This window comes from Alligator mississippiensis, chromosome 9, assembly GCF_030867095.1.
Source record: "Alligator mississippiensis isolate rAllMis1 chromosome 9, rAllMis1, whole genome shotgun sequence".
Lineage (NCBI taxonomy): Eukaryota > Metazoa > Chordata > Crocodylia > Alligatoridae > Alligator > Alligator mississippiensis.
The window spans coordinates 60,147,301-60,403,098 of record NC_081832.1 but is presented as its reverse complement, the minus strand read 5'-3'; the positions used below and the strand labels follow the sequence as shown (position 1 = coordinate 60,403,098).

The 255,798-nt window shown below is 47.4% G+C and overlaps 6 protein-coding genes across 10 annotated transcripts; all 6 read left to right on the top strand.

Moving 5' to 3' along the window:
* The first annotated feature begins 4,084 nt into the window (after positions 1-4,084).
* Positions 4,085-24,991, top strand: ARHGEF37 (Rho guanine nucleotide exchange factor 37). 4 transcript variants are annotated; one of them, XM_014597620.3, is made up of 13 exons: positions 4,085-4,386; positions 8,148-8,377; positions 10,570-10,690; positions 11,563-11,710; positions 13,845-14,044; positions 15,119-15,249; positions 17,346-17,450; positions 19,469-19,579; positions 19,932-20,261; positions 20,926-21,054; positions 21,499-21,694; positions 22,589-22,761; positions 23,407-24,991. In XM_014597620.3, the coding sequence occupies exons 2-13, from the start codon at positions 8,162-8,164 to the stop codon at positions 23,638-23,640; spliced, it is 2,094 nt and encodes a 697-aa protein (XP_014453106.2). In that variant the 5' UTR covers positions 4,085-4,386; positions 8,148-8,161; the 3' UTR covers positions 23,641-24,991. The 4 variants fall into 4 exon arrangements, with proteins under 4 accessions (XP_014453106.2, XP_014453105.2, XP_059589486.1 ...); XM_014597619.3 differs by having other exon boundaries at positions 7,855-8,377; XM_059733503.1 differs by having other exon boundaries at positions 6,837-8,377.
* A 45,024-nt stretch (positions 24,992-70,015) lies between these two features.
* Positions 70,016-157,498, top strand: PPARGC1B (PPARG coactivator 1 beta). 2 transcript variants are annotated; one of them, XM_059733501.1, is made up of 12 exons: positions 70,016-70,168; positions 129,677-129,850; positions 136,214-136,426; positions 138,902-139,018; positions 141,764-142,895; positions 143,665-143,701; positions 144,231-144,295; positions 144,648-145,437; positions 146,451-146,526; positions 147,361-147,482; positions 148,871-149,025; positions 151,419-157,498. In XM_059733501.1, the coding sequence occupies exons 1-12, from the start codon at positions 70,085-70,087 to the stop codon at positions 151,520-151,522; spliced, it is 3,069 nt and encodes a 1,022-aa protein (XP_059589484.1). In that variant the 5' UTR covers positions 70,016-70,084; the 3' UTR covers positions 151,523-157,498. The 2 variants fall into 2 exon arrangements, with proteins under 2 accessions (XP_059589484.1, XP_014452995.1); XM_014597509.3 differs by having other exon boundaries at positions 141,764-142,940.
* A 7,679-nt stretch (positions 157,499-165,177) lies between these two features.
* On the top strand, positions 165,178-174,574 carry LOC109280941 (E3 ubiquitin/ISG15 ligase TRIM25-like). Its single transcript, XM_059733500.1, has 8 exons — positions 165,178-165,395; positions 165,688-166,343; positions 167,065-167,160; positions 169,486-169,719; positions 169,823-169,845; positions 171,617-171,765; positions 171,908-172,099; positions 174,004-174,574. The coding sequence occupies exons 2-8, from the start codon at positions 165,729-165,731 to the stop codon at positions 174,060-174,062; spliced, it is 1,368 nt and encodes a 455-aa protein (XP_059589483.1). The 5' UTR covers positions 165,178-165,395; positions 165,688-165,728; the 3' UTR covers positions 174,063-174,574.
* Positions 174,575-181,159: 6,585 nt separating this feature from the next.
* On the top strand, positions 181,160-192,180 carry LOC102564244 (probable E3 ubiquitin-protein ligase MID2). Its single transcript, XM_006278233.4, has 6 exons — positions 181,160-182,244; positions 184,187-184,282; positions 184,771-185,004; positions 185,109-185,131; positions 186,415-186,557; positions 190,569-192,180. The coding sequence occupies exons 1-6, from the start codon at positions 181,600-181,602 to the stop codon at positions 191,099-191,101; spliced, it is 1,674 nt and encodes a 557-aa protein (XP_006278295.1). The 5' UTR covers positions 181,160-181,599; the 3' UTR covers positions 191,102-192,180.
* A 2,180-nt stretch (positions 192,181-194,360) lies between these two features.
* LOC102563553 (E3 ubiquitin/ISG15 ligase TRIM25) lies at positions 194,361-208,059 on the top strand. Its single transcript, XM_006278230.3, has 9 exons — positions 194,361-195,076; positions 197,658-197,753; positions 200,091-200,324; positions 200,426-200,448; positions 203,019-203,155; positions 205,392-205,422; positions 206,470-206,501; positions 207,139-207,200; positions 207,602-208,059. Exons 1-8 carry the CDS (start codon positions 194,459-194,461, stop codon positions 207,171-207,173), a joined length of 1,206 nt encoding a protein of 401 aa, XP_006278292.1. The 5' UTR covers positions 194,361-194,458; the 3' UTR covers positions 207,174-207,200; positions 207,602-208,059.
* Positions 208,060-225,296: 17,237 nt separating this feature from the next.
* On the top strand, positions 225,297-255,596 carry SLC26A2 (solute carrier family 26 member 2). The gene is made up of 3 exons (XM_014597637.3): positions 225,297-225,711; positions 244,850-245,506; positions 247,377-255,596. Exons 2-3 carry the CDS (start codon positions 244,862-244,864, stop codon positions 248,880-248,882), a joined length of 2,151 nt encoding a protein of 716 aa, XP_014453123.1. The 5' UTR covers positions 225,297-225,711; positions 244,850-244,861; the 3' UTR covers positions 248,883-255,596.
* The last annotated feature ends 202 nt before the right edge of the window (positions 255,597-255,798 follow it).

Here is a 255,798-nt window from a genome sequence, read left to right as displayed (position 1 = left end):
CCACAACATTTGAGTGAGTTTGAAAGTACAACAAACAGGTGACCAATTCCTAGTCTGTATATATTTTTGACTTGCAAGGAAACAGTGTATTACTGATACCAGTGAATGCAGTGTGTCCTTTAAATGCAAAGCAACCAGAAGAACAATATTAATAGGCAACATTAAAAAGGAAGAGCCATAATCCTGCCTATGTGTATATGCTGCCCTCATCATGAGAAATATCCCCACTGCAAGCATTAGGTAAACCTCTCATTTTGTACATGTGGAAGGTCAGCCTTCAGTGTTATGAACAAGCACTTGCAAACTTAAAGCAGCTCCCACTCTCTCTTCTCTTTGGGATCTTCTTAAAATTGATTTCAAGAACTGGATTTAGGCTTGAGGGTTTTGGAGGGATTCATGTGTGTGGTGCTGTACAACCAATAAAATAACTTACCAGTGTAGTAGCAAAATGCCAGGTTACAAGTAGAACAATTACCAGCGGCATAGTGGTGGAGGTGGTGGTTTCACTTCACTTCTAGCGTTAAACAGCACCATACCTAAAACCCTGTCTTTTGAGCACTCCTGAATACAATAGACAGTCTATGCAGGTCCCCTATGTGTCCTGTGGCAGCGAGTGAGACGTTTTTCCTGCTAACCTGCAAATCTCTTGCTGCTTCTGTCATTATTATTGGAATGCCCAGTTTGCCCCAAAGCCCAGTGGTGTCACTGAAAGCCTTTCCAGTGCCTTCTCTGGGCTTTGGATCTGGCCAAGTAGGGGATGGACGCCCTAGACAGGAGCTTTGATTCCTTGATCCTCTCTCCCTGGAAAAAATACTGAGAAAGGAAAACTTGAGAAAACAGCCTAGCCCTTGAAGGGTGCTAGCAACTCGCAATAAAGCAGTGCAGCAGCACTTGTGCAATGTGAGCCAGGGGTAACAGTTTGTCTAGTCCCTGTGATCCTAGTAGTTACGCTTGTCCTAGCAGGCATGCTCTTCTGTTTTGTTAGAAAAAATAGCTGTGAGAGAACAATAGGAGTAGCTAGTTCAGGCTTCATGGCTTGCTAAACCTCGCTGTTAAGCCCTGCAAGGGTGAAGGGGGTTGGGGTGGTGGGAAACTTAATTCCCCCAGGAGCTGACTGGAGTCTTACCAGATCTTTCCCTGGATGGCTGAACTGGTGGCAGGCACAGGTCTCGTTCCTAAACAGAGCTAACTGCAGCCTAGCTGCAAAGCGACTAGGGTGCGGTGCAGCTCAGGAGCAGTCTGGAAAAGGTTTGAATTGTGTAAACAGCAGGAAGAGAGGGAGGAGAGCTGCTTAATTAAAGGTGGGGGGAGCTTTAGTGACAGGAAAAATTACAGTGAGACACACTAGGCAATAAATACTCCTAAGAAAATGGCAGGAGCCACATTACATGGTGTTTTTAAAAGCACTAAAAGATTTGCAAGAGGGAACACCCGGGCACTGACCCTCAGTAGGCAGAGGGCTGACCTAGCATTCCTGTCTGCCTCTCACAACTGTGACTATTATTCAAGCTATGGGTGGGCGAAGCCTGCCCAGCAAAGGCCCCCGGCTCCATATTCCAATGCACAGGGAACTGTTGGTGCTGCTGCATGATATATGATGAAATACAAGATTTTGATGTAAACAATGGCAAAACCTAAGCTCCAGCACTGTCAGCAACACAGGGTTAATAGGAAATCTCTACACCAACTGAACCAAAACAGTGCAAGCCAGCATCCACGGAGGAGAGGGAGGGGACTGGTGAAAACACCTGCCAAATGAAACAAATGAAGGAGCCAGGTTGTCCCCACACAGCAGTAAATCCTGCCCGAAAGCAAAAGTGATATAAGTCTCAGGCCAGTGGCATGGAGGGAACTGCCCCCAGTGCATCAAGAGTTCAAGGGCTGTCATGATGCATATCTTCTTAGGTCATTTGCCTGATGACTCTATTTATTGTTCCTTGTTTCCATTTGCTCTGAATAGCTTGGGCTACATCACCTGTCCTGTGGTATCTAGGATCATCCTGATTGCCTGGGGTGACTCCATGCTCATGCCCCTTGAAATAAGTAGTGCTAAAAAGGGAGCCAGAATAAAGATATATCATTATGATAAGGTAACACTGTGAGGGCTATGGCATCAGGACATACAGTTTTGTCTTAATAGAGAAACTCTTAGTAGAGGGCAGCCGCACCTCTTTGTAGCAGCTAGTATACAACTAGAAGCCCAGAGCACAGGATGTAAAGGAAAGCATTTGTAGGAGCACCAGAAAGTCAGTCTGTGTATACATGGCTGAAATGCTAGCCGGCGTCGCAATGTCTCTATAAATAGTTCTCTTAATAAAGGACCAGTTTAATTTTAGAAACATGGAGTCTTCTCATATAGTACTCAACACTGTGTATGAAACATTATTCATGTATTTGGGCTGGATAAATGAACACCTGTTTGTGGGTCACTTGCACAACATATATACAAAAAGGCAGTAAAGACCTGTTAGATTACCTAGTCCTACAGTTGCAGTGAGGATAGAGAGTTCCCAGTGCAGTACCTAACCGAATGGCCACTCAACATCATTGTTGCTAGTTATGGTTGACTACAGGGTCTTGTCAGATAAAATGAGAAGGAAAGAGACCCCACTGGGAACCAGTCCAGGCCCACATTTCCTATCTTTACTTTACCCTCATTCTTCTGTCACTGGTCTTCAGTGATCACTGGTACCCCTTGTCATCTAGTCTTGGGCTTACCCACATGACTGCTAATAAACCTCAGATCTGGTCAAGAGAGGCCCGTGCCACATTTATATCTGTGAAATTTTGCTAGCGTGGTGGTAAGAACCAGAAATGGACCAACCAAAAGCTCCCTGGCTGTGTAATATTCCTGACCTTAGGAAAGATTTGGCCCTTGAGTCAGGTTTGAAGTTTCTGATGTAGGTCCACTGTTAACAAGATGACTGGGTGGTTGTTCAATTTACTTAGTGTCCCTCTCCTTGTGTCACCTTGTTGATACTGAGGGATGGTCTGGCATGCTAGCACAATCAAAGTTGCCACAGTCATTTGAGTGAGGTGAGGACTATGCCTGGAATTAGCTGAGGAAGTCTTACACATTGTTTGTAAATCAGGTTACTTTTTTTTTTTTGAATAGCCCTCTATAACTCGCTTATAAAAAGATGGAAACAAAATAAGCAACAAGTAAATATTGGAAAGCCTGTTGAATCCCTAACCCTAACCCCAGCCTTCACAATAACCCACTTCCTCCGATGGTTTTCTTCACTTCACTTTGGAATTATTTTAGCACAAAACCTTTTTCATCATCAAGAGCTCAGAGCAGTCTCAGAAGAGGGTGGATGTGCCTGGCGCTCAGGTCTGTAGTAGGCCTGAGATCCAGCTATATTATACCTTATACCTTTGGGGTTATTTTTTGAGAAAACTATTTGTTCTGTGGCTGTCGCACAGAACTGCTTGTTCTTGAAAAGTAAGTGAAGCACCAGCTGCCAGTAGTGAGGAGTATGGGGGTGGGGAAATCACTCTGTTGGTGACAGAAATATTGTGGAAAGAGATATCACTAGTGGAGGCTGATGAAGGGCTCCTAGTTAGTGTCAAGCTACTAATACACAAACCTTTTCTGATAAGGCTATAAAGAGATGCATTGGACCACCTGAAACCTCAGGGCTGGATTCGATATTTCATCTAGGCAAGAGCCACATACCCTGGATACCGCGTGCTGCACTTGGCGCAGTGCTGGTTCTCAGCAAATAAACAGTCAAGGGCCAGGAAGACATTAAAATTGTGTTGTGAGACACTGTGGTAAAGGTACCCTGATGAGAGATGGTTAGACAGATAGATAGATGGGCAGACAGATAGGAGTGCCCAGAGCTGTGAACTGACAGGGGTTGTATTAAGCCACAGCTGGGCCATCGCCTTAGGAGCCAGCTGTTTCTGCATCCCATAGTATCTGACATTCCCTGCTCCCTGGGCTTTAGGTTTCACCTGTGTTATTCCTACAGCCACAGCCTTTCTCCTTGCCTCCCTATCAGGTTTGGTTGGCTTTCCAGGCAGGAAGTAACCTGCTTTCATCAGCAATCTCCCCAGCTGGCCGGCTGTCAGAGCATTCATTGCTTTGACTGCGTTTGCCTGCACAGGGAGAGCACAGCTTGACTTCTGTGCTGACTCCATTGGACTGTCTCTTGCTGCTGCAGTCATTCGAGGGAGAATGACAGTGACCGAGAAGAGCTGTGCCTGGCTCACGAGCACACACGCAGCTGAGTGGGCTGGTCCCTCCTGCCCGGGCTGGCTGTGCCAATGCAGCTGAGACACAGTAGTTTATCATTAACTCCCACAGAGGCAGCAGGAAACGCAACAGCAACAGCAGCACCCAGAGAAGCTCCAAGAGCAAAATCCCTGATTAATCAGCAGGTAAGAATAAAGAGACAAGCAAAGCCAGACCTGGCAATTGCTTCACTACACCTGGAGCTATGTCAGAGATGTGGTTGGGCCTGGGAGTGTGTCAGGAGCATACTGGAGGGGCCAGTCTTTAATTAGGAGCTGCTGTCTCCTGTACAGGAGGGTTATGTGTCCAGTCCAGAGTCTGTGCATGCCCAGGGCAGCCTCTTGAGGGAAAAGATAAGGTACTTCTGAGAGTGGGAAAAATGCAGGCACATGATGACTGTGGGGTGGAGAGGAGAGAGGGCGTCTTAAGTATAGAGCCAACCCATCTGTGCTCCTACAACTGCGTCACACCAGGCATGCTAATAGTGTTTTCCGCATCTAGGGGAGCTTTCACGTGATCAGCTCATTCACTGCACAGAGGTAGGTCAGGATTGTGTTATCCCCATTTTATGTGGAGGGAAATGGAGGCACAGAAGGGGAAGGTGACCTCCTCGAAGGACAGGGGCAGAGCTGAGAATCGAAATTCCATCTCCCTGTTCTAGCTGCTAGGCATGCTGCCTGCCTATAGTGTAGGAGCTTATCATGTGGTTGCTATAAATATGATTTATTGAACACTGGCAATGAACTGAGGAGGAACATCCTGACAGTGGCAAGGACTAGCCTGCAGGATCTCCACACTGAAGGACTAGGTGTAGTCTCCATCACTTGGACTTTCTAAGGGGAACTAGACAAAGCAGTGAAGGGGTGTCATTTGGACAATCTTTTTTGTGGGGGGAAGGACTGGATGAAGATCCCATCAATCCACCATGTTGGATGCTTTCTAGCCACAGAACCAGTCACAGGCAGAACCTTTCAGCCTTATCTAATGTGCTGGGTGATGGTGTTACCAGCCTCAGGTGGGGCAGGAATTTCAGAGCAGATGTTGGGAGATGCCTGAAAGAAGCATGATTACAGATGGGTTTGAAGCAGCCTACTCTGGCAGCTACACGCTTGCAGAGCAGTTGAGTCCCATGGGCTAAGTACAGATAGTCAAAAAGCCCGAGGCTGAATCGGTTCAGTCTTCACAGATTAGTCTAAACTGTGTAGATTGAACCAAAAATCAAATGAACAGACATTTACTTCTGATTCTGAAAATACAGCCACATGCCTGCAGTGGCCCAGGCCAAAAGGTATGGGGTGCCAGAGCATGCCTCCCTGCTCTCCTGGAGCAGACAGCTTGGGCTAAGTCTAGCCCACCTAACCGGGGGTGGGGTGGGGGAGTGCAAAGTACCCTGGGATGCTGGAGGACTGAGAGTTAACCTGAATCTGTAGGAGATCTGTGACAGAAGTTCAATAAACCAATTTAAATTAAATCAGTTAAGTCTGACACTACAATCCATCCAGATTTATCTTAAACTGGTTTGGGCCATTTTGAAAGCGGTTTATGTGCATTGAATGTATGTTGTGTTACAGATTTGAACCAGTCTCTGATCACTTATACTGATGTATGTGCAATATCTGTCCCTAGCCGTGGAGCTGGAATGGCAGCTGCTTCTCTGGGTAACAATTCTGCCTGCTGGAACAGTGCAGGTGGGGTGCACCAGCAGCAGTAATAAGTCACTCCATGGCCCTGTGGTGTGACGTGATACAAGGAAAGTTGCGGGGAACCAGGTGATCTGGAGATGAGGAAATTAAGGGGGCATTTTATAAGTCTTTAAGTGAAAAAAAGGTTGTTACAAAGAAGAGGATGATGATCAGCTGTTCCCCTGTTGCAGCAACAGCCCTGATGTAGTGGGGAACTGGCAAAGGAAGGGATATCAAACACTGATTAGACAGATGAGTTAAAAAAATCTTCTGCAGTCACATCCAAATGGAGCACAAATAAGAACCCCCAACAAAACAGAAAGTGTACCTTTAAAAATGGGAGGGGTGACTGAGAGTACCCAGGACCTACTGTTCTTTTAGTTTAATTTTTCTTCTTCTCCCAAACACAGGCTGTTATCAGGGCTGCATTTCTTTTCAAGCAGTTGGGTAGGACTTGAAGTGGCAGCAAGCTGAATTATTCAGCTCTGGAGCCTCTTTGAGTTGAGTGCATTGAAAACACCCCTGAGGAGCGCATTGCATCACGGCAGTAGCAATTTCAGTTTCCACAGCACCTCTGTTATCCTGCTCAGACATCTCCGCCCTGACCTCATTCTTCCCCTCCTGTTCTGGAGGAGGATCACCTGGCAGGTGCCCCTCCCCTTTGGCTCCCACGCCTTGTTGGTTGTTTGAAAGCCCTTTAGGAGCCTGGGCTAGGACAAGCTGTTCTCTGCAGCGGATTGGGCCTGACGCAGGCAGCCCCCTGCTTATCCTATTCAAGGTTCCCACCCAGGGGAGAATTGGAGTGTTTTGTCTTTGCCAGGCTGATTGCTGTTTCTTCCTCCTCAGCTTCCAAATGAGCTAAGCACAGGAAGAAAACTGCATGAGCTAACTTTATTTATTCTTGCTCTCTGCAGGCAGGAAGGAAACCAAGCAGGCACATCCATGTAAAAGGCATGTACCTTGCTAATGATAATACTTCTCTTTCTAGTTTCTGTAACAAACCAACCTGATACCCCATGCCACAGCATGGCCTGTGCTAGCGTCTGATTCAAAGGTCCTTGCAGTCAATGGAAAGAATGCTAATAAGCTTGGATAAGGCTGTGGAGCAGCAGGCAGGATTCCAGCTGATTAAAGTGGAATTAGAAGCTGTGTTAATAACGACCCTGATCCAAAAGGAATGTACACAAAGGCAGCAAGGTGGAAGAGCAGCCCAATCACCTGTGTCACTGATGGGCGTCATCCTAGATTCCTGGTCCCAGTTTTGAAAGCAGCTTTGGCACTTGCTTGCAAACAAATACCCTAATTCAGTGGAGGCCAACATTTTTGGCTGGTGAGCCACAAATGTTAGTCCCGCCTATTTCCCCAAATCTCTGATCCCTTTCCTGTGCCCAAGCTGCTGCTCTGCTTTCTGCTCCCAGCCCTGTGCTCTCTGCCTGATCTGCTACTCTGCATTATGCTTCCTTTCCTATGCTCCCTGCCCTATGTATGGCTTTGCTTCCTGATTCCTGCCCTCATCTGCTCCTGTGCTGCCTGTTCCCTTCTTGATCTACTGTGTGCCACACTCAGAGGCTACCTGTGCCACTGGTGGCACTTGTGCGACATGTTGGCCACCCAGAGCTAATTTTTTCATACCTATCTACTGCTGGTGCTCCTGCAGGTTAGATCATTGTGCCTGTGCATACAGCAAATAAGTATACAGCACATGTGTGTGCATTTATCATCTTTATGCAAGCAGACATCATAACTGTGTGCCTAGCTGTGTGCCTGGCCTGTACAGCTTGTGTGCCTAGTATAACTGAAAACCTGGCCCTAGAGATCAATAAAATTCATATTTTAGGACTGCAACTGTTCCCAAGTCCTTTTACATGCCTCTTTTCTATGCTCATTTGCTGCAACTAACAATATATTTTTTTCTCCTTATTCTTCTCCCAGCTTTGCCAAGAATCCTGAAAAGATAAATCCTTGTTTATACATCATATTGGAATGTGTAGTATCATGATGTCACCCGAAGAATGATCCAAGCTTTATCTCTACACTAGACTGAGACTGCACTCGACTGACACCCAAACTGGGCTGTTGGACTTCTGGTTACTGCCAGTCTCGGCTAGATGCAGAGCGGGTCCCACTGAATCAAAGAGCCTTCCCTCAGTGAAGTCTTGCCTAAACCTGCTGAGATGACTCAGTTGGAGAACTGCTCTAACCCTGCCCCCCTCCATCTCCCTTAGAGCCTCCTGCTGACATGGCGAGCTCTGGCAGTGATGAGCCTCCAGCTACAGAGACAGAGACAGAGATACCAGGGGCTGAATGCTCCATCTATGAAGAGGTGATATGGCTTGATAAAACAGAGCAGAACCAAAGACTGGCAGTGGAAGAGCTGATCAAGACAGAGGCCAGCTATGTCCACACCATCCAGCTGTGTGTGTCAGATATACGGGCCCACCTCCAGCAAAAGCAGGTGAGATGTCAGCTAAACTCTCCCAGCAGAGAGACCAGATAATGATCAGCAAATGTTCACTGGTGTCAAAGTGAAGTGATGTCTGCCAGTCACCACAGTCTGTTTCACTAGTTCCATGAAATCATGGAGATGCTAAATGACCAGGGCACAGACCTATCACATAACACAAGGGTTGTCAACCGGGGTACGCGTACCCCCAGGGGTACTTAGAAAGGTTGTAGGGGGTATGCGTGGGCAGGCAGGGACAAACTGGCACAAGGTAGCAGCATCTCCCCTGGGGAGGGAGGAGGGACATGCAGGGTGCCACTGGTACCATGCTCTTTCCCGCCCCCCACCCCAGCTTGCTTTCCTGATTGGCCACTACAGGCAGAGGAAGAAAAAAATTTGAGGCGGGAGCGCTGAGCGCGTGTGTTTCCCCCCGAGCAGGTAAGTCTGCAGGGAGAGAGGAAAGGAGGGCCAGGGCGGGGGATCGGGATGGGCCTGGCACAGGGGCAGGCGCTGCCCAGTCGGGGTGGGGTGAGGTAGGCTGGGGTGCGGGAAGGAATTGTGGCTTGTCCAGGGAGCTGGGGAGTGGGGGTGGCTCCGACCACTGCACATGCCCCGGGAGGGCACAGGAGGCATGTGCTGCTGGATCTGCAGTCTGCTGTTGCAGGCTGGGGCAGCGACAGACTTTTCCCAGCGGGTGCTGGGCTGGGCTGTGCTGTGCTCTGGGCGAGTGGCAGCAGCACTAGGGGACAGGGTTGGGGGCCTGTGGTGAATTCTGAGGTGGCTGCAGCCCCCCGCTCCCAGCACTGCCACCACCTGCCCCAAGCACAGCCTGGCCCAGTCCCACCTCGCTGGGAAGAGCCCAGTGCCACCCCGGCCCCAGCTCGCAGCAACAGCCTGCCCTGCCCTGTGCAGATCTGGTAGCACACGCCCCCCCGCCATGCCCTACTGGGGTGCGCGTAGCAGCAGGAGCTGAACCCCCCAGATGAGCTGCTCATGGATCAGTCGCGCGTCCCCCCCACCCCAGCTGGGCAGTGCCTGCCCCTCCCCCAGCCCCAGCCCCACTCCCTCCCTCATTGCTGCACCCACTCTCCTCCCCGTCTCTGGTGCAGCTGCCAGAAGCCCACGGCCAGGCTGCCTTGCAGCCCTACCTCTGTCCCACATTTTGGGGGGGCTAAGCCCCATTAGCCCCCCTCCACCTTCCACTGCCTATGAAGGGGTATGCTTGTTAAAAAAGGTTGAAAACCCCTGACATAACACACATAAAGGCCCTTTAAGCAGCCTCTTCCACAGCAGACAAGGCAGACATGTGCCTAACCAGTTCTGAAAGATTGATGTCCAAGTCCAAAAGAACCCACCCCCTTCCTAAACGTGTGCCCTTGGTTGGCCTAAAACCCTTCCAAGCCAGATGCACAAAGAATGAAAGTAATCCCAGTAGAGTTTTGCCCCATTAAATTATGCTACAACACCAAGGGACAAATCTCCCCAAACTATCCCCTAAAGTTACCCTGGCTGCAGTCATGAGCACAGACATTTGGTGATGTGCACACAACACACATCTGTGTGCAAACTGTGAATGAGCATGTGTGGCTTTGATTCCTGGCTCTGCAGCTGTGGTGCCTGGATATAGGTAAGGGAAAGCCATGGAGACAGTGTGCTCAGGCTAGAATATTTTTAACAAAACCTGCTATCTTCTCTGAACCGAGTAGTTGTGTAAAAATGTATTGGCTTTGCCCACAAAAATCTTTGCCTCTCAGATCAATGTCTTTCATTGGACCAACTGCATGGTTGGGATGGACTTACACAGGCATTTGAATTCAAGGCATCCTTCTCCAGGTCACTTGCCTTGGCTTTGATGGCAACTTTGTTCCTACAGCAGAACAATGAGAGAGAGAAGGATTCTCAACAACCTGGCACAGGGGCATATCATGGGATGTGGGAGGCTCCATTTCAAGTCTGTGCCTCACAGCTGGTGGAGCTTGTGGACTGACATTCTCTGGTTGTTGCAAGGCCCCATTTTTATTCCTTAGGAGAAGAGGGCTCGGTTTTGATACTCTGGGATGCCAAATCACTGTTTTCCATCCATCCAGTCCTATGTGCAGCCTGAGAGGCTATCCTGAAGGGCACTCACCCCACCTGCCTGTCAGCTCCAGGCTACACTCCCTTTTTAGGAATGAGTTCATTCTGATGACTCATTTTCCTTTCAGCTGCCTGATCTGGACCTGGAAGGGCTTTTCTCGAACATTGATGATGTCCTGCATATCTCCAGACGTTTCCTGAAAAGGCTGGAGGCTACAGTCAGCCACACTGAGCAGCTGAACCAGATCAGTAAGTGTGAAGGTGGCAGTGACATCTCATGTGCCATGCTGAGACTAAACAGACAACCCAGGTCCCAACAGGAGCAGCAGGGGGAAAAGGCTGGTTTCATCCAAGCAGCCACAGTCCATCTCCCAACACACACATACTTTCCTCAGCACTCTTGCTCCTCAATATTAAGTGTGGCAGAGCTAATGTGATTCTGGCAGCCTCCACCAACAGCGTGTCCCTCTGGAGCAAGCTCCATGCCACTCACTAGAGTCCACCTGCTTCTCCCTGAAATCCAGAGCCAGATGGGAAGGGATTGCTGGGTCCTGTGTATTAAACACCACCATCTGTTCAACTGGCTCCATGAAATCATGGAGACACTAGTCCTGCAGGGCACAAACCACATCACATAGGAGATCAGCCCTACCCTAGCCATGGAAATGAGGAAAAAACAGAGTAAGAAGTGACATTGCCCAGTCAGAAAGGGCCTGAGGGGCAGTGATGTCTGTTGTTGGGTGATACTTGGCAAGTGGCAGGCCTAGTGCCATTTTGTCTTGTTTGCTCAGGTCCCCACAACCTAATTTCCAGCTGGTTGGGGGAGGAGGGGAGGGCTTTCTGAACTCCCTCCATTACTCTTTTAGAGAATGAGGAGACCTCCAACCCTCTCCAAGTTCAAAGGCACTGTGTGCTTTTTGTATACTGTCCCTGGCCGGTGGGCCTAAATTTCAGCTGAGAGCTGAGAGATTACCTTGGTCACCAGACCCACTCAGTCTTTCCCTTCTCTTTGACTCTGCCCACAAGGAGGCTGATTATTACATGGCACCATGTGTGCTGAGGGAATCCATCCCCCATGAGAGGGACCAGCTTTCCACCACTACTCTCTCTCTCTGCACCAGGTGCCTTGTTTCAGGAGTTCAAGGAAAAGATGGAGAGTGTCTATAAGGTCTACTGTGCCAGCTATGAGCAGGCCCTGTTGCTTGTGGAAAGTTACAGGAAAGACCCACGGTTGCAGCAGGAGATCCTAGACACCCTGAATACAATGGTGTAAGTACTTGTTCCTGAGAAGGCTCAGTGCTGTGCACTGGTGGTCCATGATGGACAGAACATGGAAGCACGCTGCTTTCATGCAGCTAGCTGGATGTCCCTGTCCTCTTAACAGAAGGTCCCTGAAGAAGCTGGGGGTGGGTGATGCCTTCAACCAGCTGGATCGTATAGCATGAAATGAGGGTTAGCAACCACCTTCATGCCATGACCTCATTTAGCCCCTTGATGTCCTGCTCCAAGTCCCAGAATCCTGGATGCTAGTTGCTGTGGGGCTCAGTAGGAGGCATAGTAGGGACTGGTTAGTGATTTATGGGGCATTCCCAGCACCTGCAGAAGACCTTGCTGAATGAGATCAAATCAGACATTCTGCTTCAGTAGGTGAGCTGAGATAAGAGGCGGAGATGGCTTGTGGCCACCTCAGGCAGCTGTTGAGGCAGCCGTGGGAGGCAGTGACCTAGACCTTGAGGAGCACGGCCCCTGAAACTAGCAGAGATGAACCAGAGCAGAGACTGATTTTGGGTTCCTCTCAGGGGAGCTGGCTGCTCATACCTGGGGTTGAGAGCAGAGGTTGGAACTTCTTTCCTGTCCGTGGTTGTGGGGAGCAGTGAAGGTCAAGAGGCAGAGCAGGCACCCCAGTAATTCACCCCTGCCAGGTCGGGTAGGACCAGCAGACAACCTGCCCAGGGGCTGAAGAGGCAACACCAAGGTGTGAGGGGTGGCCCTATGGCTCTGCACTGCCCTGGGGCACACAGCTCTCCTCTGCACATCAAGCCCGGCCTGATGGACAGCTGAGCTCCTGAGTGGGGGGCAACAGAATCTCTCCTCACCTGGCACACCCCCCACCCCCGGCTGAGTAGGGAGCAGCAGTGACAGGCTCCAGAGGGAGACGTACCTTACCCCTGCTGGGCAGGAAGGGACCCTAGAATAAAAGAGGGAGAAGGAGTCCTTGGAGGGGGGTGCATGGGCTTTTAGGGGCTATCCCTCTTCCCTCCAGCATGTGTGCAGGATGCAGGGTGTTAATTTGCCAGGAAGGAAGGGTCAGAAACACATGCCTTTGCATCATGCTGCACTTGCCCTGGACTGGAGCTTGGTCCTCGTGTTAGATCCTCAACTCAACTGTCTAGACTTGGAGCATTGTAAAGGCTGATGACTGACAGCATCCACAGCCCACACCTGCTCCCTGCTTCTGGCTGGCCAACAAGAAAGCATCACTCACAGGCATAATGGATGGGAAGGTACCTCCCAGTCCCCTGTATGTCCTGAGGACAGGAGTGGATTGCTGTGGACCTGCCAGCTTCTATTAGCTAGGTCATCAATGGGTCCTGATGCTTAGGAGTGCAGTGGGGGATGAGGAGGAGCTGTGTGAGTTCTTATGCCTCTTGGAGTGCAACAGGCAAGGCATGTCCTGATTGAAGAGTGCCCACCATGCTGCAGGGGGAACCTGGACACTGTCAACCTGCTACCGCCTTCATACTGCTAACAGCAACTAGTCACAGACTGCCGGTCTCTCTGTCCCAAGACAAAAATCAATCCTGGGGCCTATGAGTTAAACAAGTGTGGCACTGTTCAATGAGGCAAGGATGTCAGGCCGTGACTGGCAGTGTCCTTTGGGTTGCTTGCTCTCTGCAGCTGGCAGAGAGTCATCTCAGTGTCTTAGCATAGGGTGACAGCTGATGTCCTCTGCCTGCAGCCCCGTGGAAAGCTGAAGTCAGGGCTTCATAGCTGAGAAATCCCCAGCATGGGAAAACAACCTCCCCCAAACAGGAGGAAAGCTACAAAGCCCCACTGTTGTCAGTGAGCTAGAGAGAGGAAGAGGTGCCGATTTACAGCAGCTGGGGATCTGGCTGTGGATTTGCAAAGGAATGGGGAACAAGGGCAGCCTGCTTATGATGTCTATGGAGGAACGTGACCTCCCTGCAAGGGGATCATTCAGGATGGAGTGGGGTGGGGGACATAATCCACATTCCGTATCAATTTGGAGGGGGATGTCTCATTTAATCCTGTGTCTGAGGCCACTTTGCCTGCCGGACCCTCTTCATGACTCTGCATGTTAGAACTCTCTCACTCAGCAGTGGAAAGGCAGGAAGGCTCAGAGCCCTCCCATGGCTAAACACACTGTTCACCTCACCTGCAGACCTCACACTGGTGCTTCGGACCTGAGCTTCTTCCTGGTAATGCCAGTCCAGCGGGTCACCAAGTATGCGCTGTTGCTGCAGAAGATCCTGGAGAACACATCACCTAGTGATGGCGCCTACCCTGCCCTGCAGAGCGCAACCAATGCCATGCTGGAGGTCAGCGCCAACATCAATGAGTACAAAAGGCGCAAGGAAGTAGGTGAGTGAGAATCAGTGAAATGGAGGCATAGCCAGGGTGACTGTGGGTCTTAAAGCCTGAGATAAGTAGAATCACCTTCATTTGCTCTCTTATAAGCCCTGCAGAAACCATTTTTGAGTTTGGCTTTAATTCAAAGTGAACTAATCCTTCCTTTCAACCTTCATCTTGTGTGTCTAGTTAAGAGTGCAGGAGTCCTCTCTCTTACAATACAGCCACATAGTGCCCAGCCCAATGGGGCCTTGATCTCAACTAGAGCTTGTAGGCACTGCTGTTGCACTATTACTATTACTACTACTAATTGAAAGAAGTTCTGCAGTGTAGTGCTGGTGGGTGAGAATCAGAAAGCAAAACCAATGGGCATGTTTCATTCTCAGAGCTTAGAGGTGACACAGGCAAAAGGAACCGGTGATTTTCAACAAGACAAAATAAATCAGACTTTCAAAAATCCCATTTTAAAATAATTTTTATTCAGCTAAGAAATTAACCTTCATGTGTTTCTGCAGTGCCCAGCCCTCTCCTATCAGTATCAGTTCTAGTTTTGGTCAAGACGCAGCTTTTAAACAGTTGGCCTTTTATGCCTGCCTTTGCTACTCTATTAATGGCTTAAGTTTTCTCACCCTTTCTGCTAATGAAGCAGATGTGGGTAAGGCGCTAAAGTGCTTCCATGCTTCCAGCAGTGGTTTTGTTTTTATGTTGCTTATTACTATTCCAAGCCTTCTTTAGCATTATTTATATCACAGTAGTACTGAGGAACCCCTTGAAGAATCAGGGTCCCATGGATCTAGGCAATGCATAAGCACTTGGGAACAGAGCTCATGGTCTAATTAAAATGAGACCAAAGTAGTGCAGGTGATTAAGCACAGGAGGAAAGGAGACTCAGGCAGGTGCACAATGGAGTGAGCTATTAGGTGACCAGTATCTCCAGCTGTGCTCCTCCATGCATATGAGGTAGCAGCGCCACATTTCCCTCCCCCCCCTTCCCCCAAGGACTAGAGAAGCTGTGGAGCCTTGGGGAAAGCAGAGACTTCTTGACTTGTTTATATCCCTCCCTTCTGTCCTGTTCACCGGAGGCAGCTTTCAAATACAACAAGGCTGAGCAGCTGACACTACGGGAGCGCCTCGCTCGGCTCAACACACACTCCATCGCCAAGAAGACCACACGTCTGAGCCGGCTCTTCATGCATGAAGCCGGCATTGTGCCCAAGGTGAGGGCCTCACTCAGGACCAGCTGCCAGGAACAGGACTGTATGTCCGTGTAGGTGATTTCAGATCCTCACAGCAGGAGACGTGGGGACCACTTTCTGAAAGCATCTTTTCCACATCTGAAATTTCTTGTAGCCTACAAGGCTTAACATTGACCACAGATATATTTGTAAATAGCACATGCAAAACCTGGGTGACTGTAGCAGGGCCAGGACCCAGGGGTGACCCCTGATGGTAAAATGGCCACTGCCTCAGCCTGATTCTAGGTGCCCTCCCTTTTGCTCTTTCCTGCCACACCTTGATGGAATTGTTAGACTATGAAAGGGAAGCTGCCTGTTACTCCTAGAACCAGTCCTTGTCCTTCCTTCACCAGCAGATCCTCTCCTGGACCCCACTAGCCTAAACCCAGTCTGTCCATAGTCGGGCCCTCCCAGCCTGTATGTGCCTCAAGGCACCCATTGCTCTAGGTGCTTATTAAGTGGCTCCAACCACCTCTTACACCACACCCATGCCTCACAGATGGTACTCATTCCTGCTGACACACTCACCTCCTGGGCTATGGGCTTCCAGTCCTCAACTCTCATGAGCTATAAGTTTGCTGGTCCCTCTTGGTGTCCAGCTGTGACCCCCAGTTTTTAGCCCCTCTCTCTGGCCCTGAGCCTGCTCCTAGGATAGTTGAGACTCCTGGGGTCCCCTGGCCTCATCAGTCTACAACTATAGCCTTCCTGAGCTTTTGGCCCATCTCTGGGCCCTGGCTTCACTCCTGGGCCAGTGATACCTTCAGGCTCCCTGGCTCTGCTAACACTTACCCCCTCCTGGGCTATAAATCCCCAGACTCTCTAGCTCCTCTCTCCTTTCTGGGAGAGCTGAGACCTTTTTGCCTCCCCTTAGTCCCTTCTGCAAACCACCTGTGTTGCTTTCCCCAGCTCAGAGGTTACTCTGGCAACTTGCTGCCAGGAGCTCCTCTTCCTGTGGCTTTCAGGGCTAGACTGCTGGACCAGCTCAGGCCCTGGGTTTATATGCTTCAAGCCCCACCCCTTTCTGGCCAGGTGACTCTAACTGGCTCCTGCCATACCTGCAGGCAGCTTCTCCCACTGCCTGCCTTCTCTTAAAGTGACAGGCATGCTAAGCGCCTTGTCACAGTGACCCATGCTGAGATCATATGATCAACACTGACATATCCTGAGTATTAGTCTGGGAAGGTATTGTCACTGAAGCAGGGGGTTGGACTGGATGACTTTTGAGGCCTTTTCCAACCTTACAATTCTAGGCAAAACACAAAAAGAGTTGTTTAAAGAGGGTGGTGATCAACTGTCCTCCATGTCCCCAGGAGACAGGGCCTGAAGTAATGGGCTTAGCTTGCAACAAAAGAAATTTAGTTTGGATATTTGGAAGGATTTTCTAACTTTGAGGGTGGTGAAGCAGTGAAACAGACTGCCTAGAGGGGTTGTGAAAGCTCTATCATGGGAAGTGTTTGAGAGGTTAGGCAAACATTCATCTGGGACAGTTTAGAAATAGAGGCTCCTGCCTTGAGCAAGGGGTTGGACTAGGTGATTTCCTGAGGGCTTTTCTAGCTCTGTGTTTCTATGATTCCATGACATGTGCTCTATATTATCATATGAGCCACAACACAGCCTCTGTGTGGCTCCCTGTGGTCATTAGTCCCCAATGAGAGGAATACCTGGTGATCTGAGCTGAGCATTAAGTTCACTTCTGTGATCCATTGGTCAGTGAGGACATGGAGCATGGTGGAGCCAACACCTTCAATCTTTGAGGACACGATTCTTCTAGTAGGCAGCTACTGATACATTCTTCCAAGGCTGTGGAAGACCCTCCCATGCTCCAGCTCTACCCTACTGTCATCATCCCTGTATACTCAGGGTGAAACTGTGGACCTTTTGAAGTCCCATGGCTTACAATAGGACCAGGATGTCCATCTCCAAGAACTGCCCACTAGCATCAGGCAGGCATTCACTCCATTTTGTGTTAGAATCCAGTCCTTCCCATGCAGTCCATCCCCCAAACCTGCTCAGATTATTCAATAGACTAATCTCCCCTCCAAGGGCCCCTAATGTAACTTTCTGCTGTTGACTTGCAGACACAAGACAAAGAGTATGATGATCTGGAAGAAAAATTCCAGTGCCTGGCCTCCGGTGTGACCATGCTGAAGGAGAACATGGGCTCTTACCTGAACAATTTAGCGGTAAAATCTACATGTACCATAATGCCTAGGGTTAGAAACCCACAGGAGCAGCTTAGGCACAGCCATTTCGGTTCCCTGTAGATCTTGGAAGGGTTTAAAACCCACAGAAAAGAAGGAATTCTTTACTGGACTGAGAGAAATTAGATGAAATTAATAAGAGGAAAACAACCTAAATATCTAGAAACATTCCCCGTCAGTGAGACATGACATAGTTTCCTGGGCAGATGTGAAGGCCCATCCCTTGAGATTGGCAAAAACCCTGCATTGGCCCCAGAGGGGTGAGATGGGAGACTTCACCAGCAGCCAGGTAATGGACTGAGCACCCAAGACACTAAGGGTATTTACAGATGTGCTCTGAGAGGTGGTGGGGGTGCTTTGATTAGCGAGCTGCACTAATTAAATGCGCCCGAGCATCATGTGTATCAGCTTCCCCACACTGAAAAAATGTTGGCGGGGCACCTTGAACTAAAGCTCCTTCAACATTTTTCAGTGTGGGGACACTGATACACATGTTGCTGGAGCCTGCTGGAAAACATTAATTCCTGTGCTCCAGCAGACTCAATTCATGTAGTCTGCTCTGGCGCACTGGATTTATAGCATGTCGATGCAGCTTCCATGCATGTGTGTAAGTGCCCTAGGCTCTGGCAGGGACATAGGCAGATGAGTGCAGGGATCAGATGCAGTTTCCCAGGAACCTGTAGAATCATCTGAGGAAAGAGCAGAGGGTCATGTCTCCCCACCTCCGCCCAAGTAAAATCCTCTTGTACATGTAAATGAAATCAAGGGACAATGCGATTCCTATGGCAGCAGTGACCCAGACTTCCAATGCACCATTTGGCAGGCTGGCCACTCCTTGATCCCTTTGGTCTGAACACCTGCCTGTATTATACCTGGGCGACCAGCAGAGAGCTAAACCTCTGTTTGTACCATCCTAGCAGGGCAGCAGCATTTGCACAGGAGTTTCCCCAGGCCTCAAAAAGCAGTACGCATGTCTCCAATAGAACTGCCCTATGATTTAGAGGCCAAAGATGTTTCCCCCTTCCACCTTCTTTGTTGCTGGCTCTGACCTTTTCAGTAGCAACAAGAGTGTGACTCATCCCCTGGGATGTGAAGCCAGGAGCAGAGAGAAGGAGCTTACATGCAATACTGTAGTCCTCAGCTCAGTCTGAGCCAGACTGGCGTTGAAATGTGATAGAGGGCTGCAGCACTGGGGGAGACACTGCCCTTCATGGGAAAGGTGGAATGAAATCCACTTTGAGCTCGGTTGTTCCCAGTAACTGTCCAGCTTCTCTCCCCTCCCACTGGTCACAGGTGCCCTGCCCTGGCAGGGATCCTAAGACAACTCTGTAGTGAGGGAAGACTCCGACAGCCACACTGCCACAGCTCCAGACACAGCACTCCAGACAGTGTCAAAGCATCTCCCATTGCACTGGGAAAGGGGACGATGCTATAGCACTAGAAACTTGGCAGCAGGGTCTCAAAGTAGGAGGGAGGCTCTGGTTCTGGCTAGGCTGCTGGCAAGCACTGGACTGCGTACACTCATGTGTCTTGGTGGGGGGTGGTTCTGCACACTGCTTTGTGCACTTGGGAGAAAGGAGGTTTGGGCAGTGACTCCTGAGCATATGCCAGCTTTCTGTCATGCCCCAAGGCAATATTGTGGGATTACTTGGTGCTGCCAGGCTCAGCACATTGGTATATGTTTTCCTAGGGAACACTAGCCTGAGTGCCCTGGGCATTTGTTATGAGGGTTGGACAGCTGCTGTAGCTTTTAGCTTACAACCAGAGAGGACTGAAGGTTTGGGTGACCCATACCAAATGGATCGGATTTGCAAGTGGCTGTAAGGGTCTCATTCTGCCCTCTGTCCTGGAAGTGACCCCTTTGCAAGCATCTCTGTGGCCCTTGTCCTTCAAACTAGGTGGCTTTCAGGTTGCTCAGGAGAGGCTAATATGGCTCTGGGGATGTCCCAGGCTTGGGCGCACACGTACAATTTCTCAGGTCCATTTCTTGTCCACTTTAGGTGTTCCTCATTTCCAAACCACATGAGTGTGAGCTAGAAATTGAAGAGGGAGCTGTCCAGCAATATCGCTGCCTTGCAGGAAACCTGCACCTCACCATCTTCCCAGAGTTTGTGAGTATGTTTCACTTGCCCAGGTATTGTGACATAGAGCTGTTTTTACCAGCTCACAGTGAGCAGTGAAGTCCAGAACTCTGTCAGAATGTAAAATTGTGGGAAAACCTGGCTATCTAATTTGCATCCCCAAAAGCATTGCCCATTTTCTGCCTCAGCTTTTGGCAGACATGGGGATTTCCCTTGTCTCACAGCTGCCTCCTGTGCAGGAGATAGAAGCTCAGCTGCTGTAAGACTTGACAGACCTGAAGAGCAGAGGGTGCCCCCCCAGGTTATTCTAGGTGCTCAGGCTGGTACACTGGGTTGCCTCTTGAGGATTTCACAGCAGTGCCTTTGGGTTCTTGTCCCACAGAGGAGACGGCTGAACCGGGTGGTCTATCAGCCACTCTGCAGCCTGACAGATGCTCTGAAGGGGCCACAACAGCTGATCAAGAAGCGCCTAGACAAGCTGCTTGACTATGAGGAGATCCAGGAGCGGAAGAGTGAGACAGGCAGCGTGACCTATGATGAAGAAGCTGCTATGAACACCTACCTTGCCATCAATGCCCTGCTCATGTCTGAGCTCCCCAGGTTTAATCAGGTGGCCCTGCAGTTGCTGGGGCAGATACTGAACTCACTTGTAGCCCTTCAAAGGGAGTTGGCCAAGAAGGTGCTGGAAGAGACTACAAGGGAGTTGGCCCAGGTAATGGCATGCAAGCATGTTGTTCCCATGGCTGGCCTAAATGTACAGCTGCCTCACCCAGGCTTGCATGATGCAAGGCACCAGCTAGTTTCTTTCTAGGTAGTGGGGTGCCTCCCTGTCTCCCAGTCTCTATAGCCCAAGGCACAGAGGATCACTTTTTTTGCGCAGTTTTGTCTTCCCTCTTTCCTGGGAGGTCTAGAGTGGTGGCCTCATTACTGCTCAGGGTAACCCTGCCACCTCATGTGCAGTTCCACAGAGCCACTCAGGAGAAGCATTATTTCTACTGTGGTGAGGCTTGGGGGTCTCAGTGATGGACCAGTCCTCACTGCTGGTGGGTGCTGTGCAAAAAGAACAAGAAGACAGCTCCCACCCTGATGAGTTCACCTGAGCAAACCAGAATGTCATTCATTCCAAAAAAGCTCTGGCAGGACAGGTGTTCCTGTAAGGTCCTAGAGTATCTCACACTCTCAGACACTGAAAGTCTGAGAAGAGATACAGTTGATGGATAGAGGTTCTTTCAGGGCCTGTTCTTCTAAGACCCATTCTCTCCTGCTTCCTTCTCCCTTTCCTTCTTCCCTCTTCATTTACACTCTTTCGGTGTGTTTCTTTCTGTGTGTTCTTTCCCCATTGCTGCTCTCTCTCACCCCAGGGTCTCTTTCCACAGCTGCCACACAGCCACCTTCCCCTCCCTACTTTCTGGAAGATGGTGGAAGACACATTACGCCAGTCTGGCACCCAGCTTCATGCCTTCTGCCAGAAGTTCGAGACAGTCATGCCAAGCCCTCTGGTACAGGTAGGAGCTTGGAAAAAGGCCTCCCCCTGCCTCCCTTTCCCCTTCACCTCATCACATAACTGATGAGATCGGATGTCTGAGTAGATACTCAGTGGTTCACAAGTTCACATGAACCACCCCTATTGGAAAGGAAGTGAAGCTAGAGACAGCTGGTTGCAGTTCCTTTGCATTAGCTGTGATAGTGGCTTTGACTCCTTGGCAATGTAGTCAAAGTTGAATCAGAAAACTTCCACCAAAAAAAGCCTGGTGTCTCCAGCTCTGCAGACCTGGCTTGGTACCCTGAGGCAGATCAGAAGTTTAACAGCAGCCCACAGGAGTTCCTACCCTGACCACTCACAGTGATGTAATAATACCACAAATGGGGAAAAATAACCAGGGAGGTGTGATCTCAAGCTGAGGAAGGCGTTTCTGACTAAGTTCTGCTTGTATCTCATTCTCTATTAGTCTCTGAGCCCTGCGGAGGAGCGGAGGGTCCTTTCACTTGTGAGCAAACACAGTCCAGACAAGCTCTACCAAGTGATAAGCAACATCAGTGGCAGCAAAGACCTGGATCTGACCCTGCAGAGGGGACAGATTGTGGCTCTCTTGCATGGCATGGACACTAAGGGCAACACTAACAGATGGCTGGTGGATGCTGGAGGTATGTGAGGACTGCAGAGACCTCCTTCTTCCCTGGGATATTGAGAGCCCCTCCCCTCCCTAGGTCAGTTTTGAACAACAAGCAGGAGACTTGTGTTCTACCAATGTTCAGTGTTACGGGTGGATTAAATGTCCCAACAGAGCTTCTGTCCATGGGGACATGGGAAAGCAGGTGCTGCTCTGGGTCTGTGATGCATTTCTTTTCTCAGTGGGGCAACCCTTCTTCTCTGGGTGCTTGCCCTGCATCCCACTCTGGTGTATCACTCTGTGTCTGCATCAACTGAGAGCTCCCTCATAATAATAAGCAACCCTAAGGTTAAGAGAAGTTGGCCTGAGGGTGTGTGTGTGTATGCTGGGTGGTTTGCTTGAAAGCATTGCTGCTGAAGCTCACTGGGCAGATCCCAAGGTGTTGAGGGAGAGAGCAGATGGGTGCAGCTTCAAGCTGTGTGCATCTCTCTCTTCCTGGACTTTGTGGATGAAACAGGAATGAGCAGTGACTCTCCCCTGCTTTTGCCAGACCCAAACCCACTCCTGTTTTTTTCCAGCAGTACTAGGTCTGCAACTAAATGAACCTGTATGTGATGTTCAGCTTTTCCCCACTAGTATTTGTGATGCACCATGACCTGGGAAGAAGGGTCTCTGGGCCTCCTGGTGCTTCATGGGTTTCTTCCAGGGAGCAAGTTAAGCTTGTGTGCAATGACTCAAAGATGCAGGTCAGGGCAGAGGTGCATTGGCAGAGCTGTGTTATGCCAGGCCATGGCCAGCTACCCTTTTCTTGCTTCCCTAACCATACCCACAAAAAAGAAGTGTTTCATCAGTAGCAAGTAGCCTATGCTTCCCCTATGATATGGACCTATGGTGGTTTTCTTTCTGACGTAGTTCGTGTGCCCTGCAGGTCCCCGAGGATACGTCCCTGCTGGAAAACTCCAACCCTATCACCTGGACCAAAGCCAAAAGCCCAGGATGCAGACGCTAGCCCCAGATGACAGAGCTGAGAGAAGACGACACTCTTACACCTTTCCTGAAGCTCCCAGGCCTCCAGTTCCCATTGTCACACCGGCTTCCCAGGTGGGTGTGGGAAACATAGCAGCAGCCTGTTTATTCATTAATAGATTCATAGTCTCTGTTTCTGTGCATATATCTGCCCAAGTGCACATGCAAGCACACACAGCAGGTACAACTATACACCAATACCTATGCATATGTGCCTGTGCATTACAGCTTCCAGAGGAGCTGGGATCTGATAACAGATTGGCTCAAGGCCCAGCTACTTGGTATTCTCTTTCTGTCAGTAGTCACCGCCTGATGCTGCAGAAGAAAGGACTCTTTTTATCTCCTCCACTGATGTACACATACTTCTACATGCAGCTCTCTCACCTGGTGTAAAGAAAAGAAAGGCCCTATGGGGAGCACAGAATGCTCAAAAGGATGAGATGTGGTTAATCCTTTGCATGTATGACCACAAATACTCTGTCTGTAATGTTACACTACACCTGGGTACAGCACTGAGCACCGAGCTCTTGGCTCACAGCAGACATGCTCATGTCCCAGGTACAGTATTTATTTCCCTGAAATTATCTAGCCTAGAGGGGTGAGGTTCTTGCAGGCTTACATAGCAGTTGTTCTCCCCTTCCCCTCAGGCATGGCACATTCCACCCTTTGAGCCTTCTTTTCACTGAGGGCTTTCTATCTGTATCTTCTTGTCCTGTCCAGGTGGTCGCCGGTTTCTCGTTTGCAGCCAGGAGCCCCCAGGAGGTCAGCCTCCAGGCAGGGCAGCCGGTGGCAGTGCTGGAACCTCATGATAAGAAGGGCAGTAAGGACTGGAGCCTGGTGGAAGTGAATGGACAGAGGGGCTATGTTCCTTCCAGTTACCTGGTGATGGTTCCTCCCTGGGAGCCACTGGGGTGGAGCTTGCCTGCTTGGTCTCCACCAACTCAACAAACATAAAGACAGTAGGGATGCTCAGATTCAGAACTGAGCTGTTCATCCCCCTGCTGACCCAGTTCCCCCCAGTGAGGCTTGCTATGCAGGGAGGGGACCCGGGGAGTGATATGGCAGGGATACCGAATGGCCCACAGGGCTGAGAGCTCACCTAGGGAAAGGGAAGGACAAGAGCGGCTGCCATAGCATTTTGCACAGTGACTTTGTGAGCGTGAGTGTGTATGAGTGGGTGTGAGGATGTCTTGTATGTTGTTGCCTATGAGGGCCTGAGTGAGGGGGTGTGAAGTTGCATTGTTGTGTGTGTCCTCATGTTTTCTTAGAAGCCATGAAGGGATGTTAAGAAATTGGATATTAGGAAAAACTTTCTCACTAGGAGGGTGGTGAAGCACTGAAACAGGTTACCTAGAGAGGTGGTGGAATCTCCATATTTGGAGGTTTTTAAGGCCCAGCTTGATCTAGTTGGGGTGGTCCTGCTTTGAGCAGGGGGTTGGACTAGATGTGACCTCCTGAGGTCCCTTCCAACACTAATTTCCTATGATTCTTTGGGAGGGGGAAAGGGGGAGGGTAGCAGTAGGAGAGGGGTCGTGTGGACTTCTGTCATACTGGGACTTACTGAAATGAATTACAAGGAGAAAAGCGTAACACAGGAAAAGGAGACAGAATCAAGCCAGAAGGCAGATGAGCTTCAAGCAAGGGTGATTTACCTGACAGAGTGAGGCCTCTGAATTGGAAGAAAATCTGTCCTTACTGAAAGGTGTCTGTGAGGTTAGAGCATGACCGAGAGACCAAAGAACACCTCCTCAAAGCATCACCACAACTGGCTGTAGCTCATGCTCTTATGGCCACCTCAACAGAGAGACCAAGGATCAAGCAAGCCATGGAGGTGCACACAGAGCTGAGACTGGAGCTGGGCCAGGGGAAATCTGCCCAGCAGCTGCCTTTGCAGTCCTTGCTCAATCTCCAGCACACCAGAGCCAACTCCTTTGACTAGCACTTTAAATAGACAACACAGCAGCACCTGAATCTTTCTAAAGAGTATTAGCAGTGTGATCTAATGGACTGAGTACTGGCCTGGGACTCAAAAGACATTTTGGATTTATTCCCAGCCCATCTTGTGACCTTGGGCATAACAGATCCCGCATCTGTGTCTCAGTTTCCCCATCTTTAAAACAGTGATAATGCTACTGACCTCCTTAGTAAAGCACTTTTGGATTTATGGATGAAGAGTGCTGTATAAGAGCAGGGTATTACTGTTATTAATATTTAACATGGAATGATATCTTATGTGTCATCTATATAAATATACTCACAGAACAAACTCACTTGATCCATGGGGAATAAACTATCATAAAAGCCATTCAGGCAGTGTTGTTTTTAAAGTGCTCTTGGTAATGCTGAACAGAACACGCTCTAGAACAACAAAGCCTTAATAGTACTCTGGAGAAAGGGGGCATGCCATGCTTTTGACTCCAGCACTGGGTCGGGGTGTGTGCATATGGGGGTGGAGGTAAGTTGTCATAGTGCTAGCACAGCACAGACACTGTCAGTGAAGTATATCATCATCACCTTCCTAGTGGATTGACTACCTAGGGTTCCTGAGGCTATGCTATCCTATTGCTTCTGTCCAGCAGGGACTATTCATCCTATTGGCTTTGCTCCTTCATAAGTTCTCTTTGCAGCTCATTATACTTCCTCTAATCACAGAAGGTAAGAAACACTGATGCTCTGATGTAAAAGGGCTGTGAGATTCTTGCTTTCAGTAGCTGGAAGCAGGAATTCCTGAGTGTCCCATGTCAGCAGTGAATCCAGTGCAAAGCTTTGTTACACATGCGCAGGTTGGCCACTAGATGGCAAAACTGCACTGTCTGTCTGCTGACCTGCAGTGCCTGTGATGCAAAAAGTTTGGCATGACAGTCACCTGGGAAGGTTGGCTGTTGGACAGGAGGCTCTGGCATCCCTTGTTCCCTGCTGCCTGCAGCAGCACAAAGAACAAGCCAGCCAGAGAGTTTCAGCGCTCCTTCTGCCTGCATCTTAGTCTGGCTGATCTCAGTATGCAGGTACGGGAAATGTCAGGATTTGAATGGGAGACACATGAGGGAATCCTAAGGCGCTGCAGTGACCTCCTGTGCTAGAAGTACTGGGTGATGCCAAAGGACACTGTGCTCTGGATGGATGTAGGTGAATTCAGAGGCTGAGATGCTGGGAGATCCCACAGCTCAACAATTAATCCTATGCCTAATTCAGGCCCTTTCAGCTGTTGAGGAAGCTCGGCTTCCCAAATTACATGGTGAGTCCCAGCCAGATTCCCTCTAGGATTACTACACATAGCCTCTCTAAAACCCTCCCTAGCAAATTTTTCTGTCTTCTAGATTGGTTTTCGCTTCTTGAGCCAAACTGGTATCTAGGGTGACTGGGCTCTGCTAAACACCTCCATCTCAGGGCTGGTCACATTTCCCTACTGGGTGAATGGATCTTTGCAAAGAGCTCTTATTGATGTGGGAGATGAGTATTTCCATCTTCAGGGTCTTGTCCTGCCTTGTCCTCTCTCCCTGCTCTGGCAGGACTAGAGGCAGGCTGGGGACAGTGGAGGCAACCTGCTCAACCATTATTGCAGGGATGGAGAGGGAAAAGAGTGTTACTCAGCCATTACATACTCTGCATAACCAAAGAGCCAGGGCACGTGACTCAGAAGGGGAGAAGTGGCAGATCTCCCACCCTGTTGTGAGCCCTAAAGGTGAGATCTGTGCAGTCCTTCGCTGGAGACATCGCTGCTGCTTGCTTCCCCTGGGACCAGTACTAAGAACCCACAGACCTCATAGCAGCATCAGCACTTCCACCCTGAGAAAATCGTCATGCAGCAGAGAGCTAGGGACTGTGACATGTAGCACATGGGGGTGATGGGCTTGAGGAAACACTCTGAATGTGAACAGGAAGGCTGGTAAGAAAGATTTGCCCTGCAGACAAGCCTGGGAGCTGGTGACTTCTATTTTCTAATCCCAGCTCTGACCCTCCCTCCCTCAGCAGCTTCCAGGCTTCTCTTCTCACCTCCATTTACCTCTGGGAGAGGGGCAAATGGGGCTTGAAGAATAACTCAGACCAATGTATATGAAGCCCAGAAGGTGCAGTTTTATTATTACTTGATAACAGAGCCCCCTGAGGCCCCAACCCTGCACAGCAGAGGAGAGCAAAGCTGAATAATGCATCAGGATGAACAGACCCCATGGGAGGAGGAGGGGCAGACCCTGGGCCAGTACTCAAGCAGAGAGCAAGGGCAGCAGGAGGGGCACAACACACTCCAGCAGCTCTGAACATGCCATTTCTACTGAAAGGAGCTGCGTTGGAAAAATCAATGGCAAGTTATTTATTATAAATGCTGAGAGCCTTTGCTCTTGTCCCGTGCATGAAATAGGTTGAGGTCACTGTACAAAGCAAATGCGCAGAATGCACACCCTACCCAACTCTCTCTGCCACTGCCAACTGCCCTGGCACTTCAGCTTCCTGCTAAAGGAGGAGCAAAGGCACTGAGGACAGAAGGTAGCACTAGCTCTGGGGAAGCTAGCACATGGCGAGCTGGGCTGCCTGCCAGGCACACACATGTTCCTGTGTACAGAGAAGTGGCAATGTGGGCCACCAGGGTACATGCACCAGGGCTGGGCATAGATGGATGTTCTCCAGGGGCACCCATTGCATGAGGGTTCTGAGGGCACGGGGGCACGGAGCAGAGAACGCCCTGTGCCCACCAGCTGCTGCCTCTGCCCCCAGGGGAAGGTGGTAAGTCCTTCAGTGCTGGATCCATTTAGAGCCTTGCCTGAAAACTTCATACACATCCTTTTCCAACAGGACAAGGGCATAGCTCAGTGGGCTGCCCCGGTGCAGTGGCTGCTTCAAAAGGAAATTCTGAGTGTCCCCAGCATAGCCTTGGGGCTGCTGTCAGCGCTGTTACATCTGTGTGCATGCTCGGGGAGTGCACTGCACTGGGACCACAGTCCATCCCCTGATCTCCAGCAGGCCATGGAGAAGAGAAGGTAGTGCTTTGCAGAGCACCTAGTCTCTGTTTCTCCTCCCTGTACATGGTCACAGGCAGGCTGTCCAGAGATAGTGTGAGGAGGGGGACTTCTGCAGGGTATTTGTGCATGTGCAGCACATTACCTACCCTTCTTTCCATGAGCTACAAAGCTGACTCCTGAGCACCTCCCAAAACCAGAGCCTCTGTAGCAATTTTAGGAAGATCATGCACATTGATTCCTGTGTCCCAGCCACATCATAACCTAGGGCATGGGTTATTTTGCCTTCTGCAAGTTCACCCCACCAGTGCATTTCAAGGAGGTGCTTTCTGTTCTTCCCACCCTGACTGACCATGTAGCATGGCAGCCTGCTAGTAAATACCTATTGCATTCCACACCAGGCATGGCTGCATTTGGTGGGGGCGTGCTGTCACCTGACTAGATGCTGTATTTACAGAGTCAGTCAAGACATCCCTTTAGGCCAGCCAGACTGAATGCAGTCTGGTGGTAGAGCCCTATTAACATCTGTATTCACAGCTGGAATCATCATCCCCTCATTAGGGGCAGACTGGTGCCTGGGTTTCACCCTCCTCTGTCAATAAAGTTTCTTTCATCTTCAGGAGCAGTAGGCCGGCTGTGTATCTGTTGGGAGGGCCTCTTGCTGCTATCTTTGTCTCTCATCATCAAGGCATCTCATTAGCACTTTAAAGGCCTTTGCAAGTCCTCCCCTTCAAGTCCAGCGTGTCTGCCCCTCCTTTCAGTACACAAGCCTGTTGCTTAAGCAGCAATTGTCTCCCTTGAAGTTAGCCATTGTTGGGCCAACATTGTGAAGCACTCTGGCATTTGTCTGTGGTCTCTCTCCACTGTCAGGCTGTGGGTCAGGGAGGTGCCTATGTGGCCAGGAGTTGGTAATGGGGTTGAGTGTGTGACTCTGGGTATATGTGGGATATAGAAGGCCACAGGTGCCTTCCAGGAGCAGAGCTGAGGCTTTGAGGGGATGAGTGAGCACTGATTTGTGAGGAAGCCTGCCGGGACCTGAGCGCGTGAGGCATGCTCATGAGGGTAGAAGCATTTGTGTACGAGAACTCTCTTTGTCTCCTCCACTGACAAGGAAAAGCTGGGCATTTGGGGGAGGGAAGAGGAAGAGGATGAGTCCTCTGCTTCCCCTCTACTTGCTGGGAGAGCAAGAGTGTATAAATTTAGAGCGTTACCTGCTGAGAGCAGGCATGGTACTGCCCAAGGACAGGGCGCCATCCAAGCAACAGACAGGTCCTGATCCTGCCATCCTCTAGCCCAGGCCTTGTTTCCAAGCTCTGCTACCCCAATACATCTCTACATGATGGTGGCCACAGCCAGCCTCATGGTGCACCTAGCCATGCCCCTACATTGCCTTGCCTTGGAGCAGTGCCACCCACCACTGCTCATGCACCAAGGCAGTGCAGCCCAGACCTTCAGAATGCCACTGATGGCTCTTCTGGATCCTTCTGCTTCTAATCAAATCAAATCAAGTCAGATTTCCCTACTGAGCAAACCTTCCTGCCAACTCAGCAGGGGCTCAAACACAATCAGCCAAGCCACTAACCCGTGCAATTATGAAAAGCGCCAGTGCCAACAAGCCCTGCTCCTCTGCAACTCGGACACCTGGGAATCCTGGGGAAAATGGTTCCAGGTCTTTTGGGCCTGCTGAGGGAATGCTCCTGACTCACTGAGGTGAATGCAGGGGAGACCATGGGGCCTTGTCAGAGGACTATGGCATGCTTTGCTCTCTCAGTCTTTACAAGACCTGCCCTTTCAGGTGTTCAACCATCTGCCTTGCTCCAGCCCAGAAGTGCCTGTATTTTAGCACTGGGTAAAATGATTCTTGCATCCAGCTTATAGAATAAGTGCAGGTCTTTTGGGCTGGTAGTCACACTTTTTCACACCCAGGAGTCTGATAGATTCTCCCAGGAACAATGTTTGCAACTGGTCTTTCAGGTCAGTATAGAGGGGACGGCACTAACTCACTGCAAATCCCAGTGAGATGCTCATACTGGCCACGTGATGAGCTGTGATTTGGGAGAAGCTGGGTCCCCAGAACTATGCAGGGTAAGAAGAGCCTTGGAAATGTGCTTTCCTTGCAGAGCATGGCTATTGCTGACTGTGGTGTACACATACACTTAGGGCACATCTACACGTTGCCCTACGGCAACATAGCAACATGTTACATCACCATACGGTGCACTACAATGACACAGCAATCATGTGTGTCTACACATGATCACCAGCTCTGTCACTGTAGTGGCAATGTAGCAGTGAAATTTAACTGTGTGCAGCATGCACAATGCAGTAACCACCTGTACTGCTCCGTGCTTTAGTCCTTCCAAAAGGAAGGACTAAAGCATGGCATTGTAGCAATGTCACCATATGGTGACATGTAGATGTGCCCATAGAGTGGGATTTCCCCTGCTTCTCCAGCAGAGATTCACACAACAACATGGCTCTTCAAGGGCAGGATACAAATTCAAGGGTCTGCCTACATATTTACCTATACCAGGTAAAAAAAACAGTGTCCCAGTGAGTCTGTGAGTGTCTGGGAACCTGGAAGTGACACCCCAAAGAGCTGATTGCTTCACTTAGGCCTGCAGATGCTCCAGGGGCTGAGGCTCTGTGTGGTATGTCCTAGGCTGGTGGGGCAATTACTGCAGGGCTGGCAAAGCTGCATGACTGGGACACGACATCTCAGGAATCAGAGGTGGAAAGACCCACTGGATCACAGAATCCATCTCCCTGCAAGGAAAGGATCAAGCCCCACACTATACAGGACTTGTCTTGAATGCACTGTATGGCTTTGTTGCCCATTCCTGCGGTGCCCCTAGTGTGGGGGGAGCGGGGATTCTCACTATTATACTACACCGTTTGGGGAAACAGGACCTTGAAGGCAAATGAGCTCAAAGGACCAGCAAGCAAATGACTATGGCAGGCCCCTTCCTCCCAGTTTGGCACTATCGCACCCAACACTACCCTGACCCTGAATGGCTTCCTCTGAGCCAGGCATATGGTGCAGGCCTCTTGCAGCCTAAACATGCAGAAGAATAAAGGGCAGCGCGTGTGCCTTGAAATAGCCTGGCAAGGACATACCCTTCCAGCAGGAATGCTCTGGCTGGGCCAAGGGAACATGTTGTTTGTGGATGGGAGTGAAGAAGGGGGAGGGCTCCTCCCAGCCAGTTGGTTCAACATCATGCAGTGAGGTCAAGGTTAGGCTTCTCCTCCTTCACAGTTTGCTGCCTCTGTTGAGGCTTCAGCTCTGGGAACTTCTCCATCTCTCTCTCACATGCAAAGTCCCTCCATGGGTTGGGGGATGAGGTGAGGCACAGGAGTGCCTGGCAAGAAGGGGTGCACTGGGGATGCAGGGTGTCCTGCTGCACTCGTTGGGGGGGAGGGGGGTAACTATTCCTCAGGGCTATGTGTCTCCTGCTGACCTGCAGCCACCATTACTGTTCCAGGCTAGACCGGCCAACTCCTCTATTGCACCTGTGTCTTGATAGGCAGCCTGCATTCCTGGCTGTTTCAGTCCTGTTTCTCTTTAAAGCTTGGGCGCTAATGAGGGGAGCAAGGAACATAGAGCCATACCCACACACTGCTGGCTCTTCCTTCCCTCCCGCATCGCTCCTTGGGCTTCCCTACAGGAGGTCTCCTCCTGCTCTGGGGAGAATTCCTGTGGGTGCCATCAGAGGCCTGGGGCATACACAAGCAGGAGGATGTGCCAGTGACCATGTGAGTGATGGCAGAGGCTCTCCCAGGGTGCATGCCTGCCTATTCACCTCCCAAAGCAATAACATCACAGAAACAGAGTATCTGGCCTTCTCCCTTTTCAGTGCCCCTGGGGCCTGGGCAGTCCCTTAGCCCCCCCTGCACAGCTGCAGCAGCTGATGGACCCCTGCAGGACTTGACAGCTGGCAGCACGGACCACAACTCAGGGAGAGAAGTGCTCATCTGCCCCGGGCTAGGATGCCCAGTCCTGCAGCTCCTGCCACTAGGCGCTAGGGGGAGTGAAGACAAGGAGAAGCGAACCAGGCGATGCTGGGTTAGCAGGTGTTCAGATTCTTCTCGGTGACCCCTCTATAGCCCCCTGCTTCCCATCCACAGATCCTGTACCTGTGATGCTATGGGGCTGGCTAGTAGGTCTTCATCTTTTCAACCTACCTTGGCAGCACCACAGCACTGCCCAGCCAGTCAGTCCCCATCAGAAATGCTTATAAGCCCACAGCCTGATGTCTATCTGAGACAGGAAGGATTGGTCTTTGGGCACTGCCCTGGTGCCATGGGCTCAGAGGGCAGGCTTCCCTCCATGCCTCGCAGACAGAATAGGTCATTCCATACTCCCCTTGGCCATGCTGCTGTCACTCTTGCTGCACCAGGCTGCAGAGCAGCAAGCCTGGGAGCACGTCTGTGGGCCAGTGGCACAGCTAGGTAATGATGGCATTGGGATGCAGGGGGAGCATCTGGCTCCCAGCACAAGTGGGAGATGCTGATATGCTGGCCCACAGCCAGGCAGCATATTAACTCACCATTCCCAGCTGATTTGTAAACCAGTGGCTCCCATTCCACCCCCCTCCCTCCACCCTCCATCGCCATGGTACACACATGTTCCTCCAGCTCCTCTTCCTCTTGTAATGAACCCAGGGTACCAAGAGGGAGAAAGCCAGGCAGTGTGTGATGTGAGAAGGCATCCCTAAGTTGTGGAGCAGTCATGCTGCAGATCACGGCTCCTGCCACACAGAGAAACCACCTGCCCCAGCTCCCCCTCAGCTTGGCTTTTAGTAAAGGGGTGGCATGTGCCATTGGAGACCTCAGTGAGCATGAAACTAGAGCCACAGATCTGTGGGAAATGCTTAGACCTACCTCATCTTCAAAGCACTTAACAAAGCACTCATTAACCCAGCAAACCCCATGAGTAATAAATATCCTTGTGCCTATTCCACAGGACAGAGAAGCAGAGAGAGGTGACAGTTCTCATCTCAGGAGAAAGAGCCCGGCAGGAATTCCTGGCTCCCAGTCCTGTGCTTGGGGCACTAAGGCCTCTCCATCTCTCCAGTCAAGCTGTTGTCACTATGGTATACCACTACAGTAGTGCCCAGGTCTCAACTCAGCACGAGGCCCCACTGGGTACTTTCTAGACATGCAACAAAAGGGAGCTCCTGCCCCAAGCAGCTTACCCTCTAACCAGTGCTGGGAATGGAAGGCAAGGGGATGTGACTTGGCTGGGTCACACACAAGGATTCAGTGGCAGATAGCACTTGATTCCCAGCCCATTGCTCCATCTGCCAGGCCACCATGCCTCCCCTTCACCCCCATCTGCTAGGAAGGGCAAAATCCTACCCATCACCTCCTCTTGAATATGGAAAGAGAGACAGACAGAGGAAGAACTTCTCACCCCTGCCAGGATTCAACCTCACTTCCTCAGAGCAGCTGTTGGAACCTGGGATCTCTAATTTGCATGGGTAAATAGCTGTGTCTCTGGAAAATCAATCTGAGCTCTCACTGTGCAGACTGCCTTGTCTTCCTCCCACTGTGTGCTGGTCCTAGGGGCAGAGCCACAAAGCAGGAGCAGAGTGGATCCAGGGCCCTGAAAAATTGCATCTTCACATAGAAAAGGCCCCTTGAATTCACTGTATGTCAGCTATGGGCTGGCTTGATCCCCTGGTTCTGATCTGTCCAGCTGCCTCAGGTCAGGGTATCCAGGTAGCCAGGAGGTGTTGACAAGAGACCACTGCAGCATCATTCCTCCTCTGCCCATGCTCAGACAGCCTTCAGACACTGACTCAGTGAAAAGAGAAGGAAAATCCATTTTTCAAGAAAATCTCAAGCCTGGCTTCTTTCACTCAGCCATGCTTTCTCCATGGGAAGCTGGCAGCCCCTACTTGATGTCATCCAGGGGTCAGAGAGGGATGAAAGAGTGACAGGACTTTACCCCAATCCCACTCACAATCCCTTAAGAGCTAGCTATTCTCTTAAACTACTGAGCAAGGATGTAAAGAATGCTGACCTGTAGCCTGCCATCATTAGCCTTCAGAGTCAATACCCCCAGTGAGATGAGTCACGGCAGCAGATGCCTGCTCCCAGCATCTCATTCCCCTTCACATTAAGGAGGCTCTCCTCTAACAAGGGCTGGCACCTTCATATCTTTATGAAATACAAGTTCACATTATGGAGAAACTGATGGAGCTGTCAAAAAAAGGTGCTGATGCCACATTATCCCCGAAAGCTGCTTGGATCTGAGCCCTGGGTTCTTTGGAATAATAACACAGTCCAGATCATAAGAGGCCTCACTGAGGATGGTGTGGCTGGGGGTGAGGCCCATATTCTTGGCAAAGGGGGTGGCATGGGCTGTTCTGTTGCTAAGAGTGATCATGGGTGGTGCTTTCAGTCCAGTTGCTGCTGATGGCAATGGTGGCATTTAGGTGAAGACAGTGTCCTTGTGGCCATGCTGGTGGTGGGTTTGCAGTGGCTTTGGTGTGGCTGAGGATGGTGCTAGCCGGTGAGTTTCTTCTCTGCTGCTGGGGTTGTGGAAATCTGGTAATGGTTCATTAGCAGTTCATGGCAGTGAGGGTTAAACACGGGCAGGAGGTTGTCTGAGAGTTTATATGAGCCAGGCTGGTATCCAGAAAGTGGTGGGTATGGGCCAAGGGGTGTTGTTATTTTCAATGGCTACACCCCTGATGATGATGCTTCAGAGAGAGGGACATCATGCATCTCCCCAGACTCTGCAGGGCTCCACCATGCTTCCCAGAGCTAGGGGCAGCCTCTGGGAACAGCCATGATAACCTAGACAGCGGTCCCTTCCTGCTGGACCACTCAGTGTAGCAACTGCAACATAAAAGATTATTTGTGCCTCTTGGTTGTTGGAGACTGGAGGGCCTGAGCCAGGCCCTGCTCAGAACCGCAGAGCCTGCTCCCTCAGGGAGGAGGGGAAGGAGCCAGGATCACTCACTCAGGATTTGAGCAATTGACACCTGAATTGGCTAATAAAGTGTGAAATTGCCTTCATGCTCCACTACCTTTTTGGAGAGGCACCGTCATTATGGCCTCCCCCCGCTGCCTCCCCAGTCTGTGATCCGCTGCTGCTGACGTCCCTTCTGCTGTCACGGCGCCTGCCAGAGGAGGAGGTCAGGCTGGCACGTGTGTGCTCAGGCTCTGCTGACGGCATGACAGGCTGCTCAGCAAACACTGCTGGGAGCTGGGCAGTGCTGAGCCCTCACTCGTCAGCATCTTTTTAACTGAGTTGGTGCAGTGGAGCCAAGCACTGTTCCTCCCCCACACTGCATCTGCAGGGGTTGCACCTGATACAGGGACTGTGGTCACATGGGGATGCTTGATGCCACTCGGCACATCTGTCCGTCTTTACCCAGAATGCCTGTCAGCTTCCAGCGGCTTCACATGTTTGGGACCACAGGTAGCACATGGTAGCTTTGGGCTTCATTCAGTGTGGCTGTGGGGCTGCGTGTGGATGTCAAACGCAGGGAACATACCACCTTCCTCAGGGCAGACCTGCCTGGTCCTGGCTAGAGGCATGGGGCAGGGGCAGGAAGGGGACACATGCTGCCTTTTCTACACCTCAGTCCTACTCCTGCTTTCCAGCAGTTAAATCAACAGGATCATCACTGGAGGCTAGGCTGGAAAGCTACTGTTCTGGCCCCCTCTCATATAAAGCTGCTCTGCCCAGGGGGTGCAGAGGCTGGTAGCTGGCTGGTACTGGACCTTCCACCATTGCATCCACCAAGCATCCTGGCCAGAAAGTCTAACATGGCCTTGCCTGCGCAGGAAGCATTGTTCTGGAGCCATGCCCAGATACACTGGAAGGAGAGGAGAACAAGACAAGCTCACTGAGGGTGACTCTTCCATGGACAGTATCTCTTGAAGAGGGTGGAAGGGTGGATCACTAGCAGGTATAGGCTAGGTTCTGCTTTTCTGAAGGTGATTGGCTTCAGATGGGGGGTGGGGGTGGGGGCTTGCTGAGTGCCCAGTCCAAGGTCCTCACCCTACCCTGACATAGTGGTTACATCTGCTTAGGCTACATCTGCCTCTTGTAGTTTTCCATGTCTAGGGCTTCTGCCTCCTGTTCAGGCCCTGTGGCTGGAAACTATCTACCATCAACCCCACCCGATTCTAGTTAGTTTGAGGGCTAACAGAGATACTCACAAGGAAGTAGAATCAGACTAGCCAAAGAGCTCCAGACTCTGAAGGGCAGCTCAGTATGGAGCACTGTGCCCTACAATCTACCCTTTGAGCAGCACTGCTGCCAAGCCTGGCCACTGCCAGTGCATTAGTGCCAAGTGCAGTGCCAATCAGATAGCTTTGTTTGATTTGGAACAGGATATGAAGGTTACATTCAAGTGCGTGCTGAGAATGCCTAGAGCCATGTCGCTCCTTGGAGAAAATGGGAGAGGAAAGTAGGTGCCTTGGGGCATCTTCTCATTTGAGGTCCTGCACAAGCTTCCTGCTTCACAGGCCACCATGGGCAGGATCTCCATGACCTGGCCTGTGGAGTTGGAAACACATCTACCAGCTCAGAAGCGGGAGGAGTCACATATTTACCTATGCCAGGACTGGAGGAATGCATAATAATTCCTGAGAAGACTGGGTGTGCTCTGGAGCCATTCACTGAGTTTAATAACAGCAATCAGTCATTCTAGGCATCTCTCCAGCACTTTCCATTCATGGTTCTTTGAGTGCGTTAACAACCAGGGGGTGGTGTTGTCACCCCGCCATGACCCTTGGGTACAGAGAGGTGAAGGGAGTCCTCCAAGGGAGCAGGTGATAGAAGTAGGCTTAGAACCTACGACTCCTGACTCCAAGGCTGAAGTCCTGCCGACTGGATTGTGTTGCTCTGTCTGTGGGGAGCTGCGAGCAGAGTCATCCTGGCATAACACCTCCTGAGCTAGCCCTGTGCTGCTTCATGCCCACTGCTGCGTGCTCCAGACTCATGCACCATAAGGAGCCTGGGCATGAGAAAATCAGGGATTTGCCTGTGTATGTGGCCAGATGCTTAAATGATCGTATGCTGGCACTAATTCCTGATTAGCACAAGCACAGGGGGTATTTTTGCCCCTCAGCTAGATGCACACATGCCACATCGACACTCTGACATTCAGTCTCCCCACCTTCAAGGCCATGGTCCAGGGATATTATCACATCAACCACTGCAGAACAGAGGAGGCAGGGAAATGTAGTCATGGAAGAATCAATACTGATGATTTCTAAGAAGGGATTTCTGTTGGGATTCCAGGGCAATGCCAAGCAGGAGATACTTTGCCCCTGGGGAGTGGTTTTGTGTTTTTCCAACCACTGATAAAGTTAAACCCTTGATCTGGTTAAAGATTCAGTCCACAAGGCATGTTTTGCCAGGGTGACAATGCCATTAGTGCTGCATAGTTGAGCACATTTGTACAGGCAGAAGTTGCTGGCTACTGGCACCTGATCACAGTGCCGGAGAGATTTTGCAGGGGGAAGAGGGGTTGTTTGCATCTGATCAGAGGATGGAGAAACACCTCACAATGGAGGCCTCTTTGGGACTTTTCCAACCATCCTGGGCTGTATCCCTTGCACTGAACAGAAGCAGCAGAATGTGTTTGGAATAAGAAACTTCCTATGAGAACACTGAGGTCCAAATGGACAGCAGCACCTTCCCTATCCACAGGGGCCTCTGGGCTGGGGACAGCCCCACGCAAACCCTAACACCATCAGGAGGTGGGGAGCAGGGAGCGTATCTCAGAGGGGGCAGGTGCTGCAGACACTTTGCATTCTTCTTGACAGAAGCAAAGACATCCCCTGCCCTGCTGCCTGCTGGCAGTTCTCTTGGAAGCCAGCAGAGCAGCTACAGTGCCCTGCTACAGGCTGCAGAAGCCTTTGCTCTGGATTCCCTCCAAAGCCTGCCCCCATTGGTCCCACTGTGAATGGGCACCTGGACTGGAGATTCAAAGGGAGCCAGATGTGATGCCAGCCACATCACTCCTTTGTATTGTTGACTACAGGAACAGGCATGCCTTAGCCATGAGAGTCCAACAAGCCGCTAGCTTTGAATGGGCCTTTGGCTTGTTGGAGTTAATGTCATTTCCCAAAGCATCTGCAGGCCCCTCCTGTATAGCCACTTCACAGCCTTTGAGGCAGCGCTGGCCGGATGCGGGCATCAACTGTGGCCTTAGCGGTGCTCTCTGTTCATGTCAGAGAAAGGAGGCGTTTCCCTGGCTGTCTCTGTATCTCCAAGAACAACAAAATCAGCACAAACCCAGCCAGACGAGAGTGGAGAGCCCAGCGGGGCAAGGTGACTTTGTGGAATAAGGAAACAGAAACTAGAGCAGTGGACAGGGTGGGAAGCAACGACTAAATCAGCCCAGCCTAGCCCTTTTAAACAAATACCTGGCACAGCATGTAGCAAGTCTGAAGCCAGGATTGGCCACATCCAAGCACCGGGCAGTGATAACACGGACCTGGTGGACCTGCATCTCACCAAGGGAGCACAGGGCACAGCCCTGCCTCATCTGCTCAGCACCCTGGCCCACTAGGCAAGTCCTCGGCAGGGAGGACATCCACCAGCATGGTGGGGAGAGGTACAGTGGTGTTAAGGCCTCCAGCTGACACATCAGGAGTACTTGTGAGAGGCCAAAGAGAGTGAGGGGGGTTGTCTCTGCTGCTCCAGCTCATGAGGAACACAGTCAGCCTTGCAAGGTGTGCCTCCTTTGCCTTTTCCCGGGTGTGGCAGCTCCCACAGTTCCCCTGTGGGACATGAGTGGAGCAGGCAGGCCTGGCTACCCAGTCACTGGTAGATCAGGAGCCTGCCCAGCTTTTACAGCCCTTTGCAGTGAGCACTGAACTACTCTACTTGGTCTCCTGGCTGTAGTCTAGCAGGGTACCTGGGGAGCCCCCAGCAGAGGATGGAGCAGTGGTGGGAAGCACCACGGTTGGCTGGACTGCACAGGAGGACAGGGCATCCCTTCAGCCAGGGTTTGAATTATGGAGGAGCTTTGGGGGAGCAAAGCCCCCCCCCATAAGAGATGAAAGCCCCCCTGTAAGATTTGAGAACCATAACCGGGGGGGGGGGTGTCTCTGATTTTATTAGGGCATTGTAATGGGCAGCCCAATTTTTTTTGCAGACTCCCTCAAGAGTCAAAGTGTAATTCAAACCCTGCCCTCAGCAGCTCCTGCCAGCCCCCAGAAGCCCCAAGGGGGAAAAAGCAAACCATTATGGGCCATCAGGGACTGGTCAGAGCAGAGAGGGTGACCAGTATGTCAGCCCTAAACCCGACTGAGTAGCTCTGGCCCAGCACAGTAGGAACAGGGCCAGAACTACTTGGCCTCCCCAGCCCTGTTCAGGGGGATCTGGCCCGGCCCATGAGTTGTGCCACTGGTTTGGAGGCAGAGGTGCAGTTCAGGCTGTCCCTGACTAGGCCTGTGTCGGCTCCAAGCCCAGGAGAGCATCAGCAAACCACAAATGAGTAGTCTCCCCAGCCTCTGCACAAAGAGACAGGGAAGGGAAAGCAGGGGAGAGTGGAAAAGGCACAAAACAGGTGCTGTCAGTCATGAATCTTTTATTGGGCTCCAGAGCAGGAGCTCCTTTGTCTATGCCAGGCTTCCCCATGTCCCAGGTTTCTCCAGGTCCTCATGCTGCCCTCTTGCTTCTGCCCATGCTCCGTGCCACCTCCCATCTGCACATTCACATTTCCAGTCACAAGTCCACCCCGGCCCCCTGCAGCTCAGCTTTCAGGGTGATGGACGTTTTCCCTTTGGGCCTTTTCTGCTTTGTGCAATGAGGTGCTTCATCTACCTGGCAGCTAAAGGCAAATCCCTCAGTGTCATTCCCTCCCCAAGGTCACTCGCTGGGGCTTTCAGCTCCCAGGGGCTTTTGAGAGATCACATGAGAGTTAAAGAAAAAAGGGAGGAGGCAGAGAGAGAAAGCAGAGCTAAACAGAGTCCTACTTTTCAGAGGTCTGTTTCTGCTGCAGTCACTGTTCCCCTGCTGTCTAGGCTGTTACACAGGCTAGCAAGCCCAAACCACTTAAACACACACAATGGTTCAGCAACTTGCGCACGCTTCTGCGTACCTAAATTACATCACAGTTCCCAGGACTGTCTGCACAAAACAAGGCAAGATATACAGACAGATGGGCAATTGGATGTATTCGTAGCCATAGTTGCCAAGAGTGTGCATCCAGTCACACTAACTGTGCATGCAAATGGCTAGGCAAGACATGCACAAGTTGCTGAACCATTGTGTGTCTAAGCGGCTTGAGAATCTGGCCCCTGCTGCAGAGGTAATGGCTCCATGATTACTAGCCTGCACAAAGTAACCATGTTTTAAAATGCTTTCAAGGCCTGGGTGTTTGCTACCCCTCCTACAGTGCGGTTTGTGGTCATGGTTACAAATTGTGTCTGCTGCTAGGGAAGCCGAGGCCTTGCTGTAGGAGTATGTAAGAAATATGACTCCTCTGCAGCTGGCCTCCCTGACCGGGGCCCTCATGGTGGACAAAAGGAGAGGGGCAAAGCAGGAAGTTGTAAGCTGTGCTCACTGTTCCTGTCTGGCCCACACGCCCTTGGCTCTGCCATGACTTCATGGCGTGGCTGGAAGCAGCATGACCAGAAGGGTGAAAACTCCCATTTCTTCTAGTGAGACTGACCATGATGTATTCCACGTAGGAGCAGTTCCAGTTCCCTGCTTTGCAGGAAGAACTTGAGTCTTGCAGCTCCTGCTGAGACCTAGGAGCTGCCTATGATCCTTGGCCCAGAGGCCTGAAATGTATAATGTGACACTAACAATCAAGTCTTGGCTCATCTTCCTCAGCCAGCCAACCTTATGGGCAGAGCAGGATTAAGCCCCAGACACTGAGGCTGCTTGCAGACATTTAAAAAAAAAAAATGCACTTTACCGGAAGAAGAGCGTGCTACTTCGACCGGGCTCTGCAGTGTCAGTATAGATTGGGTGCTTCAGCTGGTCTTTTTGGCACTTCTTTCTAAAGCTGAGTCAATCAGCTATTAGATAGAAGTGCCAAAAAAGCCCCACTAAAGCGCCTGATCTCGTCAGGCGAGCCAGGTCCAACTAATGCACTGCCTCCTCTGGGCGTGCACTGGGTTTGGCCAGGAGCTCGCAGAATTTAAAGTAAAGTGCAGGGTTTGTATTTTTTTAACGTCTGCAACCAGCTTGTGTGGCTCTGCCCAGACTTCCGCCTCTCAGAAACATGGAAGGCAAGGGCACCTGAAGGAAGAGCTGCAATTTGCTCTATGTCGGGATCTCTGCTTCAAGGGAGCAGGCCAGGGCTGGAATGGGAAATCTTTGGGGCAGCTGTCTTGTGAGTTTAGCATTGGTTTAAAGCCTGGCTCTTCTTGCCTCCACAGAATGGGTATGGGCCAATGCCCGCTGACTAGGTGTTGCTTCCCTGGCATGAAAGAAGTGACAAAAGAGTGGTCTCCATGGGCTAGCCAGACCTTGGAGTTTTCGTGAACCTGCCAGGGGGGTTGCATATTAGCACTCAACTGTGAGAGCGGCCTTGGTGCTGCAGACACCTCCTTGTTCACCACCTCCAGCACCTTAACAAGCCTCTGACTGCGGCTGGTCCAGTAACCCTGAGGCACAAAGGTTCTGTAGCCCCGGCACTCATTCCCTGGCCCCTCCATGTGTAGTCAGAGATCAGGGTCACATGGGACAGGGCTGGGAGTGGTGCAGGAGGGGAATGGAATAGACTCCTATTTTAATGCTGTATGTGGGGCCACAACTCCCAGGGACTCCCTCATTTGCATTCCTCACAACTGGGCTTGCAGAACCAGTTTCAAATGCATGGAATGTTAATTGAATTACTTTCCCCAGAAATACTGCCGCTTCAGGGAGTGAAACATCTGCATTTTCCACCAGCCGGTCCCTGCTAATGTCTGCTGTTAGCTCACACGCACTCGCTGCTTCTCTCCATGAGAGACGAGCCAGATGCATTGTGTAAAAATGGATCAGGCAAAGGCGAGTCGCATTTGGCGTCAAATGGCAAAAGGCCTCAATGAGTCACTTGCAGTAGCTGCACAGAGTCAAGAAAAGGAATAAATAGAACCCAATTGTAAATCAGACACGCGGTGGGGGGGGAGCGCATGTTCTGCAGAGCTCTGCAGTGCGCTGCCAAGGTTTGTAAGTGTGTGGCAGGCTGTGTAGGACTGGGAAATGTCCTGCCACTGTTGAATCCAACGCTGCAGCCGTTTCCTGACATCAATCAATCAAGCTGTCAATCAAAGGTTTCAGAGTAGTCTCTAATTGAAGGGAATGATGGGTGGGAAGGAAACTTTGTGTCCTTTATGCTGTTACTGATGGGATTTATAAACTCTAGAAATAAATCCAATTTTTTCTATGCCTTCTTATTCCTAAATGGAAGCCACAGTCATATCAGTGAGCCTGCTTGGCTTTGTTTTAGCTAATGGAGCTCCCAAATCAATCATTCCAGTTTCCACTGTACAGCTAGCAAGCTGGTTTCTGCTTCCAGAAGGGCTGCGACGTGAACAGGGCAGCTCCATTCTGCCCCAGTCCTTTGGGCAACGTAGAATAGACCTGCCCTCATCAGATGCCCCCACTGGTTGTCCCTCAGCTGCTTGGAAAGGTCAGTCCTGATCCTGCAGGAGGCTGAGCCCTCACAATCCCCACAAAACTTATTCTTAAAACGCGAGGGGGGTGGGGGAAGGAGCCAGAGCAGCAGTGGCTCCAAAATCCCAATTTCTAGGTAAAAACTAGATGCAATAATTCCCAACCATAGTTGAAGTATGCATGATTTTGCAGCCTTGACATGCGTGTTTCAACAGCTCTTGGTACAAAGGTTGGGTCATGTCTGAACTGGCTGCAACCCCTGAGACTACCCCACTATTTAGGAACTTGGTTTAAACAGAGTTGTGAAACAGAGAGCAGAGGGGGTGCCAGACTGGGTCAGACCTCAAGTCTGTCTTGCTCAGGATTCTGTCTCTGACAGTGACTGGATCCAGATATTCAGAGGAAGGTCCAAGAAACCCGGTAGAGAACAGAGCTGAGATAAGCTACCCAGAGGGCACACTGTTTCCTGACAACACCCATGGGTGGGTTTTACCCTGCAGCATGACAGTTTTTTATCCATTCTCCAACTCTGATATATTCTGTCTCATCTACATTATGAAACCTAACTGTGCTGGGACAAGCAGATCATAACGGAGGAGACAGATACACTGGTAGAAAGATGTGGGCTCAAATGAGGTGGCTTATCTGAGTTAGCTATCTCGGGTTAAAGCACCAGTGAAGACAAGGTAACTCAGGTTTAACCTGGGTTAGCAGCTTACATGAAAGCTCCTAGGGGAGCCTAGGTTTAAATTTGAAGTGAAAACTCCAGTAGAACCCATACTGCCTTCTTTACTGCAATTTTAGTCCTGAGATTAACCTGAGCTAAGCGCACACCTTACTTTCTGCAGAGCAGACATACCCTGAGTCTCCCTACTCTTGATGTCACAGTTATCCACATCCCTTCTTGTATCAGTTTCTGTTTGCTTTTATCTCTTGGCTCCATCAGAGTATCTGAAATGTATTTGTAGATTCCAGTTACCGTATCATTGTCGGGTGCTGGGACTTTGGGAAAAGTAGGTCATTTTATATTTATTTTTAATGCCTGAAATGTTAGCCCTCCAGCTGCAGAATGCTCTGCTCCGGTCTCTGGGGAACTTGACAAACTTGGAAACAAGATGAGGGAGAGCATAGAGCTCCCCAGCACCAAAGAAAATACGTGTTTAGCCCAGTATCATCTTTACGCTGCCTGGGGAATTCCATTTTGGTTACCAAATTTGACATGTTGCTAATTGCCTGATTTCTCAGACTGTATTTAAATGGTAAGCCAAGTCACTGACTATGTGAAGCATTTGGGGAGCCTTGCCTACGATGGTTTAACAGGCTATTGAATGACTAACTGTTATGATTATTGCAATGCTTCTTTGTTTCAACAAAACACTCTGACCCAGGGTTCCAGGACTGATTCTTATTGTAGCAGGCTTACCTTTTCCGGGCTTGGGTTGAGTCCCAGGCTCAAGGGTCTGCTGTTTGATTGGTGGAGCCTGCCCACCAATCTGGAGACAGAAAAGGGAAGCAATGCCCCACCCTTTTCCAAAGGGAGGGGGCAAGGAGCCGCTGGACCTGAGTCGGAACTGTGCCAGTCAGGTCCAGAGAACTTCGGGTGTGGAGCCCCTGAAGAGTATAAAAGGGGAGTGTGCTCAGCAGGCTGGGGGGAGACAACAAGGGATGGTGAGAGAGGAGCTCCAAAGACAGCCGTCCTCCGGGCTCCACTTGAGCTTCAGCAGTGCGTGAATCAGGCTCTAGGAGCTGTTTGATCAGGCTTTAGGGGATCAGGGGACCAGGCCCTAGGAGCCGCTTGAGGCGACCCAAAGGCGCTGCTGGAGAGAGGCTCTCGCGGGATCGGCCTCCAGGGGATGAACTTTGGCTGCTTCAGAGAGGAAGTGTGAGTTGCTGGGGAAGCGGGCCCGGCAGGGGAGGTGGGTATAGGACAGGAGGATCTGCCGCCTCCATCCTCCATTGCAGGAGGGGCATGTCCACATCCCAGGGCCCTAAAGGGGAGGGGCTCCAAGGAAACCCCTCAGGGAGGTACTGAGTGCACGCCCTATTTTGGGTGATTGTTGTTGTGTCAAGGTCTATATAGCGATGGGTATTCTTCAAGGGAGTTTATATGGTTCATGCGTTCTCAGTGTATTAATTAGTATATTTGTATTGTTACTTGATAGATCTAGGGAATATTATTATTAACTTATTTGGGTTATATCAGTTGATTCCCCATATGTGTTTATCGTGTTGTAACCTTAACTATCTTGTTTAATGTGTTAATTATTATATACGCTGTAAGTTATATGGTTTTTGTGGTTGTGGGATATTATATGTAGCTTCATATGCTAAGCTTTATTGTAAATATTTCATGTTTTATCTTAAGCATATGTATTTATTATAGTAATAAATTGTATATAGTTAAGCACTTGGTTTTGGCCTGGCTCTGTAGAGAGGAGAGGGAGCTGCTCTAGTAGCTGGCCCCTCCATCAGCACCCTGTCACTGGAGGACTGGGCAGACCCCCCCTGGGTGTACCTGGGCTACATTATGCATCAAGGGCTGCCTGGCTTTCATTGGGCTTGCACATTGCAGGTTTGAGTTTTCTCTTCCACTTCACACGCGTCTACAAGAAGAGAATGGATCTAATGGTTAGGACTTGACCCTGAGACTCAAGAGATCAAGGCTGAGTTTCCTTCTCTACTCCTGATTTTCTGTGCTCAGGCAAGTTGCAGACCCTCAGTTCATTCCTCTAAAACAGGAGCGGGCAATTATTTCGGGCAGAGGGCTGCTTACTGAGTTTTGGCAAGCAATCGAGGGCCACGTGACAGGCAGCCAAGGGCAGATATTAATTTTCTAAAATTTAGGGGCCCTGCGAGCCGGATAGAGTGGCCTGGCGGGCCACATTTTGCCCACCCCTGCTGTTTTAGACCCCTGCTGTTTTAGACCCCTGCTCTAAAAGGTCTGCCATACTACCCTGGGGTGCTGGGATAATTAATACAACAACAAAATAAAATAAATAGTGTGGAGTGCACAGATCTTTCAGCAGTGGGGCCATGTAAAATAACTTAACTAGAAAGAGTCTCTGCCCTTTAGGCTGCCATCTTTCTACCAGGTGTCAGGAACAGGTTCAAGTATAGCTGATCTTGCCTTGGGGAAGACACAGCGGTGACGCGTAGGAGGTGCACAGGGGTGCACGTGCACCCCCTGAGAGCACAGGTGTCCCCCACATCAAGCCACACTCCCTGTTTAGCCAGCAGGCAGGGGGGCAGGCAGGAGCACCAGTGCCCCCCCGTGAGTGCTGGCCAGGGAACAGGGCCACCAGCAAAAGTGGCCATGCCGCTGCTGGAAGTGGAGCGCTTCCAGAATAAAAGTGGCACAGCCGCTTTTATGGCGAGTGACATCGGCCGCAGGGACCACCCCTCCATCAGTGGGATTGGCCGCTGGGGGATCCAGGGGGCTCCCCCTGGTCACTAACTGGTGTCAAGGGGAGCACGTGCTCACCCTGACTCAGGAGGCACCAGACACCAATGGGAAGACAAGTGGACAAGACACCTCTCAAGGGCCCTCACATGCCTGTTTCTTGGAGCCCAGGGAACAGAATTAGGACAGGTACCTCTTCCTCATCCTAACAGCAGCGTAGAGCAGCCCATAAGACAAACCCAGGGCATTACAGAACTGAAATCAGGTCAGCATTGTTTCTGTATATGGTTCCTTTAAGGACTCTCAGGCTGGCAGAAAGACTGGCAGCGTGTGGCCCTGAAAACGGCAGTGATGTCAATCCTGGTGTAGACAGGGCCAAAGCAGTTGTTAAGATACTAGACTAGACAGCCAGTGTTTCAGTTTCAGAGTTGCTGGGTGCTAGGGAGCAGCCACGGCAGCAGGGTTTGAATGAGACTGGTATGGACAGAGGCAGGAGGGCAGGCTGTTCTTTCATCCTTTTTGACATTTTTGATCTCCCCGAAAGAAGAGTCAGCCGGGGAGTATGGCGTTTGTTCCGTGAGATGGAGAAATGGAACAATCAAGGATTGAATTGCTCCCTGATTGATTAACTCACACTGTCATTATTCCTCTGATTCATCACTGCCTGGTTAACTGATCCCTGCTGTTCAGCGCGCAGCTACCAGCCCCAGCCCATGGAGGCACTGGGGGAGGAATTCCTCAGCTTCCGAGTTGGGGGCGCATGATCATTACAATACAATGGACTGACAACCGGCTCCCAGACCGGAGCAAGGAGATCCATTTGTTTCTTCTTTATCAAACATGCCAGGGAGATACCTGTAAGCAGGCTGGGGGAGAGTGCAGCCCAGGGAACAGCCTGGCACAGAGGAAACAGAGGTTTCTACTCCAGGAGCTTGGCAGGCGGAAAACCTAACTGAAAATGTGTGTGCCCCTGCCCTCCCCTGCAGCTAGTGTAATCCACCTGGATTGGGAAAACATAAAACACCCCTCGATCCCTCCCCTCGCCCCACACACAGCTCATAGGGTGGGGGCCAGTGTGGTGGGAAAAGTGGGGCTAACATTTAGGAAACCCTGAGGATTTATAAAGCATTTGATTTAGAAGCAGGAGAGCTGTCCCTGAATAAGCCTTAGGCTGGGCAGGGCAGCCACAGGGGATGGTGAACTTTGCTTCAGATCCATGAAGCCAGAGTGGCAATATGCAGCATCAGCAGCATTTCCTTTGCTTACAGCCAGCTTGTGGGTCATCCTTGGGGTGTACGGGGAGTGACAGACAACTGATACTAGGGCCCTACACAACACAGCCCCTTAGTGACCTTTCCTTAGCCCCCTTGTCTTTGCACAGACAAGAGCACAAACATAGGCTTTTAAAGGCTCAATCCTGGTTCCACTGCAGACAAGGGGAAAGCTGTCCTGAACTTCAGTGGGAGCAGCTTCAAATGGAGTCCTTCAGCATGTGATGTTAAAACCACCGTCTCCAGGGGTCCGGAGGGGTTCCCTTGGCATCAGCATCCCCCTGGTACCTTGCAGCACAGAGGAGCCTGAGGCTTCAGGGCATTACAGTGCAAGGCAGAGCACTTGCAGTATAAGATAACTGGCCTATGTGCTGGGGCAGTGGCTATGGCATTAATAGGACACCAGTGATCTTTCAGCAGAGAATGCTTGTTTTGTCTGCTGAAGCTCAGCTCCCATGTGCCTGGCCAATCCTGCCCTTGTTCCCAACCACATTGCTGGAATCCTTTGGAAGGGATCCAGCCCCTGGAGAATTCTAGTGGCTAACAGTCCCCAGGATCCTTCCAGCCAGGCCTTTGCGCTCTTATCTCCTCTCCATTTTCGTGCCTGAGTCATCAAAGACAAGAGCATCAAATCAGAAATAAAGTCATTAACTTGCTAAGCCAAAACGGGCGAAAAATCTGTCCTTTATGTATTGGATTCAGAGCACTGGCAGCCCCAGGCTCAATGATGCCAGTCCTGTCCCTGGGCATTTCTGTGAACACTTTCTGCCCAGCCCTCTGATCTGCATTACTAAGCTGGGGTTGTCTATCTTACCCAAGGACAGGGGACTGAACTGTCTCAGGCCACAAGAGTGATGTCAGGGAGAGGAATGAACCAGGCCTCTCATCCCAAACTGTAATGTCCCCATATACACAGGAAGAAAAGAATTGCTTGAGTGACTGTCTCTGACTCTGGTCAGTACAAGACATTTCAAAGGAAGCTGTATTATGAAATAAGGATTGTGGAAACCTGCCCACAGAGGACTTTTATTCCCAAGATTTCTCTCATAGAGACAGACCAATGCCCTTAAGTAAACCATGCTCATTCAGCCTCAAATGGCGCTCAGCACTAAAAAAGAACACATGTAAAGCTCCGATATGAGGGCACTGTGTGTGTTTCCTCTGTAACAGACTGCACTAAGGTGAACACTACAATGGCTGCTAACATCTCTCCCCAGGGAGTGTCCTTAGGTTTAAAACTGCAGTACAGATGCTATGCAGGCCATCACAGTTTCAAGGTACCACCTAAATCACACCACCTTCTGGTGACCCCAGCAGGTCCATTGCATCTTACAAGGGCAATGCTTGGTGGGTGAGGCACAAGACTGGAGAGCTCTTTCCCTTATGACCATTCTGATTTTGCGAATCAGGGATGCCAGCGATGTTCTTTGAACAGCATTGTGTCTCCATCTGCACATACAGCCCCTGCTATTCCAGCCCTGCAACAGCGTACAGATCTCTCTGCACTGTCATCCTGGTACATGCAGCCCTGACTGCCCCAGCTCTGCCCATTTGCACTGACTGCAAAGATCTCCTGCTCCATCACAGTCCTCACCCACTGCACCTTGCTCCCTACCTGGGCTCACTCTATGCTTTGTGATATGCAGGATCCCTGCAAGCACCAAGTCCTCGCCTCACTCCTGGCTCTTCAATGCTCACTTCTGCTCTCCCAGGGCTGAGCTTTCTGCTCTGATTTGTGGCAGTCTGTGCAGTGCTGGCTTTTTTTTCCCCTAATGTGTACAAATGGGAATTAAATCGAGGCCACTAAACTCATTCTCACTTGCCGGCATAATAAGATTTCAGACAGCGTCTCACCCACTAGCTCTTCACAGCAGCTGCCTGTCTCCACTTGGAAAATGCAGTGCACTATCGCCTGCTGCTGAATTTGCTGCATGCTGCTGCCTGCCTCCTCGAAAGGAGTCTTTGTAAAGTCCTTATGGAAAAGCAGAGTAGCCAGACAAGTACTCAAGTAGTTGCTTTTTCAATTGCTTGCACGAGGATATCATATCCCCAGGCTTGGACTCAGCTCTGGATCCCCCTCCAAGGGACTGTAGTGAAGTCAGTTTATGCCAGCGTGCCCAGGATCAGAACTGTCCCACCTGTTCATTCCAGTCCAGCTCCTCAGAGAGATAGCCCTATGGCCTCCTGTGCTCTGCACTTACCCACTGACTGTTCACTTCTGGGTCAGCTGCAGTCAAAGGAAGTGTTGTGCTCTGCAGGTGTGGGTTCTTGCTGTCTGCTGTACAGTGCTGCTGAGGCAGAAGTGATAGTGGATCCGGGGGGTGTCAGTAATCAGACAGGGGGGAGCTGGGGCAGAGGCATGCCAGGCCCCCAAGCAGAGCGGGCAATGGTAGAAGTGTCTACCTGAGGACAGCTGAAGGAAAGATCCTTGCCTGACAGTAGCTCTGTGTTAATGAAGTGTCGCTGAGTAATAAGGGGGCCCTGAGAGCGCAGCGTTCTCTGTACGGTGCAGCTCATGCCTGGCTTGAATCATGAAGGAGCATGTAGGCTTAGTCAGGAGGTCAGAAATAGCTGAGCTGCTGACTGCAGCCCTTTGCTTTCCACTGAAGTGAGCCTGGACGCTGGGACATTCACAGGCTGATATTGGGCATTACTGGGGAAATGATATTTCTGGGTCCATCACAGACAAGATGTGAAATCATTTCTGCGGCAGTTGGATGGAGCAGCTGGGAGCTCGGCTGGATGCTGGCGCATTAGCTCTCTCGCTCTCCCCCCTCCTCAGCTGTTCCACACACACACAAGCTCTCAGCCATGCGGCATGGTACAACTGCTGAGAGTCTGCCTGATGGATGATATTCCCCGTAAGACAAGCTCAAACACCCCATTCCCTCAGGACACACATCTTCTAACATGACCATCAAAATGATGCGTGCAATACACACACACACACACACACACATGCAGCTAAATGGAGAAGTCAGTGGGGGAACAAGTGCCAGGTCCACCTGACAGACACATTTAGAGCCAGTTCCATTTTTTTCTGAGAATAAATCAGCTGAGAAATTTAGCTTTTTTGCAATTTGTCCTTATTTATCTTTATTCATAATTATTAAAACTATTTATTAGGATTTGCTGGCTGGTTTGGACAAAAACCTTCTAGCCTCTTTATTGCCCTGGGGTTGTTCCCTTTGATTCTTCATTATAAAGGGTGTTACCCTGCTCCCTAGCCGAATGAGTGAAGTTTCAGATAGGAGTCTGCTGAGGAGAATCCCCTTGTTTTGCCCAGCCACCAACCCCAGAAGTGCTCACACAAGTGTCTGCAAATGCCCAATACTGAAGGGCAGGAAAGTGTTGGAAAGGAACAGCTGCTGGGAATTTCAATGAAAGGCTGTGAATGCTGGTTTTGTTGTATCCTAGCTGTGTTAGCACGCCGCTCCAGTGAAGTACCATTGAAATTCAGTCTGTTGCAGGGATCTCATTTGGAAATAAAATCAGGCCTGAAAAATTAGAGGAGAGATTGCACTTGAAGGGACTCCCAAAGTCTTGCCTTGCCTCCAGTTCGTGGTGCCAAATACAAGGGCTTTCCAGTAACATTCATTTGAGGCATGAGATAGCTGAAGGCAGAAAATGTGACACATGAAAGCATGTTCAGGGCCATGCCAAGGCATGGCAACAGTAATCATCAGACTCAAGTGCCATTCAAAACAGAGGAGTCAAAGCCTTTGCAATGAGACCTCACAAACTCAAGCCCTCTCTCCTCGTGCAGAGATGATCCTTGTGCACGCCTTCATAATAACAGGGGTTTGCCCTTGTGTCCTGGGCCAACATTCCCCTTCCTTCCCTGTAGGATTCCAGGTGCCAATTGGCTGCCAGTTTCCCAGCCTGTGATTTTTGTATTTCACTGATGAAGGACTGCTTCCAGCAGGATAGACTCCCATTGACTTAAAGGAGCTTCTGGATGAGCAATGCTCCTATGCTGGGCTGAGATAATGCCAAGAGGTGCCATCCAGGACCAAGGCCCTGTAGCACTAGCCACTGCACACACATAAGGAGATACAGCCTCCCCCTTCACAATTTAGGAAAACAGGTGATTTTTCTCCAAGTAGCCTCTGCTGGTAAAAATACTCTACTGTTATCCTCAAGAAGAACCGATAATGAGAACAGTCTAAGAAGAATAAGCCATTGAGCTCTTTTGAAAATGAGATTCTTATGTATAAGATTCAAAGCATTATTGTTATTATCTGCAAGGATCTTAAATCCTCATTACAACTGGGTGCTAACTGAGAAAGGAGCTGGGAGGAGCAATAGAGACACTTGGGAAAGGAGCAATGTACATTTCCTCTTCAAACTCTTCCCTTCTCTTGTCCAATTCTTGTGTTTGAACTTTGGGAATTAAAACTGAAGAAACTTATAACAGAGACATCCAGAAACAAGGAGAGAGAGCAAGGATTTTCAAGACGCAACCTCAAGAAGATTACTGCCTTCAGCCAACACCTATGTTCATATTTTGAGCAAACATGAACACAACACACATGCATAATTGCACAACTAAGTCATGTGCGGTTACCATGTCTGGAGGCACAGATGCAAATGTAACCAGTTGCCATGATTTGTGCACTTAGTTGCACACTTATTCTATGCCTGCTTTAAATATGCTGATTAGAAATTTGTCCCCGTGGGTTAAACAACATTAGCAAACTTAGATTCCTAAAACAATCTTTGTTGAAACTAAGGAGTTTCACCTACCTAACTTCTCCTCTCCAACACTGAAATGTGGCATATTTAGTCATTTACTCACACAAGAAATAACATTAAAGCCTACTGCCTGTTTTAAAAATAACAAGCATACATAAAACATACACCTGTGTTTGACAGGCACAATGTGATTTTGTTTTGCAGTCATAATTTATACAGGAATACGCATCCCTACCACTACATGTGCTGCCTTTAACAAATTATTGAACGTTATGTTCCCTGCCCATATTTTAACTGCAAGGGTACAGCTCTCGGGTTGAACTCATTCTCCTCCTTGTTAGTTCAGGGCTCCAGTTCTCAGGCTCTGGTCCATGTGGATAACCAATTCCATGTCATGTCTAGATTTTGACAACTGCTGCCTTGACATTGTTTATTTGGAGCCTCCTGAAAATATTGCTGTATGGATCAGATGGTGTAAAGTCCATTTAAAACTACCAGCATCTGGGCTACTGACACCCCCCCCCTTGACAACAACCACTGGAGCTGCCAGGTCCAGCCAAGGGCAAATCCTGAAAGCCTGACAGACATAGTTTTTGTGCCTGTATCATTTCAGTTAGGTATATGATTCTTTTGGGCTCAAATGGATGTGAACACATTGCCCCAGGCTAACTGTGCACACAGCTGGGGGTTAAACTGATTTAACTAATCTGATGTAGTTAAGGTAGTACAACATTTATGTACATACTAAGGTATGTGTGGAGAGAATGCCCGTAGAGCTGTGCACACACAAAGAATGCTTTCCCAGCATTCTTACATTCTTACCTTATACTGGAAAAGCATGGAAGGATTTTACCTTTTGGAGATCCCATGCAAAAGTTCAGTTTCAGGACCCTACACTTTACTAAATGACCACCCTAAAACATAACGGTTGTGTGACGGGACCTTGGTCAGCTTGGGGCCCCCTGCAACTGTATCATATGCACTGCTGTAAGGCTGCCCTGTGTAATAGCATTGCTAGATCAGTAAAGCATGCTCAGTGTAGACATAAATGAGGTATGCCTGGCTCCATCCAAGACCTTGCCTCAGATCAGGGTGAATCCTAGCATTGAACCTGGCCTGTGTAGAAAGCTATAGGTGACAGATAAACTGACAGTTTAGAGGGAAAAGGAAAGGAAAAAATACTGAAGAGTATCCCCTCCTCAAGCGCTGCTCTGCAGAGATGACAGATTAAGTCAGAAAGCTTCTGGGCTCTGAACTGCATTGCTTCTCCCAAGGGAAGTGGTAGAAGCCCCATCATGGAGATAATCTAAAACTAGACCGGACAAAGGGCTGGAAAATATTCTTTAGTAAACAATCTTGGTCTGGGCCCCAGGAGATGGCTGAGATTGGAGCCTTTTCCAGCTATAATTTCAGATTCTAAGAATAACAAAGAACTACATTAATAAGAATCAAACAGCCCCTGGTGGGAACTGAGGAGTAAGGAAGGAGAAGCGGCGAATGACGAGATGAAGAAGTTCTGTTAAGAAACTGGAGTTTTCTGGGCCCTGGCTCAGGATTTGATCATGAGTTTGGTAAAGAGTTAGTTCACAATGGTCATCTGAAATTCTTAACCACAGCATCATGGGAAAAGAAGGGGAAGTGAGACAGCAAAAGGGAGCAAACTAATGGTCTGTGCCTTGTTCATAGAGGGCAAAGAAACAGCAATGATGATACATTTCACTCCTAATATGCACTCTGTAGACCAGAGTGAGCTCTAATTAAAATCTCCAAAAGGCAGGGGGATTGCTTCTCAGAGATGGGAAATAATTATTCAATTTCTTGTGGATCACAAGAGAAAGAAGTCCTGACTCCCCAGCTGGACCAAGTGGGATGCTGCTCTACAGACCTTCTGTCCTATTCAGCTTCTTGCACTATGCTCATCACGGTGGAATGTGAAAGCTGTTCCGCGTAACACTGACTCACCTCCCACCGCCCATCACATTCAGCCTTTAATTTCCCATTGCTGGTCTGCTGGTTCTTCATCACCTTCTTCCCCTTCTGCTTACTTTGGGTTCACCAGGATCGGATCTGCTTGGGCCCCAAGGATCAGATCTGCTCCTGCCTGACACGAAACTTTGAATGAAGAGGCTCTGAAGTGCAATCAGGGCTTCAGCCATGGTAGGAACATGAAGCATATGACTGGATCCAAGCTGAGTTCCTCAGGCCTTACTCAGACTATTTCCAGCCCTGTATTCCAGCTTGCTCTGGCCATTGTGTCTGCTTTATCAGGTTTTTCTGCATGAACCTGGATTGATGATGAGTGGCAGGTTAATCAGGACATAAGCAGACCACTAACAACAAGCATATGTGGTCCCTGGGCTTTGGTAGTGAAATACATGTACCTTCCCTGACTACAAGGATACAAATGTTGCTAAAGTGCACATAGATGGAAAGCTGTTGCCGCTAGATCAAAAGTTTCTTTGTAAGTACCTGGCATTTGAACTAAAAGTAAAGACTTTCAGGTAAAGCTGAACAACCCCCCCAAATCCTCTGAAGTATCAAGGTGGAAACATATCAGCAGTGCAGGGGAAAACCAGGGGATATGAGAAGTTCCTTTAGGAAAACGAGCCCCATAGTTTGGAATATTGCGATAGGCTTTCTCCACAGTGGGGACTGTGTACTGGCATTGTAGGTCTAAACATGGAAAAGCAAATGCAGACACATTATGTTGGATAAACCATCATTTGAACTGGTACACTTTACCCCAATTACCAGCTGACACTGGTGTCTTAATTAAGTAATGGCTAATACTAATGCATTGCTGCTACTACATCAGCATAACTCCACTCATGGCTAAAACTCTAGTGAAGACAAGGTCTGTATCTTGGGGTAGAGATTGTAGAAAAATCTATCTGTAGGTTCTGCTGTCCTAAGAATGCCAGTGTTTTCTGCTCCCAGAGGCCAGCAATACAAGAAGCCCTACAGTCTGACATCCAGATGAAATCCAAGGCACCAAAAAGAAAAGTCTTTTTCAATATGTTTAAACAAACGTATTGGTTTGGCTTTGGCTTAAGGCCTTAAAGAGCTGGATGCCTTGACTTAAGGCCTTAAAGATCTTGTTTTGTGTTCTCCAGTACTGACATCATCCAGTGAGATAGAGTGTCCCTGCCCCAAACAACTTACGATGTATTTGCTCCACCTGGACAGGAAAAGTCATTTGTCCGATCTTCATTCTGGTACCTATTGCACCATTCCTCCTTGGTAGCTGAGTTTATGAATACCAGTATAGCACATCCTAACTTTTTCTTTTTCTTATCATCCATGAGTCATTAATAACAAATATTACAGATACTTAACTCCCATATTTCAGCTTGTAAGTGTGGATGCCACACAGCTTTTCTGCCTTTTGCTTCTGACATGTGTCCATGAGTCTGTACCAAAAGCAAGTGATAGGAAGACAGGCAGACACACATAGCAAGATAATATTTTAGAGAGATGATTTTGAACATATTTGTGCACATAAAATGTGCGTGCAATTGCAGGCTTTAGGCATGCACAAAGTTACCTCAGCTAAAAGTCTTAAACTGGTATTAGCTAAAACATACTTCTTGTTCTTGTTCATAGAAACATTGCACACATAAATGTGGTGAGGGTACATGCAAATCAGACACGCAATTGCACGCTTTACATTTTGGTAGTTAAGTCTGGAGGGCATGGAGGAGATACAAGTAGACAGAGATGACACAGATAGGTACGCAAAGCAGTAGTGGAACAAGCTTACTTCTGTAATAACATATTGCATCTGATGAGTCACCAATAGCTATGCCACTATCTGCAGTGCCATCCAGCTACACTCTAGTGTGTTAAATGGTATGATGAGGTTACACAGAAGTGAACTTGCTGTTATTTGGATTGAATAGTAAATATTTACATACTCACCCACACACATGTATGTATATGGGGGTTCAGTAGAAGAAATCAGACAAACAGTAGGGGAAGATGTGGGAGGCAATGAGCACAAAGAGAAAAATGTCGGCATCTTGCAGTTGTTTAGTCACCTGGACATTTCCAAGCCCTGCGAGGATTGTGTGAGCTGTGATTTTGCTGCATGATTTCTGTTGCAGGCCATCTCTGCTCAGGGAGCTGTCGTGTGTGAAATAGGTACTTGCAGGGAGCAGCTGCTTCCACAGCACCTGATGCTGTGAGGTGCTGAGTGCTCCCCGGCTCCTACCTGGCTGGCCAAGAGATGAGAGCACTGTGCATTTTGCATCAGGCACTCAGCACTTTGCAGGATCAGCACCCACAGTCTTCAGCTTTTCTACTAAGGTTCTATTAGCCACAACATGGCACAGCATGGTAATTACTGTGCTCCAGCAGACTCCAGCATCACGTATATCAGTGTCCCCATGCCAAAAAATGGCAGTGGGGAACTTTAAACTAAAACTCGTTGGATGAGCTTTAGTTCAAAGCACCCCACCACCATTTCTCAGCATGGGGATGCTGATACACATGATGCTTCAAGGTGCTTTTAATTAGCATGGCTTTCAGAGCTGCACTAATTAAAGCCCCCTCACCCCTCCACACACACACACACCTCCTGGAGCGCATCTATAAATGCCCATAGTGTCATGAGGCAATGGGTGTGACATAAAAGGACACATCAGTAGGCAGGTCAAACTCTTTCCAAGCTCATTTGATGTTCTCAAGGAATTCCTTTCAGCAAGAGCTATTACGTTGATATTATATATGGTACTGGGGCTGCTCAGGGCCACTAATTTAGCTTCCTCCATACTCATGGCAAGAGATTTCATTACTACAAGGGGATTAATAAATAATTGCTCAGTGATCTGCTAGGTGTCTAAAGCAGGAGCAGGGATGAGGGGAGGACACAGGAATCTTTTTCAGTGGAGCTGCCTGTGCAGAGAGTGAATGACAAGGGGAGGGGAAGAGCAGGTATACTGAGGAAGGGGGGTGAGTGAAGGGGGTAGATAGAAAATCTCTTCTGTGAGGCCAAGTATGAAGAAAGGAAGGAAGGAAGGATTCTAATGATTCCAGGGTGAGTTAGCTCTTCAGTTCATATATCATAGGAGGAATCACAAAAATCAATGGCAGACTATTTGGCAGGATGTGGAAATGTGATTTTATTTATGGGCTGATTTGGGTTAAGTGCCTGATACCTAGGGATACCGTGCTGAGTTGTATGGAGAACACTAGGGACTCATCTATACAAACTACAAGTTGCAGGTTTTCAAGGTCCATACCCTGCATTTCATACTTAGCACTGTAGGGCTGTGCGAAATTTTGCTGGCTGTTTCATTCCAACACTGTTTCAACCAATTTTGAGGCCAAAACAGCAAAACTGGAACAAAACAAAGCTGGTCGAAATAGCCTCGAAACAAAATGAGGCTAGTCGAAACGTTTCGAAAGTTGAAACATTTCAACCATAGGCTGGGGATGGGAAGTCAGTCCAGCTGGGCTGACTAGCCATCCCCAGTGCAAGATCCGGCATCCCTATCTGCTTGATCGCACTGGAGGTGGGAGGCAGCCCAGCTGTGTTGCTTCCCGGGGCCCTGCACTTGATCAAGTGATGAAGTGTGGGACCCCGGGAAGCAACCCAGCTGGGGTGCCTTCCTCCCCCAGTGCAACCAAGCATGGGGCCCTGGAAAGCAGCCCAGCGGGGTTGCCTTCCACCCCTGGCATGATCTAGCAGCTAAGCTGCCTCCTGCCCACGGCGCAATCTAGCGGGGGCACTGGAAAGCAGCCCAGCTGGGCTGCCTTCCACCCCAGTGCGATGTAGCGCTGGGGATGGGAGTCAGCCCAGCTGGTCTGATTCCCCATCCCCAGTGAAACTCAAAACGGCATCAAAACAGTCTTTCTGTTTCAATGGAATGGAAGAGAACAGCTGCTTCAACTTGAAATGCAATTCGATACGAAACACTATTCCCTCGAACCGTCGAAACTCAAGGCAAAACGGAATGGTACCGTTTTGCACAACCCTACTTAGCAGCTGTCCACAAGCACCAATTGCATTGGTCAGTTACAATGCATGAGACAAGGTTTTCCACTAATAACTGGCTGGACCAAATGGAACGGAAAGCACAGAATTGTGGTTACACTGGTTCAGAGGACGCTCCTAATTCACTGGGACACTGGCTTGAATTCTACTTGCTCCTGGTTCTATCACAGACTTGCTGACTAATCTCAAGCAAGTCACTTCTGTCCCTTTCTAGAACCTGATACCATGTATCAGTCCCCAAGACCAATGCAGAGGATTGTGGGATATGGGCCTGAGGATTTTCCAAAATATACCCATACAACAGGAGCTACAAGTTGTGTTGTGTGGGGATTTATCAAAGCAGTTAAGTTAAAATAGTGCTGCTTCATGGGTATGGGGGAGTTACAAGCATCTCAAGCCTTCCATGTGCCTTTAGCCATTTCCTTATTTAATGAAGACTCTGTCAACAGTCTGTTCTTATAGAGAACCCATTATTACAGTATCTGAATGTGGCTCTAGTCATATTCTCTGATACCTTTAAGTTCAGCATCATAAGGTAGGTGAATAGAGATACAATAATAGTAAGTCACTCAGCATTTCCCATTTCCCCTACATCCTTCCTGCACTGCTATTTGAGTCTGCAGATGGTCTATATCAGTGTCTCCCAAACATTTTGGACAGCTGAGACAATCTACCAGAGTCAGACAATGGTTTCTACTGAGCCCTGATTTCCTATTCATTGATTCACAGACATTAGGGCTGGAAGGGACCTTGAAGATCATCAAGTCCAGCCCCCTGCCCCAGAGACAGGAAGTCAGCCAGGGTCAAAGGATCCCAGCAAGATAAGCATCCAAACATTTCTTGAAAGAGTCCAGAGTAGGTGCCTGCACCACTTCTGGAGGGAGTCTGTTCCAGGTCTTGGGGGTTCAGACAGTAAAGAAATGTTTTCTTGTGTCCAGCCTGAAATGGTCTTGGAGGAGTTTATGACCATTGGTCCCTGTTTTACCTTGGGGTGCTCTGATGAACAGACGTTCCCAGACAGGTTACCTGACTGTATTCCAGTAAGTAAACTCTAATCCATAACAGTGGGATTATGGTTTGGAGCACCCTGAGCTCAGCTGCAGGTTAGAGAGGGTACAAGTGAACTAGCTGGTAGGTAAGCGTGATACTGGGACACACAGATGTCACAAAGGGACAGGAAAGGACATTCAGAAACCCAGGCTAACCTGACATTATTGGCAGCGCATGCACATATAGTTTAGAATAACTGATCTTGGCCATCAGGGGATAGAGTCAGGATTTCCAAGAACAGCTATGATGAATAGGAGAGGGAGGATCTTAGGACTTGTCTCCATTGTGAAAGAGATGATCCTACAGAGTGCTGCATGGAAGCCCAGCCTGTAATGTAATCCCCCTTGGCATGGAGCTGGACACTCTGTAGGCTTTCTGGTCATGCTAGTTGGCACATGCCTGGTACTGCACATCACTTCCATGTTGGGGTGTATGTCTGAGGTGCAGCTGCGCTGTGCTTCAATGCAGTGTTCTGCAGTGTGGCCCCTTGATGGTGTAGATGTGCCACTAGGCCCTTTAACATGATATAATGGGATAGAAGCTGTCTACTGATACTCTGTGTCCAGGGCCACGAGGAGAAGGGATGGGGCCTAGCAAGAGTGATCCCAACAATTGCAGTTTAAAGAAAACAAAGTCCTAATTCCACAGGTCACTGGATTCACCGCTGCTTTGTTCATTTTTCTTACCCGTTTGACAGCAGTGGCTGACACCAAGCAGGAATCAGGGGTCTGCGGTGTGAGATAATGATGCCTCCTTGGGAGGAGACAGATAAACAGAGAGAGGCAAAAGAAAATAGTGATCTTAGCAGTGAGATAAAACCCCAAACAACTCCCCCAGGGTGCGGTGCTTGGAATTTCTGTGCTCTGAGGCCTGGGCTATTAGAAAAGAATGGGGACAAGGGACTTTGGATTTCAAGCTTTGGCTAAAAGAACAGCCTAGACATAGAAAACCTTGTTGAAATGTGAAAGTAGAAAAGTATTGGGTAATTAATAAGAGTAAGTGTGGGTAAAGGGAACCAGTGCTCCCAGGACTACTGGTGAACACACATAGGGAAAGCAGCAGGCACATTCAGGCATTGCAATGCTGATTGCATATCTGCAAGAAGGCGCCTGGGCATATATCCATGTACCGGAGGATATCAAAGCACAGGGAAATGCATACACTCCAGGAGGACCGGAGCACAAACAGGGATATCTGAGTTCATAAGCCTTAATTACACATTCATGAACACAATGGAAAAACTTTCCCTGGGCCAGCCCTCTAGGCAACTGCATCCCATTTGGCTGCATGCTGGTCCCCACCCAGGGCAGGTCCCACCCTCCCAGTCTGGAGAAAAACCTCAATATTTCATTGCCTCACCCAGCCATGGTGTTTTGTGTGTGGTTTGAATTGCTTCTGAAATGTTTAGTTCAGCCTCCAAATGAACATATGTGTGACCCTGCCCCTGCTGCGGACACCTGCAAGTAGAAATGCTGAGCCAAGCATGCAAGCATCTTATGCCGTTGGTGACTGATTAGGAATTATATTATTTTTATTAGCCATTATTTGTTGAACACACGACAGGGAGCTTGTGCTCAACAAGATGCAAAGCCCTGCCCTGAGCAATTTCATTCTGGAGTCTAATCCAAGGTCTCCATTGTCTCATGCATGCTCTCCACTCCCATTGAGTTCAGTGGGATTTATTGGGACTCAGCACCTTAGAGGATCCCAGGGTGCAGTATTGCTTCTGTTGAAATCAGAGAAGCACAGAGAAGTAGGTCTAGAAGGGAACTGCATAGGGCATCTAGTCCAGTGGTTCTCAACCTTTTTTGTACCAGGAACCATTTGTAAACATCAGTAGCCAGTCCTGACCCGGTGCCTCTCATTACCAACCCACTGCCCTCTGCCCCCGGCCCTGCAACGTGTGGGGCAGGGGGTGCATGTGTGGGGCGGGGGGGGGTTGTTGGGTGGAGCATGGGAGGCCCCAAGCAGCCCCTCACAGGCTGGAACTCTGCCAGCCTGCAAGGGAAAAGCCACCATTTCCCATACTTTTCTCTTTTAAAGGAGAATCCATTTTTAAAGTTTGTTGATCCATTTTTAATGTTTCATATATTCTTGTGACCCACTTCTGTGTTGCAACCAACAGGTTGAGAACCATTGATCTAATCCAACCCCCTGCTGGAGGTAGGATCAGCCCTATCCAAACCACTCTATACAAATCCATTGTCTAACCTTAGCAAAACTACAGTTATCCCTGACACAACACAAGGCAAAACACCCTTGCCTGCCACAGGTAAAGCAGTAGACCCACAATGGCTAATGTCCTGCTGCGGTAAATGTTAATATTACTCTCCAGAAATCCCAGGAAAAGGGCCACACACCCCAGATCATTGACAAAACTCCCCTGATGACAATGGAAGTAGGATATAGGCAGGTACTGGGTGGGAGGCTGCTTTTCTATTGCCATTGTAGCTTCAGTGGGATTTGCACTGTGTTCCACCACAGGCTGAAGTGGCTGGACTTTTATTTGCCTTCCACATTCCCTGGCTCTCAGTTGGCACCAGCAGGTACTTGCTGTGTGCAGGAGCAGGGAGATGAGAACTGTATGGGGTGATTAAAGAGGAGAGGTGAGACGAGGACTGGCTCACACCATGCTGCTCTGCTTGCCACAGAGCATGGTTCTTTGTGAGGCCAAGGCTTCCCTGGGGAAAGTGGGTCAGTAGGGAAGGGTCCAGTTCGACTTGGGTCAGGTTGGCCCATGTACTAACTTAGGGAAAGCTGAGTTGAAGTTTCTGCTCTTCTGCAGGAGGCAAATCCAAAATACATGAGTGACAAATAGAAAGAGAAGGCGGCCCCTGTCCCATGAAACAACATTGTTAACTAGTGAGGCCAGCCAGGGAAGCAATCTGATCAGTGCAGAAAGCAAGGAATGCTGCTAGGAAAGGACCAGCTGCGGGATTAAAGGAGCAAGGAGGCATTATGAGGGTAGAGCAAGATGACATAATCGGATATGACAGACAACGTAAGTTGAGTGTAATAGCCTGCAGTGGTCTGGTACAGCAGGGCAAGCCGATTCATTCAAAGCGAGAGGCTGTGCGAGAGAAAGTGCTGGAGTCATGTACAGGACTCTGTTCGGTCACCAAAAGCAAACAACCCTCTGGTGTTATCTGCCTACTTCTACTTCAAGAGAAAAAAATCAATGTGGAGGGGCATTAGGCCAATGACATAGAAGAGAAATGAAAGGGAAAGGGCTCTGCTTTGGGGACAGGCAAAGACACAGAGAAATGGGGCTTTTCAGTCCCACTGAGGAGCCCCTAATTAAGATCCCACAAACCTCCCAGTTCTTTCACCACTTCAAGGAAATACACTAGAACGAGCTGACATTGCACCTTAGAGACAAGGACAGTTTGTCCAGATGTGTAAAAAAAAAGGAGCAGGATCAAAAGAGGTCTAATTACCTGGACAGAGCATATGAGATGGATGGTAGACATGCCTGGAAAATTGAGGGAAGATGGCAGGAGTCATAGTCCCAGATATGGTGCAGTTGGATGACCCCCCTCTCCAGCAGCTTCTAAAGTCTAGTGAGGGATATGATCTAGTCGTCTAGGTGTATAACTATGAATTTATGCCTGCCTGTGAAATAACCTTGGTTGCTATTAGCTTTCCCAACCTAACTAGTTTCCTAACTAGACCCACTTATTTGATGGAAAATGTGTAGATTTCCAGAAAGCTTAATTCAAAAGCTTGTACAGATTATGACCATAGGAAGAAAAGAATTGTATCACACACGGGCAGATATTCACAAACAGTGCCTGTTCCTGCAATACACTCAGCAGCATAAACTCCCCTTCACTTCATGAGGAACTTAGTACCAGCAACAACTCCTAGGAGGAGCTCGGCACCTTGTAGAATCATGACCATTGCAACCATTGTGTTGTTCCTTACCAATACAGAGCAACCTCACATGCAGACCCAGACAGCAGATGTATACACTAGTGTACAAAGCCAAGGCCTTTAGAAAGATCCATCGAGAAAGAGCCTTCTTTCTTCAGCTGTTGTTTTCTTCCTCATGTACTCCACTGTGAATCACTTAAATGCCATAAGGAGTCAGTGGCCTCCTCTGAAGATCCTGGTATAATCATGCAACCCACACAGATAGCTGTTAGTGTGAGCCATCACACTAGTGCCTCTGTTATTAGCCTTCTCTTAAGATGTGATAAATTTCTCCTGCAAAAACTCCATCTTTCTGAGACTGCCTGCCTCATGGCCTTCCCATCAATTTGAATAGCTTGTCTACAAAGCTCCTGTACTCTTGTGGCTGCATTCCCTCTCCATTGTCATCTCTCTGTTGCTGCATCACTTGAGCTCTGGATTAGAACATATGTTATGATATGACTTTTGAGAAAGGCACTATAGAAATTTAAGCTACTGCACAGTTCTCTTGTACTGTATTGTGGTGTACTCCATACTGGTGTGCTTTAATGGCTGTTCCCCTACTGTGTTCTCATTTTATAATCTATGACTTTGGCTCAAGCCATTAGCTTCAATAACTAAATGACTAACGTCACACATCCACCTGTAATCAAACTCACCACTTAAGCCACGTCTACGCCCTCCAGACTGTACTGTCATGGCTGTTCTGGCATGTTATACCAGCAAAGCATTCCTAGAGTGAATAGAGCTTATACCAGCAAAGCTGCACTTTACTAATTAATTCCAGAAACCCGTTCCTCCCAAACTGAACCAAGTTGTATGCGTGAAAAGACAGTTTAACTGTATCTATGCTAGCGGGTTTTGTTAGCTAATCAGTGTTGGTTAGAGATCACACTGCATCACACCCTTGACCAACATACCAGTGCTGGCAGGAGTATGTAGTACAGACCTGGTTTCTCTCTTAAAGATAAAATGATAGCATTGAAAAAATGCAGCAACTCCAGAATCCCCTAGGCAAACAGGTGCTTACACTCAGGGCTCTTAAACAGCCGGCATGTATCCATTTACTACGCTGGCAGACAAGGTTCTTTGGGTAAATCTGATATTTTTTATTAGACCAACTCAAATAGTTGGAATTTTTCCAACTTTGCAAGCTTTTGGGTACAAATACCCTTTATCAGGTTGAGGACGTTTCTGTGATTTTCCTGGCTGGAATAGTAAAGAAGTCAGAAGCCAGTATGCATGCAAGAAAGCCAGTCAGTGAAACTGTAAATTGAGGTAGTCAGTGGGTGAGACAGGTGCGGAGGGGGGGAGGGGGAAATGAATATAGCTGACAAATAGAGGATAGGTTACCGGGGTAGTCAGATGTTAGGCAGGTTATAATGTGTCATAAATCCAATCTCTATATGTAGTCCATGATTTTTTGTGTCCAGTAGGTTGAAGTGAAGTTCGTAGGCTCATCTGTGAAAGGTGTTTTGTAAATTCCCTTTGAGGATTAGAAGTGAGAGGCTGAAGAGAGATTGATTTTCTTGTGAGAAATGTGCCTCCACAGGTAACTGGGTATTCTTGTCTTTGATAGATTTTTGGTGTGCATTCATTCTGGTAGGGGTGTAGGTTTTAGCCTGGTACGCAGTTGTTGTTTGGTTTCTCCTACATATTTTCCATCAGGGCATTTGGTGCACTGGATGAGATATATAATCCTATTTCTGGAGGCGCAGGTGCAACATACCACACTGCCACTTCTCTGAAGCTTCTGTCTTATTCTCAGCTTTTATTAAAAGAAAATAACTTGGCCTCCTAAGGAGCTGGAGGAAGCCTCAGGAACACAAATTCAGAAGAACCCTTGCAAGGATTTTTACATGAGTCTGCAGACAGGCTGGAACAATACTTCTGGGAGATGTGGACTGGTCCACTCTTTCAGCTAAGCTGTTCAGTCACCTTCTCCATGATGATCATTCAAATGCCAACACTATGGACTATTTAATTCCTTTTACAAGAAAAGACTGGAAGATCACAGACACTGTGAATGACTGTATGGTTTTAGCATGGTTCAGTTTGGGGAAATAATGGTCTTTTTGTACTCTTTATCACTTTTTGCTCAGTCAACAAGGAACCCAGAATAATTCATCTGACACAGTCTATAGGCAAACTATGAACTTTGCCAAAAGGGAGAAAAAGTTCAAGGAACCTTATAGAACACAGGGAGTTACAGTACTTTAAGCTAAACACATGTATATTGACTGTGAGTGTTATCTCATTTTGGCAGTGGATCTCATGCTACGGGTAGAAGAACAAGACCACCATTATCTCCGAGTCTGACCCTTACTTAGAGCATAATGTGACAGGCAACTATGTACAATGAGAAAACCATAGATGAGACTCTTATCTCCTGGGAGGGAGGCTTAAACTTTCTACTTGGCTCTGAGAGAAACACGACACAGTTGGATCTTCTATGAATTTACAGTGGGGATGAATTTGCCACAATTAATTTTAGCAAGAACAGGAGAGTGTCGTCATCTGGAGAAGCTTTGAGTGCCAATTGGTGAAAGAGGATGGTGTAATTTTGAATAGAGATCCATGTGTCCCTGCCTTTCACCACATGCAGACTCAACGGTTACAACATTTTTTACTTTACAAACATCAGAGGCATTTGAAATATGAAACCAACGCTAGAGCATTTACACAGCATTTTGGGTGTCTCTCGCTCAACTGATTTTCATTGGCTGACTTGTCTGTGTCCCAGTTTTGGCCTTTGGTCAGCAAGGGTATGTATAAAGTCTGCATCCCCTCCTGACCAGTGGCCTAATGACATTGATTGCTCTCTGCACTCTGCTGTTTTGAAAGGGCATTTGCAGACTTCCCTGTTGTATTTTAGATTGGTAATATTATATCCAGTGTCTCTAGGCCAAGCATCACACCAAAGCAGCTGGCTGCAAAGCCTGTTAGACTCTTGGAGATTGCTCTGGTTATAGACCATGACTCACAACCATATACAATTAATTATGGACCAGCAAGAATATTTTTTAACACAGAGGCTAGTAGGTCAGTGTGACCTGTAAGACCACTTGGAAATGCAAGGTAAACTCCAAACTACAAAGAAGATCCCTTGACTTTATATCAGATCTAAAATTCATTTCAAATTATGTTATGACTCCAACATCACAGGTTTTTGCCCCTTTATTTTTCATAAACCAGAAAATGTAATTGTCTTTGACTAGGACAGGGGAAGAAAAACCTTTCTCCACAATACTCTACCATATCCAGTGTCATTGTTAGATCACATGCCATAATAACTCCTCATTTCTCTGGAGTTCACAGCTCACTCACAAAAAGCTGGTTTGGGGCAAAGCCTGGATTATAAAATTTATTCAAATTAACAAAATGTATTATTTTAAAATGACTTTAGCTCTGTTTCCCTGACTTACATAAAGGCAAAAACTATAATAGAGACCTGAGCTACTTATTCAGCTTTCATAGTTCAAGTATGATTTGGATTTAAAGAGAATGCAATAAGCAATTAATGTATCATGCAGTGATGTCCATACACAAATAAAAGGTATACCAAGTATATACCTCTTTTGGCTCCAAATGCCAGCTACATGGCACACTGTCTGCCTCACAGTGGGTATTTTTAAGGAAGCCAGGTAGTTTATTTTGAGCAGAAGGAAATAATAACAAACATATTCTCTTCCTCTTCAATTTTATTACTAGTATTATTATTGCTATTATTATACTTATATCCTGCCCTAAGTAGAAAGGCTAAGGGTGGATTTTCTATGGGGCTCTTCAATGGATGATACCAAAGTGCTTTGAAAACTTTATTCATTCAATCTCAAAAGAACACTGTGAGGTAGGTATCATTATCCCCATTTTACTGGTGGAAAAAATGAGGCATACTATGATGAATAATGTGCCTAAAATCACAGAGCCAGTCAGGAGTAGAGTTGGGAATACAGAATCAGTGACTCCCTCTCATATAACCTATCCCTGTTTCCTCAGCAAGGAACTAATCTAGGTTCCATTCAAATCAACGGAAAGATTTACATGGAAAGATTTTACTTAAAAAGAAATCTACTTAGCATATGCTAATAATTCTTTTATGGCTGGTCTTAGCTGCATACTATGTACTAAAAAATGAGTTACTAATAGATGTCTTGTGGGCTAATAGTTTAAATGTTTTAGGTCTTTACCTTTTTGTGGAAAAAAGTATATACACACAAAAATGTGTGTTAAATATAAAAACTATAATCTGAATTTAAAGGAATTATTTGCAGGAAATTCAGATGAAAGCTCAAAACTTTATTGAGTTTGAGTATGGGAGCACGTGCTGTATATAAAATCAGAAAATACTTGGACTTGGTTCCCACTGCCCATGCAATAAATTCCTCCTTAAATCATGCACATTTGTGAAGGTTTCCAGGACCCATTTCCTCAATGTTTGCTCTTGCCTACGTTTAACCTCTTACCTTTATCATTCTGCCATATATATGACGAGAGGTGGGGAGGCAACAAAGTCCAGTGAGCACTACAATAATTAGGGACAGTTAGCTGGGTTTTTCTTCCTGAACTTGATATGCCCAAATGCTCACAAAATATACTGTACAACCATCCCTTCCCACCCCAACTCATCCCATTGGTCTTAGACTAGTGGTTCTCAATTTTTTTTGTACCAAGACTCATTTGTAAACATCGATGGGCAGCTCTGACCCAGTGCCCCTCACTCCAGACCCACTGCCCTCCACCCCTAGGACTCAGCCCCCTAGTGTGCAAGGCAAGCATGTGGGGCAGGAGCGGGGTGTATGGGGCAGAGGGAGCCCCAAGCAGTCCTTGGCAGGCTGGAACTCTGCCAGCCTGCAAGGGAAAAGGCAGTTTCCCACGTTTTTCTCCTTTAAAAGAAAATCCATTTTTAAAGTTTGTCGATCCATTTTTTAAGTTCGTTTGTGACACTCTCTTATATTTTTGTGACCCACTTTTGGGTCACGATCCATGGGTTGAGAAACACTTCTCTAGACCAGTGGTTCTCAATCTTTACAGACCTGAAGTACCCTTGTTGGACTAGAGGCAGCCCTCCATAACCTTAGCGACTTGAGTGGCACCATGTTTAAAAAACTAACATATATTAGAGTGCTAACTTCCTTGCAGATGAGCCAGGCAGTGGGTGTAGGAGATCAGTCAGATGGGAACAAACCTGAGTCTGCACTTCATCTCTTTATCTCCTCACACCTTGCTTATCTCCTCAGCCCCTGACTCACCCTCCCAAGGATCTAGTGGCACCTCAGGGTGACACATCTCCCTGTTTGAGGATCACTTCTCTAAACCTGCAGACCTCTGCAACATGCTAACTTGAAGCACAGACAGATGCAACACCACTGTGAAAAGGGTGCCCAGCGAATGTATTTCAGTGCAGCTGAATCCGATATAACTTTTGCCTGCTACTAACCCACAATAAGTGAAGCTGAGCAAGGGGTAAATTACTGGCTAATCTGCTGACATATGCTCCTCAGTAATAAGGCCCCCTCCTTTTACACCAGCATAATTGTCTGTCTGTGCTCACAATCTTTAGCTTGTAAACCACTCAGATGAACTTGTGCGCTTTAGCCAAGTCCTCCATTTTCCTACCTTACTAGTGTGCCTCATGCTTTGCCCAAGCACAAAATGCAGCCTACAGGCTCCAAAAAAAAGGTCTGGAAATGGCTCCTTTGCAACAGAAGTGGGAAGACAAAGTTGATCAGCTACAAGATTTGACTGCTGATGGATTGAAATTGCAAGCAATTTCTATTCATCCATCAGATACACGAGCATGACAGAATCCTCCTAAATCACTACATATCGCTTTGTTGTGCAATCCATTTATACATGTATCATATGAGCCCATCTGAGCAATTTGATAGGATTTGGGGATCTGGGCCCATTAAGTTACATGTGTTGCTAACTCTGGTCAGTCGCATATCAGCTAATTCAGCTGCCTGCATTGCCAAGCAATGTTCTTTCCTTCCTAATTGCTCTGGATAAGTAAATAGTTAGAACATTCATGAGATTTTGGTCCAGTCACTAATTATTTCTGAAAGAGCTTTTAATGTGCAGGAAAATGAGAGAGCGAAAACTGTGCATGTGATATGAAAACAAAGGACAGAAAGGGAAAAGAAAAGAAATAATATTGAATAGTGGAGACTTTTTAGTCCTTTGCATGCTTCACCCTGGTTTGTTCATATACTTAGCTCCTGTCTATACTTAAGGGTGATCCTGTGGCTGTATACATCAACTGAATGTATTGTGTATGCAAATCCCATGAATTTATGTTCATATGCCAGTTTATCAGGCCATAAAGTACAGCAATGAGGCTTCTGGCAAGCTGCCAGCGTAGCCTAAGTACTGTGAAGTTTGGCCTCTCCAGTTTTAAGGAGCAATACTGCCAACCTTTACTGCGGGGTAGGGCTCCTTACAGGGGCAGGCCCTTTGAAGTCAGTGGGACCCTTTGTACTGCAGCCTGTTGGGAGCCTGCACAGAAAATATCCTTAAGCCTCGTCTCCACATAAAGGTTGTATTGCTTCACCTAAAGCAGCACAACCCTCCTGCATGGGTGTATCAATATCAGTGCACATGTAAACACAAGCAATGTACCTTATTGCGGCACCAGAAGAGAAATAAAGTGGCATACACTCGCAGTGGGCAGAGACAAGGGCAGGAGGGAGGCCACTGCGGACTGGCAGGAGGTGCCCCCGGCCAGCCCAGCTCCCCACCCCGGCACAGAAGGGGAATAAAATATAGTGGCGCCTTTATTGCAGGCCACGCCGGGATGCGAGCCTGAGCCATTTCTTTGGAACTATTTTATTTTCATTAATATATTTTGTGTCCCAGGTCAAATCAGAAAATCCAGTTCCAAACCACATCCTTTTTTGTGTGTAACTGGTATCTGAGGCCAATGTGTCCAGAACCACAAGTGTCCCTGCGACCCGCACACATCCTCCACCCGCACCTGGGGCTTCCGAGGTTTCCAACCCCTTTGGCGGCATCCCGCTCGCAGGCCCCGGCCCGGACCCTTGGGGCTGGGATGCCCCCGAGTTCCGCTCGCCCTCAGCCGGAGGGCCCCGGGAGCAAGCAAGGAGGAGACTCCCATTTCCATAACCTGGGTTGAAAGCCGCTGCACCAGGCCAGAAGGGCAGCTCTCCCCAGGCCCACTTGAGGAAAACTCTTGGTGGACGCAGATACAGGCTCTCTCGCCTGCCAGGTTAAGACGCCGCTCGCATATGGACTGGGCAGCTTCCCTGGGAAGAGACCGGCCCGGCGCGGCGCGGCGCTGCCGGCCTCAGCTGGAAGCGGCGAGGAGCTGGTGACCGCGGCCGCCCCCGGCCCGGGGCTCCACGCTGCCCTCCTCCCCGCCCGCTGCCGGCCGGTCCGCGGCGCCCTTCCCGGCGCGCGCGGGCAGGGGGAGCGGCCCGGCTCCGCCCCCGGCTCCGCCCCCCCCGCCCCGCCGGCTGCCGGCTCCTGGGCGCCGCGCTCGCTGCACGCCCGGGGCCGCCGGAGCTGGAGCCGAAGATGGCGGAGCCGGGGCCGGACTGCAGCGCGCTGCTGGACGAGGAGCTCTCGTCCTTCGTCTTCAACTATCTCACCGACAGCCAGGTACCGCCCGCGCCCTACAGCGCCGCGGCCCGGCCGGGGCAGCCCCGCGAGCAGCGCCCGCGCCGGGTGCCTGCGGCGCCGGGAGTGATGGGCTGGCGGGAGCGGGAGCGGGAGCGGGAGCGGGGCGGGCGAGGGTTGGGGGTTGGGGGGGGGGATGCTGCAGCTGCACCGGCGATTGCTGCGGGCGGTGCGGTGGCAGCGGCGGGAGGTCGCGCTGTGCTGCCCCCGGGCCGAGCTGGCGGCGCCGGGCACTTTCAGCACCACCCGCACGTGGACTCCTGGCCCCGGAGCCGGGCCGGGCCGGGCCGGGCCGGGCCTGGCCGTGCGGGGCGCGAGTCGCGCCGGCTCCAGTGCCCCCGAGCCCCTTTTCTGTACAGTTCTCCCGACTCCCTCCCATGCCCTCCGATGAGATGTTGTATATGCTGTGGGCTCAAGACACAGCGCTCTCTCCTGCCCAGGGCAGGGGGTCGGACTCCATGATCTGTGGAGGTCCCTTCCCACCCCAGCAGCTATGAATCTACGAGCCGCAGGGAGGGAGGGAAGGGAAGGGAAGGGAAGGGGCGGGACAGGGGGTGTTTGGGGGGCTTCGCGCTGCAAACGAGCTGCTTCCAAGACGTGGCTGGGCTCCTGCCGGGCTGCCTCCTTGGCAGCTCGCGTGCAGTCACGAGAAAGCGTGTGCTAGGCAGAGCTCTGCATGCTTTTCCATTTTGGGGGGTGCTGGAGAGGGACGAGACAATCGAGCAGGCAGCCGCGGGTCTGGAGCTCTGCCACTGCTTTCCCAGGCACATGGAGGGGCCCAGAGTTTGCCACAGTTGTGTATCACCCACCATGCCGACCCCGCCGCTTCCCAAGCCGCCTGTTACACAACAGCTGCCCTGCTCTCCCTCACCTGCTCAGCAGGGAAGGGCTGCTGTTTGGGTGCACAACAAACAGGAGCCAAGGACTCTTGGAAATCTGATTTGCCCCTAGTGTAAATGCCGGCCAGAACCAGGGAGGTCTGGCCACCAGCTAGCTTGGTGTGCCCTGTCCCTCTTGTTGCACCCAGCAGCGCTAGAGCTTTCCAGTTTGACAGAGGACTGGGCCGGTTGGGTGGTGGAGATGGGGAGGGTGAGAAGGTAGCAACTTTTATTATTTATTGACTGAGAGCCCCTGGTAGTTTGATTACAGATAAAGGGGCAGAAAGGGGAAGAAGTGGGGAGGGGAGATTTTGTAAGCAGAGTTGGTATTTTCTGGTTTGGAAGGGTTTCTTGTTACTAAAGCAGTTACTGACTAGGAAGCACTGGACAAGTGGAGGCTGTTTTTGTAGCATGGCATCTGCATGGCATTCTCATGCTGCCCTACAAAATATTTCAGAAAGTCTGTGCTAGTCTGGGTGCTCTTTGTGCAGTGAGAGTTCGTGGGTCTGATAGCAGACATGGCTAACATCAACTGAAATTATTACATTATGCGCTACGTAAAGACTTTACCAGGCCAAGCTTTGAATTGTACAGGTTAATTTAAATTGTTATTCCAATGGGTTGGGGTTTTTTTAAAGCCCATTCTCAAAGCTGCAATCCTCTGGATGGATATCTGGTGCAAAACCACCATCTTGTGAACAAGTCCTGCAAAGGGGGTGTCAAATGGCCTGTGCTAAACTAAGAGTAATTTTTTCATGATCTTTCCCAAAATAATCTGCTGGTTTTGCATGTTTTTCTTTCTCATATGTGCCACATGTGCACTGACACACACAGAGGCCGGATAGGTAGCAGCACTATATGTATGTACAGAAGATTGTTGCTAATGTCCTGTGTGATGCTGATCTTTGCTGACCACTGCAGGTTCTCTCAGAAGTGTTATGCAGCCAGCGTCTGTTACGCGGTGTTGAAGGTGCTTTTGTAACTGCATCTTCTTCCACTGTCGCGGAAGGGTTAAAGTCTGGTGTACAAAACCCAGCATATGATTTGTGCGCATTTGTTTGAAAAATAATTGAAGTTGTAAGGCTGTTTTGTGCTTGTACCTTAACCTCTGGTGAAACTGCAGTGAAGCCTGTAGTCTGGCTGCTGTCACATGCTTTCCTTATAACTATAAACGGGAGGCGGTTCCCAGACTCGCCTCTGACGTCTCTCCCCATTACTACTGTACTAGCCTCTGCTTACAACTGGGTTACTGAGTTCTCAATGAAGCTTGAAAGCTGCTTTCGCAAAGTCCCCAGTGTTCCAGTGCAGGATCAGATTATCCTAAGAGGCTGAAATGTCAGGAGGCCATGAGATCATGAATATTATCCATTTCCTTCATTGAAGTCTTGAAGAATTCCATCTCTCCCCCATCATCCTCTCCTGTATTTTTTTTTGCAGTATTATTGCAGAAATGCACAGCCAGGAGCTCCAAAGGAATAGGTGATCCGTGCCCCAGCTCATTTTGGCAGGCTAAACCTCAGGGAGAGGCACAGTGAAAGTTTAGCATGGTTAATGATACTAGATTGAGCTGAGGGTGCAGACTAACTTCTATTTACATATCGAGGGCACTGATGATTCACCTGATAACTGCATTGCTACAGAAGGAAAATAAGAGTTTTTCTTTTGATGTTTCCTTCTCCTTTTTATTTTAAACCAAAACCAGATTGTTTTATGGTCACTTGAAATGGATGATTTATGCACTAATTTAATCCATTCTGCCCAGTTCATTTCAACTTCAGGGGATAAAACAGAGCTAATCTGTCTAGTGGTAGCGGGTGTTGGAAGGTGTCAGCCGCAGTGGATACTATGGACTATGCCAGGGAAGGTTTATGGTATCTTTCAGCTTCCCAAGAAGAGCAAGGAGCAGTGTGATTTTTCCATTTTTGACTTGTTTAAAAAATAGCACAGGAAAAAAAACACAGGCTGCTTCTTGGAGATGTTTAAAGATCACATGGGCTGGAACACAGTATTCCCCATTTAACCTCTTGGCATCCCACTCACAGCATAATTCACTGGGTGCAAAAGCTGGGTGAAGTCCTGGGTTGTAAACCAGTATACTAGGTGACTATGAAGCCCATACATGTATAACTCCAGGTACTCATTATAGATTGAGCCTCATTCTACCATTTATGTGCTGCTCTCACTCCTAATCTATAGTTGCTTATCAAAGATTTTTCTCTTGGGGCCTTAACTAATTAGGTCAATGCAAAGGTGGGCCCTCCTTGCACCTGCATCCAGAGTGACTTTTGCTGAAGCAGCATTTGAGTATCTTTCATAATATGTGAATCAGTGAGAAGTGCCGGGAGGCCTGAAGGTTCCTGCTGCCCAGGGGGAGAGTGAGAAAAGGGGACTGCCACTTGGTTGCAGTTGGAGTTGAGAGCACAGCACCCCTGAGGATTGAGTTCTCCTCCCAGGGCAGGCCACAGGCTGTCTGCTGTGTGCTAGGGGGTCGGGGTGTTATTGCTAAATCCAGCATTTGTCAGAGGAGAGGCAGAAGGCAGATGTTTTGGTGGCTGCTGCTTGGAATTGCGGCAGCGGCATGTTTTATCACATCAGTGAACTTGACACATCCAGACTGTAGCTTGCTGTTGGAGCAGTCAGTTGCAGTCGTGAGATCCCAGCTGCTAGGAGCAGAGAATTCCCATTGCAGCTGGGGGCATGGGGTGGGAGGAGGAGGATCCGAGGCAGGACCCCCCTTTTCTTCCCTTTGGAACTTCTCCACAGGTCAGTCCATTTCCAAGCCCTGCGTTTCTCACACTTCACCCCTGTGTTTGCCATCCTCAGTGGGATGCCAGTGCCTGCACCATGGGAGTGTTGGGTTGTTGAGATTTGCGCCTGCCCACCCCTTTCTTTGCTTTATGCTGTAAACCAAAGGCATCTTTCCAACAGGTGAATAATTGAAGTTCTAACCTACTGCCCCTGGTAAAGGGAGCTTTGTGTACACGGCTGATTTCTATCCCACATTAACCTTTCCAATGTCAAAAGCTTTTCTGTAGTAAGAAACTCCAATTGCTCTGATGTTTCATTTGACAACTCAGCAGAGCTTAAAAATAGCACTGGTCCCCCAGGAATCCCCTCCTCTCCTTTCTGATTCCCAAAAGAACCTCTTCTTGGGGAGACCAGCTTTAAGGTACTTAGCTGAAAGCATTGCTTGGCTATGGAGTTGTGTTAGGGCTGCCTAGTGCATACTTTTCTTCTTGGCTTACGGGGCACTGATTCCAGTGATTTTGAGCAAACTGAAGGCTGCCATTGGAAATTGGTAGCTGTATTGTTTTTAATTGGGCTGCTCTTCTACCTAGTTGAACATCCAGGAGTTGTGCTTCTCTTAAAGAAAGTGCTGAGGCTTTGTTCTTTTCCTTTTAAAGACAGGGTCTGCGGTGTTCTGGTAGGAGGGAGTGCTGAGTTTGAGTTTCTGCCTGGAAGATGCAAAGAGCCCCATGAATGCTCCATGCGCCCACAGTGCGGAGAATGAAGCACTGCGGGACCATTCACAGGGACCCTCATTGGGTCGATGCATAGAATAGAACAAATGGGTCTGAGAAGAGATGGAGTCTGCCAGCCCCACTCTGGAGGCAGAACTGGTGTGACATGAGAGGCATCATACTTGTGTTGGTGATGGGGGCAGGGAGAATCTCAGAAGACCTGGATCTTTTCAGGGATCTCTGGTAGATTGTTTCCACTCTACTCTTCAGGGAGCCATAATAGCTTCTCTCTCTTCTTTCTTCTATGTTCTGGTGAAACCAACTCAGGAGACACATTGTTGGTTGGAAGGGCAGGGATCAGTGGGAGGCCTGAAGGGAATGTCTTGGCACAAAGTTCCATTTTTTCTTTATGAATTCAGTATTCTGTTATCAGTTTTGGAGGCCCAGAGCACTGCAGCAGCTAGGCAGGCTATCCCAGGAAGGACTTCCTCTGGAATTGAAACCATGGTGAATCCATCACCCATTGAGTTGTTTCTATTGAGAATGTCAACAAAGGAGCCAGGTGAGATGTGGACATCTGCCTACTGGGGACTGAGATCCACCAGGTCCTTTCACAGGAGCCACAGCATAGGCCTCCTTTGGTAAATGTTTCTGGTCAGAGAAATCCACTTTCCAGCCTCCACTTCCATGGCTCCATGGCAACACTGTAAAGGCTTATATTTCTCATGATTGTTTGGCAGAAATAGTGATTTAGTAGAAAGAGGACTTTCTAAACCCTGTGAGCTGTAGATTGCCAGTGAGCTAGCTTTCTGAAAAGCGGAGCTGTCTATGGCAGTCATTCCTGGCAACGGAGCGCTCCTTCCTTTTTCGTGGCCTGAGTTCTCAATGGAAGACAAGGCATCTACTCTATGGGACTGTATTTGTAGGGGTGGTGCCACACTGCTTGTATTGGGGAGGGGGCTCGTAAAATGGGGTGTAGTGAACCAGATTCTATTGCCACAGCAGCCGTGTAGCATGTGGCTAGGCTGTCAACACACTTTTCCTTGAAAATTAATGACTAGGATGGACAGTCATCTCACGCAGGCTGCAGTCTAGACAAATCCCAGGTCAAACAGACTTAGAAGCAAACATGTTAAAAATACTGCCGCTGTGGTACTAAATTAAAGGCTAAAGGTTAAAGTCAATGGTCTAGATATGCATGGGGTATAAATTTGCCTACTTCCACCATAGCCAATGACACCACCTGTTTGAGCCATCTGAGGATTTGTCCTAATCCACTTCCCTGAGTTTATCACTATGCTTTTTTTCTTTTCAGCGTTCCCTCCAAGCTTGGGCCATGCAGATCCACAAATGACTATTTGTTTATCGCTTTTATTGCAGTAGCTACCAAGAACTGCTAAGCGCTTTATACATGCACCTCTTTGTCCCACAGGCGCTTCTGGTCCTGTTCGCTTTGGTTTTGCTCCTAGTCCATTTCCCTTTCAGGCTGTTCTGCTCCAGGTTACAAAGACTGGGTTCTTGAAAAGTTTAAACCTGTTTATGTTCATGTTTTAAAAAAAGACAAACACATGCTGTAAACGTCCCAGTTGGCTGAAAAGGGCAGAGTCCAGAGTGCACTCCTGGTACCCCTGCAAGGGGCTGGGGGGAGCTCAGGCTTGGTCATAGCCCCTGGGGCCAGGTCTGTTAGCTGGCCTCCCATTTTCTGCTGAGACTAGCACTTATCCGATTGCCTTCTGCGTGGTTGTTCTAGGACCAGGTCTGAGCAAGATGCTTCCTTTATCTTCTTCTCACTCTTTTCTGAAATCAGGACAAGGCAGAGCTTCACCTTTAGCCCTTTTCATCTTTGGGAATTTTCAGAATTATAACCAAAGTGTGAGATGGCTGCTTTGTGGGATCTGGAGCACAGACTACATGAGGGATTGATAAAGGAGAAGCTACTGGAATGTCTCAGGAGCTTTTTATATCTCTCCGTGTCTACCCATGTTCTCCACCCAGTCAGTCCAAGCTCCCGGAAGCTTTCCCAGCCTTAGGAAGGGAAGTCCCAATAGTTGAACACAGTATGAATTTCCCTTTAGACATTATGGAACCAGAGGGCCCATATGCCATTGCCATGTGGAGCAGCGCAGGGCTGGAGCAATGATGTGCAACTCTGGTTTCTCATAGTGGAAGGGGGAGAGACCAGGGTATGCGGGGAACATGGATATTTCCTTTGGGACTGGATAATCCCCTTGGGTCTGGATGGCACATTCTTTACACAATTTTTCCATTGCTGCAGAGGGCAGCAATAAAAGGTAGCTTAGGATACAAGCCAGTGCCTCAGGCTTTTCAGTAGCTGATTACAGGAGCAGTATATTGTTAGTATTTTTTTGAATTCTTTCCCTGTGTGGCTTCTAAGCTATGAACTCCTTGTCTGCAGCAGCACTGAGCACACTGGAACAAAAAGCCCCTTCCGGTGAGGAAGCCCTGAATGGTGAGACAGCTCAGTTCCTGTTTCAGTTTGTGGAGTGCACTGCTGCTGCTGCTGCTGCTGCTTCTGCTTTCCACATTCACCACTTGGAGACCGCTTGAAGTCCAGTCAAGAGGCCGTGCATACACCACACTAAAGAGTCAATCGTAGCGTCCTAATTTCCCCACAGTTTAAGAGCAAGGAAATCCTGTAGTCAGCAGGAATGTTCTGGGCCCCAGCGCACACCATTGCGAGCTCCAGGATCTGAGCTCTCTGCGTGTGTGAGGCTGGCGTAGTCAGAGCAGCATGCAGAGGGAAGCCCTGTTGTGCATTGCTGAAGTGCATGCAGACATGAGGCAGCCGATCAGCATCTCAATCAGGTTCCTATTCTCTCTCCTGCGTGCGGAGGAGGATTTGTCAGTTCCCACTGTCTGAGCACAGCCGTCCCGACTCACGGACCGGGTCTGATTCTGCTCTTGCTTCTTCCCCCAGGACAGAGGAGGAGCTCGGCTGAAGTCAGCGGAACGATGGTGGTTAAGTGAGAGCCTGGTGCAGCCGAGTTGCTCCTGGGGAAGAAGTGCTGCCTGCTGTCTCTGACCTCCCTTTCTGCATGGGGTGGTGGTTCTCACCAGGTCAGGGCACCTCATGGTGGAAATTACCGGTCATGCTTTTAGAATGAAAGTGTAAATAGAGCAGACCCCTGGTGCCAGGGCACTGGAGGGACCAGGCTGCTTTCCTGTGTGGGAGATACTAGCCAGGGCTGTACATCTCAGCTGTTATCAGACCAGCTGGGTTAGTTCAGAGCACGCAGTGATTATGATTTCAGTCAGAATGATTGTTACATATACAGTGGGATAACAGTCGTGAGCACTAAGTGTTCCTAACACCCACTCAAGGCAAGTGCTGAAGGAGCCCCAGGGTAATATCCCCTCTGACAGAAAGCACCTCTGTGCAGATCTGGAAGGAGTGCTGCTGCTAGAACCTGTTGCCTTGCTGGGCTGTGCCTTCGTCACAGACAGCTCAGTGCTTGTCCCTATTTTGTGCAAAACAGCTGTGGCCCCTGGGTTTCTCACAGTTGCCAGTGCAGCCCTACCTGGAGCAGAGTTTGTGTCCCACATGCCTCCACTGAAAACCACATGGAAAATGTACTATTTCCTTTAGGGTTGTTGGTTGTAGTCATGTTGGTCTAAGGACATAGGCAGACAAGGTTCTTTGGGTAGGTATGGTATCTTTTATTAGACCAATAGTTGGAAAAATTGTTCTTTGCAAGCTTTCAGGCACAAACACCCTTCTTTAGGCACAAGGAGGAATGCATGAAGAAGGGTGTTTGTGCTCAAAAGCTTGCAAAGAATAATTTTTCCAATTATTTAGTTGGTCTAATAAAAAATATCACATCTACCCAAAGAATTTTGTTTGCCTTATTTCCTTTAGGGAGTGCTGTTACCATTACAACTGGGGAGCCAGGACTGGGGGCAAACTTCTTAGCCACGTTTAATCATTGCTGTGCCTCTGCCCTGTCTCATCAGCTTGGGCCACTTTGCCACGTCCTGTGTGGCAGCTTGGGCCACATACTACCCAGCAAGTGGGAGAGAGACTGCAGCATGCTCTGTGCTGTACCAGCCGACTTTGCCGACAGAACTCTTTCTGGCTGCATGAAGACTGTACGCTTCACATCCAGCAAAACTGTTATGAACTTTGTGCAATTCCCAGGAACTCCAGGGCCAGGAGAAGAGGCTGGGATAGACTGGGCACAAATGGAAATCTGCATGCTGTGCTAGGAATTCTCCTTGTTTAAAGTGGTTCTTGCAATTTTCATGGTCCTTCGGTTCAAGCTGATTAAGCTTTGCATTGAATTTCCTGTTAAATTCACTTTAAAAATGTATTAGCTTGTGCTGGCCACCTATGGACCAGAGCTAGTTAATCTTCCCTTCCCTTTGTCCAAGTTGTGGCCTGGGGTCTTTTCTGAAGTTACCCTTTGAAGGAGCTGTGTATAGTGCAGACAAAGCTGTGATCAAATGATTTTGAACCCAAATTAGGTGCAGCATGTAGTTTACAAAGTATAAATAAAGCAGGGATGTTTCTGTAATTTTGCTTTTCTAACATATAGCGATTGCTTTTTCAGGAGATTTTTAGACCCTCCCCTGAAATGGTGAAAAGCCAAATACAACAGCAGAAGGCTTCTCCATGGGAACGAGGAAATCAAACAGACTTCCCAAATGGAGTGAAATGCAGCAAGGTGTAAGCAAACTGCCTCAGTGGTGGGAAGGCAAAAGAGGCCTCTGTGTATTGCAGTGTTGCACACCCGTGAAAATGTTTCCCATGTGCAAATGCCAGCATGTAGAGCAGGAGAGTTTCTATACACAAAGCCTACCTGGCCCTTACAAGCCTTTCAGTTTTCTCAGTCTGGGCATGTTTTGAAATCTTCCCTGTGCTGTAATAATATCTTTTAGGAGAAAAAAAAACCTTGTTTCTTTTGTTATGTATGTTGAAAAGAATTGTATTCAGTCTGTGGCTATCACTTAAAAAACCCCTCCAGTTATGAGTAATAGGGAAACAGTGATGGTCGATGGGTTACCTTGGTAGTCATTCATTACTTGTTGAGCAGTACTTGCAGGACCCAAGCCCTATCGTGCCAGGCACTGAACAACTACAGCATGAACTGGCAGCTCCAGCTGATCTAGGCCTTGTATTCTAGGCTCGAGACAAGAAGCAACATCCGACTGAACTGTGGGTACTTTCTGTTTGCTGCTTGCCTCAGTACTGAGGGTGCAAATGAGTGAAACTAGAGGCCAGGGGAAAAAACTGAGTCATGCTTCGAGTACGGATGGGGTGAGTATCAGCTAGGAGGATCTAAACCAGAGACCTCATTTGCTGTCTAGAGCTCAGCGGTGTGCCAGTTACCTCTGTTTTCCTGTTCACTCCTCCCCTTCTCATTCTGTCTGCCTCTTATCATTCATTATTCATTATTTTCAAACTTTCCTCATTTTAGTCTGTTTGGGGCCAAATCTGGAGCCTTCTTGGTGATCTTTGCCCCTTGGCTCCTCTCCCGCAGTTCTTTTTGCCCCTTCAGGATTTTGGTTGGTTTGCCAAGTATATGCCTTTGATTTTGTGCAAGTGTGAGTTTACTACTAGTGTTAGGGGGTCACAGGAACACACCAGTAGACTGAGGAAGTGTCTTTACCCACGGAGCAGGCATAGTAAATTTTATATATACTGCAGCTCCCCTTCGCTGCTGCAGCAAGTGGGCTGTGAAATTCCTTTCCCAAGTACCACGTCTCCCTATTTCTCAGTGAGGCAGTTACATGACATTATTTCAGAAATGACCAACTTCACCCCTGACCCAGAGGGGCTGCAACGCAGGCTGAACGAGAGTTTAGTCACTGTAGACTTCTCCCCTAAACCTGCCAAAAAATGCCAACTGCCACAGTTTTTGTGACCTGGATTTTGTCATTAAGCACTTGGACTGAACCCTGCCAGACTTGGGAGGTAGCAGACCTAATGGTCAGAGCAAAAGTTTAGGTGCATAATGGCTCTGCCTCCCTGCCCCATAGCTGTTCACAAGCTGCGATTAAAGGACAAGTCACCTGAAACAGCTGATCTATAGGGTAAATATGTGAGGATCTTTTAACCCAGATTAACTTTTGGAGGATAGAGTTAGGCAGACTTTCAAGGAGTCAGCTGTCTGTCTCATTTACACTCCTGAGCGAAGCAGTCAGAAGTTTCAGGAGGGATCCACATCTGAGCACATTGAACACTGGGCACTTCCTTTCAGTGTGCAGAGAAGAGCTCTGGGAAAATTGGCTCCTGTGCTATTACTTGTAAGACCCAATCAGGGGCAGCAGGGAGCTCCCTAGCAAGCACAGGGGGAAAAAACTCTCATCAGGGTGACCTGCAGGTTTAGTTTGTAAACGTCTAAATGCTTTTTGAGGCCAGCATGCACGTTTGGCCAAATGGCTTCATCAATATTCGATTTCCCAACGGGGATGAAATACATCGCACTTAGGACAACACGAGGCTAACCCATGCTATCGGATTAAATAGCAGAGCCTCCCCATGCTTCTGCGAGCACGTTCTGTGCTTCAGTGGGCCGCAGTGGGAACGCCGGCTGTGCTCTCTCCGAGTGAATTTCAGAGTGGGTCCAGTCAGTGTGGTATTTCTGGCCAAGGGAGAGAAGGGGCAAGGCAAGGCATAAGCTCTTTGTCTGACATTTGGGGCATCGAACGAATTAAAAGTGCATTGAGCTCATTTAATGAAATAATGTGCGATTTGCTTTTTCAGACTCTAGAGTGGAAAGGGGCCTGATGTGTGCAATTTGTATTAGTCAAGGATGCCTTCCTAAGCTCCTGTTTATGGACCTGGCTTCCTTGCACCACTTGGCCCAATTAGCTTATTAGCCAGACCAAAGAGCTGGAATCCATAGCTCGAGACGCTTTAGACCTATCAGGTGAACCTATAAGAAGAGCCAGAGTTCCTGGCCTGGCCAAGGCACTGACCCTCCCTGGAATGCAGTCAGTTTAGTCTTTGACTCTTATAACTTGCAACGACTGGCTGAGAGGCATGGGTAAAAAACAAGCACAGCCTCAAAGTTCAGCTCTTCTGGGAAAGCAGATTGAATATGGGTCTTTCTTGCCAGGGGGCCATTGGGCTGGTCTACTAGTTCTCTTCTTGTTTCAGGTTACTGAGGCTAGAAGCATCACTCATGAAGCCCCTGATGAGACTTAATGGTTGGTACTAAGCAAATGCACTCAGCCTGCAGACCGAATTCTGCATTTGGATGTACATAGGAAGTATATTGTCTGTGGTAGGAGCTATAAACAATGGCATAAAAGCAGGACTTAGCCCTCTATAGATACACATATTCATGGATCATCTTGCTAGAGTGCACTGCACTTTGCAATATGTGACTCTATTCTTTGTGTGTTCTGCCAGTAGGGATGTGCAGCTGTAAATCCTCTTGTAGGATTGGAAGTTTGCTGTTTATGCCAATAAAAGGCTATTTCCTGTAGAGAAATATTGCAGTCCCTAATTTGACCGGTGACATCTTTGATTCGGGTTATGTGGCCTGCCCCTATCTCTGCTGGGAATGCCCAGTTTGTTTCTGTATGCATAGATGTCCTGAGAACACTGGGCCTGGGGTACACTGTGTGCTTCAGGGGCCTCTGTGTGCATCTATTTATAAGTGCGTACAGCGAGATACCCACATATGCCCCGCTTTGTGGAGCTGACACTCAAACCCTGGCTTCCCTGACTTGGCTTTACCACTCAGCTGAGCTGTTTGAACTGCTAACTGATCTGTCGTGTGATCCTCTGAATGGAACGTGCACAGGAGACTTCTGCTGCAGATTTCCTACACAGATGTGGCCCTTAGTTACCTGGATGTTTAGCTTAGTGGTTTTCTTACTGTTTCCCTTTCAAGACATTAAAGGAGAAAAAATGTCTAGAATCCCATTCCCACGTGCCTTGCTAAGTCCCTGAGGAGCTGCCACGCATACATGGTGTTGCCTGCTTTGCCAGGAGCTCTGCAGTTGATATGCAGACTCGTTTTCCATCCCCACATTGTGCTGCAGAGTCAGCAGAGCCAGTGAGCCCCCAGGTGAGCCATGCGAGGAATGGTGCTGAGAGCTACTGTCATGAATGCGTGTGCAGTGACTGAATGCTCGGCACAAGTAGCTGTCTGGTACGCTAGCCCGAGGAGATGCTGTTTCTTGCTCTCGCCTAGTCCCTGGGCACCACTGATTTCCCAGTGCACCACAGATGAGGAGCTCTTGTGCCCGGGAGTTTTCTGCTCGTCAGGGGGACCTTTTGCATTGTGCCCTGTTGGCTTCCAGCTTGGTGCCCCCTGTTGGCCACTCACCAGATTGCAGTCAAGGGTCTCAGCCGCTGAATGCCCAGGGGCTTTAGTGTCTGGGGTCTGAAGAAGGCCTAGGCACCCTGCCTGTCTTGGCTTGCTTTTGGGGACAGGTTCTTTATCTCCCATCCTCTCCTGAAACCTGGAACACACAGTTCTGCCCAACTGTCTCCAGGATCATGTCTTGACTCTTCACACTCCCACTGTAGTTTAAATGACATCCTTTCCCAGGAGCTCACCAAGGGTATGGGCCCTTCAGGATGCATGTGGTAGGTGGAAGCAAACACACACAGAGCTATATGTGGGCTTTGCACAGAGTTTCTAAACATACCATTGCTTCCACTTATAGGATGAAGCGCAGGAGGTTACAGACTATTGTAAACCAGCAGACTCCCTAAATGCGCTTCCTTTTGCTCACTTGCCTCTTCAGAGCCCCCAGCATGCATCTGTTTTCCTTGCCTCATCCAGGATCCTGGTATAAGCAACTTTCTCTCAGCTCAAGCTGCTAAAATTTGCTTGAAGAGACTAATAGACCATCCCCAGGCCTTTGCCAACCTTCCAGTCCCTCTCTTTGACAACTCCTTGATCAGTCTCATCAGGTAACCACCACTGCTGGGTGACTTCATTGACAAGAGGCAGTCAGGACTCAGAGTAGAGGTGATAGCTTTTATTAAACCAATACGATTTTGGCAAAAAAAAATCTTTAATTGCAAGCTTTTGGGCACACACACCCTCATCAGGCATTGGAGAAAAGATTGTAACAGTTCTCCTGGGTAGAAATGAAAGTTCATATTTCATAGGATTTCACAGAGGAGTCAATAGATGGAAAACTCCTCTGGGCAGTCAGTTCATAGCAAGACGAAGACAACCTCCTTCTGCATAACTTTATTCTCTGAATTGCCTGGTGTGTATGTAAGCAGAGGGCTGTCTCTGCTTATTGTTTAGGCCTCAGTTACCACCTTTGGAGTTGCCTTCCAACATGGTGGTGAAGAAACAATAGAGAAGGTAAAGGACTGCACATTCAAAATGGAGTTGGCAGCTTGCTAAAGATTACAGACAGAGGGTTCATAACCTCACACTGAATCCATAAATTGTACAGACAGATTGCTCATATCGTCACACCCTGCTCTGAGGAATACAAATGCGTGGTAGGTACAGTTACCCGTGTAAGAGTACACCATGTTAGCTTTCATTTAGATCAATATCCCTGCTAGCTTGTGCATGTGCATGCTCCGCTAGCAACCCAAGATACAGACAGTAATAAACACCTGCCAAGACGGTGCCATCTTCTCCAGTTCCTACCTGTCCATCTGTCTGTCTGTTTCAGCGCAGAGGCAGAGAAAGCAACAACTGCAATGCATTAAATGGGGTATTATGCTGTACAATCAGAATCCCTCATGCGTGAAATGTAATAAATAGGGCCATAAGCCTTTCACAAAGTCTATTTCCACTCTTGGATCTGGGATTTAATGCATGGCTGCTTAGAGAGGCTAAGGATTTCAGAGGTCAGCAGGGCTAATTGCAATGCTGTAATAAACGGGAGGGCTGCAGAATACTGCACAGGGGAGGAAGCAGCTCAGGCAAAAGGATGTAACGCAGACTGCTGCAGGGATCCTGCTGCAGCGCTGACCAGTGGCAAGATCACTAAAACTGGTACAAGTACAGTGTAGCACCCGCACTGGGGAGAAGAGCAGAGGTTGGGGTTGGGGAGAAGGAGCCTCTTGAAATGGCCTCTTAGCTCGGTTCAGGTGACGTGGTAGGCTCTGTGGGGACCTGTGCCAATTCCTAGTCATGTGCAGAGAGGACAATGCAGTGTATTTGATTTCCCTTGTCCTCTACCACACGTGTCCCTGAATATCAATTTAATACAGCATTGCTTGGGACTTCTGACCTGAGGTTCACAGAAGGCTTTGTGTTTCCAGAATAACCTGAATCCCTCTTTAGCAGCACTTCAGAGGCTGATGGATGGGAAAACCCAAGACCTCAGAAGGGCTCGTTGTATCCAGTCTCATGTTGCCTGGCTTCTGTGCCACTCGGGAACATACCCTACTCCCTTGGTGCTAGAAAAGGTACTGATCTGGCACCAACAGCCCAGGAGATCAAAGGCACCCAAAGGTTTATCTAAGGATGCCCAGTTGAGAGTCTCTCAGGACTGGCTAGCAGGGGCTTCCTTTTGGGTTCTGCCACCACAGCCCATTCAATCCCGGGGCTTCCCACTAAGCCTGCCAGGGTGAAGGTTAGTTAATGCCAGTCATGCTGTGAACCCCCATGTAAGTGCATAAACCTCATGGCACAGCAGACTGACTCAGATGGAAGGACAGATGGGTGCTCAGAACTGAACTGAAACCCACTGGCTTGTTGTTCAAGTCCTTGCCATTATCATCAGTGCAGGGCCAGCAGTGTTCTTGTGCATTACAGGCCTGAATGAAGACACGATCCCTGCCTAGAGGAGCTTACAGTTCCAGGGGAGAGCTGGAGGCAGGAGGCTGAGAAGCACAGGGTGCCAGGGTATTGGGGTGGATCAGTGGGGGCTTGGCCTTTCTTGAGACCTGGGTTGAGGATATGAGGCTTTAAGAAGCAGAGCTGGCTGGAGTTACTGCACAGGTATTGTGTGAAGCCCTGGGAGTGGTTTAAAACCTTGAAGGTGGGGCCTATCCTGGTGAAGGGATATACAGTCAGGTAACCTGTCTGGGAACATCTGTTCACCAGAGCACCCCAAGGTAAAACAAGGACCAACGGTCATAAACTCTTCCAAGACCATTTCAGGCTGAACACAAGAAAACATTTCTTTCCTGTCTGAGCCCCCAAGACCTGGAACAGACTCCCTCCAAAAGTGGTGCAGGTGCCTACTCTGGACTCTTTCAAGAAATGTTTGGATGCTTATCTTTCTGGGATCCTTTGACCCTGGCTGACTTCCTGCCCCTGGGGCCAGGGGCTGGACTTGATGATCTTCAAGGTCCCTTCCAGCCCTAACATCTATGAATCTATGAACTGTGCTATGCCCTTGCTTAGGAACATTTCCCAGGCTCTTTGGGGTACAGCAAAGATGTACCATTCCCTGCTGGGAGGGACACACCTGCCGGGCAGTGCATTACTTCTTAGAAGGGAGCCCAGAGTTGGTTGGCTGAACCTCATTGGCCTAACTTCGAGCACAGTATAGCCCGCCTCGGACTCGATAAAACGGTTTGGGTGAGTCCCAGCATCCTGTGCTATCAGCAGCCCTGCCAAGCTGCATGCTGGGACATGAAGCCCCTGTGGGGAGCACCTCTACAGCCCCTACTTTGTGGGGGAGGCATCCCTGGGATCCCTTGCATTTCCTAGGGTGGTACCTGCCCACACAGCTGTCAGAGCATCTGCCCCCTTTCTGAGAGCATGGTCTATTCTGAGCCGGTTCACAGGCTGGGCATGAAAGGAGCTGACAACGGGACGTGGCTCCATGGGGCCAGGTCAGTGTGCAGGGAACTGATTGCCGTCTCAGGTGAATCCCAATCACTTTCCTTCAGGCTGACGGATAATGCCAGCTCCTTTCACGTTCCTTGTTGGTCCCGTCATCTCCATCTTGAGCAGGAGTGATGATGTTGTCATGGTAACCAGTACAGCTGCAGTCTTGCTGTGCAGCTCCTGTGCAAGATGCACCAGTAATCTAAAAATAATGGGGACCTGCTCCTTTGCGAGGAGCTCATTGGAGCTCTGGCACCAGTGACAGCAGTGCTTCTCAGCCAGGGTCCCATGGCACTGGGGTGCCTTGAGAGCTTTTAAAGGGTGCCATGCAGTGTTAGCACCATTAGGTGTGCAAACGTGATTCACAAGATAAACCCAGAGATTTCAAATAGCAATCCATAGTGTCAAAACTGTTCTGCCCTATTGTGGTCTTTCCAAGTTCTTTGCAACAGAAGAACTGCTCTATTTTTTTTCCATAGCCAAAAAATGATTGAAAACTGAGAGCTGGCACTTCCCCAGGAGACTGTGTATCTATTGAGGGGGTTCTTGAGTCTAAAAAGCTGAGAACCAGTGAATTACAATCATCTGTCATTTATAACTGGGGGAAGGAGCCTCATCTACTGGTTCTCCCAGAAACTAGGACTCCTGGGGTATAGTCCTGTCTCTGCCAGTGATGTGATTTGCAGCCTGAGAAAAGTCACTTTACCCCTTTGTGCCTCAGTATCCCCGACTTTGTCACCAAAATGCTGACAGCCTTAACAACACTCACTCACAGACAGTTGTAGTGAGGCCTAATCTATTAGCGTTTGCCAGTGAGCAAGACAGTCACAGAAAGCTGTGAAAGAAATACATAGTATTACTATTAATAGTGTATTTTCACAAAGTTATCTTTAGTAAATTTGTTCTCATCTTCATTCATAAGAGCAGCCAGACAGGCCTGATCCTGCTCATTGCACTCCAGTAAATCCAGAGTAACGCCACTGAAGTCACTGGCATTTGCCCTGGTGTGACATGTTTCTTCCCCCATTTGCCAGACAGAGCTCACACTTCAGCATCTTGCCCGTATTTTTGATGCTTAAATAGAAGTTCAGACAAATCTTCGCTCTCCCGAGTGGGAACAAACCAGGATTTTTTCAAGGCTGATTTTCCTGTTGGCTCTTCTTGACCACACTTCCCCTCTTGTGTCATCTCGGCTGTCACTCAGATCCAGCAGAGGTGAGCTGTGCCAAGCACTTCCTCCTCTGAGCACCTCTGAGGAAAGCCAGCTTGGCACCAGAACATCACTTATATTTGATCTGTGGAGGAAACAGCATCTGAACTGCTGAGAGGGTCTGCTGGGACTTGACTGTCTGGCATGGGAGAAGCCTTTTCCATCTCTATTGTGATGATCTTGTGATACCCATAGCTTGTAATGTCCAGTCCTTTAAAAGGTCAGCTAGTCCTTTCCCTGTTTTAGATGAGATGGAGTCAGACCAACCCTAAAAGGTGTTTGTCAAACCTGTTCTTAAAAACCTCCTATGATGGGTTTCCACGAATTCCCTAGGTAACTTGGTCCAGTGCTTATAGAGCTAGCAGATTTATCTAATCCTTAACACTTCAGGACAGCCTGAGGGATGTTAACTTCTCCATTATGGTTTATGGATAGCTCAAGGTGTAGCCCAAAGAGATGACCATTTCCAGCCCTGCTTATTGGGTTCAAGATGGAGCACTGTGCACTGGGACCTATTGATTGCTTCTGCCCAGCAAAAATGATGGCAATTGCCCAATTTACACACATAGGCAAGTTCCTGATTGCTGATGTGGCTGTCAGGTGGGCACAGGCTCTTTTTGCTTGCTTCAGGGGAGATCCTAAGGAAACTGGTGATGCCATATTCATCTCTGTGGCAGCAAGCAGAGACATCCCAGTCAGGATGCTTATCTCTGTCCCTAGCAATGGAGTTGGCCCTGAGGGAGTCCACCAGTTCCCAGCTTTGCAACTAGTGGAAGTAGTGCCAGATTTTGCAAGCCCCAACAGGCTTGTTACAGGGCAAGAGGAAGAGAAGGAGGGGGCGGGAGAAGGGAAAACACACTGAATGGGAAGAGCTGCATGTCTCAGGGGGAGAGTAAACTCTGGGGATAGGACCTGCTTTTCATTTCCTGTGCTGCTTCCCAGTCACGCAGGGTCATTGCCTTTGTGTGACACTCTCACCAGCCTCAGTGCTGTTTTCGCTTAGCTTTCCCTTTTGCACTTTAAATGAGACTTCACAGGTCAAGCTGAGCATAGGCTGCACATTATTGTGTGTATACTGGCAGCTGTGTACCAAGGCACAGATGAGAGAGAGTGTGTGTGTGTGTGAGAGAGAGAGTTGTTGAGTTAGAATATTAAACCCTGGTACTTTCTGAATTATAATAACTTGTTATTCCACCAGCTTTAAATTTTGGTCAGCTAGCTGTTTCAAGAAATGGGTGTGAAATTGCCTTGCAAGCAGTCTGTTTTTGTGCAGAGGTTTGAGGGGTGGCATGCACACACATGCGCGTACGGTTTTCAAACAGGAGGACCTCCAGAGAACATCCATCTCTTTCCTGTTCCCCTTGCTTGCCCCTGCCTCACCCTGCTGTGCCAGCCCCTCCATCCACATGGTGGACAGGAGTGTCTTGTATGCCTGTCACAGCTCACATGGAGCAAACCTGATGCAGTGCCACGGCGTATTTGTGGTCTGAGGTGGAAGTGGCCAAGGGCAGGTGGGTGGTGGTACCTGGTTCTGCTTAGGTAGCTATAACTTGGCAGCGTCTCCTGACTTAGAGAACGGGGAAGGAGGCGATTGTGTAGGGCATGTGACATGATCCATCCCTTAGGCCCTATGGAACATGCTTTGCTGCCAAACCCCTCCTACCTCCCCGTTGTCTTGGCGCTGGCCCGTGGGTCTAAGACTGATTAGCAAAGCGAGGCAGTGACTGCTGTTTAATAACATTCCAGACAGCAGCCAAAAGGAGGGCTGCACCTTGCTGGGTGTGTTGGCAGCTCTGCCGCTTTTCATGATGGTGTATGAAGGCTTTGGGTTGGGCTGAGTGCTGTTCACCCCAGAGGGGCCTCTTTCCAAGGACTCCCCGCCACTTCTCCCTTTCCTGCAGAATTCAAGTGCCTGCCATGCCCTGTTCGGCACACCCATTTCACATCCTTTCTTTAGTAATACTCTCCTCCCCGCCTAAAAACTGAGACTGAGGTTTGCTCCCTTTGTACAGTTGGCATTTGAGGAGACTCCATTACACGGAGCAGTTCAGCCGGGAGGCTCAGGGTCACCGTCTTGCACAGCCTGACCTCACTGGAGTGGCCGGCACATGCACTGGGCTGTGCGTTCCAGACCCAGGGAGCTGTGGGGAGATCGGGAGATCCGAGTTCCCCTCCCACACCTTTCCTCAATTCAGCCCACAGCTGGTTGTACCGATTGTGCTGGAACACACACACTGCATCCACTTGAGAGGAGACAGCTCCATTAGTTATGCACTTAGCTTTGACCAGGCTTGTGCTGTGAACTGTTGTAAGAGTGCAGTGAAGGCTGCTTTGTTCGTGTCCCCGCTGGGGACAGCGAGCGTGGTTTTTGCTGCCATGTGGAGGCTAACGCTGCTCAGCTTTGTGGCAGAGACCCTGTAAGGTGAACTTGAGCCGCTGTCCCAAAGAAGCAGACGTAGGAGGCAGGGAGCACAATGCCATCCCCAAACAGTTCCTTGTGAATAGAAGATGTGGCTCAAGGGACAGGAAGGGTGAGGAGTCTCCTGGTGATGCTGGAATTACCTTCAGTGATAATTACCTCCGGTGTCTTCAGGAGGAGACATGAGTCTCTCAGAGATGCTGCTGCTAGGACAGGGAGGTGCCTGGCAGTTCTTTAAAGGACCCTGTCAGTCTCTCTATCTCTTGTAAAATTCCCAGGCTGGGACAGAGCCAACAGCAGCATGGATCCCAGTGGTATCCATGTCAGGGTTTCCTGGTGGATTAGCATCCAGTGTGATTTCTCAGCTGCCCTGGCATCAAGGAGTTAACCTGCATGTCAGTCACTCTGCCTCCTCTCATACCACTGAAGAGTGCCTGTGCAGGTCCCAAGGACAGGGCATGAAACAGAGAGTCTGGGAGGGATCCAGCACCAGCAGGGTTGCTGGGTATGGTGCCTGCTGCTCTTGCGCTCTGAGGAGAAACGTGTATGTCTGCTGGGAGATGGGTCTTCTTGCACACGGGCTCTGTGTGCATAATTAAATACACCACTGTAGCATCCTCCTGAACATGCTGCAACACATGAACCTACTGGTTTGCTGCCAGTACCACCCTGTTGCAGATACAGAAGGATTTTCCTGGAAGTGGTGTCCTAAACTTCCCCCGCATCATTCCCATCCTGCACTGAGGGCTGGAGCTCATCCTGTAACGCTTCTTATGGCAGGAGAGGTGGGACCTGGCTCAACCTCCCCAGCCTCCTCATTTGTCTCTTGCATTACCCCTCCTGCCTTTGGCCCCAGTTCTGAATTCGCTGGGGCTGTTGGTCTTGGCCTTTTCCATGCCGCGTTACTCAGCAAGGGTCACCTTGTCTCAAAGGCACAATCTGGGGAAGGGTAGTGGCACAGCCTAGTGGCAGCCAGAGGTCAGATTCCCAGAGAAGATAGATTACAAGGGCAAGGACTAGCCAAGTAACTGGAGACGGGACAGTGCCCTGTAGTTAAAAGGGGAGACGGAGAAGGTCTGCGGGCTCACGTTCACCAGGGTTCATGATGATACAGGAAACAGAGGAGCAATGGTACATTGGAATGTGGAACCCCGCGAGCGTTAAAAGACAATTTTCTTGTTTCCTTACTTAGTTATTACTCCTTCCTCTGCTCACACTCGGCTCTTCCAGTCTCCCTTCTCCGCTCATTTGCCTCTTTTCCCTCACTCCATGAGCAGCAGCTTAATGGGGCTATATTTCATTCCCATGACCAGCCTCCCCAGTAGCACCCTTTCTCTGGTCTCTCACCACTTGGGACGTTTGGGAGATGGTATTGAAAGGGCAGGGGCTTGGGAACAGCTAGCTCCTTTGTGCCAGACATGAAAGATAGCAGTTATCCTAGTAGGGTTTAAAGAAAGTGTAAGGAAAAGCTACTTTAGGTTAACCTCTGGAACTTGCTGCTGCAGGAGATCTGAGGCGAAGAGGCCAGGAAAGTTTAAATTCGAATGGTATCTGCAATGAGCCATTCTCATGCCTCAGTCTTCTGGTTTCCAGCTGGGGTGCCCCCTAACAGAGGAGAGCACATCTGTGTTAGTTTCCCAGGAAAGAGTGTGTTACACTTCCTATGCCATAGTATGAATTCCTGGTCAGACAGAACAACAGATTAAAGGGCCACCAGCCTGTTCTGTTTTGGATTTTGTTAGCCTAGGAAGAAGTGGTGTATTGGGCTGGGCTGTTGGCCTGAACCAAGGCAAGTGGAAGTAGCAGGGAAACAGTACTGAAGAGAGTGCTGGTCAGCCCTAGTACTTACAAGATGGGATGTGGATCTGCTCTGATTTTGAGAGAGATGCAGTTGGATGGCTGTTCCTCTCATGAGGGTCTCCAGCCTCAGGTCATTTGAATTTGCTTTGCTCTGAGTGACTTTCAGAGATGCAGAAGTGAGACAGCTCAGTTCTTCAGGAGGGACTGGTGGTTTGAAAGCCAGCAGAGCTGGCTCATACTCCCTTCTTACATTTTTTCCTTGATAATACTTATTTAAGTCTGATATCCAGTCAATATTTGCAAGAAAGGACATCGCTGTTGAAGGCTGTCAGGAGTTGCTGAGGGTCCTCCATGGCATCTGATTGCTGCCTGCTTATCTTGGGCTCTTTACAGGTCTGTTCATTAGGGCCATCCCAGAGGTATTTTCTAGTATAATCTGGTGTTGGCTGGAGTAGACTGGAAAACCACCTCCCTGTAACAACAAGTTAGTACATATGGCCATTCCCCAGCAGAGGCAGGGAGAGTGTCGGGGATAGGTCACAGATGGGGATGTGGTTCTGCAGCAGGCGGTTTCACAATCACACCCTCTTTCTTCTCTTTTTTTCTTTTGGCTGGAAGTGTTAGAGGACCGGTGTGCGTGTGAGGGCAGGCAGGGACAAGGTCAGACAGGCATTGAATTACTAGTCATGTGAGGCCACTTGCAGTCTTGTTACAACCCAGTAAAACATTAGTACTGTTCATTATAACATGAAATGCCTGAACTTTCACCCAGAGCACATTGTACTGTTCGCTCACAGTGGGACTTTAATGCTACAACAAAGTTTGAAAGCAGAGCAAGGGCAGGGAAAGGAAAGTTGGAGCCTGGGGGGGGGCACCTCTACTGACTGTCTCCTTTCACTCCAGTGACTGGCTCCTAGCATGGCAGAGGCAACCCCCCAGGCAGTTATACTCCTGTCCATGTGCAGTTGCTCAGTGAAATCCAGTGCAGTGACTCTGGAGTAATACCAGAATTTGCACCCTGAGTTTCCCTCCCCCACAACCCTAACAGCTCAAATTCGGGAGATTATTGCATAGAGTGATTAGATATCCCCAGTTATCTTATTTGTATCAACCACCCTGAGGCTTGTCTTTTTGCCCCAAGTCTTCAGTGTTGTTATAGTTGGTACAACTGGTAAAGCAAGCACCAAAGGCAGGTCAGAGCTCAATGACAGATAAGGGACATGTGAATGAGGTGATGCAGACTTTGCAATCAGGTGATAGTGACTCCTGTTTGATGCTAAACGTTTTGTTTAAAAAACAACTTAATTTAATTGAAATCTTTTCTTGTTAATTCTTGCTTAAGTCTGATGTCCAGTCAACATTTGGGAGAAAAGAAATCATGGTTAACAAGTCAGTGTCTTTGCTGCTTCAGTTACTGTATCAGAGCTTATCCTAACTGTCCTTGGACCGTCTGTGAAGTCCCTGAATGATCAAGTTTCTCATGCTTTCTTAAGGGATAACTAAAAAGGAGAAAACATTGTGCATGTAGGACTGAAACCAAACTCACCTGTTCTGCTTCCAAAGACCAAATAATGAAGGGGAGAGGTGCAGGGGACAGTAAAGTCCTGATCATCTCAGGTGCCTTTCTGCCTTTGAGGGAGGTTTCTCCCAGTGAGGAAGGAGCAGTCAGGGGGATGATGCCATACTGTGCAACTGAGCCCTGGGACCATTGGTGCTGTCCCTCATAATCACTAGTTCAGCTTAATTGCAGAGCTGTAGCCCAGAAGTCTCCACAAAGTTACTTTGCCCCAGTGTCTCAGATCCAGTTAGGCTCCTCTTAGCACACAGTTTCACTCTTATTCTTCTCTTAGGGCCAGATCCTGATGCCCCACAGTCACATGGAGCCGTGCCTCCCTCTGCCAGCAGTGACATTGGCTCCCCTGGGACCACTCACCCTGTCAGGAATGACTGAATATGAGCAGGGGACTTGAAGTCTGGCTCCTCCAGTGCTCTTCAAGCTGTTTGGTTTTCCTAGAGATTAACATCTTCCTGTTCCTAGTAATACTTAGCATTTAATAGCATCTGTTATATTCAAATCACTTCACCAATAATGCCCATGAAAATACCTCATCCTCCCCACCCCCCCTTCCTCCCTGGGAGGCAGCTCAGCGTTGGTCTGGATGTACAGGCAGAGACATTCAGACCCAGAAAGGGAAGGGTACCTGGGGGTCGGGACTTAGGGGCTCCTGACCCCAGGGTTGTGTGCAGACTCTTTGACATTATATAATGCCCCTCAGACTAGTTGAGGGCCCAAATTCACTTTCCTGACTGATACTCAAGTGCTCCCCTCTTGCTACTCCTGGGCTGCACTTTGACAGCCCTGCTGCACAGCCCTTTGGGACAGAGTGGGGAAGAGTACAGGTGGGCAGGGCGCGAGTGCTCACGTGAGTGTGTGGCCAGGTGGCTGAGCCCGGGGGCACCTGAGGGGACAGGCACACACTAGGCTGGGGGGGATCCTGGGGACTCATGCTGTCTTCTACTGGCAGGAGCCTGCTGCATGTCTGTCCTCTTCCCCTTTGCTGAGGGTAGTAGCAATGACTGGGAACTCTGCCCCCTGTTCTTCCAGGTGTCCTCAGAGCGGTGCGAACACTTGAGGGTTAACCCCCTACTTCTCTGCAGCTTCTCAGCCATCTTAGCCCAGCCAGAGCTGGAGTTGTTCAGTCCCTGTTCAGCTCCTTTTACAGTATGGGCTGTCTGGCAAAGGAAACCCAGTCATCTCCTCCGTCCTGCTTCTTTCCTTCTTTGGTCGTCCTCAGTGCTTGTGTCCTGTCGCCCGCTCCCTCCCTCTCTTCCCAGAGCCTGCGTCCATGGCCATCACTTTCCATGAAGGCAGACAGAAATGCCACATGAGAGGAGATCGCCTGATGGGTGCCGTCAGCAGCATGGCTCTGCTGGTCTTCCTGCATGGAGCTGGGGTGTTTTATCTGGGAGTTTTCCATGTAGCAGCTTCCGACTGTTTCTGCCAGAACCCAAGATGGATGGCAGCTAGCTCCCTAGGCTTGCGGTGCTCAGCACTCAGACTGCGGCAGGGCCCCTCATTATCATTCCCTTGGGCAGAGTGTTGGGATTGCTTAGCCACACATAAAGGGAGGGAAACTGAGGCAAAGCAAGGGAAAGCCTCAGTGTCACATGTATTCACTCGAGTTCAGTGCTTGTAGACAAGCGTGAGAAGCTGGGCTGTTTCTCTCCCTGCGTCTTCTGCCTTGGGGCTCTCTGGATTGGCCACGGTTCCTGTAGGCAGCTCTTCTCCCTGAGCCAAGAGGAGAACTGCCTTGTCTGATGGTGGCAATGTCTTCTTGCTTCAGGCCTGCAGCCAGTAACAGGTGAGACCGGTACAGCAAGATTTCCCTTTCACCAGCAGTGTCACCGATTATGTCATGGGGACTTTCCCTCTGGTTGGGAAGCCTGAGGGTGCCTTAGTTTGGGGCTCCCTGCTGATAGGTGCTTGCAGTTGTGCCATGGGTGATGCCTGAGGAAGCAGGTTAACTTTGGTGGTGATGTGGCTGGGGGAAGGAGATAAAATGAAAACCGCCACAGAGCCTTGGGGTGTCTTCGGGGCTTCAGTGGGAGTTCCCTCTCCCCCTGCCAAGCACTTGGGCTCAGGTTGACCTGAGCCTCAGACTCACGGGGCCGGGGAACCAAAGCTGGAGACGCCCAGCGGCTCCCTTGAGCAGACTGGGGGGTGGAGGGGAAGGGGGTCCTTTCAGTTGGAAGAAGTAAAGCCTGTCTTCAGGCTTCAGCATGCAGATGTTGCTGTCTGAGTTGCTCAGTCCTTTTGTGAGCCTAATCCACAACCCAGCCAGGGGATTTAGTGCTGCAGTGTAGTGGCACCCAAGCCAGTGAACATACCAGGGACCAGCACAGGGAAGGCAGAAGCTCCGATCCTTTCAGGGACTGCACCCTATGCTCGTGTTACATCCTCTTTACCTATCCCCTCTTCCTTTCTTCCCTCATTGCCCACTTTCTTCCCTAGCTGTCCTCCTGCCCTCCCCAAACATCTGGATCCCTGAGCGTCCCCAGGATGTTTACTTGCTGACCGTGGGAGAATTTTTGGAGCATGCGCTGCCACTGCTTGGCCTTCCTAGGAGGAGAGGGGAAGCCAGATGGGATGCAGAGGCCATGCAGCTGCGCTCTGGTTCAGGCCTGTTCCCATTATGGAGTTGCTTATCAGCTACAGGGCATGATCCCCTAGTTCTGAACATGTTTTTCATGCCTTGAGGGCTACAATTCAGAATGAAGGGCTCTAGCCAGGTAGCAGAAGGAGAGGTGACCACACAGGGCAGGCCTGGGGGTATGGTGGAAGTGGGACAGCCTCTGGGGTGGGGAAAGCACAGGGAAACAAGCTGGTGGCCCAGATTCTCCATAGCTCTTCTGTGGAAGCCAGACACTCTCACTCCTGCCCCCTCTTGCTTCAAGCATCTCCCTCATTTGCTGCCAAGCCTGGCTTGGTTCCTGCCAACTCTTATTTTAGTGCATTGTTTCTCAGCTGTCCCTGATTGCCATCTCAGTTGCTCAGAGTTTGGTGGCCTGTTACCCAAATACCAGCAGTGACATTAGGGTTTCTCCCCCTGCAAGCCAAAGGGAACTGGAAGAAAGGTCTCTGGTGGGGGGAGCAGGGAAAGCTGGACACTGCTGTTACAGTGCCTGAGGCCTGTGCAGTCCTCTTTCCCTTCCTCTTATTGCTTCTTCAGCACAGTTCAGTTCCAGGAGCAAAAACAAAAATGTCACCTGAGAAACCAGATGTGCCAGAGACTTACAGCTCCTGGCTGCCCGTGTCTGTGGAGGTGGGTGCATGAGTGTTGTTGTGCTCACGTGCCCATTTGTGTGCCTGCCGGTGTATGATTTATTGCCGGTGTCATAGATTCCTCTGTGTTGCAGAGCAGCTTTTGTCCTGAAGGATTCTAAAGGCGATTACTAAACAATGAGCACGGGCTAGTGAGGTGTTGCCTAGTGGTCAGAGCACAGGAGCAGGGAGGCAATGCTCCTGGGACATGGCTCCAGCTATGCCAGTGGCTTCCTCTGAAGGCTGGGCCAATCGCTAAGGCTGGTCACTGCTTGGTGCCCAGTATCTATTACCTGCAGAAGGAGCAGGCTGAGGAGCGGGAGCAGATTTTTTGTGACGTTTTTTCAAACTCCCCCCCAATTTTATTGCGTTTGTCTCGTGCTGAGAAGACTAGTCATTTGAAACTCCAGCAGAATGTGAGAAAAGGAACGGGCTCAGCCAGGATAAGCTCCTCTGGGCTTGACAAACTGCTCAGGGGCAGACGCTCCTAGCAGCCAGGGGTTCTCCCTGACAGAGAGGAGGGAAATCCTTGGAACAGGGCAGATGCTGCTCGGCCAGTCCAGTGGTTCGTGTGGTATGTGACAGCCAACATGCCGGTGGGTTCCCTGGTTAATCCAGGATCAGTGGAACAGAACGTGGCTTATAGATCCCGCTTTTCCTCCTACTTGGCTCGCCTGGTACCAACATGAGAACGTTGCTGTGTGTCTGGCATGAAGGAAGGGAGTGTGGAGTGAGCTGCCTTTGGCCTCTGTGATCTCATTTTGCCTTGGGACATGGTGAACTAGAGCTTGTTCTCTCGGTCTGTCTCGGGGTCCCAGCTGACAGGCAGAGAACGAGTGCCTGTGTATCAGGGAAAGTCATTTGTTGCCCCTATTCCTTTCTTTAGGAGGAGCTCTGAGTTCCCACAGCTTCCCGTGTCCTACCATTCCTTAGCTCCCTCTCCAGCAGGATACCCGCCCATCCACCCAGTGCTACAAAGCCCGAGTGCAGCTGCCTTTATCCCTAACTGCAGTAAGAGGTGGGAGATGATGAAGGGAACCCACCCAGCAGTTGGGGTGCGGTGCTGCAGGGAGGGCACATCCTGCCTGGGGTGTGCTCCCTAGCTGCTGCATGCACATCCCTCCAGCCCTAAGGCTGCATAAAACAGCCCTGCGAGGATGCGGCATACGGAGGAGGGAGGGAGTGCTGTCTCGCATTGCCCCCAGGCGCTGCTGTCAAACTGTCCTCTCTGCCCACTGCTTCTCCTTCCAGCCCTTCTGCGGCATGGGGCTGCTTCATTCCTGCCAGTGACGTGCTCTTCCCGTGACTGCTGGGGAAACAATTCTGTGCCGTGACTCCCAGCGCTTGCTGGTAGTGTCTTGTGCAGCTCTGAGCCCGCGCCTGGCATTTAACAAACAATAAGTAATAATGAGGAGCTGCCAGCTGGTGTGCAAGGCCCCTTTTAGCTTGAGCGCTGGGATTCATTACATCTCGGAGGTGTGTGAATTGCTCTCCTGTGCGCTCCATTGTCTCTGGACTCAGCTATTTTTAGCACAGATGATGAATTGGTTAACACCTCCCCCCTTGCCCTTTGGACCCGATCATTCGGTTGGATACAGGGGCTGGGGGGTGTTTCCTTTGGCTGGACACCACTTGGCTGGCACCCCAGTCATAAGGCAGGAGTATTCTGAGCGGAGATGTCGCCATGGGATAGCAACACTGCTGGAGCTCGCCAGCCAGTGGGAGCATAGGGCTCCTGGGGCATCCTGGGTAGCAGGTGTCCCAAAGTGAACCAGCATGCTGGAAGCATTGGCATTAGGAGACAGGATGCCTGTAGTTCCCATCCTCCTTGGCCCCGTCTCAATGGGACTTCATGCCAAGAGCAAAGAGATGCTTGCTCTAAACATCCAGTTAAGCCTCTTCCCATCCTGGCTTTTGCAGCTGAGCAGCAGCTCAGAGGCAGTGGCTCGCTCCTAGTGAGATTCCCTGTATTTACCCATTTTCTCCAGCTGGGGAGACCAAGACTAAAAGAGGTCAGCTGGTTTGGCCCTGGTCCCATAGTGGCTGAGGAAGAATGTGAACTTGGGCTCCTTTTCTCTATAAACACCAGATTTCTGGGCTTCCTCACTATGACAAAAAGGAACCTATGGCATCTGTCTGGCATCTCCTCAGTCCTTTCCAGAGCTGATTTTCCTTCCTGGCTTTCATTTGAAGTGAAGGCACTTTAATAGACGTTGCCATGAAGATCCCTAATGACGTAGGGCATCTGACAGAGTCCTGATTCATGAGACAAAATGCACGTGAGAAGTAAGAGATCTTTGTTCAGGGAAAGGAGCCTGGTTAGAGGTAGTGAAGGGGACCACAGTCAGCAAAGGCTTGGGTAGCAGAGAACATTTTCTCTCTTCCTCTTCATGTGCTTACTGCCTGGGTGCCTGATGCATAGCTGCAAACTGAACAGCCCAAGACGTTTGCTGGTTTGCTCTGTAGCTGGCACCTTCAGCTCTCTGAAAGGCCTGGACCTGTACTGTCTAGGATGTATCCTACAAAGTACAGAGCATCCTCAGGTCCTGTTGGCCTCCCAGGTAGATGTACAAGATCCATCAAGGCATAGCACTGGGTCTGGGGTGAAGACTGAATGGTCCCAGCTCTACTTCTCTGAGACATCTTCAAAGACTTCCTTCTCTCTTGGGTTGCACTGGGCCCCTTCCATCTCAGCCAGGCCTGAAAAGGCAACAACACTGGTCTAATAAATTCAGAGACTCTTCTCCGTTGATTACAGGGAAGTGGAGGGCTAGAATTACACTCCAGGCTCCAAGTCCTGCCTGAAATCACCTTACTGTCCAGAGCAGAATATACCTTTCTGATAGAGTAGACTTGGCCAGGGAATATTCTCCATTTGTTCTCCCTTCCCAGCCCCCAGTATGAGAAGCCAAGGAACCCCTTGGGCCATATGTGGAGTGGAGGGACTCTCCAGGGTGTAGGCAGCGTGGTGCCAGGTCCCTTGAGATGCAGTGTCTGTGGGAAGTTTGCAGAATCTCAGAACCCACCTCCACACTCTCTCTGGCCTTGTCTCTGAAGGGAGCAGTTTGGTCTCTTGGTCCTTGTCATCTCTGCTATCCATGAGGGGTATTTCTCACCCATGTTCTCCCAAGGAAGTGCAGGGGGTAAAGGGATGTGTAATTTCATTTGCAAAATTGATTTCTTATGCTTGTGAGGAGGCCCTGCATTGATTTCAGTAGGGGTAGAAGGAGCTGCAGGTCCTTACAGGGATGTGCCAGCAGCAGTGGGGCTGAGCAGCAAGGCATGGGATGTGGGGCAGGTTGATATGGGAGGTGGAGTATGAGGGCAGAGCCTGGGGCAGTTGTACAGGGGTGTATTAGTAAGGGGCATCAGCATGTTGAGGGAAGTTAGAGCTGTGTGAAGGGAGCCCTGGCCTGAAACAGCAGTGGGTGCTACAAGTCACCTGCAAGGCATGCTGGCCGAGCTGGGTTGTTGCATGTGCACGGGCAGTTCGCAGAGTGCCTGCCTGAACTTTCCTAAACTTATGCCAGTGGTATGCAAATTTTGCCCAACTTCTTCCCCCACTTGTTCAGACTTAAGCACACATTCCTGGTTTGGGAAATCCCCCTAGCTGCCTCTGGGATCCTCTTCCTGGCAGCCTTGGTTACTCACAGGCTGCTGCCCAGGTGTGCGGGCTGCTCCTCCTTGAGGTTGGACCCCCCTTTGAGCACATTCTGTATCTGTGCTGGGCTATTCACTTGGGCAGCAGGTTGTGCATGGAACGGCCTTGGCCTGGCTGGATTGTGGAATGTGCCTCCGACTGAGCTGAGCAGGTGCCCAGTGCTGCTGGGAGCGTTTAATGGGAAAGGCTGTTCTGCAGCCAGCTTGGAGAATGGTGCTAAGTTAACCTGGAGCGCCCTCAGTCCCTGCAGTGACCATGTCTAGATGGGCTCTGTAGACCTACACCCAGCTCCCGAGTACTGCTGCAGGGAATTCCTGGATCTTGCTTTCCTACCTCGCAGCTCCCGGAGTGGGGGCGGAAGATATCTGTATCCTGCCCCTTTCAAAGCTGCCTGCTTCCTCAGGGAGTGGCAGGCACCGCGCCTCTGTGCTCGGTAGGTGTGGAACATGGTAGTAACTTGTCTCACTTGCTGCAGCTGGTTTTTGGGTGTCTGATTGTCAGGAACTAGAGGCGTCCGCCTCCCTCTCCCCCACAGGATTGCAGTTTCTATCAGCAGCTGCAGTGAACCTGAGCATGAATCCTGCTGTTTCTTCACTGGCACCAGGGAGAGTGTTTTGGGGTTCCTCCTTCCAACACCTCCACGTGAGGCTTGGGGCTGGGCACCTGAGGAGACGGGAAGGCAACTCTTCTCTCTCCTCTGGTAGGATGGAGCTGCGTGCCCTGGGCTGCAGTGACTTGCAGGGCAGAATGATGAGTGCCACCAATGCCTGTGACTATTTGTTTCAGGTCTATGACATGTTGTGTGGGAAAGCCATTTGGCAGTTCATTCCCGGCCCAGTGCTGTGGGGTCCCCATGCTCTCCTTTCTATTCCCAGGCCAGGGTGGCCCCCAGTCCTGCTCTGAAATCCAGTCTCCACATCTTGTGTGCTTCAGGGCTGCCCCCAGAGTTGCTCTGACCTCCTTTTCTCTACTTCACCAATGCAGTAAACCACTTCCAGCACTTGCTGGGGGTGCAGTGTGATGGTCTAGAAGACACACCCAGGAGCAGGAAGGGTTGGGTTTCCTTCTGGACATTCCTCTAGGCCCTTAGTCACTGGCTGAGCCTTGGGAATTGCCCCTTCTGCCCCCACCCCATGTAAAGCCCAATCTGTTGTTGCAGCCAGTATGCACAGACAAACTATGAGTACCACAATAAAAGGGAGCTGGGGTTGGGGGGGTTGCAAAATATAGGTCAGGTTTTCCTTCCCAGTCTGGGATCTGGAGCATAGGAAAGAACACTTGTATGACCTGAGTACTTGGCACAAATGACTTGCAGTCCCAGAGGGAACAGTTAACGCAGCCAGAATGACCCTGGCATCCTTGGTGTTTTCGGCTATGAAATGTACCAAGGTCTTGTCAGCAAAATAGCAACATAACAGCAGCTCCCAGTAGGGCTGGCCCAGCCTAGTTAGCCTGGCTCCCCTGGTACTGCGGCGCTGCTCGCACAACCAGGGAAGGGAATCCCCTTCCCACAGTCTCACTGCAGCTGCTGAGGGAAAGTGGCCAAGTGCTGATCTGAGATGCAGGGCTGGGATTTAGATCTGCACCTGATGAAGCAGTCCACAGTGTTCTGCTAACAAAGCAGCCCATATCCCATCCTCTCGGAAGAAGCCTGCAGAGGGAAGCAGGAGGGTTAATTCTGCAGCTCTGCAGTCTTCTCAAGAACAATGCAAGTGTGAGGTGAAACCCTGGGAGTCCAGACAACTGCTTAGTATCTGGGCCTAACCAGCATGGTGTTACTGGGTTGGAGCTGCGTTTAAAAGAAATCCCAGCATAAGCTTTCTGCCTAGCTTGGAGTCTGGTTATTACACAGTTTGGTCCCATCTACACTGCCACATCCAGTTGATTACAAGCATACTGGGGAACAGCTATGTTGTCAGAGGGCCCTCAGCTGGCTTGTTTGTATGGTGTAGATCTATTTTTTTTACAGAAGGGGCTGCACTTAAGGTCTCGTGCTCTCCACACGCCTGTGCCTCCCTCAGCCTGGAGGGGTGCTGCAGAGAGTACAGGCTGACAGTGTTTTTCCCCTCTTTGGTTATGACTAATTCCAATGCTGCCTGCTGTTTATTTTTATACTCCTGAATAACGATATTTCTCTTGCAACCGCTGCACTTGTTGCTGGTTGTTTGCAGCAAGTTTCAGTCGTCTCGCAGTCACACGAGGGCTTGACATACAGCAGCTTCTGTGTCCTTGCCAAGGCGCATTGTTTTCCACATTCAAATCTCAAAATGGCCTGGGGCATCTGCTGCCTTTCCTGTTATTCTGATGGATTAAATTTAAGAGGGAGACCAGCCAGGCCTCTCCCTACCTACATGCAGGTTGATTTTTCTTCGTAAGGCCCTTTGACCCGCTTCTAAAATAAATGGACTTGCCAGTCAGCTGAGGGGCCAAAGCACATGCTGGGCTTGCCCATGCCAGGCTGCTCAGCTGATGGCACTCTGGAACAGGTGCAGAGCATCTTGCAAACGCTTTCAATTCAAAGAGGTTCCTCCTCCACTTCTCTAGGGCCTGGCCTACTTTCTGTGTGCAGATGGTCATGTCAGCATTTATTGTCTGCAAACAGGGCCTTTAGTCTTCTGTACTTTTGTACAAACAGCGCTGGCCAAAGTGGGATTTTTCTACCTGGCAGATTCCCACACTAGCAGACCACTCTCCCCAGTTTGGGGTCCTTGTGTTCCTGGGCTAGCAGCTCATTCCCCAGAGTTACTGCTAGAGAGTGAGCAACGGGTCAGCAACTAGCCCCACACGTGCATCTGCTCCCTCACGGTGGTGGAGAGGTCGGGGATGGAGGTGTTATCACAGGCGCTTCTCTTGCACCCAGTCCAGCAGCAAGCGTGGTAATAAATGAGGATGCTATATTTAGATACGCAGTCTGGAGGAGCGTCACAGTGTTGCCAGTGGATTTACTATTCAATGCAAGCAGGTTTCCCTGACTCCGTGCTGCTTCTCCAGCTCAGTGCCACCTTTGCACAGAAAGTCTTTATAGGAGATCAAGTACCAGCTGGAAACGTTCCCTATCCTCCCTAAGGGTCTGGTTCCAGTAAAGGAGGGCTAGCACAGAATTAGCCTTAGAGCACCCTGGAGGGGTTTGGCTGGAAGCCCATTTGGGTTGGCAAAACTTCATTTAGTTGCATGGAAGTTTGTTTGTAGGAAAGCAGATTTCTCCCCAAAATAGGTATGTCATGCTAGCCTGGTGGTCATTGTGCTTTCCCGGTGCAGCCAGGTAGGGATCCACTCCTCTTACAAAGAGCAGCGTGAAGGCCTGGATTGCTACCGCCTGCAGCCTTGTGCAGCACCCCCCTTACCTCTAGAAACTGTCACCGCAGCTACCAGAAGCCGATGTCGGTGCCTCAGTTTTAGCAGCGTTCAGAGCCCTCAGGGTGGATCAGCTCCTGGCTGCTGCTGGCATTTCAGCACTGTGTCATCCAACAGTGCTCAGAGCCGAGCTAATCTAAGCGGGGTGTGAAACACTGGCAGCAGCCACTCTGTGCTGCCCCAGCACTGCTGACAGTGGAGGAGACAAATTTCGCTGGTGTTGCCAGGCTTCTGCTGACTCAGGAACTGCATCTGCACTGCAAGCCAGATAATGAGTGTGCAGAGGTGCGATTCCTGGCAGTCTGAGCTCTGCTCTGAACCCCCCACATCTCCCACTCGCATCTGGCTTGCAGTGGAGTTGTGCTGTGTTGTGTCAGGATTGCAAGTTCAGGTAAGAGGGTGCCAGGGTTGGACATGGCTGTAGTGCCCAGGTGCTCCTGGCTCGTTCCACACCAGGGTTCAGTCAGGACAAATGGTACCAAACATTGGGCTGTTTCTGCCTTCCCTGCTTTTTCTTTTCAATCTGCGGGGGAATTTTTAAAGCTTGGGGCTAAGGATTTGGGAGTAGTGGAGGGGCATTCCAGTGGGCATAGGTGCTACTTAGACATCTGCACATTGGTCCAGCCTGCAGCACTTCTGGTTTTCACCCGTCCACCCACTCTGCCAGTGCACATCTGTTACAACCTGCAGCATTACAAAGCCTGCTATTTCAGCCTTAGGCCCCTTCCAGGCAGCTACCACCACACTCCCTGGTGCAGTAGCTCAGTGGTGTGTGCATCTTCTAGGGCTCTGATTAACTCACTGGACAGTGCTTGCTGGGACTTTGAACACAGGTGTGAAATGTGGGGTTGTAGGCAGTAGGTGTAATTGCCCTGCCTGTTGAGAGCCCCTGCAGAACCAGGTATCCAAACTGGTGCAGCCTAAAGCCACTGGCTCAGATTGCGAAGAAACAAAGTCCCCTGCTTTCTGGAAGTGTATCACCCTCCTTGTGTCTTCCCATTTCAGTAGCACCTGGGTCTCTGTTCCCAGCCAGCGGTGGTGTGGAGGACACATCAATATCAGCCATTCATGTGTACCAGGGTGATATTTCCTCCAGTCACCCTTGGCGGCACAGTCCTCGCATCATCAATACAGGAGCGTTTGAGGACACCTCAAGGTCTGAGAAACCTGCTGACAGGGCTGGTTTCCAGCTGCCTCTCACTGCTCATAGGGCCCTGCACAAAGCAGAGTGCTACAACTGTAGCACTCTGCAGAAAGCAGAGTGCTACAACTTTGTTTCTTGTAACCCCCCCGGGGGTTACAAGAAACAATGGGCACAAGCTGGCAGAGAGCAGATTTAGACTGGACATTAGGAAGAACTTCTTCACAGTTCGAGTGGCCAAGGTCTGGAACGGGCTCCCAAGGGAGGTGGTGCTCTCCCCTACCCTGGGGGTCTTCAAGAGGAGGTTAGACGAGTATCTAGCTGGGGTCATTTAGACCCAGCACTCTTTCCTGCTTATGCAGGGGGTCGGACTTGATGATCTATTGAGGTCCCTTCCGACCCTAACATCTATGAATCTATGAACTGGGCACCGACCTGCTGCCGACAGCCCTGGGCACTGCAGTGTGAGTATATTTACAGTGCAGGGGAAACAGTTTCTCGCCACTGCTCTAGTTTACATGGATCTGTCTCGGCATGAGGATGGGTCTGAGAAGGTGGGAGAGGTAGAGGAGGGAGAAGAGGACCTGCTGAACTTGCTCAGCACAGAGGACAGCAATTTGCAGGGGTGTGGGGAGATTATCCAAGGAGTGACCTGTCTCAAGAGGGAGGGGAAGAATCCATCTGACTGAAAGCCCAAAGCCAAATTAATTAGGAGAGTTACAGTTTGCCTGTTAGACAGATGTCTTTGGGGGTTCCAGGTTCCAGCTCCTCCAACTCATGTAGAATTTGAAACCATTTCAGAACTTGTGGACCTGATCCCAAGCCCCATTGCCTGGGGATGTGTACTGCCACCTCCCCGGAGATACAAGCTGAGTGCCCCACAGACTTTGAGATGGATGAGCTGCCACATCACCAGAACATGCAGCCCGGTGTCACTTGGCTGCAAGCTCAGTGGTGGGTATGAGCGTGTCCTGACACTTTGACACTTTTGAAGAGATTCTCCATCTCTTAACTCACTTGCCTGGCAAGCACAGAGGGAGCTAGCAGTACACTCAGCAGCTAGCCCCCGAATAGGCGCAAAGCCTGCTAAGAGCTCCCATCTCCCAGCGTCTGTGTGGGGCTGGGAGCAAAGTAAAGCCCTCCTTTTATCTCCATCAACTCTTTCTGCCAAAGTCTAAGCTGCAGCATCTCTCTCCAGTGTGACACTGAAGGCAAAGCTGCCTGCTTAAGGACACCTGGCCATATTCAGAGTCCAGCTGTCTATGATATGGAGAGCAGAGGCTGCAGGGAGAAGCCAATGGGCTATTTTCTGAGTGAGGAGATGGTAGAAGATAAAAGCAACGTAAAAACATCACAGCTGGGTCCTGAGTACCTGGAGCTGCTTGTGTGACTTAGGAGCAGCCTTCCTGGCTGCAGGGAGCTGGATCTATTGAATGTTTATGAAGGTGGTACATTAAGCAATGGATATAATCTTTTCTCGTACTGTCTGGGATAACCAGGCCTGTCCAGGAAATGCTATCCTTCAGTGCAGGCTCACCTTCAGGTCTGTTCTGTGTTGAGACCTCAGCTTTCAAATGCACTTGAACCAGAGGTGGGCTTAAGCTGCAAAACCTGAATTGCGACCTAGACTTCTTCAGCATGCACAGGGCTGGATGGTACATAGGGCTTCCTTCCAGGCTGGAGCAGTGTCAGCGCTCTCTACCACTCGTGCAGAAGTCCAGACTCCTGTCAGCTCCCACTGAATTCCCTCTCTGCCAAAAAAGAGCAACCCCAGGGCTCAGCACTGCTGCTGCTGATTCATCTTGCTGTCTTGAGTACCCCCTCTAGTACTCCAGGGGATGCCCTGGAGCAGAAACATCTTGACCCCATTCAAACCCACACCCTACTGTGTCAAGCCTCCTCAAAAATCCCATTGCTGCCCTGCACCACGGCCTAGTTAGTCATGAGCAGGACCCAGAGAAGCCAATTTCTGCACTCTGGGCAGCTGCAGCAAGAAACCAGCGTTGGCCACAACTGCCTGGTTTGCATCTTAAATACTTCCCTTTTGTACTGGGAGGGTTTGCTGGACTGTTTTGAATAAGGGGAAAGGTGTGAGTTCCTGCTCAAGACCATTTGGGGTACTGGGAGGCTCTGTGTGGGTGTGTACACCTCTGCTGTATATATTCTTGCAATAAATAAGCATCGGCCTCTTAAAGTAGTGTTTCTAGCTGTATCTCTCAACGCCCTTCCATTACATGGGTCAGTGTTGGGGGAGAAGATCAGGGTGGGCTGGGGATCATGGAGTGCCTGATTCCCTCTTCCAGTCAAGACCGCAGCATCCCAAATGCTGTAATTGCATCAGTAACACGACCCAAAGCTTCTGGCCCCCAGCAATACAGGCTGGAGTGCATGGCAGTGTACAGGCAATGCGGTCAAGTGGACAGAGCATCAGTCTGGGGCTGCGCCTCGGCAAGGAGTGCTGTGCCAGCACTGGCGTGCAGGTGTATTGAATTGCTCCTACTCTGGCAAAACTCTGCTTTGTGCTAGTGAGGCAAAGCAAGTTCAATTGGTGAATATGCCATTTTGCTGCTATGGCTGCTAAGCACAACTACACTGGTCAGTGATCACCCCACAAAGCCACACATTAAAGGGGTATAGGGTAGACACCAGACAGGAGACCTGGGTTCTAATCTAACCTGCACAGTGACCTTGGACAAGTTGCATCATCTTCCCCTGCCTCGGTTTCCCCCCTGTGCAAAGTGTTTTGAGATCTGCTGATGAAATGCACTGCACAAGTGCTGGGTGTTTCATTTTATTGCTGCTGTTCCCTACACTCTCCTCCCCATCTTTCTAGCATTATGAAATAGGAGCCTGTAGAACATGCATATCCAAGGTGCCTCTCCCTAAAGTACTGGGAACTAAAGAGCCAATTAAGGATTCTTCCACACAATGTAAATCATCATCCAGGTAAGTGGATGGAAGGAGAAGAGTGCTGATATGTAACTGCACAAAAAGAATCCCCGTGAAACAGGATTAGTGTCTCCTTTCCCAGACAAACCCTTCCTTTCATTCTTCCAGCTCCACTGGAGCCCAGGCATGACCACCGGTTTGGGAACCTGGCACTGACTGTTGCACATCAACCATAGTGGCTGGTAGCCTGTCTCCAGCCTGACCAGTTTGGACTACACACAGCAGGAAGGGTGTACTTGCTTCCTGACCCCTGGGGCTTACAGCTGACACCTGGAGCATGGGTTTTAATTAGGTCTCTCTGGCTACATCCCTGAAGATGTTAATAAGGGCCATGGTGTTATCCCACCCTTTTAAAAAAGCAACAAAGCACTTTGTTTTCTCCCTCCCTTGGTTTTTAGCCACAGTGTGTGCCAACTCTGGGAACAGAGAGGTGTAAGTGGGGAGAATAGAAGATCTCAGAATTTCCACTCAAAGAGGGTGGAAGGGGAGGTACCTTAGGACATAATTAAAGAGCAGGGGGACTTCCAATGAGTCCATGCCCTCATCTGTGGCTGAACTCCAGCCTGATTTTTGGTCTCATCCAGTGGCTGGTCAGCCCCAGGCCTACAGTGAGCCATGTCCACTGCATACAGCCCCCTTGGTTGTGTTTTGCAGAGACTTAATGGAAGAATTGTGCTGGAGCAGAGCAGAGCAGCCACCACCTGAGCTGGTAACAGTGTCTGTTCATGCCAGGACATCTCCAAGCACTTTGCTGAAAATGGACACTAATTTAATGAGACTGCAGCGCCGAGCTAACGAGTAAGACCAAAAGAGGGAATGAGGGAGTCTTCAACCCTGATTGCAAGAGTGGAAGAGCATCTGATCCTATGATCCCTGCTGACTTCCTGCCCCTGGGGCAGGGGGCTGTACTTGATGATCCTATGGGGTCCCTTCCAGCCCAAATGTCTATGAAATCTATGAAATCTGCTTCTCAGCACTCAGGGCTGGGAGCTACAGAGAGAAGCGACAGGCCCACCCCTCGCTCCTAGTACATGGTGTGTTGAGTCCTGGTGGTGTTGCCAGGGGCACCACACCTGAGGCACAGAAAACACAGTGGAAAACATCCTGGGCCATTGCCTTAGAGAGCAGCACTTTGCCATTCCCTTGTGCCCTCTGGAGAAACATGGCAGAGTGTGTAGCAGGCAGCTCCCACCGGCTTTCTGTGGCAGTGGGGCTGAAGGCAACGTGATATTAAAATAGCCTCCTCAACAACTGATTGTCCAGGGTACCACCCTGGGGCTCTCACCGTGCACCATCAGAAATGGAGCGGGAGTTGGGGGTAGTGAGTACCAAGCAATAGCCCTGGACTGGGAGTTGCACACAAGAATCCCAGTGTTTCCCTTTGCAGGTCTGTGCCCCACCGTGCTGGTGCAACAGGCTTTTGTCTCTGGGCACCTTGTGACTTTGTCCCAAACTCTGTGCTGCAATGTGGGTGCTCCGTGGAGCATTGGCGTCTTCAGACCCACACACCTGGGAGCGGGGGCAGGGACGGCTCGTTCTCAGGAGCTCTGGCAAGCCAGTCTGTCTTTGTCATTTGTCTGTGAACAATACCTGCTTTTTAAGTCTTGCTGCATGTCCTATGGAGCTGATTACTTTCAGCCTTTTCCCAGGAGTGCCTGGGGAAGGGAACAGGGAGAGATGGGGGAAGGGAAGGGGTTCAGCACATGATCTGCATCACGGGAAAATGGAAATAGCTCCCAGCCCTGTTATAATCATGCTTCTGGGCCTCAGGTGTGCGCATGCCAGGTGGGCCAGCTCTGCTGTCCTGTGGAAATGACGGATGAGCCACCAGGCAGCGTGGTGCCACGAGGGCTCCTGTTGTGCGATGAGAGGAGGAAGCCAGCTCCAAGACAGCTTGTTCTCTGCGCTGTCTGCGGAGTAGAGGCGGCTCTCTGCTGCTCCTTCTCTTGGTTGCTTGCCACATGCAGCTGGTTTGCCCCGGTCTTGGTGGGTTCCTGGGCAGGGACAGGGCAGGAATAGGTCCAAGGCTCTTTGTGGAGCTGGAGTTGGCAAAACAGAGCAGCGAACTGTGGCCTGTAAACTGATTGGCAGCAGACACTGCTGAGTAGTCTAACAGAAGGGCTTTGCACTTATGGCAAGGGGGCAGAAGGTAAACCTCTCCCTTGCCCATTTCTTTTCTGCCTCCTTTCAGGCCTGTAATTGAAAGGAACCATCCCGCAGGGTTGGGAAGGGCCGACCAGAAAGAAGCAACAACCAAAGCATGGGTGCCAGAAGGGGCTCCTGTAATGCCACCAGGTAGGGCAGGTCTGGATAGTGGGCCACAGCAGTGAGCACTGTTGCTCTGACTTGCTCCTCTTCTCCTCTGCCTCCCTTTCCAGAATGCTGTTTCCTGCTTTTGGCTTTTGTCTCCTTTTTCCTTCTGGGGGACAACAGCCAGAGTCCAGCTCACTCCTGCACCAGGAGAAGTGGAGGAGAGAGCTAGGAGTTGGCTGGCGTTAGGTCTGTGACTAGGGGGATGGGGGGCATCTGCAGTGCTCACAGCCTCCCCAAGGCCAGGTACAGCAAGTCAGGAGCTTGCTGGCCCAATTATGCTGCCAGCAAAGGGGATCAGGTTTTGCGGCAGACCTGTCAGGAATTTCTCTCTGGCGTTGGATCTCGGCCACCAAAGCTTCTCTGTTCCCCGGCTGCGGGGAGCACATACCGGAGCTGTGGGTGTTCATGGCACCAGGTGGGTCAGGGCTTGACCCTGCCGGAGGTCACACTAATGCTGCAAAGGCCAGGTGTTGCTAAGATCTTTCTTGTGCTGCCTTAACCTGAGCTTGAACCTCCTCCACCTCCTTCCTTGTCCCGATTTAGCGCTAAGGAGATGGTGCTCAGCTTCCTTATGTCTCAGGCAATCACACCGAGTGGACACTGGTACCGTATCTTCTGCATAGAGGGGCACTTTGCATACTGTGCTGTTGTACCCAAATACAAACCTTGCAGGAAGTCAAAAGAGATGCTGTCCTCTCTCCTCCCTGTCAGCACTCTCTGGAAAATGTGTTGCAAGTTCTCCAGGAGGGAGGCAGACCAGGACTGCAGAGAGACATACAGGTCAGGGTGGAAGGGAGCACAAGGTTTGGAGAAGCACAGATTGCTTGGGAAAGTTACAGGAATCTGAGAGATTGTGGCCCATAGACCTAACAAAGTGATAGCACAGGGTTTGTTTCACAGCTGCAGATTAGCTGCCTCCACTTCAGACATAAGTAGAAGGAGGCTGGATTTTCAGACTGGTCTCTCATTTCAGGATTGCAGTTTTGCTGACTGTCTTCCATGGAAAAATCCTCTGGGCCTTAATAGAAAATTATAACCCTTCTTTGCGCTTATGATGGAGAGAGATTTTGGTCTGTTCCCTGAGCTGTTATCCCCCTTGCTGTGACGTTGCCCACAATGTCTTGTATTATGTTTCCGAGACCAGGGTAAAATGATATTTAACTCACTGTAACACACTATACTTTCCCCCTGCTTTCCTGTCATTTCTCAGTCTAACGGCAGAAATGCAAGCCATCCTACAATCTGCATTTAGACCACAATCCTCTGACCCCATCTCCTCCCCCGCTTTTGATAACAGGCTCTTTGGAATGAGACAGTGGACAGGATATGAAGCTTTTCAGGCACAACTTTCCTGGCACCAGTTTGGGACAGCCTTTCGAGGGACAGGAAAATCACACGACATGCTGAGGGGTTTGTCGAGAGCAAGCACACACAAGCAGAAATAAATGCTTGGGAGTCTGACCCCCTGCTGTCTTCTGGTAGCATTTCCTGAGCTCTCACACAGAGCTTCAGGCAGTTCTCCCAAGTCAGAGGAGTTCTCCAAGTCAGCCCAGATGAGGAACTGAAACTCTCCCAACACTCGCAGTCTCCCCAGCATGACTTGGGTCTAACGCCTCACTGGAGTGGCCGCTTACAGATTGGGCAATTCTGGGATGGACTGAAGATGCTAATTATACCCCATTTCAAATCTAAATAATAATAATTTCCTCCCAGTTCTAATACTGGTTCAGCCTCACCAGTATTAAGTGATGTTGAGAGCCATGGGGTTGATTGCCTGATGCATCTTGGGAGTGCATCACACACTGATCACTAGGCCTGCTGGAAGGAGGCCAGGTCTCTCACTGGGGTTGTAGAGAGGCAGCAGCAAGGCGCCAGACTTCCATGCATAGACCCTGAGATGGTGCAGAGTCACTTGGAAGAACTGGATGCCTTTAAGTCGGCAGGCCCGGATGGGCTCCATCCGAGGGTGCTGAAGGCACTGGCCGACGTCATTGCAGAGCCACTGGCAGGAATATTCGAATGCTCGTGGCGCACAGGCCAAGTCCTGGGGGACTGGAAAAGGGCTAACGTGGTCCCCATTTTCAAAAAGGGGAGGAAGGAGGACCCGGGCAACTATAGGCCGGTCAGTCTCACCTCCATCCTTGGTAAAGTATTTGAAAAAATTATCAAGGCTCACATTTGTGAGAGCCCGGCAGGACAAGTTATGCTGAGGGGAAACCAGCATGGGTTTGTGGCGGGCAGATCGTGCCTGACCAACCTAGTCTCTTTCTATGACCAGGTTACGAAACGCCTGGACACAGGAGGAGGGGTGGATGTCGTATACCTGGACTTCAGGAAGGCCTTCGATACGGTATCCCACCCCATACTGGTGAACAAGTTAAGAGGTTGTGATGTGGATGACTGCACAGTCCGGTGGGTGGCGAATTGGCTAGAGGGTCGCACCCAAAGAGTCGTGGTAGATGGGTCGGTCTCGACCTGGAAGGGTGTGGGCAGTGGGGTCCCGCAGGGTTCGGTCCTTGGACCAATACTCTTTAATGTCTTCATCAGCGACTTGGACGTGGCAGTGAAATGTACTCTGTCCAAGTTTGCAGATGACACAAAGCTATGGGGAGAAGTGGACATGCCGGAGGGCAGGGAACAGCTGCAGGCAGACCTGGATAGGCTGGACAAGTGGGCAGAAAACAACAGGATGCAGTTCAACAAGGAGAAATGCAAAGTGCTGCACCTAGGGAGGAAAAATGTCCAGCACACCTACTGCCTAGGGAATGACCTGCTGGGTGGCACAGAGGTGGAAAGGGATCTTGGAGTCCTAGTGGACTCCAAGATGAACATGAGCCGGCAGTGTGACGAAGCCATCAGAAAAGCCAATGGCACTTTATCGTGCATCAGCAGATGCATGACAAATAGGTCCAGGGAGGTGATACTTCACCTCTATAGGGCGTTGGTCAGACCGCAGTTGGAGTACTGCGTGCAATTCTGGGCGCCACACTTCAAGAAGGATGCGGATAACCTGGAGAGGGTACAGCGAAGGGCAACTCGTATGGTCAAGGGCCTGCAGACCAAGCCCTACGAGGAGAGACTAGAGAAACTGGACCTTTTCAGCCTCCGCAAGAGAAGGTTGAGAGGCGACCTTGTGGCTGCCTATAAGTTCATCACGGGGGCACAGAAGGGAATTGGTGAGGATTTATTCACCAAGGCGCCCCCGGGGGTTACAAGAAACAATGGCCACAAGCTAGCAGAGAGCAGATTTAGACTGGACATTAGGAAGAACTTCTTCACAGTTCGAGTGGCCAAGGTCTGGAACGGGCTCCCAAGGGAGGTGGTGCTCTCCCCTACCCTGGGGGTCTTCAAGAGGAGGTTAGACGAGTATCTAGCTGGGGTCATCTAGACCCAGCACTCTTTCTTGCATATGCAGGGGGTCGGACTTGATGATCTATTGAGGTCCCTTCCGACCCTAACATCTATGAATCTATGAATCTATGAGGGTTTGTTAGACCAATGCCAGAGGCTTGTGCATAGCAAGCCACACAACAGCCATGGCCCTGAACTGCTGTTAGCCGTGGGGAGAAAGGCTTGACACTGCTCCCATGACCTCTGTGCTTTTAGGCACCTACAGACAGTGGCTTAAGGCATTAGCAGTGTAAAGGCAGGGCAGGACATGAAATGTCTGAGCCTCCTGCTTCTTCTTGTGTCTCTACACCATATTTGGCCATTTTGTTACACATGCTTTGTGCTTGTTTATTGTACTTTGTGAGATCTTTCATTGTACATGTGCCTTCAAGCAGTGGCCATTGTAGTAGGTGTTGCATAGTCTAAGGCTCTGCGGCACAGTTGTAGGTGTTGTACAGTATAGCCCCCATAGGTGGAACCAATAGTATAGCCCCACTTCTTCATTAGTTCTTTGGAGTGTCCAGCTCTGGTGGTTGAGCCATCTCCACATGTGCCATGGTTCGTCAACCCCTGGTGGTAAGGACTCAGTTGCTGGAATGTCCATTTGTCCAGGCCTGAGCCTCATGGAACAGGTCCCTGTGCTGGACTGCAGATAAGGCTTTGGGGATAGGGGATCCATTGCTTCTGGAAGGAAGGATGCAGAGCCTGCAGCTGTCTGTGGGGAGGCCCCACGATTTTCCCCCAGCACCTCCATCCAAGGAGCCCAGCAGCAGGACTTCTGTGCCCACAGCCATCATGTGGCTGTTTGCTCCAAGAGAATCAGATGAGGAAGGTCTTAAAATACTTGTTCAGTCATTTTTTCCTTTCAAAACTGTGGAGTTGCCAGCACGGGGAATTTCTATTGCAGATGGAGATGGCTAATAGTCAGCTTCTGAGTGAGTCAGATATATGCCCCTCGTTTTGTGAGCAACTTAGGTTCAGCTTTGTGCTCCTTGCTTAGCAGAGCTATGGAGCCAGGGTTAAGCTTTCTCTAACCAGCTCTGCCATAAGGCTGGCTGGGGACTCAGATGCTGTCTAGCACTTGGGTTGATGTTATTCCTCTTCTACATGCTGCTACATCAGCCAGAGCCTTCCTTGCAGTTTTTCAGATATACTAGCTGGATCTGAGATTGGGCAATCATCTGTCAAGCCAGGTGCTTGAGAGAGCTGGGCTGTTGCTTGGGAAAAGTCCAGCCTTCTTTGGCCATGGTGGTTAGTAGGGAGGTGCTGGAGCCAGCCAGGGAAGTCAGCCTTGGGGTGGAGATGGAGACTTTCTTTACTGAACATAGGTTGTGAGCTTGGCACTCTACTATTGTAAGGGGCTGAGATGGACAGGTCCTGCTCAGACCAATGCCCAAAGGGTACTGGAGTTAGAACAAGGAAAATACAAAGCTGTGCATCCTGCTTTCCACAGTGGGAAACCTTCCCTGGCCTAGGACATGAGGAATGATGGCCAAGGTTGGGCACAGAATTTCGACTATTTGGTCTTAATCTGGCTCTGCATCAGATCCCTACAGGATTTGGGCCTTCTGAGCTCTCAAGAGGTCCCAGTGTGATCCACTTCCCCACCAGCTCAGTTTGCAGCCAGGAAGCTCTGCTTCTGGGAAACCTGGGCAAGCCGTGAAGGTGGAGACCTGCTGGGCTCTGCAGGCCCCTTGCACCATTTAGTGTTGACACTACCTGGGATTGGGCTTCGAGGTATAAACTTTTTCAATTTGAAAATCCAGTCTATAACAGAAACCCAGGCCAGATCTCAAGGGCCTTCCACAGCATCTGTGAAGCTTTTACTAGAATGTATACCAGCCAGCATCAGGGAGGAGGGTGCCAGCTGAGTCAGGGCCCCCCGTCCCTGCAAACACCTGCCAGTTGCCTTCTGCCTGAAATAAAGCCTGACCTTTTTGTGTTACCCTCCATCTATCCTTCCTTACTTACCGGAGAAAGACCCATCCAAAGAAGAATCCTGCACTAGAACATGAGCTGGATCTTGTGCTCTTTCTGGGGCACTGAGAAACCCTGTCATGGGGCTCAGGGAGTACAGTAAGTCCCTTGGGTGACAGCACAACCTTGATGGACAGTCCCTCAACCACTGCTCGCAACTTCCCAGCCCTCCCATGGTTTCCTTCCTGCCCTGTTCACACCTAACTCACTGCTGCCACTGCAGGGTTTTTCTGCTCCTGTTTGAAACCACAAATCCCCATTGACACTTTTGTGCCTGGCCAGGCACACGCTTATTGCTGTTGCTACTTATTTGTCCTGTTTTCTTTCCTGTGACCGATAGCAAGGAATTTATTACAAAACACTACCAGGGCTCGGGGCACATCTGGGAATCTCAGCAATTTGATCTCAGACTGCCCGTCTGCTTTGCCTGTTTGTCAGTGAAATGAAGTCCTGAGCAGCAGAGCTGCGCTGGCCATACTGGGATTGCCATGACAAATTGCATCCCGCCAGAGGGAAAGGATAGCATGGGCCTTTCGCTCTAAGGCAGCAAGATATTGGTGCCTGGGAATACGTGCGGCACTGCCCCCTGCTGGATGGACTCAAGCCTGCAGGAGTGTTGGCATGGATTCCCAGAAAAGGGATATTGCTCTCCATCACACTGATGCCAGCCTGCTCTTGCTTGTAGAGCTGCTGATGTTTGCTGGGCTGAGTCTGCTATTGCTGTTAGTGGATTGGGCTGTTAGTGGTATTTTTGTTCCTGTGGATATGGAATAGCTAGTCATTTTCTAGAGCTGTCTTGGGCCAAGTTGTCCATGTTGGAAGCCTGGCAAAGTGCTTGGCCCCCCTGTTTTTTTCCATGCACCCACACCATCTTTGTCAGTGTATTGTGTGTGTGTGAATGAGCTCACGCTGCCTGGACTGCCTGTTAGATAGCAACAAGTATCACATGGCAGAGAGCTTGGCAGCAAAAGCGATAGGCAACAAGTGTACTTTCCATGAGCTGGTGGTGAGAGTCTCCTGCTTTGGGCATGGCTTGTTTACCTTTATGCCCTAACCAAATGGCCCTGCAATTTCAAGGGGGAAAAATAATTCTTTACTTTTGCCTTCTGTGCAGCCCTGCTACATGCTGTTAAACAGCCGACATGTCCCACCCCTTCCACACTTTGATGTATCTAGTGGTTTAAGTATCTAATGTGGTCTTTACGGAGGGAGAGGTCAGAAGAGCTGGAGGACTTGACACCATGACCTGCTGTGCGTCTTGTTTTGCCGGGTTCCACTCTCCGCATGCAGAAGTAAAATGGGTGTTGGGATTTGGAAAAGCCTGAACAAAGGCATACTGAGGAGAGTACTAAAATTCAGCTCTTTAACCTGTGCAAATACACTCCCCCAGCTCTTCCCAAGCTTCACATGCCTTTGTTTATTCAGTATGTCATTGCCAGTGCCTTGGGCTACTTTTTCCCTAGCTACATAGAATGACTCAGGGATGATTTAGTGTAACTTCTTTTAGTTTTCTTCTATATCAATGGTATATATTTTTATACTTTGCATTGCAGTTCCTGTTTAATATTTTCTCTTCCTTGTGTCTTGCAGCAGGTTTCCATTATATCCTATTTATGTAAAGCAGAAGCCACTGTACAGGGGCACTAAGTGTCTGTGTGGACTAGCAATGGCTATGTAATTGGCAAGCACTTGGAACTGAAAGACAGGAGATCTGGGGTCTTTTCCCAACCCTGCCACTTGTCCAAAGTCACACAATGCATAACTCACATCACTTGCCTCCATATCTTGGCTTCCCCATTTGTAAGATATATCTAAGCTGTTGGTGCATCAGCACAGCCTAGTGGGGCGGTTGGTATGCCAAGACCACTCCTGGTCATGCCAACCAGTGTTGCATCACTGTGTCCTTGTGCACCGCCGTCTGCCTGTCATTTCTTTTTTTAAGCTACAAACACCTGGGGGCACGGAGTGATATTCTGCGTTGTTTGTGCTGTGCCTAGACCACTGAGGTCTTGCTCCATGACTGGAGTCTAAGGTGCTACAGCAATAAAAACTATTGGAAAGTTTCATATTACTACTAGTGCTGTTGCTGCTGCTGCTGCTGCTACTACTACTACTAATATTTGAGATCCTCAAAAGGCAAGTGCTGAGAAGGGTAGCACATTATTATTTATTCTGTGCAGGCCCTCCTCGATGGTGCTGGCATTTTCCTGCTACTGGTACTGAGGATTTAAAAACAGTTAAATCATGGAATAGGAAAAAAGGGCTAGATGGACCTGAGGAGGCCATCTGGTCCAGCCTGATGCTGAGGACAGGATCATCCCTGACTCTACCGTTCCAAATGAGGCTTTGTCAGAACTGCTCCTGAAAGCATCAAGGGTGGAGATTCCTCAGCCTTTCTCAGCTATCTGTTTCAATGCTTAACTGGAGTCATAGTTAGAAAGTTCCTCCTAATATCCAACCTAAGTTATCCTTTGTAGCAATTTAAGATTGTTATACTCCTTGTCCTGTCCTTTGTAGTAACAGTGAATAGTCAATCACCATCCACCCTTCACATATTTGAAGTCTCTTATCAAATCCCCCCACTCTGTCTTCTCCTTTTCTAAATAATCCTAATTTTTCCAACCTTTTCTCATAAGTCATATTTCCCAGACCTCTAATCATTTTTGTTGTTCTTCACTGGACTCTTTCCAATTTGTTCTTACTTTTCTTAACATGATATGGTACAAACTGGGCACAGTATTCCAGCTGAGGCCTCGCCAGTGCTGAACAGAGCAGAAGAATCATGTCCCTTGACTTGCATGTGATGCTCCTGTGAAGGCAGCCTAGTATGTTGTTGGTTTCTAGGGAGGTTTTTTTGTAACAAGAATACTCTGTTGACTCATATTCAGCTTACAGCCCACCATAACACCCAAATCCTCTTCGGCAATATTGCTTGCAGCCTAGTCCTTTATTCCCCGTTGGTATTTGTGCATGTTCCATCCAAAGTGTAGGACATCAAACTTGTTGAATTTCATTCAGTTAATTTTGGACTGTTCTTCAGTTTATCAAGGTCACAGTGAATCCTGATTCGATCCCCCAAAGTGTCTATCACTCCATGCAGCTTGGTGTCATCTGCAGATTCCCACTGCACAGATACCAAGCTGGTGTCACCATCCAGCAGTTAAAACCAAAATGAAAGACTCAAGGCCCAAACTGCCAGACTGTCAGGGAGTTCAGATATCACACTAACTGTGTGTGCAAAACCAGGAAGCTGGGAATTCTCCCTGCTCCTTCCCCCTCACCCTGAGGACAGGGAGATCCCGCAGGGGAGACAATCTTCTTTCCCCTCCGACTTTATTTCCTGCACCACCAGTTGGGTTGTTTTTAACTTCTCGCTTTACGCCCCAGTGTGGAGAGTGGGAGCTCAGTGCAGTCCCTAATGAGAGAGCTCCCTCTCACATTTACAGATCAAAACACCACCCGGGCTCTTCTTGCAGGCTCCACTTGGGATGTCTGTATTGTGTAAGGATAAGAACGTGGCGGGGAGCCCTCAGCAGGGGGCTCACACAGCACCAAGGGAACCTGTGCCTCCTTTCCGGAGCCCAGTAAGGTAGGAACGCTGTCGCCTCCTTCCACCATGTCAAATATTTATGTTTGCAGGCAGGGCCTCCTCTCCCATTGCAGCCACCTGAGGAGGAGCGCCAGCCTTCTGCCTTTGAGACTCCAGCTATAAATATCGTGTCGTCAAGAGGGGCAGCCTGACAAAAGACATCATCCGACACCGCATCTCCCCATTCAGAGTGACATTTTGTCAAATGCCATTGTGGGGGGTTTGCTTATCTGCTGGCACACGCACGGTGACCTTCACAGTGCTGGTCAGGTGCCTTCTATCTGTATTTACTTTTATTTATAACTTTCTCCTCCATCAGCCCGTGCTGCCCTGTGCCAGTTGCTCCCCTTTGGTTCCAGAACAAAACTGCCCTCCCCTAGCCCTTGCTGTAGTTTATTTGGGAGGAAGGGTACAGGAGGAGCCAGCCATGTCCTTGGAGGATGGTGGCCCAGCAATGCCTGGAGCTCTAGATGCCTGGAACTGAGCACCACACTGGGAGGGTGATGACGGGCCCGCGAGCACGCACCGGCCAGATATCCAGCAGGTTCCAGCAGTGTTCGGGTGCCCAGAATTATTCTGGTGAAAGCAGCTTTTCCCTGCACCGAGTGATGGTGACACTGCAACACTGGGTGCTGGCAAGCGTATTACTGTGGTCACTTGCAAGGAGCTGGCCTAGATGATCCTGAGGTCCACAGTTCTGAAAAGTGAGGGAGGAATGAAGTCACTTTTTTCCAGAGGGCTTGCCTGGTTTAGGAAGGGCTTGGAGCCCTCCTTTGATGTAGGTCTTGCCTCATTCTCTGCTTGGCTGTTTGTCCTCAGGGTGGAAAATCTTGAGTGTGAGCTCATATTAGCACTGCTAGTCTGCCCTAGGCCACAGCCAGCACTTTCTGTGCAAGCCCCTCTCTTCAGGGGCTTATATTGCAGCAGGAAACATTGACTCAGGGCTGTTCGATTCTCAGCATGGTGTAAAGTATTCTAGGTGTGCCAAAGCCACAGATGCTTCCAGCACCTTGTGGATCTGCTATTCCATAGCTTGGCTCTTCCCTTTAGGGTGCCCTCTTCCCTCCAGTGGGCCCTGTACTGTAGTGGGTGAGATGGTGTGGAGTGGGGGTCTGCAGTGTTTTTGGGCAGAGTGCCAAAGACACCCACAATTCAACTTGTAAGATGATAGCAGGAGAGCCATGAAGGGCCTGATCCTTGTTGTGGCCATGTAGCCCTGGCCCCTTCCCCGCCATCCAACCAGAGGCACAGGGGCCGAGCAAAAGTCTTTGAGTGCCACACTCTGGCACCCATGCGGGGGGTTGCCTACCCCTGGAGCCAGCTTGGCCTTAAGTTGTGAGGTCTGCTGTCAGACATGACATAGGATGTGCCCATCTGCCCGGGCCATGTGCTGGCCAGCCTTCTGGGGCTCTAAGCACTGGCTGATCCAAGAAGCTGGGTTGTCAAGGCACAACCAAACATGAGACCTACACTATCAAGCTGAGCCCTGGTATGAATGCGTGAGAGTAAGGCTCATTCACCCCCAGGCTAAGAAGGGCCCTGTTTTTAGGCTTATGCATGAGCTGCCACAGCTGCACATGCAAGTCAGGCTCTGGCATGCTCAGGCAGGCAGTAGCCATGCGCTTACTCCACTCATATCTGTGGGCTGCACCAAAAGCCTGGTTGTAGAAAGCAAGGCCGGTTGGGACAGCAGCCTCTGTGCCGCACATCATTCAGGAAGATGCCAGCGTTCAGCATTTTGCCAGAGTCAGGAATGCAGGCCGGAGACATTGTGGAAGGACCCCGGACACGCATCCTGTGCCACTGAAGAGCCCTGTGCTGGCTGGCGGGTCAAGAGTTCATCCAAGCGAAGCAGGCTCTCTGAATGTCCATAATCCACATTTCAAACAGTCTGTAATTACGGATTTCCCTTATCAGCCCAGACAGCTCTTGCCAACCCCCACACCAAGGATTTTCTTTCCCCTGTGCCCTTGTGAGGCAGGGGACAACTCACCTACATTTAAAACTCATGCATTTACACTGAGCCCTTGGGCTGAGGGCTGCTGTCACACCTGTTGTTCTGAGCGTGTGTTACCAAGGGAAGCCAATCTTGGCCGGTCTCTGGATTTTCTCACTTTAAGGTTGGTTTGTGACCCAGCCTAAATATTACTGGCTAATTTGAGGCGCTCTCCTGTGAGTGTGTGTGAGCAAGAGAGAATGTATATTTATCTCTTAATAGTTTGAGTAGGCACTTAGTCATGAGGGGGAGGATAGGAACGGAGGCAGATGAGTCACCCACCTCTGTGGCTTCTTTGTGAGTAGAGAGGCTGCCTGTTTCTGGCTGGGGTTATTAGTGCCCTCAGCCTCTCCCTTTCCATCCTTTTCCTTGATGAGTGAAGAGAGCAGCAAAGCAGCATTTGAGTGACAAGCCCATTGCAAAGCAGCCCGGGGACATTTATGCAAATGATGATGTAAATCTGGCCTTGGAGGCTTAAACGGGATTAAGTTATTGAGAAGCTGCTGCAGTCAGTCCAGCAGCGTTTTAGCATCAGCAGACTTCAGAAGCTTAAACTTTTGCAGCTTCGCTAACCCTGGACACAATTTGCATGAGATTACCTAGTGTGTGTTGAGCTGCAGTACACAGTGCTGGAAGGTGCTGGAAGTTGGCATTTCCTAGGTTAGAAAAATCTGCACCCGTGCAAGTGTAACAGCACCAGAATTAGTGTCAGCACTCCTGGCTGGCATGCAGTGGGACATGAGCAGCGTGTGCAGCCGGTTGGGGAAGGGTGGGGGGGTGGTACAGAAAGGTAGCTCCTTTGGAGCAGAAAAGCCCAGAATTGTGCGTTTGTCCTTCTTTGGGAGCCTTCCATGCAGCATTGGTTATAGATCCCCATCCTCCCGATATCATCCTCCCGATACGTGCCCTTCCTCCCTCAGGCGACGTGGGAAGGTTTTTGTTTTCCTGGTAGTAAGCATTTTAAGAGGCTAAAAGCTCAGGTAAGCATTAATGCTGGGAGAAACAGAGCACTGACTGTCCAGTGGGTCCCAGCACCAAACACTGCAGCTGGCTTGCTACTGCAGAAATGCTGGCCTGTGCTAATTTGATTGCTTACATGGTAGCAGTTACAATTCTTCGGAGACCACATAGCTCTAGGAGGGTTATTTCTTTCCAAGGCAGTACACAAGCTGTTTCAGAGAGGCACAGGGTTAAAACTTGGCATCTGGAACCTGTATTAGGTTAAGGAGAAAAAAAAAAAGAGCCCCAGTGCTTGCCTGGAAGATAGCAGAATTGCTCTGGGCTGGCAGAAGTCCCCTGCTTTCTCCACCACAGTCAAGGAGACAACAGACACGCCAGTTCTGTGTCCTCCGTTCAGGCAGCATCAGGTGTTTGCTGGAACAGGCTGACGGGATCAGCTCCTGCATCTTACTGAGGATGCTTCTGGCATTCCTAAGCGGCAGAGCTGTCCTTGCTGAACATGGCCTGGCGTGAAGGATCCAGCATGTAGAAAGCCCTGGATGCAGGCCCAAAGCTGGGTGCACTCTGAATAAGAATGAGGCCTTTGTGGAACCTTTTAACTGGCAGAGCCCAAGTTCACATTGAGTTTTGAAAAAAGTCAAAACACTTCCTGCCTTGTTACTCCAGTCTTTGAATTACTCTGGTCTTGGGGAAGACCTTCATTTATCTCTGGAGAGAAGGTTGCCCACGTGCCTGCTCTGCTTTCCAGCTAAACAGATCCAGAAGGGCAATGTTCAGAGAAATCAGCTTTTTTGGCCCAAGACTGGTTTGCTGCTCAAGACTGGTTTTCAAGGTTGGGGCAACGGGAAGTAAGGTCTACTCTTCCCATGGTATGTAGGCAGAGGATGGGTCAAATGGACTTCCTGAGGCATTGCTGCGATCAGGCTCTCCAGTGCAGCTCACCCGGTCCAGCCCGTCAAACAAATCCATGTGTTAGAGCCACCAGGGATGCATTACCCAAGTTGGCTCTTTCCATTGGACCCTCCAAGATCAGTTATACCAAGGACTGGTTTTCTCTTTAGGAACATGCAGACTGGCAGGTGAATGCTCTCAGGCAGGAAACAAGCTTTGTAGTTGGTTTCTCTTACTTAACTGCACCTAGTAGATTGAAAGGACAGTTGGCATTAGCAGGGGTTTTTTTAGTCAGCTTAGCACCTGCCTCTACCCCAGTATGTGGGGTGTGGGAAAAATGACCTGCTAGAAAGAGATCCTATCAAAATAATTAAAAGTGTGAGGGCCAGATTTGCTGAGGGCCATTGCTGGAGCCCCTCTGAAATCAGTGGAGCTGTGTCAGCTTAGGGCAGTTAGGGACTATACGTTTTAAACAACAATCTCAAAAGAGGTGGGGGAGGAATCCTTCCCCTGAGAAGCCACTAAAACTCTCCCTCTGGCTTTAGTACTGGCTGTTATGTGGCAAGACTAGACTAACCTGTGAGCCTTGTCCTGTTTCTATTGTGAAGTTGTATACTCTGGATCCCCTGCAGGGACAGATCCTGCACTCCATGCCACGTGCATAAGGGATACATCAAAGAAGAGCTTAGATTTTCAAGTCTTTCCCCATAACATGCAGCATTAATCTGTTAAAATGCTGTCACCCCCTTCTTAGACCTGGAAGAGCAATCCCAGAGCTCTGAGAGCGAGTTTCTCTGAGTCTGCCACTGTGTTCTGTGTTGTCCCCTGTTTAAGTTGAAGCTCCTCACAGCAGGGAAGTACTGTCAGTGTTTAACAGTAAGTTAATAACAATTTCAGTGTTGCAATGGTCCCAGTAGCTGATGTCTCTATTGAAGAGAAGCACTTTGCAACAAGTGTGCACCTCAGCATTTTCTTCACCCTCTTTAACTGTGATGTTTCTTTTCCCAGGATGGAGGATGCAGGACGATTCATGAGTTAAAGAAAGCCATGGATCCCATCTTAGACTTAGTGGCGTATGATCCACTGAAATTACAGATCTGATCTTTTTGGCAGGCTCTTTGTGGTCCCTTGTTTGCTGTCCCTATAACTGCCTGGTGGACATCCCCACACACCAGCCAGTGTCTCTACAAAGGGGTGGGAGCATCTGGGTTTCCTCTGCATGTCTGAAAAAGGAAATGGCCCAGTCTCAAAGCTCCTGGCAAGTTCTTGAGGTTCTGGTACACGTGACCCAGAATCTGCAGGTGCCTCTGGGGGCATTTGTTGGTCTCACACCCAGAAGCTGCGGGCAGAAAACCATACAAACTCCCAAGTAAAATTAGAACAAAGTTCATGCCTGCCCTAAGTCAGGGAAATGAACAGTTTGGGAATGGGAAGGCTAGACCAGCCAAGAACTGGGCATCTGGCCAGTGTCCTGCTTTTATCAGACTCTTGCCCATGACAGGGACAAAGGGAAGAACTGGAAATCCCATCACCTGTCCTCCTGCAAATATCTTGGTTCCCAAACTCTATGGAAAGCTGTTAAGATGTTATCCTTCTCTTATTGCTCAAGTGCCCTGCGTGCTAGACAAAAAGACTAGACTCGATATATCCCCTGGAGATTGAAGTTTTCCACTAGTAGAGCTGGTCCTACTTGCAATACTAGCTTCTCTTCAGCCCCCTTTATGCTACCATGCATGCTCAACCCTGCTATAGAGAGGAAAGCTCCCTGACAGTGAGACTGATCCCCTGGCTTCTTTGTTAAGATCACCAGCCACAGTGCTAGCCACAGTGGTTGCTTGAGTCTCATATTCCCTGGCAACTGAACTAAGGCTCTCCAGTCGAGTCCTTTGGCATAGTTTTCAGATAGCCTGGCCATGGCAGGTCACTGACCACATTCCCTCTTTCTTGAGTACCAGGTGGACAGCTTAGCAGCCCAAGGAGGCATTAGATAGCAGGAGTTTATTTTTATACAGCTCTGCTGGCAAGGGGGAGATGTCATGTCTGTAGGAAAGATCAAAAGACGTCCCAAGTCTGGTGTCAGCTGCTGCTTGTGATCTTAGCACCAAGATCTTTTCCCTTGTGGCATATCAAAGACAGCAGGAGAATTTGACTGTTTTGCTTTTTTTTTTTTTAATTGTGTGATATATATATATATCATGTGTGTGTATACGTGTGTGTGTGTGTGTAAAGCGTTTCTAAAAATAAAGTTCTTTGCTTCTGTTCCCATGGGAAGATTTGAGGGTCTGGGGCAGTGAAAGCAATTGCTAGACATTTCTAAGGTAGGCACAAGGGTTGTTGAAGGAAAATGAAGATCATGCTGCAACAGGTGATGGAAGAATGCAAAGTCTGAAAGGGCAACACAACCCCAGAGCTAAGCAGTATCCATCCCAAAGTGGAAAGTGCAGAAAGGGATAGGGGGAGGGAAAACTAGGGTAAACATAGGACATCGTATCCATGGAAGTACAGGAGTGCAGAGAACTAAATCCTGTTGGCAGCAAAGTGGTGCTCCGAAGCGGGCTGTTCTGCTCCTCAGGGTCTGCCTCCTAAACTGAAAGCTGCAAGGCACAGATAATTTGCCATGGGGCTTTGAGTCAGTAACCTCCAGATTCTGTGTACGTGTTGTTCCAGATCCTAGCAGGTTTGCCTCAGCCCTTAGAGCAGCAGTTCCCAACCTTTTCAGACTCAAGGCACCTCTCATTAGATCCAAGGCCCTCCTCAGAAAATGACAGCTTTTACTCTTACTTTCATAGATTCATAGATGCTAGAGTCGGAAGGGACCTCAATAGATCATCAAGTCCGACCCCCTGCATAGGCAGGAAAGAGTGCTGGGTCTAGATGACCCCAGCTAGATGCCTATCTAACCTCCTCTTGAAGACCCCCAGGGTAGGGGAGAGCACCACCTCCCTTGGGAGCCTGTTCCAGACCTTGGCCACTCGAACTGTGAAGAAGTTCTTCCTAATGTCCAGTCTAAATCTGCTCTCTGCTAGCTTGTGGCCATTATTTCTTGTAACCCCCAGGGGCGCCTTGGTGAATAAAACCTCACCCATTCCCTTCTGTGCCCCCGTGATGAACTTATAGGCAGCCACAAGGTCGCCTCTCAACCTTCTCTTGCGGAGGCTGAAGAGGTCCAGGTGCCCTAGTCTCTCCTCATAGGGCTTGGCCTGCAAGCCCTTAACCATACGAGTGGCCCTTCTCTGGACCCTCTCCAGGTTATCCATATTTCTCTTGAAGTGCGGCACCCAAAATTGCACGCAGTATTCCAACTGTGGTCTGACCAGTGCCCGATAGAGGGGAAGTATCACCTCCTTGGATCTGTTCGTCATGCATCTGCTGATGCACAATAAAGTGCCAGTAGCTTTTCTGATGGCTTCGTCACACTGCCGACTCATGTTCATCTTGGAATCCACTAGGACTCCAAGATCCCTTTCCGCTTCCGTGCCACCAAGCAGGTCATTTCCTAGGCAGTAGGTATGCTGGACATTTTTCCTCCCTAGGTGCAGCACTTTGCATTTCACCTTGTTGAATTGCATTCTGTTGTTTTCTGCCCATTTGTCCAACCTTATTTTTTGACTACAGAAAAATAACAGAGCAATTCCCCTGTTGCCAAGAACTCAGCCCATAATGGGGTAGAATGGTTTTAAATCCTCTGGGTTTATATTGTGAATCATGTTTGTACACCTAACAGTGCTAACATTGGGTGGCATGCCACATCACCCTTGAAAGGATCTCACATCATCCTGGTTGAGTATCACTGCCTTAGAGCCTTGTAAATAAATGTGGGGCTGCTTGCTGCGCACAAGGTCTTCCAGGCAAAGATTTAAAAGCCAAGGCCCTTCAGGCCTGCATGAACATTAAAGATTCAGTAGCCCTTCCTAAGTTTGCCCTGGTGTCCTTGTTGAGCATCTCTGATGCAGTGTTCTGTGTGCGCTGGCTGTTCCTACCAAGTCTGGAAGAGAACATCAGAGGTGTTGCAAGAGGCCCAGACCTGTTTTCTTTACTACTTGAGTGAGACTTACTGGCTCCATTAGGGTAATAAGGTTTTAACCTGAGACTTGTAAAGAACTACCGTACTGAAACACCCATTATTAGCTTCACCAGGCAAGACATGCAGCAGGAAAGACAGCAGAGAGAATGCATTCAGGGCCTGGGAATCAGCCCTTTTCTCTGTTGCTTATTGGTATTTTGCTCTGCATTGAGCAAAAGGAGAGCAACTGCCTGAAGCTCAGTTTATGAAGATCCATTGAGCCTGGTTAAGCCAGGGTCTGTCCATGCTGTAAGGCACCCATGCCCCAGGTCCTGGCTCTGAGGAACCACTCAGAATGGTCCTTCAGTGCCACCCAGACCACTTGCCCTTTTCTTGCCCTTCTTCTGAGGGGAATAATGTGGGTTTTAATGTAGTTTGGGAACACTGGGCGCATCTACAGGAAACCCTGACTGCGCAGTAGCCCGATACTACTGTGCAGTAGCGCCAGGTGGCAAAAACCATGACGCGATGCTACTGCGCAGTAGTATTAGGCTATTGTGCAGTAACAGCACAAAAAGGCATTTGCCGGTGCTACTGCACATTAACTCAGGTTACTGCGCATTTATTTAGTACTCGTTTATAACGCCTGTGCAGTAGTGTCTCGTGTAGACATGGCTGCAGTGTCCTAAACCAGACTGGGAAGCACAGAGAGCACAGGCAGTCTTGTTTCCCCAGCCTCAGGAGATGCAACCAATAATCCCAGATTATCTCAATTAAAAGAGAGGAAGAGGGAGAGGTTCTCTCATAACGATCACAGGCAGCACCCAGGATGTTTTTCAGCACAGAAAGAGCTGCATCACGCCTTTCACCTCTGAATTTGAATCCCAGACCTGGTAATTGGGAGAGACAGAAGCAATTACCAACTAAAGCCTCTGTAGTGACTGGCATGAAACGAATGGGTGGCCTCTCCTCAAAAGGACAGAATTGAGGCCCTGATTACCTGAAGTCAGTGGAAGTTGTGCCACTGAGTTCGGCGGAGTCAGAGCAAGAGTGTAAGCACACCGCATGGAGATAGATGGGTGCAGCCTCCCCCAGTTCAGAGGCAGGCCTGTTTGCAGGGGGTAGAGCGGGTGGGATGTCAGCTTTGGTGCAGTGCCTAGTCAGAGGCCAGCGGGGCTGTTGAAGAAGACAGCCATGAGGTGCGCTAAATTCACACCGTTCTGCTTCACCCCCTGGCCAAATTCCCATTTAACTTAGTGTGAACAAGACCATCCCTGCAGGCTGTGGAGTATTGAGGATAGCACGGCCTGAGTGGAAGTGTTGTTAATGAAGAGATGCCTCTCTACGTACCCTTCCTGAGTACATCCACTGAGGCACGCAAACTAGATGACGGGGTTTCAAATTAATGCTCGCTTGAGGCCACTTTTCATACAGAGTGATTCCCTCCTTCCCCTTGCTGCGGTCATTCCTGGCCCTCACTGTCAGCACCTGGCGCACACCCACAGTCTCCAGCTAGTAGGGCAACAGTGCAGGGTCAATGGGGGCCAGGCCCTGAGTCACTTGAGCTTCCTCTTGTGCCAGCGTTCAATGCAATCGTTTATTCTGTCTCTTGGAGGGCCACGCAACCTAATGCGAGACAGCCATCAGGAAGGAGGCAGAAACGGGGCAGGTCTCAGCTGCTTTTCGTGATTAAATGGATATTTTTAGCTCCGTTCCCAGAGCTGAGATTGCCCTGTGTGCTCCAGACATTGATTCCTTTCTCCACTATTATTTTTCGTTTGAGTGTGTGTGGGGGGGAGGGTAGACATGATAGAAAGAGATGAGGAACTGGATTATTTTTATTGCCTTCTCAGTGACTTGGTTTCAGAGGAACTTGGGCTCGAGTTTCTACACAAAGATTGTCACTGCGTGTTGGGTAATTTTTGGGAGTGGGTCGTTTGGCTTTGCAGCAATTGAGGGGTGATGGAGTTCAAGCTGGAAGACATGGAAGGGCAGAGGCAGGCAGTAGGTGTTTGGGGAAATGAAAAAGCCAGCCTGTCTAGCTCTAATGCTGTCCATACAAAAGTCTTGGCCAGTGCGTCGTTACTTTGTGCACTTTCAAAGTCTCTTGACTGCCTCCCTAGCTGCTGACTTTCAGAGCCATAGGATAAGCCTTGAATGTCTGCATTCTGCACTGGAGGTTAAAGTAGCTTAAATTTCCCCTAAGAGCACAGCCAGCTGCTATGTCGGTGTCTGGACTGCAGTGCTTTGAGCTTGCTTGTGCTCATGAAGCAGGAGGAGGATTTCCTTCCTCATTGCCAGGCTGGCACACCTGCAGTGGAGCTTCCAGCAGAGGAGCGCTGCAGGAGGCAGTGGTTGAGTTGCTGGGTAACTTGCTGAAGTTTTTGAGGTGAATTTCAAATGGTGCAGGTGCAGCTGCAGCCACTTGATTTGTAAAGTGCAAAATGAAGAGGACCCTCAGTACTGCCTTACCGCTATGCCAAAGGCTGTGCACCATTGCCAAAGGCTATGCCAAAGGCCGCGCACCATTGTTCCACACTGACCTACACACTACTGGGTGCTAACAAGCTGTGCTGGGGGAAATCCGACTCATAAGATGCCTAGATGCCTTCCACTGTTGCTCTCAGTTTTCAAATAGAGCTCAGTGCCTCAAGAGCCACTTGGTTTAGGATGGAGCACTGAAGGTTGGAGCTTGTCTGAGGCTGCATCCCCATATTAAAGTAAAAGCCTGTAGAAATCTTCCTCTTAGATGAAGTGTTGTCTTTGGGCTCTGGGAAGGTTGCCAAGGCAGTCCTTGGTTGGACAAAGGTCGGGCCCTGAGTTGGACATGACCTGACTAGCGTGTAACAGATGGGCCTTTTGTGAGTCATGTTCTTTGGTCTTTCCTTGGGGCAGCAGGCAGAGAAGACAGCTGGGCTCACCCCCTCTCTTCTCTCCACAGTATGAAGTGTCTGGCGAGGAGCACCTCTACTCCGATTTCCCTGAGATTGATTTGTCCCAGTTGGACGCTGGTGATTTTGACTCTGCCAGCTGCTTCAGCGAGCTGCAATGGTGCGCCGAGCACTCCGAGACCGAGTCCAGCCAGTACAGCACAGATGACTCTGAGCTCTTACAGGTACTGTAAGCTGCCAAGCTCCTTGCCCCAAGAGAGAAGCCATAAAGAGGCACTGCTGCTCTAGGGCACATCTTTCCTTCTGAGTCTCCCTCCTCCCCACCCACAAAACCTGCTGGGAGCTCACTGATGGCCACTCAAAGGGAACACATCTCTGCAGGGTGGGCATGTGGGCCCCTAGTCTAGCCAAAGGTGGCCATAAGGACTGCAAAGCAATGTGGGGCTAATCTGCGCCCTGGCCCTTATCTCTGAATCAGCTGAAGCCAAAGGAAAAGCCTCCTGTTTATTTTAGGGAGCTTTGGATCAGGTGCTAGTTCAGGACCAGACTCCGAGAGGCCCTGTCTTCTCTTCAAACTGTTCAGATGGGCCCTGCCAGGCAGACCAGGAGGTGTTGAAGTCCCATTTGCTTTCACATGGATGGGTGCAGCAAATTCCTTAAGACCTGCAGCCTGGAGTGAGCACAGGCAGCACAAGGCCGTCTGCAGCTATGTACTTAGAATTGCTGCATGCATGGCCCATTGGGGCCAGGACAGCCCTGCAATGCAGGCCACAATTGGGTCTTCTGCTGCCTAGCACCACTAGCCCTGAAATTCCTCATCAGGTGGCAGTGACTTTTTCCCCTTCCTTCTCCTGGCTTAGTGTGGGGAAGTAGAGAAGAGGTGGTGGCGTGGGGAGGGGGTTCAGGCTATTAATATCTCTTCCCCAGCTGATTAACACTCCATTAATTTGCACTCCATTTCTAAATGGAGCAAGCGGAGTAAGGCTAATGAGGAGGTGGAAGAATAGAAGAAGGCTGCTGAGCCAATCCTCCTGTGATGTATTATTAAAAGGAAATTACAGGATAGTGCCTCGCGCATCCTGTTTGATTCGGAATCTGACAGCTTGTGCTGGGGCGGCGGCGGCAGTTTCTGAGAGGCTCAGCCGCGCCGGCACGGAGTGGCATGGCACAGGAATGTTAATTGCCAGCACGCACAAAGCACCTTCCCTTTTATCAGCCTCTCCAGCTTCAGCATCACCTCTGCATCTCTGCGCACACGTTTATTTATAGCGGAGGCTCCCTCTCAATGAGCCGCTCTCAAAATAGCCCTGCCTGCAGCCCACCAATAGCCCAATCTGTGCTCAGCCAAGCGCTGGCAAGGTGGACAGTGAAAGCCTGCCTACTACCTCAGACAGCCCTGCAAGCAGACTCCATGATGGGGCATGGAGAGCCAGCTTGGTCTCAGGGGTTGGACACAGGCCTGAGTGACAGACCTGGTGGTTTGCCCAGCCCTGCCATTGGCTTCTTATGTGACCTTAGCAGGCAGCTTTGCCTGGCTTCAGTCTCCCTCACAGATAGAGGTTGCTCCCCCCAGTGAAGGGCTCTGAGGTCTATGATTGAGGAGAGTGGCTTTCACACTCATCTTTATCCTCATATTGTGTATATCTCTGCCAGTGCATGGAAAAGATCCTGGTGATCAACGTGCACACTGACAGGCACATGTGCCCACATCAGTGGTCGTGAATAAACACAGTGCTTACAGAACAGAGCTGGATTCAAGTCACAATGTTTGGATCCAGTTGTAAATCCAGATCCCCACTTCATCAACCTTTTGGGGAGTCTCTGGATTTGGGGTCCCAACTCAGATTCTTCTCAATATCTGACATCGCAGCCCAGCGGGGTTTGGCAGTACGCAAGCTCAGCGGTCTGCTCCAGGCCCCTCAGGCAGAAACACTGGCTGGTAGCATTAGAGGGAATAACCAGCATGAGTGCTCGTCAAACCCCAACTCTGGTGGCCCTTTAAAGTGGTTGGCACGTGCAATCCAGGGAAAGCCACAGTGTCAAGTGCTGGCTTTTTTAAAGAAAAGAAAATGAAAGATGAATTATTCTTATCCCCAGTGCTGACATTTTCAGTTAGGAGGCAAACGGACCTTGTTCTTGTATTGCCACATGGAACAGGAAGGAAGTGAGGAGGGAGGAGCTGTATTGAGTGAAGAGGGAAGGGCAAGGACAGGCTAAGACATAGAGTGGCACCAGAGACTAGAACTGCTGTTGCAGCTGCAGGTGATGAGGAAGGCATTATGATCTCTCTGGAACAGGAGCTGTGACTTCTCTGGCAGCACCTGTCACACTGTGGGCACTGCTACCACTGGCATTTCGCAGCAAAGGTTGGGATCATGGCAGTAGGTTACTAGTGCCAACTCCAGATGTGGGTGAGGGCGGGTGCAACAATGGGCACCCCGTCCCTTTCCCTCCTGTCAGTACCTGTTGGTCAGTCTACGATGCTTGTCTGGCCCCACCACTGAGTGTTGGAGCACCTTACAACACCCCCTGAGATCAGGAAGTGCAGTCGTCATTCTTTCACAGCTGGGAAGCTGAGATACAGCTTAGACAAGTGGCTTGGCAGAGGTCACACAGGGTTTCTACAGTAGAGCAAGGAACTGAATCTGGATCTTCCACCTCCCAGGCTGGCATCTAACCTCTGCAATACCCTCTCTTGTGTGTGTGACCTCAACATGCCACATCCCATTCCTTTAGCTGATGGCTGTGCCTGGGAAATGACTCTCAACTGCTCTCATCACCCTTTAGCAAAGGGAGCCCAGCTCACTGATGCCCACTAGCAGCTAGTGGTCTACCTTTGCATGGTTAAATTTGTTGCAGATTTTAATAAAAATAAGAAAATGGAAAAAGCCCCAGTATTTTCCACAGTTCCCATTGCACTTTGATAATGTGCTGGTGGTGTGCTTGAAAAGGGTTCAGAAGAGCTGATGACCCCTCATCACGAGATGCATATTTTCTCTTGAGCTTCCTGGGGTAAAGATAAACAGAAGAGAGAGGCGAAAGATGGGCCTGCAAGGAGTGAGCAGGACATGAAATGTATCCTGCTGAACTTGCACGCACACTAAGCTCAGGCCAGTCACAGGCAGAAAATAGAGAGGGCCAACAGTGGACCACCCTGATGCCTTGTCTCTTGCTGTCATAACTGCAAGCAGGGTTGAAGGTCTGAAGTAAAAAGGTTCTTGCATAGATCAGTGTTAGCAGGTGCCTAGCCCATATTCCTCTCGGTTGGTCCTCCTTGTAGACCCCATTTCATCCCTGTCCCTAAAGCTTATCTGCTATTATCCTTTTACTGTGATAAATTATTCATAATTGGGAATGTTCCATGAAATAAGCAAAGAGAAATGCATCTTCCATCACATTTTTCTTCTGTCTTGTGTTTCTGCTGTGTATTTGGTCTTCAGTTTGAACAGTTGGTTACAACAGGCTGAGGAATTGTTGGTGACCTCAGGACTGTGGGTGGAACAGTGAGAAACATGGGACTGTAGACAGAAAGTGAAGTGCAACAGCAGGGCTGCGTGTGGGAGCCCAGCACTGGCATAAACAGAGGAGAGGAGAAGTTCACTATCAGAGCTGTGGTGGAAAAGGTTGTAGCCCTAATGAGGTCTTCTCTGTGAAGAAGCCACACTCAAAAACTAATAGGTTCATGAACATGGTTTTACTAAAGCCAGTGGTCATGGACACCTCTCCACACAGCAGCATTGCATCGTGGCATTGTGTTGTATATTGCAGAACAACAATATAACCTTAACCCCAGACATTCAGAACTCATGGGTACATCCAGACAAGTGCAGACATTTGGTTCCCTGGGGACAAGTAGCAGCGTACGTTGCACCACAACTACTTGTTCCTGGGGTATGTCCGTGCCACATGCGCTTTGGCATGCTGCAAGTTACCCCGGGGGCAGTAGGGGAGGCTAGGCAGCACTGTGCTGGCCCCAACAGCCTTACCTGGGGTCCTGAGAGTCTCTCAGGTCTGCACTTGTGGCGATCCTGTTGGGCAGAGCCTGGCCAGCAGCTGCAGTGTGGCTCTGGGCGGCCCAGCTCTGCTTTTCAGCAGCACGCACTTGCCGAGTGCGTGCTGCTCCATTTTTTTTTCCACGTTTTTTTTTGACCCCTGGGTATCCAGGGGTCAAAAAACCCCATGGAAAATAAACTGGAGCAGCGCATGGTTGAGTAGCGCACCTTTACAGCGTGGAGACCAACAGACTGTGCAGTATGTGGCACTGCAGACATGTTTGTGGTGCCATTTACTGCACGGCTGGGCTCATCTGGATACTCCCCATGAGTCCTGGCCCCCAGAGTCATGTAAACCATCCAGGGATCCTTTTTGTGATATGAAATGTGAGGTTCCTTTTCTTTTCAACCATCACAATTCATTTGTTCACTCATTTTCAAGTTTCTCTCTGAAGCCACAAGAGCTGGAAATGTCTTATATTTCAAAATGAAAAAGCTGAGATTTTTCTGTAGGATTATGATTTCAGCCAAGTCATGAGACTTGTAGTACAATTGCCAGGAAAGACAACAGGGATTCACCCTGAAGGCCTGGCTCTAGTCCCTCCTATTTCCTTCCTTCTGTTGCCTAAGCATGAACATTGCTCTTCCTCCAAGACCCACTCCAGGTCCCAGGGTTCCTGGGAGCCTTAGGACTGGCTGCTCTGGAGAAATGAGAGTGAGTCCAGTGGAAGTGGTAGCAGGTTCATGGTACCAGACCATACATTGGGGAAGAACACATATCTCTGCATGCCCTTGCCTATTTTCAGTTAGGTCTGAAGCAGGCCCCAAAACAAGGGCTAGAGATGGATGGAGGGGAAGTTGCTGTTTGGAAATCACTTCAACATCTGCTAATTTAAAGCATGAATTGAGCTGGGCTTTTTCCAGAGGCATCATTGTACATCAAGCCAAAATATGGATGTGCCCTTTGAGGCACACAGGAGAATCCTTGTAACAAAAGCTTGCCCCCTGTGAGAGAAATAGGGCTATGCCTCCTCCAGGGAATCCAGAAAGCACCAATCAACTTGTCTAAGGAAGATTTATATGCACCAACTTCAGGTATATTCATGAGACAGCAGAGCCTCTGGAAGGAAACATTCATTGATGATTGAATTGGCTATGCTAGAGGCACCTAATTTAGCCCCACTGAGACCAGTCTTGGCATGTTGCTGGGTGCCCAAAGGTCATAATAAATGTGAATAACCCGGATCTGATTGAAGCAGCTTTTGACCCTGATTCTCCCATTTAACTGGTATAAACCAGGAACAGTACTACTGAAGTCGGTGAACAGGTGTAAAACTGGTGAAAGGGGTAGAAGAACCAGGCCTCTTTCATAAATATGGAGGGGGCACCTCTGTGATGCAGGAGAGCTGGTATGAAGGCGGGCTGGTCCTTTCATTGGAAGGGGGAGCATCGCAGGCTGTGACCTGCAGTCTCCATAGACCAGGCATGCCCTCCACCATGCTGTGGTTTGGCAACCCCCAGAGAAACCAATCTCCCAACAGGGAGCAAAAAGAGCCCTGTGCCTTACTCCTGTAATTGTCCTTGGCTAATGATTCTGTCCCAAGTAGCTGGCTCCATGCATACTCTCTCTGCCTGTCTTTTCTAGATAAAGGAGTTTCCTGACATGCAGGCCACCTTTTGCCATTTCAGTCTTGGGTCCTTTTCTCTTTGCCCTGCCTCCAGGTCTTCCTTGTCCTCATTTAGCCTGTCATGTTTCCCTCCTTTGGGCATTAGACCCTGACCACTATGAGATCCTTTTCTCCTAGCCAGGGAGGGGGAGTTCTAGGAGGATCCAATCTCTATTGAAGGCAGAGAGAACTTCTCCTGGGACATCCAGTGGGAGTCTTCTCTGGGTTCCTGCTGTTCCAAGCCTACAGTTCGATGGAGAAAGCAACCAGCGATCTGACTGCTGTTTTTGCTTTAAGTAGGGGCTAGAATACTTCTGCTGTAGGAGCTAAGCACAGGAGGACTAGGGACCAGGCATATCCTCCTTCTGATCCCTGCTGCTGACTTTCTCTGTAGCCTTGGACAGGTTATCCTTTGCTGTGGCTTTTCTTTATAAAGAAGCCCATGCCCCTTACCTGCCTCCTAGGGGGAGCTGCAAGTCCTCTCACCAGCCATGGAGAGTGCCATTATCACTATACACATCCAGAGGAACCCTGCTCAGCCACGCTCTCCCTTTCTTAACATGATCCAGGCCTAAGTAAGAATTAAAGACCTTGAACATCTGTAATTACCAAGAGACATCTTGGTGTCCTGATCACCTCCACCTCTACCTAAAGTTACCAATTGCTTTGTTTGGGGAAGGGATTCTTGGCTCTCCATCAAGACTTGTTATTACTGGCGCTTGTATTGCCGTAGTACCTCAGAGCTCTCCCTGCTAGTCATGAACCAGGACCCCACCGTGTAGAAAGACAAAACAGGGTGGGATCCCAGCCCCAAAGAGCTTACGGTCTAACCCTGCAGCACACCACAGCTGTCCCTTCAAAGCAGCGCCTGCTCACTCCCACACCTCTGTCTAACTTGCACTCTCTATTTTCTGTCTGCTCCTTTCAGATAATAGACAGCGAGAATGAAGCGCTGCTGGCAGCTCTCACCGAGACACTGGATGATATACAGGAAGATGACATAGGCCTGGCTGCCTTCCGAACTATGGAAGAGGGGGATGCGCCCACCCACACCTCCACCTCGCCCACCCCTTCCCCCAAACCCACCGCCCTGGTCGTGGGGGGGCCGCCTCCGGCCCCAGAGGTTGATGAGCTGTCTCTAGTAAGAACCCACTTCCTACTGTTTAAGGTGGATTTGGATGAGCCTCTGATAAGCCGGCTGCATGGGTATGATAGGAAGCAAAGGTCTGAATTTTTTCATTATAGGCTTAAAACTCTTAACCGTCAATACAAAGCATATATACCTGTATTGTATACGTATACATATGCCGCACCATTGCTGTCACCTTCATCGCCATTCTCATTGAAACAAGCTGATTTCTGCTGTGTGTAAACAGGGGGGCAGGTAAGGGGTCATCAGGGGCGGAATAAAATGAGGGTGATCCCAGAAGTCCCACCTCAAGAGGCCCCGTTTTAGCTAAACTCCTCTCTATTTGGGGTAACGGTTCTCATTTTGGCCCCGTGCTGCCCATCCAAGGGCTTCCTGGCATTCCAGCCGGTCCCCTATAGTGACTGGAGGCAGGACACAGCCAAATCTGTCCCCCCAGAGTCATTGCCAGGTTGGTGCCACTCAGTTTCTCTCAAAACATGTGCTGAGGGGCCAGCCAATGCTCCTCTGCTTTGGGAGGTCCTCTGCTGGAAAGTCAGGCCCTGACCTGACTGTAATCCCAGCCTGTGCCTCTTATCTGGGGCCTCAGTTCCACAACCTTTCTTTAAGATTTTCCACCCTCCATGGGGCAGGGGAAGGAAGGATGCAGATGATCTCATCTGCTTGCCCTTCTGTTCTTCCCAGGGTCTGTTTTCCCTCAGCCAGGGCTGTGCCATTTCCCATGCACCACTGTCCAGGCTCCAGCTTTTACAAGCCTGCCCTGCCTCTCATTTGGTCCATGAACTGCCTGTTCCAATCCCACCTCTGAATCCTTCCCAGAAATCCTGAGTTGATACTTCCACTTCTTGGACCCAAGCTGCTCTGGAGCTATTAACAGCAGGGTATGGGCTTTCCTCCCAGGTTTTCTGGTGGTTGTGGCTGGTCTGATATAGAGAGCCAAGCTGCTCCTGGAGCAGATTCACCAGCTGGAACACTTGTCTGATGGGGACACCCCATCTCTCTGCTGTACATTAAGGAATGGCACCTTTATTAAAGTGCATAGCGCCATCTAGTGATGAAAGTGTGCATTGCTGCTTCACGCCAAAATGCGCTTGTCGGGGAGTGTATATATCACACACAATATGTATGTGTATATATAGGATGTATACGTTGCAGGGGGAAAGTACTGAACATTTGCAGCTAAAGGGGAGATGCATGCTGAAGCTATGGGGCACCTCTACTGAAATTTCACTGCAGAACCCAACAAAGAACAGGAGCCTTGATGCAACAGCCTTCTAATTCAATAGCACAGTCCTGATTTTTAAAAGGGTCTTCAACTTTGGAAGCCAGCTTTGAAGACCAAGCCCCAGATATGTCATTCCTGTACATTTCTGCAGAGCCTACGCAGTCATCTTGTTATTGATCTGTTGTTGCCTTCAGTGCTAGCACGATGCGTGTGGAATATGAAATGTTTACCAAAAAAAAAAAGGTTTTGAAAAGAAAAGGTATTCTGACCCTGTGATCTGCAGTAACTGTGCCCTATCTGAGCTCAGGAAATTCCAGTTTGATGGGATTATGGTGAATTCTGAGCAGGACTGTCTTGGGTGAGATCCCCAGTGAACACTTGGCATTTACACAGAGCTTTACTTCTTCAAAACACTTTGTGAGCTAATTAATTAATCCAAGCCCCTTTCAGATGATTACAGCTGAATGATTCTTGCAGGGAGATCCATGCAGGCGTCCCAACTTGCATGCATGCATATAACCAAAATCTCTGTCTCCTAAGGACAGTGTTGGTTTGCCATATTATTTTAAAGTCAAAGCAGTGACAGTGGCTCTGAGAGGAGCTGCTGAGATATCGAATACAGTGGGGGCTTGGCCAAGTAAATTCTTCCGTCTGTGTCTCCTTATTCCCACTTTAGGTGACAGTGCCACAAAAAAGGGAGTTTGCTCATCAAGTGCTTTGAACATTTAAAGCAATGAAAGTGCTCAGTACTGCGGTTGTAACTCCCCCCTCACCCCCAGCTACAATGTTCTTTATCTGCAGCCAAATAGCACTTAAAAGGTGTGAAATTCTTCCGCACTTTTTAATCTGATCCTTACAGCTGACAGCTCCAGGATCAGTAAGAGCCAAGGACAGACATGGAAACACTAACAGCATGTCTTGTGGTTTTAGTGACCTCTACTCACTAGCAGAGATCACTGAACCCCACTCACATGCTTGCTGTAGAGCAGGGGCAGGCAATTATTTTGGGCAGAGGGCTGCTTACTGAGTTTTGGCAAGCCATCGAGGGTTGCATGACAGGCAGCCCAGGGCAGATAAATATTAATTTTCTAAATTTTTAGGGGCTCCACAGGCCGGATAGAATGACCTGACGGGCCACATCCGGCCTTTGGACTGCATTTTGCCCACCCCTGCTGTAGAGTTTAGCTTGTGATCCCTGCTCACACTGGAATGCCGATTCTTTGTCTCACTGTTTCTCTTTGCAGCTGAAGAAATTACTTCTTTCTCCATCCCACGTGCCTCCAAGCTGTGAGGCTCAGAGAGATGGGAGTGCACGACGCCATGGGACCCCCAAATCAAGACCTCAGCGACCATGCACTAAGGTATTTTCTGTCTTAGCCACCCCATTCCTGCAGGAAAAAACTATAAATAACTTTTCCTCTCCCCTCCCAACCAAGTCCTCTGCTCCCTGATGATTTCTAGAAAACATGTCACTCCAATGGTAGCTTCAAGGAGGGATCAAGTAGTTGCAGGGTGGAATGTCCTTGGGTGAAATATGGGGCATGGGGGTGAAGCAGGTGGGGAAACAGACCTGAGCAGCAGCACCACAATCTTAAGGGGAAGGGAGAGGGCTGGGTACAAGGGGAACAGTGTCTGTCACAGTGGAAATTGTTGAACACAATTAGGATTGAGGACAGATCCCAGCTACCCTGGTGTCCTTGCAGCAGGGCTGAGGGCATAAGACTTTTCCGTTTCACTGGAGTTCTGTTTTATTAAAATTTCTTACATCTCCCCTTGCACCCAACAAATTATAGTAGAATGTGCTATTGATTGAATTGACTTAGCCTGGGGACAGCGGCATGCAAAACTGCAGACCAAACCAATGATTTCAGTTAATCCCCTGAAATCCAACAGAAGTTGCTGTCAAAGATTTTCTCCTTGGATAATGAAAATTGCACAGTGTATTGCGCCTGTGGATTTAGATTGCCTAGGAAAGGTAGAAAATTCCTGCCGGTGCTTGGGGTCATCATTCTGCTATGAGAGAAGGACTCAGGTTTGAACAAAAAGCTTGTCAGAGATACCAGCTAGAGAGAGATCTGGCGTGTCTGATGGAAACCATTTGACTGTGCCTCTGTATAACCTCCTTATGTAGTTGGTCTAATAGTTTCCACCATAGATGACTCGTAAGGGGGGGCATGTGTCCCCCTTGAGATTGACTGCCACCACTGGCTTCTGCAGGTGGTCGCTGCTCGCCACCCTCCCCCGCCCCCGCTGCCATCACCACAGGTGTCTGTAGGCGGTCCCCACCCCCCGTCCCCCACTGCCGACGTCTGCAGGCAGTCCCCGCTTGCCGCCAGTACTGCCACTTACAAATGGTGCCCCTCCAGTCTTGGGAGGCACCAGTTGTTTATGGCTTCCACTAGTGCTTCTCACCATTTTCATAAATATAATGGATTGAAGAGAAGTCACTTGTCCACCCATAAGCTCGAACAGAGTCACCAGCATGTGAGATCGGCATCTAGGCTGTTACTGCCTTTCTGCGGACCCATCAGAGTCAGCTGGGCAGTGCAGCAAGGTCAGCTGTCATCTTAGTCCTGCTGCAGGGCAAAGGAGAGGTGGAGACAACAGATGAACAGACGAGTCAACACCTGACCCCAGTTGTCTTTCTTGCTTGGTGCAGGGGGCTGGACCCAATGATCTTCCAAGGTCCCTTCCAGCCTTACCATCTCTGAATCTATGAATACTGGGGATACAAAGTCTTTCACTACTAAGTAGCTGGCTTAAATTTTATCAACCCAGGTTGGCTGAAAGCAAAAGCCAGTGCCATCTGCTGGTGGTCTGAATGAAAGGAGCTAAGGGTTTTCAGTCCACTCAGATCACAGGTCCTTTGCAGGCAACACTGCTTAAAAGAAGAGGCAAGGACAGAATGGCAATGGACATGGAACCCACTCCTCCTGAGAGGTGCTCTCTGTGGGTTGTGGGCCCTTGCCTTTAACTATGCTGTCCCTGTCATTTGGAGGAATAGAGATCCATTGTTTCCAAAGCCAGTAGGACGATGCTCTTCAGTTAAAGCTTTCTAGGTTTCAGTCTTGTTCCTTCCCATCTTGGGGAAGGACAAGACCACCTACCCACTGTGTGTGTGACCAAAGTGAACTGACAATGCAACATTGTAAGGCCAAGTCTGTTTCCTTGTCAGCTGCACTCCCCTCCCTGCCCAGCATGTATCACCATCCCAGTGGCATCACTCAGAGTGTACTGTTCTGTGCTGTTCAGAGATTAAAAGCAACCTTCTTCCACTCTCCTGAGACAGCTGGAGGCTACAAGAGGGCTTGCTAGTGCACTTTCTTCACACTTCCATTCCCTTCTTGAGGGACAAGAAGTGGTGACCTTGCAGTAGTTGATGAGACCATTGGTAACTGAGCATCCTCACTAAGATTTAATAAAATGTGGTTCAACCCACTTGGGGAGTATGGTACTCCTAATGGGAGTACAGCTCACATTAATGATTCACAGCGGATCCTAACATCCTAATAGAGGCTCTGTATTTTATAAGTCTTTGAGCCTGGGAACTTGCCTTTGTTGAGACCAAGGCTCGGCAGGTCAGAAGGCCCTGTGCTAGGCTTCCTCAGAACAGGAGTAGAGATGCTCAGTGCAACCAGTGCTGGCTGCCAGTCAGCCAGTGGCCGAGTTGCTCACCATACAGGGGGCTTAGCAATATGACCTGCTTTCCAAAATGAGCCATCTTCCCACCTTCTAACAACGGGACCTAATTCACACACGTGAGACTAGCATATGCGGGTGCATTGTCTACAGTCCTCACACTTGCAGGTGTGCACCACCAGTGTACAGGCTTTTACCAGATGCTGGTTTGTATGCATATGGAGTGAGGGACATGCACTAATTCCTTTAGCACAGCCTTCTTCCCCTTACCCCTGCAAGAAACGGGGGCCTTAAGTGCATGTCCCCTCAACACCACTTATTACAATAACTGGACAGGAACCATTTGTCCACAGTGGGATTTCTGCCCCTAGCCAGCATGTTTCTGCATGCAGTATGTTGGTATAGTAGGTGAACAGCTTATTGGAGCCAAGTCTCCTCACCAGAGCTTCTCTCTCATGTCTCTGAAGGTGGAGGGTCTCCGGGACAGAAAGTCAAGGTTTCTCCAGGCTCAGAGCCGGAGCTGCACAGAGCTGCACAGGCACCTCACCTCCACCACACACTGCCCACAGACCAAAGCCACCTGGCCACCAGACACATGCCAAGGCAGCAGTGTCAGCAGCGTACCCCAGAATCCCTATGTCCATAATGAAGATGACAGTGACACAAGTGAGGACTCACTGAGCTCCGGTGATGCCACAGTGATGATACTGTCCCCTGAGGATGGCACCAACAGTCAGTTCTGTGAGAAAGAGATGCACTCAGTGGTGGAGCTCATCCGCTACATGCACACCTATTGCCTTCCTCCAAGAAAGCTGCCCATTAGAGACCCTGCAGATGTGAAGCACCAGCACTGTAACAGCCCCTACAAGAGAGCAAAGCCAGACTGCCCTTTGCAGACAGCTTCCCACTGCAGCCAAGAGAGCTGGACAACCTGCACCTGGGAAATAGGCAGCTACCAGAAGCCCAGAACCTCCTCATTCTCCATCCTGAAGGAGCTACTGTCCAGGGACATTACGTGTGATGTGAGCAAGCCATACAGGTTGGGCAAACCTGTGTATGCCTCCTGGACCAGGCCCTCTGGCTCCAGGTCTCCAGGAGCTCCTGCTCAGGAAGCTGACACCTCTGTAGGGACCTGTAAGTCCAAAGTCAAAATGCCAGTGGAGAAGACAGAGCTAAGGCAAAGCCCCAGGGCTGAGCCTGAAGCCAAGAAAGAGACTGGCAGCCCAGAGGACGAGGCCGGGAAACATGTAGTTCCTACAGCCCAGCCACCCCCAGGGAAGGCAGGCCGGAAGCAGGAGAGTGCCATTTATGCGGTCCGGCGTTCCAAGAGACTCAACCCAGAGCTGGGCCACTGGCTTTCATTTCTTGATGAGCCCTCCCCAGAGCCTTCTGGCCCCAGAGATGCAACAGAGAGCTGGGTGCAGGATGCTTTTGCCTTGAGGGAGCCTACACTGTGCCCAGCATTGGAGAACTTTGATACGGAGGCACCAGCTGCAGAGGTGGAGGTGGGCAGTATGGAGGAAGGGGACAATACAACTGAGACCCACCGAATGGAGCCCCCGAGGCCCCTGCTGGGGAGCCCAGATGAGAAGGACATGGGTGAGATGGATGAAAACCGGTCTTGTTCACTCTTAGATCAGACAGGTAAGGGGGAGCGAGAGTACGAGGGAGTAACTGTGAATTAACTGCAGAAGTGGCTTGATGCCTACCTGGCTGGGGTCATTTGAGCCCAGTTTTCTTCCTGCCCAGGCAGGGGGTCAGACTTGAAGATCTACAAGGTCCCTTCTGACCCTACTTCTCTGATTCTCTGATCTGTCTGGCACCACCTACATTAATTCCCAGCTGGGACCTTGCTCATGTCATCATTCCCAGTCTACAAGATATCTGAGCAGCTTAACATAGGTTAGTCTGGCATACTCTGTTCTAAGCACTGACATGGCGCAGCAGATGCTGCAGTCTCACTGGTAGGCAAAGCACCTGGAACCCAGCTGGCCCTCTGAGTGACACCAGGGAAACTTTGGGTGTGGGAACCAGTAGACAGAAAGCCAGTTTGAGTATTTGATTACTTTAAATCTAGGCAAATTGCTTCCCCATGCTCTGCCTCATTTCCTTCACCTGTATTAAGGAGATAATGATACGTATGTTGATCTCTGGATTTCTTATCCAAGTCACAGAGAAGTAGTCTCCCTTGTGCAGGGCTAGACTGCAAACCAGGGGCTGAGTGAGATATAAATACTCAGAAATCCCATGTGCCCTGCCTCATCTCTAAGCCCAGACTGCCTCCTTTCCTCCCAGGGGCAATCCAGTTCATTATGGCAGGAATGCAATTCACTCAGTAACCCTGCTTCTCTCTCTCTCTGTCTTTCAGAAACACCCAAGTGTCTTGCGCTGTCCTTGACACAAACGTAAGTGCAAACTAAACACCCCTCAGTGAAATGTATGCATGCTGGGGCCAGGCTGGCTCAGCAGATCTTGAAAATGAGCATGAGCTCACCCTGACTGGGGACACACATTTTGATTCTCAGACTAGATGTCCATTAACAGACAGGCTAATAGGGGATGTGCAGAAGGGAAGACACGTCACAAACTGTGGCCTTTGTTTGTTGCATAATGGCATCGCATCAGGCCTTCAGACTCGGGGCAAGCTATTCCTGCCTGCTAGGGAGAAGGCAGGAAGGGCATCTCCTCTTCCTGGCACTGGCTGGAGTTTGCTGCTAGCTGCCTGTTCCTGTATCTCCACTGGGTTTCTAGTCCCTCCAGGCATTGCCTTAATTTGGAGAGGCTCAGAGTTGCCATGCTCCTTGAGTTGCATTCCCTCATCTTTTTCTGTATTTGCACGTGTCCTTAGGCTAGGTTTTTCAGCACCTGACTAGAGTGCTTTTTTCTCTGATGTGCGTCTTAACACCCGCCCACCTCTAACTTTCTTCTCTCTAGTGACACTACATTTGGGAAGAGGAACTTTGAGCAAGTGCTAACTGTAGAGCTGTGTGGGACAGCAGGTAAGCCATTCATGTAAAGAGGCCATGCTCCCTTCCCTTTGTTGTTCGGATTCCCTCAGGACATGTGGGGGAAAAGTCCGACCCCAAGTTGTCCAAGCTGAGATGGCTTACTGGGCATACATGGGTGGTTTCCATCTTAACTCCTAAGGGAGTGGTGAGGTCAGCACCACCTCCATCCCCCTTTGACTCCCAAGCCCAAAAGGCCAGGTACCATTTACAACTAGGTTGTGTGGGGGTAGCCTTCATGAGGATCACTTTGATCTAGCTTGTGCTGACATGACACAAAGTCATACTGCCTCAGCAGGAAAACTCCTCAAAGGGTTTTACTCTTGTGGTTTGTTGGGGGTTTAAGGTCTCACACCGCCTACCACACCGCCATACAAGCCTGCTGAGGAGGACCTGTATAAGCCAGACATTCATCATGGGCCAGAAAAGGAGAAAGCAGCCATCCTCCCTCCCCTTCTGGGGCCAAGGACTGCCGCAGCAGACACAGCGACCTCCAGGAGACTCCTGAAGAAGCACCCAGAACAGACAGAGCTCTATGCCCACCTGAGCCGCGCTGCTGTGCGTCCTCCTACCCTAGAGCAGCAGGGAGTGCTGAAACGCCCATTTTCTCGCTCTTTCGGGGACCACGACTACTGCCAAGTAATGAAACCCGAGGCTGTGCTGCAGCGGAAGGTGCTGAAGTCCTGGGAGCCCCTGAGCCACACAGCAAGTGAACACAAGCGAAGGGTGCCAGATACACATTACCAGGGACTTGTCCAGGGCAGCAAGGAGGAGAATGGCCAGGCCTTGTGGAAGGAGGGTACTAAACAACTTAGAGACCAGGAGATCAGAGCCAGCTTAACCAAGCACTTTGGCTTTCTGGACAGTGCCCTTGAGGATGAGTATCTGACCTGCAAGACCCTTGATTATGATACCGTCTTCGAGGACAGCTGCAGTGAGAGCGGGTCCCTGGTAGAGGAGGAAGAGGAGGAAGAGGAGGAGGAGGAGGAGCAATGGGAGAGTCCACTGGAATCCAAGTTGTGTCTGCGGAGGAACCCACTTGCCAGGACCAGTATACACCACTGTTCCCGGAGCAGATCCAGTTCCGGGTCTTCATGCTGCAGGTCCAGGTCTCCAGCAAACAGACGGGCCTTCAGGTAACAACTGGGCAGCTGGCAGGAAGGGAGGGATGCAGTTGTTGGATCCTAACTCACAAGCTAGCCACAAGTGAATAGAAGTCCCTGGGGGGGCTCTTATTTGGGCTGGAGGAGTGGCTGGTGAATAGCATGCCGGAATGGGCTGTCTACTCCACTTCTGCTGCTGTGGGGCAGGTCACTCCATTGGGAAAACAGAGGCATGGAGCCATCTGTCAAGTGAGGAAAATGCAAAATGCTCCATACAGCACTGAGATCCTCAGCTGAGACGCAGTGGCTGTAGACAGGCTGAGTGTTGTTTGTCTCCTATCAGTATTATGGACGTGAGGACCCCACCCTCCCTGAGATGAACACCCAATGAAAATACTACCTTACAAAACTATCCTACTATTTTCTAAAGGCTCTGCCCTCCCCCATGGACTAAATCCAAGCAATCACTGCCACAGGCTACACAGGTGTTCAGCATCTAACATCAGCCCGAAAATACCAGATGGTTCAGGGTTAGCTGTGAATGCCTTCACAGTGCCAATTGCACATTGATCTGAGTTCCTTCCAAAAGTCCAGCCCAACAGCAAGAAAATTCCCATTAATTCACCTCCCTGGTTGATTCTGTACATAAAAAAAATCATGAAAATAAATGGCACTGCATCACCAGCCTCTTAAAATTGCTGAGCTAATGCTTGACCTGTTTGAGTTAGATGGTAGAGAGGTTATGGTCAGTGTTTGGGGCGGGTAGGACTGTTCCAGGGAACAGGAAATTATGCTGTGTCTTAAATGCTAGAACAAGTCCTAGAGAAGCTCAGTTTGGTTTGGAAAACCAGCTCCTTCCCTGGCTGCTCCACACCCAGCTCCAGTGGAACCAGCTCCACCAGAGCATCCTAAGTTGTTTGTTCAAAACTGGTGCCAGATCCTGTAAACTCAATTGTGTCTCATTTTCCTTTTGCTTTCCCAAGCCCCCTGGCAAGACCCTCATCCATCCAAGGTTCAACCCCTCTTTCTTGCTTGTTTATAAACAGATGTGAAAATGGTGAGCAATGTCAAGGTGGAACTGCGAGCCGGAGCCAGATGGAGAAGAGGAGAGAAAAGGCCATTGTAAGTGACCTGTGAGGCAGAAGCAGCATGACTTCCAACAGGAGCCGGCAGCTTCATCCTGCTGCAGCCCATTTAAATGTTCAGATAAAGCCCTTCACAGACCTCCATTCATCTCGTGCTCCAAAAGTGAGATGGTGGAGTGTATTGGCCCTGACTTCAGCAACCCTTGGTGCAGAGCCAATTTTAAACAAGGGTATAGGAAAAAAAATAAAGTGGAAACAATTGGAGATTGGCAATACACAGAGTCCTTGGCATGGGAGGAATCCAGAGCATCCTATGTCAGGGGATACAGTTCACTTGGAATTAGCAATTAGAGTTGGGAATTTGGGGAATACCTGAAATTGCTATGTGATTATTAAGCTAAGCCTCACTGCACATAAAGAACAACAGATATGCATGGAGAGTCTGCATGTTTCCATGTGTGGAGAGAGGGAAATGTATTGCTCTTCTGTATTGCCTTGTTCTCTCTCTCTTTCTCTCGCATGCACACACATGTAAAATTCCCAGCAAGTTTTTCTCAGGAATACTCAATAACATTCTTGTACTTCCACAAGCAAAATCTGTAAGGGCTGAAGGAATAGTAAAAAGAAAGAAAGAAAAGAAAATGGAGTGCAGAGGGATCACATATGTTCTGAGAGAGCTGCTTGCCCAGAAGGGCTGTGTCCCTGCTTTAGCTTGGTTGATGGTGCATGTGCTTAGAAATATGACAGCACTGTCCAGCATTGTGACTCACCAGCATCCATCAGCATAGTGCCAAGATGGTAGCAGGGGGAAAGAGATGAGGAAGGTCTGGGAGGAGGATACACCTAAGCAGTGTTGGTTGTGTTGGCACAGAATGAAGGCCGGATGGTGTACATCAGAAACCTATCCAGCAGCATGAGCTCCAGCGAGCTGCAGAAACGCTTTGAGGTGTTTGGCGAGATCATTGAGTGTCAGGTCCTGACCAGGAAAAACAGGTATGTCTGCAGAGTGTTGCTAGAACCTCCCTCACTGTAGGTACAGAAGAAACTGAGCAGTAGAAGTGTCCTCCATGGCCTGAGCATGCAGGGTGTGCAGCTCATCTGGCTGAGGCACCCTCATGTTAAACTGGAACATATAAATGTGGTACTGAGCCCAGTGCGTACAGCACATCCCAGCACTTGAAGGGGTTAGCAGAACTGTCTGCAAATTCTCCTTGGGTGTGAATGTGTGGAGGAGGATAGGGGACTTGACAAAGTACCAGAGGTGAAGTGAAACACACTATACAGTTTCTGCACATGATGCAGTCAGTAAACTAAATTACACAAGATCAGATTCTGTTCCCCATATTTGGAAGGGCAATGGACATAGGCACCTAAGTATGATTTTGTTCCACCCCTGCTCAAGTCCCTGAAAAACAGTTAATTAAAATGTGGGTGGTGTATTGTCTTCTTCCCTCCCCCCTCTGCTTTTTTGTAACTAAGTCTTAAGGGTAGGATTCATAGATTCACAGAAGTGTAGGGCTGGAAGGGACCTCATGAGATCATCATCCTGCTCTGGGCAGGAAAGACTGCTGGGGTCAAATAACTCCAGCAAGGTGTGTGTCCAGTCTCCTTTTGAAGATCTGCTGGGTAGATGCCTGCACCACCTTGCTGGGAGTCTATTCCAGAATCTCATCACGTGAACCGTGAAGAAATTTTTCATGGAAGTATATCTAGTCTGAAATGTTCTTCTAGGACTTTATGACCATTGCTTCTGGTTTTCCTCTGGGGCGCTTTGGTGAATAGTTGTTTGCCTAGCCCTTGATACTCTCCCCGGATATATTTATAAGCTGCCACCAAATCTCCCCCAAAATCTTTTCTTTTCTAGGCTGAACAGTCCCAGATCTGTCAGTCTTTCCTCATATGGCTTGCTCTTCAGGTCTCTAATCATATGAGTGGCTCTTCTCTGGACTCTCTCAGGCTTTTCCACATCCTAAGATGATGGTGTGTTACAAAAATAGATGCCTTCATGGGCTTTCAGGGACCTGAACAGGATGGAATAGAATTGCACGTAAGTGCCTAACTCCACTTAGAAACCTAATAGGCATAATAGGATCTGGTCTCAAGCAGTTCTCAACTCCTGGGAAATTAGACACCTCCAATCCTCCTTCCTTCCTGGCACTAGTTTTGGGCCACACTGTTATTTAACCCCTAAAGCTAACTCAGAGGGGTTACCTGGCACAGTTAGACTGTGGCATTTTGAGCGTAAGGATGGTAGAGCCATGGGGTGCTGAGTGGAGGGAGTTAGGACTGCAGATAATCAAGGTGAGCTGGACCAAGCCAGCAGAGCAGGATGGAAAGGAAGTGTAGGGCCAGTCATTTCTTGATTGCTGTCATTTGCTCAGGGGGGATAAATACGGCTTCATCACCTACCGATGTTCAGAAGATGCCGCCTTATCACTGAAGAATGGTGCCTCACTGAGGAAAAGGAATGAGCCATCATTCCAGCTGAGCTATGGTGGTCTCAGGCATTTCTTCTGGACCAGATACACTGACTTGGGTAAGAAAGCAGGTGGGCCAGATTGGGGAGCCTTAGGGCAGAAGGAAGTTCATGACCCCTTTTGAAAGCCAGTGCCTAAATCTGTCAAACTGGGAGCCCTGCAGTCTACAGATCACCATCCTAGGAGAATCTAAAATTCCCATGTGGGTCACCTGCCAGCTCAGTCAGCCATTTGGAGACTGGATGCATTGCCCCAGTCAGACTTCCTTGGGACCTACAGTTTCTTTAGTCATGATGTAAAACCAGAGCCTGGATGCACATGAGCACTGGGAAATCTCTACATGTCAAGGAGCATGAGGGGAGGTTCAGAAGCACTTCTGGCTAAGAGACCCTGCCCTCTCAGGCTGTCAAGGGAGAGGCATCCACTCTTCAGAACAGAGACATAGGAATAGGCAACCTGAATTCTGGCACAGCTTGACCCTGCACCTTTATATGTAGTTTCTTAAGTTTTCTTTTCTTTAATGGAAAAATTCATCGTGTGGTGGAACCATATCTACCTTCAATGTGAGTCCTTAGCAGGGTTGGGAGCTTGGCACATACAGCACAGTCCTCCACCAACCAGGCTCACCAAGTAAGTAGCAGAAGAGAAAATCTGCTAACTTACATGTGGACCTGCCACTAGCAGCAGTGGAGACGCATTCCAGTGGGCTTCACAGCTATTGACAAGATAGCGAAGGAATGTTGCGAATCCTGGCTTCAGTTCCAGGCTTGTGGCAGAGCGTGTCCAGTGGTTACCAGCTCCTCTGCCCCTCCCCATCCTTTCCAATCCGTTCCTCATACCTTCTCCTCCGAGCCAGCCAGTTCCTCCATGCTGCCTGAGTACTGGCAGGGGCATCTTTGAAAATGCTAAAAAGAGTTCCTTTTAGTTTTGGCCTACAGAAGCGTAGAGCAGTGGTATACAACCGTGGGGAGCAGTGGCAGGAAGTGTCCTGCTGAGCCCCTGCATCCCTGGGCTGCAGCTTGCTCAGTGCAGACTCACTCAACAAAAAATTTACCTGCCTGTCTCTTAGCCAGGATACAAGTGAACTGAAAATGTTAGAGGCTCATCACATGTCCAAATTTGGACAAATTTTTGTTAGGCAGGAGGAAAAGGTCCAGCTTAATCCTTTGCCAAATTTCAGGCCCATCCTTCGAAGCATGGAGCACTTGGCAAAGTGATTCCAAGAAGTTTTCTTAAGGAGGCAAAACACTATGTTTCACTTTTGCTCTCAGAAACAGCCAAGCTGGTTTAGCTGAAACTTCCCCAAAAAATCCAGTCTGAGGCAGACATCCACCATGGGACATTTAGGTCCAAATGGTTAAAGTTTGTCAAAGTTCTAATCAAGCAGCAAAAAAAAAAGTGTATTCTAGTGCAAAGTGGTGAGCAAGCTTAACTATAGGCACTGCTAGTAGCCTATAACAGAAAACAAGTCATTGCCCAGGATTTCCAGGGAGAAATGCCTCTCCTTTGCTGAAAAGAGAAGGCTTTTTACAGGACATGGGAACCACACACTGTACCCTGTTAAAGCTAAGATAAATCAAGCTTCTTTATTGCCAGATTCATTAGGGGTTCAGGTAGAAACGGGGAGCTGTTGTCATATCTTTGGGAGAGTGTCAGTGGGTGCATGTATACGAGACACTTAAAGCGCAGTAGACTAATTCTGCTGCGCATTAACGTGTGACAGCAAAAGCCATGCTAATGCACTAATAAACAGTAGAATTCATCTACTGTGCATTAATGTCACTTAAAAGATGTGCCCTGGCACTACTGCACACTAGCACCAATTACTGCGCATTAAGTTAGTACCTGTTATTACATGTATGAAACTTAACACACCATAGTTACAGCGCATTAATGCATGTGTAGATGCACCCACTGTCTTTTTTTTACTGTCAGTTAAACCAACAGAAGCCTCAAATCCATCAGCTCTTTTGAGTAGGCAGCAGGACTGATTGTGGATCGGGGAAACTGGAATTCTCATATTCTAATCCCAGCTCCTGCCTCTAAGTCATGGGGGCAGCATGGCAAAGCTAGAGACAAGCATTCAGGAGACTAGGGTCCAGTTTTCAATTGTGTGGTGTGAGCCTGGGCAAAATGTATCACCTCTTTTCATCCTGTCTTGTTCAGCCTCCTTGGGGCAGGAACAATTTCTCACTGTGTGTTTATAGAGTACCTACCATACAGGACCCCAGTAGCTGAGGCCTCTGAACATAACTAATATAGTATCCTACGTGTGTGAGACATGGAGCCTTGGTGACCCTTTTTGATAAATGAGGACAACACCTGCTTCCTAGAAGGATGCTTTAGACCTTTAAGTAACAATATTGGACATGAAGAAAGCATTTCATTGCTGCACAATCCCTGCCGGTGCCCTGTGTCCCTGACTGTTGTGTTCTCTCCCTGCTCCCAACAGATTCCAATGCAGAGGAGTCCTCCCTAGCTCCCATGAAAAGCAAGTATGAGACCATGGATTTTGACAGCCTGCTGCAGGAGGCCCAGCAAAGCCTGCATCGATAACAGCCTTAACCTTGGAGGAACACCTCAATACCTCAGTCAAGGCACTTCCACTATGTTTACGTTTTCAAAGAAAAATTACTAAGTATCTGAAAAAAACGAACGAGCGAGAACGAGAGTACGCGCGAGAGAGAGACTGCTGTCCCTTCCAATCGATGTTTACATTGAACAAAGCTGCTTCTGTCTGTGAGTCCCCATGGTGTTGATGTCCCACTGCCACACATCAGTATCCTTGCTTCTGACTGGTTGTTCTAGGGTGAGCCTGTAAAAGCCTTCTGTCCACTACTGCCCCTCCCCATCTCTCCCCTCTTTCCCCAATGCTCCCGTCGTGGAGTTGCAGCTGTGTTCACCATAACATTTTTGTCCGTAGTGTGTGATGATGAAATTGTTAATTGTGAATAGAATCAGGATTATAAACTAATTTTTAATAGAAGAGAAAAAAAAGTATATACTTAAAAATGTATTTATGGCTCAGATGTACTGTAATTCAGATTTATTGTACCGCTTCCTTGATTTTTAACTATGCACTGTAATGAGGCATTTGCCGCTGAGCAGATGGAGTCAGGCCAGAAAGGTGCCCACAAATCAGTCTCCCAGCCAGGCTCTGCCCTCTTGAGTGTGGAGTGTCTAGCCTGGCACATTACTAGACTGGACCATTCTAAGGTCGGGTTTTGGTATCCCGGTTTGCTGTAGAAGCCATGCTTCCTGCCTACATGGCTGGGCCTGTTGGGCCCCCAGTCCTGCCCCAGTCATGGGGTTGTCTAGGCCTGCTGGACTATGAAGAGTTGAATGGTCTGGCACAAGCTGAACTGAAACTGCCACGGTGCTACAGTGGTGCAGCTTTGTAGGAGCGGGGGAAGGGGATTTACGAGGAATTAGTGATGGAAATCAAAGGGCCACCCAAGTCCAGCTGCCCAGTGACCTAGCATGGTTAAGTCATACTGGTTTGTGTAGCCAGTGAAATGCAAGAGAGTGATCTTGCCAGTATCAGGTCCAGGTGCCTCTAAATCATCATCTAAATGACCAGGTACCCTTAACAGCTGGGTTGACTGGGGGTGGCTTGTGCCACAAGTCCAGAGTGAGTCTAAACCTCACACCTCTGGAACTGTGGGAAGACAATTTCACCGCTTTGCACCAATGCTACAAGAATGTAGCATTAGAAAGCTATCAGACCAGTCGCCAAGGGGTTAATCTTTGCCAGCCACACTCTGGATGGCATCTGTCACCATGGGGTATAGGCACTGTCCTGCCTTCCGAGCCAGGGAGAGGGAAAACAGCAGAAGCCCAGAGTCTCCCCAGAAGGATTGTCCAAGGGGTACAGCTTGGTCACCCCTCAATACATTGGCAGGCACATTAATCCCACACTGGGGGAGGTCATGTCTCCACATTGATGATCAGCCAGAATCTCTGCCTAGCATTGCTGGCTACTCTTCTACTCTATCACGGGGATTTCTGAGCTAGGGCTAAGTGGCTTGTCTTTCTCACAACTGCTTCCACAATGTGCAAGGAAACTGGGGTGAGTTCTCCTGGCAGCAAGGGCAGAGACTGCTGGCACAGCAAGGGACATGGCAGCTAAGTTGAACAACCCTGTCCCATCCAGCACGCTGCCCTCCTCTGACTGGTACTGGATAAGCCATAAACCTACCAGTACAACCAGGAAGCTGGAAGATCCCATCACCCCCGCAACAACTCTTGGCCATTTCTTCTCAGCCCTTCCCACCTCCCAGGCAAGGCTTCCAACCGGCGGAGTACAGGTGGCAGAGACACTGCAGCTCTGCTGGGCACATGACTGCAGCTCTCGCCTCTGGTTTCTGAGACCTGCAATCTTGGGGTCCATGCAAGGCCAGTCACGAGTGCTGTGTTCAAGGTGTACAACTGTTATGTTCAGCAGCATCCATGGAGTTCTCTTGTACAATTTAAAGCCATTCCGTTTCCAGGAGCAGGGAGAGACAGTCCGTTAGAGAAAAGCGAGAGACAGGAAGCACTTCACAGTGGGGATCAAATACCTTTGCTGACTCCTCAAGCTGTCACCACATTTTTGGTTTGTTTTTCACATGCAGGAGAGACCACTGGGGTTCAGCCATCCCGTGTAGATAGAATTTAATAGCCTTAACTCTGCCAATAGCTAGATTAGAGTCCCATGAGGTCTCCCCTAGAACATGGCACTGATTTTCTGTTTTTTGGTAATGCTTCATTTTACAGGGCACACAACCAGCAGCTCAGTAATTCCCCAGGATCAGATGCTGAGTGCCTGCCTCATGCTGACTTGTACCTTACTCCACTGACTTCATAGGCATTTGCTCGTACTATGAGGTATGATTTACCATGTGGAGGGCACCAGAATGCAGTCCTATCCTACCTGGTTATCTCAGTTTTTTGATGCAGAGCCCATGGCTCTAAAAACTGCCAGTTCCATGGTAATTACCAATGAACTACAGTTCCTGAGGGTAGGTTTACTGAATCCTCATACGGCATATTCTTCATGCAATTTCAATCCCAGCCCACGGAGTAATTACAACGCTTTATGACCCTACTGTAAAATCTGGTCACGGGCACTTTCCCGGCTTCTCATCCCAACGTAGGTTACACAGGTAACACTGTCCTGGTTGGAGCATCTGCTATTGGCAATTGCCTCATTGTAGCTTTGCCTTTTTCTGTCCTAGTATTTCCTCACAACAATGATGTTTACATGTGATTGCTATAGAGCTTACGTAGAATGTATATAGCGACACATTAGGGTGGGTAGTACTGTCCTGTGCTGTGCTGTTTTTCAGAAAACGATCAATCAAAAATGCTAAGTGGAATTCTTCCATCTCCTTGCTCAGTACAAGGATGGATCAAAGCTCACAAGGCTGGCTTTGGTCACGGATGGAAAATGCATCAAACGTTAAGAATGTGAAAGGGTTGAATGCAGCTATTAGGAGATCTTTCCAGTACCTGGAAGGAGCCTCCTTCAGTGTGAATCACTCAGTCACTTCGCAAACATTGGTTTCTATACCCAGTTTTAAATCTCATATTGCTTTTATGAGGCTGGACTTCCTGAGTTGGCCACCAGCCAAGGAGACTTCTGCGCATCAAGTGAGGTACTCTTGAAGAGGAAGGAAGATCTCGTAATGCACAGAGCCAATCAGTACTGCAATCCTAGGATAGGAAGAAATGCAATAAGTGGTCTTCATGTTGCCTGAAGCCTATAAAATACTTTTGCGAGAAACTTCTCCAGGACTTATGCAATATGCACGCAGGTGCACAAACGCTCACATATATGGGTATGGCAAGGGCAGAGCACTGTGTCCTTGTGCTGCTGCTGGTGGCTATATGCACAGTGACTGCGAACCCAGCCTTGCTGAATGTAAAGCCAGAGAGGCTGGGTCTGGAATGTATACAGAGTTTACGCTAGTTAGCTAAAAGCAGTGCCTGCGGCTTATCTTCATGGCTGCTGAGGCCTGGATGTTGAACTTGAGAAGCACAGGTGTGAATATTCACTTCCTCTAATCACACACACTGGTTTAAGGTGAAAAAAAAAGGTTCCCTATTCATTTCTTCTTAAGCTTCAGTGGGCTGGGTGTGGTCCCAGGGAAAGGATTACATGGCATACTTGCCTGGAGGAGTCTGTGCTCTGCCCATGGGGCATGACTCCTTTATCAGGGGAACACAACACAGATCAGGGCATTGTGCAGCCCATTGACAGCCCAGCCACAAAGGTTCCTCTGCACGTCACAGGAGACAGGCGATTCCCAGTGTGGCGCAGATTGGGGGCCTCACCCACCAAGGGACAGAAACCAGCAGGAATCAAAGGCACTTGGCACCTCCCAGGACTGCGCCCCTAGTTTGGGGATGGGAATGGCATTCACTTGAGGAATGGCACTAGCAATATGAAAGGAATAGCTTTAAGTACCGCTGAGCCACTTCATGCACAGAGTGGGCCACCTAGCCCAGCAGGTCCCATGCAGGAGGAAAGAGGCTTATTCACTGTGCAGAGAGTGGCACTGTGCACCCCAACCAAGGAAGGGAATCCACCTCAGTTCAGCTTTCCTGGTTTCCTCTACCTGCTGTATGCTGTTTCCTGCATTTTAAAGGGACAAAGTCTTTTAAAGATTTTAAAGTCTCCTACTTTATTCCCCTTCTCTTTGCACAGTCTCTGTAAATCTCTTCCCTCCCCAGTAGTACCTATAATGCCAGCAACCCCATATGCGTGGGTAACCCTAGCCATAACAGCATCTAACGGAACAAACCATGCACCTAAAAGGGAAGGGGAGAAAATGATTTTCAAAAACAGAGTGTGGTCTCGAGGAGACAACATGGGTAAAAAAAAAAGGGTGTTACGGGTGGGCAGCCAGGAGGGGAATTTATTTTTTTAAATTATATTTATAGCTATATCTATATGTGTATGTATGGAAAATATGTAGAAAACCCTGTTGCTATCAGGAAGGGAAAAATATGACAAAGAGAGAAAATCACTATTCCCCTTTTTGCGTCCAATTGCCCTTCATAGTCTCATTGCTTTACAGGAGATGCAGCTCTCTGTTTGGGAGTCGAGTAGATTCCCATGACAACTCCTTGAGAGGAGGAACTGTTCTGAATGTCCGGGCTGGGGAAACACAGAGGACAGTGCAGGGTTGTAGATCTTGATGCTGCCCCTGGAAAATTTCTATCTCTAATTCCTACTCAGTGCAGCTTTCTGAGCTGCATTACCTCCAGGAAGTGAAAACGGCAGCTCAGTCCTTATGTTACAGTGTTAGTGTTAGATTTCTGCACTGGCCCATGTAAAGAAGCTTTACAGAACCAGCTATTTTTTGTACTGATTTTCTTTTTTTTGGAAATATGCTGAATCCTTAATATATCATTACCTGTAGCTGAGCCTTTACAATCTTTTGTTCTTAGCAACAATCATTCATCCCTGACAATCTTGAGCAATACAGAACCAAATAAAGCCTTCCGGTTTCCATTGCTCTTCCTAGACAGATGCTGGAATCAGGTAGCTTAGAAAGTCTGGTTGTAAAACACCAGGTGGCACAGTAAGGGGCATTATTTCTCTGAGAGCTAAACAAAGTTAACCAAGTGGGAGAGTGCATGTGCGCATATGTGCGTGTGTGTGTATCTGAGAGAGAAAGATTAAATTGATGCATTTCTTGAGAAAGGTGTAAGAATTTCACCTAAAAAGGGGCACATCTGCTTTGTTATTTATAATAAAAGTTAAATTCTACTTTTTTTTTAAAAACAAAAGGACACTGCTAATAATGATAAGGGTCCAATTCTGCCACCCCTACTCAGGATGAGTAAGTAGTATCTTACTACTCTATTTTACTCACAGAGTAAGCTGGAGGAGCAGGATTGAGCCCTCGGTGATTACAGATCTAATTTTTAGTCTGATGGTTTTTTTTAAATTGGTAGCGGTTTTTATATTTCACTTAATTTTCCCCCCCGGTTCCGTTTCATTGTGTCCTTATTTATGTAATATACTTTAACCTTAAAATGGCATGAATTCTTATGCCTTTCCTTTATTATTATTGTTATTATTATTTTTAAAAAGAGATTTATTTCTAGTGTGATTTAACTGTCTACCTTCTAAACGAGAGAACGTTTTCTTGTATTTTTACATTGTCAGATTCTATAGTTTCATAGATAATTTAACCAAATCGCTCAATGTATTATCTGTATCTATCCAGTGGGTATAAAAGTTCTATTTTAAATTGTGTAAATACTTCAGAACTGGCTTCTTTTTTCAGACTCCCCCTGCTGCGGGGTTTCTTGTTTACATCACAAAGACTGTAGAATCTCTACGCTCATGTACTGTAAATAGTGAAGTGATCTGCCTATAAATAAACTATAACATATACAATATAAAGTAAAAAAAAATCTGTCCCGATAATGCTTCAAGCTTATTAGTACAAGCCCACTTATGCATGTTTTCGGAGGAGATATTTTTACTGCAAAGGAATGTTTTCCTCGTGTGTCTTAAATGATTAATTTGAAAGCAAACCTTGTTTCTTCCTTCATGCCCACTTATTTAAGACGTAAAAATGTTTGTCTTAACAGTACATGACATGTACAGTACATGTAACAGTACATGGCATCGTTAATTTCTTTCACTTGCTGTTGCCACTGGAAAGAGTCGCATGTTCCTCCAGAAGGGGTTTCCTTTGGACACATTTCATTTATGTTGCACCTTCCCTTCTCTACATGGAGAAACTGAACAGCATCAGATTGGCATTTTAAACTGTTTGGTTTTTTTTTAAACCAGCACAAACCTCTGGGTGTGTACAGAAATGCTCCATGTATGTTCTACAGTGCTATAATATAGAGCATTTTTTTAGCACTATAGCACTCTTAAACATGACAGAAGTGCAGTGTTGGGGGGGGGGCGGGAGGGGAGAGCAGAGCCTTCTGAGCCTCCCTGCACTTTCCAGGGTAGGTGGCAGGGGGTGCTCCACTGGTCAGACATTTGACCACCATACAGAAATTATTTAAAATGCTGTAGGTTGCTAACATGCTGTAAAATACAGTGCTTCAAATGTAATACCTGATTTAACAAAGGCTGATTTAAACCACTGTATCCATTTTTAAAGTGCTGTATAGCTGTGCACTTCTGTTAAGTCAAGGCAGTAAAGCACTTTAAATGGCAAAAAAAACCAATATCTATACACACCCTCTGTGCAGATATTCTTATTTTGATTTAAGAGTAATTTACTTCAGTTTGTTCCTTTTGGCTACATCAAGCCAAACTGTTTAAAACAAATGTCCATACCTAGACCCACTGCATTGGTTTAAGAGACCACCATTAGTTAAATGGGTGCAAAACCATGTGTAGACAAAGCTTTAAGCTAAGACTCAGGATTTTATGAAGCCCATTCCATAGTGTGATACACCAAGGAAAGATGAGACACATTGGGCTACACAAGATGCTAACTGCGCAGGAGCCTAATAATACTGAGCGTGTCACAGCACAAATAATGCTAATATGCTACTGCGCAATAGTATTAGGCTACTGCACAGTTGCATCACTAAAAATGCATGTGCTGGCACTACTGCCCAGTAACTTGAGTTACTGCACATTAATTTAGTACTTGATTATACAAGTACTAAATTTAATGCACAGTAACCACCATGCATTAATGAACATGTAGCCACGTCCCGCGGGTCGTGGCCCCCCAGCCTTCAGATGAGATGTTATACTGAGGCCCTTCCCTGGTGGAAGTTGCAGTTGGGTGAGACTGTCTCACCCAAAAACTGATACAACAGAAAGACCCTCACTCCTTTCACTCAGAGCCCTAGGTGAGCCATCTAAAGCCCCATGCTACATAAATTATTCCTACGTGCACATCATAGCTTCTGTTTGACTTTGCTGTCACTGCCCATTCCCTTTGTAAGAAGGGTAGTTGACACACCACTCAGGAGGTGCTATAAACCTGATTGTGACCAGCAGTGGAGAGATTCCCATTACTGCTTTTCCAGTTTGCAGACCCTAGCCAATGAAGATCGTTAGTCTGTGTCCTAAACTCCACTCCGACTATGCAAGGCTTCAGTAATTCTCAATTTGTTCCTTGTTCCAGAATCAATCACTTCTAATATGAGTTCAGTATGTATCCTTGCTCTGTCCCCAAGACAGCAGGACTCAGGGATGAGAACACAGATACTTGAGAGACAAGCAAACACCAAAGTGGGACAGAGGGTAGATGACAGGATAATGCAACAATGTACAATACCTGAGGAGCAAGTGATGTGGCTTAAGGTGGCCCCAGGTAGATGTGATCAGGAACAATAGGTGGGAAAGAGCAAAGGGAGACTGAATGTCAAGGAAAACATTCTTAAGAGCGTGTAATAGCCTTCCAGTGGAAGTAATGGAACCCCCATGGCTTTGGCTATTAAAAATTGGACCTATCAGATCTGTCTAGCTAGATATTTAAATGGTCCCACCAGCATAGTAAATGAAGAATAGTCGGTAAGGAGCCATCTTCCTTTAGCAGTATAATGGACACAATGACGTCACACATCTTTTCTAACGTCTATGATTTATTACATATACAAGGTACTGTCTTGGAAGAAATGAAACTCCACTCCCATTTTCAAGTTGGAAACCAAATTCTGCGCTCTCTGTGGTGATAATTCCATCAAAGTCAGCAATGTTATACCATATTTACCCAGAGTAGATTTTGCCAGTGTTGGTGGTCAGGAGTGTACTCTATGGATTTAAACTGGAAGGGCCCATTCTGCACTAATTGGCAGGTAATTTTAGAATAAAATAAATAGAACTGGGGTGGTGGGGGGAGCGTGGCCGCTCAGAGGCACTATAATACCACACAGAGCCTGTAAGCTCATCTGGACTAGGCTGGGAGCAGCTGAAAACTCTTACACTCCAGAGAGTAGTCAGGGGCCATATGAAATGAAGGCTTTACTAACCTGCCAGTGGACAAGTGACCAGAGCATGAGACTCACTGCTCCAGCTGGCAGTAAGTGACAACCTTTCAGGTAATGTCATCAAAGTGGATGAGAATTGACTGGGGCAAGGAGACTGGATTTCTCTTTCATTGTTGAAGTGTTCCTCTCTCCAGGATGGAAATACTTTGATAGGACATAATTACCTACATTGCTTGTTTTGGAGCTAAGCAGGTCTTCAGTCTCCAGGGCCACTGAAAACAAACATGCTGCCATTGCTGTATTACCTAAGATTTGGTAAGAAATAGTTAAATATACCAACATTAAAACAGATCTTTAAACAACAAGCTTCTACAATTTGCTTGGGAGAAAGAGTAGCAATATCAATCTGAATGTACTTGAAGCTTCTCTGATACTCACTCTCACCTCCAAGCCTCACCACCCTTGAAGCAGTGTGAGTGAGGTGCAGTTTCCATGACTTCAATGCAGTTCTGACCAGTGTGAGATCAGAATCTGGTCCTTTATGATTAAGGGCCTGACTTATACGCATGCTCAGGAGTCTTCTGAGGTGGACAGTCCTGATGCCCCCAGTGAGACTGCAGGTGGCTGAGAGCGTGCACATGGGTAAGTGCATGCAGATCAGGCTGTAATGTCAAGGTTTTTCTTTATGCAGTGAATGACCACAGCCCAAACCCAGATAAGTACAATACACACATTCATTCACAAGTAATTGTTGTAACAACCAATGCAGAAAAGATAAGACTTGTTGAACAAATTATTGGTTTAGTATTATTATCTGGCCAACTTTAAGTTGATCAAGGAACGAAACAAATTATTTATGAATATTTAACTAAATCAATTTGTCAGATAAATTATTCTCAACAAATATTTATCAGTTTCATTTGGTCCTAGGAAGATTAAAAATACAAAGTTTCTCCAACCGGGATTAACTTTCTATCTGGTAAACTATCAGCTTCTGTCTCTCTCACGCACACACCTCTTTTGTTACAGCTCATATGTTTCCCCATACCTCTTTCTTCAATGCAAGAGCTAATGCTGCTTCTGTTCCCTCCAGTGGACAGATAATCTGACACATTTCTACTGGTGGGATGGGAAGAAAAGTTAATAACTTGTTTTTTTGTTACTAGGGATTAACTTTGACAGCTGGCTTTGAATGACTAGCATCAGGCTACCTCCCCTGGCAGCAGCAGATGGGATGGCCAGGTTTTGGTTGGTTCCCTGGCACTTTCAGAGGGAAAGGAGGGTGTCGTACTGCATTGCTTGTGCCAGTGGGGCAGGCAGGGTCATCCTGCAGACCCACAATGCCCACACTTTTTGGATAGCTGCACTAGTTCATCAGATTTCTTGACTATGGCAATCACTTCCTGCTTAGTTGTCTGGGACTTCCTCTGATGTGTTGCTTGGGCAGTTTCAAACACTTTTCTCATAATGATGAGTCTGAACTCTCAAAAAGTCCAAGATGTGTTAAAATCAATGGAACTGTAAGTGCAATAGGGCAGGACAGAGTGGCCTAAAGCTGATTTTGAAGGCCTTCCTGAACTGGGGAGCTTGGTGTTCCTGCCCACTAAGCTAAGCCTTAAAGAAAGTCTTTCAAGATAAATTACATAATACCTTTATTCATGTAGGGTTTCCCTCAAGTATCTTGTATTGCTGCTGAGCCATTGATGGGTGACTGTACAGTCTCTCTCTGTTACATGGCAGGGACTGAATAGATTTCTGCACAGACATCTGTTAAGAGCCCACATGGTACATGTACAACCAGTGTCTGCCTTGTTCTAAATGGTAGGTCTGGGACTCCAGTGAATGTTACTGTTCCCATGAATGAGTTTTTACTTCAGCATCTTTCCCTCAGAATTTGCCCAGATCTGGCTTCCTAATCTGAATCTATATCAGTGCCTTGGACAAAAATGCCCTACACCCAGTTTCAATCAGAAGCTTTGCCAAGCCCCGTTCCAACCTGTGCTCACCAATACACAAGAGGTGTTGAACATTAACACCCTGTACTATACACTGAGAGCATAAGGACTTCAATACTTCACATTTTCGATACACTGATGTTAGCATCTATCTGACATGAGGTTTGTGGCATAATGCCATCTCTGTCTCTCCCCAAACCCTGCTATCAGGCGGGTGACTAATCTGAGAATTTGGTTACCATGGTCACTGCAGAGGGTAGACACACCCCTGGCCCCATCGGCTTCAGGTAACCCTGAGTTGTAACCTGAGCTGGATACATTCCTGGGGGGAGGGGGAAACTTGATCCCTCTGCCTATGTGACTGGCCTCACACACCTGTGTGGGGGCTTAAACTCCCTATTGTTCTAAGCAATGTCATCATGACTGGGAGGGGGATAGAGACTCTGCCAATCTACCTGGCAACCAGTGATGTATTTCAAATTGGTTGGCTGGCAGCCAACAACTGCTGGCCTTCATTGGATCAGGTAAATGAGGTCATAAGGTCTATCATAAGTTCTATATAAGTGAAAGACTGCCCAGGAGGAGAAGCAGCAGCCATAATGAGCAGGGGTGTGTGGAATGGGCCATATTTGATTCAGATTCAGCCCAAATCAGGGACAGTGATATGATCTGTTGATTCGGATCACTGTTCCCTATTCGATTCGGCTGAATCCAGATCTGAAGATTAGATGCTGATTCAACCATAGACACAGCTTTAAATATTTTTTCTACATACCTCGAGGTATCAGGCGTGGCTCATGAATGCTGTGATGCTGGGGCAGATGGAGAGTCCCACAGGACCGTGAGGGGGCCCCCCCGCATGCTTGGTGGTGAACCTGGAAGTGGATTGGAAGTATTTCTGATCCACTTCTGGGTCTGCCAGGGAACACACTGGGGGGGGGGCCCACACCCCCCTGGCTCAGTGATCGGCTGTGGGGGGACTCTGGGTGCCCCCCCAGACCCAAGAGGCACCAGTCACCGAGCTGAGGGAGAGCGTGGGGGGTGGGGAGGTACTGCGCAGCACTCCCCAGTAGACCCAGAAGTGGACTTGAAGTGCTTCTGGTCCACTTCCAGGTCTGTTGCCAAGCGCGCTGGGGATCCCCCTGTGCTCCTGTAGGACACTGTATCTGCCCCATCATTGCAGCATTCATGAGTCAGCTGGTACCTCAAGGTATGTAGAAAAAACATTTAAAGCTGTGTCTATGTCTGAATCTCTGAATCTTTACAAATCTCTCTGAATCAATTCAGACAGATTAAAGAGTCTTCTGCTTTGATTTGGATTTGGAGATTCAGCCACTGAATCGGGCCAAATCTCTGCTGAATTGAATCAGGGACCAAAACTTCACACAGACTTACTACTGAGGACTCTCAGAGAAGCTGGACAATCTGAAACTTGCTCTCTCTCTTGAAACTCATAGTCAATGAACTGCTTGCCTCCAGAGGAAATCTCCACCTGCCTCTGGATGATACTTGTGAATAAGCTACTTGAGATCTAACTAGATATATAGTTTGCAGTAACACAGATGCATAATCAAAGGCTGCCATGCCACTGTTTGCTCTAAGGGATTTCTCATATATTGCTCTACCCTGTACCCTATTCCAAACCTACTCCTTGTCACCAATAAAGTTCTCCTCTGTATCTAGCATGGGAGACTTATTGGGAGAGGGTCTAGATTATGCCTTGGGGTCCCCCCATGGTCCAGCTGACTAAAGGAGACCACTATTTGTGCTTCAGACTGAGAGATGTACCCCAGGTTTTTTCTGTGAGTCAAGTACCCCCAAGGACTACTAGGCCTGTGTTTCCCAGTGGGCACAGAGCTAAGATCAGTCCAGACTTTGGGTGGTGGCGGTGTTCAAGGTGTGCTCCAGGAAGGGGGTCAGCTGGACATGAGGCGCCCCCAGGAAGGCACTCAGAGCCTGGAACGTGGTCAGGTGCAGTGAAGTGGGTGGCTCAATGCAGGAGCACCACCTACTGGCCCGCCACATGCCCTATACCCAGTTTCAATCAGAAGCTTTGCCAAGCCCAGTGCTGAGTCTGTGCTCACCAATACACAAGAGGTGTTGAACATTAACACCCTGTGCTGTACACTGAAAGCATAAGGACTTCAAGATTTCCACATTTTGGATATACTGATTTTAGCATCTATCTGACCTGAGGTCCTATAGCTGAAATCCCTGAGAGCTCTGCTAGAAAAAATATATGTAGGGTGATCCCAATAGGTAGAGGCAATGCAGGTGTTTCCCTTCCCAGTACAAAATACCCACAGCTTGTTGTCAGGGTCTCACAGGGAATTCTGCAGGTATTAAATGCTCTAATATTTAATTTCCTTCCTTCACAAATGCCTCAAAACCTTCTACCATGGTCTTAACTTGCCTGTCCAGTCTGAGCCATCATACTGATTTCTGTGTCCTTGTCTGATCCAGGTGCAGTTCCCTTCAGGCCTCCCTGTAATTTAGTTTTCCTCTAAAGATTTGTCCTTCTCCCATTAATGCAAAAAGTCCTTCATCAGATGGTTTTTGCTGCTGCTGCTGTTTCTTGGTTACTGTGGGGAATGGGTTCTCTCTGCAGCCAGGCCCGAGACTTCCTGTTTCAAATCTCCCCACGCACACTCTTTTCCAACTACTGCTGTGCCACAGCCGCACTAACTCCTCCTCCCATCTATTTTTATCTTGTCAGGCTATCCTCTTGGATTGGCCACATCTGATTGGTCAAAAAGGTTTCTGCTTCTATAAAGTTTCTATGGTCTTAGCTTCTCACATAACAAAACTTGTCGTGCATTAGCAGCTGCATGACTAATAAATCAAAGGAGGTGATGCTCCCCTTTATGCAGCACTGGTCAGGCTGCAGTTGGAGTACTGTGTCCAGTTTTGGGCACTGCACTTCAAGAGGGACGTGGGGAATCTCAAGAGGGTCCAGAGGAGGGCCACTTGCATGATTAGTGGCATTCGTGATAGACCCTATGGGGGGAGGTTGAGAAAGCTGAATCTCTTCAGCCTTCACAAGAGATGGCTGAGGGGAGACCTTGTGGCTGCCTATAAATTTATTAGGGGAGGTCAATGGGGAATAGGGGAAGCGCTGTTTACTAAGGCGCCCAGGGAGTGACTAGGAAAAACGGGTGTAAACTAGTTGAGAGTGGATTTAGGTTAGATATTAGGAAGAAATTTTTCACAGTAAGGGTGGCCAGGATCTGGAATGGGCTTCCAAGAGAGGTGGTGCTATCACCTAGCTTGGAGGTCTTCAAGAGGAGGCTAGATAGTCACCTGGCTCGGGTCATCTGACCTCGATCCTCTTTCCTGCCAGGGGCAGGGGGCCAGACATGATGATCCATTGTGGTCCCTTCCAACTCTACAATCTATGAATCTATGAACCTTTCTGGAGAAGGACATTCCCTTGTAACAATATGTGGGATATATACACACTTGGCCGTAAGCCCATTGACTTCAATAACAACAGGGATGAATTTGGCCCCCGGACCTGTGGATGGTAACAATGGGCCAAATGACATCTACAAAGACCCCAGTTTGAGGTAATGCATTCCATATTACATCCACAGATAGAAGCCATTTATAGTCAGTGCTGCCGGTGCCTCAGGCATGTTTTGGGCTAACAGAGTTATCTGTGACAAAGCCCCAGCCACACTGGAGTTCCAAACTTTTTGGTACTGGTTACCCAGTTACTCAGAAGCATGCCTAGCAACCACATCTGCATGTAGCCGCAGTGGTGAGGGAGGGAGGGAAGGGTTTGCATGTGCATTTCTGCTGCTATGTTCTCTTTCTCCTTCGTATGTGCAGTGCTAACATGCTCTACTTCCCTTTCAGTTTTGCTTCACTGGGGTTCAGTAGGGCACAGTTCTGGAGCCATGGAAGACACCACAACAGTAACAGAAAGTTTGGAAGAGGAGCTTAGCTGCCCCCTCTGCCTTGACATCTACAAGGACCCTGTGTCTCTGAGCTGTGGCCATACCTTCTGCCAGGAGTGTGTCCTAAAGGTAATCAGTGCTCACCAGCAGAAGCCCTGTGAAACCTACTCCTGCCCCATATGCCAAGTTGACCTCCTCCCAGTTCCAAAGCTGCAGAAGAACTTCCAGCTATGCCGGATTGTGGAGAAGTTCCTGGCTGCCCTTCCCAAGGAGGGCTGCTGGCAGGCAAAGACATCAGCATCCAAGCAGGAGCAAGTTCTACCTTGCGATTTCTGCCTCGGACAGCCTCAGCCAGCAGTGAGGAGCTGCCTGACCTGTGATGCATCTTTCTGCCAGGCCCATCTGAGGAAACATAGAATCAAGACAGCCCAAAAAGGCCACGTTCTGGTGGAACCCAGAGGCTCTCCAGAGGAAAGAAAGTGTCCCAAGCATGGCAAGGTGTTCAGTGCCTTTTGCCAGAATGACCTAACCTGCATCTGTGTGACATGCCACATCACCAGTTACCACAAGGGCCACCACATTATCAGCCTGCAGGAGGCCTGTAACCAAGGTTTGGTAAGTGGCAATCACTACACAACAGCCTGGGAGACACAGGCCCAGCTGGGATCTTTCAGAGTTATTCACAATCAATTTGTAGCATAGAGTGCTCCAGTAAAAGGCAGTTCTTACACACTGCATGAACAATGTGGCCTATGTCAGAAATCAATGTCTGAATTGCATTTGTTAGCAGGAAGAGGACAACCAAAATTTAGATGTACTGTAATGCAAAAGCTTCCAATCAGTAATCAAGAGTACTCAGACTAGAACTTCACTTCTTCCAGCCCATGGGCCCTGCTCCCATTCAGCTGCATGCCCTTAATTAAACTTGGGCTCCTTCCATTTGCTGGACAGTGGCTGGGATACGTACCACAGAATTCAAGGCTATAGTGGTGATGCATCTGTGTCCACCCCAGAGGGTGCATTGGTTCCCAGCTCCAGTGCCTCTGGCTTTTTTGTATTTGTCTGAATTCTACCAAAGTCTGTACACTCCAAACAAGGAAAGAGATTGGAGTAGCCCTTGGAGAGGGCATGTGGTTTAATTTGTGCACTCTTACCCAGCTTTGCACTTAAACAATCACTGGTCAAACCAAAGCAATAGCAAGGGACCTGCTCTTCCTTCAGTAAGACAGGAACTGGAAAACCCCCTAAGCCTAATTAAAAGTGATTAAGTACAGAAGCAACATTTTTCTTCATCATCCTAGGCTGATATTTAATGCCTTTTTCCCCCTTTACTTAGGCACGTGTCTCCCGAATAGAGAATATGATGCAAATGTATATAAATACTGTGGATAAAGCCTTAGTGAGTCTGCAGAGGAGTGAGGAACAAGCTCAGGTCTGTCTGTTGCCACAAGATAACTCAAAGAATTTGTAAAGCTTCATAGTGAAACTGAAGGAAAGGCTGGCAGAAGAGGCCCCAATTCTTCCTTGAACTCCTCAAATTGGCCCAATCCTTCCAGCTGGGGGCCCTTCATTTGTTTGAACGTGAAAGAAAGACAGCTGAGTGGGAAGGGATGGAGACTCAGAGACTAGGGACAGCCATTACACACAAACTGATTTAAGTGATCAGAAACTGGTTTAAACCTGTAATAGAACATAAGTTCAGTGCACATAAACCAGTTTCAGCCTTTTTCAAACCGGTTTGAGATAAACCTGGTTGAATGTAGTATTAGACTTAACTGATTTGGTTCAAATTGGTTTATGCAATGTCTGTTCCAGATGCCATCCTGGTTTAAGTTAAACCAGAGTCCCTCAGCATCCTGGCATGCTTTCTGAGCTGGGAGGGGCTCTCTGCTAAGCAGGGATTTCCCCCTCCCCTCTGCCTTTCACAGACACCTCTCAGCATTAGCTAGCAGACCACATGCTGGTTACGGTCCATCCTTCCTTGCAAACAGTTGTTTAACAAGAGCTTGAACTAATGAGAGAGGCTGTTTGTTTTCTGATGTGGTGATAAATGCTGATAACAGAACTGATAAATATTCTGTTATCAAGGCAGGGTGGATCCCTCCCCAATCAGAGCATCCTGCCGGGGCTTGGCCACGCCCTGCCCGCCTGCCCCCCGCTCAGCACTATGGAAGGGAAGGGAGGGCTACTGTAGCACCCCCTGGCTTCTAGCCTGAGCCACTGCAGGCATATGCCTGCATTTCTGGGATGTCTTTACGGTTACAAACTGGTTTAGCTTAGCCAGGTTAGACTAACTTGCAAAGATTGAATCAATTCAGGATCAGGCTTTTTGCATGTCTGCCCCTAACCAGATAGAGAAAGGGGCCTGGGAAGGTTGAGCACTCAGGCATACTGGGGCAGTTCTGTGCCCTGGGCAGTAGAAAGGCATAGGACGGTGGCAGTGGCTGGTCTTGCACTGGAAGAAGCTGCTATTTTTGCCCACCTTGCCATGCCCCCAATGTCAGTGCCCATAGTTCACACCCTGGTCATCCCCCCTGGTGACACTAGTGGTTAAGCCCTATGGAAGGTGCAAAGAGGGGATTTCTTTCATGAACATCGACTTGACTCAGCAGAGGGTATGGAGTCAGGAAGTGGAGGGAAGGATAAGGGCCACTAGGAGCACTTCGGAGGGAAGGTTTTTAAGCCAGAGCAGTTTTGAAGCAGGACACTGAGGTGCATGCGAAGCCAGTGGAACTAAGAGAGCAAAGTAGTTTGGCTAGATGCAATCCAGGCCTTCCACTGATGCTGCTAAAACTGGCCATAGAAATCAGCGCAGAGCAACATACGGCACTTTTGGTCCTATGAAGAGTCTGGGTTTTATATGATGCCATTATTCCCATCCAATGATTTGTAATGACCTACCCCTTCTCCCACAGAACTCTGGGAGCAGGCAGGACCTGGTGCCTGGATTCTAGTATAGCGCATTGTCCTGTCATCTCCACATCCTGCCATTTCCTGTTGCTTAAACAAGGACAGGCAAACACCCTCAGTTATGGCTTTACCCTCTGTCAGGGAGTGCCCTCCCAGGGGTGGTGGTTTGGACCACTACAATCCTGTCTGATCTCTGAGAGTATCCCCAAAGCCCAGATAGTTTCTAGAGCAGCAGGGGGAGAGGGGAAGCGGGAGAATGGACCAGGCTCTTTTCCACCCCAGGACTCTTCCCTTTTGCTCTTTCACCTTCCCTGCTTCTCTGTGGCCCTGACTTATTATCCGAGCAAAATGAGTAAAAAGATTTACTTTTTGAGAATGTGATGCTGTCTCAAAAGACAAGCTCTCTGCCAGCTTGTAGACCACAGCCTGTGAACATGTCTGAAGGAATATTACATTATAGTTGTCCAGGAAGTTCTTTGGTTCATTTTGACAAAAATATCAAGGCTTATGTAGCAACAGTTTTGTTTTCTTAACTGAAAACTTATCTATGAACCAAATTTCTTTAGTTTCTGGAGGTTTTATTAGTTTTTATCAAATTCAAAACAAAATATTCAGTTTTCAGCCAAATAATTTAGATATTGATTTTTCAATACTTACATGGAAATGGGCATTTCTTTATGAAATAGCCATATTGATGAAAAAAAAACCCAAACCCCCACATCTCTCCACCAGCTCTAGTTGCTTACAGATGTTGTGATAGTATCAGTCACCGTCCTGAATCCCTGATCTCACACTTCATTTTCTGTTATTTCTTGCTTCTGTTTCTATTTTGGGGGACTGTTTTAAGGCCCAGGAAAATATTCTGAAGGACCAGCTGTCAAATCTTTTCAAAGAGATCCATTCTCAGGTGGATCATACCAAGGTGCAGCTCTTAGACGCTATCAAGTATAATAAGGAAGAGTGGCTTTCTAGGATCCTCAGAGTAAGGCATGTAATGGAGCAGAAGAGAGATGAAGCTTACCAGACCTTCTGTGAACTACAAACAGTTAGGGCTCAAGTGGATGATTTTATATTTCTTAAAGTAAGTGGCAGCATTTATGATACCTTTATTGATTAACGATATTCGCTTCATTGTTCTGTCCTTTGTCTATAATTGTGGTAACACTTTTTTATATATTTTATAGGCCTTTAAAGTGACTCAAGACAGGTGAGTTCTTTATCAAAATATTCTTTTGTGTATGTGTATTTTGTGCTCTTCCATGTTAATTCATCAGTTCTGCAGTAGGGAAGGTTAGTTTTTATCCATCTTAGAGTTGAAAGATTTTCTCTTGACTGCTGTCTTGCACAATTACAGGTAGGATTCAACTGTTATTCAAGCATTGCTCTAGGCAAGTTGTGAATACTGGGGGATGTCTTGCTCTTCACTTTCCAATCTTTACTATGATCATATAATAATTTATATTATGGTAGAGGCTTATTAGAAAGACTCAACGGCCGAGTCCAGATGAGCGTGGCTGTGCAGTATGTGGTGCCACGGACATGTCTGCAGTGCCACATACTGCCCATTCCGTTGTTCTGCACACTGCCAGGGAGCAGCATGGAGGGGTTTTTTGACCCCTGGATTTCCAGGGGTCAAAAAAAAAACAACCAGTGGAGAAAAAAAGTGGTGTGGCACTCATGGTGGCAATGTGTGCTGCCCTAAGCCGGAGCCTAGCTGGCAAGTGCTGCACTTTGCTGCTGGCCAGGCTCCATGTGGTGGGATCGCTGCTGCTGCAGCCCCAGGTGGCCCCCAAAACCCCAGGTAAGGCTGTTGGGGCCAGGCCAGTGCTGGCCCCAGTCTCCCCTACCCTACCTGGGGTAACCTGCTGTGCGACAGCGTATGTGTGGCACAGGTGTTCTCCAGAGACAACTAGTGGTGGTGCAACATGCACTGCTGCTAGTTGTCCCTGGGGAATCAAACATCCACACATATCTGGACATGGCCTACATGTTTAACAGACAGACATTTTTTGCCCCAGTGTTCATGAAATCTAAGTGTGCAACAAGAGATAACAGGTGATAATAACGGATAGAGGAAGGGAGCACAAGGTAGCTATCTATAATTATGTTCATTGGCTCTCAGTGTCTGAAGCAAGTGATGAACTTTAGAGCCTTAGTGGAATCACCTAAAGAGCATACAGGATGGGGTTATATTGGTTGCACATTTTGTCATTGCATGCATGCAGGTAAAACTACTGAAATCAGTTCCCACCAAGAATCTGCATCTTAGTCAGTGTATAAGATATTTGGCTTGTACATGAGAAAGAATCAGACTCAGTATCTGATAAAAAAATACAACATGTGCATTGCATTTATCTCCTGAATTTGGCACTCCTTTCCATCACTGCCTGGGGCAGCTAGGGCCAGGAATACCATAGGAACAGCCTGCTCAGCTCTCAAGGGGGCAAAAGTCTTGCATCACTGTACACCTTAATGAAAATGCACTGGCAAGGACTTCCAAAACTGCACGCTAGAGGGAGCTGCTAGGTATTCAGCATTTTTGAAAATCCAGCCACTTATCTGGGCTCCTAAATATGGATTCTGATACAAAATATGGATTCAAATACAAGAAAGCCAGAGGCACTGCAGCTGGGAACCAATACACCCTCTGTGGTGGACACAGATGCATCACCACTATAGCCTTGAATTCTGAGGCCTAACTTTTAGACCTTTATATTGTAAAATCTTCTTAAAGGAAGACTTTGATCCCCCCCTTCCACACTTTGACTTTTGAGGTGCTGCACAGACGTACATAACAAAGTCTAGTGGCAGTCTTCAAAAAGCAGCTAAGAGCTACAAATAGAATAAGAGATGTCATTCAATTCTACATGCAGACCTGGTACTTGATGTCTGTTTTGGGTTTGGAAGAAGTCATCCCCAATTTGCAATATGCACATGTTACATGCATTGGCTATTAAGTGAATTCCTGAATATTATAGGTTTAAGCAGCAAGATTTCAGTATAGACTACATGAAAGTGCTGTCACCAGCACCCAGCATGCAACTGAATCGATGGACAATGGTGAACATTCAAAGACAGACGCAGATCTTTGTCTCAAAGATAACTGCATGTCTACAACCAGGCCACAGTAAGTAAACTCAGAATAGTGTGCAGAGCCACAGAGGAAACAAAACTATAATTATCTAGAGGGTCCTTTTGGGGATGGGGATGGGGGTGGTAAATGTCAGTTGGAGGGATCCCCTGAGGAACTGTTCATTGTTTTGCCCTAGGGTCAGAGGAAGAGGAAGATTTCCCTGTGGTTTCAAGGAAGAGAAAACGCCTAGAAAAGCTGAACCAAGAGACACTGTATGACTGGGCCTCAAAGTCAGAGGCTAAAAGAAGATGGCAGTCAGATATAGATCCTGGAATGTCTGCTCTGGCTCCTCCTTTACGTACATACTACACAAATCACTCAGATCATGGTGAGACTCTGATTTCAGCCACCATTCCACATACACTAATCAAAGACCTGCATTCATCAAAATATGTCCATGTTTCATTGAAGGGGCCGAGATTTTTTTTAAGTGTTCTGTGTGATTCTTGAAGGAAGGAAGTCTGAAGTTTAAAGTGCACCCAGGAATAGTAGGGAAAATATCTTATTGCAAAAAGTAATAATGATGATACCAAAATTTGGGGTGAGGTGGGCACGCTAGTAGGGAGGGAAAGACTGCAGCAAGACCTGGATAGGTTGCAGGGGTGGGCTAACAAAAACAGGATGCGTTTCAATACTGACAAGTGCAAGGTGCTGCACTTGGGCAGTAGTAACCAGCAGCACACTTATAAGATGGGAAACTCCCTTCTTGATAGCACGGAGGCAGAAAGGGATCTTGGAGTCATTATTGACTCCAAGATGAACATGGGCCGACAATGCGACAATCACGATTGGCAGGGCTAACCGGACCCTATCGTGCATCCACAGGTGCATCTCAAGTAGGTCCAAGGAGGTGATCCTCCCCCTCTACCCGACACTGGTCAGGCCACAGCTGGAGTACTGTGTCCAGTTCTGGGCACCTCACTTCAAGAGGGATGTGGACAACATTGAGAGGGTCCAGAGGAGGGCCACCCGCATGATCCTGGGACAACAGGGCAGACCCTACAACGAGAGGCTACGGGACCTGAACCTGTTCAGTCTTCACAAGAGAAGGCTGAGGGGGGACCTGGTGACAGTCTATAAACTCACTAGTGGGGACCAGAAGGGTTTGGGGGAGACCTTGTTTCCCCATAGAGCCCCTTGGGATAACAAGGAATAACGGCCACAAGTTGTTTGAGAGTAGGTTTAGATTAGACATCCGTAAGAACTACTTCACAGTTAGGGCGGCTAGGATCTGGAACCAACTTCCCAGGGAAGTGGTACTGGCTCCTACCCTGGGGGTCTTTAAGAAGAGGCTTGATGCCTACCTGGCTGGGGTCATTTGAGCCCAGTTTTCCTCCTGCCCAGGCAGGGGGTCGGACTTGAAGATCTACAAAGTCCCTTCCGACCCTACTTCTATGATTCTATGATCCTATGAATGAGAACTGGTAATAGAGTCCACGGGTATCTAGGTTCTAGGAGGCCTCTATGAACTTCACATTTTTAAGCTTCAGGTGTTACCAAACTTTGCCATGTTTTCTTTAAACTTTTCCCCTCAGTTCAATCACCTTAGACCATTGCTTTGTAAGGAAAGTTTAATAAAAATGAAACTCGTAGGTTTCTGTGGAAGACAATGCTATCCAAGCACAGGCACCAGCCCTGCAAGGATTTCCACAGGCCTGGTTCTGAATTGGCACCAAGCTCCTACAGTCACTCAGTGATTGCCTGGTTGCTGTTCTCTTCCATTTTGCAGCATTCACAGGAGAATAAAATCAGTGCCTCTGCCTAGATCAATATGATATTGTCAAAGTCAAAGGGCATACAAACCACAGAAATCTCCAGTTATTTGAATGATATCAGAATAAGGTAGCTTCCCAGCTCCTGTGTCTGCCTTCACTAGAGACTGTGCTCTTTACCCTCTTTGGCTTACTGCATGAGGGGAAAATCATCCACTACTATGGGAACTTTGCTTAGGAGGCATGGAAGTCAATATGAACATTAAAGGGTGGAAAGAAACTGGTGCTCCCCTTGGAGTGCAGGCTCTTCCAGCAGACCATGTATACACTGAGCCATACAACTGGGTGCTGCCCACCCAGGCATATGGTGGAGGCATGTAGCAAGGAATTTGGCACACAACCATTCATGAAACTAGGGATATACAGAAATCAGGCAAGGTTTTTTGGTAGGGAAGCATGTGGCATGACAATTGGCAGTGCATAAATGGAATAAAAAGCCACCTTTTCTCCTATTCCCCAGGCTCCCCAGAACAAGCTAAGTACATAGTGAGATGGAGAGAACGAAAATGGAGGAACTGACCCCGCAGACATGATGGGAGGTGGATACAGGACAACGTGAGGCAATGCTAAGTTCTGGGGAACATGAAGAAGAAACTTAGTAAAGGAAAGATAAGAAATGCACCTAATAAATGCCAGCATTGCCATGACAGAGTCAGGGTCTCTGTTGTTCAGTGGTATATTCAGTTGAGTTGCTCAAAGGTAGGGCAAGAGGCTGGTGTGGGTCTTCTCTACATGCAGCAAGATATCCACAATTGCCATATGCTGCTCCATCCCAAACTCTGGAAACAGGCATCTAGAGGTGGCATTTTAGGGCAAGTTGTCCATATGATATCTTGGTATCTGTGAAACCATACAATCCACAAGAAAATGGGCATGCATTATCTTTCAGTAACTCACAGGTAATGTTGCTGTGAATTTCATGGCTGTGATGTTACAGTATCCAAAGGAATATGGGCCCAAATAGATCAGCAAACATATCTGTTTGGTAATTTTCTGTTTGTATAATAAAACAAACACCACTATTTTCTATACATGCAGTTACTTATTATATAGTGTTTTATTAAGCCTTAAATACTGTTAAGTTAGCATAAGTTAAGAGAAGTAGTATAAATAAAACAAATGGAACCAAGTCCTTCAGCGAGAGAAACTTCTTGGAAGGTGTGGCAGGGACACCACCATGAGAACAGACTGACCGTTGGCACAGGAGCAGTAGGAGAAGCAGCAGCAACAGCCGTAGTAGATCAAAGGATCTGTCCGATGCCGGCATGGACACACTTTATAAACATGTGCCACCAGAGATTTGTCAGCCAGCACTACAGAAAAGAGTTAAAAATCACCCCAACAGACATCTGGGGAGGACTAGAAGTGGATTGTCCAGGGAGGCCAGTGTGGCATGGAAAGACTATGCCCCAGCAGGGGCAACTGGTGGGAACCTAGAGAGTTTGGATGCCTGACCAAAGCTGGCTCAGAAGAGCCAGGATACTTACCTTCCTAACAGCCGTGGATCCTGGATGATAAGGGCAGAGACTAGGACGGCGGCGAGCCTGCAGAGGGAGAAGAAACAGAAAAGTGGAGTACCCTCAGGGAAGAGAAGGTACACCCTCAGGGTTTTAGAGGAGGCGAGTTGGGCAAACTTTCAGGCCTAAAGAGGAAGAAGGACTCTTTGAAAGAGACTGTATATGGATTTTAACTTTGTCTGCTGGTAAACAGGGGCCATTGCCCCATCCATGGTTGCTAGCCAAAAGTCAGACTAGACTGAGTCTTAACATTGTCTTGGTTGGCGTTAGGTGGGGTGTAGAGGAGGCAGAGCCCTGGGACCAAGGCCTGCTCGTGTGCCAGGAGCGAGAAGGCTTTTGCTACTAAGAAACATTTGCTAGTAAGAAACTGAATGCAGCAGGAAGAAGATACTCCACCATTGAGAGAGAATGTTTTGTGTGTTTGCACTGGGAGACCACTAGTTTTCATGACCTGAGCTATCAACTGTAATTTATGTTCTCAGCATGGTATGATGCTGTCGTGGAAACACACACAGAGTACTTTTGGGTCAGGTCAGCAGAATGTTATGTTCAGTAAAGTGGGCGATGACCTATTTTGGATATTATTTAATCGGGTGAGAAGTTAGTTTAGTAACCATGCATCATTACAATGTTTGAACAAGACAAAAAATGAGAACTCTAGAATGACTTGTTGGGCCTTATCCTTAGAACCATTTAAATTTTGATAGCTACAGGCCTGGTGCGGCTAATAGAATTGCTGATTTCCTATCGTGGCGTGAAGAGACCGACATGACCCATGGAAACATTCCAAAAGTGGAAGCATGGCCGGAAGAAGTGGATTACACCACCACAGAAGGCCAGTCAGTCTAAGGACATCTAATTTTGATACAGGAGTCAGGGCAGCGTGTACTATCTTGGCTAATAGGGTGGCTCTTGATGTTTTTATCAAGTAATTTTGTATGCTTTTACTGAAGAGGAGGATAAAAAAGGGACCAAGTGATCCAGGATGTCTTCCTTGCATCCCTTGCTGAGGTTCCCACCTGCACATGTTCTGAGGATCCCAAATCTCTCAAAACTTAGTCTCTGACTTTGTGTAAGATTCCCCTGGCAGCTTGGCCACCTGTCAGGAGTTTTAGGAGTTGGGGTTTTACATAATACTAATTTGTAAGACTGCTTGTTTTTGTTAAGTTTATGTTTCATTATAGAATACAGCTAGATATAGTCACATGATACATTATCAATATTGCATTCTCAAGTATTTGGTAGCTGTATTCATCTTTGCAAAATTTAATGAAGTTTGCTGTGTGATCATTGCATAGAAACTTTCCTGAAGAAAGGGGCTAGTTTAACATCTATCTTCTGACCTTAGCTCCCACCATTATTTTTATTTTATCTTTATATCCCAGAATTCTATCATTATCTCCATGCATATTCAGCTACTGTGCAAAGCATGTTATGTATCATGCAAACTTGGATTTAGGCACTGTACCAAACACAAGGTGTGTGCAGATATCCCAGATCCCTTGGGCACTGATACTCCATGACCATGTGTAATGCTGCAGGACTAGGGACAGAGATTCAAAAAGCCTGAGCTTGAATTGATTCAATCCTTGCTGGTTAGTCTAATCTGGCTAGGCTAAACTAGTTTGTAACCGGACAGACATCCCAGAAATGCAGGCACATACTTGCAGTGGCTCAGGCTAGAAGCCGGGGTGTGCTAGATCCGTCCTCCCCTCCCAGAGTGCTGAGGGGTGGGGGCAGGGTGCTCTGATATGGGAGGTCCTCCACTCCCACAGCAGCCCAGCAGGCAGTTGATAACACAGTGCTTATCACCTCTAACTCACTGTTTATCACACTATCAGAAAACAAAGCCTCTCTCTGTTAGTCCAAGCTCTCTTAGACAGCTTTTCCAAGGAAGGAACTGGTTTCCCACACCACAGACTATCCAGTATGTGGTATACTAGCTAATGCTGAGAGGTGTTTATGTAAAGCAGAGGGGTGGGGAGCAGGGTGAAGCCAGGCAGATGCCAGTAGTCTCTGCCAGAGCTCCAGCCAGGGAGCAGAGGGGAGGGTCCAGCCCCGCTGTAGAGCAGAAAGCCCTGCCCTACCCAGCCCAAAGAGCATGCTGGAGGAGTCTGGTTTAACTTAAACCAGCAAGGGGTCTGGGACATACATTGCATAAACCGGTTTGACCCAAATCAGTTAAGTCTGATACTACATTCAATGAGGTTTATCTTAAACCGGTTTCAGCCATTTTCACACTGGTTTCTGTGCACTGAACATCTGTTCTGTTACAGGTTTAAGCCAGTTTCTGATCACTTAAACTGGTTTATGTGTAATGTCTGTCCCTAGCCCAGGTGTTTGCACTGGGAGACCACTAGTTTTCATGACCTGAGCTATCAACTGTAATTTATGTTCTCAGCATGGTATGATGCTGTCGTGGAAACACACACAGAGTACTTTTGGGTCAGGTCAGCAGAAGCTTTTATTCAAAAGAAACTACAGCTGTAGGGGGAGTTCCAAAGTGACATGGATTTCCCAAGCACTTGGAAGGGGTCCCCCCCAAGAGCAAAATCAGGAGGCTTATATACTTTTTAACAGCCGCTTACAACTCACGTGATCATATAGTGAAATTAGCATGAAAAGCGGCTATAATATTACTTCATTATTTCTTTGCTGTAATCAGGATGGGAATTATGGGGGAGGTAGGGTTAGTTCACAAACCTCCTTCTTGCACCTGGAAATCTACTTTGTACATACTTTTTTTTCTACCTTCAAGGCCGCGGTGAGCGAAGCAGTTGCAGAAGAGTTACAAAGAACAAACACTTGCCCTTATCTGTTCTACTGTACAGAGCCAGCAATTCTACACAAAGCGGTTATGTCATCTTATAACTAAAATAATCAAAGTTTAAGGCATATATTTTTTCTGATTCCACAATGCTATTGCTTCCAGTGTTTTAAGTACAGCCTCTGTGAATGGGAAATTCTGACATGGTGACTGATTGTGGGCAATGGCATTGTAAATAAATAGCAGTGATGATAAACAACACTGTTATCTGGCTTGAAGGAAGTAAGCAGTGAAGGTCTGCAGGCAGGGGACATGGCTTCACTCATATTTGATAGTAACCTGGAATTATGCACTTACAGAAGAGTCATTACATTGGTAGATGATAGTGAACTGAGAGGAACCACAAAAGCAGCCTTGGGGAACTAGGAGAGGAGGGAATAAGAAAAGGGAATGCGTTCTTTGGAGAGGATGGAAGATAATTTGAAGCATCACTACTCAGCATACAGGAGATACTAAAAAAGCATACAAATCAAAAGGAGCCCTGGGACACACAGCAGGTTGTAAGCTGGTTGTGAACTCTCAGTAAAACCATCCTGCTAGATTGGTTTGAAAGGCTAAAAAAAGAATGAAGTCAGATGATATACACTTGCAACAAATATTGCCTGTGTAAGCAAGAAATCCTTTCCAGGTATTTTACAGGCTTTTCTGGTCACTGACAGGGTTGCCAACTGACTGAAGCTATTCTGGGAGATTTTTCCCCCCCAACATGATGTAATGCCATTAATTTCATTTTCTTAAAATATCCTATTAAAATCTCCAGGGTTGCTTTCAATAGTCACCGGGAAATTGGCAGGGAGTCTACAGGAATCAACATCAATCCAGGAGGGTTGGCAATCCTAGTCACTGACTCTGGGTCTTAACTGGTAAAACTAATGCTGATTTGCTAAAATGTTAGGACCCAGGAAAGCACAAATGAGAAGCAGTAACCAGGGATTTTGAGGGATTTGCAAAAAAAATACAATAAAATTTAAACCAAACATTCTAGACTGTTGAGATCTGGGTGTTGAAAAATAAATCAAAGTTCTCCAAAGAAAACAAATGATTTCCCACAAAAAAAAACAAGATCCATGGGAAAAAGTTTCAAGAGAAAGACTGGCTAATCCTGTCCCCCTCAAGAGAGACATAGTCCCCCCTCCCTCATAGCATCAGAGAAGAACGCAGCTAGAGAACTGCATTCACTTGAGACAACTAAACCTGGAATATGACAAATTTTCTAAAAAAAAAAAAAAAAAAAAAATGGAGATACAGGAGGCTATTCAGGAAACAGTAACTTAGAAAGGGGCTGTAATAATTATGTTATGACTCACAGGTACAAGATATGAGTAAGATACATAGACAGTCACCTAGTTCACTTCACTGCCCTTACAAGGGTGACACCTTCATGTACGATCTCTACGTTTTTTGCTCAATTTAACTTTAGATGTCTCACACAAGAGGCCTCCCCCACCTCTCTCAAAACTTCCACGAGCATCTAGGCACTGAAGCAAGCAAAAGGTAGACTCCCTTGGATACACCCCTCAGAAAAGTGTCCTAGAGAAAGGCAGCAAAAACCCTCACTGGGCTGATTTTTCAGTAATGGTTGCAATGAGGATTAGCAGCTGTGGTGTTTGCCTTGTCAGAAAATGAGCCCAATAAATGCTCCCCTCCCCTCCCCTCCTCCCCTCCCCCTGGTTTAGTGCTATTTCTCATTTTATATACTTTCATAGGATCAGTTATCATCTCATTGGCATTTCCATCTTTCAGGAGTTTCCCTCCTCATTCACGTACACTTATGGCTCAGCAAAGCTATCCCCCAGATCTCTGTAGACATCCCTCCAGTTTGCACCGCTCTACTCTGCACTCTTCGTTTTGTCCCAGTTTCAGGTACTGAAATGCTGAGAACAGAAAGCACTGCTCCCGGGGCTTTTGTAGCCCAAACACTCCTACCCTCCCACTTTGCTTCATAGCATGGCATCCCTGCACATGCATCCCAAAATTGCAGTGACCTTTTTCTGCAGCAGATTTAATTATAGCTTGTTACTAGCTCTTCATCTCTCTTGACATTATTGCTGCTTCTTCCTCCCACCTCACAGCTGGACTCTGATTTATGTTTTTTAAATAAACTCATTCTTAAACTTTCCCCCCACAAACTGAGACCTACTCTTTGCCACCGGTTCCTCACTTCTCTGTTTCCACTTGTGTTTTTCCCCTATTCTCATGAATGCTTGCAACTCCTAGTTTAGTATCACCTGCCTGCTTCTTTAATATGCTGTAAATATTATGGGGGCAAGGAGCAAAAAGCAATCCCTACAAAAAGGGAGCTGCTACTAGAGAAACACCTAGGATTTGAGCTTCCTGCTCCCTGTCCCAGTAAACTGAGAGCAAAAAGCCCAGCCCAAGGGGGCCTTGTGTAGGCAAAGGCAGCACAGGCTGAAAGAAAATGCCACAAAAGATCAGTTCTGCAACATCCACCCTGGGAAGAGAAGGGCTTTTTCTCTCTCCTCCTTCCCTTTCCCCACTCCCAAACTTTCAGGAGAATCTGACCACAGACTTAGGTGAAAACTGAACTCCCCTGAGCACAACCTCTTACAGCTGCTTGGAGAAAGTAGCTAATGAACCCAGCTGGCCTGATCCTTCTGCAATCTCTGGCCTGAGGACCAGCAGCTGTGGTGTTTGCCCTGCTCAGGAAACAAAGATGTAATCCTTTCCTTCCCTCACAGGAGTTATTTTTTGTTTTTTGCTGAAAGGCTTATTTAATCATGGTCTGTAATTATGTTGAGTTGTATTGGGGGCAGGGGGAGAAGGATATGCAGATGAAAAAGCATCTTTCAGACCTCTCCTGATGTACAGAAACCATATAAATAATTTGTGTTCAGCCCCACAGTGGGCAGCAAAGTTTGATCTGTACTAAAACCGCCACAGAACGGAGATGCTGGAGCAGGCCTCCAGTGCTTCGCAGCAGCTCGTGGGAGCGCTGAAAGCGGTGGTCCACAGACAGGTAGTAGCAGCCCAGGAATGAGAGTGGCTAGGTCAGCTCCCTGGTCCTGTGACAACCCCCAGGCTCAAACCCCAGCCCTGAACAAGAACTGCCTGGTGGCAAGACAAGACCTGCTTCGCAGGTTTTGGAACGCAAGTCCCACTTCAAGGAGTCCTTTGGGGACAGTATGAACCAGCCTGAAATACAGGCCTGTCCTAAAAAATCCAGATGGGTGTGGTTGCTTTAGAAAGGCCTTCTGTTTTAAACTATTGCCCTTAGAGTTAGTGTTTAAATTACTACATTTCCAGTGCATCTGGGAGTGGCAGAGGAGCCCTCTAGCAGGAGAAAGCAAAACTGTATTGCGTGGTTCCAGCTCCAAACAGACATCGCTCATATGAGAGTTGATCTGGGAAGCAGAGAGAGGTTTATCTGCAACTCTCAGGAGAGGCACAGGAAAGGGCTGCAGAAACTACAGAGACTATTAAGTAGCAGAGCAGAGGAAGCTGGATGACTCTGAAGCAGTCACCATGTGATATGCAAACTACAGCATCAGGGAAGAGAATCGAAACTAAAGTCTTGCTCATTTCTACAGAGAGGCCTGGGATCAGTTAGGGCTGGGGGTGGAGATTTCTCTTTCTCCTCTGGTGAAGTGTGTAGTGTTGCTCACTGATCTGTTTCTCTCTCCATCTAGCAGCCAGCCCTTCAGTCTCTTTTTCAGCTGTTTCTCTGAGGTTTCTGGCCTTGACTCCTGAAGCCATGGCAGAGGCATCAGAACTGGGAGCAGCTTCTAGTCTAGAAGAGGAACTCACATGTCCCATATGCCTGGATGTCTACAGGAACCCGGTGTCCCTGACCTGTGGTCACAGCTTCTGCAAAGACTGTGTCCAGAAAGCTGTGAGCACTCAGCAATCCCAGGAAGGCTCCTGCCACTGCCCGCTGTGTCAGGCCCAGCTGGAGCCCTCGCTGGAGCTGCAGACAAACTTCCAGCTCCACAGCATCGTGGGGAAGTTACTGGGTGCCCCCAAGAAGAGTACTAGCCAGGAGAAGGAGGCACCGCAGCCTGAGGAAATAGAAGACACTCCTCAGGAAGATGAGACAGTCCTTTGTGATTTCTGCCTGGAGCAATCTCAGCCTGCAGTAAAGACCTGCCTGAACTGTGAAGCTTCTCTGTGCCAAGCCCACCTGAGCAAACACAATGCCAGGGCCACCCAGAGGAGCCATGTCCTGGTGGAGCCCAGCGCTGGCAATTCCCTGGAAGAGAGGAAGTGCTCGGAGCACAGCAAGCTGGTGGAGTGCTACTGCGTGGATGACCTGGCCTGTATCTGTGTATTGTGTTACATCGCAGGCTCCCACAGGGACCACAATATCATCACACTGAAGGAGGCTTGGGACAAAGAACTGGTAAGGTGCTTTCGGCCCACCTCAGCAGGGCAAGTTCAGGGAGAGATTTTTTTTAAGGCAAAGAATTTTGGGGCGAATAGATATATGTGATTCATTTTATTGTGGAGTTGGTTCCTGCATCTTGGGGCTTTCAGCGAAGTCCAGGAGGGTGGAGAGGCCTGGGCTTCAGGTGGAGGGAGCACTCTGTTTTTCCCAGGTGAGGGGAGTACCTCCATCTTGAATGCCGGCTGCTGGAGTTTTGAGTGGCTGCAGGGACTGTAGGAGGGATGGTCTCATGTAAGGCTGTGACTTGGGAGCTGGGTTCACTACCTGACTTTGCCATCTCAGATATTCAGTGTCAGTGTACACCACAGGCTCTGAATAACAACCCTTTCTATGCTACTTTACTGCCAGGGCTTAGCTCCACAACTTATCACGTTCAATCTGCTAAGGTATACCATCAGTCACTTTACAGCCTATATTAGCTGTAACCCCAGAACAGCTCAGCAGTTTGCAAATACATCTTCCAGTGTAACATACCACTTTTAAAAAATCTCTGTATAATCAAGTTCTGTGTCTCTGAGGTCTTAGACCTTGCATCTTGTTTCTCAGGCAATCTCATATCCATTCTCTGTTCTCACAGTTGGGGAACTCTCCGTCTATCTTGTTTTTCTCATTTAAGGGTAAACAGTGCTACAAAAAAAAATTGCCTGTATTCTCTACTGGCATTTTTCAGGCTCAACTTATTTTTCATTTATTCTAAATCCTTTGGTTTATTAAAATTTATCATCTGTGGGAAGCTAATTCATTTTCTCTTAAAAGCTCCTTGGGCAGCGTTGTACAGTGTCTGGAATAATAGGGTCCTCACCGATCCAGAGCCCCTAGGAACCAATACAAACAACAGCATGACAGTATCTGAGGCCTGTGGACTTCTTGACTATTGCAGTTGTACTGCAGTCTCAAAGCTATAGCAAAACCAGTATCTGAACTGCATTCAAAAAAGCTTAAATGGCAGGGGGTAAAAGAAAAATGTGTTCATAATGTGGTGGGAGAAACCTCCCTAAGGTCCGTTGTCTAGCTGTAATGTGATTGACAGACAACGCGGGTAAAGAAAGACAGCTGTTTATTTGCTCGAGCAAAGACCATAAAGCCAGCAAAAGGCAAAATGTCCCCCCCTCAAGGGTGAGGCGATCTTTTATACTTCTTACAACAAAGCAAGACTATATGGTTAACAAAAAGCAATACTTGGGGCGGTGCTCTACAAATCTTTGTAACAGCATATTTCTATTAAGCTGAACTAGCACTTTTAAAAGCTAAAAGTTAAGTAACAGTAACATTATGTTAGCAAAACCTTACACAGTAGAAGATACTTCTCAAGGACACAACCAGTAAGCTCAAACAATGGTTTCTCTGTCTTATCTTACTTCTTGCTGTAGCTGATTTTTTTTTTTTTAGCACACAGACACAGATTCACTTTTTAACTCAGAAAATGCTTGGTGCAGTTAAAATGATTACTTGAGACAAGCAAAGGCCTAGCTATCATTCTGCCTTGTGGTCAGCTGCATTGCTAGGCCACAGGTCATGCCTTGTATTCAGCTGTAAAGCTAATACTTCTTAATAATCCAAATTATTGTAAACCTAACGGTATGCTTTCAGAAAACTATTCTATTTCAGGGTAATAACAAACCTGTGCACTACAATAAGAGAGACTAAATTGTGTGTGTGTCTAGTGACAATCTGAAAATTACTTTGTTAGAGCTGCTAACTACAAAAGCCAAAGGAGAGTAATTTCTCCAAGGGTAAAATTCTTACAGTATTTGCCATTCAGCCAGTCCCAAATCTGTAAAGTTGCATGGTAATAATAGCTCAAGGATTTGAGTTAATGGGTAACATAAAGTCATTACCCCTTTCGCATGGATGTACATTCTGTTCAGATATCTCATGATGTGTTTATTCCAACTAGGGCGTTCTCCACCAAACTCTGCAAGAGGTGCAAACTAGTGAAAGTGAATTGAATAAAAGCTTAGAAAATCTGCTGGAAAATGAAGAAAAAGTCAAGGTATGTCCCTGGGTACAAGATACTACAGGGTTTGTGCCTCTCCAGGAAATAAACAAGCAACACTGTCTCTTTAATATATAGTTGTAGTAAAAGGTGCCAGCCTGACAACTCTCAGGATCAAAGTCCCTTCTCCACAGTTCACATTTAGCATGCGCAAAGGCAGCAAGTAGTAGCTTTCATTACATAGCCTTGCCAATGTCTTGCAATCACAGCCTGCTGAAATTCTCTCTAAATATGAAGTGGGGGTCTAGCCACTTTCCTTGCCTTCTCTGCTTCCAGCTGAGTAACGAAGGTGCCATTGCAGCTGGTCTTGTGCTAAAAGTTACCAGCCCACTAGAAGATGAATCAAACCAGGTTAATACATCCAGCCTGGTGAAAATAGTATCACTGTTCAGGCTCTGTTCTTTGTGTGAGTGCTTGTTTAGTTACTGTGTTGAATATTTGAAACTGCAACTGCCAAGAGCTTATTTTGTTCTATTTTCTTCAAGACTGATGAGAAGATGTTCAGGGATCAGCTACTGAAGCTCTTCAAAGAGATCCGTTCTCAGGTGGATCAGAAGGAGGGGGAGATCCTGGAAGCCATCAAATCTAGTACAGAGGAGCAGCTTTCTGAAATTCAGAAGCGGAAACAAGCAACTGAACAGAAGAGAGATGAGGCTGTTAAGGTTGTTCAGGAGCTGCAAGCTTCGAAAAGACAAAGAGATGCTTGGCTCTTTCTCAAGGTAACTAACAGCTTGTTGTTCTGGCTGAACTGCTAGCATTTGTAGAGTTGGCTTTTTCCCTGCATTACAATAACTCTATTGTTAAAATCTTTTTTTTCCCTTAGACATTTAAAGTGGCTCGAGACAGGTAAGGTCTTAAGCAAATATTACATTGTTGCATTTGTTTTATGCTTTTGAATTATCAATGTGTTCGCAAAAATGCAGGATCATTGTTTTTATCCATTTGCAAATATACAGGTACTAGTTGCTGTCAGGGCTGCCCAGTTTGAATGGAATTTTTATTAGATACAAAGTTAATTGTAATAAGCCAGGAATCACCATACCTAAAATGTTCATTGTACAGACATGTGGCTTCTGAAGCTGCCCCATTTTCAGTATCCTTGGCATCTGCCCTTTTCATCCCTTCCAATAAGCAGTCCTGGATTTACTTAATTCCAGATTTCTTTGTATCTGAACAAGGTGGCTAGGACTTAGGAGTCTTTCTGTTCTCCCGCTTGTTGCACTGTGCATGGCTCCCCTGCCCCTTTGGGCAGGACTGTTCTTGATTATATATCTTGGAAGGTCTTCTGCTTCTCTGGCGAGACTTTTCCAGCATCTAACCAATCTCATGATTAAGAGAGTTTTCATGATAGCCAACCTGCATGTTTAGCTTAGCTTTATAGAGGTTCCTGTGTAGCAAAGTGAACTGGAAGTAGTACAGTATGGGTGGACTGGGTTGTCATCTCAGTTCCCATCTCAAGGCACACAATGCATGGTTGATTACACATTTTTATAACAAACACCCTTCAGCCAGTTCTCTAATAAGGTCACGTACATATTTTTAAAGACATCTTTGGTTGCTGAAATCCCTTTGTTACTCTGCTGCTGCAGACATTATGGTGGTTCACCTCCTATGACGGGTGAATCTTGGGAAGGTTTCCTTAAACTGAACAGTAGAAGTTTGTCTTCAGTTGCTGGTCCGGTGCTTTTATGGCATCCACATGTGCCCTGCCACATGTTGCACTGGATTTTGATCTGTTGCTTGTAAGGGTTGGGGGGTCGCTAAGGAGACAGTATGTTCTATGCTTGAGGAACAAGGAGTTTTTCAGGGCAGCAGTTCCTGATATAGTAAATTTGGTGGAGACGTGCTCCCCTTGCTCTTAAGTGATCCTTAATCCCAGGCATAAAGGAGGAATGTCTGGCTTCTGAAGAAAGGAGGACCAACCCATGTTGGCCAAGAAGAAGGGTCGGTGTCCTGGATAAGATTGTGGAGGGAACCAAATGGAAAGCAGGATAAAACTTAGATTTTGATTCTTTTAACATAATCAAGTAAAGAATAAGCTTTATGTATTTCCTGTGAACATGACCTGCATGGCTTATACTGCTATCACTTGACATTTGCTGTGTAAGTGATTCTTCTGAGTGTTCTAGGTTAAGGCAACAAGATTTCAAGGTAGATGACATGAAAATGCCGGCACCCGTTATACAACTGGATTACTTAACAGTGGAGAATATTCTAAAGAAGTCGCAGCAATTCATCTTAGATGTACATAAATGGATACACGTGCCATATAGTAAGTAAAACATTTGATTTGGTGACTGAAAGAGGTAATCAACCATTGGTTTGCTGTCAACAAAATGACATCTTGTTTTGAAAGGACTGCAGTTACATCCAGGAAGAGAGACCTATATGGAATCTGATTTGCTAACTTACATTTGCTAATGTAACCTTTATGTTAGGCACTGAGTAGCAGTAACAAATGCTGGGTTCAAATGTAGGGGATTTACACAAACTTTCTATTTTTGCTTAAGCCTACACCCAGAAACTTCAATAACTAGATCTTAAATGGGTAATCCTGAGTGAACAAACTTCTCCACTTGCAAGCAATAGTCAGTTATAACAGGGTTTATTAAGGGGGAAAAGGGGACAAACACACAACAGTACAGAAAACCTTATCTGTTAAGTCTCTCATTATTAATGTCAAACCAACCCAGGGGAGCTACTACCTAGCCCAGTCTGGGAAGGGAGGATCATCCAGGGCTGCCATCCAGAGGCTCTGCCACATAAGCCAGAGAGTGTGGCAAGTAGTGAGTAACATTAACTGCATTGGAATTCACCACCACTCTGCTGCTGATCCTCACCACTGCCAGGGTTGCCACCACCGGAGATCATTGTTCCTTACTGATATCAAAAGTCAATATTGTTTTACCACTGAGGATCACCATTCATGGCCAGGTTGCTTATGCAACCCCAGCTTTTCTAGACCTTGATCAACAGGCTCAAGATTTTCAGCTCTTCAGTACTAAGGGTGATGGGTTTTTACCTGACTCTTCTATAGAGATTTTATGCTCAAGAGCATTTTCCCTTTGAAGACTGATAGCCTCAGACACCACCCAATGGATAACTCTCAGCCAGAGCCTCTCCTGCTACTTACACATGTTTCCTGCACTGGGGATCTGAGAGCCACTGCAGACCTCCACATAGCTCAGCAAGCAGTGACCCCTCAGTGACCTTTGCCAACTTTCTTTTTTAACACTTGTGCCTATAAACAGTTTGAAAGGGAAGGCCTGTGGACACATGGTTCTGATGCACGTGACCCTTACATTTGCACACTTTATCCACAGACAGTAAAAACAGGTACAAGTAGCCCCCAGATTTCTGCACATGCATACTAATGAGGTGGTGCAGAGAAGGAATTTATAAAGTTATCAGAACATAACCAGGCACAGCTACACTAACATACCCAGTGCTCCAAAAAGGACCGCCTCAGATGCGCTGCAGGCCAAGGATGTCAAAGATATGCTTCTCCTAAACTAGGGGAGTCAAAATCATTTGGCCCTGTGGGCTGGGTCCAGAGCACAGAGCTGTGTCAGCCTGCCCATTGGGCTCCCCACAGATCCACAGCAAATTAAGCAGCAGCTGCATTTTCTATTGCCAAATTCTTGGCCCCATGGGAAGTCCTGAGTACCAGATCCGGAGTGCAGCATCATGTCATCTGGCTTGTAGGGTTGCCCTTGGGGCCAGAAATGCGGCTGCATGGCTCCAGAAACCATGGCAATTAACACTGCTGCCACCAAATTTCCAGCCCTGTGGGCCATATAACATCCAGATCTAGGCCATGGGGCTGGATGAATTTGATACTCTTTTTGTAGGCAAATATATGGATATTAAAATGAACTATTTCAATATAAAATGAGGAGTGCCTCTACCTTGAAAATTTACATGGGAGGAGATCTCCCATTCTGTTATTTCTCTGCAGGCAGAAAAGGACGACACAAAGTGAAATGTGTAACTTGCCCATACAGTCAAGTTTGGGATACATATTAACCCAAATCAACTGATTTGTTTTGCATAAATTACTAATAATCAGGAACCATGCTTCATGTTCTGTAGGAAGTATTGAGTATTCATACAAGTATCTAAATTTTATTATTTCCTCAGTTCAGGTTGTGTGCTTAGTTTTTATTTTCTGAACTATTTAAAATGAATTATAATATCAAATTCTGGCCAGTTTTTTGTTTAATTTAATTTTAACAAATTCTAAATACTTTTTAGAATAAACTTCATGTAAATGCATAGCTTCAGGACTGATAAAAGGCTGTTCACTTGACCCTGAACATGCATTTATTGGAGTCCAGTATTAGCAGTGTCTGTTAACTGTAGCAGCAGGCTGTGCCCAGCATTCCACTCCTCATGGAGGCTGGTTATTATCTCTCCAAAAATGCCTTATGCCTCTAAACCAGCCTTGAAATTGAGGTGCCTTATCTCTCTTCTTCCAACAGAGCATAATTATGTTGCAAAGTACAGAGTGGGGCTGCAAGATTATATACATTAAATGACTTATGCACTCAAACAATATACAGATAATCAGAGTCCATTACAAAGTAAGCAATAGGTAACAAATTAGAACTAGCTTTGTACATGCTTGTCAGTTAGACACATAAATAGAGCCCACTGCATGGTATTTTCCAAAGCAGGGTATGTACCCCTGAGATGTGCGGAGGATTTGGTGAGGTGAGTATAGAACAGCGGTGGGCAGAATATGGTCCGTGGGCCAGATTGGGCCTGCCAAGGGGTTTTATCTGGCCTGTGGTGGGTCATTTGCCCCTCCACCAACCCAGGTGCGAGTGGACACCATGACCCTTGTAGCCAATCCTACTCTCCCTGGGCACTCGGCAAGGTGGTGGCACAGTGGTTGGACTTGGCTTCCTAGCAGTCCCTGCAGTGGCAGCTTGCTGTGCCTGGCTGTCACTGGCATTGCCTCTACTGCCACCTCTGTACCCAGCCCCACTGCCCAGGCAGGTACACCCTGACCTGTCTGCTGTGCATCCACCACTAGGGGCACGGGATTAGAGCAGGCAGGTGAGGTCTGTGTGGACAACAGCTCACGCTCCCTGTGGGCAGGGTCTGCTTGGCTGGGCAGATGCAATGAAGCCACAGGCAGTTGGGAGTAGAGTCTGGGAGTGGGACAGATAGGTGGGGCTGGGATCATGGGGCGGTGACAACGTGGGGCTGGGACTGGGGCAGAGCCGTGATCTTTTCCCAGCACACCTGTGCAACAGGCGCTGGTTCCACGGGCAGGGGCTGGGCATGGGCATCTGTTGCAGGGAGCAGATCACAGCTCTGCCCTGGCCCTGCAGCTCCCTGCACTGCACCTGGTTCACGCCATGGCTGTTTGCATCCTGGCAGCACAGGGCAGCCCCAACAGATTGTGACTGGATTAGGCGGCCCTCCTGTGCTGTCAGGCTGCACCACTCTGCAGCCATGCCGTACTGGGGCTGCCCCCATGCACCTCTGCTGGGGTGGGGACAATGGGCCAGGTCGTGTGTGTGCTCAGCCCCCTTTCTGAGTCAGGCCAGTCATGATCTGTCAGAGTTGCCCTGTGATGCCTGGCCACAAGAAACCATAGCATGAATCAGGTACAGTGTGGGTTGGTGTGAGGCCAGGCCTGGGGCACAGCTGCAATTTGTTCCCTGCATGTCCCTGTGATGGGTGCTGGTTCATCAGAGAGGCAGGGCATGGTTGCTGCCTGCAGAACCAGTGCCTGTCACAGGTATGTGCAGGGAGAGAATCGCGGCTATGCCTCAGCCCCAAACCCAGCCCCACACTGTCACTACTCTGTTAGTCTGGCCCTGGCCCTCGCCCTGCCCACCTGTCCCACTCCTGGATGCCACTCCCCACCTGCCCACGGCCCCATCCCATCTGCTAGGCCAGGCATGCCCTGCCTGTGGGGTCAATCTCCACAAAGACCTGGCCCACTCTGTCTGGTGCCTCCAACAGTGGGTGTAGGGCAGATGAGCCTGGGACCAGATAGGCTTAATTGCTCTTTCCCTTCCCCCCTTTTCCCACCTGCAATGGCTCACCAAAACTCCCTGAGTAGCCCTCCACCCCAAATAATTGCCCACCCCTGGTGTAGAAGATGCATACGTTAACACAGGTTTTTAACAGCACACAGTGAAGTTGAAGGGGGTTTCATGTCCCTAAGGAGATTCAATTTTCAAAAGTTGGGACCATGATGCTTTAGCGTAGCCATAGCTGAAGTCACAATAAGTGTCCAATAAGAAATGTTTTTCTTCTGTTCAAGATCACTATCACCTGACCTTTCGAACTGGGGATAACCATCCAAATCTCATGATTTCACATAATTTTCGAACGCTCACTTGGAACTACGGAACTACCGATTATAGCAAAAATGATTTCGAGTTATATTATTCACCCGACTACTTGTTCCCAATGGCACTGAGTTCAGAGACCTTTTCTGCAGGCAGGCATTTCTGGGAAGTGGACACCTCATCTGGAGCTCACTGGAGCCTTGGAGTCACTACCTGCTCCTCTCTGTGGAATAAAACTAGCATGTATAACTACTACTTGCAAAAAGAAGGCAACTGGCTCAGTGTATTTGAACATGGTACAGTGACTATGAAGCAGGAATGGACAAAATTTGTAAGAGCTGTGAGGGTTGAGCTAGATTGTGAAAAAAACATGATGTCATTTTATGCGTCTGACCAGATGCCTCCTGAAAAGTATCCTACACTTATAAAAACACTGAGTGTTTATTTGAAATCTCCCTTCTATGCTGGCTTTTGCCTTCTTCAAGGCTCCCTGACACTCCTGTAGTGATAAAAGTGATAAGAGAAATGAGATTATTATATTGTTGGATTTCAGTCACGTATAGAGCAACAACAGTGATGTGCAGAAGGTTGAAACTAATTTGAAATGTTTTAAGCAGCAGTTGGGGTTTGGAGCTGTATTGGAGGCTGCGTAGGCACCAGGGTGAGCCTGCAGTGGAGTTCTCCCAGGACCTGGAGGGAGGAACAAATATTGCAATTGTCAGACTGAAAAGGAAAGCATAATGTGACAGGAGAAGTATATCACAGAAATAGATCTGCAGTTATTGAACAGGCCTATCTTTAATTTGAGAACAAGGATTTGTTTGGTGGGATCTTTTATTGAGACAGCTTTATAGTTAGGAGACCATGCTAGACAAACTTTCAAGTATAAATTTCCTCAGGAGATGATCTGAAGAATGGCATTTTGTGCCTGGAAGTTTGCCTACATCTTCTCCCACATATATAGCTGGTTCCATAAAAAGATATCGCTAAACACATCCTGGTTCTCTCAGATTCCCTGAACCATCAACAACATCACAATTGTATCCCCTGTCCTTAGTATACAGAAATGAATAGACAAGAGCCTTAATAATTTATCCTGTGATTAAAAAAACCCCCAGATAATCTGCAAGGAAACTTTACTGTGTTTATAAGTTTGTTTATGGCATACGAGGCTATGCTGATTGAGTACCCTACAACAAAATATATTTGCAGGCGCTGTGAGTTTACAAAGACACTCTGCTGTCTATGCAGCTTCTGCCCTGCATAACAAGCAAACATAAAATAGCAGAAAGCCATCTTTGCCTCTGCCTTCCCAGCCTCCACCCTTGGCCTCATGCCCCTGTGTTGCACCTCCTAAAATAGTCAGCATAGAGCCTTGTTCAGTATGGCCAGTGATTAGAGCCAGAGAGAGGATGGCTCAAGATTGGAACGAGAGAGACTTTCTCTGACCCACACTCCCTCTGTGCAGTCTTGGGTCACTTCAGCTCCATTTTTCCTGTTTGAAACTGAATTAAGAGGGAAATGACATTTGTCTACTCTTGTAAAGGGCTTTTTTTGAATAAAAACATTGCATGTGTATCCAAAGCCTTGGTAGAGTGGCTGTCTTTTGTCTGAGCTGTATCTCTTCTTGTTACTTGGCCTAGCCCACAGCTTCTGGATATGAAGTTAACTGCTTGTAGGCTTTGCTGGGAAAGGGTGTGTGACATGGTGGTGGAGAAGGATTGGTTCTAATTATTTAATTACATTTCACATTCATCACAAGAGGCCAAAGGTTCATAGAGTACTAAACCTCCCACCAAAATATGCACTAATATTCCCAGCAAAGGCAATAATAAAGGAAGGAACAACCATAGTCTCATTACACGCTGACTTGGGGACTGGATAGGTCCCTTCCTCACTGAATTTGTAGGAAAGGCCTTAGAAAACAGATCCCCATCAGGTTCATTTAAACTTGTCTGTGGGGGGGTTGCTGCATTGTAGGCTGGCCAGAACAACTGATCTACAGTCCTGTGAGCCAGGGCGACCTGTAGAAAGCCAGCAAAATTTCTACAGGGCTGTATGCCAACTCTATCCCTGTCACCTGGGTCACCCCTCCTTGCACATGGTTCTGATGATGCAACATACATCTGGACTATCCTTGGCCCCAGAATCCCTTGAAGGGAGAACCTCATCTGGCAGGAAGCGCCACAGTTCAAGCCTGTGCTGTCTTTCCTACCAAAATTCCAGGGGATCAGAAACGGGAGATTATGTTGTACCCCTGGCCGTCTTCCCCCATAAGGAGAGGCGCACTGTATTTGTAAAGGGGAACTAGGACACCAGGCAGGTCAGGGCCTCAGGAGCTTCGAGGTAGAAGTTCTGTAGTTGGTAAGGAGGGGGAGTGACTGAGCAGCATTATAGATAATGCTGGTTTGTGTATGCTCGTAAAGTTCCTTGTTCAGCTGTAAAAGAAAGTGCCCCTCCTTTGCCTTTTGCACTGTTATACAACAAAATAACATGAAAGAATGATACAGGCACAGCAGGGCCCCAAAAACCCATGGTCACCAAATATGCACCAACATGTGTTCCCTAAATGTACCAGGCCAGCATACTTACCTACCTACGTACTGCTACCCTGGGTGGCTATGTGTGGTTTCTCCAATGTAGTATGCTGTGCCCATGGCTAGAGGGGCTTACAAACTTCAATGTGATAGGACCCTATTTCGACACACTCTAGTACAGTGGGTCAGATGGGCAGTGCCAGGTCCTTTGTGAGCCAGATCTAGCTGGTGGTTTGGATCTGATGTGCAGAGCAAGCATAGCAAGGGCCTGTTCTGCGAAGCACATGGGGCACAGCAACAGCCCAGGTCTGTTCTGGCCACCTAAGGGTCGGGGGCAGTGGCCTGCCTCATCCGGCCACAACAGGGGGTTGCCTGAGCCCAATCCAGCTGCTGCAAGAGGGGTTAGGGAGACCCGGATCCAGCCTCACAGCAGCAGCCCAGGCCAGGCCCCAATCCAGCTACATGGGGCTTGAAAATTTGGCAGCGGAGGATGTGTGGTGATGTCAATTGCTTCCCAGCCACCAAATTTCCTGACCCGTGGGGAGTCCTGTGGGCCAGATGCTATGGCTCTGTGGACCCACGGGTTGAGGGTTGAGCTGCCTTGCTGTAGTCAGCAGTTTACCAACAGCCACAAGTCCCTTCTATAGCTGTGTGGATGCAAGGCGTGTGTCAGCAACTTACTACAAGAGATTTTCTGGTCTAACTCCAAACTGTGTCTTTGCTTGTGAATTGTTTGTGTGATCCATCCTGCTTTTGGAAAGATGAGGACTTTAAGGCTGAGTAAAATAAAGTAAGTTGCTAGCTCAGCCCAACCAGGCCTCACTTAGAAAAGGGCGACTTGCTAAGCTTGCTTAAGGGTTTCATTTTAAGTTTCTTTTCCACTTTCTTGGTGAGGTGGGGAGGGAGGAGACAGGGTGTTTGTAGCGTTTCCCTCAGAGTTAGTGAAGCCTCACTCCCATCGCCTGCTTCCTGCAACCCCGTCAGTCATTTGAAATTGGAAAGAGGGTTGGAAACAGACAGAGGTGTCTCAGACTGCGTAGCAATGCTACAGTGGTGCAACATTAATGGTTCAGCTAAGCACACAAAGAATCTGGGAAATGAATTCCCCTGTGGGATGCGGGGGGAGTTATTACCATTTCCAGCCAGAGAAGACACAGCCCAGAAGGCAGGTTTCTGTGACTCCCTTATATGGGGAAAGAGGAGGTCTTTCAGACTTCCTGCTTGGTTTTGCTTGGCTTCCTTTATTTGGCATCTGGCACTGAGCTCAGCAACTTCCCCTTCAGTTTCATTTCTCAGCAACAGGCCAGACTGGTCTTTCTATCTCTATGGCAGAGGCAAAGGAAGAGTTTAGCAAGGCTGCAGACTTGGAAGATGAGCTCAGCTGCCCTGTCTGTCTGTGCCTCTACAGAAACCCCGTTTCCCTGACCTGTGGCCACAGCTTCTGCAAAGAATGCATCCAGAAAGCCCTGAATGCCCAGCAGCAGTCCAAGACCACCTACTTCTGCCCCATGTGCAAGGTCGAGCTGGGGCCCTTCCTGGAGCTGCATAAGAATTTCCAGCTCTGCAGTATCGTGGAGACGTTTAAGGCCACCGTTTCAAAGGGAAAGCAGGGCAAGGAGAAAGGCACTCAGAAAAAGATGGTTCCCTGCGATTTCTGCCTGGAGCAGTCTCAGACAGCAGTGAAAATCTGCCTGACCTGTGAGGCATCTTTGTGCCAAGCTCACCTGACCAAACACAATACCAAGATTTTACAAAGAGACCACGTCTTGGTGGAAGTCACTGTTGGCTGCTCCCTGGAGGACAGGAAGTGCCGTGAACACAGCAAGCTCCTGGAGTGCTACTGCGAAGATGACGAGACCTATATCTGTGTGTTGTGCTCCATCGCAGGCTCTCACAAGGGCCACAGTGTCATCACCATGAAGGAAGCATATGACCAGGAACTGGTAAGGGGCTTTCAGCCTGTCTTTACTCTGTGGGTGCAAATTTCAGGGCAAATGATTATCTAAAGCTCCAGTGAGGCCACCCAGCAAGCACATCGTCACACCTTGAGTGTGGAGTGTGGGCGCAGTAGGGTTGCCACAAAGAATTCAGGGAAGGGGATCGGAGAGGAAGGAGGTAACCCCGTCTCTAAGTGGTCTCAGCGTTCTGAGAAAGTAGGTGATAAGGGCACTACAACTTAGTCCTGACTGTGTCTTTTAATGAGCTGTGTCAGACTGGGTTAGAGACAGGAGGCAAACATTGTAGCAAGGCATGAGGATAACAGTATCAAAGCATGATGGGGGCATCATCATTTGTGGGCTGGGGGCAGAGAGGGGCAAAAGATGCAACTGCTTCTGTTCTGGATAATGCAAAACCTCATTGGTCAGGCCTGGACCGCAAGGGCTATAGGGGTCTCAGGAAGGAGGGTTCAAATCCAGGACCTACCAATTTATGTAATGTGACTTGGTAAATGCATGCCTTCCATGTGCTCACTGCAGGGTCAGTCACTGTTCAGCACAGGCGTGCATGCAAACTGTTAAGGTTATGCAGCTAAATATGGTTAATCTTACCTGGCAAGATTAATAGTGAGTGTCCTTACCCATGCAGAGGCTAGTTAACCCTTGTGATATAGCTGGAAATCGACTATCACGACTGTTAAGTTCCTTACTTAACGAGGAATACTAAGACTTACTTTTTTCCAGGCCCAAAACCTCAGGCTGTTTTATTTAGGAATAAACAACACCTAACTTGGCAAATGGAAGTAACTGGATCAACAGAGGGTGGAGTTCTGGTCTCAAGCTCCATCCCATAATAATAAGGGCTAACACTTTAACTCTATAATTGCTCAGTTACTACAATGACTCTCTTGGGCTTTGGGTGGGGAAGCTAGGTCAGTGCTTTACCAAGAACATTCTGCCAGCATCCCCCAAGCCCCCCGATTCTGGTCAGGATTTTTAGCTTGACCATCTCTGCTGCTCTCAACAGCTCTGGGATGATTCTGAGAAGGGTGTTGCTCTGAGGTACCCAGAACTCTATGACATATAGGTCAAAATTAATTCCTTGAAGTGCACCCATTAAATTAGGTGAAGGCCAGTATAGGGTTAGGAACAATGATATAACATGCCTCCAGGGAGCATCAATACAGGGCAGCTACATTCTGTACCGCATCTAAAGTTACCAAGTGGGGCTTCGGTTGGTGGCTGTGTATAAACTCATTATAGGAACCCACTCTGGAGGTAGCAAAGGTCTGGATTATTCTGGTGAGGGGCAGAGAACAGGTCACAACCTCTTGAGGGCAGTAGAAATTAGCCAGAAGCATTCACCTGGGTTCTATGAATTGGGAACCATCCTTCTCCCGCAAGCAGGATAAAAAGTCAGAGGTGACACTAAAGAAAATTTTCCAGTTTGGGCTCATCTTGATTTTGCAGGATGGTCTGAGTAGCTCCATGGTGTAGAGAGCAGAAGAATGTTCCTTGACCTTCAAATCCAGTAGAAGAGTGTAACTAGTCAAATGCCCAGGACTTGCATCCTTGATGCTAGCGGCTCAGCTAGCCTCTGAATTGTTGGGTTTGTTTTATGTATGATGGATACCGAGGAAAGTCAGGAGTACGACAGCTCAAGATGAAATTCAGGAAGTGCCTGCTGCAAAATAACATCCAAAGGACTTGGTATCTCCCTGTCTTTTAATTTTTCAAAGCTTAAAATCTGTCCTGCTTTTGGCAAATGTCACATGGAAGGTCTAACCTGTTATCAAAGGAAGACAGGAATTCCTTGACTGGATGAGACTCATATGCTGTTTAGTCCAGCACCTTGTTTCTGAAATCAGACATCACTGGAAACTTTGGGTGTTGAAACCTCTCAGAAGGCAGAGATAGGATAATGTTTCTCCCAACACATGCCTCCCTCTGATAAATAATGGTGAAAAATGTTCTTAACTCCAATGGCCTCAAGTTTAATATGCCCTTCAAAGTTTGTCAAAATTAATGAGCACCATGGATATTTTTGATAGCCATGTAAATAATTAGCTAAATTCATATAGTTACAAATCTCGGGCCAGTTTCACAAAACCATCCATGCTTTAACTATAACTATAACTTTTTCCCAGATCTTGCAAATGCTGACTCATGAATTTAACAGAACTGATCTGTGTAAATTTATTATGTGTCAAAGTCTGCAGGAATGGGGCCTTATTGGTAAGTGAGGATTTATACTCCTCCACTTCTTAACTTACAGTATCTTGGATGGATGGATGGATGGATGGATGGATGGATGGATGGATGGATGGATGGATGGATGGATGGATGGATATTTCTGACTTTATGGATTCCACAAGTGTCTAGCTTTCCACAAATCCACGGAGCAGTGAGAGGGCTGGGGACACTTCTTTACTACGTGGCTCACTGTAAACAATCTGGTGCCTACCACAGGAGATGGATAAAAAGGTCATTTACTCGTTCATCAGCTCCATGAAAGTGCCAGCCTGTTATGAAACTACCTATGCTACGTTCCCTTTGCAATGCGTGATGCTGTTTTCCCTTTAACTAGGCTGTTCTATCTGAGACTGTGAAATCAATAAGGGAAAACAGAAGTGCCCTGAATAAAGCCTTGGAGGAGCTACAGAAGAGTGAGAATCAGCTCAAGGTTTGTCCCTGGTTCCCAGCTAATTCAAAGCATCTTTCTTTAATGATCTGTGAGAAATAAATAATGGTGTTTCTGAGCAGGTTTTGTTTCTAGCAACCTTTCAGACTGACAGCCTGTGAAGACAATCCAATGCTAAGCGTGTACCACTAGTACAGGCCTCTGCAATTGCTAGCAGTTATGGAAGAGCAATTTCACCTCATGTTCAGCCAGGATCTGAATGGACTAGATGTAGTTAGTTCAGAGAAAGGAACTGTATTGTGCCCTACCCTACAAAAAGTGAAGACATATTTATTGGTGTTTCTGTTTTGCTTGTCTTACTCAGGTCTCAAAGCACTTTGGGGCTGAATATGTAAATTACCGTAATTCACACTAGGATCAGGTACTGGGCACGTCTGTACAAGACATTTACTGTGCAGTTGACTAATTAAACATGCAGTAAACATCTCAGCGTCTCCACGTGTGCCCCTATTAGGGTTCATGAAGCTAATAAACACTGCAGCAGGGTAGGATACAGTATACCCTGCTGCAAAGCTTTTTCATGTGCAGCAGTGCATGCGTAGATGCCACCGTTAGCTGGGCCATGAGGGTGCTTCAGTGTGGGGGCTGCCTGCAAGCTAGCCCCGCACTGAGCACCCTTGTGCCCCAGGCAACCCCTCCACAGCACACTGAGACTGGTAGGAGCAGCCTTGGGCTGGCAGGTTGACCCCCTACATGTCCACCAGCGGGGGTTCCTGTGACCTGGCTCAGTGTGCTGCAATCAAGGGACATGTGTAAATTGTGCACCTGGGAGCTTCACGGGAGCAATAAACAGCAAAAACTTCACAGCTATTGCTGTGCGTTAACGACTCATGTAGATGCATCCCCTCTCAATAAAGTCAATCTGCCCATCTTCAATCAACAGTTAATTCTCACTCTGCTCTTTATGCAAAATAGATTCTTCTTCTTCCCACTTTACAACTAGATAAAATTGAGGTACAGAGAGGCTAAGTGACTTGAGCAAAGGCACAAAGCAAAGTCAAGAACAGAACCCAGGAGTACTTCCTGTCTCCCAGCTCCTTTTTCTGCTCACTATACAAACCACTCAGCAATATTTGAACAGCAGTGCACAAGCCACCGTTGGTTCTTCAACTTACCACCTGCAGCCTGTAGCTGAACTGGTTATCAAAGTTTATTTCTATTTTTTTTCTCCTGCCCATATTGAGCAGTGCAACAGTCCTGTTGGCTTATGTTTATATTAACTAACAACATACTATAGGTTTTTCCTTTGAACTGGAATGTGCATGCTGCAGTTCACCTAAGGGTGTATATGTCATGTGGCTCTTCGGTTAATGCTGACAGCTTATGTGGCTCCAAACTGAAAGCCAGTGCTTTCTGTATAACATAACGCTTTTAAAGTTTTCATGTTTTAAAGCTTGCTTTCTCTGTTAACAAAGATCTATATAAGAGGGTGGGATTTTCAGTATAAACCAATGCGAGATTCTTATTCTCAGAGTTTTCTCTGCTTTCCTTCCTGTCATCACATCAGGATAATTTTCAGAAAACACTGATTACTCAGGGATACTGTAGGCAAGTAAGTTTTAAATTTTTATCTCCTTACTGGTGGTAAGGAAGATCAGGCTGGGTAGCTGTGATGACCCTTGCTGCACTATGTTTATACTGTATTCAGTCGATGAACTCCATGCTTCAGGGCTTCTGTTGGTTGTTTGGGAGGATCAGGAAGCACTTTTTCCCCCTTCCGGTGTATAGGGAAGGCATTTTTTGCTTTCTCTGAAGGATCAGAAATTTGCCATGGCTAGAGCTGGCATGTTGGACTGGTGTTTTTACTAGCACTGCAAATCTTCTCTGGTGCATCTTACTCACATGTTCAGCATTAAACCAATTACCAGATTGGCAAACAAGTAAGGATTTTCTTCCAGGTTTAAATGGCAGAAATCACTGGGGTTTTTTGCCTTGCACTGTAGCAAGAGGCTTGCTCCACTACCTGGGATCGTCTGGGCATATTTTTCTTAATAAATTCCCTCTCATCACGTAGGTCCGTAGCATTGACAGCACCCTTGATCTTTTGTGCTCTCTTCCTCAAGGAAACTGAGGTTTCTGAGGTCTTTGTGCTAACTTTTCTAGGTCTCTTATAGGATATTTACAGGTACTTGGGGGATTGCAGTATCAGACTAGAAGCAGAGTTGATGCTTTTGTGGCCCTTTTGAACTAAACATTCACGATGTGATTATGGGGGAAATGGACTTAGAGTGACCCAAGTTCCTTTGTTCGTTCTTACTACAAAATGGAGATATTTTAATCATTAATAAATAAGTACACTAATTGCCTTATCACTTCTAGATCAATACGAAAACCTTAACTACTCAGCTGTCCAACCTTTTCAAGGAGATCAAGACAGAGGTGGAGCAGAAAGAGAAGCAGATCCTGTGTGACATACAATCCAATGAGAAAAAGCAGCAGGCTGACCTTCTCAAAGTGAAGAAGCAAATGGAAGAGCAGAGAGACAAAGCTACACAGAGTCTTCAGGAATTGCAGATGATGAGAGGGCAGACAGACTCCTTTCTCTTCCTCAGAGTAAGCAGATGCTTTTGGCGCTTATTGGTGAATGAATATTTAAAAGGTGCTCTGTTTCCAGATCATTCTAAAGCATACTTTTACATCTGTTTATTTTGTAGGAATTTAAGTCAGTGAAGGACAGGTAAGTCCCACTCCAGAACATTTATCTTGTTTTTTAGTCTGATAGTGCGTTGGCAACACTAAACCTCTCTCTGCATCCCTCACAATTATTCTAAAGCCCAATGGTCAAGAAATCAAGGCTTGAAGTTTAGTCAAACAAAGCCCTGGGCGGGTCAGAATTCATCCTTCTCAAGTTAACAGCAGTGAATAGTCACTTGTAGTTCCAATGATGCCCCCTTAGTGTTCAGTTTCTTGAGCAGCTGGCTGGTCACTCAACTGTGATGAAAGTTTCTGTTCCTTTCCAAGACCTAATGAAGGGTACTTGGTACCCAAAAACTTGTCTACATCCTTCCCAACTATACAAGTCCACCAGATGTCTCCCACAGAAATCCTCATCTGTTGCTTGTTATTAATGCATTTATGAGAGGCGAGCACAATGTAAGGTTTATCTGTGTGGAGTGACACTCCAGCATCTTTATATGATGCTTTTGCATAAAGCTGGTAATAGGCAGCCATCCATGCTCCTGGTGTATGGCGTATGCATGAGAGGTCACCAGGACCTTCCATGCTTATACCTAGGCAGGAGTATGGAGGAGTGAAGGCTGCCCAGATCTTCCATGCCCCTCTTTAGACCGAATCAAAGGCTAGACTAAGTCCAGACATTCAGTGCCTCACTGGCTGTACTTAGATGTGCATGCAGGAATTGATCCTGGGTCTCCCACAGGGCAGACAAGGCTCCTACTGCTGAGCCACAACAGTGGATCATGTAAGAGTAGTGCATTTAAAACAAGACACAGGGCTCTCTTTTGGTGTAAGGGTTAATTGGCTGGGTTTGTGGCTGTTCCATTTCCCAATAGATGGGCTGCCTTTTCTACTTGAGGAGAGTTAGACTAGTCTTAGTGTTTTTATGCCTCCTGTTGCAATTGAGGCATTTAATTATTAAATTCTAATTTTCTACCAAACACACTAGCTGCTGTTCAGCAAACTAATTCATAGGTGTAATAAATAATAAAAATCTAAGATATACCACAGGGTTGCTGCAGTACAGGAAGATGATAGACAAGGCTCCTTAGGGTCACGTGGAAAGTCAGTTCACACTTGGATTTGTATTTCAGAATGTCACCTTTCCACGTGAGAGAATTAGCATCAAGTTGCGACTTGGCCAGCATGAATGGTGATTTTGGCTTTGAGTCACAGTGCCCCCCAGGGTTCCTCCGGGGGTATTGCAGTTCACGCACATCCTTTCATGCCCCTGCCTGAAGTCAATGCAGTGTAGTTTACAGGGGGAGCATCTACATGAACCATTAATACTCAGCAAAAACTTGCGGAGCTCTTGGGCACATATTTTACATGTGCACCTGGACCACAGCACAGTTGGCCCAGTTGCAGCAGCCCCAGCTGGCAGGCATCCAGGGAGTCAACCTGCCAGCCTAGGGCTGCTCAAACCAGACTCGGTGTGCTACGAGGGGCTGGTTGGGGTATGAAGGTGCTTCAGTGTGGGACTAGCCAGTGGGTAGCCCCCACACTGAAGCACCCTTGTGCCCCAGCCAGCCAGGGCAGTGTCTACATGAGCATTACTGTGCACAAAACAATCTCTGCAGCAGGGTAGGACTTGTATTTACAAGTCCTACCCTGCTGTGGAGTTTATTACTTTTGTGTGCCCTAATAGGGGTGCATATGTAGATACTGAGTTGTTTACTGCACAGTTAATTACTGAATTGTGCAGTAAACATCTTGTGTAGCTGTACCCAGGGAGTAAATCACTTTCCAAGAGCTCAACAGCATTTCCATACCACAGCTGCCTAGTGCCCTTCAGCTGGCAAGGGGCGCAAGACACACACTGTACCCTGCTACCCCTCAAGTGCACTCCCATTACAGGCACATTGTCCAGTGACAGGAACCAGTTTATCATCCCCTTTCAGCACAATGGTGGTCAATCACCTTAGCTATAATAATGTTCAGTAATGCAGCTAGTCAACAATTGGAAATATATCAAATATACAAATACATCTGCAAATATTTTTGTTTTTACAAATATATCTGAAAAAAAAAAGTGTCTCTGGTTTTCTACCCACCTAGTTCTAATAGATACTGCTGCTAAATCAGGGCTGTCCAAGTTCTGGACTGTGCAGTACCACATGCCCCACGGGCCTCAGACACTGGGGCTACACCATACAAGCAGCTCAGCTCTTTCCGTGCTACACGCCCAGCTCCCTCTCACTGACTCATCCTAGGAGCAAGGGCAGAAACCAGAAGTCAGAGAAGGGGAAGCCTGGAGAGCCTAGCCACCATAACAGCAGGAGTCAAGGGGGTGGGCAGTGGCTGGGCAGGAGCCTGGGAGCTGCATATTAACCTCTTGCAGGCTGCATGCAGCCATCAATTTTTCAGTTGGATAGCCCCGTGTTAAATACTGTTACTAATACCGCCTGCCCTAAGAGTAGTCTCGGTACAGAACACTTCTCCTGTACTTTATGTTATCAAACTGCCCTCATCTTTTTATATTCTACTGTTAATAGGCACTCACCTAACTTCAGAGATACTTAACTTTGTAAGGGCTACAGTGTTGATTACATGACTTTTTGGGTGCCCTAGGATTGAGAATCAGGATTTCAGCATTGACAGCATAGATGTGTTGGCAACACAGCTGAGTCAAATAACAATTGCACACATCAGAAGCAAGACACAGACGTATATCTCAAGCCTAGATTCGATGATGCAAGAAGTGCACAGTAAGTGACTGCCTTATCTCAATAATAAAATATTACTCCCTGCATTTAAGTTGACAGCCAGTATAAGCTTCCTGACTTATTCAACTGAGCATGGGTTATGTCCTGAAAATTTTGATTCTTTTACCTGGAGCATGTAGGATCTTCCTGCGTGCAAAGATTCAGGACTCAGTTGTGCTTTTTGACTATGGAAACACAGCATAAGGATGCTGAACAGGAGAGAGCAAGGGGCGGGAGGGAGACGGGGTCTCTGGGAATACAAAGGAGAACATCTTTCTTTGTTCTAGCTCCATTCTCCTGAGCCATCCCTGTTTCAGCTGCTTCCTGCTTCCCTAACCTCATGCTGTACCCGTGTGGACTGTAGGGCTGTGCGAGGCTTTGGATTGCGCTTCAGATCCGGAGAAGATTTGGACACTACGGACACCAAAGCAGCATGTCTGGATTGAAGCGCTGGCTTCTTTAGGCTTTCCAAAGCGGTTTGGAGCTTCCGAACTACTTCAGAAAAGCTTCAGAGCTGCTTCGGAGATCCAGCCATAGGGTATAATGGGGAAATCAATGAAATATCTATAAACTTGGTTGTTTTTTGTCTGATTTGGATGTAACTTGCAGGGGTGGTAGCCTTTTTCAAGTCTGCAGAAAGTGGTTTGCATTGTAATTTGTTCCCTATCAGGATCAGCCCTGAGAGACTGGAGGCAAAGTGTGTTTTTTTGGTGAAAAATGTGCCCCCATAGGTAGTTGGGTTTTGTCATCTTTGATAGATTCTGGTGTGCAGTTTGCGGGGGTACTGGAGATAGTTGGCAGGTTTTGTGTTTTGAGCTGTAGGAAGTTGGCTTCAGTTCTGGTGACGAGGTTAGGTGCTTGTTTGAATATACAAACCATTTCTCAGAGCTGGGCCTATGAACTGCACTTCATCAGCCTCCTAGGTAGTAGGTACAGAAACTCCTGGACTTAGTATACACAAGGGAGTTCTGGCACACTGCGACCTGCTGGACATCTGACACCCCAGGCACCTCTGCACTTTTACCTGCGTTGCTACATCCCCCTTACCCCCCTACCCCCAACCCCAGCCTGTCCCTCACCCCCTGACGCCTCCATTTCCATTTTCACTGACTGGCTTTCTTGCTTGCACTGCATGCCAGGCCAGCCTCTGGCTTCTTTACTATTCCTTCCATCCAGGTCCAACTGCAGGTACTTCCTCAGCCCGACAAAGGGGTTTTCAACCCTAAAGCTCCCAAGGATACATTTTTAAGTACTCCTTTTTGTTTCATAATACATATAAACATAAAAACACAAGGTAAGCCATTATCACACACCATGAATAACATCATATATCCAACACGACATCTTTACTTCTTGTTGTCAATTCCTTTATAAAAAGAAAGGCTCTGTTACAGTTCCGTGTGGGTACCTCTGATGCTGATGCTACTGGTGTTGAGCCAGCTAAGTTATTTTACCTGTTGTCACGTAAAGTGGTGGATCGGGCGTGAGGCTGTAGGGGAGGAAGTGCCCTCAGTGGGGCACACTGCCGTGTTGTGCAGAGGCTCCAGCACCAGGAAGGGCGCACCTTACACACACACACACACACACACACACACACACACACACACACACACACACACACACACACACACACACACGTTAGCAGCCAGGGGTGCAAGGCCCCAGAAGCCAGACTCCCCCTGCACCTATCTCCTTGACAGCTGGCAGGCTTCATGGCCTCATCTGGACCACCACCCCTGCAGTTTTCAGCCCGGTGCACCTTAACACACACAGGGTCACCTATGTCACGAGTTTTGCCTGCCAGCAGCTTGAGATGCAGTTCCCCCCAAACCCCTGCACCTATCACCTTGAAACTTGGCAGGCTTCATACTCTCAGCAGAAGCTACCACCCCTGCAAGGTTCATCCAAGTCAGACAAAAAACAAAGTTATAGATATTTCATTGATTCCCCATTATACCCTATGGCCGGATCTCTGAAGCTTTGGTGCCGCTTTGGCTGAATTGAAGTGGGAAACCGATCCGGAGCTCCGAATCGAATCACTGGCATCCGAAGCAGATCCGAAGCCGAATCGAATAGCTCCCTATTCGCACAGGCCTGGTGGACTGCCCATTTCATTTGCTCACTAGCCCTACCTGGACCTGAAAAAAGGCATCAAGGTCTTTCAGGAACACATTGCAAAAGGCTGTACGATTTTCAATACATCTCCTTCCTTATGAGATATTTTCTTTATCTTTTTTAGGTGAAATCATTAACCAAATGCAGCAGACCAGGTAAAGGTATTTTTTTCTTTGCTTTTGAAATACTTGCTGCAAATACCTCTAACCAGCTTCTGTGGTTTCCATGGTCTGATGGACATTCATTTAAAGCCCACCCAACATCCTTACAGGATAGTTTTCTCTTGCTTAATCCTGATTCATCACTAGAGCTAGGCTGATGTTGCATACATTTCTATACAAACCTTATTCACATTTGGAAATGGATTTGCTTTGTGTGGACCTCTGTCCCTTTGATTTACCCAAGGGATAGTAAACAGGCTTACCTACCAGAATTGCCCAACCAAATAACACATTTAAATGAATGTCACTTGTTGCATCTACATGTGCATTAATATGCTTTAGTTAATGAACACTAAATCTAGTACCTCTGGGCACCTATATGTGAATGCTGAGGCTGCTCTGACATGCTGGAATTCCAGCGTGTCAGAGCAGACCCAATTAATTGAGTCTGGTGGAGCAAGGCAATTGCGGCACTCCAGCAGCCTCTCACGTCTTGTGTATTAGCATCTTCATGCTTAAAAATGATGGCGGGGGTGCTTGAATGAGCTTTACTTCAAGTGCCCCTGCCACCATTTTTAAAACATGGGGACACTGATGCAGGAGATGTGGCGGCACTCTAATTAGCGTGACTCTTAGAGCCTCCCCCCGCCCTTGGAGCATGCATTAAAGTGCCATCCATTGTGAGGTACTAGGAAAATAAGAACTATCCTATTTTAATGCACACGAACTAAAAAGCACATTTTTTAAGTGATGTGTTAATGTACATTAAGATAAGCTAATGACCATTAAAGCACATGTGTAGATGCACCCACTGAGTACTTGTAAAAAATAAAGGTTGAATTCAAAATAATAATTTACCCTGGTTACCCAATTCTAAAAAACAGGTTAATCCAATCAGGTCATTCCATTGGCATCAGCAAGATCTAGAACAGGTTTTAGGAACTGATGCTTCTTTTCAAAACAAGGATCTGCAAGCTTGTGTCTGTTAATTTACTCAACAAATACCCAGCTCTGATATTCATGTTGTCTCTTTCCACATAGAGCAACGCAAAGCACCAGTCTCTCTTTTGCTGGTAAGTGCTAAAAAAACCCAACAACAACAACATTGTTCCTCTCCATATCTATGGTTCATATCCTACCCAGTCCAGAGAGATGAAGAATATCTCTCTGAAGATCTCAGTAGCACATTATATCATACAGCTCTAATAAATCTACCTAGGCCCATGGACTTTGTCAGAGTTTACAAATTTAACAGGGTCAATCTCTGTGAATGGAAAGTTCCAAGAAAGACCTGTATGCTACAGGAGATACTGACTCTGTTGATAGCATCCCCTTTCAGTTGTTAATGATTCAATACCCCTACCATGTAACTAGTTTGAAAACATTACATCTTTTCCATGAAAAAGAAAAAAATATATATACTTAGGATTTTTCTGCGTGTTTTCTGATTTTCAAACAATTGATCATCAAAAGCCCAGAAAATTTCAAAACAAATTATTATTATTTTTTTTTTTACAAAAATGTTTATTTAATGGGACAAAATGCTTATATTCAGTCAGAAATTTTTGATGGGATGGGAAGATTTTTGACTAGCTCTATTCAGCAGAATGGTGGTAAAATGTAACTGCAATAGAAATCACAATCTAGTCCAAAGTGAAACTTATTTCTCGATAAGTTTGTTTCACCATCTAATGTTTGTTTGTTTTTTAGACCCCTTCCTATATCATCCATTTCAATGGAAATAGACTGAGAAGGTCAAGCAGCAAGTGCAGGTATTGTGAGGAATTTCTTAATTACACAAAGCACTTGAACAATGAGGCTTTCTACTGTAACATCAATCCAACCCTAGAAGTAGTGATAAATGTTTCATGTGGTTTTATCATAGTTATTTATGATACTAATTTGTCTATATCCTGTTTATTGGCCAAACGTATTACCAACATATTCTTTTCTAAGTAACTGTATTAAAAGTAAGCTTAGTGTTCAGTACATTTAAGAGTTTTCTATAGGTATCAAACGAAATATTCCATATAGAAAAGACACATTTGCAAATGAAGAAGCAGAAATAAACCTGCAAAATTTGACCTTCTGAGTGGTTAATGAGAGATGTTGCTAATATTCTATAATAATTCAATTTATTCTGGTGAATCTTCTCCATCTTTTGTATTTCTAGAGTGTAAAAATCAAGGGAAAGGATGTGGTGAATGAAAGGATGACCATGCTAGAGGTTAGTCCGCATACTTCCAGAAGTAACAGAGACCTGAGAAAGTCAGAAAAAACTGAAACAAAGAAGTTAAGTTCAGTGTTTTCAAAAAAATATACTCATTGTGTGCATCTTCTACAGTACTCAACTCTCCCCAGTTGCCCACAGCCAGATACATTTCCTGCAGCTCATAATACTTTCAAAAACAAATGCTAGGAATCAACATGAATATAGCAAAAAATCCATGTTATTTGGCTTCTCCCTTCTACTCAAATATGTGGGATTACTTGTTTGATAGTGTTTAAATAATATTCAAGTCACTAATGATTGATTTAACTAGACAGTAGGTGTATGCTTGTAAGCTGATGACTTACATTAAATGCGTGTTTTAGAGTAATCAAATAAATGATTAAAATAGATACAGTCAATGCTGTAGTGGTTCATTTCATTGAGTAAATATATAGTAGAACATGTTTGTTTATAGATAACTGCAGTAGATGAAGGAAGCTGTATAATGTGATGACATATAGTTTGGCATATCATGAAGAAAATATTTTGAAAACTCAGTACAAAGCTTGATCATCACCTGTTTATGCCTTTATCCAGTTTATCCCATCAAAGGATATGAAATGGGAACCACTAGCACTTGGGCAGACTCCAGTCCCAGTCTTTAATACCGTTGCTACAGACCAGTCAGAGAGCCATTCCTAATACCAGGTAATTTGCCACCCTTAAAAAGGCTTGAATGTTTTCTGGTCAGATACGTGATAAAACTCCAATATATTTTTCTCACAGTGCAGCTCTATTCTGTTCCCTTTTGGGATGTTCATTTCCATATAAATAATTGGTTTGTTATTTGTAAAAGCACTTATATGCAGCTAAATGGGCATACTCTAAGAGCCATATGCATTTCATTTAGACAACAGAAAAATAAAGACCCTAGGCTGCCAAGTCCCTGCCTAGTGCCTACCATCCTCCCCAACCATAACACAAGCCTGGAGAGCAAATGCATGAACTTAAAGCAGTGAAAGTCACCTGATTGCTTGAGATGAGGAGGCCTGGCTCTTCTTTCTTACTTCAGAAATGCAGATAAACATCAGCTGTAGAAGAAAAATCAAAGACATTTCGTATTAACATCCCACTCTGTTTTAGCCATTTAGTATCTGAGCTTGTAAGCATGGAAAAGAAACAATAGGTTAGGAAACAATGCATTAAGATTTTCCACTTCAAGGTTGTATTTGGCAATATTTGGGCTTGGCCTTCAGCTGATGTAAACTGAAGGAGTCGCATAGCAGGGGAATGATAGTGGAGACTAATTCATGCTGCCCCTGTGTCTGTACAGAAGGTGGTAAAAGGCACCTGTACAGGGGGAAACAATATGCCCTCTATTACTCAGGCACATTGGGGCTGATTCAGATAACAGCTGTCGTTTAAATATCAGTGTACAGCCCAGAAACAGACTTTCCTTTCAGAATCAAACACAGTCATATTTGGAGGCCCCAATTCAGAAGCCTCTGACCAGTCTAAAATTTCCCCATGTGCAGAAGGGCAGCAAAAAGCCCCTCTGTGCCATTTCAGTGCTGCTCTGATTAAATGCTTTCCTGCTCTGCTAGCTGCATGTTTTCAGATCAGGTCTATGGCTCGATCATGTCTTGACTAGAGCAGTGCATGCCACTATCTGAGAGTGAGTGTGCAGGTTGCACTAGGACTAACTGGTTTGTCATCCTCTAGTAAAACACAAACATGGAATGAACCAAAGGTAAGATGTGACAAGGGTACTCTGTACACTGCTTAGGCTCCCCATCTAGTCTGGAGCCAATTCAAAGTGCTGTTTTTGGCTTTCAGAGCCCTTAACTGGATTGGACCAAATAACTCTTTTCCTCTGGGGTATGCTCCAGCTGCTGTAAGAGGGGGGAAAATACATCCTCTGTAGTGTTTTTCTAGGGTAGCTATGGAGCTGCTTTCCACAAAGACTGGGATGAATGAAGCCTTACCACTTTTATTGTACACTTCGCTCAATCTAAGGGTTGGTAACTGAGCTACACAGTGACTGGGGCCTTGGGTGGGGAGATGTAAAAGGAGAGGGCTCATCTTTGGAGAAACAACTGTAAGATTCCTATTTTTGGCACCAAGATATTTCCATAATGGAAATGTTGGAAACTGAACGTATACACAGGCAGGGAGAGACAGATTGCCTTCCACAAACAGATTAGTTTTCATTGGGTGCATTTACATGTGCATATTAATGCACAGCAATAAGTGCATTCTGGTTCATATCATGCCAGAGTTTATTGCTCCTGGGTGCCACATTTTCATATGGCCTGGGACTGCAGCACATTGACCTGGATTGGAGCAGCCCCAACTGGCAGAGGGCCCACAGAGTCAGCCTGCCAGCCCAGGGCATCTCCAACTCAGCTCAATGTACTGCAGAGGGGCAGATTGGGGCACAAGGGTGCTCCAGTGTGGGGTTAGCCAGCAGGCAGGCCCCCTGTGCTGAAGCACCCTCCTGCCCCAGCCAGCTGGGTCAATGTCTACATGTGCATGAAAAAACTGTAGCAGGATAGTACTTGTATTTACAGTTTCCTGCAGCCTAATAGGACCCAGTCTAATAGGGCTTGGGTCCAGAGCTAGCTGTGATACCCCCTGGTGGCCATGCAATTCCTACCTCAGCTCCAACTCCAGGGGCCCTCACCTCCTTTACTCACCTGCCACACCTTTGATGTTATTGTTTGGAAAGGAAGGGAAGCTGACTGAGGGTCTTAGAGCAAGCCTAACATTGTTCAGGTGTCTGGTCTGGCCCTGAAAGGCCTTTATCTCTGTCCCCTCTTGGGCTGCTGACCCTTCGTGAACTCACTCTCTCTTTGTCCAGGCCCCTGGCCCTATCTCTGCTCTACTCCAGGCACTGGACCCTCTGGCCCCAAAGTCCAAGTCCTGCCTATCTCAGGCTGTGGGCCCACTTGCCTCGAGTCTATGCCTCTCAGGCACTAATGGCATTAGCCCCTCATGGGCAGTACAGGACTACCCCTCTGGGCATACCCAGTGCACCCCCTGCAGGCACTAGAGGACCTCCTAAACCATCCCATAGTCCCCCCAAACCACCAGGTCTTGTTTCCAGTATTTAGTCACCCTGGGTCCCCTGGGTATCGAACTGAACTGGAATCCAAAACACAAACAGAAGCCCTTCTAGCTAACACAGAACTACTACCCACCTGTGGTCTTCACCAGTCACTAGCCCCCAGCTTCCCCAGCTGTCTCAGGATCTAGCACACTCACAGTCTGCATCTAACTCACACACACCTCTGCAGAGCTCCGTCTTGCTCGGCTCCCATGGCCAGACTGCCCAGCCAGCTTCTGGGGCTGTCTTATATCCCTCAGGCCCTACCTGGTTTCTGGTCAGCTGACTTCTCAGGGTTGCCTTAAAGGGCCTTCTACTTAATTTCATCCATCAGTCTCTATGGCAACCCAGCTGCAGCTGTGCCCTGCCTCCCAGCAGGGCTCTGCCTGGGCTCTTGATCTCATACAGTGACAGAGCCACAGGCTGTCTGTCCCAGGCCACATGTGTAGATGCCGAGGTGTTTACTGCGGAGCTGATTAGGCAGCTTCCATTAGTGCTCTATTTAAAGTACCCAGAGCATCATGTATATCAGCGTCCCCATGATGAGAAATGGTGGTGGGGATTCTTTAACTAAAGCTCATTTGACTGCTTTAGTTAAAGCACCCCCGCTGCCGCTTTTTGGCATGGGAACACTGATAGACATGACTGTGAGGTCTGCTGGACCAGATATGACACAGAGGTCTGCTGTAATTACCATGCTCCGGCAGACTCAATTAATCAAGTCTGTTCCAACACACTGTAATTACAGCGCACGTGTATAGGTGCCCTAGAGCAGTGGTTCTCAACCTTTTTTGTACCAGGACCCATTTGTAAACATCAGTGGCCAGTCCTGACCCAGTGTCCCACACTCCCAACCTGCTGCCCCCTGTCCCCAGGCCCCAGCGCCCCGGTGTGCAGGGTGGAGAGGGGGCTGGGACATGGGGGGGGCCACAAGCAGCCCCTTGCAGGCTGGAACTTTGCCAGCCTGCAAGGGAAAAGACAGTTTGTCATGTTTTTTCTCCTTTAAAGGAAAATCCATTTTTAAAGTTTGTTGATTCATCTTTAAAGTTTGTTCACAACACTTTCACATATTCTTATGACCCACTTTTGGGTCACAACCCATGGGTTGAGAAACACTGCCCTAATGAACGAACTCATTTCTTTCTGCAATGCCTGTTTATTCTCCAAGGAAACCCAACAGAGACCCTGTCACTCCCAAGATCACAGAGGCAGGACATTTGTCTAGTGACTTGAGTTATTTCCATCTGTAAGCCTGTCAGCTGGTTTCACAGCTGAAATTCAGTCAGTGCAACCTCTGCTCATCTCTAAGAAGCAGGCTTACAACTGAGTATTTCTTCTGCTCAAAGTGTGCACATTGGAATGGTTTGAAAGGACAAAGAAAATTATCTCCATAAAAAGAGTCTCAAATAAAATGGTCAACAAAACATTCTTCAAAAGTCGGCTCAAGGGTGAAGTTGGCAGCATTTTAGATTAATCCTGGGCCATTCTAATTAAATTAGGATTCAGGGATAAAGCCGCCATACAGAAAGTGTATTAACTGATAATGGTTTACAGAACATCCTCAGAAAGGTAATTACAGAAAGATAAAGAGAGACTCCAGTCATTTCTCTGATGTACTTCATGAAGGCAACTTTGTTTTGTTCAAAGCTGCGGTGGTATGAAGTGAGCTCAGCTCACTTCTGAGATTCTCTGAGTGCCTTGTGCATCTGAGACACTAAATCAGTTCCCTTAATAAAACTGACACAGATTCAATGGGGTTTTGATAAAAATAATTAAAAATAATAATGCTAAAGTACTTCAGAGAGGGTTTTGTAAATACATGGTCAAAGTTTGTACTGCTTTTAGATCATGGCAATGGCTGTTTCTCCTAGCCACTCTCAATAGCAACAGCAAGAATAATTACCACTTTGGAGGTGAAAAAAATGCTGTACAAATCCACATAAACCCTCACAATATCCATTGAGAGTTGGAGAATATTACCACAATTAACAGATGGAGAAACTGATGCCTGGAGGTGAATTGTTTGTGTCCTCAGAGGAATCAGTGCTAGATCTCAGATAGGAACTCTCTAGTTCCTGACTTGTTGGTCATTCTCTGGCCTCATCCCTTGGTGATGATAATCCTCTTTGTGCCTGTACTAGGAAAAGAAAGCACCTGAACAAATTTTAAAAGTCACTGCAAGCACAGTGTTAGAACGTGAATTGTAGACTTAGTGCAGGACTTACGTCAATGACATGTAGCTCAGTTATTACTAGGATACCAATTACTAAAGTATCAGCGCATCTTTTTTTTTTTCTTTTTAACCTTTAAAAATGTGATAATTTCATGCTGAAGAAGGGTGGGACAACAGCAGCAGCGTAAACTTCCCTGACACTGCCTTACCAGTGTTAATCTTGGCTCTGTGTTGACCATAAAAGACCAACTCAGAAGGTGACATGTCTGGCTGGCCTATTTAGTATTTAGGGGCATCTACATGTGCTCCAGGGACAGGGTGCTTTAATAAGATTTTAATTAATGCACCTGCAGCATCTCATGTATTCAGTGCCCCATGCTTCAAAATGCCAGCGGGGTTGCTCGTTTGATTAATGGAGTCTGCTCTGATACGCTGTAATTACAGTTTGTCAGAGCAGCATCCCTGCACATCTACAGGCATCTCAGACTCTCTTCTGAGACTGCCATACAGGGAAACAGTTTATGTGAATGCAATGGTGGCTTTGGGAATGTGGAGACTTGACCACTGAGAACTGAAGCAAGACCTTCTAATAACTAATTCATTCTTTGCAGGACATCTCCTTATGTTTTTTCCTTAACTGGATAGGTAAAAGGAAGTCCCCATGAAGTCACATACTGTTTGCTCCCTTATTTCATGCTGGATTCTTTCTCTTTCAGCCTCTCACTGGCTAAGGGCCCAGCTAGTTGCTTTCACTAGTTCCTCAATGACACTGCAAGTGTTGGTCAGAAGGGCTCACTCCCTTAGGTTCTGCTGAATAGATGTGGGGAAAAATGTAATGGGATTTAGTGTTTTCTTCGAAGACCAGGGGCATCCCTTTGAGAAGAATCTATTCCTAATCTGTTACCAATGGTCTAGCCCCAGCTGCACTCCTGAGCGCTTAACAAATACTATCTTCTGCAAAGAAAGTATGCAACAAACAGAAAAACTGTAACACAAACTCCCAGAAGAGTAAACAGCTTGCCTAGCAAGCTAACACTATATGAATCACTTGTAATAAGACCCCTAAGGGCTACGAACATATAATTGGGCACATTAGAAATTAAACTTGCCATTGTTGCAGTAGCCCCTGGGGAAAGAAAGCTAACAAATGTTCCTGGTCTTCTCAAGTTACTATAACAGGGGTAGTATTAATGGCTTTGAAAAGCCAAGAACTTTTCCCTTTATTTTTTCCATTACTGTGATTTCTCCTGGGACTAGAAGATACAGAATTCTTTCCAGAAGGAAGATGCACTGCTATCCCACTATGAGTGTCATTCTTGAAGGTACTGCGCATCCAACACTGTAGAAGCACACACAATATGCACTTTGATTTGATAATATTGTCCAGGATAGGCATCATTTCTATTTTAGTGAGGCTGATAGTTTTTATGAGTATCTTTGGTCTGGAGAGATAGCACAACTCTCGTTTATCACTTGCTGCAATCAATACAGGGTGCTTATAAAGTCCTAGTACAACTTTAAACTTTAATAACTTTGGATATACACATGATAGAAGCAAACTGTAAATGGTGATTGAAAACAAAATTCATTAAGTTTTAACACAGTTCATGCTCAAATTTCTAGACTTCAACATAACTGCCATCTTTCATGATACATCGTTCAATCAGATTTTCCAACTCATTTAAGAAGTTATATTCATTTCCAGTTACGGGGTCTGAAATAAAATGAAAAAAAAATATGCTTGTACCATGCTAAAAAACATAATGAATTATGCTTTCAATCACTGCTTACAGTTTGCTTCTTTCATGTGTATATCCAAAGTTATTAAAGTTTAAAGATGCACAAGGACTTTATAAACACCATGTATATACTTTTGCAGACACTACAAACCAATAGCTTCAACACAACTGTCCCTGAAATTTAGAAAAATATCTCTCTTTCCAGTTTCAATGGCCCAGCCAAAGTGTGATAGATCCACAGCCTTTGCTCTGCTGCACACATCAATTTTCAGTGTAAGAGAATGTATTAAGCAAAACTTCAGGAGTTCAGCAGTAGCTCAAGGTGACCTACTACATTTCGAGGGATTCCTTATCATCACTTTCCTTTGTGTTCACGCCAGCTGGGCAAAGCCAACAGCTGCTTTCACCCACTTGGAAGAAACAAAGAAATTAGCTTGGCTCTTTGTATTGGTATTACCCAGAGTGCTATCTGTTTGCAAAGGTGTTTTTGGCTTTCACCCAAAGCAGACAAAGTGTGGCCAGAAGATGCAAACTAGTACAACAGCTTGTACTGCTGCAAATCAAGTTTCTGTACTGCTGTAAATCAGTTCAGCTAGTAAGGTATTCACTCAGATTGCTGCTTTAAATAGTACCAGGTAATTCTAGATAGAGAGGGCAAACATTCTTTAGGATTAATTAGCACCTTTGCTCCCTCTGTTGAAATGCTCATTTGTTATTTCCCACAGTGAAACCTCTCTGGTTTTTTACATATTTCCCCCATTCTTCCAACAACAGGACATATGGGAGGAAGCTGAGAAAGCACTTTCCCTCCTCTCTTCAGTAGTGGAAGACCACCACACTCACAACAGCTAATTCTGTTGCTAATTAGCTGATGATGAGCTAATTCTGAGCACTGGGAAGCAGTAGGTGATTATTTGGCACCTCAGTGAAAATATATGTCACTGTACAACAGAGGTGCATGCTATGAAGATACATCTAGGCTCTGTGCTTGGTGGATTCTTATTTTATTTTTCTGGGCCCAATGGTTTCCAGAGATGTGACAGTAATTTTTATTTCTCAGGATCAAGTGTGTTGGGATAAGGAATTCAGTGGCGGCTCATGGAATGACAGTTGACTCAGCCACAGTTCTCAGCATCTCTGAACAGCTGGTAGTTCTCTGAAAGTTTTTCCAGGGACCACTAAAATATATGGCAGCCTGATTCAAATGCTCTGTTGCCAGTGTAGGATTAGGTAAAAGCCACAGAAAGTAACTTCACATCACGAGTAGGCTGGGGACAGAGTGCCTGTGCTGTAATAGAGAGTTCCAACAGCCCTAGACAGCTCAAAGCTTTCTCTGAAGTACTGATCAAAAACAATGCGATATCACATTGCACAACTGAAAAGCCTGACAACGCTTGAAAAACTTGAAAGCTGAGACCACTTGACACATCAGATACAGAGCAAACTAATGGTAGGCCAGGTTCTTCGGGTAGATGTGCTATCTTTTATTAGACTGGCTGAGTAGTTGGAAAAAAGTTCTTAGCAAATTTTCGGGTACAGTCACCCTTCATCAGGCATAGGGCATCTATGCTGTTCTGAGACTCCTAAAGATAGGTAGAGATTTCTCACCTTTGCTGGATGGAGTATAATTTTGAGGGAAAACTATGTTTCTCCACATAGGGCCTTGTTGCATTGTAATTTGGGGAAGCTCTTGGAGCTATTAACCCCTGGATTGTCCACATATTAACATCCATAGATGCTTCTCAAGCAAATCCCAGGATGTCATTCTCCCATTGTACTTGGCCTTGGTGAGGCCGCAGCTGGAGTACTGTGTCCAGTTCTGGGCTCCACAATTCAAAAAGGATGTGGAGAAGCTTGAGAGAGTGCAGAGGAGAGCCACGTGCATGATCAGAGGTCAGGAAAACAGACCTTATGATGAGAGGCTGAGAGCCATGGGACTCTTCAGCCTGGAAAAGTGCGGGCTCAGGGGCGATCTGGTGGCCACCTATAAGTTTATCAGGGGTGTTCACCAGGATCTGGGGGAACGTCTGTTCACCAGAGCTCCCCAAGGGATGACAGGATCGAATGATCACAAACTCCTCCATGACTGATTCAGGCTGGACATAAGGAAGAACTTCTTTACTGTTCGAACCCCCAAGGTTTGGAATAGACTGCCGCTGGAGGCGGTTCAGGCACCCACTTTGAATGCCTTCAATACACATTTGGATGTTTATCTTGCTGGGATCCTATGATCCCTGCTGACTTCCTGCCCATGGGGCAGGGGGCTGGACTCGATGATCCTCCAGGGTCCCTTCCAGCCTGAATGCCTATGAAATCTATGAAATCTTAAAGTGGTTTTAAGCACTTATTATGCAATTCAAAGTTATACCACTCCAGGCCAGGATTATCTCTGATCTGCAGTACTGTACAGGCACTCCTCACTTAACGACCTACCTGTTTAATGACCGCGCAGACTTATGACCAGCTCTCTGAGCAGTCGGTATTGTACGCTGTACGAGAACTTTGGTCGTGGAAACGGCAGCGCGGCGTCTCAAGACAAGGCACGCAGTATCAAGAGGCGGCTCCTCGCTTATTGACCAATTCGCTTAACGACCTAGTCGCAGGAACGGAACTCGGTCGTTAAGTGAGGAGTGCCTGTACTCAGTTCCTGTTCCATAAGGTGTGGCCATTCCCCACAGATCTGTTGCCCAAACAGAAGTCCTCCAGTATCCCAGGGTCTCTCACACCCCTGCCCATAAAGCAGGGATAGAAGCCTGTCCTGGCTCATCAGCCCTCTAGTGGCAACTCACAGCTACAGGTCCTAGCCCTGCCCCTACTCACCAGGCCTCTATCTAATGGCAAGTCACAGCTGTGCAGGTGGGGGACAGTCAGAGACGGTTTCTAGACTACGGGTGTGGCTGCTCCAAACTCCAAGCTAGCACTAACACCCATCAACATTTGTGCAGCTCACAGCATAAAGTGTAAGAAGGCCCATAGTTAACAGTCTTCCTTATTCTACTAGAATTTGTGGTTAATTTAAAATGTTGCCAAACTGTGGCGAAATTGGGTGTTCACAACACAGGCTAAAACAGCCTGATCAGGGGAGATAATGGCTTTGTAATTACTGCTGTATAGCAAAAGCAGAGGGCTTCATTTCAGCTGAATTGAATACCTATATTTCTCAATACTGCCTGAGGTTAAAAAAGGCTTGTAGGTGAAAATTAATATACAGGAAAGAAGATTTTCTGAGCTGGTTGCTGAGCTGACATTGCAAGTTTATTTCCAGGCACATTTCCCCTGTTCTAGAATGAGCAAGGATATATTTTCTATGACTTTGAAGCTAGTCCTATTTTAAAGGTCTCATAGTTATGCCTTGGGGGTCAGAGGGAATTAAGATGATTAGAAGAAAATGTTGTGAAGAAATAAAGTGGAGTCCAGAGATTATTCAGCTAAGAATCCTGCAAGAAGATTTTCTATGAGAATTTTAATGCTGGACTAACTTTTTACTTGAGTACACAATAGTATACCCTACTACGTCCTCTGAGTATAATAATTTGGGACAGATATTTGTGCATTAGTCTTTCAGCCTGTCAGGCTCAATGGTAATTTAATTGCAAGAGAAGCATGGACAGTGCTTACTTAATACTAATATCTTTTGGCTATGTGTTTCAATACCCCACAGGCTCTGATTCACCATGACTTTGTACATTTATTATGCTCTCTTCCCTCCGCCCACTTTATTTTTATTTGGCATTCATTTAATCTTTGACTGAAACCTTTAGTAGGGAGGAGAGAGAACAAGCTTGATTTAATGACAGTTTTCTGCTTCTACAAGGTACTCATCAACTACTGTATAACTGAATGTATAATTAAAATAATAAAGAAGACAATTTTGAGAGGTCAGAACACTGATCTTTTTTCCAATTAGCCCAGTAGGGTTTCAGAATAAAGCATATGTATGTGTCTGTGACAAAGGACTTCATTTACCATTGGCTCAATCCCAGAGTCTGGAGATGCTTTGGTTGGTACTGGGCTCAAGGGAGCCAGGGGTTGTGTTGGAAGAAGGTTGTTTTAAATTACCTGCTTTAGTCAAATTAAGGCTGAACAGAGGCCATAGCTAAAGCACCTGAGGGTTCAAGCAGCGCCATATGTCTGGATTTAACATTTTTACATACCTCTTCACTTTCTTTTTTCAGCAATAACTAAACTGGTAATACCAAAATACTATTAAAAAGACCATCCATACCAGAGGTGTCAAACTCATCTTGCCCTGGGGGCTGGATAAGCATACTTGAGTTGATCTGCAGGCTGGACGGGGAACAACTCCATGCAGAGCACCCGCCACGCTGAGTCCTGCCCACACGCAGAATACAGCATACAGGGCTATGGCTGATCCAGCAACCTACAGACCTGATCATATGGCTTCACATGGATCTGGCTCACAGGCCATATATTTGACACCCTTGGTATACACCTTATTTAAACCTAGGCAAAATCTGGGTTATCAGAGATCAAATGAGGATGGCTTGTTTGTGATTTCCAGACCCAAGAAGTTCACATAATGCACACAAACTTTGAATAGATAGACACATTGAACTTCTAAACTGGCTGGAATTCCCTGCCACAGGATTAACATAGTTGGGAAATGGACATTTTTGAATGCCATGTTAAAGTGATGATTATAATGGTGGGTCCTGGATAAAGCAAGGCACAGTTCTGTCCTTCAGAAATATTCAGGATGCAGGCTGTTTGATGGTTAGGGGACAGCCAGAGTATGGTGATAAATGGGGTTTTTCTCTTCTTCTCTTTCTGCCTGAGAAAAGCTCATAATGATGTGGGCATGATGTAATTAGTATCAGTAAATGCTAATAAAGATAGCACCATAAGCTATAGTTCAGGCTGAAAACAGGAAGGAGAGAGTAAAGGAGAGCTTTCTTGTTAGAAGGTTTCTGGCTTTTTAAAATAAAGCCCAAATTCTCTGTAATAAAGCAGTTGCACCCCAGCTTGGACCTGGCTGGGATTCATAGAAGTTCCCTGGAGGAGGAAGCTGGTGGAAAATCCCTGGGAAGAACTGCAGAGAAAGCTGAGAGGCTGAGGATGATAAAATCCTAAGGAAAGTGACAGGAATTTCCCTAAAGGCTGGGAGAACAGCAACAGGACTGCTGTGGATTTTCCTGAGGTTTAAAACCAGGCCCAGAAGGCTGGAGAAGACTGGGGAAAGCAACCGAAATGTCACCCTGGTGCCTTCTCTGTGATAGAGAAGGGTGAAGAAAGTTAGGGCCATGACAGCAAGAGAAGATTTTATCTACTAGCTTCTCTTAGCCTGGACTTATGGAGCTGGAGAGCTTGATAAGGCTGTTAGCTAGTGGATAGGGTTACCCTAGCACTTAACTTCTCTAAGCTGGAGAGCTGGAGAGAGAGGGTGGGAGAGGACTGAAGAAAATCAAGTGGAGTCTCTAAGGGATATGTCTACTACACCAGCAGTACAGAGATGAGACAACTCCCAGGTATATTACTTGAAGGGTTATGGCAGCAAAGAACAGGGAAGGCCATCCAGGGGAAGAGCTGTGGGAGCTGGTTGATAAGAACTGTGAAAGAGCTTCAGGACTGGCGGAGGATGCTGGTGTTGTGTTGGGGCACATGATGGGACAAAATTGAATTTGTAAGAGGCCTTTGCAGTAGGATTTTAAGGATTAGTTTTCATTCTCTAAGACAATAAACTGTCCTCAGGGAAGATCATTCTGACACTGCAAAAGCCTCTATTGGAGTCCTCAATTGGCTACCAAAGGTGAAACATCCATGCCATGTAGCCTAGCCCTGAGGATCTTGGTTGTGTGGGTTCACACACTTATACCCATCTTCAACACAGTCTAGAACACCACAGAGCAAATCCTGAAGATTACAGCTCCATGGTATTGTCTCCCCTGGAACAAAGGTTAATGTATAAGTACGCTGAGTATAAAATGCATGGAGCCTGCAAAGGGAAAAACAGGTGGATAATAAAGGATTTATTTGTGTTTAAATATTTGCTTTGTGGTGGGGTTTTTTTATTGCCTATATAAAAGCACTATGTAGTAGAAAGAACAATCATGATTCAAACATTCAAACCCTTAAGAGATTTTTTCCTATGCAATTCCAGCAGGTGTTACTTCCTTGTTTCTCGCTAGCTGATGCAATATAACATGATGAACCAAATACCTCTAGAGCTGATGTCTTCAGGGTAAAGGTGAACATGCTGTGGAGCCTTTTTCATTTGTTTTTATTTATTTGTTTGCAGTTTTCATTTTGTTTTGCTGTTTGTTTCTTCTTTGACTTTTATAAAAGCAGTGGATAATGGTTCCTTGTGAAGCAACTCTACAAAAGTCATTAGTCTTTACAGGGAGATGGACTGTGACCATCTTGGAATCCTGGCCCACTCCATGGTCAGTGAGAACTCAAGTGGAAATCCCCAAAAGACTGGGAAGAAGAGTTTACCTGATACTATTGTTACCATTTAACAGATGGGAAAAACAATATAGTATTATAACTAGGCCTTTAGATGCCAAAGATGCCCTTTAATATCCAAGGAATTACATTAAACGTCTGTTATACTCTGCACTATTACACTAAGAAAAAATAAAGATGGATAGTGATAGTGATTTATTTGCATAGTGAACAAAGCTGGTCACACACCCTTTTCCTCTTCCCCCTGTAACATAAGTTCCAGTTACCATTGTAGGCGTCTAAGGTCACAGGCTTTGGGAAAGAATATATCATTTTAATGTATACAGTGAATCAATAATTACTCTTGCTGCACTTTTGTGTTATTACAAAACATGGGTGGGATCCTGTAAATTTTTATCGGCACCTCCTCCATTCTTATATATCACACGCTTATTTTGGCAGCTCGAGGTTGCATCTGAAAAGCAAATATTAGGCAATCTTCAGTTTCAGATGGAAGGTAAGTGGGACTGGATTAATCTTATCTTGACCCTGCATTCCAGAAAAACAACAGAGTACCTCACTAGAAGACCAGTGTTTTTGAAATGATAAAATGCCAAAGTCCTCAGTAGTTCGCACATAGGACATATAAGGAGAGAAAACTGAGTATTACTGTTTTTTCTTCAAGAAATTCATCAGATAGCCTCGCATTTGACAGGCATGGGAAATTGTAATCATTTTATCTCTTAGCCATCAACAACTGCTTAATCTTTTAATTAAAAGGATTAGTTTGATTTAGCTGCCCCTAAAACTTGGCTTCATCAGTTGATTTTTTTCTTCATAAGGATTAGTATTGGTGAATCATTTTTGTGGTAAAATGTTTCAGTCATCACAAGAGTCTAAGAGGTGTTGGGAATTATTTAGAAAATTAACGTTGAAAGTATTATTATTTTGTTTTACTATTATCACTACATTGAAGAAAGGCAGAGTGTCAAATCCTGAGGACTTTCAACTCCTTTTCATACTAGTGAGGGAAGCAAGAGCTCAGGAAATCCCCAGATGTTCCAAAGGTTTGACCCACGTTTATGAAATCTTGGGATCAGCTCCATAAGCTAGCTGTTTCAGCATGCCACAGCTGTTTTGTACTCACAGCCGAGATGTTTTTCTCAGCCTCATGTTTCACCTTACCAGTAGCCCATTAGTTTGCAGTGGCTATTTTTAAGTATTTAATGTATTCCTTCTGCAAATTAGTAACTCTTCTCATTGTTATCCTCTGTCCTTTTGTCTCTCCCTCTTCATTTATTGTCCATTGGACATTCTTTTGCAGTGACCTAACAAACACGTAACAAAGTATCTGTCTGAGGTCAAATGGGAATTATTGCCCTGGGAATAAGGGTAACTAGGAAGCCCTGGACACAAGACCTCACAGTCCAGTCCAATCCCCAGAAAGCATCTCCACTGACAAGCCTTGGAATTGGTTTAAAAACGTATTATGACCTGTATTGGTTTGATTTAGGACCCTAAGAGTGCATCAACATGTGCATTACTGCGCCTTTGCTACTGCACATTGTTTGGTACCTCTAATATGTGGTACTACATAAATGTGCAGCAGCCAGTGCTACTGCACAGTAGCAAAGGTGCACAGTCTTTTCGTGACACTTAATGAGCAGTAGACTAATTTTACTGCACATTAGGGAATTAGTGTGGCTTTTGCCATGATGCTTAATACACAGTAGACTAATTCTACTGCACATTAGCACTTCTTGTGTAGATGCGCCCCATAAGCTGTTACTTATTGGGGACAAACAAAACATCTTTTTTCTTTTGCTGCATTTGAGGCAAAGGGATTGTTAGTGGGCATGTGATGTTCACAAGATGTAGTGATAATATGTGGCATCCAGTTTCTCTTCAGATAAAGCCTGTTGTGAGCATAGAGTACATGCTAACACTTAGTCAAGACTATAACATAGAATTTCCTGTGTTCCTTAAAGGGGTGTGCTTAAAGGGGTGAATGCATTGGGAAACTATAAGATATCAGATTTACCCAAAGAACCTTGTCTGCCTATGTCCTTAGACCAACGGCTACCACCTACACCCCTGAAACTCGGGAAACTAAAGTAGATTTGTGCACTGAGAAATACTGATACGCACCCTGGCATGACAGATATGGCATTGGTTGAACCTCTGTACCTTTGCCAGCAAAAGGTGCTTTTTTTTTATACCATTGATAGGCCAGGTCAGCAATAGGAGCTTCTGCAGGTATAGTCTTGTTAAGATAGGCAGTTAGCTGTGTTAGTGTGAAGTCAGGCAGAAGGCAGGGTAGGTTTGCACCTTATAGACTAACTAAGAGATGTCAGGCTGGTCAGCGCTGTGATTCTTAAACATTTCCACTCCAGAGAAAGCTCCAGTATAGAGGCAGTGACACTGGCATAAACCAGCTCCTACTGAAAGCGCCTATTGCCATTGAGGTCCTGGAATGAACCAGTCTGGCAGTTTGAATGACAGGGACAGCATTATTGGCTTTGAAACACCATGAGTTTTTTCTTGATTGTCTCCATTGTGCTGATTTCCTTCCTTGCTCCAGGGGACTAGAAGGTACTGAATTCTTTCCAGAATGGAGATGCTCTGACACCCCAATGGGAGCAGATACTGTGCACCCAACACTGTCTAGGAGCACACACAATATGCACTTTACTTTGGTAATACTCCTGGGTTCAGCAGAGGCACTTCTTCTCCAGGGGGAGATGGCTGCACACTTGGGTAGCTTAACTCCTCCTCCTGGGGTGGATGTAGGCAAGTGTTATGGTCTTTTGAAACCTTCCCAGAGGCACTGGGTGTTGGCTACAGCCAAGGCCTTGATATCTGGACAAATATCTGGCTGGGGTATTATGATCCCAGCACTCATTCCTGCCCAGGGCAGGGGGTCGGATTTGATGATCTGTTCAGGTCTCTTCTGACCCTAGAAACTATGGAGGCAGGGGACTTGGACTGGGGAGCACCAATGCTCCTGCTGGGACCAAAGCTGGAGGGCACTGAAGGATTCCCTTGATTTCCTGGCTCGTTCCCATCTCCTGCTCTCTTCTAAACGGAGGTGTACCAATTCTCCTGCTAGAAGCAGAGCCAGAGGTTCCTGGCTAGAGGGTTTTGCCCCTCTGCTCAGGCTCAGACTGATTGCTATAGGGTATTGCAGGAAGGAATTTTTATAGTTTCATAGATATTAGGGGCTAGAAGGGACCTTACAGATCATTGGGTCCAGCCCCCTTGCACTTGGGAAGGAAAGACTGCTGGGGTCAGATGACCCCAGGAAGATGACCAGCAAGACACTTTTTGAAGTTTGCCAGGGTGGGTGACTGTACCATCTCTGCGGGGAGCCTGTTCCAAACTCTTGGCACTGGACTGGTAAAGAAGTTTTTCCTTATGTCTAGCCTGAAGTGATCTTCAATCAGTTTGTATCCATTGTTTCTTGTCCTCCCCTGGGGGGGCTTGGTGGACAGATGCTCCCCCAGGCCCTGGTGTACACCTCGTATATACAGGTACTCCTTGCTTAATGTCATCCCAGTTAATGTTATGTTATTACGCCGCTGATCTATTAGAGAACACACTCTATTTTAAAGTCGCGCAATGTTTGGTTATAATGTTGTTTGGCCACCAACTGCTAGTAGGTAACTACTACTGTGATGTAATTGGATTCGCTTAACATTATTTTGCTTAAAGTCGCATTCTTCAAGAACATAACTACGACATTGAGCAAGGGGTAGCTGTACTTGTAAGCCCCCACCAAGTCCCCTCTGAGTCTCCTCTTCTCCAAGAAGTCTGACCCTGAGCAGAAAGGCAAGACCCTCCGGCTTTGGTCCCAGCAGGAGCATTGGGGCTCCCCGGTCCAAGTCCCCAGCCTTCATAGTTTCTAGGGTCAGAAGAGACCTGAACAGATCAAGTCCGACCCCCTGTCCTGGGCAGGATCATAATACTCCAGCCAGATATCTGTCCAGATATCTAGGCCTTGGCTGTAGCCAAGGCTCAGTGTCTCTTGGAAGATTTCAAAACACCCTGACACTTGTAGCAGAAAAGGGGGTGGAAGCCAGCAAAGCACAGGAAATCCGCATAGTAGGACAGGCACAGCTCTGCCTAGCTCCGTTAATGGTAATTACCGTGGTCAGATTGGTACAGACTGGGGGGCGGAGGCGAGGGCAGTTTGCCTTCCTCGCTAGCCGGGGCTGGGATCTCCCGGGCACGCATTGACCGCCTTTTCTAGAAGTAGGACTTGGCTGCTTTCCCCGTGGCTGCGTAGGCGCAGGGCGGAGGCGAGTCCCATGCAGAGTTCAGCTCGGGGGTGGTTTGGACAGGAGGGGCTGGACTAGGGACCCCTCGGCAGGTCCCAGGGCAGCCCCACGTCTCGGACGGTGCTTTTGCTGAGGCTGGGGCGGCGCGGGGGCCTCCTCGCTGCGCTGTGCCCGGGCACGCACCTCCCCCGCCCCGGCGGAGCACGGGCAGGCCCGGCCCGGCCCGGCCCGGCCCCGCTCCCGGCGCCCAGAGGGGACTGGCGAGCCCGGCCGGGGACTGCCCGGCGGGGCGGGGCGGGGCGGGGCGGCGGCCGGGCTGCGCGGAGCGGAGCGGAGCGGAGCGGAGCGCGGGCAGTGCATCCCTTCCCGGACTGGTGAGCGGCGGCGGCGGCGGCGGGGCCGGGGGGAGGGAGGGAGGGAGGCTGTGGGGACGCCCCGCGCATCCATGCAGGGCGGGCGCGGGCAGGCTCCGGCAGCTCCGCCGAGGGCGGGCGCGCGCACACGGGGCTGCGCTCACATCCTGCCCGCAGGGGCCGGCCCCAGCGGGGTCTCAAGCTTTAGCCCAGGAGCTGGGTGGCGGCGGTCGCTGCCGCCCCTCATTCCTGGGGTGACTTGAGCGCTCCTCGGTGCAGCCCCAGGCCGGGGCTCTCCTTCTCCTTCCTCCCTTCGCCTTCTCTGGACTCTGCTTCCCGGGCCAGGCGCTTTGGTGCCGCTGGGTGGGGATGGGCGGTGGGAGGCCTTGGCACCCATTCTGCGGAGGGTCCTGGTCACTTGCTGTGCCCACGGCGGGAGAGCCCTCGCTGGGAGAGGCGAGAGGCAGGCATCCGCACACAAGGGCCGGCCTAGTAGTTTGTAGCTTCGAACCGCGGTTTCAGACCTGGGTGACAAAAAGGTCCAGGGCAGGGGTGGTGGGAACAGTGACAGCAAGTTGTTGTTTTTTGCAATAGGATTGTGAATGAATGGGAGATTTCAGTGCGGTTTATAGCCAGGCCATACGAGGATGCACCTGCTGAAGAAGCATCCTAAAAAGTGGAGAGGATGGGCTGCAGTCATGAGGTGGAAGGGGGCAGGTGTGTAACGCGGCCTGAAGCCAGGAAGCACAAGGGGGAAGAAGTGTAATGGGACCCGCGGTAGTGAAATGGAAGGGGGTGGGTGTGTAGCGGCTGGCTGTAATAATCTCATAAAGGCCCTTAAATGTTCTTGTTGTTAAGCAAGAACATTTCCGGAGCTATAAGTATTTGGCTTCTTCAGTGATGTGAACAGACATCCTTGGCATAAAAGGCTGCGACACCTAAATATCCTGAGGCTTTTCCTAACTATCCAGTGTAGATGCTGATATTCTGCGTGCCAGTCTGTACGTGAACAGATGGGGACTGTAAATAAATCCCACCAGACTTTGAACAGAACAGTTCCTTCTTTTCTGGCCTAGTTTTCAAGTTCTCCGTCAGCTGGTCCATGCAGTATGAGCTGGCCTGAACCACTCTAGGAAATTCCTTTTGGGAACACACTTCCTTTGCTGGCCCTTTATGCAGAAACTACATATGAATGTAGCCGTTCATCCTGCATGTGTTTAACCAATGGTGCAGGCAGAAAAGGAGTCCTGTTTAAGAGACAGCCTGCTGCCTTTCCTTCATTTGTCTATAAGGAAGGTTTATTAGAAATTTTGAAATAAAGCTCTTTCATTTAAAAATGAATTAATTATGAATTTTGTTCTGATAAGCACTAGATTGACAGCCTATAGACTCATTTGCTCTCTGCAGAAGAGGTTCAGCTCAATTATCATGGGCTAATAGTCCTTGTTCACATTGTGTACAACTGTGTTTTTAGAAATCAGCCAACCGTTTCTAGAAAACCTGGTTTGCCAAGAACTTTCATGATTATTATTTGAAGGCCGACAATGTGCCTGATGTCATATAAAACTAAAAGGAAGACAGTGTCCCTGCCTAAAGGAACTTAGACTTAAAAGAGACAAAGATAAGATACTGTGTACACACATGCTTAAGTGTTTGGTACCTTTTTTTTTCTTAAAAAGAATTTCGGTTACCAACATGAGTTAATGTTCATAGAAGTAATGAAATAGCTTCTGAACTTGGTTCCCATTTTATTGCCTAAATGTGACATTGTCAAGGCAACAACACACATGTACTTATTTAAAACCCAAGTTTGGACTTCAGTAGAGTAATTCAGATATTTAAATGTCTTGTTGAATCAGAGTACATCTCCTGTCTGAGTTATCTAACCAGTAATTCAGAAATAATGGTACTGATGAAAAATAATTAGAACTTTGGAGGAAAATATAATGAGTAATAATTGGAACATACTCTTGCATATGTGTGATCTTTAATGTTTTTGTAATGTTACTTCATTAGCTGTCCCCCCATTAGGGCAAGGACTTTGAACACTCACAGTTGTCACTGAATTATTAGATAAAGGATACCTTTTCCTTTAATAATGGAAAAATGTACGTATCCTAGTGTTGGTTTATGTTTTATTTTTACAGCTATGATTTAAGACTGAGATTTTCAGAGGAGCCTCAAAGAATTAGGCTCCTAATTTCATCTCACTTATTAGTGGGACTTGTATGCATAAAAATGCCTGTAGGTGCTTTTAGAAATCCCAATCTTAACTTCTGTCTAGGTAATTTAGTTTTTAGAAGTGGTTGCCTAAAATGACAGATACATAATTGTAGGTGCACAATACTGGGTATTTAGACTTACAGGCACTTACTTGTGCACACAACATAACTATTTTGGAAAACTGAGATCTGTGTTTCAAGTGGCAAGTAATTTTTTCATTCTACTTGCTAGTAGAGACTTGACCTGAAATTAAGCATTTGATAACACATTTCAGCACCTGAGTGAATTCAACAATCCATTATTGTCCTCTTAATGTCAAGGTGACAGTGTTCAGGGACAAATAAATGGAAATGCAAGCCAGCAGTTCCTGTTTCCATTAGAATAGACATTAGGTAGATTTCAGTTGACATTGAACTAGAATGTAATAGTTTAGTAAAAGGGGAAATGAGTCTTCTGCATTTTTAAACCAACTCAGATGAGATCTAGTAATGTATGCCAAAGTCATAAGGTCTTATAATAAGGGTATCTCCCATTATCTGATTTATACACAGCCCTTTGTGGTAAATGCCTTATGATGGATCTACTTCAAGTGTCTTTCTGTCTCATGGCTTATTCCTTCACTTCACAGCATTTGCAAAGGATATGAGGCAATTAGATACTTTTCAAAGACTGTATTCAGGAATATTGAATTCTTACATGGAAATTCACTGTATAAAAATAACATCTCCTTAAAGCAAATAGAAACTTTGGAAACTCCTTTTCTGTGCTAAGTACACTGAACTGAAGTTTTATGGTCCTTTGTCTTTGTAAGGAAAGAATCCAAATGTTACTCTAACTGGGTTGGGCTGGCAAGTTACAAAACTAATACAGTGGCACTTTCACTCAGAAAGGAATAAAACTGGAGCAGAGAATTGTACCACAGTGAAGTAGCCTTTCACTTTTACAGGCAATAACTGTCTGATGAAAGACCCTTTTCATACCACACAAAGCAGGTTCTTATGCTGGTGAACATAAAGAACCAGTGTAAGTCCATTAGTTTGCCCACAACTTACTAGCCAAAACCAGTTTTACTTACATCTTGCTTCTGCAGTCTAGACATTATACAATGTGCAGATGAAACAGGTGTTATCTAGTATGCAGAAATCAAGATACTGAATAGGACTAAAATTATATTCCTAGAAGTTATTTCAGAGTCTCTTGACAGAAATTTGGAATAACTCCAAGGTTTCCTTAGGTTGTCATTGACTTTTGGAGAAAAGAGGGCCAGGGGAATTTTGCTTATAGCAATCTAGGAAAGTAGAGAGCTTGTTTAAGAAGTTTATTACATTTAACAATAGCTTGGAAATTAAATTAAAAACCAAGATTTTTCAGCGTTTACTAGATTCAGTCATAACAATTAAATGTTTTTTGGCAGGAAGATTTTTTTATTTATAGTTGAGCGCTGGTAAATTATATTAAAATCGTTTTGTTCACAAATAAAAATGTGCTCATAGTGCTTACCATAGTCACACACTGTCATATACCACAACTCACTCTTATCATTGCTGTGTAGTAATTGCTTTTTATGTACACAAAACAATTGTCCATAAGGCTAAGATAGGCTATCAGGTAGATAGAATATGGGACCAAGAGCCAGGGGTTCTAATTTCTGATCCATACTTGATCACCAGGTGATCTTGGGTAAGTTGCTTTTTTCTGTGAACAATATTCACGTTGTACAATGTGGACCATAATGCATTTTTCACAGGGCGGTTGTGATTTTTAATTAGCCAATTGTAATAAAGCTCTTAAAGCCTTCTATGGAAGTATCTTTAATAAAAGAGAAGTCTATTATTATAATATGCCTATAATTATATATTCTAATGGAAACCTTATTTTTATCCTGCTAAATGTGAGACTGACATGAGACAGGGGTTTAGAATGCCTAAGGACTTATTAGAGCAGTACAGTAATAGCACTGTAGTTAATGTGGTGATGTAATTATCTGTCTTTTCTGACTGTATACTTCTAAAGTAATTGAGAATATATATTTCCCTGTGTTTCTGCAAAATTGGTATATATTTGGGTTCAAAATGAAGCACATCCCTGTTAAGGCAGTTGGAAGATATTTTGGATTTCCCTTATTAGAGTTTCTGCTACCATTGCTAGTTCACAGGGCTGGGCAGTTTATTTTTGTACCAGTAGTTAATTGAAAAGGTATTGTATAAAAATGTAATACTTAACTTTTCAATTTTTGTAGGAAATGATTGTTTGAATTTCATCTAGTAACAAACAAAATTATGTTTTCGTAGCTTTCAGATGATACAGAATATTTTAAAACTAGTTGGGACAAAATACTAATAGAGAACAGTCCTGAACTGTGAGGGCTATGACCCTACCAGGCCAGATCCATAGAAAAGAGACCTTGTTTGTGTCTTGGTTCTAGGATTGCTCATAAAAAATCTTTTTCTTTCTTTCTTTCTTTTTTTTTTTTTTGGCAAACTGCTTTTATGAATAAATTTATTTTTCTTGACTGAAAGTCACTTAACAGTTTAACTGCTTGGACATTTAAGTTTAATTGGTTGTGTATGTAGCAGAATGAGGGAGAAAAAGGCTCTGCCTCCTGCCCCCAGCCCCAGCTGTTTCCCCCAGCACAAGGGGGAGCAGAGGGACTGCTGGTTGCCACATAAGAGAGAAAACCTGGCCCCAAGTGGAACTAAGGGAAGCCCCAGGGACATAAACTTACCTAAGGGGCAGCTGACTATCAGATGGTGAAGCCAGCAGATTGGCCACCCGGAGTGCTGATGGGGAGATAAGCTGCATCTGTGGAGACCAGGAGGAAGAGGAGAGCAGGAGAAAGTGAAGGTGCCAGGCTGCAGCACTCCTTGATGGGGGTAAGAGGAGCACAAGGCTTCTCTTGTTCTGTTGTGTTTACTTCATTTGTAATTCAGGTGGATTGTGGAGGGAGTGTAGGGGTGGTGGAGGTCCAAGCCAGCAGGGCCCAGGGCTGCAGGGCTCAGGCTCAGGGCTCAGACTCACAGGACAACCAAGCTGGGCTTTCCATCTGTTAAAGGAACAGGCCCTAATTCTGAATTATGTTTTGGACTGTACCTATCATGAGTGTAAATCTTGCCTATGATTACATGTTGTCATGGTGAACTGCATCCTATTCTACTTCTCAAACTCAACATCAAGTTGTGGTGGGAAAATAGATACTAGAGGCAGTGACATCCCTAAGCCAAATTCAGTCTGGGGAGTACCCAGTTAAGTACCCACATTTGGTACATTGGCCAGGAAATCTCAAACCCTGCTCAGAGGAAGGCAATGCCAACTGCTACTGGGAGTATGAATACTTGGCAGATGCAAGAGACCATGCTGTAAATCTTGCAGGGACAGCAACAACAGATAGATGAGCTACTGAAATTTAGCATAGAAGACAATGAGGCCACAAGCTGCTGTTGCCCAACAGATGTCTCTCAATGAGAAAATGATGGAAGCTGCTGTGGCACCAGGAGGAAGAATGGAGGAATTCCACATGCCTCGGCTGGTGTACAGGGAAGACCCAGGGGCATACCTGGAGGCATTCAAAAAGATGACCACAGCGGCAGGATGGGATAGAGCCAAGCGGGCCTATCAGTTGGGTCCCCTACTAATAGAGCTCTATACACTGCCTGTGCCTTGTCTATCATGGGAAGAAGCTGAAGACTACCAGACAGTAAAAGCAGTGATCTGACTGAGATTTTGGGAGAAGATGACATCAGATGAGACGTGACCCCAAGTCCTACTACAGCTACTCCACGACCTGGCACGGAAGTGGCTGAATCTGAAAAAACACAACGTGGGAAAAGTACTAGATTTAATAGTGTTAGAACAATTTATCGGTGACTTGGAAGAGGTGCAACAATGGGTGCGTCAGCATCAACCATGGTCAGCAGCAGAAGCCCTGAAGATAGTAGAGGCCTATGGCAAATCGGAAAAAGGTGCATGATGAGAGAAGGGCCCAAGCCCCTATTCGGTCATAGGTTGGGGAATTGCAGAACCTTGCTCAGGGGGAACAAGAGAAGGATGGAAGAATGGCCTGGTGAAACAAAATAGATGTTATAATTGTGGAGCAAGTCGTCATGGAGTGAATTCCTGCCCACAGCTGCGAGAAGTACACTGGCCCAGGAAGGAGACACCCAGATTGATCATAACCATAAAGAGACTATTGAAAAGCCTGAGCAAATGGATTGTAGTCTTGGTTGGGGAGGGTACAAAAGCCCTCTAAAGCCTACAGTGGAAATAAAACTAGGATTGTTGATGCTGCAGGCAATAGTTGACACTGGTTGCACCCAGACCATGGTGTGAACCATGTTAGTTCTGCCTGGTATAGGGGAATCCTGTGGGGGCACTAACAATGATATGTTTGCATGGGAATGCCACATAAGCGGTGGAGAATCCCTTTAGTAGTGCTTGGGAAAACCCACAACATGCTGGTAGGGTTAGCTACAGACTTGCCAAACCTGATGATACCAGGCAGCGATTGGCCATATATTAAGGAGGTAATGCAGGAGGTAGCTTCTGAACCTGGGATGCTGAGAAGCCCCCACTACTGTAGCTGGCCAGACGAGGGACTGATTGGACAAGAGGGAGATGAAGAAATTCTAAGTGAAAACACAGAAGAGCTGCTGGATATGCAATGTCTGATCAGTCAAGGACAATTCAGGGCAGACCAGCAGCAGGAAGATGCATTTTGGCACATCTCTGAGAATAATGTAGCCAGTTGGGACTGGGAGGTGATAGGAACGGAGCTCATGGAGCAGAAGCCATGGTTTGAGGTAAGGGATGACACGCTTTATCAGATTGATAAAGGGATGGGTAAAGGAGAAGAGATAACTCAGATACTAGTACCCCATAGCTATAGGAATCCCTTGTGGGTGGCCCATATTCTGTCACTGGGAGGACATTTGGGGAGAGATAAAGCAGTGGTCCATTTGGTAAATTGTTTTTTCTGGCTGGGCATAAAGAGGGAAGTAGAACAATTCTCTGGTGGTTGCCAAGCCTGTCAGAAGGTATCTACAATACCACCCCCCACGCGCCACTCATGTTGATGCCAATAATTGAAAAACCATTTAATAAGATCGGACTTCATATCACAGGACCATTCCCCAAGTGCACAGCAGGGTATCAGTTTGTCTTAGTTATTATGGGTTATGCCACAAGATACCCCGAAGCAGTACTACTACTATCCGTAACGGCCCCTAAAATAACCTCAGAAGTGATGAAGTGGATCTCTCGGGTAGGACTGCCCTCAGGAAATTTTAACAGACCAGGGGACCAATTTCATGTCTAACGTAATGTGGGGCCTATGCAGTATCTTGCACATCAAAGCGTTGTGGACTACCATATATCACCCTCAAACAGACGGCCTGGTGGAGAGGTTTAATAGGACTCTGAAGGGAATGATAAGGGATGCCATTCAAGGTGATCCTCGTAACTGGGACCAGGTGCTTGCTCCACTGCTGTTTGCCATGAGGGAAGCTCCTTAGACTTCAACAGGGTTTTCCCCCGTTCGAACTCATGTACAGTTACCAGCCCTAGGGTCTCCTGGATGTGGTTAAGAAAGGGTGGGAGAACTGGGTCAGTGGTGTGACCATGGTCCCAAATTATGTGGTAGGATTGCAAGAAAAGATACATGCAGCACATCAGTTAGCACAGGACAATTTATGCAAGGCTTAAGATGGGCAAAGAGATGATTATGGTCATAGAACTCAAGAGAGAGCTTTTGTTGTGGGTGATCAAGTCTTGGTGATGTTCCTGGACCAGGGGAGCAAGCTGCTGTCACAATGGCAGGGACCGTACACAATGGTTCAGAAGGTGGGTCCTGTGGATTATGAGGTACGGTGTCCAGAACACAAGAAAGAGCTCCAACGCTTCCATATTAATTTACTTAAGAAATGGAAAGATCAGGAAGGCTGGTTGATGGCTCCCTACCCACACCTTTTAGATCTGGGACCATCAGAAGAACAAAAAACACTAAGAAGGAAAGATACCCATGTGCCCATGGGAGAGCACCTTACAAAAGAGCAGCAGGAACAGTTACGAGAGCCAGTGCAAGCATTTGATGATGTGTTCTGCAGTGATTAAGACCCCAGTGGGCCAGATAGTATACAAACATTGGTGACAATTGCCCCAGGGCCTCCACAAAGAGATAAAAGCAGAAATTGAATAGATGTTGGGAAAGGGGATAATCAGGGAATTGAGAAACCAATGGTGCAGCCTGTTAGTTGTAGTGCCAAAGCCAGATGAGTCCCTAAGTCTGTGTACAGATTTTAGGAAGGTAAATGCAATAGCCCAATCCGATGTTTTTCCCATGCCAACGGTTGAGGAAACGCTGGAGAAAATAGGCCAAGCCAAACGTATCTCCACATTGGATTTAACTAAAGGCTCCTAGCAAATACTCATGGTGCCCAAGGATTGTGAAAAGACTTTTGGCTTTTGGGACACCGTGCAGCTTATTGGAGTTTCAGAGAATGCCCTTTGGCCTCAATGGGGCAGTGGCAGTATTCCAGTGTGTTATGGATTAGATCCTTGCTACACATCAGTCAAGAGCTGCGGCCTATATTGATGATGTTGTTATATTCTCAAACGATTGGCCATAACACATAGGAGACCTACAAGCTATATTAGAGGAATTTAGGAAGGTGGGACTCACTGCCAATCCTTGTAAGTGCATCTTAGGACAAAGAAAAACAAAATATTTGGGGTTCTTGGTAGGGCAGGGCAAGATGAAGCCCCTTGTAGATAAGGTGGAGGCCCTAAACATGTATGAGGCTCCCTGATGAGGAAGCAGGTAAAGTCTTTTGTGGGACTAGCCAATTATTATTGCAAGTTTGTACCTCATTTCTCCAAGTTCATTGACCCTTTGACAGACCTGACAAAGCAATGAGGATCCAAGCCTATGGTGTGGAGTGAAGATGCTCAACAGGCCTTCAAGGAAGTTAAAATAGCTTTATGCAAAAAACCAGTACTCTGCACACCAGATTTTAATAAGCCGTTTGCCTTGCCCTTTGCTTCTGGGATAGCATTTGGGGCTGCGTTGTCACAGTCCCTGACGGGGATCAGCTCAGAGCATATACCAACAGGAATTTGCAAGGGCATGAAAGACAGTGTTCCATCATTGAACGAGAATGCCTAGCAATCAAATGGGGTATTGAACTCTTTTGGTACTACCTCCTGGGTAGGAAGTTTAAGTTGATCACAGATCGTGAGCCTTTAAAATGACTACAAACAGCAAAGTCTGATAACGCCCACCTGACACTTTGGGCTCTAGCACTACAGCCCTATAAGTTCCAGGAAGAACACAGGCCGGGGGCGGAAAACAGTCGCCGATTCCTTTTCAGGTAGGGATGAAGAGGAAGCAGCAAAGCCGCAGCCAGTAAGAATCTTCCGAAGATGAAAGGAGGCAGGACAACAAAGGACAGACACTAAGATTTTGAGTGGGGGGCGCAGAACTTAGCGTGGGGGGAGTGTAGCAGAGTGAGAGACAAGGCTGTATACCCCTCCTCCAGCCCCAGATGTTCCCTCCATACTAGGGCGGGAGCAGGGAGACTGCTGGTTACCAGGTGAGAGAGAAAACCTGGCCCGGAGTGGAACTAAGGGAGGCCCCAGGGACATACACTTACCTAAGGGGCAGCTGACTGTCAGCTGGTGAAGAAGCTAGCAGAATGGCCACCAAGAGTGCTGGCCGGGAGATAAGCAGCTGTGGAGACTGGAAGGAGTAGGAGAGCAGGAGAAAGTGAAGCTGCCAGGCTGCAACACTCCCAGACAGGGGTAAGAGGGACACAAGGCTCCTGTTGTTCTGTTGTGTTTGTTTCAGTTGTAATTCAGGTGGATTGTGGAGGGAGTGTAGGGGTGGTGGAGGTCCCAGCTGGCGGGGAACTGAGCCAGCAAGCCTTGCTGTTCCTTATAGGGACAGGTCCTCATTTTGAATTGTTTTGGACTTTACCTATCACAAGTGTAAATCCTGCCTATAAAGAGATTACATGTCATCACGGTGAACTGCCTCCTGTTCTGTAGATCGCAAACCCAACATCAAGTTGTGGTGGGCAAGTAGATACTAGAGGCAGTGACACTGCAGGCCAGTTTCAGTTAGGGGAGTACCCAGTCAAGGGTACTTTCCCCAACCCTGCCACAGTGTCTCCATAGGCATTTTTCTTAAAATTTCCCACCATTTCACAAGCACTGGTGCAGCTTTATCTGTGCCAAATAGCCTAGTAGAAATGAAGAGTTTGTTTTACTTGTTTATATTCTTCTCAGAGCTGCATCAATACTAATAAGAAAATTTGAAGAAAACTGTTACTTTTAGACAAGGCTGTAGGGCAGGGGTAGGCAATGTTTTTTGGCTGGAGTGCTGAAAAAAACACAATTTCTACCTTGGAAGGTGCTGGAGTGCCGACATACCGGCACCCGAAGCAGCTGTTTGCAGCCTCCCAGCTGCAGCTGGCCCACAGAGCCTACTCTGCTTGCAGCAGGGCTTGTAGCCTCCCTGCCTCCTGCTGGGAGAAACCTGGGATCTGTGGCTGGCAGCAGCTGCTTAGAGCTTGGGCTGGCGGTGCTGTGCCAAGCAAAATGGCCTTGCGTGTCATGCTCGGCATGCGTGCCGGAGGTTGCTGACCCCTGCTGTAGGGGAAAGCTTCCTATTGTTCCTCCATCAAAGGAATTGGGTGTGGTTTGGAGTATGTAATTATTTTTTTATTGATTTACTTGTTAGTAAGTCACCTTTGCAATTTATGTGATCTGCAAGGGACCAAGAATTATTTAATTTGTCATCTCATATTACTAATGCTTAGATCTTTAAGAAAAATACATCATTTGGTGACCATAGTTAAAATTCTAATCTTAATGTTTTATCTTTCAGTTATATCTTGGAGAATTTTTTTAAAATGATAGTATTATATGCTAGGCTCTAAGTCACTTTCACTGTAAATTAGGGTGGCCGCTGATGCATCCCCTTGGTGATGGGCAGGGCCACTGCCTCCTTGGCCAATCAGCAGCAGGAGGTGGGGCCACCTGGCCCCTTGGCCAATCAGCAGCAAGGGGCAAAGCCACCATAAAAAGACCACAGAAAGACTACTATTTAGTCCATGAACCCCATGCTGATGAACACATGGCACCCTGGGACACGAGGGAGAGCAAGTGCTAGGATCAGCAGCAAGTTTGTGAGGCTCTGTAGTTCAGCCAGCTTGGAGCCTCACCTCCCTCCCCCTGCATCGTGGTTTTACATATCCCACAGCTCTGCCATTCTCTCCAGGCAGGCCCGGTTTGAGAGGATGTGGCTTAGCAGATGTGAGGCTGAAACCCACCCTCTCCTCAGTTGGATCCAGTCTCACTCTAGCCCAGCTCCACACCTAGGAGTCAGGGGCACACACTGCACAGGGACCTCACCTCTCCCCCATCAGCATTCAGGACAGAAGCCTGTAGAAGGAGTTTCAATAACTTTTTCTAAGGCTCACACCATTATTTTTCCATTTCTCCTCCTTCTTTTTCCTTTTTAAGAAAAGGAAGCAACCAAAATTTAAAACCAAATCAGTATTAAAATATTAAAGCTGTACAATTAAAAAAGGAGGTCAAGACATGAAAAATTACCACTCCCATACCAACATTAACTTACATTGTATAGAAATAATTTGGTATTTCTCATTAGACTGACGAGACAGTACAGTTTGGACGTTAATGTACAATATGTGCAGTGTAGATGGGTTGTCTTTGCTTCTAGAATCATACTTATTTCATGTGTTTAAAACTGTAAACTTAACATTGCTTCAGCTTAGGATTTTTTGGTTTGTTTTTTCAGTTTTATATTGTCTTGTGTAAAATGAATCAATGGTGGTGGATGTAATTTACATCCATTTGCAGGCCTGCCAAGTTGATACCATGTGCAACAGTCAGTTCCATGAAATATCTTTTTTCAGTGAGATGTGTTGTTCAGTAGCAGGGGCTTAGCCAGTTGATGCAAGGGATGCTCTGGTACATGGTTCTGTATAAACCATAAAGTGGTAGATACAATATAATTTTTCATATTCAGTAGTGACCATAGTGGTTTGTTGAACTTGCCTTTTACATTTCTAAGGCTTTCTAGCACTGGAGCACATACACAAGCTTTTGATGCAAGTTCTTTTCTGGTTTAGTTTTTTCAGACTGCATGGCATAGTTCATGTTGGACTGAGCTGCAAGCTGAGCACGTTGCACTTTCTACTTTTTAATGTGTTTGAGATGGCACAGTCGGGGGTGTGAAAGTACAGTCACAGTCGGTCCTTTTTCAAAGAATTAATTCCCTTTTTTCTGTTATTCCTTGTACTCCCACCTCTCACACCCAAGAATCCCCCCTTTTCCATTAAATAGAGGCAGCATTTTTTCAAGATTTTTCTGTCTGCTTGTAAGTGTGTGGGCCGGGGGCGAGCCGGGCCCGTCTTTGCGCACGCGGGCTGTGGCCAGCAGCCCGAGCACGCGGGGCTGGAGGAGACCGTACGGCGGCAAGGCACGCACAGGCTAGAATTAGTCACAGAGGCGTAATGGTTGATTTAAAGATTATTTGCTTACACCCAAGATGGTCGCGGTGTAGGCTGGACAGTTTCCAGGTGCAGCTCCGCTTAAATCCTCGTTGGAGGACTACGACAAATTTGGTTCTTTGGCCCCGGAGTTGTTAAGGCTCTGCGGGTTCGGCAATTTCTTTCCCACGAAGTTGTCGAAGCTCCGTGGGTTTGGTTCGGCTCTCTGGCCCCGGAGTTATTAAAGCTCTGTGGGTTTGAATCTTGAGTATATAGGAAAGGGATACGTCTAGGATTGCGCTCGGCGACGGGGAGAGGCCAGAGGCTGTTTAGACCTCTGTTGCCTGCTTAAGAAATGCGTTGGGTCCGTGAGGATCCGCAGCGCTTAGAGATCTTCACGCTCTCTAAGTGATTTCTCTCCAACTTGGGCGGAAGCCACCCAAGCTCTTTATACGGCTAGTAAGCCAATCGCTAGCCGTTATGTGTGCATATATTAGAATCGGCCAATAACTTGGCACGAATCTTCATACAAATGGCGGGAACTCCTTTGCACCGTGCATTTCTGAGATGCAAAAGAAATGCACCATGCAAAGAAAGCTACAAATTGGCGGGAAATTCTCCGTTGCACCAAGGTTCTCTTCTGCAACAGAGAACTCCACCATGCAAGGAAGCTGCAATTTAGCGGGAAGATAATTTAGCGATGCCGAAGCGCACACAAACAAAAACTCACAACTTTGGGTTGTGACAGTAAGGATTCAGTTGAGTTGGGCTGAGGTCTTCCTGTATTGCCACCCTTTTTTAGATATGTACTTGTCCTTTGGCCTGGAATTTTTATATTTTAAAAAATTGCTAATATGAAAATTTAGCCCTGAAATTAGTTTTGATTGGGCCCCTGGGTTAGTTAGCCAGTGGCTAGTCCATTGGATATAAACGATGTTTAGGTAGAGCACACTCCTAGCTCGCTAAATTATTGGGATCAGCTCTAAAAAGGACTTGGTAGTTAGGGTCCTGCTGCAGTTCAGTGTAATAGTGTTGAACAGCCATTGGCTAAAATACAAAAACAGTCCTGGGAGCAGAGCCTGCAGCCCAGGTCTTCTATGTTTTTATTGAACATCCTAGCTCCTAGGTACAGTCATACACCTGCTTATGCTCTCTCTCTCTCTCTCTGACATGTGAGCCTTGAATTCTTTTCTTCATCGTGGCTCAGTTTCAAGAGGAAGGGTGGCCCCACCCAGGCTAGCTTATACCCTGGTGATTAAGACACTCTCCTGGAAGGTAGAACCTGTATGTTGAATCCCCTCAGGGTCTGGAAATTTGGCAGCAGGAGAGCCAGGGCATGGTTAATTGCCATGGCTCTGGGAAACCCCATGGGCAGGATGACATAGCCCTACATGCCAGATCAGCATGGCACATGAGGCTGTTCCATGGCTGCACCCAGCACTTGGGGTCTGACCCAGTATACAGCCCTCCTGGACCTGTGTGGTCTATTTGCAGCACCAGACTTGGTATATCAGGCTGAACCATGGCTGGACCTAGCACACAGAGTTGGACCTGATGCATGGCCCTAGACCTGGTGTGTGGAGTTGGTTCACAGGTCAATCTATGCCCTGTGCTTCACATCCAGCCCACATGATAGAAAGGGTGAGCACCACTGCATTAGACTATTGCATAAATGAGTCACTCCTGTTCTCTAGCGTTGTTTTAAGGGAAGCATGAACCTTGCCCAGGTCTTGGAAAGGAAGGACATTGTATTCTTCCACCTTCAGGAAATGGTTCTTGTTGATTTTCAAGAAAATGGAAGCTCCTCTGCAGCCTGAGTGAGGTTTATAATCCCCAGGGAGAGGCAAAATTTCAGACACACCCCTGTGCTCAGTTTCTTGTTAGTATGCTGTAGGCAGCTGCAAGCTGTGTGCTGGCTTTGGGCAGCTCTCTGCTCTTTCTGCTGGCTGACTGTCCCTCATTCTGCCCATCCATTGTATAGAGAACTTAAACATCTGACATGGTTCTGGACTCCACTCCAGGAACCGGGTGCCCGAGTCTGTTATTTGATCTAGTCCTTTATCTAGAGCAATCTAAAGCAACCCAGTTCAGTATTACCATTAGAGTGATAAATGTTGCTTAAGCTTTTGCTGTGGAGCAGGTATCTTAAGGTTGGTAGCATAAGGCTGCGGGTTTTGACTGGAGTGTGCTGATGCACCTGCTCATACTTGCATAACGCAGAACTTCCTGGCTAGAGGGTCTTGCTCTTTTGCTCAGGGTCATACCACTTGCCAATTTGGGATGAGGAAGGAATTTGTCACTAGACAAGGACTGTGATGGTTTTACCTTATTCATGAGCAGGGGCTGTTCTGGGATCTTTTGAGCATATATTAACCAACTACTTCCTTGTCATTGCAGTGGTAAGGCATTGGAATGTCCTTGTTTCTCTTGGTTTTACTTAGTGCAAGATACAGGGTGGTGTTTGGCATTTCAAATATTGTGCTTTGTAGTTAATTATATGTGCAAGTTTGAAGTGGCAGTCTGGGGATTTCTTTGGTAAATGGTGTCTACAAACACAAGAGACTGGACAGTGGCCCAGGAGGTCTTTCTCTGTCCTGTGTTTCTATCACAGTCTAATGGAAGTTAGTGCAAACTAGAGGTTTCAATGAAGAACACTGCAGTCTAATGCAATCTTGCTATTGGGAAATAGAGAGCTGGTTTAAAGATTAAATAGTTTCTGCTTCTGGAGGTATGGGGATGCCCCCGATATATGTTCAGTGTTGGGTAATTTAAGAAAGCGTTTTCTTTTTTCTTTTAATTGTCAAAATTATTAGCTGAGGTCCTGCCAGAGGGTACTGGAGACATTTAGTCTGAATTGTTGGTCTGTACTGGCAGATGGTTAGCCACCAGGGTGACCATGGGCCGTCATCTAACAGCTGGCAGGTTGCGCTTCGGTCCCTGTACTCAGTAGCCTTCAAAGGCAGAATGCAGAGGTGCAGACTGTGTTCTGGTAGACTAGAATTCATTTGAAAGCCGAAGTCATTTCTTCTACTGCACAACTCCAAAGATCTTGTAACATATTGTAGGAGAAATCTGTGCTCCTAGCACCAAAGTCTAACTCCCTCATCACACACACATGTTGTTTTTTTTAAAGAGATCCTTACTAAAGCAGTGTTCCTATGACCACTTTGTAGCTATTTGCAAAATGTTAATTAGATGAAGGTATTCCCAGGAGGAATCCTGCAGTGCATTCTCAGCCACCTTTGCTCCCATGTGCTTTCACAAATTAATTCAGCAACAGACATTGCATAGACTTAGTTCCATGTTAATTGGCTAATATTTGTATTGCACATGGAAAGTGTAAATTGCTATGTAAATGCTAAGTATTTTGTTTTTAATATAAGTGAATCAGTTAAGAGGTGTTACCTAGTGTTAAAAGTAGAGGTCTGGCCTCTAGCTTTTTTTTTTTTACCATCTGCTCTGAGTTTGACTACATTATTGCATTGGGGAAATAAATCTCTGGTTGGTTTCAACATACGTAAAACAAGACTGATAATATATATTCTATCCTTGCTAGAGATCTGAGAATTTGATCATATCTGTTTTAAAGAGAAAACAAACAAACTCTGAAGACAAAAAGTGCTATGTAATCACCGAATGTTATTGCCATCCGTACAGGTAGTTCTGGTTTTTCTTGTTTGAGAAGGTTTTTGCTTTTCAAAAGTTCAGGAAGTTAGTTCTTATTATATGCTTTATTACTGTCACCTTGCTCACCTTGTATTGTCTGTATTCAGCCTTCAGCTGGAACACTTCCTAAGGCAGGGGTGGGCAATTGTTTGGGCCCGCAGGCCACATAGGGAGTTTTGATGGCTGTTGTGTGGGGAAGGGTGCTGACCCAGCCCTTGACAGCTCAGCAAAACTACCTATGTGGGATGGGACTGTGGGCAGGTGGGTGGGCAGGGAGTGGTGTTTGGGAGCAGGATGGGCAGGTGATGGTAGGATGCTGGGTCGGGGTTGTGAGGCCATGACAGCGTGGGACCAGGACCTGGAACAGAGCCATGAACTGCCTGAATGCCCCTGCAACGGGCACTGGTTCTATGGTTGGGGGTGTAGAGGGAGCAGATTGTGGCTCTGTCACTGAGCAAAGATCCTGGCCCTCCAATGCAGCTCCCCACTCACCCATGGGCCCATCCACTCCAGCCAGCCACGTGTCCTGCCCATGCAGCTCCTCTTCAGTCTCAATGGAGGCCTCGGGATCGTGGGAAAAGTGACAGCATGGGGCCAGGGCAGAGCTGCAATTCACCGCCTGCACATCGCTGCCCACAGAACCAGAGCTTTGCCCCAGCCCCAGCCCCATGCTATCACTACTCTACGATCCTGGGGTCTCCATGGGGACCACCTGGAAGCCATCCGGGCAGGGCTCACAGTTAGATGGACAATAAGGGTCCATGGGTGGGTTGGAAACTGCGTCTGGGAGCAGGGCGGGCAGGCGGGGCCGGGTTCAAAATCTTGGGGCAAGAACAGCACAGGGCCAGAGCCAGGGCAGAACCGTGGTCCACTCCCTGCATGCCCCTGCCTGTGGAACTAGCGCCCATCGCAAAGACATGTGGGCAGCAGATTGTGGCTCTGCCCTGGACCCTGACCCTGGCCCCATGCTGTCACCACCCCAAGATCATAGGGTCACCCTGGCCCGACCTGCCCACATGTCTTGCTCTCCACTGGCCTGCAACCCCATCCCAGCTTCCCAGCTGAGTGCCCTGTCTGTACGGGTCTCACCCCCAGCGGGGTGTGTGGGGCAGACTGCTAGGACTGCCAGGAAGCAGAGTCCAGCCACTGTGCTGCCCGAGCCCTGCTGCTCGCTCTGGCCACAGCTGCCACAACTCAGGCTGCCCCCTGTGCCTGGGCTGGGCAGGACCGAGGGACCTGCCACAGGCCTGACAAAATCCCTTGGTGGACCATATCCCTTGCCCACCCTTGGGGTGAACTGTAACGTAAGATGTCTGGACTTGCTTACGTTTTTCTGGTCAGGTATAAGTTACTGAAATCCAACCTGATTCTCAAAAAACAAACAAAAAATGTGAAAGGTGTTTATTGTCTCTGTGTTATGTCACTGGCCAAAATAAAACCATATAAGAAGAAATAAAAAGATTACAGCTTCTTGGGTAACAAGTAAAACTTAAGTGTAACTGGCTGGTACCATAATTGCACTGGAAAAAAAACACAAATCAGAGATGTTACACCAGAAATGTAGCCCTTGCGAATCAGTTTAATAAGCAGAATCGTAGCAGTTGTTCAGCAAGGAAAATCTAGTGTTTGTGTTTGTGTGTAATAGATCAGAAACAGTCACTGAATTCAGAAAGGCTCTTACAGAAGGGGCTGTTACAGCGTTCTAGATATCACAGTTTATTCTCTACTTTCAGTAGGTTCTCAACTGTGATGGAAAAGGAGTCTTATGAAGAAAGGCTGAATGAGCTAGGGTTATTTAGTCTGGAGAAGAGGAGACTGGCAGGGGGTTTGATAACAGTCCTCAAATACCCGAAGGGAGATTATAGAGAGGATGGAGAAGGGCTTTTCTCTGTGGCCATAAGGAACAGGAGCAATGGCCTAAAGCTGCAGCAGGAGATATTTAGGCTAGAAATTAGGAGGAACTTTCTGACTGAGGGTGGTCAAGCATTGGAACAGGCTACCCAGAGAAGCTGTGAAATCTCCATCCTTGGAAACTTTCAAAAGCAGGTTAGACAGATACTTGGCTGGGATTGTTTAGTCAGGGATGATCCTGTTTTGAGAAGGGGCTGGACTAGATAACTTTGTGAGGTCCCTTCCAGCCCTACTTTCCTATGATCCTGTATATGTGTGGAGAAACTCACTCCTTTTGTAGAAAATTGTATCTAAACTATCTTAATAACAGTGGAAGGAAACAGATTATGTTTAAAAATTTAATAATAAAAGACTCTTGTCTTGGGAAGTGATGAGAAAGCATAAAGAGGTAACAAAGAGATACAAAACAGAGAGCTGCTTTTCATTCGCAGCTCAAACAGCTGACAAACAGCTGGCTGGCAGTGCTACAGCACCCATCTTCATTATGCCTTTTGGAGAGCTGGCTTCAAATGTTTGCATTGGCCAGAGGTGACAATGTATTTTCAGACACTTTTGGTTCCAATTTGTGCACATCTCAAAAACAAAATATAGTGGGGCAGCATCAGGGTTCCTATTTCAGCCAGGCCAAGGACTGGAATAACAGGTGGCATTGTACAGTCAGAGTGATGCATCTCAGAACAGGTTTGTATGGAAAATTTGCAGAGCACACTTGCACTATGCTTGGCTTAGCCAGCACTGCAAATCCTTGCTGTTCAGGGGGACTGAAATGGCTCCAATTTTAAACTGCCTGAAATAATTAGATCAGTATTATTAATCTGAACGATAATTTAAAAACCGTGTTTTTGTTGTAGGGAGACTTCAAGATGGCAGCAGTAGTAGAACTCAACCACATCCTTTCAACATCTGAATCAGCAGAGGGAGATGGCAACAAACTCAAGTTTCACCCAGGGATGTTCCTAGAGCCTCAAGAGAAGAAAATTGATGTGAAAGCACTTGTAGTCAAGAAAGCAAAGAAAGCTTGCAGCTGTACTCCAGCCAAAGTTAAAGAACTAATTTTCAGTTTCTTCCCTGTCTTGCAGTGGCTCCCCAAATACAAGCTGAAAGAATACATCCTGGGGGATGTAATGTCAGGGCTGATTGTGGGCATCTTGCTGGTGCCACAGTCCATTGCCTATTCCCTATTGGCTGGCCAGGAGCCTATTTATGGGCTTTACACGTCATTTTTTGCCAGCATTATTTATTTCCTGTTTGGAACCTCCCGTCACATCTCAGTTGGCATTTTTGGTGTGCTATGCCTGATGGTGGGACAGGTGGTAGACCGTGAGGTGCAGAGAGCTGGATATGACCTTGAATCAAATATTCACAGTAGCCTTCATAGAGACTTGGTAATTGATATAAACATCACAGCTTTGCCCATGAACCAGACATCACAACAGCTGTTATGTGATAAAAGTTGCTATGCAATTGCAGTAGGATCCACCCTGACCTTCATAGCTGGAGTTTATCAGGTAAGAGGTGACAGCAAAATTTTTTTTTATGGAAATATTTCTAATTGTCCTTCAAGTGATTGTCCATATGCACATCCTACTGTGGACTTACATGTGTCTCATATTCTTGACCTTGGAGACCTTTAGCCAGCAGTCTCCACATAGCACATCTGCACTTCCCCTCTCCAGCTTCATACCAAGACCAGGTAGAGCAACACACACCTTCCATGCCTCAGTGGGGTGTGTAAATGGCCAGCACAGTTGCAGTAACTCCACTTCTTACCATAGGGTAAGCAATCTTTCTTCTTTTAGCCAAAGTTTAACTGTTTATTGAAGCCTTCTGAGAAAAGCTTGGAAGACTGTGGCAGAATTTTTAGAGCAGCAGTGCCCATATGTTGCTTTGCACCAGTATTTCCCTTAGCAATGTTCAAAGTCAAGACCTTTATAATTCCCATTGTTTAGATATCAACAGGTGCTCAACACCTGTCACAGCCTGGCCTGAAACTTTTTTTTCATTCATTTATATCTTAGTTCTAAGTCTCCACTGGGCAGCATTTGCAGTATCAGCTTAAACCACCTTTCATTCATTTAACCATAATCAGCTGACTTTATTTTCATAAAAAACAGTAGAAAGTTTAAAATAAACTTCTTGTTTCCTGGTTAAAACTTGACTATATGTTCTTGCAAAGCCAGAACTTTAACACTATATTAAAGGTACGTGACAAAGATTTAAAAAAAAGCCTATTCATTCCTTAATTAGTAAAATTGAAATAGTTTTAAAAAAAATCTAAAATCTAATTTTTTTATGCTGTGATTATCTTGTGTTATGTTGTATTGTTGAATTTAAATTTCACAGGGCTGTAGGGATGCTGTGTTCAGGTTTTACAATCTAGTAGAAAAAAACATTCACCCAAAAGAAAAGCTTTCTCATTATTGTAGTTACCACTACTCTACCAAGCCATGTAATAGCTATACTTTTAACATTTTTCTCAATAAAGCTTTTAAATCTGAGCACATTGTATTGGAGGAAAAAAAAGGAAGAATTTCCATGGTATTCTAGAAAATCCTTTTTTTAATACAAAACCTGAGGTTGCATCTTTTATCACTGGATACGATCAACTAGTTTTATTTGTATCATAATATGAACCCCTTGATATGACATGGGGGTTGCATTTCTGAGGTGGTAAGAGCTGTGGAGTTGTGAACTGCTGGTAGATTTTTGGCCAAATATCTGTCAATTCAGTTGCATTACATAGACCAAATTATTTTATCTGATGTAGATGTTATATATAGAATGGTAATTAGCCATGCTTTGCTTGGCATCTTTTACTGCCTGCTAGCCAATAGACTCTTACTTGCTAAAAATGTTATTCATATCAACATTGCTTTTTAAATTCAAAACAGAGATAAGGTTCCCTTTGTGCAAGGAACTGTACAGACACATGGTAAAAAACAGGGCTGGTCCTGAAACTGCTTGGAATCTTAAGTAGACAAGACAGGCAAAGAAGGCACTGCTACCCTCATTTTACAGATGAGGAACCATGAAATACAGGAATCAACTGAGTTCTCCTGGGATTTCCTGGGGAACCTATTGCTGAGTCAGCAATTGAACCCTCATGCCTTGAGCTCCAGTCTAGTGCCAAGGCCACAAGACCATCCTTCCTCTCAATAAAATTGTGCAGCTCTTAGATGTTTATGCCGGTTTTCAAACCTGTGTGTTGGTTTTGTGTGCATGCTGTGTTGCCTCAGCTACCTGACAACCAGGAACCACTTGATTTGAGCCAAGTGTGTACAAGTGCCATACAGTTGCGACATCATTTAACTGTGCTGCTAATTTCCATCATGCTAAGATTTATGATGTAATCTCTCATGTGTGGTTGATTTCTTTCAGGTTGCAATGGGCTTCTTTCAGGTGGGCTTTGTCTCAGTGTACCTCTCCGATTCCTTGCTCAGCGGATTTGTCACAGGTGCCTCCTTCACAATCCTGACCTCCCAAGCCAAGTATCTCCTAGGTCTAGACATTCCACGCAGCAATGGCATTGGCTCCCTTGTAACCACCTGGATAAATATCTTCAGAAACATACACAAGACCAATATCTGTGACCTCACGACCAGTGTCTTGTGCCTTCTTGTTCTTGTCCCAACCAAAGAGATGAATGAATACTTCAAATCCAAACTCAAGGCTCCAATACCCATTGAACTGGTGGTGATTGTGGCAGCTACACTGGCATCTCACTTTGGGAAACTGAAAGAGAACTATGGCTCTGGCATTGCTGGACACATTCCAACTGGATTTCTGCCACCCCGTCCACCTGATTGGGACTTGATTCCCAGCGTGGCTCTGGATGCTGTTGCTATTGCTGTTATTGGCTTTGCCATCACTGTGTCCCTTTCAGAGATGTTTGCCAAGAAACATGGTTATACAGTTAAGGCCAACCAAGAAATGTATGCTATTGGCTTCTGCAATATTATTCCTTCTTTCTTCCACTGCTTTACAACTAGCGCAGCTCTTGCCAAGACACTTGTCAAAGAGTCAACAGGCTGCAGAACTCAGATCTCCAGTGTGGTGACTGCACTGATCATCTTGTTAGTCCTGCTTGTGATTGCCCCTCTGTTCTATTCCCTTCAGAAATGTGTCTTAGCAGTCATAACTATAGTAAACCTTAGAGGAGCCCTGCGGAAGTTCAGGGACCTGCCCAAAATGTGGTGTTTGAGCAAGGTGGACACACTGATTTGGTTTGTTACTATGATAGCCTCCGCACTGGTAAGTACTGAGATTGGCCTGTTGGTTGGTGTCTGCTTCTCTATGCTGTGTGTTATTTTTCGGACTCAAAGGCCAGAAGCAGCACTGCTTGGCTGGGCAGCTGAGTCTGAGGCATATGAATCCCTATCTTCTTACAAGAACTTGCAGACTAAACTGGGCATCAGGGTTTTCCGTTTTGAGGCACCTCTTTATTACATCAACAAGGAATGCTTTAAATCTGCATTGTACAAGAGGACTGGAGTCAACCCAGCTTGGGTGAAGACAGCAAAGAAAAAAGCAGAAAAGCAAATGCTGAAAGAGAAGATGATGAATTCTGAGGGCAAACAAGATGACATCTCAGTGCAGCTTGTCTCTGAACCCTTGGACTTCCACACCATAGTGGTTGACTGCTGTGCAGTGCAGTTCTTGGACACAGCAGGGATTCGCACACTCAAAGAGGTCTGCAGAGATTATGAGGAGATTGGCATCCAGGTGCTGTTGGCCCAGTGCAACCCCTCTGTGAGGAGTTCTCTGCAACGGGGAGAGTATTTTAAGAAGGGGAAAAGGCATCTTCTCTTCCACAGTGTGCACCAGGCTGTGGACTTTGCACTTGGTGCACATATGCAAAATGGGAGCTGTGCTTCCGACTCGTAGTGCTGGGAAGGCGACAATCAGGGCAGGATCAGGAAAAACATGTAGGTGTGAATGTAATGCATATATACTCAGGCAGGTAAAAGTACTCCAAGAGCAGGGTTGCTGTTAATATACAGTTGAGTTCACAGAGTGCTCTGCTGCTTCAGTTTACCCTGCTGGCTAGGGTGGTTAGCTAAGTAGTGCTGAATGTAGGCATCTGTAACATGATCATGACTAACCTACAAAACCCATTTTATTCATGATTCTTGTGTGTGTCCCTCTTATCCTTCCATGTAATTAGGGCCAAAGAAGGAGCAGCTAGGATCTAAAAACCTGTCTGGCTTGGAGTCTGATATGACATCACTTGCAATGGCTTTGACTCCCAGGGATGGGAGATGTGGGGATGGTTCAGAGTGAAATGGTTTTAAGTTGCAAGCACCTCTCACCCAAAGTTGCCTTGCTAACTGGTGTCTGGCAATGTAATGCAGCTAGATAAGGACTGGAGGAATGGTTCTCTCATTTACACACCTTCCTGTATGTTTATTTGTTACAATAGATCTTTGCAGGTTGAATTCCTTTGGATAATCTAGACTGAGCTTTATTAAAAGTTTTTCAGAGCACAGTACTGCAGAGCAGGACTGCAGAAGGGAAGCAAAGAGGCAGGCTTATTGCAGTCTGACGTGCTTATGTTTAGTCATCACGTTTTCTAGTACATTAGAGGAAAAGCATAGAAATTGGATTAGATCTTTTCCATATCTGTTATCATTTCCAGTATGGGATTGTCCCCTAATCAATTTTGTACACCATGTGCAGCCCGAATCACAGAAGTTAAGAAATGGAAAAAGAACAGACTGTCATTTATTCACTTCAGTCTCACAGTTGGGGCTTTGTAGAGAAACACCAAACACTAGGATAAAAATCACAGGAGCTGGCAACACCATATATGTTAACTCAGAATCTTCCTATCTTCTGGGACATCTTACAGATGTTTAGGTAAGGTGCGATGTGATGAGGATGTTGGATATAACAAGAAGGGATACGTTGATGAGCTTCTTCACATAAGAGCTTTAGAGCTTTTTATGTTGAATAATTCAGTCAAATTAATTTGATTGCCTAGCGTATACAGCACTGGTGCAAGAGAGCACGACACATTAGATTAGAAAGAAGTATCATATAGCACGAGAAATAAAAGTGGGGATTTGAAAATAAGCTCTATAGTAATGTATGCTAAAAAGGCTCCTTTTTCAGAAGATTTAAAACATACAAGACATCCGTGATCTTCACAGAGATCCCATCCTCTGTAAGTCTGTGAGAGGGAGATACAACTGAAATTAATCTCTTCTAAAGGCTTTGACTTGTGGCGGTTTAGATAAGAACTCACAATTGACCAGACCCTGTTGCCGGGCAATAGTTTCCATGAACACGCTCCCTCCAATTATGATTTAAATGAAACTCCAGGTTAACTTCCGTGGCAGTGTTAGACTTGCCTTGCAACAAGAAACAAGAGGTCTAGCCTGAACATTAGAGAGAAAATATTAGTTCTCCAAAGCATTTAAAAAAAACTAAGCCTGTTTCCTTCTTCCACAGAATTTGGGGTTTGTCTACATGGGGGAAAATCCCAGATTTGAAGCCGCTAATGGCTATTCAGCATTGACTATCTGTGTAGGTTTTCTTATTTGGCACCAAGAACGCCCTTGTGTAACATAGGTTAATCTCTCCCAAAGTAAACTAAACTGCACAAGTCTCTCAGTGTGGAATATGAGTTTGTACAGGAAATATGAGTGTCTGTATAGGGAATTAATGCAGAATAGCACTTGTCTTTTAAATTCACATCATAGATGTTTCACACTGCATTTGCTATGTAGACAACCAGTAGGTAAGTTTTATCCTAGGTACAACTACACGGAAGTAATAGTAGTCAGCATTTTCCAGCAGAGGGCTCTGCCTGTTCACATGTCATAGAAAGAAAAGGCCAGCAGCATAGACGGAAACAGGCAGATGCTAAGCACCAGAAGAGACAAAAAGGATGGTAAGCAGTGAAATACATGCGAGCCCTGTATCAGTCAGCAGAGGCGTGATGGAATTACTCTTCATAGTTTCATGAAGTGTGATTGGAATTTTGATTTTAAACAAAACCACCCAACTTAAAGCTGTTTAATTAAAACACTCTTTAGAAGAGTAACATATTTCAACTGATCAGAACAGAGCTGAAGAAATGCAGCTCTGTTGTGCTTTCACTTCTCGGTAGGCATGCGACTTCCACAGACCTGCACAACGCTTGTTCAGAACTGTTGCATATAGTTTTCCCAAAAGTACCATAAACACTCTCAGGAAATCCATTTTTGAGGCATTAATATATATTATGTTTAAAACACATACAGAACTAATTTATGTTCATCTAAGCCAAGATGCCTGTTATTTGGCCACAGGAAGTGCCAAAACAAGACAAAATAAGCTTGCTGATGAAAAAACCCACCATTTGAACACATCTGTATAATGCGAATATATCCTGAAGGCCATAACTTATGGACATGTTTTAGATTAATACACAAAAACCCAGAGAGAAGAGAACTGGAGCTGGGGCTGGGATCTTGCAGTGGTGACAGTGGATTGCAGCTGTGCCCGGCTCCGGACCACGCTGTCACTGCTGCAAGATCTCAAAAGCTTATGAAGCTTATGAAGGCCTGTGCCTCTGGAGCAGCTCCCCTGCCCAGCTGGGTGCCTTTCCATGGAAACTGTGGCCCCACATTGTCACAGCCCCACCACTTCTGGGGTCTCCGTAGAAACCGGCTGCAGCAATGCAGGCAGAGGCTGCTGGGAAATGGAGTCTGCCATGGGCCTCATCCAGCCCATGGGCCAGACTTTGCCTGCCCCTGTATTAGGTGAACACTAGGTTTTAGCATTTCATATATTCATCTCAGCTGTGATCTTTTAAAGCAATTTTGTTTTATAAAGGAGCTTTAGCTTAACACACACACTGCCAATGTATAATGAATACTATATGCAGGTGTATGTTCTGAATATTTTTGTGACATATTTATTCCAGTGCTGCAAAGGAATCATCCTGAGCCATATGAATATCATACCATTTAGAATAAATAGTTGCTATCAGGCATGAAGTATCCAGAAGGAGAATGAGTGACTTAAATACCATTGCTTGCCTTCTTGCAGTTCCTTTGTTCTAAACCTGCATAGCTGTTCAGCCATTAGTGGTACACAGTAAAAGGAAGGAGAAAATAGTTTCTTTGAGCAGTCTGTAAGTAGTTGAGTACATGTCCTCTGTTTTAGATTGTGGCATTAATTCCCAGCAGTACCTCCAAGACTCTTGGCCAGCTTGTTAATTCAGCTAAATTGGCCCAACTCCATTTGACTTGAACAGAGCAAGGTTGATTTACGGCAGCTGTGATTCTAGCCTTCTGATGCCAGAATGATCAACTCCAGCAATCACCAATCAGAGGTTTAGATAATGAGACAGTTAACTCATTCACTCAGGATAATGACACAACGTTATGGAAATTAATATTCACAGCCTCAGTTATAAACTTGTCAAGTGTCTTTTTACTTGTATAGCTTCTATTTATAGCAGTTTCAACTGCTCCTAATATAGCTTTTGCACTAAAGTGTTTACCTTGTTTAAATGTTTTCACATTCAAACAATTTTCAGTCTACTTAACAAAAATGACAAATGCATTGCAACATGTTACATGAGACTAATTTTTATCCTGAATTTATGAATGCATAGTAAACCTTGATCTTGTACTTTTTAATGACTCTGCCTGGATAGTATCATTGTAAATCACTCTAGCCATATCCATTATTCTCTAATTCAGTGCAAGATACGGATCTTTGGCCGTTCTGGTATTTTCTTCCAGACATAGCATAGGACTGACTGTAAGTGAGAGAACCATTGTTTTTGGGTATGATACTGTTACCTGTGACCCTCAACCATATCTAATGGTAAGGTATAAAGCTGGTGGGCAGTCAAGGAGTTAAAAAGATACAAAATATTAAACCATTACCTGAATAAAAGAGGGAGGAAACCCCAGGATGGCTGTTAAGGAGTTCCAGCTCTGGACTTACCATTACTTATAATTTTGCACTACCTTTCCCATTTACCATATTTCCTTGCATAACCCCTACCACCAAGAGAGGACACGCAGCTTGTTTCAGGAAGGCAGAGCAAAGGAAAAAAGACTTTTTGTCCTGGCTTCAGGGGATCCTGACTTCAGTGGCAGTAGCTGTGTGAGAGTTAACACTAGCCCTGACCTTGAAGGGTGAACGCCATCCCCTCTATCACTGAGGCTGGCAAAGGGAGAAGCACAGCAGCCATCTTGTGGCAGTGTCTCCATGCTTCTATTCCCATGAAGAAAAAAAATCAGCCTCTCTGCTGAAGATGTGCACCCCATTTTGTAGGACTGATTTGGGGAGAACAGTGCATTTAGTCTGCAAGTAAATACAGTAGATCAGAGGGCATACTTTATTTGTTTACGCAGTTAATTCCTAAGGATTTGAGAAGAGTTACAATGCACATAAATAATAACACCTATTAGGAAAATAAAAAGGCTAAGTGTCTTTATTGTGGAGGCAACTAGAAAATTGCTGTTTCCATGTCTACAAAGCTATGTGCCTTCTTCCAGTCACTGCAATAATGATCGTTACAGTTCAGTGCTTCTGGGCAAGTCACAGTGCCTCATGCATACTAGGTACAGGAGAGTTTTGTTATTTTAAGGCTTGTTCATCTCTGATGTATTTTTCAGTATAGTTCTGTACTGTCCATTCTGCCAGCCTGGGTTGCTGGGCTTGCATTGTTACTGCACTCCTCAGCCTGCAGCAGCTGATAGACAGTTACTGCCAAAAATTCAATGGTACCTTTACGCTGACACATTGCTGCCTGAATAACTTAAGGAGAAGTCATCAAGACTCATTATTTGAAGATGATGAGTCTGAAATGCAAAATCTAATGTTGCAGGGAGAAAAGTACTTCCAAAGGAGACTGGTACCCAAAGGCCTTCAATTCTATTAGCATCTCCACCTGTCTTCCATTGTCTTGTGCAGAACACTGCTGTGAATTCTGCCTGCAGGGATCAATGATCTCCATTTCACACTAGAAAGAGACTGTAGAAATGTAAGCACAAAATGTCTGTCAGGTCATTCAGTGAATCTGCTCAGCCAGGGTGAGACTCCTTCAAGGGCACTTTCTGGTGCGTTTTTCCTTCAGCCATGAAAAAGCCAATGATGTAGTGACCAAAGCTTATGAAGGCCTGACAAAGATTAATGCCTTGCTTACACTGTCAAGGTTTTGCTGGCATAGCTATGTTTGTTACAGGTGTGATTTTTTTAAACCAGCATAGTAAGTTTCTTCATACCAATGTAACTTAATTTACTTTGCTAAATGTGATTGTGCATTACATGCTTTTTTTATATGAATATAGCTTTGTTCTACAAAGGGAGTTTTGCTGCTTTTATTGCGCTGGCATAGTCAAAATAGCAAAATCCGGCATTGTGCCTTATTTATTGTATTGTGCACAAGTTTGCGAAACTTTTCTCAGTGTGTAAATTTAAGTATATTTGTAATTCTTTGCAACGTCAGTTCCTAACACAGTTCATTGTCTGATCCTCTCTGTTCCAAACACAACTTCAGCCTGATGTGGAAACCAGTTTGGGGGCTCATTTTTTTTTCTTTTGATGCTACTAAATACTGGAAAAATCAAACCAGGGATCAAGTCAAATATTTGATATTTATACATGCCAACTTAATGGTATGATATAGTTAGTACTTTTGTACTTGATACTTTATAGGTAATGGGGAATAGATAATGAATAGGCTGCTCTGCCATTTCTCTAAACTGGAGGCATATAAAATGTTAGTGAATTTTATGGAGAGTAATGTTTGTATTGGGTAGGCTGAGTTTTTAACAGTTAACATAGCTTTAGAAAGAATATAAACTTTTATAGGGGGAACGCAGGTTGATAAACAGTCAAAGGTAGCTAAAACTTCTCATCTCCTGGTGATTTTGAGAGGCTTATAACTTTCTTAGTTCATTGGATTTTTTTAAATATTTGAATATTTGTTAAGAATATAGATATTTAAAAAAAAAAAAAATCTTTGAGATGCTGTACCAGAAAACAGTTCAAACAAAACCAAGTTTTCCTACAAGTGACCTAAGCAAACAATATCTCAAGGATCTAAATGTTACATATGAGTAGATCTAATTTTGTAAAGGATGTTATTTTTAAAAACAAGTTTTGAAATGTAGTATAGTTTGTACCAAATGGCTGAATATGGTTTTACTGTGAATTACTTGTACAAGAGAAATGTTGTAACTAACATGACAATCCAATGCTTACCAGAAATCACAGAAGAATTTAGATGGCTAAATAACAAAGAATAGATGAAAAGGTATCATGTTCTCTTGTTTCATTCCATTTTGTGTGTGCATTTTATTAACATTATTAACGTGCATAAATGGAATAAAAGGTCTGCTGTTTCCTTCTGAAGTGCTGTACAAATTGACCAGACATTTGTATAATGAAAGTTTACTTTATCAGTCTCTGTATTTTGTCTTGCTGTAGAAAACTTGTTACAAACTGTGCTTTGAATATTGTCAAACTGTCTAAATTAACTTTGTGCCTTATTATGAAGTTACTATGGGAAAGCTAGGAACAGCATTCTATCAGTCCAATAATTTTCTTGTAAACTCTTTTTTTACCTTCATTAAAGGATGCTGTTTATAATTTGCTGTTGTTAATGTTTAAGTTTTTTTCATCTGAGTATTTAGAAGATACAGATATATGATATGTGCTAAAGTACAATTAAAAATGTTTTATGAACCACAGCCTGGTACAGAAGTGCTCCATGCATGTTTTACAGCCTTGTAATTTAGAGCACTTTTTATAGCACTATAGTGCTCTTAAACATGACAAAAGTACAGTGTTG

Excerpts from the sequence above, each read along its gene's own strand:
- ARHGEF37 (XM_014597620.3), top strand. The coding sequence starts at position 8,162 with ATGGCGAGCTCTGGCAGTGATGAGCCTCCAGCTACAGAGACAGAGACA. Across the intron at positions 14,045-15,118 it reads CAAAAGGCGCAAGGAAGTAG|CTTTCAAATACAACAAGGCT; the intron begins GTGAGTGAGAAT and ends CACCGGAGGCAG. Across the intron at positions 21,055-21,498 it reads TGCCAAGCCCTCTGGTACAG|TCTCTGAGCCCTGCGGAGGA; the intron begins GTAGGAGCTTGG and ends ATTCTCTATTAG.
- PPARGC1B (XM_014597509.3), top strand. The coding sequence starts at position 70,085 with ATGGCGGAGCCGGGGCCGGACTGCAGCGCGCTGCTGGACGAGGAGCTC. Across the intron at positions 129,851-136,213 it reads ATGACTCTGAGCTCTTACAG|ATAATAGACAGCGAGAATGA; the intron begins GTACTGTAAGCT and ends TGCTCCTTTCAG. Across the intron at positions 146,527-147,360 it reads AGAGGAGAGAAAAGGCCATT|AATGAAGGCCGGATGGTGTA; the intron begins GTAAGTGACCTG and ends GTGTTGGCACAG.
- LOC109280941 (XM_059733500.1), top strand. The coding sequence starts at position 165,729 with ATGGAAGACACCACAACAGTAACAGAAAGTTTGGAAGAGGAGCTTAGC. Across the intron at positions 169,720-169,822 it reads ATGATTTTATATTTCTTAAA|GCCTTTAAAGTGACTCAAGA; the intron begins GTAAGTGGCAGC and ends TATATTTTATAG. Across the intron at positions 169,846-171,616 it reads TTTAAAGTGACTCAAGACAG|GTTTAAGCAGCAAGATTTCA; the intron begins GTGAGTTCTTTA and ends TGAATATTATAG.
- LOC102564244 (XM_006278233.4), top strand. The coding sequence starts at position 181,600 with ATGGCAGAGGCATCAGAACTGGGAGCAGCTTCTAGTCTAGAAGAGGAA. Across the intron at positions 184,283-184,770 it reads AAAATGAAGAAAAAGTCAAG|ACTGATGAGAAGATGTTCAG; the intron begins GTATGTCCCTGG and ends ATTTTCTTCAAG. Across the intron at positions 186,558-190,568 it reads ATGGATACACGTGCCATATA|ATCACTATCACCTGACCTTT; the intron begins GTAAGTAAAACA and ends CTTCTGTTCAAG.
- LOC102563553 (XM_006278230.3), top strand. The coding sequence starts at position 194,459 with ATGGCAGAGGCAAAGGAAGAGTTTAGCAAGGCTGCAGACTTGGAAGAT. Across the intron at positions 200,325-200,425 it reads ACTCCTTTCTCTTCCTCAGA|GAATTTAAGTCAGTGAAGGA; the intron begins GTAAGCAGATGC and ends TTTATTTTGTAG. Across the intron at positions 205,423-206,469 it reads AACCAAATGCAGCAGACCAG|AGCAACGCAAAGCACCAGTC; the intron begins GTAAAGGTATTT and ends CTTTCCACATAG.
- SLC26A2 (XM_014597637.3), top strand. The coding sequence starts at position 244,862 with ATGGCAGCAGTAGTAGAACTCAACCACATCCTTTCAACATCTGAATCA. Across the intron at positions 245,507-247,376 it reads TCATAGCTGGAGTTTATCAG|GTTGCAATGGGCTTCTTTCA; the intron begins GTAAGAGGTGAC and ends GATTTCTTTCAG.